At 46.1% G+C, this 288,358-nt stretch overlaps 2 protein-coding genes across 10 annotated transcripts; one reads left to right on the top strand and one right to left on the bottom strand.

Annotated features, from left to right (window-relative positions):
- The first annotated feature begins 52,081 nt into the window (after positions 1–52,081).
- EIF2S2 (eukaryotic translation initiation factor 2 subunit beta) lies at positions 52,082–64,849 on the top strand. Its single transcript, XM_068912340.1, has 9 exons — positions 52,082–52,566; positions 57,236–57,416; positions 58,395–58,498; positions 59,659–59,794; positions 60,096–60,196; positions 60,611–60,759; positions 61,703–61,759; positions 62,339–62,424; positions 63,187–64,849. The coding sequence occupies exons 1-9, from the start codon at positions 52,552–52,554 to the stop codon at positions 63,360–63,362; spliced, it is 1,005 nt and encodes a 334-aa protein (XP_068768441.1). The 5' UTR covers positions 52,082–52,551; the 3' UTR covers positions 63,363–64,849.
- Positions 64,850–78,601: 13,752 nt separating this feature from the next.
- RALY (RALY heterogeneous nuclear ribonucleoprotein) lies at positions 78,602–241,785 on the bottom strand. 9 transcript variants are annotated; one of them, XM_068912431.1, is made up of 11 exons: positions 241,587–241,785; positions 219,522–219,673; positions 180,250–180,340; positions 104,897–105,161; positions 98,166–98,238; positions 89,650–89,697; positions 89,303–89,463; positions 87,723–87,836; positions 86,627–86,772; positions 80,727–80,775; positions 78,602–80,483 (listed from the first exon to the last, which is right to left on the bottom strand). In XM_068912431.1, the coding sequence occupies exons 4-10, from the start codon at positions 105,150–105,152 to the stop codon at positions 80,731–80,733; spliced, it is 843 nt and encodes a 280-aa protein (XP_068768532.1). In that variant the 5' UTR covers positions 105,153–105,161; positions 180,250–180,340; positions 219,522–219,673; positions 241,587–241,785; the 3' UTR covers positions 78,602–80,483; positions 80,727–80,730. The 9 variants fall into 9 exon arrangements, with proteins under 9 accessions (XP_068768532.1, XP_068768531.1, XP_068768534.1 ...); XM_068912430.1 differs by lacking the exon at positions 219,522–219,673 and having other exon boundaries at positions 241,587–241,764; XM_068912433.1 differs by lacking the exons at positions 219,522–219,673; positions 241,587–241,785 and adding an exon at positions 241,085–241,520.
- Between the last annotated feature and the right edge of the window lie 46,573 nt (positions 241,786–288,358).

Below are 288,358 nucleotides of genomic sequence, written 5' to 3'. Positions count from 1 at the left end.
GTAAGTAGATCTGCTGCAGCTGATGGGAACAATTTTCAGAAGTTCTATCTGTATGCAATGATTCAGTTTTTAACATCCATTTGTTCTCCATAATGAAATATATATATATTTTTAAATGGAGTAATTCATTATCGCATTATCATGGCACAGACCGGGTTTTCTGGGCAGAATAAGTACTTGTATGGGGTGTGCAACTCATTTTTTAAATCACAGCCTTTTATCCTGTTGCCAGACTAGAAGGAAGTTATTTCTGTAAATACTGTTCTAGTTCTGAGACCATGAGATGAAAGCCTTGTCTTAAGAACCATATGGGCCAAACTGTATTTCCATCAAGTAAAAAAAAAATCCATTCCTACTTTGGAATTCAACAACATATTGTGTCAAGGAGATCCATGATTTATTTGCATATTCTGGGTATTTTTTACTAAATGTGTTGCCTGATAATCTAGTTGAATTCTGTAAAATACAGAACAGTCATTTCCTCTCCATATCATTTGCTGTTTTATAGGTCTTTCTCATGCACCTTTCTCAGTCATCTCTTCTGAGAACCACTTTCTGAGAAAGTCTTTCTTTTTTTTATTTGTAAGGCAAGTGGTTCCACAGTCTGGTCATTCTTTTTGCCTTTCTCTGAATTTCTTCACAACTGCATGTAAAATTCAAAATATGGGTATATGGTTTATGCAGTCATATATCTTGGGGTTTTTTTCCTGTCAATATCCTTTTTAATGTCCAAGCTATGTTTTTTGAATGCTAAGAATTGATTTACTGTAGTGACTACATGAGCTCTTTTCCGAGTAGTTACTGAGAACTTAGGCTTCATCTTTCATGTACCTTTGTTAACACTATTGAAATGTTATTGACCAACCTGTATTACAAGATCCTCCTGCTATTTTATGTTTGATTATTCTGAATACTCTTTGAACAAACTTTACTTACTTTCTTAAATAATCAGGAAAAGGAATAGATATTACATGGCCACTACCAATATCCCATAAATCTCTATGGACTTCTACTGGGAATTTTTCACTCTCTGAAAAGCAACCGTTCTTTCTGACCTTTTAAGCAAATGTTGATATAAAACTAGCCTGAAGTCTGGCAGTTAATTCTTGTCCCATGACAACTTAGTTTCTTTAAGTGCCTTCATAAAGGATGTTGTTGAAAAATACATGAAAAAAAAATTTGTGGTGTATCAACAGCTAATCTTTATCTCCGCTTGTTAATTCCTTAAAAATTTTAGATTTGTGGGGCAAGACTTCTACAAAACATGTGTTGGCTTTTACCTAAATGTTTTATCTGCTTGATCTATCATGACTCCGTTATTTATTACAGTAAAGTAATTTTCTTTTTACTCCATAATCATACCAGTCTCCTTTTTATTCTGCTCTGCAGGAATTTTGAGATAAATTACATACACATCTTGCTGTAATAGACTGGATCTTCAAAACTGACGTTCTAACCAGCTGCTACGCATAGCTCAGGACTAAATCCAGAGCTGCATCTTTTCTAGTAGTTCACTGACTATTTAAGCCAACAAGCAGCTGTTTATGATATCTAAATACGTTGCCTCTTCATCACGTGCTAGCATGACTCCCAGTGCACGTGAGAGCTAGGTGACGTCTCCTCTTCTTATGGTAACTGGGAAGAAAACTCCAGACCCTCCTGCCTAGGGTATCAGCCATTGTGACTTTTTAAATTTGAAAGTTTATTTTCAAAAAATGCTCAGAAGAGGGTTGGCCAGCTGTGAAAGTCTGTCATGCTATATTGACCCTTTTTTTCCTCCAATAACAAAAAATTATGGGTGATTTCTGTTGTGTGATCTAAGGATGCCTCTCATTACATTTGTCTTAAAGATATTCTGTTAACATTCAGACTATATCCAATATGGGCTGTTTTTCCGTGTTAGAATTTTTTCTGCCATTGTAGCCAAAGAATAGAGTCATAGCAAGTCACACACTGTTCAGGGTGAAGTGACCTGGACTGACATCTTCTAAACACTTGTACTAAATCTGCATCTAGGATGAGACTTTGATCCATCTCAAGCCTACAGGCTTCTGACACTGCTAACAGGAATGCCAGGAGCCAAAGAATTCAGGATTTGGCTAATTAAAATCATAACAGTAAGCAGCTGCTCAGTGTAAAGTCAAAGGTTCTCTTCTTTACAGTGACCAGCCTGTTATGTACTATAAGTGGCACTCATTTCCCCCAGGAAAAAAAACCAAAAAGGTTACAGATATACTAATAAAACCTGGTGTGTGTTGAGAGCGTGTTCCAAATGAGAGAAGTTCTAATGCTAAACTGCACCTACACTGTTCTTATTGTACTGCTTGATACATTTCTTTAGCTGGGATCAGTTATTTATTATTGCAATCAGCCTGCAATATTAGTGCAGACACAGCTTTATAGCTTAACCACTAGCTAAAATGCATTACTATTTCTAAATCTTAGCCCAGACCTTAGAATTCACTCAGAACAGAGAAGCGAATCATGAACAGGTCTAGTTAGCAAGGACTAGATAATCAGACCTCTTTCCTGGCTTGGATGCAGGCTAATACATTGTATCTCAAAGTGGTCGTGGTTCATCCCTGGCTTCATAACAGTGCCAGTCTGGACCAATTAAATTAAGGTACAAGATGCCAACCTGCATCTCAGCTAAGGTAGGGCCAGAATTCACTAATATGACTTTGCTGTCTAGTGCAGAGTAACTGTCAGCATCGACTGCTGCAGGGAGGATTGCTTCTAGGACAGAAAAACACTTATGAAACTCAAGGTGTTTTTGAACTTTTGCGCTAACTAATCTGAGGAGTAGATCACAGGGTGCGTGAAGTTTACAGAGGGCCTCTAAAGGCCATGCGCAAAGATTAAGGCGAGAGAGCACAAGACAACCATTTGGAGGTTCATCAGATACTGCAGGTGTCAGTGCGCTCAAGCTCTACTTCCAAAGCAAGCCGAGAGCGCCGCTGCGCACCAGTGCAAGATGTGTTATTAGCTGTGTGAGCTGGCAACGTACTCTTCGTTATGCACGGGGTTCTTGTCACGCCATCAGTCAGCAGCACACCTTCTCCGTTTTACTGAAGAACAAAGCCCAAAATCATTAGTCCTGGAAGTTCTACCAGTGGCCAAAAACCAGTTAGTATCAGGCCCCGACATGGTTCTGAAGCCTTGGCCTCTTCTTCCAAAAAGGGAGGCAGGCCAATCTTGCAATTACAGGAAACATCAGGAGCGACACCTCGTAACCAGCAGGGCTTTACTTACTGGAACCTGATGCAGATTGAAATGTTCACTATATTTATTTTTTAAATTGATCTTTCATTACTATTCTCTGTTTCAGAGTCTAGGTTCTTGTATTCATGGGAACTGATTTTTGATTTAAACCTAGTATCTTTATAACAAAACCTGTTTCCAAGAATGCTGATTCAAAATGATGAGGAGAAAAGTACACTATAGTAGGCATTCAGGATAAATACATAATTCTTATTTAACATCACAGGAGAAAACCAAATTAAAGTTTTTCAGTGTGTTTGTAGCACAGACCCTTTTCTAGAATTATCTAAAAACTAGATTTTCCATTTCTCTGTGCAATCCGTTTGTTATAGGACAGGTTGCAATAGAAATTCTGGCTAAATGAAGAAAACTAAGTATTCCTTTCTGCTGCCAAAGCACTTTAGCAGTCTTTAACCTGCTACCAGCACTCACTCTGGTACATCCCCTGTGAAAAAGTCAACAGCTTTCATAAAGAAAGTGCTGTAAAGCAATATTTTTTGTATGACATTTTGACATTGCAGTCTCTTTTTCCAAGTCTGCTAGTGAATTTTGTCTCCATAAAATAGTGTTTTCAAAGAATTTGAATAGTATGTGAAAACCGCTGCCAAAATCTTTTCCATCATTTCCTTCCCAGTGGCTTTAGGCTGGGAATTTGTAATGTCATAGAAAAATGAAAGCATGGTTATAGATTTGCACTGTGTTTAGTGATTCTTGGATCTCATGATTAAGTTCTTACTTCCTTTCCGACAGCTCTCTTTTGTCTTTCGCTTTCACCGTGGGCATATTTCTCAAACTTATTTTGCAGACCCCAAAATGTTCTCACTCCTGATTTCAAATAATGCTGCAGTGGGTTCTTGGATTAAAAAAATCCTAAAGTGGTGTCCAGTATTGATTGGAGTAGGGTTTGTTCGTTGGGGTATGCTAGCAAAACTTGGTCATTGCTCTAGGCCCACTTCGTGTTAATCTGTAACACCACCAAAATCCTAACTCCGAAGCCAAAAATTTGCCCTTGTTGATGGGACGGGGCTGGAGATGGGGACCAATGAGGAGCAGGGGGCAGGGATCCTGCGTATAAAACGAGTAGAAAGGATTTTGGTTGTGTGATGAGCCTAGATCCTGCAAAGATGCATATACTTGTTTAAATACTTTACAGCATATTACTGAGTAGTCACTTAGTCAGTTGTCCCACCTGGAGCGTGTGAAGTTCAGTTCCTGTGGATGTACAGGATTGGATTTCTTGACCTGTGCCCCCCCATGGAAAACACTGTGGACAGGTCCTCCGCCCACCGAGCTGGCAAGGACAGTCCTCTCGCTTTCAAGGAGCAGTCAAACGAGCTATGGATTTCAGGCTCTTAGAAAATGGGATTTAGAAGTTTGCAAACATGATACCACCCTGTATCAATCACGTGGAAGGTTAACATAGAAACCATGATTTGAACAAAGATGACTGTGGTACACATATAAGAGTTTAATTTTCAGGGTATTAAAAAATGATGGTTATTTAAGTTTCTTTCTGAACCGGATATGTTAAAAGTTTATATTTTTGGCAAGGCCATTTCTGTCAGTAATTAATTATATGTGAAGGATTAAAGAGTTTTTACAGTGTTAATAAAATCTGTTCCTGTAAGTTTATGAATCTAGATTTTTTTCAAGGTGGTTTGGTCTTTCGGTTGCATGAGCAGGAACAGCTTCAACTAACGGTAAGGGTTTTGTTATTTTAACGGTATGGAAAATCTCGACGCGCAAACATTGATAACATGGCAAGTAGGATTTTTAACCGTCACATTTATTTTTGCAAGACATACTCTAAACACACCCAAACTTTTCTTTCTTTCAGAAACCAATTTAAAGTTTCAGACTCGGCTACATTTCCATTCAGCATTAAACCCAAGCAAAAACTGCAAGCTGTTTTCAACTTAGATTGCTTTTATGCACGCAGAATGTGAAAGGATAAGACAACTTTAACTTTCACACCGAGGCGCGCACATACTCCAGCTGTAGCTAAGGACTGCAGTTCTTTAGCATGAAGAATGCTGAAATATGCTGTACGAAACCAGGTTCACGTATCATAGGAGTAAGACTATGGCATTTTGAAAGAGAATTTTAACATGATCACATAAAATTTGTCTTGCCTTTTGGAAACGAAAACAAGACCATGTAAGAAAAATACTATTATGTATGTAGGAGGCCAAGAAAGAAGAACTTGTGTTTATTTAAAGATTTTAAAACAACTCAATAGTTGTCACATGAAATAGAAAATCTGACGAAATTAAACTTGAATTATTGTTTAAAATATTTTAAATATTTAAAAATTAAAATAGTTTAAACAAATATTTTAAATTAGAATGTTAAAATTGTTATAGTAACTTAAAATTGCCATTCTAATACCTCAAAACTTTCAGTAAATATATAGCTAGCATGCATCTGTTACACTATTTGTAAAATCATGTACAAGTATATTATATATTAAGCTTTCTTTAAGTATACATTTCAGTTCAAACATTAATTTAATGCATAATCATTTTGCATTATTATTCTTCACTATTAAGAGGAAAAAGAAACATTATCATGGTCTTCATTAAAACGGTACTTGTTGCTTTTGGAGGGTTTTTTTTAAGCTTCTGGAATCAGATACTTTGATCACAAATTAACGCCAGTGCAGAGCTCCGTGTAATTAGAACGCAGTATATAGAATCATAATATGCAGGTTTTGCATCACTGTTTTGTGCATTTCTTGGGAACTATAGTTACTGAGACATGCTTAAAAGACATTTAACATACTTTTCTTGAAATATTAAAAAATCTGTAGTCATGGATAAGTAATTTTTTCTCTTTGTGTATGCTTGCAATATACTGAGGAAGCAAAGTCACCAAGGAGTTCTTCTTAAGAAAAATTTCTAAAGAGCTTTGCAAATACACATAATGTCATTACTGCAACTATCTTTCCAGAAGGAAGGAAACACTTATTAGCAGGGGGCTTTAAGGAAGTTTGGCTTATAAAATATACATAGTGTTTGGAAATTCTAAATTATCATTAAATGAGAAAAGTAAGAAAAAAGAAAGCCTGAGCAAAACATGGAAACACATTTTCCATTAGAACTTCAGAGAAGGGCTGCTTGTATTTTAGGGTTGTTTTGACACATCTAACAATGATCTGTTGTTTGATTTATATCTAGGCTTCACTAGCGTCTACTTATACCATTAAATAAATCAAATAGATGACCCACACATATTGCACATTGGAAATATTTCAGTACTGCAGTGATCGTTGAAATAAAACCTTATATGATAATTTCCTCAAATCATTTTCCCAGCATCTTTGCAAAGCAGTGAGTTAAACAGCGAGTATAAACATTTATTGAAAAGCGCTATTCTTGATCGCTACTCTGGTAGTTTACGCAATGTCATAAATACAGTCGTCTCAGAAAGAGCTCATTGTATTCTAAAGCAATAAAATATCCTGCACATTCGACTGAGAATTTTAAAAAGTGAATAATAAAGAAAAGCTTAATTGAGCATCCTTCAAAAGGCAAAAAAGGGAAATCTATTACAAAATAGAAGCATCTATTTTAAAATAAAAGTTATTCAGCGTCAGTCTGAGTTTTGTGTGCCTTTGCATATACATTATAGAAATTTATTTCTCTTTCAGTTAATGTTACTGATAATCATCACATGCAAATTTGATACATTAATCATCGTAAATAGATTAGGTTGTGTTAGTTGGAAAAAACTTCCCACAAGAAATAAACTCCTCGCAAAGAGAAAATGTAATATTGAGAACTGTCAGTACCTTCATATCCCAAGATCCCCCTAATAATTTTTTGATGAGTTTGTGAGATTCTTTAGATACAGAGTGATTCCCAGGTATTCAAAAAAAAAAAAAACTCTTAGACTTTTCAGCACCAATTCAAGATGTAAGGTGATTGCTAGCACCTTTCTTTACAGACTTCTCTAAACTATAAAGCCAACGTTTTTCCATCCTCATAGCAATCTATTTTTTAGACAGATACTATCTGCAACGCAAGTTAAAAGATCAGTTAGCCATTGAAATAGCCGGGTTTAACCCATACGTTGTCTTCTGAAGCACTGTGATACGCATGAGTCGGATATCTTCTAATCAAATAGTAACCAGTAGACTCCCCCCCCTGCCCAATCTTCAGTGCGTTTGCAGCTGAAAAGGAAATAATGAAGAACAGTGCAAGACAGTTTCCTGCATAACCAGGAGATGACATCTTCCTCTATAACTTGTAATATCACTAAAAGATTTTGAAAGATGCAGACATAGGAATTAGAAAGGAAAGGGGTAGGATCTTTCAGTGGTTTGTTACGCGCTTGAGGAATATGCTCAACAAGCTCTGTTCCTACCTGAGGAGAAAGCAGCTCTCGTGATTCTTCCTGAACAGCCCAGATTCTCTCTAACTTCACTGAAAGAGCCTTTGCCTTTAAGAAGCTATAGATTCTCAGCCAGGAGGAAATCTGGCACTATTTTCCAGAAAAAAAAAAAAAAAAAAAAAGAACGTGCATTTGTACATGAAAAGAAAAAAGGAAAAGATCAACCCTGAAACACTAAATAAAGGACAAAAAATATTGCCTCCACCACAAATCCATCAGCGTTTTCCGTTCCCCTGTCTAAGGATTGCTGCCCTCAAGATATAACTCATTTGAGAAGGAAGTATGCCAGCATATAATCATATAATCATCTTAAAGCTATTTTCTTCCCCAGATGTAGTCATTGATTTCAGTGTAGCTTAGGATCTCCTTCCTGGTTCTAATCTGCAGTAAAATTTGAAGGCCTTCTTGATTCATTTCCAGGCCCTTGAAAATCACGGTATGCTGTTACTCTTTAAAAAAGAAGTCCAGGTTTTCTGTAGGGAGGAGGAACACAGCATTTGTTATTGAACCTGAGTATAGCCTGGCTGACATGTTTTAGAGCTTTCTGGTTTTAGGGTTTTTTTGTTTTTCCCCTTCCTATTTCAGGGTCTAATCCTGCAATTATTAGCCATCCAACTAGTTTATTTCTTACAGGTTCAGGGTTTTTTTTTTTTTTTTTAGGATCTGCATTAGCTCCTCTCAAATGGAATTTGGATTCGTAAAAACATAGGAAGTCTGGAGTTTGTATCAAAGGGGCATAACTAATTCCTAGAGGCCTTTCCTCTGAGCGCTTGGAGACGAGGTTAAGGCTGGCTGGCTTTGCCATATGCCAGCCGTCTCCAGCTGGCCCACCTCAGTGATTGCACCCAGCTGGCACAAGTCACAACATACTCTAATACAGGCTAAGGAAAAGAATAAGGGAAATGTTATGATTTCAGGACCTTTTAAGTACTATGTCATTTTCAAATATAGTCTCGCAATTTTATGCAGAAAGAAAAATAAGCCCTTAGCAAATATTTCTGACTGGTATTTAAAAAGACCCTTTGCAACTGGGTCAGCTTAATTGCCTTTCCCTGCCGTTCAATTGCACAGCTCAGTACTAATATAAACTAATAATATGATTTCTTAGGCGTATTTGGATTTTTTTTCCTAGCTACACTGTGCAAAGGGAGGTACCGCTCCAATCTGTATTCCCTTTTGTCCTGCTGTGTCTTAAGGAAAAGTCTCTGCCACTTCTTACCTATTTCATACTAGACAATTATAATCCAAGGGAAGAAATCCAAGTAAATAATATCAGAGAAAAATTGCAGGCAACTTATTATTCCTGTGTGGAAGCAAAATAACATGGAAGAAGCTGGAGAGCAAGCCACAGTCTGCTCCTGCTTGTGGAGCCCAACCTCAGTTGTGTTAAGGTCAGTACTACCATCGCTGTTAGGGCATAACTCCACAGCCCTCCGAGCACCCCACAGCCCTTTATGGAGATCAGACTTTGCAGTTTTGCAGTAAAGGAAACAAATAACTCCCTGAAAATAGGAATTGTGTCTGTTTTTTTTTTTTTCTTGAGCAATTTTCATAGTCATTGGCAAGATAAAGACATCTTGTAACTCACAGACTAGAGTCTTGTCCTCTGGAGTATGCTTTTTATCACCTTATAAAACCTAAGATAAACAAGGATGAAATCTGTCTTCTGCTGGGAAAATTCAGACTACTGCTGCCAATATTCAGAATTACTTTTCGCTCAGATAAGGAAATTTTGTATAACAATGAAAAAAACCAAAATTTCCACTCAGCTAATCATGCATATGACTTCTGAGGAAAATCAGAAGGAAATACTAGGAGAATCAAAGATATGGTTGAGACTGTATCTGACTTGGTTTCCCACCGAAAAATTTGTTTTCTGTGATTTTTGCTGCACCACCAAAAAACAGCTGTGACTTGGCCAAACCTGCCTTGGGTTGTTTCACGAAGCTTCTGTAAAGCTTCAGCAAAGGTGGAACAAATTAGTAGCTTTGAACAAAATCTGACATTGGGATTTCAGGAAAAAAAATTCACAGGATGAAATTTTATCCACAATTAAAGTAGAAAGTAAAGTCATAAGTGAGTTGCATACTTATATCCATATCAACTTTGTGTCTGGAAAGAGTTAAATTTAAACACCATTTAAGACTTAATCCTGCTCTCTTCTGCCAGCAGAGAAGACCTGAAGTGTGGACAAGGCTAGAATGAGAGCAGGAATAGGAAGGCCAGGGCTGCCAGGGCTTCCCCAGCCAGGGAATTCCTCTTTCCCCAACAGGACACTGCAGGGGACAAGGACAGGATACACGACAGCAGCCCCAGCTTGCACTGATGGTTCCTAATTTGTAAAAGTAACTATTTCTCCCTGCTGGTGTGGTGAGCCATTCTGAAAAGTAATGGCAGTTTTGGTTGGGAAGGCTGAGAACTAACATTTGGGAGCAGCTGCTGAGAAGAAAAGCCGGGGATGTTTAGCACTATGGGAAAAAGATTCTGAGTGCTGACAAGACCAGAAAACGCAATCTGGTTAGTTCCAGCTAACAATGGAGTTTGTGCCTCCTCCTAGGTTGTTGCTCCAGACTTCAGGCATTTAACCCCCAGCATCAGAATGTCTGAGGGTTGTTTAGGCTTTTGTTTGTTTTCCCCCTTCTGAGAAGTGGGTTGCAGCTGTGGTCAGAAAAAGCACAATGCACTGGTTGTGGTTAAAAAAGGCACAATGCACTGGTGCTTCCAATGATACTGAGAAAACTGTCTGGGACTGAAAATGCTTATCTTGCTGATGCTCTCAGGCTGACGCTGCTGGTTAGATTTGGGTCAGGAGGAGATTCTTCCTTTAGGAAAGATTGGCAGGAATAGCTGTGGGTCTTTTCTTGCTTCTTCTGCTACGCAAGAGGTGATTCTGTCCTTATCGCCTGTAGTCAGTCTGCCACTATTATGTAGAGTTTTCCTTTTCTTGCCTTACTTGTATTCGTCTTCTCACCAAATGTCAGCCGAATCATTAAATCAACTGTTTAGTGGATTTAGTTATTTCTCCCTCACCTCTGCTCCCTTACTGAGACTTAGCATTGTTGTCTTAATCCAGCTGTAGAAACTGTTTATTCCCTTTGAAAAGCAATCTTCTTCACAAGCAGAAACTAATTACAAATTCTGGCATTGTCTGCAGACACCGATACAGACCTTAAGAGAGTGATTCTTTAAGAGATAGCCTTAACTTGTGCCCTTAAATTATGTTCACTCAGACTTGAAATACTCTTAACGATCTGTGCGTTTATTAACATCAGAACTTCAACGTGAGAAGCCTCTGGGGTAAGGATGTAGCCATTACTCCCACTTTTGTGGGGTCATTACAAACTGTAAGGGTGAGGTGGGGGCAACGCCTGGACTGCGGGGAGGAATGGATACACGAACACAAGGCTCACTAGGATCGATACTGAGCATTTATTACCTCTGCCTCTTTCCCAATTGGGGCAAAAATGGAGGGGCAGAGTCCCTGGCACCGCTGAGCGTCGGTTCATGGCGAGGAACGCTGCGGGGCGCTATGTGAGGTTTTTATGGACTACATACATGCCCAGTAAGCATATCGAGCCCAGGTGTAGTGCCACGCTGGCACGGGCTCAGCCACGTGACTATGGGTCAGCCTGCCCTATAGATGCTCCTTTTCCCACGGAACGGTCTGGCTAGCTTCCATCACCTATCTCCTCGACGTTCTTCTGCATTTTCCCACACGCAAAGCATTAAAGGAATAACTGCAGATTCATCTCATACGCAGGAAGATACAATTTTCTGTGCTGTTCTTCGTGCACTGCAGCAAACTCCCCTCCTTGGCTTCAGCGGATACAAGTAGGACAAGGCTGCTGGTTTCAACCAGTACGCAGTAAAACAACTGACAAATACCTAATTGTAGAGGACGTTCTGATATAATATCTCATGTGCCTTTCATTGTTCCTATAGCTCTGAAGGCAGTATAGACTGCAGCAGTCTTTACTTTCAAAAAATAGTCCCAACTGAAAAATGTTTTTCGTCTGATGTTCATGGGAACAGATTTGGGCCATACGATTGTAATGAAGACAGTTGATGACAAACTGTGATGCAGACCCTGCCCTTGAAATACAGGAATCTGAATTAGACAAAAAAATAGGAGATTCAGAATTCTCTATTGCATGGAAATATTCATCATCTTTCCTGTTATATCAGATGAATAAAACAGAAGGTGAAGACACATTTGAACTCTATCGGTGATGATACAGTGGAGAGCAGCATATGTTGTTATGGTCAAAGGAGATTTAGAACAGAGAGAATTTAAACAAGGGCCTCCTTTCAAAGTGCTTTCCTGCCAGGGATACATGCAACATTCACTTGGCAAAAAGCTACTCTGCCATCCGAACAAGGGACACATCCATTCCACGTGCTTCTTTCCCCTCTCTTCTAAATATCCATCCCTTGGTTCTCTGCATCTCTTCTTTTCCAATCAAATCTGCTAGTTCTTCATCCACTTCCTTGGCCTCTCAGTGCACCTACTGTGACATGGAGGGGCTCTTTAGTCAGAGGAAAATGCAGTTGGAAGTGATCATGGGGATTCCTCCAGCCCGTTTCACTTCCCTAGGCAGGGTCAACCACACATACATGGGTTGTTACAAAGGTTTGTCAAAGTGGCTCTTAAGGATCAAATCAGCTAAACTTTAGAGCTGCTGCATTAGGTGCTCTGTTATCTACTAGCTAACGGAATTTATATGTAGGCACTAAGGAGTCAAGCTGTCAAAATAGTGGACAGGAGCTGCATCTCTACAGGTATATTGAATGTGCCCAGCTTTGATGTCTGCTGCTCAAGCCCAGAATGACCTGCACCCATACTGGTAGACTGTGTCCTCCAAAGCAGGGTGGCTGTCCTCCAGTAGCAAGTTGGTTGCTGTAGACTCTGGTATGGAAGGCCTGCCGTGAGTGTTTGCTCCTCCTCACCCACCTGCCTGACTAACAGCTCATGCTTGCCGTGCTCTCCTTTCTTCTGTCCCATACATCTCACGCCATCATGCCCACAGCCATGTTAGAAGGGCCTTGCACCTCTTGCCCCCAGTGTGGCCATCTCTGTTGATCACTTGGTGATTCAACATACTGCCCAGAGCTGCTGCAACGTGCTTTGGTGTGCTCAAGCTCCTAAGGACCCTGTTGCTGTGACCTTCCATGTTCGTGTTTATATCAGACAGCCTTTAACATCATCATAGACCCACGTGGGCATAGCCTTGGGGCTATACTGGCACTGTGATTTGGGAGATTGGACTGGAGACACACAGGCAGGGTGGATCAGGTTGCCTCAGGGTTTCCAGTGCGATGTGGTAGGGACACTTATGCTGAGCTACATCAGAGTGATGGTTGTGGTCTCAATTCTACACCTGTGACATTTTCATCCTCTCAAGCTATGTCACCACAGGTAAGAAGGGGGCTCCACTGAGAGCTAATTCACCGAAGTGTTCACCCTGCTCCTACACACATCACAATCATGTCTCTCTCCTGGGAGCTCCCAGTGGTTCCCCACTACAAGCCCATCGTGTCTCATCCTCTTTTGGAAAGACTGCGTAGGACTGGCTAGCCTCCTGAGTGGGGTTTTTACTGCATGATGATCAGGTTGTGTCCACCATTGCCTGAGAGGAGTTCTGAGATCACAAGGGCAGGTGGATGTGAGCTCAAAGTGTGCTCGGAGACTGCAGAACTGTGGCAGAGGGAGAGGGCCAAGTGGCACCACTTCATCTCCACACCCCTAATTAGGGAACTTCCCCAGGGACATTTTGACTGCCAAACCATGACCAGAAGTTGTTTGGAAACATCTACTGGTATCTGCCAAAATCATGCCAGGACCATTCTAAGAGTTTAACAGCACAGAGAATCACACTTCAGTGCCTGGAGACATTCCTACAGGCTCTTTGATATGCTGGCTTGTCTTGTGATGACTATTAGGAAGCCTCTTTCAAAGAACAATTAGAAAAAATACTGTATATTATTATTTATAAAATATTTCAGAGTACAGACAACATGGTAATAGTAGGAGGAAATATGCAGGAAGTGAGCGTGTGAAGAAGTCAGCTTAATAGAAGATCCCTGCAATCCTTCTGATAGTGCTAAGGGAAAAAGCAGGGAAGGAGAGGTCTGTTGCTTCACAGGAGATGAACAATGACTGTTCTTAGGATTTATATCTCCCTAGAGGAAGATTCCTTCACCTCATTTCTCTTCGTTCTGGAGCTAGACACAGGATCATTGTGGTTGTGTGCTGTATTGAGGTTGTAAACCTTTTCTGTCGGAGATTTCTTCCCTTTTGGAGGGAATCTGAGGAATGACTGAAATCACAACTTCTCCTTCTCCCTATCTCAATTCATATTACATTATTCCTATGGAATGGAACAGGTTCAAACATTTTCCGTGTGAGAGCACAATGACAGAACACAAACACCTTTGAGAAAAATATATCATAGGCTCCAGACTTCTCCTGGTTAATATAATATCCTCTGTGAGGTCATAGCTGCTAACATCCACTGAATTGCTGCAGACTTGGAAAGTTATAAAATATATTAGCTGGCAATATGTCAGAAGTACTTGCCAGAAGTCTGTTTCAAGCATAATTTGCCTTCTGAGCACAAGTTACTTACAAATTTTCTCTATAAGTTTGCAATGCCAACAAGCTAATTTCCTATCAATTTAGATACATCTGGCAGTTCTAGTGTTTCAATTTAATTTTTATTTTTTTCATATTTTATTCCTCATCCATTCCTTAGTTGTTCTATTGTAGAAACTTTGATTTTTTGTTCCAATAGGTATTTGCCTCTACCAGAGGCCTAAAATTGATAGTATGCCATTTTTTTCAGACTTCATTTTCTTTTGGAATATTTCTGGAGCATTTGCACTTGCACTTAGAGTGTTGTCCAAGTTCACATCCTACTTTATGAGGTCACTGCAATGGATACGCTTTGCATTTTTAGCTGAGAACTGAGCCAGAACATTTGTCCATTTCTTTCTGTTGCGTATTACCTATTTTTAGCCAACAGAGGACTGTAATGCCTCATCTCAGGCGTCTTTTCAATGATACCCCATGTCTCTTTTCTCTGGGATGAATATTTCCTATGGCAGTGCTGTACATTCTGCGATCAACAGACCTTCTGCTTCGATTGCCTCCCTGACTCCAGTCAGGAATAACCAGGCTTTTAATGTCCTTTTTTTTTCCGCTAACATGCAATTTCTTCCAGTGGCTGATATAACTCCTCCTGTGTTTCTGGAAAGCTGCGTTCTTCAGAAATCACTCTTTTAAGGGAATTCCCTTTTCCTTTCTCAGATATTTCTTTCCAAGTTCTTGTGTTATACTTCCATTAATCTGCTACTTTAATCTATAAATAAAGATTCAGAATACTGCACAAAGCAATCTCTATTTTCTCTCATCGTCTGTGAGGTTGTATTTTGACATAAGGAACATCCAATTCTACCAATGCTGGGAAACACATTATAACTTCATTACAAAAATAACGCAGGAAGCCTGTCATTGATAAAGCATGTGGAAGGGGAATTGTTAGATGCCATCCTGGGAGGTTTCCTAGTAGCAGTGGAAGTAGCTGAGGCTCTTAAATGCATATAGAGAAAGAAGAATCAGCTTGCTTAAAACCATAAAGATGTACTTCTCTAGCCTTTCTTTCCTTCTTCATTTCCTAGCAAAACTGATCCCATTTTATTCAAAAACATACAAAACATTACCTGCTAAGATTTATTTAGAATTACTGATATATATTCCTTCACTGATATATGGCACCTGATATTTAGAAAAAAGCCACCCACTTTCTCCTCTAGTTTTGGTGGTGTACACTGAGGATTTTACTTTTCTCATGTGACTAATTGTGCTAAGGTCAATGTACGACTCTATCTTATGCGATGTCTATTCTCAACTAATCCGTAATTTTTCAAACAATTCACTTTTGGCTTAAGATGAACTACCTCTTCCTTGACTGTCAATGGCAAGAAATGGAGTTGTTCTACTCTTTTTTGCAGCTCCTGGGGTGCTATGAATAAAGAGCTGGGGAAGGAGGTAGCTGGAGGAGCTGCCTGTCTGGCTTATACTGATATCACTGCTGGCACCCCCACCTCCTTCTTGCTGCGGTTACCTGCTCCTGTGCTGGGCAGCTTATTAACACCACCACCACAAACTGATTTCCTAATGTTTCAGAGCTCTGAAAAGAGGAAAAGAGTGAAGCTGCTAATAAATTTTGGCTCTGAAATGTTAAAGAGTGAGGAAAGAAATGAGTTTAAAAGAGCACTTGGAACCAAAATAGGGATTGTGCATTGGCCAGGATCTGTTGTTTTCAGTAGTAGCTCAGCATACACTGGCACCCTATAAAGTAGGACTGTTGGAGAGCATAGTTGCTGGATACCATGCACAAGGTTTGACTTTCACCCTAGGTAGCATTTAACTCTTTCTTCATGTGCCCTTCACCCCTTCCTTGCTGTGTGCCACTAGGTATGGTCACAAGATTTTCTCTTGGAGTATTGGTTTCAAGACCTTTTTGCAATTCTCTCCCTCTCCTGCTTTTCTCAGCTTTTAAATAAAAATTCATCAACATTTTCTGTGTATAAATCTACTTTTTCCTTGCTTCCTCAAAAAAGTAAATAAAGAGCCCATAAATGTTAGTCCTAGCTAAGCTTGCAGAGTCTGTCTGGCAGCTGGAATACAACCAGCCTCATCAAGTGTCTCCCAGCGGGAGGTGGGCAATCCTTGACTGTCCTATCACAGCAACCGTATATTCCCTTTGTGTATGGTATGATGTAAATGGAAAGGAACAAGTCTGAGGGTCTAGCCCTAATTATGGGAATTTGATCCTGATATTGAGATCCCTTCTCACTATTTTAATAGCTCTACAGCTTGCAGTCTTTGCTAACCAACGTTAGCCCAGAGGGTACTTGAACATGTGCCTATACTGAAAAATGGGTTTGGAACAGTGAAAAGTGTCTGTTACCTGCACACCTTGAGCATAGATATGTAATGTTAGAGCCCTGAGGATACTAATGGGTCTTAATGGCCCTGATCAGCCTCACCTGGGACCCATCTCCACACCCCCTGCCCAATGAGCCAAGAAGTTCAGGTCTAAGCCCCTCACCTCTGCTGAGCTCAGTTGTAGGAGTGCCTGTCTCCCACCCTGCCTCCTAGAAGGACTTTGGCTGCAAGTTGTAGGCAGTTTGTCTTCTGGATGTACCCCTCAGATGTAAGTTGTAGCTTGTCCCTGGTTCTGCCTCCTGGATGGGCTGTAGATGTATGTTGTAGCCCTGTCTTCTTTTGTTCCTCATAGGCTCCCCAGATGGACCTGAGGCCTGGTTCATTGCTTGTCTTACCTGGGACTGTCAGTGGACCCTGTTAGTAGTGCTGGGCTCTGCTGGCCTTGTTAGACTGTGGGGCCATGCCTTGCTGGGGACGGCACTGTCTGTGCTGGTATCACCCTTGGCTTCCAGCTTGTCTCCTCTCCTGGAGCAGCCCCATTCTTACCGCTTCCTGATATGTGTTGTAGCAAAATCCTTATCTTGGAGATGTCCGGTTACCCATTCCTGGTATGGGAAGCTTCATGCTCCTGTGATGCTACAAGCCATCTTCTGGCTTGTGTCTGAATGGAGTATGAGCCCAATAATTGCAGTAAGATGTGAAACACAAAAGCAAGAATAAAAAAAGATGCTTTCCTAGAACCCGTTTACTTTAGGCTTGAGGGACAGAAGTGCTGTGACATGGAACTACATTGCAGGATAGCAGCCACAGCAGAAGACAGATCAGATGTCTTACATTTCAATAGTTTTAAAGTTCATTCTCTCTGAAGCATGCTCAGTTCATCTTTAGTTCACTTTTGCTACTGTAAATGGAGCAATGTATTCATGCTTAATGTTTCTCCAAATATGACAGTAGGGTTCAGAACCAGCAGTTAGTCAGACTGTTACTACGAAAGTAGCTGTAACAATTTAAAGTACTGTGGCCCTTGAGCTATTTGTCACTGAGCCTTTGCTGGATCAGTACTCATCCCCAGAGCTGAGCTTGCAGGCAGTTCATTTGACCTCTACCAAGTCTACTGAGCTAGCTCAAACCATCTCCAGTGGCGATTTCAATTTGGCTGCCTTCCTGAATTAGATGAGGAGCGCTTGCAGAGTCACCCTGCCATCTGAATGGGGAGGAGGAAGATGAGGCAGAAGGCTGTTCATGAGGATGACTAGACATCTTGCCTTGCTCTATACACATCTCTGTGCAGTAAGTAGTCACAGCATTTGCCAAAAGTTCATGAATTAAATCTTGCAAATAATATTTTTACCGAATGACAAAAGACTACTCAACTATGTAAATTGAAAGAGATGAAGGAAAGAAAGAGTAATGAAACTAAAGAAATGTGAAAGGTAATTTGGATACGGAACCAGAATGACATGAATATTGTGCCTGAGTTTTCAATATGGATGATAAAGGCAGGCTGCGATTAAAGTATGGAAATAGATGTTACTGAAAACAAGGAGAAAGCAAAACTGAATGGCAAGAGAGTGAATACTCTCGGTGCCAGAGTACAGAGTAGAGTAGAACCGCAGCCTGTGCAGCAAGCATTTGAAATAAAGAAGAAGGGAGTCATCCATGCTCAGTAAAGGCCAATTGGTCTCTCTTAGCAGAAGAAATCATGAAGGAAAACAATAGTGATAACTAAAGCTGAGCAGGATAAAACACAGTATGGATCTTCCAAAACTGAAATTCTTTCATAGAATGACACTTTAACAAGGTTAAATGATTTAAAAAGCTCAGCTGTATCCCATTAAATTTATATTGATAAAGTATGTTCTTTAGCTATGACATTTAGTTGTTTGCCACGTAAGGAATGCATGCTATCATTTCCTATTCACCTTTTAAAAATGGACACATTTCAGCATGTTCTGTATATTTTTCAGCTACAATATCACTTAAACTTCAATGTATTCTACAACTCAAGCCAAGTCTAAAGGAAATTCATGTATTACTTCTTCAGATTAGGATAGTTTTCAATGTGCTGCCTGTCTGCTAGTGATATAAGCAGCAAATGCCCAAGATCAAATTTTAGTGGTCATGAAAGTAATATTCGTAGTACAGAGATGAATTAGCTGTGGGAAAGTCACAACAGAGGCAGTCATTATTTCCTGATGCTGGCTGTGAATGTGACTTAGGGCAGCCTCAGCATCTCTCTGACAGTCACCCCTGTGGCAGTGCCCCACAAAGAGTGTGCGACATTTGGAAGTCACTGATATCTTCTACCCTATATGCCATGACCTAAAAATAGATTAGAGCTTATATCCTCGCAAAGCCTTGTGTTCCTAGGACAACATACAAGAGGGCAAAAAGCCTGTTTTTTTGTTAGGCTTATTATTGTTTTCTTTAGAGTTTAGCAAATTTTTTAAGCAATGAGAGTTTTCTGGGAGAAAGCCAATGAGACTCTGTCTCCATTTAACTCATTGCAAATGTTCTTTCATATAACCTTGATTGTGCATAAACCATGCCTTTGTGCGCATCTTGAATCCCAGAGAGATGTTACAGCAGTTTTGGGAGGATCATCCGAAAGAATCTAAGAGTCTCATTTACTATGAAAAAACATTCTGGAAGAGTCTCTTGTTCCCAAAATATTTCCATCTTCTGCCTTTCAGAGATCATGAGCGTGTCAAAATACCAGTGCTTCTTTCCTTTTGAAGGCTTATTTGGACATAGTAGCTCATCTTGAGCTCTTTTTTGTTCTGTTTATACTGTGGAATATATGGCAGGAATTCAGAAATTCAGCCAAGGGAGAAGATGTGAGTGGCCTACCTCTGCACTGGTGGCCGAGTTAGCTCACTGCAGGGTCTGGGAGGGGTGACAAGCTTCACTCCTCTAGTGTCTGTATTGATTCCTGTGCATCACTGCAGTTCCTTCAGTTTAGCTAGTCTGTGTGTAGCTCTTTCCCACTGTGGGGTTTTTTTTTTTTTTTGGATAACGCTAGAGTACCAACATATTTTCAGCTTCCACTAGCAAGTGGATTGTCCCTTTGGTGGAAAACATCCTATCCTTGTTTTTTAGCACAGGGCTTTCCCCAGTGCTACTACTCGAGATCAAAAACACTTGAATTCTCCTATATAGCCTTCTGGGATCAAGGGTATGTTGTGTAGTCAATTATTTTTGCAGTGAACAAGGGTGATGTTATGAACTTTACGGTTAAAGCAACAAGACCAGGAAAACTAATGGAAGGGAGGAAACAGAAAATCTATTTAAACCAGCCCTCTTGAGACAGTAGTAGGAAGAGCACCTGTATTTGGCAACAGCAAGGCTCCTAACCAGGTGTTCTGAATCTCTCCCCTCACTGTATAGGGAGCCTGGCTTCTGGATGGAAGCATCTAAGATGGAAACCTAAATACTGTTGCTGGAGCTTTGCTTGTTGACTGCTAGATAGGCTTAGGTACAATGAATTTTTGTTACCTTCTCTGTTTCCCTTTTCCATTAAAAGAATCCTCACATAGGGTGCAGCTATCCTTTTAATAGGGCAGAATGGCGTGAAGCAACTCAATGTGTGCACATGCTAAAGAGCAATCCTACAGATCATCTAGCTCCGTGAGGTCTTTTAGTGGTAATATTGTGCTTGCATTGCTTTGCTATTCTTCTAAAAAGAAAAAAAAAAAAAGCTGGTTTAAATAAAAGGTGCAAATGAAATTTTTGCAAAGCTGACTTTGAACTTGGGAGGCCCAAGAGCTCTAGCTGTAAGTGCAATTCACAGTTAGCTGCAGCTGTGCACCAGATGGAGACAAAAGGATAGCAGAAGTCAATCAACTGTCTTGAAGTTATTGGAGCCAGCTGTATTCTCCCACAACAGATTGGGTGTCCCCACTTAGATTTTGTCTCCACCACAGAGAAAGTGTGGGCTTACCCAGCCTGAGTGGGTGTTGTCTCCCCGCAGCTCCTGGGTTGGAACTGGAACTGTATCAGACCGCAGTTTTGATCTAATTCATGCTGTACCTTCATGTGCTTGATCGATCCCTACGTTTGTTCACAGTGTGTTGTGGAAGAGCTTGACTGGCCTTTCTCAGCTTTTGTGGGAATGCATTTTTAACAGCCATCTTGGTTAAATTAATTGCCAGCAACAAGGCCTATAGGTTATTACACATCCCTTTACAGAGAAAGGGGAGAGATGCAGGTCATGAGACAGAGCAAAAGAAATGTTGACAGTAGTACTTTTTGCTAATGAGACCAGGTTGAGTGCATATGTGGCAGAAGAGACAATCAATACAGACTTTAAGCAGAGCGCTGATTCTGCAGCAAGTCCTCAAGCCCTGAGTTCAGAGATTGCTGTATCGTAACTTCTGTCATAGAAGTGATCTGTGTGAGGATCTACCTTAGCTCTTTAATAATATCAGGGCTATCTCAGCTAAGGTCAGCCACCAAGTCCAGAACTGGTAAATTAGTTGCTGCTGCTGCAATGGTGGTGCAGTTATAGTGATGTTCAAGAGCATTGTGGTTGTATGTGTTCAGGTGATGCAGGCTTCAGTTATTTCGGGGACTTGCCAAAGGACTCCTGAAATGCGTGGGGGCTAGCAGTGGCACGTCTGGGTCCAGAACTGCCATCCTCTGCTGATGCACATGAAAGTGTATAAAGGGATGTGACACTAAAGCATGTCTGAGCCTGCATTTCTGAATGTTGATTGACCTAGCCAAGAGTTTTCCTTCCAGCTGGTAACAGGTAATAATGTTTTGTGGCTTTTATTCACTATTATTTTTCTACTCTTCCCCATCTCTCTGGTCAAGGAAGCCCTTCTTAGAAGTGGAAGCTATGGCAAAAAAAGGCTGCTGTTGCACTGGGCTGGTATAGAATCACAGTGGAATAAGCATTTGGCCATCACAAGGCAGAGGGGCACTGCGTCCATGCCTGCATTTGAACTGTTTCACAACCAAGTTCAGCACTGAGATTCATGATCCTTAGTAATGGAAGATGGAAGAACAAGGGAAATAAGCCCAGTAGACTTCCAGGAATTAAAAGAACTGATAGATACGATCTCATAAGAGGCAAGGGGAAGACGATGCAATGTGAATTCATCATTACTTAAAGAAATGATATTAAAGATGGAAATAAAAATTAATTCAGTGCTCAGGAAAGGTAAGCATAAGTCAGGTACGCTGACTCCTTACTACAGTCTCCTCATTTACATCAAACAAAGTGGAAACTAGGACAATTTATTAAGGGTATTATAGAAGAATAGCATGAATCACAGAATGGTTGAGGTTGGAAAGGTCCTTTGGAGATCATCTAGTCCAACCCCCTGGCTCAAGCAGGGTCACCTACAGCAGGTTGCCAGGGACACTGTCAGATCCCTTTTGAATATTTTCAAGGATGGAGATTCCACAACCTCGCTGGGCAGCCTGTTCCAGTGCTTTGTTACCCTCACAGTAAAAAAGTTTTTCCTCATGTTCAGATTGAACTTCTTGTGCTTATGTTTGTGCCTGTTGCTTCTCGTCCTGACACTGGGCATCACTAAAAATAGTCTGGCCGTATCCTCTTTATACCCTCCCTTCAGAAATTTATATACATTGATAAGATCCCCCCTCGGTTTTCTGTTCTCCAGGCTAAACCGTTCCAGTTCTCTCAGCCTTTTCTCATATGACAGGTGCTCCAGTACCTTAATTAATCTTCTTAGTGGCCCTTAGTGGACACAGTACTCCAGATGTGGTCTCCCTAGGGCTGAGTAGAGGGGAGGGATCCCATCCCTCAACCTGCTGGCAATGCAGCCCAGGATACCATTGGCCATCTTTGCCACAAGGGCACATTGCTGCCTCATGCTTAACTTGTTCACCAGGACTCCCAGGTCCTTCTCTGCAGAGCTACTTTCCAGCAGGTCAGCCCCCAGCCTGTACTGGTGCCTCGGCTTATTCTTCCCTAGGTGCAGGACCCTGCATTTGCCTTTGTTGAACTTCATGAGGTTCTTCCCCGCCCATCTCCCCAGCATGCTGAGGTCCCTCTGAATGGCAGCACAGCCCTCTGGTGTATCAATCACTTTTCCCAGTTTTGTGTCATCAGCAAACTGAGGGTAGCTCTGCCCCATCATCCAGTCCAGCAGAGGGCTACAAAGATGATGAGGGGACTGGAGCATCTCTCCTCTGAAGAAAGGCTGTGAGAGCTGGGCCTGTTCAGCCTGGAGAAGAGAAGACTGAGAGGCGATCTCATCAATGTGTCCAAGTATGTGAAGGGGGGGGGGGTGTCAAGAGGGTGGGGCCAGACTTTTCTCCGTGGTGCCCAGCAACAGGACAAGGGGCAATGGGCAGAAACTGAACCAGAGGAAGTTCCATCTGAACATGAGGAAAAACTTCTTGACCGTGAGGGTGACAGAGCACTGGAACAGGTTGCCCAGGGAGGTTGTGGAGTCTCCTTCCCTGGAGATATTCAAAACCCGTCTGGATGCAATCCTGGGCAATATGCTCTAGAGGACCCAGCTTGAGCAGGGAGGTTGGGCTAGATGATCTCCAGAGGTCCCTTCCAACCTCAACCATTCTGTGATTCTGTGAAAACGTCTAATTGTAATTAGGTAATTCACAGAATGACATGAACAATGGATTGACATCTTGGACTATCATGTGAAATGAATAGGTTAGAGGAAAGCTAACCCGGTTCAAGTTTTTCAGATCAGGTGGGCCTGATATATTTCACCTCAATGTGAATTTGAGGAGGTGGAGGAGACTGAGACTAACTAGCCGGTGTAGTGCTGGCCTATACAGAAGGGGGGGGGGAAGAGAAGGAGCTGGGAAATCATGGATCTACTGGTTCCCCAAAATGTCATTAAACAAGCTGCTGGCAAGTATTAAGAAAACACAAGGAGGTAAGAGTCAACATGGATTGTCAGGAATAAATTTTGTCAGACTAACGTAGTTTCCTTTGTCAAGATTGCAGCCGTGGAGAAGCAGTGTTGCCACATGTCTTGGCTTTAGTAAGTCTTTAGATATTTGACCCTTTCATGAGCATGAAGAAAAATGTTCTCAATGAAAGTACTAAGGTAGTTGCAAAACTGCTTGGAAAACATGGAATCTTTGCCAATGTTTCACTGTCAAAGAGGAGGGCCACATGGAGGATACTTAAGGTGAAGCAGGAACAATCAACAAATACAGGACAGAGAATTAACTGCCAAATAATAGTTCTGCAGGAAAAATATGGCAGCAGTAAAGGTTCACGTTACTGAGCATGAGCCCACAGCATCATGCTACAGTGAAAAGGTAGACATTACGCCAGAAAACGTGAGTAGCTATATCATCTATAACAAATGTGGAATAGATCTTCCCCTTCATGAGGTGCTCAGTCTTCTGTTTTTGAGGAGCTGGAGGTGTTTAAAATTAATCCTAGCAATTACTACTTGGGTTACTGTAAAAACGGAAGGGAGAAGAACAAGGGGAAATGTGCAAATATCAGATGCACCTGGTATTTTCCAATATGGCAAAATACTGAATACTTGAATTTTCAGAGAAGAAATAAATTACTGCTGAGCTGATCCTGGAAAAATTAAAAGCTTTGGCCCAGCAATTTCATCCTTTTAAACAAATATGTTTTAAATGATATCCTTCATTAGGTGAGGATGCCAGCTTAACTCTGAGTGATCCAGAGAGCCCTGCCAAGTCAGGACTCTCTGCTTTCTGGCTGGGCAGTTGTAAAAGCTGAATTAGATGCAGCTCCTGCAAATGATCACTGTGCTATGTGAACGTCAAAAGAAAGATAGGAGACAGAAAATGATACCATTTACAGTAACGTAAGTTCAGTAAAAGCACAGAAATATATTCGGAGTAGAAAGCTTCTGTTTGTGGTATTCTAAACAAGAGCTGGACATGTCCCAGATTAGAACCAGGATGCAGTTAAAGCAGGTGTAGTAGATGAGCTGACCTGAGGAATGCATCTAGCTTCAGGGTGTGTAGACGTGGAAACAGCAGGGGATGTGCTGGACACTCTGATAAGGAAGGCTGGAATGGGCTGGGGGAGACCGGACGTAGCAAATGAAAGGTAACCATCAGGAAAAGGAGCAACCTTTGCTCATGTAATTCTGCAATACCTTTCCTTGGGGAAGGACAGAAAGGAATGGTGGCTAGGTAAAGAGGAGTGCTAGAATGACATATCTTCTCAGGGATCTTTAGAAAATAACCCATAAATGAAGCAGCAACAGGACCAGAGGAGCTCACATATGGAAATGGCCTCGGAGGTTTGGGAAGGATGCAGGACAAAGCTCCAGCTGTGTCCTAGTGGATTGCTTGCTAGAGCTCTGTATGAAAAATAATAAAGTGAGCCCAGTGCCTCTATTGCATCCGTTGCAGAACAGGGACACCCATCACTTGCTGTCCTAGGGTTTGTGAACCAAAAGTGGGCCTGCAGGTAAGGTGAAGTCACAAGACGACAAGGGAATCAGAGCTCCAGGATGTTGCTGGTGCATTTGTTAACATAATCCAGGGCACCTCGCTACCAAACCATTAAAAGGGGGTATGACAACTGTTAAGCTTGACTGTTATACTGAGTGCACACACAGTGAGCCCTAAAGAAACTGGATCTACTGAAGTACATATTGGCTACTAAAGAGGGACTAGAACATTTTGTGTATAGCCTGATGCTAACAGTCTACCAGAAAAGAAAGAGTAAGGCCTTCTGAGTGTAGCCTTTTCCAAGAAAAGGTATTCAGGTTGGATTTAGCACACCAGCATCTGTGGATTTGGGGAAGGCTAGGAGAAGGACAAGCAGAAATTTGAACAGTACGTTGCTATGTAGGCTTAAAGGCTCCTGAAATCCTTAAGCCACCCAAAGATGACCTGGGGACACAAACTTTTCTCATCCTGGTACCCAAATAAAATAGTATGTGGGCATATTTGGGCTGAAATATTAATAATGCATCCTGAATCTCTGCCACAGAGAAAGGCAAAATACCCTTGGCCATGGAGGAAAGCCTGGCCCACCCTAAGAGGTTTATTGGAGCAAGGTGTGGTTGTGTGAAGGAACTGTACAAATGCCATATGCCTGTAGTGCTCTAGTCTGACATGTCCTGAAAGCAGATGACATAACTCAACAGCTAACATTTTTTATTTATTAATTCTGTTATTTTACTTCATTTATTAGGTAATAAATACATTTGTATTAATGTTATTTTAATAATAATTTTGCACATTGAACACTGCTATGTGAAAAATGGCACCTGTTGTAGCAAAAATGCCAGTGGTCATAACCGCCACAGTGGCAGGGGTCAAAGTGTAATAAATGTAGCAAGTGCATTATTTGCCATATAACTAGGAAAGAAGTGTTGGTATAAGTTTCCCTTTGCTTTTAAGGGACAGCAGCGCTGCTTTATGCAAGTTCCCTAAGGATTTCATAACGCTCCAGCTATATACCATGCTCATGTCATCTGGATGTGGGAAAAATTATCAGAAGCTGATCAAGCCCATGCTATTTCATACATAGATGATATAGCGCTCCATGGCCATACTCAAATAGAGGTTTAAAAAAAGTTAACTAAACAAATTCTAGCTGTAACTGTGGAAACAGCATTCAAAGTAAATCAGGAAAAAGCTGAACAAATACAGAACAAATTAAAATACCTGGAAGTAGATTTGGACAGGAAGGCCACCTCCAGAGGGGTTCTCTTAGAGCCAAGCTCACAGATCTCACAGACTGGCAATGGTCCACGAGGATTGTCTGGATCAGGTTGGTCTGTCCTGTGTTAACCTTCAAAACCCCTGCCTTCCATCCCCTCCCAGCTCCCAAACCTGGACTTCTTTGCAGAAATCCCCATTGGCATTTCAGCAATGGATATTACACAGCCTCCTAGATGAATTTTATACTGTTATACCAGTGGGGACAGCACATGTGCTAACGTGGTGAATATGGGTGCAAATGTTGGTCAGTGAGGTTACTCTAGGGTGCTATCTTGCAACTGTCTAGTCATCCTCACTGGGAGGACAGCAGCAGACAGAAAAAGAAACTAGTAAAGGCCTGCCTCGGTATGTTAGCTAACCTAATCCCCTTACAGGAGGGTGAAATTCAAGGCTATAGCCATGACCCCTTGCAGCATGAATACGAAAGGGGGGAGGAGAGGGGTATGGATGTTATAGGTTGTTATAGGATGTCACAGGTCCTTTTCCTAAGTTAATACGTTCATTTCTCCTTCCTCTGTTTCTCAGTTTCTCCCTTTTTACAACCCTTAATCCAACGCTGGCAAATAGTGAAGTCCTGCCTGTTTCCAGATGTAGTCCAAGCTGGTGTCGTTCGCTCCTTTCTCAGAAGGTACCCCTGGGTAACTGAACCTTGTTTTGTTTCTGTTGCCCGCAACGGTTATCAGAATTGCCTGGAGGAAAAGAAAAGGAATTGGGAAGATACAATGAAGTCCTCCATATTTAAAACTGTTCAATAAGGTCCTCAAAAGGGTGGGAAGTCCTATCAATCTCAGGAGTCACCTAAGAAAAAAATTAAGGTAATAATTTAAATCAGAAGAGTTAAACTACATCAGAGCCTGTACAAATGTTGATTCAGAAGTCAAATGGCTTGAATTCAGTCAGTCTAGCTTAATCAGTTCTCACAGGTTAAAGTACAAAGCTACATGCATGATTTTTTTTATTTTTATTTCTTCTCTCTTCTCAATTTCAGACACAACCACAGGCACATTTGCTAGATTTGAAACAATTTTTTTGTTCCTGTCCTGCATCTGAGGCATGAAAGTCTTCTTAGCTAAAATCTCAGCAGGAGCTGGCAAAAATCTTTACCCAGCTAAGTATCTCATTCCTAACATAGGGCAAGCTGATAAAGAGAGACTGTAGCAGTCGTAGCAGTTGGAACAGCAGCCAACAGAACCGCAGCGCTTCAACAGCTACAAACCTACAGAGCTCTCCAGCAGCAACACATGCTTCCTCTCCTGCCGGCTGCCTGGGGGGACCTGATGGTATCCTGACACTGTACTGGACGTTATTCTGAGCACTGCTTTTACTTGAAGCTTGCTCTTGTTCTAAAGCCACATTAAAGAATAGTGAGAAGGGTGGTTATTAGTATTACAGACATCTGTGGGGAGTGGACATCTGTTTAGGAGACTCGAATCTGCCCTGGTTTGTTCCTGAGCCTCTTATAGGTGAAGCAAATGGATAGCAGGACTAGCTCTGTTGAACTACAGCACCAAGAGGTTTTTATAAAAGCCTAATGAGCAAAGAGTGCACTGGTCCAGTTTTAGATGTGGCTTTTTCAGATTTATAATAGGACCACAAATCAGGCAGGAAGTAATGTAAATTGGAAACAGAAATGTCATTTTCACATCTCAGCCATATGAAGCAGCTGGGGTAGAGAAGGGACCGGATGGCAGGCTTTGAAAGTTAGGTGTGGAGATGGGAAACCCGCAGGAGATTAAGGGAGAAGAGAGACCTTTGCACCTGGTTTGCTTTTCCCTGCCTTTGATTCAAAGGTTACAGAAACCTCTCTCTCCCTTTTCCTCCCTCTGTCTCTCTGCACCTTCCTCACTTTCCTGCGAGTGAATTCATCAGATTCCCTAATCTGCCCAGTTTTACATTCATTAGAGAAGGATGTGTCTGGTTTTTTCTTGTTCTTTCTGATTCTTTTTTATTCCCTTTCTTTTTTCTGTTTGTTTCCACTATGTCTTACTAGTTTTTTTTTTCTTTCTTCTATTTTTTGTCCTGTATAGGTTCAGATTTTAAAAATATGTATGGACATAATACAGCAATATAGCTGTGCAGATATAATATATCAGTACGGCTTGTCGTAGACTCTTGAGCTTCCCCAGAGGTTCTTGTGGCTGGTAGACAATGATCTGCTTGACTGGGGTCATTTGTACTCAGTGACTTACCAAGAATTCCTGCTAAGTAGTAATTAGCTATTTTTCAGATATGATTGTTGTGATTGCTGGAAACTTTGCGGTAGGCCAGTTCTGCGCTACAGATAAAGATGCTGTACCTTAGTAAATAAGAATGAATTGTGTCTAAGATTCAGTGCTGGTCAGTAAAAACTGATACTTTCATCCTCTCCTGTGTTTTTTCCCCATACAGTCCATGAATAAAAATGCAGACATTCTTGGATGAGCCTTAAGCGAGCCCCGCCAACTTCATTAAAAAAAAAAAAAAAGGTATATTGCAACACAAAATGTTTTATAAACATGGAGGTAAGGTTGGTATGTCCTTTGTAAATTAAATGTGTAAGGCGCATAATAGCCTGACTTTGCTCCCTCCTAAAAGCTATCAAAATTGCATATTTTTCGTTTTTTGAACTGCAGGATTTAAAGGTTGTGGCATGGGCAAACTTGTCTACTTTTTAAGTATGAGTGAGCAGTTAACAGAAAACAATTTCCATGTTGCTGTTTGGGGTATGGCCCTCAGCTGGTGCCTAGTTCTGACTTCGGTGCAGCCCTGAACGGTTATAGTGCTATGGACTTGGCCTTTTGCCTTTTTAGTTGTGTTTAGAACTGTAGGAGAAAACTCTCAGCTGAGCTCAATTTTTGCAGCATGCCCCCTGTTCTCAGTTCTCTGACCACTGCAACAGGAATAGAAAATTCACTGTTTTTTCTGCAACACCTATAACTAATTTCCAGGAGTCACTTTTAAATGTTGCCTATTTTTCTTTGAATAGCTGGACTGGGACGGAGTGTACCTAAGGAAGCCTCTAACTGTAGTAGTCTCCTTGGAAAATTCCAGATTGTTAAATAATACTTCTGCAAATGTCTTGTTTTGTTAATTTGCCTGTACTAGTGATTTGAACCACCGAGGAGATACCACAGATACCGAGGTGATGCAGTTTCCTTATCCAGAGAAACTGAAAAACACATAAAGGTCAGAAGGCAAATAACATGTAAGTATATAAAATACGCTACTGGGCTAGTGCCTCATCTAGTTCAGACACCTGTCACCAGGTAGGAGAAATGGCATGCTAACCTAGTGAGAGGACTTAGCTCCTGAAGCAGAAGAGTTCAGTTCTCTTCCACATTTCTGTCCTCCCTCTGGTAAATACAAATGTTTTTGTTAGCCATATAAATCTCTAGTCCCTTTCTGGCTCTTGTTAAGCTCTTGATTTCAGTTTTATCTGGGAGTATGAATCTCAAATTTGTTCATCAAGGTAATACTTTTTTGTCCATTGCAAATCTGTTGCCTTTCCATTTCTAGGATTTTTCCTTTTTCTTCTATTGAATAGATACAGATGTCTTGGCTTTCACAATAATAGGCACAATCTCTATATGTCTGTCATGTTTCTACCTCTTCTTTTACTTAAATTCTCATTGGAATTCAATAACTAATCAGCATAGCTGTATCACTATAATTTATGTAGCAAACATGAAAAAGACATCTCAATACTAAACTTATGGAAAGCTTCACTGTTTTCATCTTTTTAATGATGTGTTGGGTTAAACATGTCTTTGAACACAAAGTATTTTTAGTCACAAATAGTTTTTTTTTGCAGATAAGTGTATACTTCCATGAAATCTTAATAAATAAAGCTTTGTTTTGGATTGTATTGAAAGAAATAGCATGGTTCAAATTTCAGATAATACAATCCAGTTAAAGAAGGATTGAAAATTGAGGCTGTTTAGCTTTGGTTCAACTTGAAAATCAAGTTTCTTATATGGGACCATTCTGTCAATAAATCAGAATACTTTCATCATTATAGAAACCTCATGCAAACTTCTTCATACCATTTAAAAAGTCTGTCCATTAGAAGAAAAGATGTAAATGTTTGAAGAACCATTCTCTTTTGAAATCTTTCATTAAAAAAGGAAATATTTCTTCAAATCCACCCCCTCAAATTATTTGAGCATACGTCTAAGCATAAAAGAAAAATTATCCAGAAACTCCATGGAGTTTTCTATGCTTTTACAAAGAAGGTACCCAAACTTTACAGCTACTAATGGCAGTATGAAACTATGGGACAGGCAGACAATTTTTTTGTAACAATATTTGTGATCAATTATACTATTCTGTTTGTATATGTAAATATTGGAAATAAATGTATACACCAGTGTTGGTTCATGCTTGTTTCTTTCCTCCTTCATAGGCTATTAGAAACTTCTTGAGTTTTCTGAGTGTAAAAATCTTAAGGCAATTGACTTGCTTTCAGCCTAAAGGATCAGGGCAGAGTGTTTTCTCATCTCTTTGTTTGGAAAAGCCATTAACGAGCATTTTAACTTAAGAGCATAAGACAGCACAGACCACTTAAGAGTGGGACAAAACTTTGAAACTTGGGTTTATCTTGTTATTACTAGCAAACGAGTGCTTGCAGATGTGATCTACTGTATCAAATAACTTCAAGACTGAAAGGCTACCTGCCTTACTGACTCGTGTTCTCTGAAATGCTGTCATTCCTGTTTCTGACTTCCTCTTCCTATATTCAGTTTACTTAAGCACGTTATTTTCTATCTCCAAGATCTTTCTTCTGAAGTCTTCCTTTTGAAGACTGCATTCTTTGGCAAAGAAAGACAAGGCAGTTCATCCAGCACAGACGCATCCTCTTGCTCCGTCTCTCTTGCCCTATGGATAGAGGGTATCACCCTCATTTCTGTGCTTTAAACCAGTGCCAGGCCCACCAGTGCAAGCTGGAAAGTGCTTGTTCCTCCTTAGTGTTGCAGAGAATCATAAATGCCATTTATGTCAGTTTGTCTAAATGATGTAAAGCTCACGGGGGAGGAAGAGTGTTCGAAGTACTAATCATGAGGCAAAAGCAAAACAACTGAAGCCAAAAGTTAAGACTGTGAAAACAGACTGAGAAAAGCATCACCTACTCTCTGCCCATTCAGGAGTCTTAACATCAGCAGAATCTAGGGGATCCTGATAAAACAGCACAAGGTGAAGAACTAAATCTGCTGCATCTTCATTTATTAATGGAGAGTTACAAATGTACCAATTCCTTACGCTACACACACTGTTACTTACTGTGCAGACTAGTTTTGTATTACTTTTGCCATTTTTGACCGTGGACCGGTGTGCTAAAATGTAGCATTTGCTGCTGTCAAATCAATTAGCACCTATCCTTTCCTATTCTCTCCTTCTGTTGCAATATTCTACTTCAGCTGGAAGCATATGGAAGGTCAGGCTGGGCGATTCCAGATAAGAAATGTGGCTATGCTGAGAGTGCATCCCTGATTAGGTTGACCTAGGGAAATTGAAAGATTACAGGAGAATTACAGTTGTTGAGGTTTATGAAGTAAAGCATCTGGAACAATTCAATACCTTTCCTCCCAGGAACATAGCCTTAATGGAGCATTGTGTAAAAAGCTGGCCTGCCTTCAATAGGAAATTCTACAGAAACAGGATGAGAGAGAGGAAAGCAGGCTCAAACAGAAACTTGCAACTAGAAAAACACCTTGTCAAATAAAGAGAAGAAGTTATACTTCTTCTAAATTGGGCCACTTTTGGGGATTGCTGAATATGTTCAGCAAAGACCAGCACTGTCGTTGTCAGGCTCCTTATCCTCACAACCTTACCAAGTGACCCAAACCACTGGCCTAGAAAGGAAGGGACTTCTGAAGTCTGTTGGTGCCTGTTGTTTACCTCCTATGCACTTTATACACGTTTTGCTGCATGTTCTTGGAGGTAGGCGCTTCAAATTTCCATGGAGTGGATGGTGGGGGCAAAGGAGATGGCACTGGGAGTGCCAGAACTCTGGACAAGCCACTATATTGAAACCAAGCCAAAGGCAAAAAAGCAGTGTTCCTGTGATAAAAGTGTGGAATGTGACACCCTTTGTACTAAAAGCTGCGTAGATTCTTATCCTGACATGGAAGGATGGAGACATTTGTAGTAAGTAAGTACAAGTTGGGACTCTCTCTGGTGTACTCATGGAGAGTGATACTGCAGTTTTTAACACAACCTTTAGGCTTTTCTTCTGACCAAGCAAACTATTTGTCTGAAATGCAGCAGCTACATGTTAACACAGGTTTACAGGTCCACCAAACAGCAAACTGAGGAGAGCACATTTTGTTTCTCTTACTTTGTTGCTCCCTCCTTAGTGTGCTGCTCTCAAAATTCTTCTTCAGGCTCCAAAGCTCTGACCCACTTGGCTGCACTGGGCACCTTGGACACGTGACTCAGGTTTTGGACTTCCAGCAAGCTGAGAAATATTTCTTCATGGCTGCTGTGAATCTAATCTAATCTAACCGTCCTAACTGGATGGTTTCCCAGAGGGAATCAACAGCAAAGCTTTTTCATGAATCCAAGTTTAGTGTCTTAATCATAGGCCTTAGAGGAACTCAGCTGGTTTTTAATGAATAAATGACTTTAACAGGGCTAGCACACTGCTAAGATGAGGTACTAGGCATGTGGTTTGGCAGCTACGGGTGTATGAATTTAGCTGGCAGAGCAAGAGTTGTAGATTTTACTGCTGGGACTTGTCCTGCCTTCAGTGCAATCTTCCCATGCCGGTCCACGACTCCCCTGTTCAGTTCAGCTGACTTAATTAAATGTGGCATATGAGTCTGGTTCAGGACCCAGGGAGCGCTGTCATTCTGCAAGTGCCTGAGGTACAGGCAATGATGGGAACGGTTGTGAGATCAGGAACAAATCTGACTGGGAATTTCAAAACGGCGTGATCTAGCAGAATTGCCTTCATGTTTTGATCTAAAGCCCACCTAAAGGCACTGGGAGTCTTTCTATTTGTTTGCGTGGGCTTTGAGTCAGTTTATGCAGAGTATGAGCTGTTGGTTTAGCATGTATAAATAGTTCCTTAATTTTTTTCCTAAATTTAAAACAATCTCATGATTAAGAAATAAAGGAGAGAGAGGTTAGAGGAGAATTTTGTTCCGACCCATTACACCTTATTAGTAGAGTCTACTATGCAGAATCATAGGAATTGGACAGTCAGGCAGATACTGCCATGCCAGACATGTGACAAAGAGTTTCAGTATGTGCAGCACCCCAATGTACCTCGGTCTGTTTTTCTGTTACTGCTTGGGGGAAAAAAAAATTATTCCAGTGCTTAAAGCTTAAAATTCTTGCTCACAAGAATCTGGTGAAGTATGAGGTAAATACGGAGCAGAGTTTCTAAAAATGCTTAGATCCTCCCACAACATCTTACCAATACAACATGAGTTTCATCTCAAAACAAACTTGAAGAAGAAGGTACCTCTGAATTTTTGGCAAGCTTAAACTAACTGCTTCTTGCTGTTCTTCTCTTTTTTTCTTTATTTGTGAAGATGCAGTTTGGTTTTGAATGGAATTTTTAAAAAAGAAAAAAGCTGACAAATAATATGTACCAGATAAACTAGCACTAAAACATGCAGTAAAAGGGGTCATGCTGTCGCTATAAGGGCTGAGCTGGGAAGCAACTATTGGTATGTATAAACTGAATTGGTTTGTGACTGAGAGAAGTCAGGCTCTGTTGCATGCTGTTCTTCTCTGTCCCTGTCTACAAACTGATGGTCAGAAGCTGGTTTCTTAAGCTTTAAATACCTTAAAGTGACAGACTGCATGTCAGACTGATTTGGAAATCAAAAGAAAAATGCTGCGTTTAACAAAGATAAAGGAGAGGTAACAAGTAAAGTAGCAGCATCCTCTATCATTGGCAGGGCCATCATGAATTTCCATAAGGCCAAAAAGATGTGGGAAAACATCTGCTTAAACTGCAGAGGTGGGAGATAGCGAAACCTACAGAATTTGATCTAGTTGCACCATTTAGGTTTGTTCCCAGAAGACAAACACCAAGGAGAAACTGTAAATCTTTCAGCTCAAAGGGGATCAGTTCCTAAGTAAATAGATTTATAGACAAAACTGTCAAGGGGAATGGTGTTTCCCAAACTATATTTCTTCCAAGAATACCTATCTGAAATGACAATGGACATGCAGGTGGTCTATTTAGACTCGAAACGTTACCCTGTGGAGTAGACAAAGGATGTATTGTACTTCAAAGGGTCCTGGATCAAAACCTGCAGGGAGTGAATGCATTTGCTAAATCTAATAATTGGGTGACATGCTAATAACTGAGAGAAAGTCATCAAAAAACCCCCCAAAAACCTAGAGATGTAGAGTTTGCAAAGACATAGCTCTTGCTTTAGCAAAGGTAAGCATCCTTTTTACTTTCTTTACTTCCTTCATGTGTGGTAGGAATGTAGAAGGCCTACATATGTCTGAAGAGATAACACGAGCTCTTGAGATAGACCCTATCTCAAAGACTCTCTCCAGTGCATGCAGCAGAATAGGGTAGATAATTCTGAGCTCGCTTCAGTGCAGAAGCACTCTGGCAGCATAGGCACAGCAATCCACTAGCCTGCTTGTAACCCCACGTTTCTGTGGCTGGATATCCTAATATAGAAACTTGTTCTCCTAAGCTTCCCTCAATCAGCTCCACATTACAGTGCTTACAGCTTGTATAGTGTTGGGACAGCCATAGTGTTTAGGTACGTTACCATGGCCAAGAGACCTTGTGGGGAATACATTCCAGGAAGGTTAATATTCCGCTGCCTAATAGCTTCCCCATTATGGAAAACTATGAAGAGATTTTGGCCAGAAAAGGAAAATAAGGTTCTAGGAAATCAAGAAAGAAATGAGTACGTACAGGACTAACACGTATGATCAAGCTCCTGGGACTAACCAGGTTACTTCCATGGCAGCTACTATACACGGAATGGTGAAGGAATGAGAAAGTCATTGTGACGTTTTGTTTCAGGACTTGTTTTCCCTGAAGAATTCATTTAAGCAGTTAACTGTGACAAGCAGACTATTCCAAACTGTGCATCGCTAAGCTGCGATGGCTGTGATGAGCATGCTCTTTGCTCATGATAAATGTTGCATCTCTTTGTCCCTCGTTAAAGAGTGCCCAGCTGAAGTGCATTACTCTGTAGTTACCATTGGCTAAACTCTTTATAAACATAGAGAGCTGCTGCAATTTAGTAGATCTGGTCTACTGAACAGTGACTTGTAGTGATAAAGCAGACTGAAAAGATAAAAACATTGAGGCAGAACTAGGTAAAACTCCATGAGTGGCCAAGGAATGAAGGGTTGGTTATTGAACTTAGTGGTTCATTAGTGTGATATTTGTTATAGTGCTTCAGAAGAGCTTGTTATTGAAGGTGCCTTATTTGAATTGTCCCCTTCATAAGACAACATATGAGGAAGAATATTGCACTGATATGATCCTATTATGGGCAAAAATACTACTCTGGAAATAGGCCAAGACTCTAGATAGTGTTAGTACTTTCAGAATACTAGAATAATACCAGCTAAGGGCAACATATCTCCAATTTGCATTAACAACTGTGCTCTTTTATAGAGATTGTTTTTTTTTTTTCCTTCTGTAAGGACCAAAACCTCATTAAAATTACATGATGTATGCACTAAAGATACAGGCGGACGTTATTGTGGGTGGTGAAAGAAGGCAACAAAAGGGAGTGAAAACGTTTCTTTGAAAAAAATCAAGTATTGATTTCATTACCAGATGATGAATACCACCTACTGGGAATTCTCAGATCTCAGGTAAGGTTATATTGAGGAGCTGGGATTTTTCACCCTGAGGCTTAAAAATTGAAATTGGTGGCAAGTGTGTGGGAGGGAGTTATGTTTCTAAGAAAACCTGCTATCAGTTTAAATTGTAGAAACCATTTATTTCCTGTCTGCAAGTTAAAGTTCTCCAGGGAAGTATGTGATCAGGATGTTAATTCCACTTTCATTTCAGATTCAAGTTTCTTGCAGCAAGATGGCTTACACTACCTCTGAAAAAGAGGATTTTTATTTCGTGATGCTGGAAGACTTCGTTCTAGAGTCGCCAGGAATAGTATTTCCATTGTTGCCTGTTCAGAAAGACTATAACTGTTGATCTGGGTTTTCTTAACTTTACTGTGTATTGCAAAAATATAGCAATCCTCTAAATTCTTTTCCTGTTAATGCCACTTCAACTAGAGCAGCCAGGTGGGAGGACAGCACTTGGACTGAACAGAGGCTGGATTAGTTGCGCTCAGAGCCCCAGTAACTACTGAGGGCTGTTAGCAGAATGACTGTCTGAGAAGCTGTGCTAATGTGAGCTCCAGCCAATACCCAGCGTTGCACCAATCATCTCAGCCTAAAAGCAACTGCCACACTCAAGGATTTATGCCTGTGGATCAGACCTGAACAAGACACACAGCTGAAATTTGCACTGAACACATCCCCAGTGAGAAAATGATCATAATGACTCTACTGTTTTGTTCCTACATCTCTCAGTACAGGAACTGCGTCTTCCTATGTTTTTGCAGAGACCACATTGCGATAGAGCCATGACAATGGAGGAATCAAGGGTCTCTAATGAGCTACGCTGTGGGACAGCGTGTTTGGATGCAGTCTTGGGCACTGCCGTGGCCTTCATTGGCACTTGAAGGAGTGTGAGGAGCACCAAAAGTGCCTGCAAACACCTCTATAGATGTAGCCAAAATCTTGGGAAAGCTGGACATTTCATGCCCTGGCTGTGTTTGTTCTTGGGGATCTCAATGCTGAGATCATGTTCCCCTGAGCACATGCCCAGGTGGTAAGTTAGAATATCTTTTGGACTTATTTCTTACGGCCTGTGATCTAAGATGGCTTCTTAATCTCCCACTCCTCTCCTGGCAGCTGAATTGTAGTTAATTCTTGATGGGACCTTGAGTTCTGCAAGGGCCAGATCCTGTAGTAGATGCAGCTGTGAATTCACTGTTCTCCAGTCCCATGCCTCACTTTCCTACCTGTAGGTCTCTGCTCTTGCTATACTCACCCTCACCTGTATTTGCTAAACCATAAGGCTAAGTGAAAAATTTAAAGTGGTGCATCTTCCTTGCTTACCTCTGCAGGAAGGGAAAACAAGTAACAGAAGCTGAAACTTTTAAAAGAGAAAGACATGCAGGGGGAAAGCAACAGTCAGAGACAAAAGAAATGTCATACTTTTCAAAAGTTACCAGCGATCTGATGAGCTAAATACGACTTCTTTATGTGGGCTGCATATATCTTTGTCAATGATGACTAATCCTTACCAGTTGCTGTGGTTGGGTTTATTCACTGCCGCAGTAATAGAAGTCATAAATTTGATCATGAAACAGAAGACTGTCTGTTTCTTCCAGAAAAAGGGAGTGATAACAATAGATAGTGGATTGAATTTTCTCTCCTCCTGGTAACATCCTTAATTTAGTCAATGTATTGATGAGATTTTTCAGAGATTCCCAGCCCCTCCTGTGAACTGAAACAGAACGGAGACCAGGAGCTGCTGTCCCTCACAGATACCACCTTCAAGATACTTCCCTGCTGTGTGCTGGCTCGGTAGCCTTGTCTATTATCTTCTGGTACCCTGTGCTCAGTACCAATGCCTTTGAGTTACTGCACAAATCTGTGTTAACCTCATCCACTTCAACTGTGGCAGCAGTCACGAGCAGGCGTAGAAAATCACCTAAGCTGTGTCCTGAAGAGGGACATGATTCACTCTGTGCTGGAGGCTCGCAGGAGTGTCTGTGAGCAGCAGTGGAAATGTCAGGATTCCTGGGCTCCAGCCTGTGCTTCCGGAGCAATGTGTAATCGAGGGCAGAACAATAGCTCCAAAATCACTGTCAGTGAGAACAAAACTGTGAAACATTTGTTCTGAAAGGCAAAAGGACTGCAGGGAAATTGTCCAAGAAATTTTAGAGTGCTGAGTTCCCAATTTTTGATAAGCTTTTCAGGTAAAGGGGGTATCTAGAGAGGAATTTTATTCCTTGATATTTTCCCAGCGATGTTGGCAGGGATATACTGCTCGTATGTCAGGGAGAAAAGGGCTAATGCAGTAATACAGATGCATTTGCAGGAATTCCTGAAAGCTAGGCAGCTGGAAAAGGTCTCGTCATGGACATTTTCAAAGCCAAAACCTGTCCCTTCACCAGGGGATGATTCAAATCATTCTCCTGAACTGATTAATTTCAGAGCATTTCAAATAACCACTGCAGCCTTTCTGCAAGGCTTCAGTCCAGCATTTGGTCCCCCAAGCTGCACTGTGACTTGGGAACTCGACAAAAATGAAACAAACTCTCAAGAGTTTTTATACAGTAAGAAGGATACAGAACACATTGCTTTCTCGCAGTGCAAACTTCATAGGCAATTAGAGCGTATTGTAGTAGTTAAGAAGCTTGATCATTTTGCAGATGTAGATGCGGATGGATAACTTCTTCTGAGCCCAAACTCTTCTGCCATCACCCACTGAAAGTTAAAAGAGAAATCTATTGTGTGGAATGGGAAATGCAGCAGAATTAGAATGCTAGTGTGTGCATCAAAGCAGCTGGGTGTGAATCAAAGCTTCATAAAGCTTCAGGCATGTTTCAGCTACTTTGTGTAGGTCTTCAGCTAGATGTGGTTCAGGATCAGGGTGATCAGAGAAAGATTTTGTCTTCTGAAACTTGGGCTCATGATTCCTGTTTTCTTTCCCACTTGGCTCAGCACAAAGAAAGGTAAGTATTCAATACAAAGTCGTATATTTACTTATTGAGGATTTCATAGCATTCTTAACTGTGAAAGAAATACTTGTGGGAAACCTCTTACTGCTCTTTGGGAGCCCAAGCTTTTTCAGGCAGCTGCACTATGAAGATCGTGGTGCTATTGACAGATGTGGGAAAAAGGGAGTCTTGTTCCCCTTTCCACTGTATGTGTTTCTTTTCTGGACCTGCAGTCTTCTGTTCAAACACAACCACAGGTGGGAACTAATTTGTATTTAGTTTTCTACTGGTAGCTCAAAGACAAAGACTGTTAAATGCGTGGTCAGAAACCTTGGGCTATCTGAAACCTTGTCCTGTCCCTCCATAGAGAACCCCATAGCCACTAGCAATGCTTTCTCCTCCTTTGGCCTAGTGCCCACAAGGATGTTACTAGATATTTCCTTTTTCTTTTTTTTTCTTTAAGGTTGTCTCATTCATGCCTTCCTTGATGGTTTTGTGACTGGTAATCTGTTTTCTGTTTGGCTTATTGGTGTAATACAGAATCTTCTATTAGATACTGTATTCAGCGTGTGTCCATCATTTACACAGGCTGCAAAGAGAAGCACCAACCAGAGCCAAACTCTTTTGTCGTGTCTCTTGTTGGAAGGGGAGATTAGCTTCTGCAGATAAATAGGGCCACATCTGGACTTACATACATGCTACACAGTAGGAATGAGGGAAAGGGAGCATTGGCACTTGCTCTGTTTGGATCCAAGTTTCCTTCAAACATCTGAAGCTGGGAACCAGTTGAGGCCTTTCCCTTCTGTAAAAATTAACAGTCATGGAGCTGACTGCACAGAACCTGTTGCTATGAGAGCTTTTAAAGATGAGACAGGGAGGTAGGCTGCCTTTAACATTGCTTGTTCTGGCAAGCTGCAGCAGATTGGTACCTACAATTAGTGCAACCATGATTACATGATTACAACTGTAGGAGTGGCCCACCATGCAGCCGGCTGGAGATCCATTACCTCCCAGATCAAGCCAAACGCAAATGCACTTAAGCAGCATGAATACTCCCCGAGAGAGTGTTCAGCTACTCATTCATAAATGTGTTTGGTGCTGAAATCTGGCAGTTCAGCCAGATTTGCACTTAGCAAAGCAAGCACACCTCTGCTTTTCTTTTTAGAGAGGGTTCAGGGAAATCTTTGTTTTCATGCAGAAGTATGGACTTGAGTATATATCCACAGATTTTTGAGCTCCTGCAGAGTTTTGTCTTTCTGGTGATAGATAGACAATTAAATTGCTGTCAGTTTCCCAAAGATTAACACATTGTTAAAGCACTAGGTTTAGCAACTCAGCTATGTCTGGATCAAATCAAGTGTTGTTTTTGTTATGCCAGATTTTAAGTGTGGCTATGCCTTGCACGCTCAGGCTGTAAACAATCTTCTTGGTGAATTTCTTCTCATGCAGTTTCTGAGAAACAGGAACAGCATTCTGGAACCAACACATTTTTTAATTTTAGAATATCTTGAAGATAGGTGGACCTGGAATTAGTGCTGGTAAGGCAATGTTATGCTACTAACAATCTAAAAATACTATTATTAGTAAAGAAAGCCATGCTTGATCTTCATTCGAGATGTATTTATCCTGATTTGTTGCATAGCTGAATCATCTGGCTGTGTTAAAAAAGATATTTTTCACATTTTCAGCACTTTTCCCTTCTTAGATCCATTTGAATTCTTGGATGACTCAGAAACTGATTACTTCCTTTTTTTTTTTAAAAAAAAAAAACAACTGCTCATTTATCAGAGTTAGTTCTCAAGGAAGACTGAACACTGTGGTGGTGCATTTGCTACATTGACTGTATAGCACCATCAGGTCCTGCAGTAGTGAGTACAACCTACGCACATGCTAAGAAACATTTCTCTTCCAAAGCACTCATAACTTCTACAGACAAAGGAAGTAATAAGAAAAAAACACAGAAATGAAGACCTGAATTGCCAAAGATGTTCAAGTGCCTGAAATTAATGGGAATTGGGTACTTAGTATCTTCTCTTAGCCTGGGGCAAAATGAAATGTATGGTTTTATGGCAAAACTCCTCAGATCCTTCAGACTTTGCTTAGCTACGGCCTGAGTTTCCACCAGTGAAGTTTCCCACGTCACCTGTATTTCTGTGGCAGGCACATACACAGCAGTGCAGGGCCTCAGAAGTCACTGAGCCGGAGGGAAAGAGAGAGATTCTACAGATTGGCAGTGAGACCATTCTCCTCAGAGACCTGAGTACCTCTGCTCGAACGGTTTCAGTATTTTACACAAAGTAGGGCAGCTTCAGAGGAAGACACTGAGTATCCTGCTGTCCCCTTTGCATCTAGGAAGCCTCGTTACTAGGATGCGTGCAAAGAAATGGGCAATCTGGGTTCACCTCTGGGCTCTGGAGGAAGAAATGAACTGGAGGTTCATTTTCAAACTTTGATTTTCTATATGCTAAGTGGTCTGGCTCTAGATTGGTGGGGGACAGAACTGCTTCTTCCTGGTCATATTTTGTTGGCTGATTTGTGAGGATCCTGGTCTGTTTGTGCACTGTCTTGGAAAACTGGACATCTAACTTGGAGTTCAGGGTCCCAGGGGGTCCAGTTCAAGGTTGTTTCCTTAGTTTTACAGAGAGAGACAAGTCTAAACTGGAATATGAAACCAGAAAAGCAATGTACTGCTTCCTCGTCTGTGGAGATGTCTGAAGACCTTTTAATAGCCTCATTTCCATCTACTCCTCAGAGCCTCATGCTTCCTTTGGGCTAGATGCTTCTGAAGGACTGGGATCAATACTAGGAAGCATTTAGGCTCTGAAACTACGATGGCAGTAGTGCTGCCACATCAGAAAGCAAAATTCCTTGCTTTCCATGAGCGATAATGGCCTCACAGCGTTACTTTGCTCCCAGGACCAGTTAAGTTCATAATGTGAAACAGAAGGACTATACCACTGTCTGTTTTGGATGATGTGATATTGGGTGCAGTCACAAAGTGAGTTGTAAAAGTCTGTTTTGATCATCCATGACACTGACTGTCAATGCACTGGCACCTGTAAAAACACATGACTAATGAAGCCATTCTCATGTTACTGTCCCTTGTAATTTACTGAATGGCTCTGACCTGCATTGTAGATTTGCTGTCTTCATTGCATTTTACTTTTTTCAGCCCCTCTCTGGACCTTCCAGATATAGTGAGCTTGAAAAAGCTATCGATTGAATAGTTTTCCTCACCTTGTGAAGAAAGAGATGTTTCAGCTTGCTTCTGTTATATTAGCAACTGAAAATAAGACCAAATATCTTATTCAAATATAATTTTGGACTTTTTGGTTCTCGACTATTTCAAAAAGCAAATAAGATCCTTACTGCAAGACTGACCGCAGTAAACTTCAGCTCAAGGCCACCAACTAAATTCTCAGGATGTCAGAGGTAAAAGCAACTTCATAACGTTTCTGTAAGCAATGCCTAGATGTGCCTGGAATAGTACCTTTTTAAACTCACAAGCCCAGGAAGAAAACTATGCAAAATTTTAGGCTTCCATTTTTCAACCATGACCATACAGAAAACCCAGTTAGGAGTATGGATGAGTTGCACAGCTTAACTTAACCCAGCTGATTGTTCTCATGTTTGAAAATCTTTCATAGCTTGTATAATAACATGCTAATTAAAAAAATACTGAATAGCACATTTACTAATCCCTCTGATGTTTCCACTAGTCTACTTTATGCTTCTGTTTGCATAGCATATGGTAGTGAGGATGTCTGACTGACACATTTGTTTCAGCAAAACTATTGAGGATGCAGTCATAATGGCAAGACTGTACATTTAACAGAGTATCTTTGCTCTGTTTGTGTGAGAGAGTGGATTTCCTGGAATGTATTTTTACAACCCAGTCCACTTCTGTCCTTTTCCTTTAGGAGACATTCATTCTGGCTGGCCTTAAGTCAATCACTTATAAATTCAAATAATGCACAAATAAGCTGCTGCTGAAGTGAAATATGCATTGAGAAGGAGATTTGTGCCTATGGAACGAAGTTTTGAAATAGGTCTAAATGAAATTGGAACTTTCCAGGCCTTTGTCTGAATACCAGAAGCTAGATGCAATTTGGTTCTGTCAATTCTTAAAAATATCTGTTGCTTCATGTGGTCACTTATCACAAATAGTTGTGTATCATCTTCCAGATTAGGAGTTATTATGAGAAAATAATCTCAACCATATATTGATGTGTAGCCATTTTCTTCCTATATTTGCCTGATGAAATATGTGACAGAAGATGGAATTTGCATCAAATCTGGAAAAGGTTGTTTACAGTCTAATATCTTTGCTAGATACATCTTTGAAATTTCTATCCACATGCAACTTTTTGGAATACAGACATACAACAGAGCATTTTCTAGTAATTAAGAGAGTTAGGATTTATTCCTTGCTTACATGGACGCAAGTAAGAACTTGCCTTCGTGTGCTGTTTTTCTTGACGCATCCTAGAGCGCACACTGTCTTTCCTGAGTGGGAGGCTACTCAAGAACAGCAACAATGGTTTAAATGCTTTTGATCCAAATTAAACCTGAAGTGCAGGGAAGTCTTTAATGAAAAAAGTGATATCTTCAAACATGATTGTCTTGCAGGTGGTTTCTATTAAGAGGAAAAAATGCTGATGGAGACAGGTATTACTGATGCAATTCTGCTTATGTACAAAAAAGGCAGGAAGTCCTGCTTCTATGCCTACAGGAGGAATCAAACACGAACCAGTTTCTTGCCTTACAGGACCAAGCTTCGTCTAGCTTGCTCTGCCTCAGCCGTGTTTGGAGCTTATCTAGGCTGTGTTCAGGTTCCTAGCTGCCTTTTATATTCCTCCTCTTCTGTTTCCCCTTTTCCGTCTGTATTGAAAACAGTACGCAGCAAAACCTCTCTCTGCATATCACCTCATTCCTGAGTGGGCTTGTCTGTGACTCTGTCACGTAAACCAATAGCAGGGGAAATATATGATTTAAGATTCCCTGGTCAATCAGGAGCTCCTAGACAGGATCTAGCCTATAGCTGTGAAATCAGGTATGTAGTAATCTTTCTATAAACGCTTCATGAGAAGGGCTACGATTCACAACTGAGGAAATTCCCACACATTGAATAAAATGTTTATTTTAAAGGACCCTCTGTGCAGCTGTCCAGGCAGAAAGCTTACAAAGCTGTTGTGACATAGAAGAGTTAGGATCTGTATATCCACTGTTTTCAGTGGATTTCAAGGACTTGTTTTGTTTGGCATTCGCTGAAAATTTCTGCAAATGCCCTTCTCAAAATAGCAAAGAGTTGCAGATAGCTGAAAGAACCAAGTCCTGCCTTCCCTGCCTTCCTCTAAATTAGCAAACGGTGCGTTTAAAATTTCCTTTGCAAGTAACGAACAATGAGTCTCAAGGTAAACCTCTGCATTAGGAGTTTTTACAGGTGAGATATGGCTGCATAAAACCACTCTGGAAAAAAGCATCTGAGCTCTGCTGTGAGCCAACATCCTCCCCTGCTACCCCCCCCGTCCCAAGAGAGGTGGGGGAGAAAGGGCACGGCGCTCCTGCCGGACGCTGCATCAACCTGCTGTGCGCAAGTGGCTGGAGTCCCCATGAGAGCAAGCACCCGGCCTGGCTCTAGGGGTACAGGCTAATCGTCTCACTTCTTTATGTATCCGCTTAATCTAATCTTATTGGGGTTAAAAAAAAATTAGATCAGAAAAATCAGATTCTGTTGGCTTGCACGTTTCCAGGCTTTGTGACTCTGCCCAGGGGAACAAAAATAAATACCGGCTTTTTGTTGGCTGGCCCCTTCGTGCCAGGACAGACCGCGAGGCCCAGCAGGGCCCTCGAGAGCTCCTTTCCCAGCGCCTGCCGGTGGTGGGGTGGCGGCGGGGACGGCGGGTGGCCGAAGCCGCGGCTGGCGGGCGGCTCAGGTGAGGCCGCCGCCGCGGCCGTTGGGGTCGGGTGAGGGGGCCGTTGGGGCCGGGCGGCACGGCCGCCGCGGCGGTTGGGGGTCGCGTGAGGCGGCCGTTGGGGCCGGGCGGCACGGCCGCCGCGGCCGTTGGGGGTCGCGTGAGGCGGCCGTTGGGGCCGGGCGGCACGGCCGCCGCGGCCGTTGGGGGTCGCGTGAGGCGGCCGTTGGGGCCGGGCGGCACGGCCGCCGCGGCCGTTGGGGGTCGCGTGAGGCGGCCGTTGGGGCCGGGCGGCACCGCCCCCGCGGCCGTTGGGGGTCGCGTGAGGCGGCCGTTGGGGCCGGGCGGCACGGCCGCCGCGGCCGTTGGGGTCGCGTGAGGCGGCCGTTGGGGCCGGGTTGGCGCGCGCCGCGGCCGTTGGGGGTCGCGTGAGGCGGCCGTTGGGGCCGGGTTGGCGCGCGCCGCGGCCGTTGGGGGTCGCGTGAGGCGGCCGTTGGGGCCGGGTTGGCGCGCGCCGCGCCGCGCCCCGCCGCGCCGCCTCACCGCCTCTGCGCGAGCGGCCTCTGGCGGCTGGCGCGGGCGCCACACGCAGCGCGGCGGCGGCGGCGGCCCGCGGAGCGGGAGCGGGCAAGGGGGCGATGTCTGTCTCCTGCCTTCCTAAATGACCGTGCCGTTATGTTTTAATTCCCTTTCCAGAAACTAACCGTCACCCAATGGAGGCAATCTGACCGGCAGGACAGAGATAAAGAGAAAGCAACTCTCAAATAAACTTAGTAAGGGATAATATCATCGGCAGCGCTGCGCTCGGGAGTGTTTCCAGGATGCAGCAGGACCCTGGAAACAGCTGTGCTCTCACCTGGCCCTGTGGAAAACAGTGATTATTCGGCTCCGTGCCACTGAAGAGCTCCAGATTTTAATAGGTATAACTGAGATCAGAATACTTCCTTCAGAACAAGCTTCATACCAGTGAAAGTTGTTTCTCTGACAGGCTGAGGCATGCACGTGTCTCTGGCCGACAGGGCCAGAGACCTAAGCGCTATCCGACGGTTGCAGCTCCTTGTAGCTGCAGAATCCCAAAGGACGCAAGATGCAAGGACAAAAGATGAAGAGGCGAGGGACGGTGGGAGCTGCACGCGCACATGAACGACAAATCCTGAACTCCAGTTACACTGGTAAGTAACAGGCTTTTCCTCTTCAAGTGCTTGCCCGTGTACAGGGCAGTTGGCTCCCAGCAGGCGCCTTCCCTCAGCACATGATGCTCTGCCGAGTACCGCGTTGTTCCTGTGAGCTTCAGTGGGGGCAGACTGCTTGATGAATAGGGCTTCAGGCAGCTTTGCAAGAGATGCGCTTTTGTGAGACAAGTGATGTAGCTTGAACGCTGGTAGCATGTGCTCCGATTACTTCAGGCCAATCAGTCTCGTCTGTCTCATGATGATACAACCTATTACTTAGTTAGCCTCTATGTGGAGATCATTGTATTGTTTGATCTCTCAGCTGATGATACAGTTGAGCAGACTGTCTGAAAAGCCTGGCCCAATGCAACTGGAAGGATGATGCCCGCTGGGCTTTTGGCGTTCAATGTGTGGTGGGATTTCCCAGCCCTAGGGCTCTGAGGGGGAACACAAACAAACAAACAGTTGTATTTCCTGACTCGCACATGATTTGGTGTTGGATATTAGAAAAGGTTCAGAGAATAACCCCATCCAGGAAGAAAATGGTACCAGTGGGAGTGGTTATCGCCATAATCTCTATTACTCTTCCCTGGAGAGACAGCCGTCATCCCTAGGAGCACCAGGATGGAGAAGTGGCAAACAAGCTGTCGGGAGCTTAATGAGCCACGTCACCGAGATCAGGAGTGCCAAGGTTAGACCCTGTTTTAGGAACAGTAACAGTACCTTTCCTGGGGGAAAACAATTTCCCCAAGCTCATGATGTTCAGGTCTATAGGGTGGGAGAAAACTGGGAAGGCGTCTTCTAGAGGATGATGGCCAGAAATAGCTGCTAGGTGTGCTTTAACATGTGATTGCTTCAGATGGAAAAGAAAGTAAATACATCCACTGGTCATGGGATTATGCCTTTCAGGAAAAGGCCATAACTTTATAGTGGTAGGTTTTGGAAAATAATCTCTGGTAATGAGAAGATGCATAATTATTTTTCTCAGCAAAAGCATTTGAACAGAAATGCTCTGTGTATAGAAAAACAAAGAAGATGGAATGAAAGGTTTTGAGGGGTAAAGCAAATCAAAGATGGACTAGCAGGAGGAAACTGTCCTTGTAGCTTGACTATACCTCGAGTTCAAGAAAGCAGACGTTCTTGTATGTAGAACTGCATTAAAGATAACTGACTCTGTAACTAATGTATTTCCCTTTTAGGACCCCAGAGTTTGGCTTGTATTTTGCTGAGTCTGTCAGTTACCATGAAGTTAAGCTTTGGACAATAACTTTCACCCGTTTTGTATGCCATCTGCATCTCTGTCTGCAACAGTCCAAAAATGACTATGTAATCTAAACCTACTGCTTAAAATTTCACAAAGAGGTTCAGACCTATAACTTTGCTTGCCTTCTCATGCAACTGTAGTCCAATGTAATATTCCTTTAATTGTTTTAGGTTGTTTGAGAATGATTTTACTCTTTACTCCAGTTGGCAACAATGCAGAGTCATTTTTGGAGTAGAAGATGGATTTTATTATGGCTAATTATGGCACATTCCACTGTCTCATAAACAATTTAATCATGCTCTGGAAATTATGTTCCAGTTCCAATTTTCCAAAACACTGGTGGACACTCTGCCTTAAAAGAGAGCAAATTATAAAACCAATTATATTTTCATTTCATAACTGAAAACAAGAAAAAGACAAGAAACAGCAGAGGGATGGGAAAGAAAAAAGTGCCAGTGAATCTAGCAGACTAGCAGCCTTAGGGCGCAGACTAGCAGCCTTAGTGCTGCCATGCTTTTGTAAGTATGATGAGAACAAAGAGGAATAAGGATGGAGTTGCAGGTTGGTTATAGAGTTACTGAGGATTTCAGATACTGGGTCGATAGAAGCATGATGAAAAGCAGAAAAAACTTGTGTTCAGCCTGAATGGTGCTAGACTGTGGGCTGGGAGAAGCCCAGACAATAGGCATTTTGGCCAAGTGCTGGATCCTTTTGGGAAGATCTTTCCTCACTGTGTAAACACATTTATTGAAATGAAAATTCGACTTTTAGAAAATGTCTGTTTTAAAATCAAACCCACAAGAAGGGTTTGGAATCCTCTCCTGAAGACTTTTTAGCTGCTCCCTTTCTCTGCCACCAGAACAATTTCACCGCTGGGACTTCAGCTGTGACTTAGAGCTCTCCCTATGTCCTCACCATCAGGCTGTGATTAAGTCTTAAAGGCTTCCTCTGTCTGATGGTTCCTCAGATGGGTCTGTTTGTCTCTGATGCCTCCTTAGAAAACCTTATTTTTCTATATGGCTCTTTTTCTTCTCCAAACCTACTCCACCCATTCTCTGGGCTTCTCCAAAGGTCACAGACCTGTTTTGTCCAGTTTTCCCTCAAGGATCCTTCCTCTCCCTGTTTCGTTGTGCTCTTATGCATCAGAATATCTGAAATCCTAAGAAACCCCTTGCACTTCTTTCTCTTCTGAGTGGAAATTGGGGTACAATTGCATCTTACAATTATCTTCAGTGAAAGGCAGTGGTTAAGCCTGCCTGCATCAGTGAGCTTAAGCCAAGCTGTTAACAAGGCTCATTCCACTGCAATCTTTAGACTAGGCATTTTAAAATGAAGTTATTTACTGAGAGCAGAATTCTATGCTATGCACAGACTCAGTAAAAAATTTCAGACTTACACAAAACTTAAACAAAATCCAGTTAAAACCTCAATGCTCATGTACGTTTAAAATTTTGCTTAGACTTACACCAATATCGTGTAGGAGTGAACTTCATCCTGTACAGAAAGAGAAGTTTGGCCATCACCTAACAGTATCCAGTATGAAATTCTTCCTTTTGCTCCTGGGGGAATCATACAGACGCTCACTGCTAAGTTCAAAACAGCCATGTACTATCCAGTAATCTGTTTCTGTGGATAAGAATAGCTACTCATAGCAGATATCTGACATCTTCAGTATTTGGCACTGTGTGAAAGTATGGCCTTATCAAAGGGAGCCCTAGGGCAGGTGCTCAGAATTTAGTAAGACAAATTGACATAGTCTTTTTCTGGAGGGTTGAGGAAGACTTAAGACATGCCCACAGCCTCTGGAAGAAGTGTATTTCAATGTTATGATTTTAATTGTACCAGCCCCTCAATTCAGTGGTGGCATGAGAAGTTTAATCATCCTAGACTCTGAATGCCCGTAGCTTTCAGACTGTAACTCCTGTAATTGTATAATGCTTTCCAGTTTCCAAGTTTAAGTATCTGAATTTTAGTTACTGAGGTTACAATACTTGACATGCTGCATCATACGCCTTGTTTTTAATCTTCCAGGATTGGTGCTCATCAACAAAATAAGAAAAAAAGAAAAAAAAAAGAAACTCTTTTTATCTGTGTGTTTATGCAACCTCTTTAACGCAGACTGCTTTCCTTACCAAAACTCACATAGGATTTTTCCCTCCCAGTATCAGATCAAAGACACTAGTTCCATCTATTGCTGGACAACTGTTGTCATGGACAATAACTAATTGCAATGTACCAGCCAGTGCTCCAACTTTCTGGAAGTTATTTATTTCACAAGGAAAGCAAAAAGGAAAGTAGAACAGGAAAATGCTGCAGCCTGGATAGTCTTTCAGCAGAGGAGGTGAAAGAATCAATATGAGTTGATCTCCCAGGCATTCCTTTGATGTTTCAGTGTCTGAAGCTGAGAGCTTCAAAGACAGTATCTCCACCTTTCTTTTGGGGCCATACTATCTGAGCACTGGCTTCTACCTGAAGATCGGGTTGTAATTCCAGCATAGCACTTCTAGTAGCTCTCACCGACTTTTCTTCTGACATTTTCCAAGTATTATGCATGTACATAACATCCTCTTATGTATTACTCATTAGGTTGCCGGCCTGCAGGAAATTTTCAGAGTTCCGATTGGTTACCAAGTGTTCTTAACAAAGCAATGCTGTTGCAGAAAATGATGAATCTTGTTCTACAGTAGGAACGGAAATATTATGTATGAGGCATTGGGGGTAATTATTCTGCTCTATTTGGCACCGCCAAGTTATCAGATGAAGTACTATGCCCAGACGTGGGCACTGCACTTAAGGTATATGGACGTAAGTAAGTAAGGTGCAGAAGACAGCAATGAAAATGAAAAGAGACAGAAAAAATTGACCTCTGCAAAAGGTGGGAGGGGCTGATTTGAGTCTTTTGAAAAGAGAAGGCTGTACGGACAAGACAGGAAAGGACACAGTGATACTCCAAAGGACAGTGGGTTGTCATAATCAGAACAAATGAAACCTTGTGTCCTCAGGGGCACTGCAACAGGAATTGGGTTAACTGGCAGCAGTGAAGATGACAGTTTTTTATAAGGACTGTTAGGCACTCAAATAGGCTGCATAGAGGATCTCTGTCCATGGTGGTTTTTAAGAGCAGCTTAGACATAATTTATGATGATATAAAAATATTATGCTGTCTCAGGACAGGAGGTTGGTCTAGATGACCTCTTAGAAGTGTTATGGGTGTAGGGCTGAAGGTAGGGAAGCGTAGTCACAGTCATTAGCAATCTGTGCACTCTGGCCTCATGCCAACGAAAAGTGTTTCAGTGTGAACAGCGCAACAGGGGTGCTGAAGCAAACAACTGCAGCAAAAGAATGAAAAAGTACTTAGTGGGATACCATCTTCAGTGGTGCAGCAACACTGAACGAAGCTGCTCAGCTTACCAGCTAAAATAACAGCTTAAAAATAATAACAGCTGCCTGCACTTCCTGAAAATCCGCGCTATCCCTGTGACATAAGAACAGCAAGTGACAAAGACACAAATGCTTTTGTTTAAGCATAAAAGAGAAGTAATCTTGTTAAGTTGGGATTTTGAGGTTTAACAGCAAAATAATATGGACACGCTAGGAAAAGCTAAAGCTGCCCCTATCCTGGTAGGTATGTCTCCAAGCGGATGATTTTTGCATGTAATGTGCTGGGGTCCTCAATTTCAACTGAGGCAAGCAAGAAAGGTAGATGAAAAGACCAAAGGTAAACAAAATGATGAATCTTTTCATGTAGTCCTTTAAAAAGAATTAAATGACGTAGTGGGCATAATCTCCTGCTGCTGTGAAAAAGAATAGTACAAACTTACCCCAGGTAGTAGGAGGTTATGCGACTCCAGGAATGTAAGTAGTTTGGGAGTATTACAATGTAACACACCCTGTAACATGTTTGGGCTGGTTACTTTCCCGCTTGTATGAAATTGATGAGCTTTTAAATTCAAACCGAGATGGTTAGAGGACAGGTTTTTAACATGTATTTTGTGATGAGTAATTCTGTCATTTGATAGTACCAAATTCTTGTATTAACTCTTATAAATCAAATGGAATGAGGAAGAGGTTTTCAGGAATTGGAGCATCTGATATATGAGGAGAGGCTGAGAAAGCTAGGATTGTTAAGCTTCTGGAAGAGACAACTCAGGGGTTAGCATATCAATATATATAAATAGCTTGATGGGGGTGGGGAGCAGAGAAGATGGAGCCAGACTCTTCTCAGTGGTGCCCAGTGACAGGACAAGGGGCAGTGGGCACAACTTGAAATACAGGAAATTCCACTTAAACATAGGAAACAACTTTTTTTACTGTGAAAAGGAGCAAACAGGTTGTCCAGGGTTGTTGCAGAGATCATCCTTAGGGATGTTCCAAACTCAGCGGGACACAGTCCTGAGCAAGCTGCTCTAGCTGACCCTGCACAAGCTGGCGCTTGGACTGGGTGATCTCCAGAGGTGCCTACTGCGGTTCTGAGAGAGGAAAGAAAGGTCTCCTTTTTTTAATGGTGGACAAACCTGTATTACACTTCTCTCCTGCTTTGGTCGGTGCAACTACCTAGCTCACTCTCTCTCCCCTCTGCCTCAGCCCTAGCATTTTCCAGTATTTATTGCCCCCATTCCCTTCATGCTTTTGACCACAGTAAACCCGGGAAAGAGAAGCTGCTTTTCCTGGGCCCGGTAAGCCCCGGGAAGAGCGCCCTTTCAGGGCAAGCGGCCCTCCGCCGCTCCCTCCCCGCAGCAGTAGCGGTGGCGGCGGCCGCCGCAGGCCCGGGGCTGGCTTCGAGCCGGCGTGCCGGGGCAGATGGCCGTGCCTGCTGGAGCCACCAGCACTAGCGCTGCGGTGCCGGGGCAGAGAGGTGCTCGTCAGCTGCCCGCCCGGGCCGCAGGCCACTCCCCGCCGGCAGGGAAAGACTTTCATCCGCCGCCGCCGCCGCCGCCGCCACCCAGCGGCGCAGGCGCAGCCACGGAAACTACAACTCCCGAGAGGCTCCGCGGCTGGATGCGCATGCGCGCGGCGGCGCCGGCGGCTGCGCACACTCGAGGGAGCGCGGCGCGGCGCGGCGCAGCGGGGGAGGGGGGCGCTGGGCGCTGATGCAAGAGCCGAGCGCGGCGGTCGCGGGCAGCGGCTGACTCGAGATTCCGCGCGCTCCGCCGTTTCGCCTTCCCGCCGCTCCGCTCCGCTCCGCCCCGCTCCGCGCCCGGCCGCAGTCATGTCGGGCGACGAGGTGAGACCCGACCGCCGCCGCCGCCGGGGCAGCCGAGCCTGAGGACCGCGCCGCGGTTGGGGCCGCCATGCGGGAGAGCAGGGCCTGAGGCCTGCGCCGGGCGCGGCCTGCGCCCTACGGCCGAGCCGGCGCCTCGGCGGGCGGGCGACGGCGCCCGACCTCGGCGGCCCGGGCCAGGGCGGCTCCCGCCGCTCCCGCAGGCCCGGAGCAGGGGGCCGCGGCCTCAGCTCGCGCGCGGGGCGGAGGCCGGGCCGGGCCGGGCGCTGGCGCCGCTCCGGGGGCGGCCCGGCCGCGGCGCAGGGTGTCGCCTCGCCTGGGGCCGGCCGCCGTCTTGCTCCGCGCATCGTTGGAAGGCCTGAAACTAGCCTGCAGCTCGCCGGGTGCTGCCGGCGGCTGCCTCCGGGCCCAGGGAAGGCCGCGGAGGAAGGCAGATTCTTCCCATGTTGTGTTTCATGCTCTGTAACGATATTTAGTGTTTAGTCTGTTTTCTTACCGCTGTCTCTTTTGAGCGTTTCAGTATCTCTTCTTTTTATCTCAAGAATTAAATAGCTACATCTTGACAAATGAGAACTTCGGATTTTCCAGATCCGATGATGTTAGCTTAGGGGCTGTTCTAGGGAAGTAGATACATCCATCTCTGTGAAATTTTTCAAGCGTTGTAGATGTCGTGTGTTGGTGCTTGTACTAACCTCATTTCAGCTGCTTTTATGAGGTGAAGGAAAGTATTGCATATATGAGGCGCCCTTGACAGATTGTGTAGCCTGTGGAAAGCTGCACTGGTTGAAATCCATGAGATGGCTGCTTTTGGTCTTGTATCTTCTTTTTGCTGTTGCTCAAAATACCTGTGTGATTCTTAGCTTTTCCTTCTGACCAAAGCCTGATCATTCTGGCCTTGGAGACAGCAAGTCAAAATTTTTCCTACATAAGAAATGAGATGACAAATAGTGTGATCACGAATTATTTCAAGTGTAGCTGAGACTTAGCTTTTCAGGTACTTTAACTCCTAGAAGGAGTGTAGTGCATTTGGATACCAGTTGGTCTGCAGTCCTAATAGCTGGAGTGAACTCTGCTCCCAGAAATTAGGGCCCAGGAATACTTACATCAAATGCTCATAATGCTCTCTCAAATGATCGTAAGACCATGAAGCAATTAATCTGCAGTTTACCTGTTTGGATTCAGCTTAAGTGTCGTCAGAACTATTTTTCCTGCATAGTGCGTTTGTTTTGCTTTTAAGATGAGATCACGGTTATGTAGTATCAAAGTTGTATCTCTGGCTTTCTCTGTCTAGCAGACTGACAGAAAACAAAAATGATAGCAGGTAGGACCTTTCAGGCGTTACTGTTAAATTTCCTGGAGATGTATGTGCATGAGACTGAGTGCACGTGCCTTCCAAGGAGTCAGATAGTCTCTTATTGATGTTAAATTGTTAAGTTATTTTTAAAACAATGATCATATACAGTTGAGAGTCACCTGCATTCACCTTCCTCAAGTGACAGATTTGCACTCAGAACCTTATAAAACTGCTACAGGCAGATGTTATACAATTTTTTTCAGTTCACATGCAAAGAGTTTATTCTGAGTATTTGCAGTTGCATTGACTTGAGTGTAGCTTAAAACTTTCATAGTTTTGTGTAGAGTGAAACTCCCTGGTAGGAATATCTATTGTCCAGTTGCTGCACAGCAGTGTGGTGACACAAGAGAGACAACACTGGTCCTTTTTGCAAGGGAGGTGAATTTGAAAACTGAAAGTGAGAAGCAGACGGTTAACATGTATTTGCCGTATGAGTTTAAAATCCTACTAGATACACAAAAGTTATTCCAGCCCTCCCAGAAGGCCTAGTTGTAGACTGATCTTAATAATCTTGCAGCGTACCTGTAGACAATAATGCAGGGTAGTATAAGGATACCTGAACTAACTTATCAGTTATGTGCTTAGTAGACATGACTGTGTTTATCCACGCTAATGAAATGGGATTAACTTGTGACCTTTGATTAGAATGCCCAGCCTATGCCACTGTCCCAACAGTTTAGAGTAGCATTGTCTTCTGTCTTGGGGGCTGCGTTTGGACTGTGAAGCATTGTGGCCCCCCTCCCCCTCCGTTGTCTTTCACTCATTTGATTCCCATAAGTGGGGACTTTGACTGTGTAGGCATTTTAAATAATAAGCAGCTGTATGGAGCTGGATGTGATAAAGAACTATGTAGTGTACAGAAGAGAGGCACATATGGGCATTTGGTTCTGAGAGCAGAAACAAGGCAGAAATGTATTCTCTCTTCTATGCAGAACCACAGGGTTCGATTATTTGTCCTATGGGCTGCAGTCCCTTCAGCAGAGGCCCAGCAATTTTTCTAGAGTTTTTCCATGCTTAAATGATGTCATAATGTTTCCATTAATCAAATGTTATACTGAATGGAGAAAAGGAATAATGTAATTTCTTAAATGTCTCCCTGAGAAAGACAAAACTCGGAACAGCTTGGTTATAAGATTAGTTAGTTGATGTTATGACTTGTTAAACTGTGTGACCTAAGACTCCTGCTTAGTTTTCCTTGAAGCTCTTGATGAACAAAATAATTTAGGCATAGACCTCCCTCTGGCGTTGCAGAACTTTCATATTCCATATCATAAGGGCAGTTAGCATTTGTAGAAGCTTGGCTTGACCTCACTGGATGGATATGGCATCTATTAAAGATTGGAATTGGTCATTGGAGTACAAGGCCAGTTGCAGTGGTTTTGTAGTTGGTAGTTTAAGCATTAAAACTACCTCCAGAAGTCCTCCCTATGTGTTAACTTTAATTTAGCGTATTACTGCTGAAGACATAGTCTGCCTGTTGTAAAGACAGGAAGTGCTTTATGGCTTTTTCCTTACAGAGGGAGAAGTGATTTGGGGGAGGCAGTGGTTCTTTTTTGGAAGTTATTACACCTGATCTGAATGTTATCCTATGTTTAAACTTGTGACAAGATGTAAGAGGTAACTCTTTGTAGTCTTGCAAAGCTTCCTTGTTGAAATGAGTCATAACTTTGAAACTGGTGTTTATAGGCTTGTTTCCAAAGCTGTGGACTGTTGCCTATGCAGCAGCTTTCCTTCTCTTTCATCAGACTGGAAGTTATAAGAGGAAGTTGGAAGACAGCGTGAGCAGTTGCACGCGTTCTTTGATTAATGTGTATTATGAGAGCATGATTCATGCGAGTGTCTAACTAAGCATTAGAGGAAAGCTAGCTGACAGAACTTTTTTGAAAACCATCGTAGCACAGTGTGTATAACTGAAGACACACTTCAGCAGTTTGAAAGCCTCAGGCTTCAGTCTCACATACTTACAACATACATGCAGACGTTTTTATGATGCTGTGCTTCAAACACCCATAGGTGCAATTTACTGCCTTTCAGTAGCTTAGTTTAGACTCTGTTAAATATGTGAGTTCCAGAATATCGCAAGAAAATCGCACACGGGAGAGAGTTAAGTCTGAGGATAAGATTGCTTCATGGGGAAAAAAAACCCCTGTAAGATTTAAGAAAACAGAAGTTGGAGAGCTGCTTGTTTGATGCTATGCTGATGGTTTCATGAGTGAGGGTATTCTCGATGCTGAATTTTAACTCTGTGGAAAAAGTTTTTTCTTAACTAGTAAGTGGAGAATGGAGGAAGAGTCTCATTAAGTGTCTGAAATTGATGTATTAAATGTATATTGTAGTGTGAAAATATACCAGATGGATCTAGAAAACTGACATCACAGGAAGGCTATTGATCAAACTTGCATCTTAAATAAAAATAGCAAAAAGGAATAGTATGTTGGAAAAGAGAACTCCTGTGTTAATTATGTCAAGTCTTCAGATGATGAAGGGGTTAAAAATGACTGTTAGGGCTAGTGCTTTCTTCAGTTAGACTAGGTGAATTAAACTTCTTTGGCTAAAGAAATCCGTAACAAATTTAGATGAGTCACGTGGTCTCTGCGCTTCGTTTTCCCACCCCTGGAAAAAACGGGGGGAGCCCCTTTGCTGCTTCATAGAGTGGAGAGCTGAAACTGGTCTGGCTCTATCACCAGCTGTTTCTAGGCTTCCCTAGTCCAGAGTGTTCTTGTCAAGAGTAGTTTGTAAATCTTGCCCCCTTTAATAAAACTGGAAATTAGTGGCTCTTACAAATGGGTGTACAAAGTGTAACTATCATGTAATTAGATTTTTCTGATATAAGTATTGTTAAATTTTTTTGTGATGCTGATAGAGTCAGTAATTGCATCGGATAGCCCTGTGTCATCATCATAATGATAAAAATGAGGAGGCCGCTGGTGGCTAGTCTGTCAGAGATTTGCAGCTCTAATATATTTTCACATGAGCTAGTACTTAGATGGCAGGAAATTTGAAGACTATTGTGAGAAAAGCAGCAGAAGCTCTAAACTATCAAGCAGTGTTCAACTTTTTTTTTTAAATCTTGTAATTTGTCACATTAGTTATGTCTTGGATCAAAATTTGTGATGTTCTTAAAGAAGCATATATAATCACTGTTTTGAGTTAACTAGCTTGTGTTACATTGTCACAGGTCTAGAAAAGTACATATTTGAGATTGAAGCCAAAGGACAATCCTGTTAACTGAAGGAATGCGAAGAGAAAGTTAAAGGCCTTATAAATATTAAATGGTAGGGGATTATTATGCTGCTAATGAACGTTTGACTGTTACAGATGATTTTCGACCCTACTATGAGCAAGAAGAAGAAGAAAAAGAAGAAGCCCTTCATGTTGGATGAAGAAGGAGGGGATACACAAGCAGAAGAGACTCAGCAATCAGAAACAAAAGAAGTTGAACCAGAGCCAGCAGAGGACAAAGATGTGGAAGCAGATGAAGAAGACAGCAGGAAGAAAGGTAAAGTAAATATCTGTAGGTAAACTGCCAAAGGTAGTCCTTCTGTATTCTGAGACCGGAAGTCTCATTTCAAGACTTTGGCATTGTAATGTATAATGCTGACATCCTAATTCATTTAGGGACTTGTGAATAATACTCTGTTGCACATATAAAGGGCATATTTTCCTTCTCCTGCTTGAAATCGTGTTCACATACATGCAGCACACTACCGTTAGCTTATGTAAATTCTGCTTTCCTAACTCAAATGGAATCTTTTGCATGAGGCAATGGAAAGAGGATCCTTAAAATAGTTAGCATGAGGTTTTAAATCTTCCAGATGCAGTTGTTGCAATAATAGTCAGAAATGTGGTTAAAAAGGTTTTTCGTTTTTGGACGATTTGTGAATGCCAGAATCACTAGAGCGTTCTTCAAAATCTTTCAAGAAATAAGCTTGCATTGTGTATATAAGCATGTATGATGCTTGTATTAATAATAAGTAATAAATGAGCATAAAAATAGTAATAATAAATAAGCATGCATATGAGCTTGCTTTTTAATTGAGGCCAATGCCGTGTTAAGATGACCTGATTAAGGGAGTGCTGTTAACTTTAAATTCGCTTTGCTGATGAAATTGGCTCCTGCCTTAAACCAGAGAAACTAAAATTTTCTCATTCAGTTTTCTCTTTATTTTTTCCAAGCATCTCTACCATAGAGATGAAAGTAGCTAGCTTCCCTTGTACAGCAGAAGGAAAGATTAAGCACTTAAAAATAAGAAGATATGATTAGAAGATGCAGAAAATGGTACTGAGGTATTTTAGGGTAGAGTGGAATGACCTCTTTAAAACCTGAAGAATTTCTGTAGGGGTTAGAGATCACTGCTTATGTCTCACTGTAATGTTGTCATTGCATACTTCAGATGCGAATTGGGAGCTTTTAACATCTGAACTGTTACTGCGGTTATAAATACCCCTACTTCATTTGTCAATGGTTTGTTTTCAGATGCAACAGATGACCTGGATGATTTAAACTTCTTCAATCAAAAGAAAAAGAAGAAAAAAGCAAAAAAGATATTTGATATAGATGAAGCAGAAGAAGGCGTAAAGGTCTGTTTACAAAGCTGGGCTGTCCTGTCTATTGCTGAAAACTTTCTTGCTTTTGTTTTCTGGGGACGGACTCTGCGTTAGTTGTTTGGAGTCTGTCATTGTGCCTTGTTTCAATTAATAGTTAAACTTACGATTCACTGCGTCTTTCATGTGTAGTAGGTTCTGCTTAATATGTTACTCCTGAAGGTTTTTTACCCGGAAATCTAACTACTATGTAAAATGAGCACGTAATTTTGTGGTTTGTAATAAGGGTCTACTAGCATCAGGTTAATTGTTTTTTGGAGTGAGAAAAGTAAATGGATGATATCACAAGCCATGCACAGAATTGTCCTCTAAAGGCTAGCTCTTCAAACGAAGGGTATATGTTTGCTAAGAAATTTGTTTTTACTGTTGTGTTTGCTTTAAATAAAAATGATTGGCTGCTGTTCTCAGTGTTCCAGAAGGCGTACAAGATGCTTTTACTCTTCTCAAATTTTATTCCAACTCTTGTTTCAGTATCACATTGTCAGAATGACTGACAAGCCCTGAAAGCAAGTGGACAGAGGAACGTTATATGTAAACCTGTTCGTTAGATTGTGCCTTTTTGGGAAGAAAATGTCCCTCTGATCTGCCACAGAGAGGCGAAATGCTTGCTCTGTGTTCTTTACATGTGCAGAAACATGCCTTCATCCAAGAAAGAACTATAGTAACAAATTGGACTGGCTAAGATGGAACAACTTTGCTGTACCTTAGTGTTTCTGGCATGTAAGATGTTTTGCTCTTTTATGCCTTAGTTTGGCTAATGCCTTTAGGTAAGTATAGTGTGACCTTGCGCTTGACCAGTCAAAAGTTAGACTAGAAGATTTTTGTCTACATGGATTACCTAATAGGAAATCGTGTAATCTAAAGGAAATAGTATAAAATAAGTTTTAATACAAGACTACCCTGTTACATGTTAGTCAGAGGCACCTCATTGCATCTAGAGAGCTTGGCATTTAAAAATCTAGCCCTTTTTCATGTGTAGTAGTGTAGCTGTCTCTTAATTTGGTTTCCAGTTAAATCTGGTACTAATAGTATTCCTCTAGTATAACATGCTACTCGTATTATTGCTATTGTTTTGCCATGGAGATTTGTGTTTCATGCAAAATTGTAAGCTATATTCCTATTATTTTTCTTTGCAGGACTTAAAAATTGAGGGAGATGTGCCAGAGGCAGTAGAACCCGAAGATGACCTTGATATCATGCTGGGCAATAGAAAGAAGAAGAAGAAGTTTGTAAAGTTTCCAGATGAAGATGAAATAATGGAGAAGGATGAAGGTAAAACTATAACCTCACTCGACTGGAATGTTGAAAAGGAAATATAGTCTGTGTTGTAGGTGAATAATTTCTGTGTGAGTGTCACCTTTTTTTGTTTCAAAATTCATTTTGTTATCAATTACCGTATTTATCAGGAAAATGTTCTGTATGAGCACTGTACAGTTCCCTGTGAGTGCTGATGTCCCCTGTAGGCAGGCAAACAGGGAAAACTTGTGTCCGTGCCTTAGTGGAATCTTCTGTAGTGTACCTTAAATAAATATTTCTTTTTTTCTTAATGAGTCCCAAACAACTTTCTTTACAGCTTTTGAGGATGAAGATAGCAAAAAAGATGACGGAATTTCTTTTAGCCTTCAGTCAGGACCTGCGTGGGCAGGCTCAGAAAGGGACTACACATATGATGAGGTAATGTTCAGAAGGCTTTCAAAATGTTTTCCATGTTGATGTGTGCCAGCAGCGATAGGCCTTATGCCTGTATGTCCTATTTCTGACTTAAGAGTAAAGGATTTGTAGACAGAAACTCAGGAATAGAAAAATAACAGGAAGTACATCTTTTATCACAGTTAATTTTCCTATAGGCAAATGTCAGTGACAGTTAAAACAACTCTGTAAACAGACCGAGGTACTTGTACGTTGAGTAGCAAACCCCTGGGAAGGCAGCTTTTACCTTTTGCAGAACGACTACTTTTTTTTTTTTTTAAGTTTATGTTCAAAAGCATGTAGGGAAAAGCTAATGGGCAAAGAAGGTCTAATGTTCATTGGAAATGATTGTACTTCATTTGAGAGATGTGATGCTGATATGAATGCCTGTTTTTGCAGTTGCTCAATAGAGTATTTAACATCATGCGGGAAAAGAATCCAGATATGGTAGCTGGAGAAAAAAGAAAATTTGTCATGAAGCCTCCGCAGGTTGTAAGAGTAGGGACCAAGAAAACATCTTTTGTCAACTTTACAGATATCTGCAAATTGTAAGTTTTACTCTTACAATTCCCCAGAAATAGGGAATGGATCCACCTTCTTCTGTGCTTTTGGGTGTTGTGTTGAATGCATCTTTTTGGCAAAAAACTATGGTGAACTGGAAGTAAACTAAAAGCTATTTCAATCTTACTACTCCTTTCCTCTGCATTTTTCTGTGTTAAGATAACTATGAAGCTGTACTACTTCAGCTTTCGAAAGTGGTAATTGAGATGGCTTCTTAGTTTGCGCGTGTATTGTGAAAATCATGGACTTGCTTCATGAACTGAAATTAAATCTATTGTGCGTTCACTGCTTCTAGTTAAGTCTGCGTAGTTGGGTCTCCAGTGGTATTTACTTGCAAGTCTTGGGGGGGAGGGGGAAATGCTCTTTTTAATCTTGAGCTTTCTGACTGCAAGTAATCCTATACTGCTATTCTCTTGGTAAGTGGTATAGATTTCAGTAACTTTTTTCTACTGTTTGCTGCAACACTTTCTCTAAAAATTATTTAATCTCTGTCTTCATTATTTCTAGTTCAAGCAATCCTGTTCTCTGTGGGCACTTCTGGGAATGCAACATCTGATTTGTTTCATAAATGTGTCAAGTAACTGTCCTGATAGACTCATTCTGAAGATCTGAGTAGTTTACTAAAGCAAATAGTTAATGGTAGCTAGTAACTCTTTTGCATAGGACGGGGTGTGTGTATCTAGTAAGAATGTGAAAATCTCAAATATAAAACTTAACTTTCAATAATTACTGTGATTGTTATTTTTTTTGTGAGCTGTTTCACCTTCTTGTGTCATGAGTAATATCTGTCTGTGCTCTCTGGTGCAGACCCTTTTGGGCTGCTTCCCTACAAACTTGGTAATTAAAGATGGTTTTAGCTTGCCATTCCTGTATAAATACCAGATTTCTTTGAAGGGGGAAAGGTTAAAGATATCTTTACTTTATTTTTAGATTACATCGTCAGCCAAAACATCTCCTGGCATTTTTGTTGGCAGAATTGGGTACAAGGTAAGGCATTTGGGTCGTGCATGCATACGTGTAGGAGACAGTGGCATCGTAGTTGACGTTGCCTAATCACAAAGAAGATTCCTGGTTTTAGGTCCCTATATATTTGCTTGAACAGCAGCTTCTTCCTTGCACACGGCTGCTGTGCTGCATGATTGAACAGAGAGCATTTCAGGGAAAAGGTACAGATGCAGACTGTAAAGTCTCTGGGAACAGTTTGGATAAAGCTTTAAATTCCCTATCTGGGACCTTTCTCAAATATGCTCTGCTCTGTCTTAATCACTTCTGTGAGAGAAATCGGTGCAAATTCCCCATTCCGTAAAGTTGTTCTGATTGTCAGCGTAACTATGAGGCTGATGTTCTGTGTGTTTGGTATTACTGCACTAAGGATTATGTTTGGGCAAAACTTTGTATAGGTTTTTCAAGTGTCTTAAGAATTGGCAGTTTTTTTGCACAGAGTAATTTTGGCCGCTTCTTACCTTGAAGAATACATCAATTAACTTGCTTCATGTTCCTGACTTTTGAAAATGAGTTGATGTCTCCTGCAAATCAAATACATGCTTCGTTTTTCTTTTAAATTAGTGGCTCGATAGATGGTAACAACCAACTTGTAATCAAAGGAAGATTCCAGCAAAAACAGATAGAAAACGTCTTGAGAAGATATATCAGTAAGTATAATTCCCTTTTCCACTCTGGATTTCTCCCAGACCCATTCCAGTAATGTGCGGGCTGAGCTTGGCCCACATGCCCCACTGCGGACATTTTGTGGAAGCTCTGTGCTAAATAGCTGTGACTTTTCTACTGCTTTATAACGGAGTTATAGAAGTACAGGCTGCTTTATCACTGTTGCAATAAGCAAACAAGACTTGCTATGCCCTGGTGCTTAGATATACCAAGGAAGCTAGTGAGTGTGTTTGAATGTTGCTTGTTTTCCTCTGACTTTCATTTCATTGCTTTGGGGAAGAACACTGAAAATAACAGTAACTGTGACTTTTCAAGTTTGTTGTGCTGGTTAATTAACAAATACAGTGTGTGTGCTGCTAGTGAAAGGATTCTGAATCTTCTGTAACTTATGTGTAACAAAAAACGATGCTTTGGACAGTGCTGTGTCTATACAAGTGTTGCTGACATCTGAGAATGCCATTTTTGCTGTTTCAGCAGAGAAAGACGTGGGAAGCCAGTGAGAAGTCTTAACGGGTTATTATTTTTAAAACATTGGTGTCAGTGCACAAAGTACCAGGCAAAACCTTTGCGAGCTAGGGGGAATTTTTAGGTTGCCTCAACCTCTGTTTTTTATGGTAAGCCACTTATAAATTATTAGATGCGTTCGAACAGACTTTCAAGACAGCTGTTACATTAAAGGCTGAAGTGTTGATTTGTTCATTGATAATGCATTGTCTTTTAACTACTACTTAATTCCTTTTCTGCAGAGGAGTATGTCACCTGTCATACGTGTCGGTCACCAGACACAATTCTACAGAAGGACACCAGATTATATTTCTTGCAGTGTGAGACCTGCCACTCTCGCTGCTCTGTCGCCAGCATCAAAACTGGTTTCCAGGCTGTCACAGGCAAGAGAGCACAGCTCCGTGCCAAAGCTAACTAGTTGGCTAATCAACACTGGATTTTGCAAAGTGTTCTGGGGAGATATGACTGGACAGGTTTACAATCAGAATGGATTTACCATTATATTAAAACAAGATTGTAAAAACTACAAGAAATTTGGCTTTTGATTGATTGGTCTGTGAAATCCTTGCAAGATGCAGATCCTCAAGCTGTTCACATACATTTGCTCATTGAATATGTTTTACCAACTATAAAGGAACGTGATGGGAAAGGAGGTGCTTTTTAATCCATTCAGACTTCTGTAAAACATGAGATAAATTAAAGATACTATAACAGTGAGTTTCTTTTGATTTGAATTTTTCCTTCAGTTTCCTCTGTAAACAGTTCATGGGAATGTTTGGTGTGTTGTTCTGCAGATCATGCAACTGAACTGTGTCCAAAGACCCAGAATAAAGTTTTAAGATAAAGGTTATTTTGCTTCTGCATAACAAGCTTATTTTAGGGAGGTTATCACTAAACAGAGAAATCGGTTACAAAACAAGGATATCATACCAACATGAGAACTGCTCATGCTGCTTTAGCCACGTTAGTATAAGAATGCATTTTGCACAGAAAGTGGCATCAGGACATATTGACACTGCTTAATTATGGAGAACATAACTCTGAGGTAGTTCAGACACCATACTGATGCTGAATTTTAACATAGAATTAATAAACCATACTGTAAACTTGCATAGTATCATAGTACTAAATTTTGCAGTTTCTTACAGAGAAGTTTTATATTTCTTAATTCCTGTACTTTTCACCACTTTTAAAAAGAATTAATTAAATCCAGCAAAAAATGAAAAGGATACAGGTGACATCATTATGTGGTGGTTCTAATGCACTGTCTTATATCAATTTGGAATTTACAGAAGATGCTGCCAAGTAGTTTGAGTTCCACATCAACACATTGATGCTTCTTGATACAAAACGTGCACTTTCTACTAGCGGTCAGTATCAGTAGTCTCTAGGGGACACGCATAGTGCTGTCCTAACTAGCTTTTAAAGTGCTTTAGAACTTTTGTTCCAGCTGCAGAGTACGAAGATGGACATGGGGAGTGTACTCTCTCTGGAGTACTATATTGGGAGAGAGAAGAAAGTTTTCATTTAATCAGTCTCCAAAATGGCCCAGGGTCAGCATGAGGTGTAGTACCTTGGGAGCCATGGCACCCATCCCTGCAGGTAACCAGAGTAGCCTATTCACAGGAGAAACTGGTGGTTGTTCGGAGCTTGCTTCATCTAATATCAGAAACTGATGGCTTTCTATTGAATTTTAATCTCTATTTGTATGTCTGTTAATACAGAACGTGGTTTTGCTGGGAAGTCACTTATTTGCTATTTGAAAACTTGACAGCACTGTAAGGTTAAAGTCAAGGTTTTATAGTTGGTTTCTCTAAAGCATTTTGAATTTCAAGTGAGCTATAACAAATGTTGGATGTATCTTTTAAGTGAATAAAGCCAGGATCAGTGCCTCTTGTAACATTATTCTTGCATCCTTGTCTTTTTCTCTAGCAAATAGAGCAAGGCACTCTCCTGTTGGAAATGAGAAGTGCTAGTTGAGTCTGGGAGCTAACAAAGAGCTGAATAATACACATGGATTGATCTCCTCTGTTGCATTTCTTACCAGGTGTGAGACAGTTTTCTTGCATCTTAACCAAGTGATCTAAGCTATTGCAGGTCTGCTCCTTTCCAGCAGTAAAGGTACAACACATGTTTCAGCCCAGCCCCCACAGAAGAGACACTTTTGAGAGATGCATGTCGCTGGAGGCCCCAAGAGCTGTAAAGGAGTCTTCTTGTCAATCAACTTAAGACACACCGATATTGTTGTAAGAATAATAATCTCTCTAACTCACCTCAGCCAGGTAAATGCTTTTATCCCCATTTCATAGATGGGAGATTGGAACACAAGAGTTAGATGACCTTACTGGAGTCACAAAAAAGCGGTCTAGTTCCCTAGTCCACTATAGAAAGAGTGGCATCACCTTCCTTAGAGGTAGTCATGGCTCTGTTCTGCAGAAATAACTGTGATGAAAGTGGGACTAAACTCTTCATGGAAGCTTCTGTCCAGAGCAAAGATTTAATCAAAGCAGTGATATATTCTTTTTTTAAACATGAATTGGTATAAAGAAGGGTAAGGGAGAAGCATTTATATAAAGTTTCCATTGAGAGTGGGTGATTTCTGGTTGGTACTGTGCATAGGTCACTTGTCTTCAAGTCACATATACTCTATCCTAAAACCTCCAGTTTGTTTATCAGTTCAGTTTCAGCCTGTTAGGAAACAAACTGCAAAGCCACACTGACTTCCAAAACAGTTGCTTGCTTTTATATTTTTAAACCCTTTTCTTCATGGTAAAGGTTAGTCCTGTGTTGTCGGAGTAGCAGGTCATGGCTCATGCTGAATATAATTTCTGTAGCTTCCTGCTTGACTGTGAAGTTTTGACAAACAGCTGCCATCTAGTATGTTTGCATCCCAACTACCCCAATGCAAATACTTCCCTGAAGAACCCGTTTCTGGCACCTGCCAGAGACAGGATGTTAAGCTAGATGTGGGCTATGCTGTAATCCAGGATGGCAGTTCTGGGTTCGCTTATGCCAATGGCCTCTGAGTTGTCCTGTTAACTGTTGGGTTTTTCCAGCCCATAGGCTCGCTCTTCTTTCCCTAGAATCATGAAAGACTCACTCAAAGGATGAGAAAATGTACTGTTCTGGGCCTGTGGAGGAAACCGGTCAGTAATGCTGAGGTTAGATACAGTGGCCAGCCGTCAGGACAAGTGCGACCTGGTTGGTAGAAGGTGTCCTTGTGCTTTCCTAGCAGTGCAAAGGGGATCTAAAGCTAAAGTCTGCAGACGTTTGAAATCCCACAGTGTTCACGGGGATTGGCCGAAGTTAGGTTGGTGTATGTAGCTTTATCTCACTTTCTGCATGTAGAGAGGCATTTTGGCAGTAGACCTAGATCATGGCTTGTTCCAATTCTAGGTGCCCATCTGTTGCCCTTGGGAAAGACTCTTCTCAAATGGCTCCACTTTGGGCTAGTGGCTAAAATGGTTTTGGGTAAAGCATCAGATTATATGGCAGAGAAGGGAACACAACTCCATGTGTCCTTTCCGTCAGTATTCCATCAAATGCAGTAAGTTGATAGAGAAGAAAGGCCTTTCTGACAGAAGGAAAAAGGCTTTGGAAAAAGGTATTGCTTTGAAATAGCAGGTGTCCTAAGAAGAAACAGGTTCTAGGTGTCTTACTGGTCTTCTGGTCTCTAACATGCACTATCCCATCTGTAAAAGCCTTTTGCCTGAAGTGATACCACTCAATTTTAGTCCCTCAGCTAAGAAATTCTTTTTTTTTTTTTTTAAGCTCTTTCTATAGTCAATAAAGACAGGGAAATGCCTCTAGAGGCAATTCAGCCAAGCTCTTCCACTTTATAGCCGAGGGAAACTGTGCTTTTAATCTGTGGTGAAGCCCATGCAATAATGCAGATGTGGTACATGCATACATATATTTATAGATGCTACATATGTGAATGTATATAAGTATGTATACACACCTATATGCATATTGTTACGTATCCTGTATATGAGAATATGGATGAACCTGGGCTGTTACACCTGTAATCTCTGTCTCAAGCCCCACGTAGCAAATATACTGCTTTATACAGAAGTAGATATTCAGGCTGGCCCTGGAAGAGTGTTGCTGCCTCATAGACTTGAGGAATCTGCTTTTCTTTGCAGGGTGAAAATGCTTTCTCATTTCCTTTCTACTTAGAATGTAGTACCAGGCTCATTTGTTGCTGTGAAAGCTTGCTATTCATCCTTTTTCCTTTCTGCATATTGCAAACAAGTGCGTGTTTCTAAAATCTGACAATAATAGGTTCACATCTGTGTTATTAATCATTTTTCTGTTGTTTATCCAGCAGATATGCGTGGATGCTTCCCTATTCAGCCTGCATCTTCCATAGCGAGAGCGTTAGGGTTGTGAGAGACTTTGGATTTTCTGGCATAGAAGCAGCATCCTTGAATGTTTTTAAACTTTCTCTTGCACTAGAATTAGCTCGCATCGACTTTTAAAAACTGAATCACAAAGACTTGTGGGCTCTTTTTCAGACTCCGTTGAAGGTCTATCAACACTGATGTAGGAGAGGAGAAAAAAGTTTTTTAACAGCAAAGAAAACTGATGCCTAGATTCTTGTAGCTGTGACACACAGTTTCTTCGTCAGGTTGGAAGCAGAAAAAAAATCTATATTTTTCAAAGTCCTTTCTCCTTTGAGGCCTTACTTAATTCTGTAGCAAAGCAAGTTGAAGTTTTAAAACCTTTTTTCTTCCTCTAGTCTCACCTGCTGCCTTGCATAATCGTCTCATAGTTTTCCTGCATTTCTTTGTTCTATGCGGAAACTTTTCACTTCACATAGCGTGGAGCAAGGCCATATGACTCTGATGGCAAAATGCACTTAAAACCTATTGCCCGGTAAAATGGGACAGTAAAATTAGGTGACGTGGCTGGTTCTTGGTGCTTCTAATGTTGTTTTACAGGCCTCTCCTGATAATTTTCACTTTCTTAAAAAAGAAAAAGAAGTTTTATTGCCCTCATTGCAGGGAGAAAAGCTAGAAGATGTGATCCAGTTTGAAATCAAGCCCCAAAAGGCATGTAAAAATATTTTTGTGTATTTTTTTTAGTTTTGTGGACTGAATTGTCTTTCTCAATTGCTCATAGTGCTCGGAGCCTGCTGCAGACCTTATGTATATTACATTTGTTTGTTCAGCACCAAAACAGCCTTTTCCAACATGAATGTGAAAAAATCAGTTCTGGGAAATCTGAGCTCATCTCAAGTGAAGCTTAAAGCATTTTCTTCACTGCATTGTCTCTACAGTTTTTGATACCCTTAAACAATGGACTGCTCTCCTCTGAAGTTCCAGCCAGCAGGGATGATTGATTCTTTTAATTTTTTTTTTCTTCTGAAGGAACAGTGCAAAGATCTCTTGGGTTCTCTTGAAGTGGTTATTTAGGTTTGAGGCTGTGGTTGCTGCTGGAGAGGTTTCCATATTAGAGAGAGGCTGCTTTAGGCTGGCTTTGGTAATGCATGTTGTTTCTAATTTTTTTGCACACAATGGTTTGTTTTTAATTACAGACCTACTCTGCTTTCACAAATTCAATTAAGCTGTGTGCTGAAGCGCATTGTTTTCCTCTGTACTTTTTTCTGAATGAGGGAGGCAGCCTTTAAATCCTGCCCATAACCGAGAACATTTCGCGCTTGAAGAATGAGATGAGGAGCCCCAGCCTGTGCCTCGTGGAAATCCTGCAGGCAGAGAAGTGTCTTTCTGAGCAGGCCAAAAGCAGGTGAGAGCGTGCCTTGGCACAACTAGAATTGAAGGGGAGCAAGGAAGGGGTTGAGCTGGAGTAGAGTGTGAAGATCAGGAGTGGTGGTCACTGCTGTCCAGTTGTACCTGCCATCCTCTCCCCAAATCATTCAGGATTACCAAACTGAAGGAAACGCTGGGCTTTAGACATGTGGAGTGTTTATGCTGTCGTGCCTCCGAGCTGCTCTCCTTTTGGGGCTAACCTCCCCTCTGCAGACCAGGTTCCTCCTGTGCTAGGGTCTCACAAACTCTGGCTGCAACCGCAGCAGTCCCACTGCTACCGTTCTACTGTGGATGGAGCTGCAGTCTTCCTGAGCGATCCCCCGGCCTCGGTCCTGCCCCCATGCCTGTGTCTGTGGGCTGGCTGCCTTCTTGCTGCCTTGCAGCTGGGAGCCAGCTGGCTTGGAGTGAGGGAGGGCTGGATTTGGAGGAGGTGAGTCCTTGTGTTGGATACAGGAAAACCCCTCTGATCAGATGATGGAATTATTCCTGCTGTGGGTGAATACAAGAGATGTCAATGTAAAGTGAAATCTTGAAAAGAGAACATTTGTGGCTGCTTCAGCGATACGACTGGTTCTTCTAGAGCTGAAAATACATCAGAAGTGGAGAGCGACTTTGCTGTGAAGGTGCAAGAGTTCTTGAAGATAGGAAGAAAATATATAGGTAATGAGAAAATAGGATTAAACTTAAAGCATACAAACTGCAACAGGCAAGGGTTAGGCAAAGTATACAAATGCCATAAAAAACGCCAATAAATGCAATAAGAAATATAGCAACTTGTGTGAGCTGAAACATGGTTTTGAGTTAGTATTCCTGCTATCTTGAAATAAGGTTGTTTGAAAGTACAGCTGTTAAAGAGGTAACTGTATATGTTGGGTTTACCTTGCTAATTTGGGTTATAATGCCCAGTGCCCACTTTGACTGCTCTTTGAATGTTTTACATAAGCGAATTCATAGCGAGTCTTGTATATCCACAGCATTGCGCTTTGAAATGTTGCTTAAAAGGAGCAAAGAAGATAAATGCAGGGAGGAGGGAAGCTACCGTGGGGAGCAGAGCTGATGGGGACAAGACAGGCAGGAACTAATACCAGCCCACAGTGACAGCCCAGCAAGGCTTTGGACACTGTCTCCCATCACATCCTCCTAGGTAAGCTCAGGAAGTGTGGGCTAGATGAGTGGACGGTGAGGAGGACTGAGAACTGACTAGATGGCAGAGTTCAGAGGGTTGTGGTTCAGTGGCGCAGTCTAGTTGGAGGCCTGTAGCTAGTGGTGTCCCCCAGGGGTCAGTCCTGGGTCCAGTCTTGTTCAATGTATTCATCAATGACCTGGAGGAAGGGACAGAGTGCACCCTCAGCAAGTTTGCTGAGGATACTAAACTGGGGGGAGAGGCTGACACACCAGAAGACTGTGCTGCCATTCAGAGGGACCTGGAGAGGCTGGAGAGCTGGGCGGAGAGGAGCCTCCTGAAATTCAGCAAAGGCAAGTGCAGGGTCCTGCCCCTAGGGAGGAATAACCCCATGCAGCAGTACAGGCTGGGGGTTGACCTGCTGGAAAGCAGTTCTACAGAGAAGGACCTGGGAGTGCTGGTGGACAACAAGTTAAACATGAGCCAGCAGTGTGCCCTTGTGGCCAAGAAGGCCAATGGTCTCCTGGGGTGCATCAGGCAGAGTGTTGCCAGCAGGTGGAGGGAGGTGATCCTGCCCTTCTCCTCAGCCCTGGTGAGGCCACATCTGGAGGACTGTGTCCACTTCTGGGCTCCCCAGTACAAGAGAGACATGGCACTCCTGGAGAGAGTCCAGCGGAGGGCTATCAAGATGATTAGAGGGCTGGAGCACCTCTCCTATGAAGAAAGACTGCAAGAGCTGGGCCTGTTCAGCCTGGAGAAGAGAAGACTGAGGGGGGATCTCATCAATGTGTCCAAGTATCTGAAGGGGGGGTGTCAAGAGGATGAGGCCAGCCTCTTCTCCGTGGTGCCCGGCAACAGGACAAGAGGCAATGGGCAGAAACTGAACCAGAGGAAGTTCCATCTGAACATGAGGAAAAACTTCTTGACCGTGAGGGTGACAGAGCACTGGAACAGGTTGCCCAGGGAGTGGAGTCTCCTTGCCTGGAGATATTCAAAACCCGTCTGGATGCAATCCTGGGAAATATGCTCTAGAGGACCCAGCTTGAGCAGGGAGGTTGGGCTAGATGATCTCCAGAGGTCCCTTCCAACCTCAACCATTCTGTGATTCTGTTCATTCACATCAGATGCCCTTCCAACTCCTCTGTATGGTCCTAGCTCTCGTCTTGTGAAGTACAGAAGGAATTAGACTTTATATACTTTTTCCACTGTATATTTTATATCTCTTCATAGAGATTGGGATATGAGTAAGGCTTTTCCACCTCTGTCCAAATTGGGTTCTCTTTGCATATCCTCTATGTATTTATGTTCCTGCAGTTTCTTAACTAACTCATGTTCAACATGCTTTTTGAGTTGGTCTCTAGTATGTGTTTAGCCATTTGCCTAGGCAGATGCTCCCCACATACAGCAAATGGTGGTGGTTAGCAAATATGCAAGTTGGATGCTTAAATAATATGAAAGGAATGCCAATTAGGAAAATTCCTGGCTGTTGTCTGAGAAGACTCAGGAATCTCTGATTTGTCTGGGCTTGGGTGGCTGGAAAGGCAGGGACCCTTTCTGCTAGTTTGCCGACACAGTATTTTTTTGGTAAGAAAAGAGTGCAGATCTGTCTTGGATTAGAAGATGATTCTACAAAAAAAAAAAAAAATCTGATGTGGGAAATGGTCTCTGCTGTGCTATTTTAGAAAGAGAGCAACACAGCCTATGTTCAATATATGTATAACTGAAAAGCTGGATATTGTCAGAAGAACAGCTGAAATGATGGCAACAAAATGGACATCTTTTGTACACTACGGTGAAGTGTTACAGTGGTATGAGAGACAGAAACAGGCTTAAAACCATCACAGATTAAATGTACTTCTCCCAGGTAAGTGCTATTTTTCTTTGCTTTAACTGGCTGCTACTGTGCTGTTTCCAGCCAGTTGCCATACTTGATTCAAGGGTATCAGTGTTGTTTTCATATGTTCTGCTGCTGGAGAAAAATGCTGTTTCTGCTAGGGGACTAGTTCAGTTCTATTAAGGCATGATTTGGAAGCTGTGAGGAGTAGTTCCAAAAGCCAGCATATGATTTTGTGTGTTTATATTAAATGAGTGCAGGGACAGACTGGGATCTAATATGATGGGACGCGCATATTGTCCCATACGTGAGTAGAAAAGTCCTGCTTGTACATGTCACCTGTGGCTACCGCACTGTGTACCCCTATTATCTCCATTGGCTTCCTTCTGCTGAATGCTGCCTCCAGTCTCAGCAGCTGCAGGGTGAGCTAACCAGCCCCGACAAGGATAGGTGGGAGATTGTTGTTCTGCCTGGTTGGAATCTCTCCTTGAGTGATTTATTAAGGTTTTTTGCAGATAGGAACAATTCCCAATGAACTATCAGTCTGATTGATTGGTTTAAAACCAGATTTTTCAAAAGCTTTTCACAGCAGAGCTTCAAGTGTCAGCATCCTCAGCTGTGATCTGTTTTTTTTCAAAAGAACTCAATGTCCAAAGCATTGAGCTTTTTTGAAAGCTGGACCTAGAGTAAATTAGAGAAGACAAATGCATCTTTTGCCCTTGTTTTTGTTATTAAAGTTCTTAAGCATTTGACTTCTAATGTTGTTTTTGTGGTGTTAGCATTGTTCATCTCATCTGTGTTTTGGGCCACTTCCATACCAATGTTTCTGTACTTGTGAAGGTAGCGTTGCTGCCCTCTGTTCCCTGTGGTCCTGACTGCAGTGACCACAGTTGAGCCCAACAAACTGGAAAACTTTCCTAGTGTTACAAGGAAGGGAGGAAGAGAAATGTTTATGATAGCCTTGCTGGGAGAACTACGCCATGTGTGCACGTACATGAATGTGGCAGTTTACAGTGAGTCTGGGGCCATGGTGCATCGCTTAATCACCTGCTCCTTCTTGGGAGAGGAGGAGAAGAGCAAGAGAAACAACAGACATTTGCGTGCCTTAGAGATCCAGCAGTTGCTTACACGCTCTCCATGCTGCCCTCTTGCATCTGGTGGGGAGGAGATGCCCCCCAGCCTCTTGAATCCCCTGTGTGCTCTTCGGGTACAGCCCCTGGGAGGTGCCTCGAATCGCCGCTTCCTTGGGATTCAAGAAAGGACAACAAGGAGGGACAAGAGTCAAAATCTATTGGTTTCAAGCCAGTTCACTTTCCCCCCAGTGCCAGGCAAATGCAGATGTGAAATGAATAACAGCTGTGTCTGCTAAGGTTTAAAGTCAGTTTTTTTTGGTAAAAGATTAGAAGCAAATGGTTACAAGTAAAACTGGTATGAATTATATTTTTGCTTCGATATAACCCCTGGATACTTTTCTAGATGCTGTACTGCTTATTCCTAGAGTCCTTCATGTGTCCAAGCTGTGAGGATTGGGAATGAAAGTCCCCAAGGATCCTTGCCTTCTGGCTAACTGTTCAGGTTGTGAATGTTAGTGTCCTAGATGGTTGGGCACCTGTGCTGTTACTTTTCTTAACATCTTTCTCTTTTTTTCCTGCCTGGCCATCTAGTCTGAAGTCACCTTCCCACACTGCAGCTAACACATCCTCTTTTGTCTCTCCTTTCATCTCCCTAGCGTCTCTTGAAGTTTAGGCTTTTGAATGCAAATGCACATGTCCTGGGTGGCTGTGTCAGCAGTAAGTGCTCTGAGTATATAACAATGATTTCTGATTCCTTATTCATACCCGATCAGCCGGGGTACGTGAATTGTTTCAGGCACTAAGATGGTTCTTTATAGTATGTTTAAGACTATTCTGATTTTGTCTTTACTCCTCCTGCTGACTGCTTGCTTCCTGCCCAGTCTGAGCATAAAGATCCCAATGCATTCATTGAAATATTATATAAAATGATGATATGCAAACAAGCTCCTAATTTCTTGTGTGTTAACAGCGGTCTAGAGTGTGTGTCCCTGTGATACAGTATTAACAGGCAGCTTTGATTACATTTTGAAGGCACTGCTTTTTGTCTCTGGGGACGCGGCACTGCCCCTGTCTGTGCCTGCTCAGGCAACTGCGCGGGTCCGAGCTCGGGGCTGGAGCTGCCTGGGAGAGAGGGACGACCTGGGCTCCAGGCTCTGCCTCGGTTTCCTTGTTGCAAGAGGCGACACTGAAAAGTAACAAATTTTGAACCAATACACAATACGTGAACAATAAAGCCATTAGAGAGACGGGATTTAAATAAAGAGGGTGGAAAGATATATAGCCTTGTAGTTTGGGCAATGAGCTAACACCAGCTTGGTTAAATGAGGGCTGAAGTTGGTGCTGGAGCCGAATCATCACTGAACTGGCCCCTGGGCTTTTCTAGCCGCAAGGGCCTGTAGAAACCCTGAACGCTGGTAGGTGTTTCTACATTTCCTTATTTTTGCCCTTTGGTATCTATTTCAAGTTGCTAACCAAGACTCTGCTTTGCTAGAGCAAAGCTTGTTTCAGATGCTAACTGAACCGAATGTGACCGTGAGCATGAGGCCACTGATCTGCTTCCGTTTTGCTGAAGATGAGGAGCCTGGAGGCAGCGTATGCAGCCCGCAGGTGAGGAACACCTCAACGTCCCATGTCCCAGGAACGGGAGAGAGGGGGCCGCTGGCAGATGGGCTTGCTCCTTCCTGGGAAGGAAGTGTCAGGAGATGCTGGCAGACGTCCCGTGCCTGCTCCAGGAGCCACTGTGGCTGGATGCCTGTAGGTGTCCTTTTGCAGGGCGCTCACTCTGTGCCGGGCCGGGTACCCAGCAGTGCTGTGGTGGAGGCAATACACAGCGGGCCTTGGGGTGCCTCTGCACCCACAAATTTGCCCCCTGCATGGCGACCAGCTCCTGCAAATTAATTAGTTCATGGGCATCGCAATGCTGTTGAGGCTTGCCCTTACCTCGGTATGATTTCCCGCGAGTTTCTCTAAGCCCTAATTTGGCTCAGGTAGGTGAAATTCCCTTTGGTGCAGGGGAACGAGCTGCACACGTACATCCCGCTTTGAGCTTCACCTTGGGGTGAATACCTGCCCTTCGGAGGCATGTATTTTCTCCCCCAAAACTCCTGCCCCACCGTGCTCTAAGCCACCATGGGGAGGGGGTCACATTGCAGCTGAGCTGTAGTTTGGGATGGTTTTTCTGAAGGTGCATGGATGTCCCAAACTGGGAGCTGCTGCAGCTCTTGACCCCAGCTCCAAACATTTGCACAAACGTTTTAAAAGGGGAATAAAATATGTACTTAACATCTGTTGCAGATAATGGAAGACAGGAAGACAATGCAGGAGGGATGCAACTACCCTCATCAGGGCAGCAAGTTGCTTTTATAAATTCCCCAAAGAACAGATCCTGTTAAAGCTGCCATAACCTAAGTATTTCCTAAGTGCTGCATGGCATTTAAATCCATGATGGCTATTAATAAGATTTATTGAAGTTAGGGGGAGCTTTTGTTGCATCTCCTGAGTCAAACTGCAGGGGAAGTTAGAGAATCCAGGTGCAAGAAATAGCGTTTAAAAAGCAGAGGCGTTAGGATGTGCAAGGTGTGAGGATGTGAGCTACTGTCTAGCTCCGCAGCACCCCTCCACACGGGGTGTGCAGGATCCTACGAGGTGACGGAGCAGGAGCGTAGATTCCTTGCCTGTCTGCAAGGCTGCACAGACCTTCAAGCCTCTTCAGCCAGGATTTTCTTAGCTGGCACCTCTATCATATCCGTAGGCGTCCCACTTGGTTAAAGCTGGGCCTGGGGGGAAGCGTGACGGTTCCACACTGCGCTGCACAAACCCGATGCTGCCATGGGGCTGATCGCGGCGCAGCTTCAGGCCAGGCGGCATGAGCACCGCGGGACCCTGCAGCATGGACGGCTTCGCGCCAGCCATGAACCCTGCCACGGCCTCCAGCACTGCGTGGCAGCCAAACGTCCCCACAGCCGTGCACAGTTGCTGTGCACGTTCACTGCAGGACACAAGACCGCGGGCATGTAGGCCCAGCAGGTTACCTTTCTGTGTCTGGAAGCTCATAAAAGGAAGATTTGTCATGTGTTTTTTCCTTTTCCTTACCGAAATAAAAGGGAAGGTGAATTCTGGGGGCTTGCTGGGACCCCCACGCCCCCGAGGGTTCCCAGAGGGTCTGCAATTGCAGCAGGTCCGAGCGCTGCATGTGAGAGCTGGTACTGAAGGCTCCGTGGGGGGTTTACAGCTGCCTCCATGCAGACGGGAAGCTGCTTCCTAGGGAGCCTGGAAAACTCCATCTGAAGCATTTTGGGAGCTCTTTAGTGAAAATCCTGCCTCCAGTTCTTCTGGGCTTGTTCAGCAAGCCCCTGGGGAAGCTAGCTGGCCTTGCGCTCTCTTCCACAGAAGTGCGGTCACCTTCAAGACCTTCTCTTGATAGCTAATGCCCGGTTTAATTAGGGCTGTCAGGAGGCTTTGGGCTTGTTGCGCCCTGGAGTGTGGGGGGATCCACTTGCCTGTGCACAGAGCGAGGACAGGAGCGGTTTCCTAAGTTTTGCTGCTCGCGCAAGTCATGGACTACAGGCAGGGCTGCCAGCTTGGCCAGCAGGGCTGGAATTACTCCGCTATGTTGCTCTAAGCTTTACTAAGGCCAACGTATAACAAAGCAGAGAACCAAAAATTCGTGCACGTCAGCTATTCCCTCCCAGAGCAGCTCATTTAAGCCTAACATGTCTCAGCAACCTCACAGGTTTCACATTTCCTTCGCGGAGGTGTAGGCAAGGCAGTGGGGAATCGGGACCTTTGGTTTTGTTTCCAGTAAGGACAATGTTGTTGTCACCGCTGAACACAGCTTGCGACTGCAACAGGCAGGGCAGCAAGTGTGAGAAACTGAGTCAGGTCCAGGGAACTTTGTAATGAGATCTCGTGGTGGTGGGGAAAGGCTTAACCAAAAGCATTTTTTTCCAGTCCATGAGATGGAAACCGGACATATGTTCAGTTTGAGTTGCTCGATTTATGGCGGTGGTTTTTCTTCAGCATGTCCAGACATTGAATTAACTGTTATCCAGGGGAAATACTGGGGAGAATGGACCAGCCCAACCTTCACCTTGGCATTTAGCAGCCAGGCAGGGATGACTGAGAGGGAGAGACTCTGAATCATGGAAAAGATGTTCACAAGGCGATTGCCGCTGCGTTCAGGGTGAGACCCTTTTACATTTACTCAGGAGCTAATGAGATCTGATGGATCTTTTTGCCTCATGGATATTTAAGATGCCTCGGGGGCGATAGTATGGTGCCGTGTGTTTTGGGCTGTGGTTACAATGCTGCATTGCTCTTGGAGCATGCTGCACCCTACACCATGTCTGATGCGGGTGCTCATGTGTGGTGAGCTCCAAAGCAGTAGGGAGGATGGGATGGGAGACCGAGGGGAGGAAAAGCAGGCTGGCATCAGGTGCACGCTTATAAAACACTGTTGGCTTTTTCTGCACCGTATGTGTGTGTATGACTTGTACATATTGGGACGTATTCAGACCTCTACCGCCCCAGCTACTTTTGCTCACGGGCTCTCATCAGCTGTCTGCAGACCTCTGCCTGCCATGCCTCGTGCCCATGCCGGCCCCGGCCCTGGCTCTGCTCCTGACGGGAAGGCTTTCCGGATGGTCACATGCAGAACTCAATTAGCGTGAAAACCAAAATAACCCAGACTTGTTTCATTGTGCCTACAGTCTACAGCTAACAGCAAAGATAATTACCACACAGGGGACTGCACAGGAGCTCCCCAAACCCCTTGCCTCTCCTCTTCCCCCTTACCAAAATCAAACTAGCTTTGTGCCAGTAGACCTCAACCATGTCCTTATAGTCTTAAAACTGCTCAGCTGCAGCGCTCTGAAGCAACCCAGCCCCAGCACAGCGTCAGGCTGAGCATTTGGCGTTGTGAACTCATCCACTTGGGGTGGGATGGGGCAGAGGAGCAGCTCCCTGCTCCTCCGCAGCAGGCCTCCGAGCCCAGGCCTCTGACAGAGCCCAGCTCCACGGCAGAGCACACCTGAGTTGGGGATGATTTAGATCTCCTCGGTAGTTGAGAGCCAAATGCTTTGACTTTTCCCCTCCCTACCCCTCTCTTTCCCTCTTTCTCCCAATTGCTAAGTGCAGCAATTAGTCTAAACATGCTACTTCCCTCAGCCTGAAGTGAGCCACTGAGTAATAGCAGGACCCCTAGTCCCGATGTTCAGGCATCCCCAGGCTCAATGTGAACTGGAACAGCTGCAATAGCCAGTGTTTCACCCTTCAGTGCTGGATGATGGATCGAGCCAGGTTTATGGAACCAGGAGCTTCAAAAAAAGATGCAGAAGTGAGGTAGGGGCTGGATTTGCCCGAGTGTGGCCACTGTGGGTCCTCCAGACACAGCAGAGGTGCCGAATATGCTTGGATTTGGCTGCTTACTCTGTGAGCAGTGAACAGTACACAGCTCACTATGCGGTAGTGTGTTTTGCTCTGCTGAAGAAGGTATTGGGGACACGGCCTGGAGGCATTTATTTCCCCCATTGGCTTGTGCAAGCTGGAACAGCATCCATATTTTTTCAGTCTATTATGATCTGGACTAGTGGAAACAGTCCATGAGATTAAAGACCTGGATATGTCCCCTGCTCTCCTGCACCACATGAGTCTGCAGGTCTATAGAAGGAAAGTTTCAAAGCCCATGTGGATTCAGAAGTTTTGTTCAGCCTAATGGAATAGACCCCATATAGGGAAAGTAAATTCTGCTGGCAGAGCTGAAACTGGGACAGGGAACAGAGATTGTCTCAAATACAGGAAACAGTGTGCGTGGGGGTGTTTGTGTATGTTTCTGAGAGAGAAGACAGCAAAAGCAAATTAGATTTCTTTCTTTTATTATACAGGATTGTATGTACAAGGTCACCTTTCTCCCAAACATCAGCATCACAGTCAGTTCATAGCAAAAACTGCAGCTCATCTCTCAAAGCCTAGAAAACAGCTCTACAACGGCTCAGTACAACACAATGGATAAATTGTACAGGAACCGGAAAAAGGTAGGGGAAAGCACGGTTATCCCTTTAATCCCTCATGAATTATTTTAAATTAAGAAATGCAAATACAACATTGTGCTTCAAGAGCCATGCTTGCTCCTGGTTGGCCCTGTGGGCAGGGAAGCATTTCCCCCCATGACCTGTTTTACTCTCCGCCCTTCAAAGAGAGGTGCTGTAGAAGAGGTCTGAGGCTTTGAGCACTGTAGTAGAAAGCAGAAGTCCCCTTTCACAGCCCTCTACAGACTCAGGGAGGGGAGCCATCTGCTCTGTTTGTGGGAGAGTTTGATGGAGGAGAAGGTGTGGACAGCATTCTGGATTCAAAGCACCGATGTGTGTGTGTGTGTGTTCTGGAGGGGAGGTGGGGGCCGGAAGGGAGATGGGCAGGACACATCTGATGTGAATAAAGTGCTGCATGAGTCTCAGTCCCATCATCCTCTGAACTCAGAAAAATTGGGTAAACCCATGAAAGACGAAAGAACAAGAAGGGAAAGGCAGAGATGGATGTTGGGGTACAAAAGGGTCCCCAAGACAAGCCACATGCTGGCTGCTGCAACCCTCTGATTTCAGGGCTTAGAATAGGTCAAAAGCAGTTTGAATTTGGGGATGAAGGGCAGGTGCTTGAATGCCCACATGCATCGTGCTCAGAGCATTCGTGGTTACCAGTCTTGTTATGCTCAGGCAAGTCATCACATTGCTCAGATCCACAAACCGATGCTGGAGCACAACCTTCGCAGTTAGGAGTAGGAGCTGCCTCACCCCTCTCCTGGAGCCCCAGGTGAGCGTGAAGAACCAGTGAGGCTGGAGCGAGAGGAGATGTGAACAACTGGGGGAAGGGCCTGATTTATCTGGCACTGTGCTGGAGAGGGAGTGGGGGATCGCCTCCCTTTCAGGAGCTGCTGGTCCAAGAAAGGGGTCTCCTCCACCCGGTTCACACATGCCTGCACCCTCTCCCTCTGCAAAGGCTTGCTTAGCCTTTACGTAGTGGTTTCCCAATAGAGCGCGAGGAGAGCAAACAACTGCAGATGACACGTGCTTTGTTTCTCCTGCTTGGGTTCACTTGCTTTCCTGCAGGCAGCGTCCTTTTCCCGTCCCCTCTCTTCCAGCAGTTGCAAAGAGCGTAGCAATAAACCAGCACAGACTCCTTTCCACCTGGAAGTGACCATGTACCCGCGATAGCTCATGGGACGAGAGACATGAATCGAGGTGACTGTTCTGGGAAGGGAGCGCACCCCACACCCTCTTACTTGGCATAATCTTTTGTGTAAGACCACAAATTGTCCAGACTTTTCCTCCAGTTAGCAAACGCTCTGGCCCTCCCCTAGCATGGGAAAAAACTCTTTATTGGGTTATAATTAGTTGACTCTCCTTTCCTACAAAATGCTCTATAGCATCTCTGATTCAATTGGCAACGCAACTGCTCTCCCATCTCCAGTCAGTGAAGGTTATGGACTGTGCAGGGTTTGGGTGCTGCCTGTGCTGGCAACAGAGCTCTGAATCCATTGGATGGGGTAGTGGGGAGCCGCTGGGATGATTACTTGTCTTTGTCTTTGCTTTACAGATGGGTGGAAAATGTTGGGCCATATTTCTCCTTTTGAATGCCAAGTAGAGATGTCACAGCCCTTCAGTTTAGCTTATCTTGCTCAACGTGCCAGGACAGGGTTCAGCCTCGTGCTTTCCATACACTGTAGCTCACTGCTGTTCTCAATGGGCTGCAAGGAGAGAGGAGAGAGAAAAAAAGGTGCATCATTTTCCCTGCACTTCAGAGAAGCAGTGATTTAGGAAATGGAGAGAGGGGCTAATCGGGGGCCCAGATGAGCAGCCAGGCTCAAATGCTAGGAAAGCACAGAGGATCAGTGTAAAAGAGCATCTTCTGAAGCAGCAAAAAAAATATGTATGAGGTGAAAGCTTTTGCTCATAATCCAGCCTCCAAGAAAGCAGTACGTGAGCTGTACCTGGTTACTGTAGTCTGGCATCCTCCACATCTGTGTAATGGCTGTTCTCCTAAAGGGAAAAAGGAACCAGAAACAGGAAATCACCATTTCTTCCTCCTGCCCTGCTTGAGTTGCTGTGACATGTCACATACAGTGATCAGCTTGTACCACGGCTTGCGGGAGAGCTCTCACAGTGGGAACAGTGTTGGGCTGCTTGGCAGCATGGGAGCAACTACAAAACACACCTGATGTGGATACTGTGTGCAGTGGCTGTGGTTTCTGGCAGAAATAAGTCCCAGAACAAAAGCAGAAGTTTGCTCTAGGTCCTTATTCTAGCAGCGCTCTGCCTAGAAGAGATTCTGGGAAGTGTCATTCCCTGCTGTATTTTGAGGTCCGGCTCCTGCTAAACTTCAAAGGGACCATGATGAAAGTGAGCCCACTGCACCCTAGCAGTGTAAAGTCACGTGTGTGATCTGGGCTAATGCAGAGTCAGCACCTCCAGTGGCTGAACAGCATGTTCCCAGGGAAGGTCTCGAACCTGTGGCAACCAGTGGTTGCTGAGCTCGCGTCTTTGAATGCTTACACTGCATGCCTCATTTTTACAAGGCCAAGTCAGACGAGAAGCTCCTACTCAGTAGATAGCCACAGCATGAATTTAAAGTGGATGTTACTAATGCATATGCACAGCTGCTGCCTTGTTTTAGCACTCTGAGATGTTTATTCAGGGCCTGGGAAGAGCCCACACCAGAGAACAGGCATGCCAGTGCTTATTAGACTTGCCCAGTGATGAAGTTGGCCTATGCTGGCAAATTGTGCAAATTGTGCAATGGCACTCCTATTGAACAGAGAAGCTGGTCCCATTTTGCAGCAAAGATCATCATCTAAAATGGTAACACTCATAATATTCACCATGCCAAAGGCCACAATGGCAGTGCTGTGTGTTGAATCACTCCCCATATAAGACTGCTTTTGAAAATAAGGCGTGTGAAAGTCCTCCTCAGGGAGCCATTCTGCAGTACAGTATCATTAAAAGAATTAGATACTCAGCAGTGATACTTGTTATTTCCTGCAGAGGCCAAATTTTGTGATGAATGTTTTACAGGTGGAAAAGGAGCCAGGGACCTCTGCAGGTGATACTAGCTAATCTAGAAGGAAAGGCAAGGGAGCCCAGTCCAAACCTTGCTAGCAACAGGCTGCTTCATAAGGCATGGGGGCCCCATTCTGGTTTCAGTTCTGAATCTGCTCTTCTTCTTTGCCTGCTTAAACCAGGTGGAGGATTTTAACCCCGACTCACTGGAGCACCTCTGGTCTACCTGACATAACTGTGGGCCAGATTCCTTGTGGGAGAAGATTCAGGGAATTAGGCACAAGGAATTCAGCTGTCCCTCTTCCTGCTGCTTCCACTGCATCTCAGCCAACCTCCATCAGTCATCCGTTCGGACAGGTATCTATTCAGGCTGGGGAGGGAGCTGTGGGGGAGGCAGGCGGATCTGTACAATCAAGGAGATCAAAAGGGTCTGTGTGGAGATCCTGCAGAGCCAAAAGCTTCAGTATGGCAATGCGAGGAAGGGGGGATAGCTAGAGACTACGCTTAAAGGAGCTGTGAACGGAGACTACCAAGATGGGGAAGTCTGGAGGCTTCGGACTTCTGGCAACTGAACAAAGGCTCCTGCTCTGCCTGCAGAGCTGCAGTTACAAAACAGGTATAGTGCCCTGGGAACAGGCTCTTCAGGAAAGCCAGAAGGGAAGGTGAGGAGGTGGCGTTGTGCTCTATGCAAACGAATAGCTCAAATGCACACAGCTTTGCCTTGGAACAGGCGATGAGTTGAGAGCTTGACGGTAAGGACCAGAGGACAGACTAACAGGGGTAACAGCATAGCGGGCATCTGCTACAGACCGCCTCATAAGTGTATGAAACCTTCTTTGGGCAACTGGAGGAAGCTTCATGACCACAGACCCTGCTGCTCATAGGGGATTCCAACCATCCTCGTATCTGCTCGAAGGGCAATAGGGCTGGGTGCAAGCAATCCAGAAGGTTTCTGGAGAGCATCATGGACGATTTCTTGACAAAGCTGGCTGACAAGCTGATTAGGGGAAATGCTCTTCTGGACCTGTTTCCGATAAACAAGGCAGAACTGGCTGAAGATGTGAAGGCTGAGAGAAGTATTGGCTGCAGTGACTGTGAGACTGTGAAGTTGAATATTCTGAGAGAAGTGAGCAAGACAAATAGCAGAATCAAAACCCTGGACTTCAAGAGAGCAGATTTCAGTTTGTTCAGGGATCTGTTTGGCAGGATCCCAAGGGAGACTGCCCTGGTTAGCAAAGGAGCCCTGGGCAGCTGGGCGATCTTCAAGGATACCTGCCTCAAACACAGGGATGGCCCATTCTGATGTGGAGAAAGTCGAGCAGACATGGCAGGAGGCCAGCATGGATGAACAGCATGGATGAGCAGCAAGCTCCCAGACAAGCTTTTTCCTACACAAAAAGGCAGTACCCAGAAGGTGGAAGCAGGTCTGGGCTAACCAAGAGGTACGTAGAGCCACCACGCCAGTGTGCAGTGATGGAGTTAGGAAAGCCAAAGCTCAGCTGGAGTTGGAACTAGTGAGGGATGTGAAGGGCAACAAGAAGGGCTTCTGTAGGTACACTGGCAGCAAAAGGAAGGATAAGGGAAATGTAGGCCCACTGCTCAGTGGGGCAGGAACCTAGTGACAAAGGACATGGAAAAGGCCAAAATATTCAATGTTTTTTTTTTTTGCCTTGCTTTTCACCAGTCAGATCTGCCTTCTGGCCTCCCGGACCCCTGAGCCTGTGACAGAATCTGTGTGAAGTATTATCTACCTGATGTTCTGCTGCAGTAGGAATGACCTCATGCAGCAGGACACACTGGGGATGAGGGGCTAGAAAGCTACTTTTCAAAAAAAGACCTGGAGATGCTAGTGAAAAAGAAGCTGAGCAGGAGTCAGTGGTATGCCCTTGCAGGAAAGGCAGCTGACCACCTCCTGGGCTCTATCAGCTAGCAGGTTGAGGGAAGTGATCCTTCCTCTCTATTTGGAATTTGAGAGAGCCCATCTGGAGTGCTTGGTCCAGTGTGAGGCTCCCCAGGACCAGAAAGACATTGAAATAGTGGAGCAAGTCCAGTGGAGGCCACCAAAGCGGTTGAGGGGCTGAAGCATGGGACATACAAAGAAAGAAGCTGAGAGTTGGATTAGTGCAGTCTGAAGAAGAGAAGGTAAAAAGGGATCTTACCACTGTCCACAGCTACCTGACGGGAGGGTTTAGAGGCAAGAGGTTTTTTTAGAGGTCTCATCCAGGGACAAGATGAGATGCAACAGGCACAAGTTGGAACAAGGGAAATTCTGATTTAAGGAAAACGTTTTTATCATGCACATAGTCTTAACACTGAACCAGGGATGCAGAAAGGATGTGGGACTTACACCCTTGGAGATATTCAAAACAAGGCCTTGAGGCACCTGATCTGACTGGCCCTGCTTGGAGCAGGTGGTTGGTTTAGAGATCTCCAGAAAGCCCTTCCAACCTAAAGTATTTTACAGTTCTGTGATCTTTGGACTCTGCAGCTGCTGCAGAGCTCCTGTCCTGCCCATCCTCTCTGAGAAGGGCATAGACTCATTCTGGGAGGGGGGCCCTTCCAGCATTTGTGAGCTGGAGCATATATTTTGGACTTGCCTCCCCTGCTCCTACCCAACGTTGGGTACCCTCACCACGATCAAACAGATTTGCACACAGAACCAGGGCAGCCAACTTCAGCCTGGAAGTGGAGCTGAAAGGAAGTATATGCACAGCTCCCGTTGGCCTTCAGTGGAAACTTGTGTGTCTGATTCCTTTGGATGCGGAAAGGTTCCTCTCCACCCAGGTGGGACTAATACCACTGCAAAAGATCTCTATATACTTTACCTCTGTGTTATTGATGTAGCCTGCACCACTCTGCTTTGCCATAGTATTGTCACATGCATTTTGATACAGTGAAGCTCCCGTATGAACAGGGATGCTCAGGCCAACTGCTCCCCCAGGAGACATCCTACAATTCTCTTGTAAAGGATGTCGTTGGGGCCTGGATCCCAGTCCCACTAAGCCACACTACCACGGGGAAGAGAACCACTGCAGGGAAGCGTCCCTGTGCTGGGTACTGCCTAAGTGTAGGAAGATCTGATTCCTGCCTTGCATGAACCAAGGCTTTCCCACTGCCCCTCAGAGCAAGTGCAGAGAATGGTGCACAAAAAGTGGTGCACCATTCTCTGCACTTGTCACTTTTTGGTGACAAAAGTGGACACAGTGTCCACGGACAGCAGGAGGTGCAGGCTATGCTGATGTGTGTAGGTCAAAGAGACATGGGATGAAGGAGATACTTCCCAAGAACTGGAAACACTTACGAGTTGTTCAGTGCTGCAGGGTCAGGATCTAAGTATAAAGGATGGCTTTCATGATTTGCCTTGCAGCGTTTTAAGAAAATACCCTTGCGGATGAACTGCATACGTTAAACCCTATGCTGAGCACAGCTGAGCCTGTCTGAGGCTGGCTGCAAAAGGTTTTTGATCTCATTGCCACTTTAAGACTACAGAATTACAGAAAATAGAGACTGTAGGGACCTGAAATAGTCATCTTGTTCATTTCCTACTCCTAAAGAGGACCAGCTCATCCTAAATCACTCCCAGCAGATGTCTGTCCATTCTGCTTTCATATCCCACCAGTGCTGGAGGAGTCGACGTTTTCTGTTGACAGTCTGCATAGAGCTTTATCATCATTAGCATCAGCAAGTTTTCCCCCTAACTTCTACCATCTGTTTCCCTTGATGTAATTTAAACCTGGGCTTCCTTGTCCTTATCAACACTGAGATGAAGGCCAGCTTTTGCCTTTCTTCTTTATAGTGGTCTGTTACGATGTCTTCTCTTAATCATCTCTCTTTAGATTCAGCAGGGGTCACGGGTTTCAACTACTAGGCCCCAGAAGCTGAAACAGCTGAAAAACTCTGTTCAAATCCCTCATCTGTCCCGACCAAGATGCCCTGGGCCCCCAAGGGAGAGCAGCACCAACTAGCCTGACTTGCCAGGGCTGAGGCCTGGCAAAGCACGGAGCAGCACAGGGCTAGCTCTCCACCCCAGCACCTTATTGCCCTTTGCAGCTGCCCACTTTGCCTGGGTCTGGAGCTGATTCTGTTCTCCAAGGAACCTTAATTTTGGAGAAATGACAACGCTACCAATAGTAATATAGGACCTGTATCACCACAGTAAGCAAACACAGCCTTCTCATCCTGTAAACTACATAAGCTGAAGCTTAATTTTAGGCTCAGAAGTTGCCTGCTGGGCTCCCTGGGCCTGCTTGCAGTCCCTGCCTAGGAAAACAGCCTTACTAAGACTAAAGCCAACGGATATGAAATCAGGTTGATCAGGCTGAGGCAATTGCTGTCCTCAGAAAAGATAAACAGCTTCATGCACAGCAGTAGCTGCCTACTCAAACTGTAACTAGATTTATGCAATTTGGTGTCCATCCAGAAAAAAGGTCATTGTAAATACAAGAAAAGGTCATTGTAAATACAAGCTGTTAGGGAAGTGCAGTCAATATAATATGGCATGTCTTTGCTATATGTTTTAATCTATCTGAGAATCACTCTGGAGCAAAGCAACTTGTTTTAAACATTGATTAATTGTTGTGAAATCAGGGATAAATGTGGTCTGAACTTCAAGAGCCAACCATGTTTCTTCAGCATCTCCATGTACGTTCACTAAGTCAAAGCTTTTGCAAGCAGAAGAGTTTAGAAGAACAAGCTGTGAACAATCATAGGATTAAATACAATTATTTAAGAAGGAAAAACTGTATTTTCCTGGGGATTTAATAAGTTCCAGTAAAATTGTCGTTCGCTATTAAATTCCCTTGGCTGGAGGGATGTATTATCCAAACCCTCTTACCAGTTCATCTTCACACTCATCCCGTGTGAGACCCTCTTCCTCACCCTCATCCCCATTCAGCGGCTCCTCTGTGTTGATCTCTGCCTCTGATGCTGTGTCTTCCTGGGAGATCTCACTTTTGCTTCCATCGGCCTTCTTCCGTACCTCTGCGAGACCAAGAGCCAAGACACCAGGATCAGAGGGTGGTGGGGGGAGTGCCTGAGCTCTGATGAGACTAATCCAGTGGGCCTCTGCATTCAGGAGTTGTTATAATGGATCTAGTTGTTTTTCTTAAAATGTTGATTTTGAGGGAGCTGACTGAAGGAAATACTGGAGAGGGCCAATCAGAACCCTTCATTCTGCCAACCCTCTGGAGTGAGTATGGGAGGCAGCTGTGACCCAAACCAGAGAAACAAAAGAAATGCAAACTATATTACCAAATTAAAAAAATATATCATGATTTTAAACCTATTTCCATAATTTGGGGAGGGGAATACAGTATGCAATTTCGGCAGCCTATGTACCTGGCAACACAGATGTTTTCAGAATCTAGATTTTTCACTTTTTTTGCAGTGATGTTTCTAGTTAATCTAATATTTGTAGTCCATTTTCCCCTTCTGCTTAAATCCCAACATTGACAGAAAATGAATTGTGTGTTCACTGAAATGTGATCCACTGCTGATGTAGAAAACCCAGAAAAGTTTTCGGCTTTGAATTTCCATTTCAGGAAAAGAATGAAATTCCCTCACAAAGAGGCAGCCTCCTTCTCCCTCCTCCCCAAAAAATGACTGAGGGCTTGTATCTGAGAATCTGCTGTTGAGCAGAATTACAGATTTTAAACTCATCAGGGCAAGGACTTGTATCTTCATGTTTCTTAGTGAGGTACTTTATCTTTTTTGGTGCTACAGAAACATCTCATACTGTGTCTGCGGTGGTTCCCCAGTAGAAGGTGGTGTGGATACTTCAAAGTCCGAGCCCTGAGGATGTTGCAAGCCACAAAGCCTTTGAGACCGGCCTGCCTGCCTAAACGACATGCTCTGAAGTGCACTTCTGTGCACCTGACCTCTTTGCCCTTTCCCAGGGCTGGCCCTGAAGCTTTCATATGCAGCCAACCGACCTGTGGACAATTTCTGTTCTTCAGCAATCTGCTCCAATCTACCCAGAAGAGCATCAATGTTGGATTTGATCTGTGTTAGTTCGGTTTTGATTGTTTGCAGCTCACTGCATTTCACTGGAAACGAAAGAAGGAAAGAAAGGCACTCACTCTACTCGGTCATTTTATGTATTAGGGATGATTCTGTAAGCAAGACATAGCATTCGTCACCTCCACCGTAACACTCAGCCCTTGCAGCCATGGCTGTGCTGCAGAAACCTCCCAAGCTGGGGATGCGTGGGATTTTGACCTGGCTACACTGAAGAGAGCTGCAGTGCCACGTCAAATACCATGGCAGGAAAGAAATCTGGGAGCAGCTGAAACTGCGTTCGTGTCGCACAGCCACACATCGTACACCCACCCAAACTCCACGCGCGGCCGCTGGGGCCGGCAAGGCAGCTCCAGCTGGCTGTCGGAGGCTGAGCGCAAGGCTTGGGGGAGCCCTGGCAGGAGAAACCTTCAGAGGCTTCTGGGAATGGGTCTGTCGCTTCTTTGAGGCCCAGCAGGATGGCCTTCTCCAGCACCCAGCTTCTGCGCCTGCAAGTGCAAAAGCTTCCGCGGGGAGGATACGGCTACCAAAAGGAAGGCGCTGGGGCAGCGGATGGGGCTCATTTCATTTTGTGCACCAGAGATCCCATGAGCAGCCTGTCTTAACCCTCTACCTGACCAAATTCCCCTCGCCAAGCAGGCAAAATTAGGCAAGAAACCCCACGTGTGGGTCAGACAAGGGGCAGGGGCACAACCCTCGGGTGGGCTACGGGCCACTGGCAGACGAGCTCTTTCGTATTCCTGCCTGCTTCTGGACCGAGGCCACGGCCGTCACTCCTCTTTCGAGCGGCAGCCCTCTCCTGCTCCGGCACAAACTGCTTTGAGGCCCAGGGCCTGGGGCTCCTCACCCCAGGGGTTGTTCAGGACTCGCGAGTGCCCGCTGGGGAGGCCGGGTCAGACTCACAGACGCCGCGTCGGCACGTGCGCAACGGGCGCCGGCTTGGGAAGGGACGGGCGCCCTCCTACCCGAGCAGCGCTTCCGGACAGAGCGAGACCCAATAAATCGTAATAACAGCGGCGCAGTGCTTCGGGGACAAAAACCCAGCTCCCAGTGGTTTTGTGGCGGAGGCAACCTTTCAGTCTTTGTGGCGGAACACGTTCTTTGTCGCGGGGGTTAAAAACGAAGCGGCACGCACGCACCCCTGCCCCGTTCATCCGGAGCGGGAGCTGAACGTTGCTGTGGTGGAAGGAGCCGCGATAAATGGCGCCCGGCGGCTCCGGGAGAGGGAACGGGGGCGGGGGTGCTCTTACAGCCCCAAGCCTTGGCTGAAACGTGAGGCGCGGCGGACTGCGCAGGCGCAAATCCCTGGCCCAAACGGGAGCTCGGAGGGCCGCGTTTCAGAGAGACCCTGGAGCAGCCTTCAGCGGGTGCTGCTGCTGAGGGGGAAAGGGAGGCACAGCGAGGCGCGCCGCGCCGGCGGTCCCCGCGCCGCCCATCGCACAGCGCCCCGGCGGGGCCCCGCGCCGGCCCGCCAGGCCGCGCGCACGTAACTCACGCTTTAGCTTGGCCGAGCTGCCGGCAATGGCGGCCGATCTGGCGAAGAGCTTGACGGGGAGCGTCGCCTTCACGCGCCGCACGAGGGGGATGGCGACCCTGGGCCGCTTCACGGGCACCACCCGGGGCACCGGCGAGACTCGGCCCCGGTACTCGAAGAGCCTGTGCGGGGACGGAGACGGGCTGGAGCGGCCGCGGGGACACCCCGCCGGCGGGGGCAGAGCGTGCCGGGGCCCCGCCGAACCCCGCCAGCCGGCCCCGCGTCCCTGTCCCGCCGCAGGAGCCACCCCTGAGGGCGGCAACCTGCCCCACAGTAAAGCCCTGGAGGCCGAAGCCGCCCCTGCTTACCTGTCGTAGAAGTCGTCTCTGTAATAGTCGTAGTCAAAGTCGTAACCGCTGCAGAGACAGAGGCAGGACAGCGTCGGTTAGTTAGCACGGACGGTTTGGTATCGTCGTGCCGCCGCCCCGCTGCCGCCCCGTGATCGGCCGAGGGACAGAGCTGCGCGGACGGCGGCGCTTTGCTCAAGAAACGCCGTTCTTCTAGGGCGGGCGTTTGCTAAAGCGGTGCGCTCTGCCCGGGGCGGTCCGCGCTCGTTGGCGGCCACGGCCAGTGCCGTGCACACACACACACACACACACACACACACAGACGCACGCACGCGTGTGTGCCTTCCTGGCCCCGACCCGGCCCTGGGGCCGCGTCCCCGAGCAGCCAGCACTGGGGGTGTCGCTTCTCAGGGTGGGCTTGGAAAAAAAAAAAAAAACAACAGTGGGAAAGTCGAACGGACGCTTTCATGTCGGACGTTTGGGAGCGTCTGTTTTGCGGCGGATGTCCGGACGGAGGGGGACGGAGCCGGGGCTGCTCCCCCTCCTGCCCCCGGAGCCCGTCCTGCAGTGCAGAGCGTTTCTTCGGCTGGCTCATAGCGCTCGCTGCTCTGCAGCCAGGGGAGCAAAAGCCCGCAGCCTACCTTTTCCCAAATGCCCGTAATATTCGCTATGCCTCCACCTCGGGTCACAGGTTAGACCAGCTCGGGATCTGAAGGCTTGATTTTTTTTTTTTCTTGTCATGTGTAATTGTTGGGGCAGAAGTTAGGAGGAGGAGGATGTTCATTAATTTAATAGCTTTGGTACTGAAGGTGCTGCACACCTCTCTCCTCCCACTGAGACCCTGTCCACGTTCTGTGTTTTAGGCTTGAATTGCATTTCCACCCCAAGCTGAGGTATTGCACTTCTCGCCTCTAACGTTCCCTGGAGACACAATACCATCCTTTTGCCCTTGCTGCAGCTGGTTTCTTGCAAGGCAAGAGCAAACACACGATTACAGCAGGCGTTCAAAGGTACGACTGCCCTGGTGCGGGCCGACATCCCGGCACGCTGTCGTCAGCGGTATGGCGTCAAAGGTTGCTGAAGGCATCAGCTGCCCCCAGTTAACCACAGGTCCCGCTTCTCTTGTGTGCTCATGGGGGAGTTAATGTTGGCCAAGTAAGAGCTTATGCTGCCATCCACTCCTCTTTACTCTGGACAGAGAGATGGCTGTAAAATGGTTATTCCATCCCCTGAAAGGAAAGTGTCTGGCCTGCTTTGTGAAACATTTTTAAGTGGTTAATTAAAAAAAAAAACAAAACCCAAAACACAAACAGGGAGAAGGAGGCAGCAACAGGGAACGGGAAGGACGCTGAGCCCAAAGGATGTGCGGCATGCATGAGAGAGAGGCAAGAATGAGTGCTCAAGTATGTAGCCTAAATCAGAAAAAAAGAGAGACTTGAACTGGGATCCTGCAGCTTAGCCAAGAAGTGACAAAAAGGAAGGGTGTCCGGCCAGGGCAGCAGATGGGAAGTGTGGTTTTGACCAGAAATTCAAGTCTTCACCCAAGATTCCTATCTGGTCTATGCTGGTACTGGGCTTCCCACCATATATTTTAGGTCCAGCAACTTGCTGCTTTCTGACATGGGGTTTCCCCTTCTCAGCTGTGGTGCCCTCTCATTCTTATCTGACTTTAGACAACATGTCTGCTGGCCTCAGAGATGAGAAATGAATATTCCAGCAGCCTTCTACCCCAAACATAGCATGATCTATTTCCTTATGTGCCTTTCTGTTCTGAAAGGGAAAGCTAATTCCTACCACGTCAGCTCTTGCTGGAATATAACTACCACGTTCATATGGCTTAAGAGATGGGCAGTATGAAAAGTGGAAATTTTTCAAGAAGATTTTTCAAGACCGATAACTTAATTTTCATTCTGACCTAGTAGGAAATTTGGAAATATAGAAAATGTCCAAGAAAAATAACTCCTCTCAGCCTGCCAATCTATTTTGATCACCTAGATGTTTGACTCCAATTCTATCAGAATCCAATAAACACAGAATACAACAAAAATAAGAAGTCACCTGAAAAGCAAACTGAAATAGGCTGCTTCTGCATTGTCAGACTCACCCTCTTCCCTTTTTGCTTCCTTAGATGCAACCTAAATGAAATTGCTACAATTTTGTGATATTTGTCAGTTCTGACAGGCTCTGGCGAAATGCTTCGCTCTAGCTCTAGCAATGCAGGAATGAAGGTTTTCTGTGTCCACAGGCGGGGGAAGGCAGCGGTAACCTCTCCGTATGGCTTAAGGACACTGCGTAGGAAGAAGCAGCATCTTTATTCACCGCAGAAGTTCATTCTTTGGGCTGCTGCTGGTCCCTGGTCCCTGCTCTTGCTGGGGAACCTTGCTATGGCTTGGAGAGCGGGAGGGAGCTTCAGGCCATTTACTCAGAAGCGAAACAAAGCTTGGGGGCATTTGCCAAAATTTGAGACCCACTCATTGCTTTCTTCTTACCCTAGCCACCCTGCTGGAGCCAACCTGGCACAGGTTAGTGGATGTGCGTGTATTAGCTAAAAGCTAAGATACGTTTGTGAAGTGCTAGGCTTTTTAAAGACTTGCTGAAACACCAGTGTGGTATTTTAAGTGGCCAATAAAACCAATAAATGTTGTTACGCTATTTGCAGTAGGGGCCACAGCAAAGCCGGAAAGCTTTGCATTCTCCTGATGCAAATTACTGTCGGCACAATTTTGCCACTTGTTATTTACAGACACAGCAGAGAGTTAGGTTACAACGTGCCTGATCTGCAGGACAGTGGGGTACGAGAACATCTGCAAATTTTTGTGGGTGAAAAGCAAGGGGTTGGGAGGATACTCCAGGCCTAACCCCAAAGCCTCAGGGGAGTAGAGACACTTAACTTTCATCCATTTCAAATGGAAGTAAGTGCTTAATTATCCTGTGGACCTGACTTTCCAAAAAAGTCAGAGCAAAAGGCCCATCTTCCAATATGAACAGAGAAAAATACTAGTAAAAAGTGAGTGCCTTAGCTTCAGTGATTCATCTGGAAATTGTGCGTCTGGTAATTTTACTGCATGTAGGATAAACCTCACTGAAACTTATGGATCATTTTTCAATGACCTGGCAGGGCTTCCTTTGTGTGGAGGAATAATTTTTGCAGTTTTTTGCATCAGTTTGGTGACAGTGTGACCTTTAAAAATAAAATAGGGACAATTAGAGAGTGAGCCAGCATGAGTCTGTAAGGCTCTGTCAAGTAGCATGATGCGTCCAACCCCTGATGTTTCTTCTGTGCCATTTTTCTTTAGTAATTAAATAACATTTATTAATGACTCACAAAAGTTCAAAACCAACACATTTGGAATTGGAGGGCAAATTGTTTCAATGTGGTGCGCTTACATTACATCTGCAGAAAGTATGGTGCCATTTCGGAGCATGTCCCTGAATAGCAGATGTAAATCTGAGTGGCTATGCTTTTAATTACCTGGCTGATGGCCCTGTAACTGATAATCCCAAGTGACAAGTTGTTCTCAGATTGCATCCTTCTATTAATGGTTGCACAACCTTAATTATTGCAACAGTCGAAATAATATCAGCTGGAAAGCTACTTGGAGTGTCTGGCACTGGTTAAATGGTGAGCTTTTAAAATCCTGCACATCTGGGGTGAGATTCTTCCATCCTGCAAATAGCCAAAGTAGCTGGAAGCTGGGAGAAAAATGTGGGAAGTGAAATCGGCATTTCCAAGATGCCAGGGCTACACAGAGGCTGCTGCAGGCTGGGACTGCACGCCCAAATCCTTCCGGCAGGTGTTGGGCCCACCACCCTGGGTACTAGTGCCCCCCTCCTGCTCTGCCCTGTGGCTGTTTCTCAGCCCCGTCGGTGTGGATTTGGCACCGGGCTCGCAGGGGTTTCGCTGCTCCTAGTGCTGCCGCGCAGCCGTGGGATGAGCAGAGCAGTTGTTTGGAGGAGGCGCGACATGAGTTCTCGGTGCTGAATGCAATGGCTGTAACAAGGGATGTGAATGCCAGCAGAGCCAGAAGAAGACCATCCTTCTGTGTCTGCAGGATGTGAAAATAAGCCAGGGGTAGTTTGCATCCGTCACCATTTTGGAGATGGTTCCTTGGGTCACTGAGCTGCCGGGCACTCATTTGCTGTTGCAGATTTAGCTTAGGTTGTCCCAAAGCTCAATGAAGGCACTGTCCTTGCAGCCGCAGAGCAACACCACCACCACCACTGCTGGGAAGGGCAGAGATTTTTGCCTCCAAAGGTCATACTCAGCAGTAGCTGACTCCACAGCACTGCGGCATCTCCTGGGCCACAGCTGACTTCTCTTCACAGCCCACAGCAACAAACAGCCCCGGAAAGTCTGCCCAGGCATTCCCCACGCAGGTTAAAAAAAAAAAAAAAAAAAAGCTTTTGCCAGAAGGTTTTGCCAGATACGGCATACAAATACCTGGGAGACATGGCCAAAATACAGGTTCATTTTCCAAGCAGCCTCTCTAACTTGTTCGTGGCATTTCCAGGCAGGTCTGCGTCCAGCAGCGGTGGCCTGGGCTCCCCCCGGCCCCGCTCGCAGCCGATCCGGAGCAGTGCAGGGACTTCTCCCGTGCAAAGAGACGCTCAGAAAAATGCCACAGGCAGAAGGAGGGAGGCCCTGAAGACCTGGACAGATCAGGGCAAGCAGCAAGGATTTACACTGACTGAAGGTCTGGCTCTTGTGGAGACACCTGAGAAAAGTTATGATGGCACAAGTCTGTGCATGCTTTACCTACCGGAGGTAGAGGGGAGGCCAAATCCCAAGGGATTTCTATTAAGCTTCAAACACCCAAATACATACTTGGGCTGGTGGATCAAAGGAAACTGCCAGGATTTTCGATTCCTCTAGGTCCAAAATGAGATATCCCTTGCCTTCAACGCACTAGTCTGCGACTCTCCCATGCAGAGACAAAATAAAACCAAGCCACTGAAGAAATAATCTAATGTGTTTAACATAGCATTTCTATAAAATACAGGGCTGCAATTCTGAAGTCTAACATTTAGAAAAATTTATTATGGTTAGAAGAAGCTATAACAACAGCTCACTGCAAACCTGGTCTCCCTGCCTTCCAGCGAGCTATTGTAAGTTTTGCTAGTCCAGATGGCAAAGTTTAAATCTGTCACCAATCCACGATGAAATATTGCTGAAGCTCAGAGCAGTATAATTCTCTGGCCTGTATTTTAACATAACCATATTTGTGGGAGGGAGAAAATGTTTTTCTCTCTCTCTCCTCAACTGCATGGCAGTCTGGAAGTCTGAAATATCAGTCATTACAACAGAAACGGATTAGTGGTCAAGGCATGGACAATGAGTAAATGCTGACAAAGAAAGACTCTATCGCCCTGTTGTATGGAACAAATTGATTTGTATGATGGCTACCTGCACCACGTAAGTAGGATGCATACATTTAAATAAAAAGACTTCTGTCCTCTCTGTTTCCACATATGAGCGTGGATAATGCACAGAGAGTTCATCTCCCCTTGACTCGCATCCCAGGCAAATCCCGAGGGCCAAATTCTGGTTATGGGCCAAGCTGGATTAAATCTTGACTAAGTCTCTTTGAGCAATTTGTAACTAGTGGGAAGCAGAAGTGAGATTTGCCTCCCAAGGCCGTGTCTGTGCAGCTCAGGACAAGATGATCTTGGGCTATTGGCAGAGCTCTCTGGAGTCGTCCCTGTTTATTTATAGGTGACACACAGAGGTGCGCAGCAGATGCACATAGGTGCTTGTCTTGGGAAGATGTTTACACATACTGGCTCATAAATCTAGTACCCGTGAAGAGATAAGAGTCAAGCAATAAACTGTTATTTCCTTGGTAACAAGGTAAGAAATGCTTCTCCATCACTCAGAGCCATAATCTTTCCCTGAATGCTGAGGTTTATGTCTTGGAAATCAATGTGCTGTAACTCCGCAGCACCACCTGCCCTCCCAGCCGTCCCTCCCTGCCAGTCCGACTCGCCGGGATCACATTTCTTATCTATGAAGGGCAAAACGATTTGGAAGAGACAGGTGGCTCAACCAGTGCCCTCCCCACTCCGCTGTGCAAAGTTTGAAAGCCTGCAGGCAACAGTCTGGCAACCTCGGAGACCAGGTGTGCCGCGGACGGCCTCGGGGGACGGAGCCACGTGCAAAGCGCAGCACCTGAGCCCGATGCTTTTGCTTTGCTAATTTTCCTTTTTGCTAATTTTTCTTTTAAACTTAAGACGCTAAGAGAGATACTTTAAAGAAGAGGTGGCTGGGACTGTGAGAGTTCCTTTGTCTCGGGTTTTTTTTTTTTTTTTGGCAGGTGATGAAAGACCTTGGCTTGCACTCAGGTGCCCCGGGTTTTCTATCCAAGGGAAAACTGCAGGAGCTGTGGCAATGCTGGTTGCACTCCCAGTGTTTAGTGGGGCGAGATAGGGCAACTCTGAGCCAACGTAAGCCTAACGGGACACCTGTAATCTGCTAAGCATGGCCCCAGCCACCCTCGGGCCTCCCACGAAGAGAGGGGCTGAGCTCCCGGCGCTGCTGGACCCTCGTCACCTGTGTGGTGCTGACGACAGCGGGGCACTCATGTCCTCTCTGCTGCTGGCCGGGGCTACGTTGCAGTGACAGCAGGGCCAGGCTGGGGAAGGCCAAGAGGTCCTATGAGTCAAGGTGGCCAAAAGAGCTGGGAGGGACACGCTGCCCTGGGTGGGAGGACAAATTTCCCTGGTGAGAGCTGCAAAGAAGGAGCTCAGCCAAGAGACCTGGGGAAGGTTCTGCCAGATCACCTGGGAGTGGTGGAAGGGACGTTTCAGGAGGTTTGGTTGGGTTGCCCAAGTCGGGACTGCGCTATCACCACCGAGGTTGGCTGCTCATTAGCCCTGGTTGTGCCGTTGTGGGACTGTGTGGCTGAATCTGGACAGAGACCCCCCACAATGACAGCACATGGCTGGGGTGTGCAGAGGACGAGCACAGCTGCCACACAGAAAGGGCGCTCAGAAAGCCCCGAGCGCAAGCCATGAGCCCAGAAGAAATCCCTTATCCATGTAATTAAAAACACTTGTACTTTTTCCATGTAATTAAAAACAATAAACCTGCTTCTAGCTGACCTTGGCAGCCACCCTGTAAACCCTCGGCTCTTGCCATCAGCACCCGCAAGGCAGCAGGGTGCCCTCCCAGGGGCTACCGGAGGGAGCCAGAAAAGGGAGGCAGTTAGCTCGGGGCAGACTCTGGGCCCATGCTTGAACACTACTGCTGGGCTTCATTCTCATAAGCAGGCAGCTATGCTTTATTTCTAGGTCTTCCAACTTTCTTTTCATTACTGTTCTTTCCCTTTCTTTTCTTCCCCCTCTCTCCACATCCTTTCTTTCCTCCCTCTTGACTCTTTTCACACTTTTTTTCATTTCTCTTCATTCACTTTTCCCTTTTTTGTAGAAAAATCTGCAGTTCTCTCCTGATTCCCTCTTACTACAACACCCACCTATAACAATGATATTGATTTTATTCCTCTTCCCAGCATCACACATTCTAAATCCTGACCCCTCTCCAAACCAGGAGACTGGCACAAAGATCGTAAGAATTATTAATTAAACACATTTTGGAATCTTGGTATTTGCTTTTGGGTTCTTGAACCAGGAGGATACTCTCACGATACCTTTTCAAGTTATCCGTTCTACAACTTTCGGAGCCAGAACTTAATGAGAGCAGAGTTCCTCTCATATTCAGATGACTTCAGACTCTGGGCTTAAATGAAAATCTTCAGTTCTTGTGAGACTAATGATAAAGCCTCTAGAGTTGGCAATAGTCGCAGTGAAGGCTCACTCTGACATCAGTAACTCCTTACCTCTCCCACAGACTAACTCCATGTCCCACTTGTCCCTTCCATTCCCTTGGTCTCTGTCTTCCTTGCTGCTCTGCAGCATGGGCTCCCTCAGAGCTTCTCCTTACCACCTCCTTGGTCTACCTTCACTGGTTGCCCCAAGGTCTTCCTTCCTTCTTCCTTTCTTATCTCCCTTTCCCTGCCATTCTTTTCTTGCCCTGTTCTCCAGCGTCTTTGCCTAAATCATCCCTGTTCCCTATTCTCCTCCAACGTGCGGTATGTGCCATTATGCCCTGCTCCTACTCCCTGGCTGCTCCCTGGCAGGAGCAGAGACAAGGAGCTGGTGCTGGAGGGGAGGGCTTCTCGTTTTCAGATCCATTTCAACATCTCTGATGCAGTTCAAAGCAGGTACTGCTTGCATTCCTTCAACAGGCCCCCGGTCCAGCTCCGTCCACGGCCCAGGCTGCACCCAGGTGGAGCCTCACACCACCCCAAGCCCTGGCCAAACCCTAGCTCTGCCAGCTCACGCCCCTCACTGGCTCTTCTCCCTTGAGTTCAGTATGTTAAAAAGGCCAGGCTCATAAAAGTCCATGGAAAGCGATCTCAGTGTGCAGCAGCAGCCGAGGGGTTTCTGGGGTAAGTGCCAGGAGCTGGGGGCAGCACCTTGTGGAGTGGGAAATTATCTGCCCTGAGACATCACTGCAGGGAGGTGACACGGTGAAGACCTACCTGTACAACGCGGAGGCTGCTCTCTTCAGCCCTTTAGGTCTGTTAGGTTTAGGTTCCCCAGCCATGTTGATATCTGCAATGAATAAAAATGCAGCTATCGTTATAGCTCCGGGCTCACGAGGCGCTGTACTCGAATGTGCCCAGCCATGGGGCAAAGGACGCTGTGCCCAGCCCTCCTGCCTGCAGAGACAAACTCCCCTCCAGACCTAACTGGCACAGACCCATCACTCCAAGCCAACATTGCTGCATCCCCACCACCTTTTAGCAAGTTAGAAGCCTCGCTGGACTTTCACTAGAGGGCGAATGTGTTCTTACCCTTGGCACGTCTCTTCTTTCCCTTTATATAGCTACTAACCATTTATTTTCAAACATGAATACTCTGCACGTGGCCTAATTCATGCACACCAGCTTGGCTGCTTCTCTCAAAAGAATTCAGCACGATTATGATAAGGCATAGATAATACATAAAACCGCTGGATGCTGCTAACTGGTAGTTACAATTTATCCCTTGTTCCTTCTAGAATAAAATGAATTTTAAGTATAAGCCACCTGGGCATCACTGTGGATTGGGCTGCGTTAAAAGCTGCACAGGGTGCAGACACACGCCTGCAGTCACCCCAATTGATCTTGGAGGCAGATCTTGTACTAGGGCAGGTGAGAATGAGCTATTCTAATCTGCAGAGGAAATTGTCTCCGCAGCCTTGGTGCCAAATATGCTTTTGACGTGAGAATAAAGTGATATGGCCAATTTAATGATGTCTGTAGAGAGCTTGGCAACCGAACGCTGAGCATGGCCCCAGAACCGCACAGAAGCAGAAGGGGCACGAGGCCTCACTCTCTCCTAGTTTCTTGGCCTGGGAGTGAGCAAATCCCTCCTGGCTTCTCAGATCACTCCCAAACTTCTTGTGCTGTTCAGGTCTTTTCCATGTAAATAAACGTCCTATCACTGGACACAGCAGATCTGAGCCAGACTGGATAGGATTTTCTCACGCAGCCTGGAAAGCACTTTTTGTATGGGGCTAGGCATGGGTTGCCCTGTAGTGCTGGTGCAGGTCCTTTTGCTAAGCTAGCTGTGCAACAAGTTTCAGCCTCTGAAGTGCAGGTGGATTTGAAGTTCTCCATTTTGGGCTCAGAGTTGGTAGATCCGTGACTGCCAGCTGGAGTATTTAAGCTCTCACCTCTTCAGGACCTGCAGGATCTGCCATGAAGCTCAACAGGTTTAAGTCCTAATCTTATTAGTTACTACTTTTTTCAAGCTACATGAAGGGAGCAAGGGCCTTTATGGAGAAACATGGGGACAGGCTGGTCTGCTCACCATTGAAATAAAGAGCTTACAAATTGAGCTGAAATGAATCGGGTGCTGACTTCATTATTAACTAAAAAAAATCTTTGGGAGCTTAAGGAAGCTGCAGCACTGCTAGGACAACTGGAGCTGGTGCACAGGCTGCACATGTGAGACGCGGCTCTGGAGGCGCGCGCCAAGAGCCGTGCACGAGCGCTGGTGATAGCCTGGGAGGTGCATACACTGGGCTCCTGGAGCACAGACAGGCCCCCAAATGTCTTCCTGTGGCGTTCCTCTGACTCCTCTTCAGGGCCTAGAGGTGCCTCACTCCAGCAAGAGATGTCATTCTGCTGAATTTGGAGCTTACCCTATTTACAAGCTTGTGCAGCGAGCGTGATAGCAGGCCGTCACTCAGACACTAGCGTGACCTTAGCCTAAGGCTCTGGGGGTTTCTTCTGTCTGGGACAGGAAAGAGTAGTAGCAGGATAGCTGTGCAGAGCATGTGTTACCATTTTGACCATGGATATGGAAATGTACTGTATTTATTTGCTTAATGGCCATGCTTCCCTCCTGCTGCCAGGCACAAGTCCTAGGCACAGGCACGCGTGTATGTATTGTGACGCCCTGGCAACGTGTTCCTCATGAGCAAAGGATGAATCGCTGGGGGTGGCCATGCCATGTGCTGCTACTGCCAGCTGTGGGGGCGCATTCAGATCAAACCGTCTGAATTCTTTGCTGCCGTTCACCTTCTGTCCTCCCATACTCACCGTCTGAAGGGAAGAAGTGTCTGGCCTGAGGGGACACCCTTGGACATGGACATGCAAGGCTATGGGACAGGGCAGGTCTGTGCACAACTGCTGCCAGTGTGCCTATTAAGCATGTGGTTGCCTTTGAGTCTGTTGGAGCAATGCAATGCTGTTGGCAATGACCATTTGCTGTAAAAGAAGAAGGGAGCAAACTCTTCCTTGGTGCACTCCAGAACACAACCCTTTTGGCCATCAGGGGCATCTCACAAGCTGCCAGTCACTTTTCTTGCAAAACGGAGAGCTAATGGCAGCACCATGCTGATTAACACCCTTCAAGGGAGATGCAATGCAAGCCCAAAGGGGGATAATGACACTAATTAGCTCAATTTGCTGGTATGCACCGCTAGAAATAGCACAGCAGAACCTTCATCGATGCGTGTAGTCAGACCAGAAATTTGTGCTTTCAACCTATAGCACTGATGAGCACTTAGATTCCCTCAGGATTCCCTTGATACTGAATAAGGAGAGACAAGAGCTCAGCACGCACATCAACCTGAATAGATTTTGCATCTCATTCCCAGTCTGGCTCCCTCCTCTGCATCACTGAATTCCATCAACTCCTTTTCATCTGTCCCCTCTGTAGCTGTCACTGAATCTATCTGCCCACCCTGTGGCAGTATCTATCCCTCATGTCCAGGCATCTTTGCCCACATGAAATCAGAAGGATGTCTATTGTCTAGCAGAGGTGGCAGGGCCAGGTTACTGGTTTGATCTAGCTACCAGCGAAGAGCACTGGAAGCCTCCTGCAACCTCTGGTGTATCTGGGAGCCTCTGCAGAAAGCACAGAAGTAGCCAGGACCTGCTACACCTTGCAAAGCAGACTGTGTCCCAGCACAACATGTGCTACAGCTATGGTTTCAAACACCTCCTTTTCACAAAGCACTCAGTATCTTGCTGATCAGTTAAAATGCAAGCACAAGTGTTTGCCTATCTGGTGATAAAGGAAGAAGAATCAAAAAGAAAAGATGGAAGAAACGATATTAGACCACCTAACCTGAGAGCTGACCTTAGCTGGGTGATGGCAGCTAGAAACATGAGCTGTTGCTTTGCTCATTCATTCTGTTACGTATTGCAAAATGCTGCTTGCAGACAGAAGGCTGAACCCTCCTGCCACCGCTAGGCTGGGGTAGGTCTCTATCATGGCAGCCCCGCCAGCTGTATTACTGGAGTGGGCAAGTACCACTGAGAGCTGGAATTATTTCCAGATAAGGAAACCAGGAAAAGGGTTATTTCCAGATAAGGAAACCCCAGACAGGGGTTTCTGCAAGGCCCCGCTTTTCTGAAATAAGACCTATTGAAAGGAGTTCCAAGAGCCTTGAAGGATGCTGGGGAAGGCAAGTGCTCCTCAGATGACACGGCAGCTCAGGCAAGAGTGACAGGCATAGCACTGACATGGCATGCAAAGCTTTCAAGCTTTTCTTAAACTTTGGTGTAAATTCTCATTCCCTGAACAACCGAAGCGGGAAAGAGCCTGCCTTCCCAGGAAGGGCTTTTTTGTTTAAACTGTGCTGTGCAGGGGTACTACAACTGAGTCATTACAGTGAGTGCTTGATGGGGAGGAGTGGTTTTGGATTCAGACAGGGATGCTCTCTTGCTCAGTGACCTCCTGCTGGCACTGGGGAACAGGCTGCCTTGCACTGCCCCTCACTAGGTTGGGGGTACTTTGCCCCTACACTGGGCACTGCCTAGAGCCATGTCGCCCCACAGAGCCTGCACGAGCTCAGCATGCCTCAGCAGGCGAGCTGTGTGTTAGTCCCATGCGGGCGGTGAGTGCCAGTGAGCTCCTGCTAGCCCTGCTGTGCTGGACGCAGCCGTTCACGTGAAGGAGTGATGGTTTGCTGCTATTCCAAAGGAACACATGGCTGCATCCTGCCCTGCTTAAGTTACCGGATGGAGCTGGAAACGGATGTTTGCTCTGGCCAGCACCTTCAGGGAGCCTAGGGGATGAAATACTTGCAACCTGCAGATGAGACTCAAATTCAGAACCTGTTTTGGAGCTTGACATTTTTGATTGTACCCACAGGTTCTAACTTAAAGACGAAAACATTCCTGCCAGGGCAGAAAGCAGGCTACTTTCCCACTGCCTGCCTGGGGAGGGAAATTTCAGCATCAGCTTAAGAGTTCCCCACTTCCCTGAACTCTGCCTTTGAATAGAAGCAGGAATATCCTCTTTGGCAACGTGTCTACCACGTCCCCTGCTTGTCTGAGCCCATCCTTCCTCTCCCCATTAGCACAGCCTGCGTGGCTGTGACCTCCTCTTTTCGGGGGGCTTTCCACCAGCAGTTCCCTGACTGCTTGTTTTGTGCAAAGATGTTTTTCTCCTCCTCCCTGCTGGATTCTCCTGCAAGGGGAGCATGCCAGCGTTTCTGGCCCTTATGTCACCGACAGCACAGAAAAGCCTGCTGAGCTCTTCTGTGGCAGGACTGGTTCATGAAAAGAAGGCAGATTAAAGGCAGCTGCATTTGCACCTCCTCCAGTATGTGAGCAGGACTCACAGCCACAAATTGTCCCTTTGTCTTGTCAGTTAACCAGACATTTGGGCCCAGCACTGAGGACGGTATCAGAGGTTCCTATCAGGGTACCCTTTCCTAGTCATCTCTCTTCAGCAACTGGAAGCAACGCTGGCACAATTCACTTCAGCCTTTGCCTTCAACTTTCCTCTGTGCTGAAGGCAAGAGAAGTGTAGAAGAGTTTCTGGTGTTTGAATAAACCATAGATGGAAACAATATACAGTCTTAAGGATCGGATCTACCGTTCAACTTCTTCTTTCAGACTGTTGTGCCAGAAGCAGAGTGGGAACGGGCTGCAAATCTCTTCCCTGGGTGTCCAACGACCACTGCCTGCAGCAGGCTCAGAAATAACAATTTTTCATTAAAAATGCTGTCTTCAATTCCAATTCTCAGCTTAGAGCTGCTGACAAGAGCTTCTCAGCATGTGACACTTCGGGGCAATCTGCAAAATAAGGATGCAGCTGGGAGCAGCTGGGGTGTTTTTGTTTGTTATTTTTTATCACCCAGCAGTGGTAGACCAGAGACTTTCACTTATCGGGGGGTGGGAGGGGAGGAATTCATCTCATTTAACACCAGTTAAGTAAAGTTTGTCAGAGGTACTCAGAGTTAGACTCTCTCGACAGGTAAAGGGTAAGGCGGGCATCTTCATCCCAAGCTGAGCACTCACTCCCCGAGATGCCCAGCTCTGCTGACTGTAGAGGATGTCTAGGTGATCAGTCATGACTGGACACTTGATTTTCGAATGGTGAAAGAAAGGTGAGATGAAGTTTATCTTCTAGTGCTAGGGGAAGCCCTACAGGTGATGAGCTGCTGTCATTTTAGTCCGGGCAACCTTGAAATGAAGGGCACAACACCAGTGTCTGTCAGTATCATCAATGCAGGATTTTTATCTTAAGCCCCCATAGCCTCTACAAAGTCCAGACAGTGCCGTCGCCCAGAGTGAAGGGCACTGGCATGGGAAAAAGGATATCAAGGCTCTCTTCTCAGGCCATCCTCATGATCTCCTCTATGACTAGAAGCAGAAAGGATAAGCACAGAAGACTTGAAGTTGCCCTGCTCTTTGCTGTTTAGACTATAAGATTCATAGCAGTGAACACCTCTTGCTACACATGTACAGAGTCTAAATGTGCCTAAAATGCACTGGGGCTTTTAGTATTGCAATAATATCAATAATGTTAACATATCTTCATGCTCCAGTGACTTTTAAATGCCATAATCCAGCCATTGCAGTTAACATGTATGAATACTAATGACACACGGTTAATTTGGGCACATCTGTTTTTCTCCATGCAAGCTCCCTGTTAGATCGTTTATGCCGGCATGTTAAGCAGAGGCTAAGATCACGCCAGGCGCAATATAATCAGTAACTAAACAAATGAGAGTGTTCAGGGACCCCAGACCTCAGAAACTCATGGCCCTGTCCAGAAACAGAACGAGGAAAAGTTTTCTCCCAGCCTTTTCCATCCCTACCAGCGCAAGGCTTTAAGGACGAGAAAATGGGATCATTCAGGACTCTGTGTTTTAGCTTCTACAATCACAGTCCATAATGTGAGTTTCTGGGGCCTAATGTCAGGGCGTTAATAGGCCATACCGATCCTGACCAGCCTTACTTGGGACCCCTACCATAGTCCCTGCCCACAGGCCCAAGAGCCCCATTTAAGGTCTGGCCTGGGCACCCAGCCCCTTCCTCAGAAATGCTTCTTCAGGAGTTCTAGTCTTCGGCTCTATTGTACCTGTCCCCGGTACCCATGCCCAGCCACGGACCCTACCGATCCAGATCCAGACCCTGACCCGCAGACTGACTTCCTGGCTTGACCTCAGACCTGCCTTGTCACTATGGATTGGCCCAGTGATCATCAGACTGTGTCTGACCCGGACCTGAGGACCGAATTCCTGCCTTGACCTCAGACCTGCCTCATCACTGTGGACTTGCCTGATGATCTGGGCTCTTGATTGAAACCTGGTTACCATCTATGGGTCTGCCCCGCTTGCCTCATTTGGGCGCTATGGGATAGGGCCCTGGCTGGTGAGGATCCTACCGTCCTAGCCATGTTATCCCGCTCAGCTCCTGATTCCCATTTCCTCAGCCCTTGCTGCGTCCTGACTCCCAAAATACCTAGGGAGAAGACTTACCCAGGGTCTGGCCGGCAAGCACGCGCCCATTCTCACCCAGGACAGCAGCACGTGCGTGCCTCTCATTGGAGTACTGTACGAAGGCATAGCCCTTGTGAACGGAGCAGCCCACCACTCGGCCGTACTTGGAGAAAATGGTCTCCACATCTGACTTCTTGACCACAGCTGTGTTGAGATTGCCAATGAAGACTCTGGAGTTGATGGACTTGGGGTCATTCTTGTTTGTGATGTTACTTGTCTGCACCTTCAATGACATCTTGAACACCTGAATGAAAAAATTGAGAGAGTCAGGAAACTGCACAAGGGAATTACCAGAGTCTTACAGGAGTGGGTAAAGAGATGGTAACTCCCAATAAGCCGGAAGCAAAAAAAACCAACAACTCCTCAGCTTAGCTGGAGGGTCTCACCTCTGTGTGTTGGGGAGGGGATTCTCACCTAGTCAGGGCAAAACTTGCCAGAAACGCTGTATTTATCAGGTTCTCTGGTGCTCTGGGTGTAAACCAGTAGCTCTTGGGAAGCAAAATGCTATTTAAATAAATTTTACTTCTAAATAAAAAATTAAAGGACAACTTTTAACAGTCCATAATTAATTGCAATTCAAGGACCATATTTTTTTTGTTTTTGTAAGCAATCTCCATTCTGCACCTTAGTTCATGCTCATCTCTCCGGGCTTTTCTCTCCTAAGCACCTCTCAGCACAGGTCAGCTCTCACTAGACAAAGGCACAGACTTGTCCCTGTGGATCGGCACTTGCAGCTGGAAGAGGACTTGATTTTTTTCTGGCTGCAAATGAGATTTAGATAGCAAAGTACTCTGTGTGCAGAAGGAGGATGCCTGATGGTTGTACTGTTCCCTGCTTGCTCTTGCATTTCTGCCCCAGCCTGGGTGAGCTGGTTCCTAGCTGAATGTTGTACAAACAGGAGGTGTCACTGTTAGCTTGGGAATCTCCAGGCCGTCAACCAGAGATGCGGTACTGAGCCACTACGTTCCATTTTCCATAGCCATGAGGTGTGATCCTTGCTTCGCCTCTGAAGACAAGGGATGGGAAAGGACCAGAGTGGTGACTGTGTGAAATTAAATCTAGTCTTGCTGTCTATCAGACAGCAATCACGTCTGCAGAAAAAAATACAGCTGTCCAAAGATACCAGTTGGATTTCTCTCCCTCTTTCCAGAGGCACAGGGGATGTTTTGGGATTACTTTATTATGCACTGCATGACATCCACCTGGGAAAAGTCAGCTCAGAGTTGCAGAAGGTATTTTCAGCAGCTCCGCCTGAGGTAGGAATGGCGGCAGTGGTGCTGCCCGGGCCGCTTCGGTGCGGCTCCCACGGAGCCCTGCTTGCCTTCGCTCGTCCCCGAGCCCCAGTGGGCCCTGCTTGCCCGCAGCTCAGGCTGCCCAAGCTACAGCTGCCCATGGCACGCAGTACTCTGGCCTTGCCCAAGCCCCAGATCTCACAGTTCCTCTTTCCTCCAGTCATCACTAGACAGATGTAAGCCAAGGAAAAACAGCACCGTTTTCTGCTGTGCTCTTTGAGGTTGCACCTGAGACTTTTAAAGAGCCAAAGTCCTTTTCTTGCACAGGGCTTCCCCCACAGGACGTGAAAACTCTCTGGTTGTGCCTCTCTTCCCCTAAAATTGTTTGGGGGGGGGGGTAAGTTCATTAATATCTATCTCACCCCTTCGCAGGGTGAGCCCTCTTTGTCTCCTTAGGTGATGGATGTCCTTCTGAAGGATACCGCTTAGTTACCGGCCCTTCGGGGCGCCCAGGCTGGCTGGTTCTTTGCACAGTCCAATTTTTGCCTGAGGGTGCTTCTCTGTATACCGACAAGCATCAATGTTTTAGAGCTCGCTGCTGCTAGCTCTGTATCTCCAGGATTTGAACCATCAGTCCAGCACAGAGGTAAAGAGACAGCAGACAAGTCTCAGCAAGCCCTGCATGCAGATGGCGTTTGCAACCCGAGCCGGGGAGATACAGAGAGTTTTAAAACCGATTGCAATCAATGAGCTCCAAACAGACAAGCTGCGACTGCCAGACCCCAGCCTTTTTAATTTTCAGAGCACAAAGAATTGGACACTCGGTTCCTCTAATCTTCTAAAGCCAGACGATACAGAGCATTGGAAATATCTGGCACGGATGATCTTCTACAAGGAGCAGAGGGAGGATGCAATGACACAATAAAACTTATCCATCTCTAGCGTTTATGATTCTATTAACCTACCGTTGAGACTGGACACAATTTTCCTGCTAAATTCAATTGAAAAAAGTTAGACATTGTCTGAGTCTGGTTTGCTATATTTTTCTTTTCACTCCTACAGATTAAAATAGTCAGATATTTTTATTTTATTGTTTTTAAAATAGTTGCTGGCAGAGAGTTTTTAAAAACATTGGGAAAAATTACTGAAGGCTAAGATTTTTGAAGGACTCTAAGCGAATTGAATCCTCAAATCCTTGGCAAATAGGTGCCTAACTTCTTCAGGTGCTTGAGATACCAATTTATATAATAATATCCACATAATATTATATTTTTAATATATTTCTTGCAGTGTTTTGGTCAATAGGGACCTGTCCTCTAAGCACAGTTCTGCTAATGAACATAAGGCAGTCTGGAAGAGATTCACATACGAAACGATCGCCACTCCTTTTGCAGAGGTGGAGGAACCGAGAAAAAGTCGAGGCTAAAGATTTCCAGTTGTTTAGTCATTTTGAATATGCAACTTGAGCTTTCTCAGAAAGCCTGAGGATCTGCAAAAGGCCCTGTGAGAGGTTGGTTAAGGATGGCTAACCCCCAGGAAATCTCCCTCCTAAGCCCCCGGGACTCAGGGACAAGCTGGGGGTGTGGGGGACTTCTGGAGGGCCTGCAGACTGTATCTACGGTACTTGTATTGAGGTAGCCCTGGACTTGACCCATTTGGCATCCGAGCCTGGCCTTGTCCCATGGGCTCAGTGATTTCTCAGGGCAGTGATGCTATCGTGTGACTTTACACCTGGAGAAGCCAGTTTTCGATCACACGGACTGCCCCGTAGTTTTTGTTTTGGGGCAGATGTGCCGCAGCACATGGTCTTTAGGCACCTCTAGCTCTCAGGAGGCAATTTCCCATAGACATCCTTGGCCCCACTTAGCCGCTTCCCCTTTAGGAGAGGCATGCCCAGTTTTTTCATCTTTGTTTATCTGCTGGAGTTTAATCAAGTTCCCAATCTCTTTTGCTACCGATGCTTGACCCCTTGCTCATCCCCACCTCAAATCCCCTGAGGAACTCCTCTTGTATCTGGCTACTGGGTAGACTATAAGTCCATAACCACCACCTTGGGACCACTACCCGACCATCCAGCCAGTGTTTCACTGCTTTAGGAAGCCACCCATCCAGACTGTGATTTCCTGGCTTGGATGCCAGGATACTCTTGGAGACCATGTCATAAGCTTTCTTGAAGTCAAGTTAGATGCCTCCCCTGCTCTCTCATCCACAGATCTCACCACTTCATCATAAGAAGCAATCAGGTTGGTCAAATTGGGCTGTACCATTTCCAAAACTGGTCTGGCTGCGCACAGCCAAGAGGAATGCGCTCCTCTTGCAGCCTTGGCACTGGAGCTGGTGTGGGCAGAGCTGGCTCGAGTTGCCTCCGGACCTGCAGGGCGCCCATGGCATTAGTGCACTTGGAAAGCACCAGCTGGTCTTGTGTGTTAGGCTGTGCACATAATCCCTGAGCATGCAGCTGGGTATGTGTCGGGGTTAGAGTTGCAATCCAGAGTGGGAAGACGAAAGGACCAAACAAGTTTGAATGGCAAGGATAACTCTGCCTCCTACTAGAGGGCTCGGTCTGGCATCGAGGGCACCTACCGGTATGTTTCAATGGCAGAAATCCTAGGTGTCTTTAGGACATGCTGTTAACATCCGGCTCTCTCTATCTCCAGCCTGATTTCCCCACGATAGTATCTCCTTAGGTGCCCTCATATGGGCTAGGCTGGCAAAGACAGGCATTTTGATTTTCAAGCTGTAGCACCAAATAAGACAAAACATAACCCTGCCTCTCAGCCCGTCCCTCCTTTCACCTTCCCATCCCTGAAGAATTTTACTGCTGCCATCTCAAGTGCTGGCTTAGGGAAACCTCAGCCTGCAATTAGCCCAAATGCTTCCCAAATTCTGATGAGCTCAGAACAGCAATATTTGAATCTCTGACCAGCTGCTTACATCTGTAAACACCAACAGCATCAGCAAGCTGAGCTCCTTAAGCCTGTGTAGGAGGGATGAGGGTTAAGCTGCCCCTGCGCACGGAGCATGTAGTGAGAATACAGGTCTGGCCAGAAGATTCTGGTAGGAAGGGAGCGTGGGGTGTACATTAGTGTGTTTTCCCTCAAAATTAAGTGGACCAGTTCCTCTCAGTGAGTACAAGATGACCCAGCTCTGCTGATGTCAATGGATCTGGCCCACGCTGCATGCTTATTTTAAAAATAAAAGAAATGTATGAAGGCAAAGCACTTCTCACGTGGGTAACTCAGATAGATAGCAGATGAATCTTCACTTCGAGAGCTGAGAACGCACCAGACACTTAAACCACCCTTGTCCACTCTATTTCTCAGCTCTTTCTCAGAGCAGCAGTGAAATGGCACTCACTTCGCACTTTTCACCTTGGGCTCTCAATGCTTTTTATGAAGGTGAGCCATGAAATCCCTGTTTTACACCTGGGGAACCAGTGGCAGGGTCGGAAATCCTGGCAGAGCTGCCCTGGGAGAGCCCCGCTCCCTCTTCTGCACAGGTGCCCCCGAAAGGGAGGCGACCCCTGTGCTCCCGCTGCTCCAGACCACAACTTTGCGAGTAAATTTCCCCAGGGCCGTCGTCACCCTGCCCAGCGCTAACCGTCCCCCCAGCGCCGCTGCAGCCCGCATAGGTGGATCTCAGCGCCTGGGGTGAGCCCCCCACCACAGAACCAGTCGTGCCGGTGGCGGACAAGCGAAGGGGCAGCGGGCACCAGATGGCAACCTCAAGGTCAGGCCAGATGATGGCCACACCATTGGGAAAGGCTTGGGATGAGGCCAACAGGGCCCCACTGTCTCTGCAGATGAGATGCTCCCGGAGTGCCATCTGCCCACTGATTTCTGGCGCTGCCCAGGTAGACGAGGAGCCGCAGCCTCAGCCCAGTGACCCACCCAGGAGCGGGGCTTCGGCAGGAGTGTTGGCCACTGGCCCTCCTGGCTCCTAGCACTGTGTACGGTGAGATTTGGGGCACCGTCAGGGACTTCCTCCATTTGACAACACTGGCCCGCACGGGTCTCGTTTAGCAGCTTATAAAACACTTGGCACTGGGTATTCAAAAAGCCCGTGCAAAGCACTCTTCAGCTATCCCCATACAACCCTGCCATTCCCTAGAGAAAACAGTCTCTTTGCCTTTTCTGTCCAATTCATCAGTGTTCCTTCTTGCAGCACACAGTATTCACTTCACATCACTCATTGGACCCTTTACTGTAACAACTGAAAAAAAGGACATTTTAATCATCACATATTAATATTTCATATTTCACCTAATTGCATTCCAGCAGAGCACTTCACACAGTACGCAGATTAAATCCAGCACGGTATCAACCATGTCAGCTTATTGTCCCTTCCTTGTGAAAAAATACAACTCTCCAGGACATTTTTACAAAGTACAGCATCTTCTCAAGCCACTCTCACTTTGATATGCCAAGTAAAAGCCAGTGGCAGTCCTGTCTTGAGTTGGAGAAGGAAACCTTGGTGAAATATCTGATTAGAAAAATATATGCAGCGGAGATGCATACCACTGGTTATATATTAGTAGTCTAATGACTACAACTGTCTTCATCGGATGCATTTTCACAGCTATTATTTTACCTTTCAACACTTGACCTAGGTCTGCAACGAGCTAGGCTTGGGTTGGAAAAGGGAAAAAGAAAGACAAAATGCAACTAGTAATAGGACTTCTCACTTAGATATAGACAGACGAATATATAAAGAGGTCTTTCATCTGTCGACCTCAAAGAGCATAAAAGAGAGATTAGTATGATTATCCTTGCTTTCTGGAAGGGAAATGGAGGTCCAGATGGAGAAGCCCACCTGCAGCCAGAGCCACGGCCCGGAGTGCTGCTGAGCTGAAAGCCCCCTTTTCACTCATCTGGCATGGAGTCCCTGCCAGTGGTGAACGTGCCTGAAATCAGCCACCCCAAAATAACCCTCAAAACAACATGATGAGATTTTCAGGCGTTAATGCACTTTTCTCTTCCTTCCTCTCTTTACTTTCATTTCATTTCCTTCCTTTCCCTTCCCATTTCTTCTTTTTCTTTTTTCTTTCTTTTCTTCTTTTTTCTTTCTTTCCCCCTCTCTCTTTTCTCCCTCTCTCATTCTCCTTCCTTCCTTTCTCTTTTTTTCTCTCTCTTTCCCTCCTTCCATTCTTCCTGCTTGCTTCCTTCCCTCCTTCCTCCTTACCTCGTGTGCATCTTCAGGGCATGGGTGAATCACGGGAAAGCCTTTTCAGGGAGACATTCAGACAGACATAAAGGAGGATTTGCATTGCGACCTTGGGCCATGGGCTGAAGCGGGTGGTGCTGGGGCAAATCCTTCATCAGGTTCTCAACAAAAGTATGGAGAAGCATCAGTCCTGGTGGTATCGCCTAGCGCATCCTGTGCTCCACACCCACACTCCTGGCTGCCCTCCCTGCAGCATCCCCTCCAGTAATCGTCCTAATGCTATCACTAGCTTACTGTCATCCCAATGTTAATGAAATTAATTCTGTCCCAGCAGGATGTGGTGGGTGACATCTCTCAGCTCCTGCAGCCATGCAAGCTTGCTAACACTTTCTCACATCCTACACTTCAAGATCCCAGGAAGAAAAACCATTAACATCTGCACATGTGCAGGTGCTCATTGGCCTCCTAAGCTGCAAATTCTATACTCACGTTAACAAAGTTCCTGCATAGGAGATGGTTAATAACAGAGTCAATTTACTCTTCTCGAGTGATGATACTGAATTAAAAGGAAGTTCATTTTGGAAACACCTGCACATTATTTTGTCACCACAGCGAAGACTTTTTTTTTTTTAATTCCCAGCAGAACAGCTGAATTTTGTTTAATGCTTGTGTAAGTGCCTGTTTGCTAACATGTCATGGCATGTTGGATTTAGCACTGGCACAAGCACGTTGCATTTAGCACTGGCACAAGCACTGTGGCACATTTTCATATATCTTGCATTAAACCCAGGCATCATCCATCATAAGGTTAGACAATATGAGCTCAGATGTAGCCCTTGGGCTTGGCTAGTATAAATAAGGGGCAACTCAGAAGAGTCAGTGGGCTTAGTCTGGAACCACACTGATATAAGATCCCAGCTGAGAGCCACTTTGCGTCATTGCCAAGGCTAGTTAAAGAAAGAGCAATTTTTTGATTGGTAGCGAGTGACGACCCCCTTTGTTCATGGAAAGCTTAATAATTTCCATGTCCATTTCCTCATTCCTATTTTGAGAGGTGCTGAGAAGAGCTGGCAGTCTCAATGGCTCTTGTGATTTCACTGGGAATTCCTTTTTGCTGAAAGCTTCAGCTCCTGGAATCATGTGAGGGGGTGAAACGCTCAGCTCTCACCCAGCCCACCGTACGGACCAGTGCGCATTGCTGGATGTGAAATGTGCACTTACAGCAGATCTGTGGTGCCGGGTAAAATGGGGCACTGTGCAGTTTTGGTGACAAACCCATCCTGTAAACTACTGCCTGGCACCATTTTGTACTGGCTGTGCAGATGCGGGCAGAAATGCACAGAGGACTGCAAGGTGAAGTGCATGGATGAACCCCATCTCAGCGGTGTTCAAGCCCTGTTATGCCTGACCTGGCTCGCTGGAGAGATGCTCTCTGCCAGACAAGGCTGTCCTTCCTCCTGATGGCTGCCCATATTTCCTGTATTTCCATTCGCGTCTTAAAGACAGAGCCCCTTAATGCAAATGGGTCCTCTTTCTCCTCTAGGGAAGAGCACGTATCCTGTGTCCTTGCTGCTCAGAAAAGCATGGGGTAGGTCTCTGTGTTTGTGGGGACCCTGCGAGCTCTGGAAAGGATGCCTGGTGAGCCACACCACTGTGATCAATTAATGTGGGATGGGACTTCTGCCTGGTGCTGCACTGTACTGGGACTCTCTGACCGCCCTCCCTTCCCCTCCTCGCAGCCCAGCCCTAACACAATCCCAGGCTGCAGCTCTCTGTAGACTTAACACCCAATTAAGCATGTCACAAGGAAACTTGCTCGCCATGGCTAGGCTGAGAAAAAAAATAATGTGAAGTTAATTGAGCTTTGTATCCCTAAAATGCAAGGAGATCCAGTGTTTCTCCGGTTTGGGGATGCTGCCAAAGTGATTAGAGCAGTCACTTGAGCAGTCACTCGCGGCATGGTGGCTGCGCCAGCCTGTGTGCATCGCCAGCTCAAGGGTGCACCAACGTCCCCTGCCGACGGCGCTTCCCCACTGGTGCTCTTCCTCTCTTCCAGATGAGAGCAGCATCGCTGGAAACCATGTCATGGTCACTGCTGTCGCTAATGTTCAGGAATCCCTTAAAACTATTGATATTCAATTCAGTAAGAGCCTAAGGCCAGAGCTGGTTTACTTGATAAGCTATTTTTCCTTCCTGCTCTAAGTGCCTTGCTTCACAGATTAGCTGTTTAATTGAGAGCCAGGTGTCTGAAAACCCCAGAGGCATTAGTCTTAGTGATGAACTGTCAAAGAAGGAAAAGAAAAAACACCAACCCCCCCACCACGGTCTCTTTGCAGAAAGCTCTCTTTATTTCAGTGTGAAGGCAGCATGTGGCCTGGCTGTTATTTTCCTCTTATCATGGTTGTTCACAAACGGCAAACATGGTTTTTCATCCCGTACCTGGCTCCGTTCTATAACAAGTTTTCCCAACTCGGTGACTTGGAGAATTTACACTTGGATTAAAAAATGACTGTGTGTGGCAGAGCTTTCCTGGGTGGTGGTGATGGGGCCTTCGCAGAGCTCTAGACTGACCATCTAACCCTCTCCTGCCCCAGCAACTTTTGTCTGCCAGCGCTACAGTTTTCATCACCATTTTCCCAGGAGATTGGTGAGTCCTTCCCACCTCTGGTGCCATGCTTTCACAGCCATCCCAATCGCCGTGCCACGGACACCCCTTTCCACCAGGAAGCTCCACTCTTAAGAGGAGGCATTTCAAGAAAAGGGTCAGCTCCAGACGGACCCTGAGAAGCTGTGCAAGGACCAGCACCGGTTCAGGTGGACATGAGGTTGCCAGTGCGCCCATGAACACGGCCCATAATATGGTGACGCGCTCACCCATTTCCTGATGTCCCCTTAGGCTCCTTCCCACATCGCCTAGAAAACGGTATTTTGCAAGTGTTGCTGTTCAGACATGCATGGCCATCTCTTCCCAGACCAGCAGTGGTGACGGAGATTACAGCATGTAATGCTGTTTGTCTACCCCTCTGCTCACTCTCTGAAGAAAGACTAAGCTAGGTAGCTTGGTTTGCATCTCCTTTACTCGTCTCATGTATTCCTGCAAAGGATAAAACCCAGTTCTGCACCACTTCACCACCTCCCTCCTTTTGTCCCAAACATCTGGGCATGCTTCTTGCCATTTGCTTGCACTAAGCCACTGCAATAGGATCTTGTGGGAGGAACTGGGCCTTTAACCTGTCCTAGCACAAACAAACTGATGTGGCCGTTGCACAGTGAGGGCCTCACTTTGGGCAACACTCCCCAGTCTGCGTGCAGACTCTTGGCTCTGAGTGATTTCTGAATAAAAATATTCTTTTATGGAGGTGTGTGTGGGGGAAGTAGTTCTAAAGAGAAACATGGTCAGCTACAAGACACAGGGACTTTGCTGATTGCACGGCCGCAGCACCATCGATAACACAGAAACGCACATGCATTTAGAACTAAATCCCTGCTACCTCAGGTGCCAATCATTCTTCCCAAGAGAGCTGTGAGTAATTTGCTAGTAAGTCCCCAAACACCAGAGCCAAGTTCCAAAGCATTAGTTTAATAACCAACACAAACCCTGCAATCTTTTTAATAACTTCTGAGTCCCCAACAATTCCTCTGTAGAAACCTGGAGGGTCTCAGCTTTTTTTCCAGACAGCGGAAAGACCCTTTTCACTGTTGTGTGGTTCAACAAATAGAATACACCTGAAGCAGAATAGTCCTGGAGTTTTCTGGGGGAAACGGCGTCGATTCTCCCAAACGTCCCATGGAGGGATTGTTAGGGGACCAGGAAGTTATTAAAAAAAGACGGGGGTAAACAAAGATGTCACAGTTATTAAACCAGTTCTGAGAGAGCAGGCTTGCCTTCTGGGGAAGCTCCACTATACTGAGCAAGCTGGAAGGAAGAGAAAAGTGGAGTTCAGCTCAGCAGACTGGGTTCCTGACTACTTTGTTGTGAAGCTGTGGGTCCCCTTTGCAAACCTTTTTCACCCTGTAAAATGCAACTAAGCATGGCTAGGTAAGGCAGGATGCTTTCTGCTGCAGACTGGCCTGTTCTCGGCAGTCGGACAGGTCCTTGGGTCTCTCCAGTGATGCTTTGGGCTGCCTCATTTTCCATGCCATCAAACAAAAGCTCCTTATACAGGGCATGCACATTTTTCTCATCACTTCCCAGGGCTCCTTCTTGCACACAGGTCAGCCCAGAATGCTTTGCTGAGTCCATGGCAATGGCTGATGGGGCTCCCAGTCCCCTGCAGCAGTGCATCCGGGGTGGATTTTCAGTCAGGTAACTGTGGAGCTGCTGGAAGGCACCATGGGCATTTGCAAGACAAATGGGACACGCTCTGCTGTCCTGGGGCCTGGTGGCCTTTTTGAAACTTTACGGCTGCTGCTGGGGAAACACTATCTGCTTGGAGACTTTGCTTTCTCCTCCCAGGTGCGCAGGCTCTGCAGACTCAGTCAGAGGGGGCATGGATGGATTCAAGCCAGTTTCCATCCCGCACATTATATTTGCCTTAAAACGAAGTGGTGTTAAGACCCAGTGTTACATGATACAATAGCATTGTGCTATAACACGACTATCAAAGGGTACTGGCCTGTAATGACATGCTTGATGATGCATCTTCATCACCCAGGGTCGCAGGAGAACATCCAGACACAGCGTAAGATCCAGCAATCAGCAGGAAATTACTGCCTTTCCTAGCACAGTGGAAACTATTGGGGAGCTCAGGGTCACAGCTGTATTTCTAACCTGCCATTATTGCCTGCTCTCCACCAAGCACTCCGGTCTGAATTTACCACTTGGGTTAAGGGGAAGTTAGTTGCTTCCTGTTCTGTCTGCTTCATCCCTATTTAGATGGAGGTTGTGCCCATCCTGGGCACTTGTAAAATAGAGAGAAAGAAGTAAAGCTATTGGGCAGCAAGGAGAGAAAACGTAAGCCAGGACTGGTTCATTAAAGCACATTTGCTGAAGGATGTGAGAAAATAATCCGCACTGACACCATTAGCTTGAGGAAGATCCCGCGCTTTGCATTACGCAGGGCTCTGGCAGAAGAGTTTGACCCTGTCCTGCTGAGCTATTTTACTTTATGGCGAGTCTGACGCACTGTAAATTTTTACGTTCGTCCATCCTCTCACACAGCCCTCTAGGCTTGTCATAGCTGCAGCACACTGCGATAGTTACACACTTGCTCGTATCACGTCTTGCTGAAATGCCGGGGCCGGTAAGTATGGGAGTGTCTGCAGGGTCCCAGGACAGGGTCCCTGGCCCCTGACTGGCTGGTCGCAGTCCCTGAAGGACCTTGGGGACTGCCAGCTGAGAGTAAGGTCAGGGGGCACCGAACGGAGAGCCTGCGCTCAAGCAGCAGTTTTGGGCAGAAAGAAGTGCTCAGCAGCCTTAACGGAGTGAGCTCCTCTGTAACCTTCCTTCAGCTGTCCATCTTAGTATGCAAATAGCATCACAGACTCCTTTTTAAATTTTTAATTAAAACAACAAGTCATTTTGAATTGGAGAACTCCTGCCAACCCTTTGAAAACCTGGCCCTGATTTAAATTACAATGTAGCTGATAAATACTTCATAAAAGAACAATAAATAATCAATAGCTGTTTTAATAAGTATTTAATCAGCTGTTAAAGGTATAGTGGTTACAAAGTCTATCAGGTCAGGGCATAGTTTATAGCCGCGGCTCATAACCATCTGTCCTACATATTATTCATGTCTACAGAATAAGCACAAGTTTATTAGTTATAGTGTTAAATCCTTCTCACTACATGTGATAAAAAGATGACCCTATGGCTCAAAATTCGGAGATCTGATCCAAGTGAAACTTCAGCCTTAGCATCAGCACTGCTCCTCAGCCCGCCCGAGGGCCGAGTGCTGTACAGCAAATTTGTGTGTGGCTAGGCTGAAGCTGTAAGGGCTACTTGTGGAGCAGGGCACTGCTTCCTGGCAGTAAGAGTTTTGGGAGCTAAGCGCAGAGACGCACTCCTCATCGTGCCCTCACAGTGCCCTGCCTTCGCACCAAAGGCTTCTAATTTATGTCAGCCATAGAGGCAGTGTTTTACAGTGCTGTTGTAATTGTCCCATCTGCTTGATAAAGTTGAGCTCTCTCTTTGGGCCAAGGACTCCAAGATGTATAAAAGCTGCTCCAGGCTTCTACCAGAAGTGACATGACAGCAAGGAGCACCCAAAGTCTCCATGACACTCAGCCCTTTCTTTCCATCCCCACGGTTCCCCTCTGGTGTGCCGCTGCAGATGAACTCCTGTTAAAAAAAGAATGCCTGCGATGCACAGGCTCTTTCCAAAAGCAGAACTGAGGCTGGATTACAGCAGCTATCAGCCTCGCAGGGTTAAATTGGGGCTTCAACTTCCATGCTAACAACATTGCATTTAAAACATAAGAAGAATCCTGGCAGCATATGGGCCCATTATCAACCTTGTGTTAGAGCAAGGACGAGGGCATCTTCTGAAGCCTAAGTGGATCCATTTCCAGGTTCAGATCTGAGAGGGAGCTCCAAAGCAGCTCTTTCACTTTCTAATTGAACTTGGATACTGGAAATGGACTATCCATTCACGCTTAACTTTCCTGAGCCCCGCTTTTTCCATTAAAGTATTTTTTAAATTAAGGCATTTTCTCCTTAAAAAAAAAAAGTTAGGATCATCCTTTGATTTTAGAATATACCACAAGTAGACTTTTCAGGAGTCTCTGCTTCTAATCGTCTTGGAAATCTCTTGCGAATGGACTAACACTCTTTTAGACAGCAGCAAAATAAATTTTAAAGGTCAATTAAATCAGATAAGCCCTGTCTGGCAGCACTTTCAGACGCAGAATTCCACAGATAACATTTAGGTTATGTTAGAGAACAGAAACAAAATTCTTTGGAGGAAAGAATCTTTAAAAGAAAAAAAAAAGAAAGAAAATGAAAAGGAAACAGCAATTAAACAGAATGTCATCCGTAATCCCATTGGTGCAAAACCTGATGATTACCTGCTGGGCTATGGACAACGCTACATGTATTAATCTAATTAAAGGCCTTTGTTAGAGGTGTCTGAAGCTAGCTCATTAGTGTGTTACCGAGATGCTCATTAATGGCAGGCCATGACTAATTTCTTGAGAATTATTCTTTAATTCTTTATCATTCACATCCTAATAGGAAAACACGATGCTTTCCCTCCCCCGACTCTCCCCTTCTCACAGAGTGGAGACAGGGCCCATCAGCTGCCTATTGACTTGACTTTAACGAACAACCCCCCCCCCCCCGCACCCCTCCACAAGCTCAAATGTTGTTTTAACAGCAAACGATTTATTTATGTGGAAAGTGGAATCTTTAGTAAGTGAACTTTCTGGGAACTTTCTCAGCTTTTTAATGAGCTGGCGTCTTAGCTGTCAGTTCTTCTATCTCCCCGAATGCAGGAGTGAGGAAATGGTGTGGACGATGAAAGAGCCTCCTGACTTGGCTGTGCAATAGCCCTGGCCGCGTCCGTCAGCCTCAGGCTTGCTTCCCAAAGATGAGTCTTTCTGCTCCAGACCGGTGACCACAGCTTGGGTGCCAGAGGGAGCAGTAGCTCAGGATGAGGGACACATGCCTGCTACACAGGCACCTGTGGCAGAGGCCTCAAACCCTCTGGCCATGCCTAATCGGTGGCCTCAGGAGCATGTCCAAGCTCCACCGTTGGTTGCCCTAGGTAGACCACGGACTCTATATGGACTCTATATGGCTCTATACGGACCCAGGAGTGCAGCAGCACCATGTTGCTCTTGGTTACGTGGGAAGGCAATGTGGGCGTACGGGTGAGATGGCAATCGTGGTTAGGATGGGCCAAGCTGGCCCCATCTCATGGTCTGCGCAATGGGGCAGCCACCAGCATTGCAGGCAGAAAGGTTTGGCTGAAGACAGCCAGAGCACCGCTGCCTGCAACGGGCTCTGCCATGGTGGGCAAGCGGCCATCGTGCCTGGTCCATCTTTTGCCCTAAGGACCCCGCCTCGGTCCCGGCCATGTCTCTCAGCCTTGGTGCGTCCTTCTCAGGGGGTTACATCTTAACCCTTTGCTCTCATGGTGGTGTCAGCGCTTGCCTTTGGCGGCTTCAGCCTGTGTGTTGATACAGCCTGTAGTCCGAGAAAACGATTGGGCCTTTCCCTCCACCCGCTTTGAAAAAAAGCAGCTTGAGAGCAATTTTTAAGCGTTGGCGTCAGCGCTCAGCAGCACCAAGCCCTCTCTCGGGCTGCAGTCGTGGTGCTTCCCCAAGGGACCGTGCCTCGATGACCCGGCGCAGGCATAAGCCGCCACAGCAGCACGGCTGAGCCGGCCTGAGGAAGCCTCTGGGTCAGGCAAAACCAGCGGCACATCCGAACCCTGCCCGGGACCCCGGCCCATGGAGGCAGGAGAGCCGAGCAGCCCCCTCCTCAGCACCCCCGGCCCTGCCTCAGCCCACCTCGAGCCACGCCGCATCTCAGCTTCTCCCTCGGATCCCGCGAGGGCCCCGCAGTCCCGCGCTCCTCGCAAGGCGGCGGCGGGAGCCTCCGGGGGGGCCAGGCCTCGCGGGCCTCCCCTCCGGCAGCGGGGCGGACAGCACGCTGCCGCAGGCCCCTCTTCCGCCGGTCCAGCTCTGACCGTCGAACGAACCGCTAACGGAGTTCAAACGCCAGCTCCAAGCAGGGAAAACACTGGCAAACCCCTTCCTGGGAAGAGGAAATCAAGGCTCCAGGTGGCACCCCGCTTCTGGGGCTCCGGGCTGCCTTACAACCACCGCCAGAATTTAATTAGCTGGCAGGGCCACACGGCTCCAAACGGGGGGCTGCCGCAGATAGCGCCTCGCTGCTGTACTTGTCCTTATCCATCTCTGGTGTTGTTTTCCCAGAAGTGCTGCATCTTAATCTTACGGCTTCTTTAATATGCAAATGCTGCCTGCTGTTCCCAGCTAAATTGGTCCAGCTCGTCCCCGGGGTTCACGCCGCGCTGGCAGTGGCAGTGCCGGATGGCTGTCCCTGCACCCCAGCCTCCTCGTGCCACCTCACTCCCCTGGCTCTTCTCTTCTGAAGCCCCATTGCTGGGTGCGGGCTGGAGCGGAGACACCTCGCCTGTGGCCACGGCAGCAGCTGACACCCGGCTGCCGGCTTTGGCACTGCTGGTTTCCCTCCCCACAGTGCCACATCCAGCCACGGGCTCAGCCCTACCTCCCCGAGGGCCGAAAAGCCTCAGCTCCACCTAGCCACACACCCTGAGGTTAAAGGCCGCTCAGAGCGCCCAAAGGCTTGTCTGATACATGAGATATTACCTCCCCTCACAGACCTTGCCAGCAGTTTGAAAAGCCTAGCACCCTGGGGTCTCGCGGGCTTTGCTGCTGGCTTCCGGACACTCATTCCTCCAGGTCTTCCCTCTGCAGCCAGGGAGGCTACAGCTGCTTGACTCAATGAATGAACAGAAGACAAGGATTTCACGTGACCACGTGCTTCCTGCCACCGAGGATGTTAGCAGAGCATCAAATGCCACGAGACTTGGCAAAACCACAAGCTGAGGAGGGTACTATGAATGCAGTCGCCGTCCACAGATCAAAGGAGAAGCTCTACTCCTCTCTGGGAACCAGGCCAGACTGTTCCTCCAAAATGCTTGCCGTGTGTTACTGCAAAGAGGGACAGCTGATCCATCACCCCACAGACTATCGGAATTAAGGTCAGCTGGTACCTCTGGAGCCAGGCACTCGTCCATCAGAGATGGTCCTTATAGTGCGGGGCAGAGCACAGGATGGGGGGGTGTTAGGCCGTGTGGATTTTTGTGCATTATTTTTCTCCATAAAAATAATAAATCCTGCTTCCCGCCTACTGGCCTTTGCCCCTCTGGTTCTACGCAGGTGCACAGATTAAAAGAAGGCCTGCTTTTCAGGAGGGCAGACGTGCTCCTGCATGCCTTGCTACAATCTCTGCATCCATCTGCCCAGAGCCTCAAGGTGTCTGAGGGCCTGGCAATCTCCCCCCAGACCTCAGCAGACTTTAGGCCAAGCTTGAGATGAACGTACGTTGTCTATTGCTCTAATTCTCCATCAAGAACATCCTGCTGTTGGTAGATTCTCTCCTTTGTACCACGATTGTGCGACGAGTCAGGACTCCACGGACTCTCTTGGCTCCCTGCATAGGCTGTTTCATCTATTCATACTCTGCCACCCCTTCTCCATGGAAAGCATTACCTTTCCCTTTGCAGTATTAAGCTTCCGTAGAGGAGGTTAAAGACACAGGCCCCTTTCTTAATAATACAGAAAGACTAGTAACCCATCACTGTTTGTTGATTATGGCCATTCTTTTCTGTAAATGAAGTTTAAAAGTCATTAAAAGATTTGTCAGCTGTGACTTATGAGCCCTTCTTGCCGTAGGGAAGCGAAGCAATGACAAATTCCCTCCACCACTGTATCACCTGTTATGTGTTAGGAGTCACAGTGTTCCAATTACTGGGGACCCACAGAATCTGTAAAGGAAAAGTAACTCAAATATCCTACGCAGCTGCTGTGACCATTAGTCAGAGCTGGCGGGTTTCATGGGTGCACAGCATCAGGCTGACGGCGAGTCAGTAATAAATAACACTTTGCCGGCGTGCAGGGCATCACTGGCTACCGCGCGCTGGTTTATCAACATTCATTATGCCTCGTGTCCTCCTCTGAGGAGGTGGAGTAATTCCTCGTGTATCGAGCAGGAGACGGCACTGAAGAACTGAAGGATCTGAGGGCCGGGGCCACTGGGATATGACCAGCATCACGTGGCAGGTCAGGCCTAGGGGAAGAGCTCTGCAGTCCAGTCAAACACTTAAAAAAACCAAAAAACCAGCTTGCTCATTTTTCTTGCTTGCATGGGACAGAACAGTAACAAAGAATACAAGTGGTGCCAAGCGCGATGCAGTGCTGCCTGCCACTTCCGACACAACATAAACTCTAGAGCAGCCGTAAACTACCGAAGAGGTGGCAGGACTCGGTGCACTGCCCTAGAGGCCTGCCAGCCCCAGAGAGCCAGGCTCACCTTGCTGCATCTTGCTCTCGGAAGCATCTCAATCACCATTTCTTTGTGGGCTGGGGAGAAGCTGCTCAGCTTCTCGTGTTCATCTTGCCGCGTTTCACTTAAACAAGAAAGTCTTCACCGGGACCGGAACAGGGATCGGCTCCCAGACCGCACAGACATGGTTATGAACCTCTTCCGTGGTCCCATGGACAACCAGCTACAGCAGGAAAAATGCTGCCCACAGGCATCCTCTACTACAGCATATAGGCACAGGCTTGCCAGTGGGGCTAAGGGGATGCAAGCCCCCAGCCTGTGGGGTGTGTGTCCCTGTGCAAGGTGCTACAGCCCAGGGAAGCAGTCCCTTCCCATGTTAGACTGGGGCTGTAAGCAGCCCCCACTGTCCCTTACAAGGGACCTGAACCAGGGATGCTGTGCAGGGAAGGTGCACCCAAGCCAACAGCTCTGTGACTGCCTGGCGTGTTTTAATACTTGTTACCGTGGGCTGTGCTTGCACCTAACCATAACAATACTGGCATGTAGCTTTCTAGCAGTGGGAACAGTTATGGCAGTATGAGGGGACCTTGAGTACGAGCCTGGTCAAAGCCCACCTGGGTGTCCAGAGGACACAAGGAGGAACAATCTGAACATGCTGGGCGTGCGCACTCTGGCGCAAAATGCTGAGCCCTGCCTACGAGGGGAAAGGATGGAGCAGCTCCTGATTGCTGGGAGAGCAGCCACCGCTGATATAGAAGGTGCAGGGGATTTATCGGTGGAGGGAGAACACAGGGCCACCTTTCTTGACTCACTTAGCAGAGCCTGACATGGCCCATTTTCCCTATTCTATGATGGGGTAATTGCTCCCCATACGCCATCCTGATGGAAACAGCCAGTTCAAGACAAATCTTCCTGCTGGGGCAGAGGCCAGAGCTGGTGCCCAGCACCCCATGGCTCTGTGGGACCCCTGCTCCAAGGGCCTGCAGCTCCTCACCAACAAGGGCTGTTCACCTTGTCTTTCCCACAAGATGCAGTCGTGCAGGGGAGAACAGCTTTCTTGTACCACCTTGGCATCTTTCTGCCCCCAGCCCAATTACAGGGAATTCAGGACCACACTACTGGTCCCTGAGTCAAGGTCCAGGAAGTCCAAGAAGACACGCACCAGATGTTACCAAACTGTCTGGGTGATGTAGGGGGAACATCGTAAAGATTCTTGTTAACTCAACAGCTTAGTGAGTCAATTAAATCACATTAAGTGCCAATTTGGCCCTCATCACACTTAACCTCCTCCGGGAGAGGGGTAATGGCCCACGGAAGTTTACTGCCTATTTGGCTTCAATTTGTTGGGCACGGTGGAGGGAGTACTCACAATGGCAAAACTTGTTTTCCCAGGCAACGAAAATCTCTCTCTGGCCCTGAGAAGAAGGGAAGCATTGCTTGGATATCCATACAGCGCTGGCAGGCAAGTGCTGCTGCCTGGCTCCTGGGTCAAGGCCAAGCTGCCACACATGGCTCCCTCCACATGAGTAACCAAGTGCTCGTGGCTCAGGGCAGGGGTAGCTGGAGGCGACACTGTGCTGGTGACCAGGCAGCTGGGTTCCCGTTGTTGGTATGGAGTATATCCCTAATGTTAGTGCGCCCAAGTCAGAATGAGGCCACCTCATTCCTTATGGCACTTACCAGGACACTGCACTAGAGGTGTGGGGCAGGTGGGAAGGAAGTGCTGAGTTCCTCCACTTCAACATCACTCAGTCCATCCAGCATCACTGACATCTACAGGACGAGATGCTCCCCGAGCTTTGCTCCATCAGAGTCCATTGGATGTGTCCTGGAGGAGTGCCACCAGAGCAGGGATGCAGCACTGCAGCTGTGAATTGCAGTCGTGTGGCTGCCATGAAGAGTCAGGCTACTGTGTCAGGAGCCCTGTGGCCAGCGTCCAGAGTGGCCAAAACCTAACTGCTTCCTATGGAGCCAGCAGAGAGGTCTAACATGCTTGGTTTGTGTAATGATCCACCTTTGTGTCCCCTGAAGTGACTGGCTGACATCCTCATCCAAGAAGTTTGCTTATCTTTCTTTCACCCTCCACAACTATACACAGTAGCAGGAAGATGTTCATCCTGCCTTCTCTAAAACCTGCGTCTGTCAGGGAGCTGGACAGCACTGACCAACAGACCTTTGGAGACTCACTTGAGTCAGCATGACTTTCAGCTGCTCTTTGCTTTCCTTGCTGCACAGGGCATGCTTGACTATCCCCAAGAACTCTGAGCAGAAACAGATCTGTCTGGACGTGGCTGCTCCACAATTACTCATTTTAACAGTAGCAGTCATTGGAAAAGCAAGAGAAGAATGATTTCATTTTCATAACCTTGAGTTCCCCCCTGCCCTGCTTGGATGAGTTTGCCTGCATTATTTTCATCTCCCAGGAACACAGCCACCACATTGCTACTACTACAGAGCGCACCATGCATCTTCCACGCATGCTAAAGATTTGGTTTTAGTGCTCTGACACCCAGGGCTTGTTCTAGTCTGATGGCGCATGAAAACCCCCTAGGGAAAATGCTGGTGATCCTAAAAGATAACCCCTGAGTGACTGACCCACACTTTGGTGTGGTTCATTAACACTCCCGTTAGCGTTCAGCTGGAAACGCTAAAGGAGCTGGGTGCAAATTGCGTTGCTCTGCTCCACTCGGCGTCTTGCAGTAACAATGGAGTTTGTGCCATCACTCTGCCGGCAGGCTACAGAGCGCAGCCCAGAGCCAAGCACCAGCTCTTTGATGAACTTAAGCTTACAAAGCTAAATGGAGAATTCAAGCTGGTTTATTAAACCTTCATGGTATAACGTGGCAGAGTTCAATCACTCCCTTCATCTTCCACTTTGCTGGCTGGGCACAGAAACGCGCACACTAAGGTACCCGCAACCACGACACAGTTAAACCCTCATGACACACCAAACGGTCTTCTGAGAGTCTGATTCTGAAAAAGGCAAGAAGAAGGCTTTATATTTTTATGCATTTATATTTTATAGAAGAGTCTGAAACATGTCAACACCTCTCTACAGCATGCAGTTATTCCTTGAGAACTTACTACTGCAGAATATCACCAATGACTTAACTAGACACGGAGAAATCAAGGACATATTATTCTTCAAGTGTTTTCCAGAACCCCCTCCATCCCCAAGACTTTAATTTCGATAGGTCAAAGCAAAAGCTGCTTTATTTCCAAATGGAATGTGTAATGGCAAAGGAGCAGTACTTGCTATACACATTCAACATCTGTACTGTGACCCCACTGATAGCCAGCGTTTTCTCCTTGTATCAGGTGATTTTGTGAGAACTTCTGCTTCTTGTAAAAGAACCCCTGCCCCTCTTCCTTTGCAGTGGAGAACAGCAAATGCACCCTAGACACTTTGGCAGGAAAAAAGAGAAAAGAATTTGAGTGTTTACTTTAAAAAAATATAATCTTATAAAGCCACACTAAGGAAGAGGGTGAGGGAGGAAAAACTGGCTCCTGAGTACGTGGCATTGGCAAGAACTCTCTTGATCAGCTGGCGCGAGGAAGGTGATTTCTATGAGCTCGCACAAAATTTCTTTTTCTGGAGCAGGCAGGGTGGACTCAGGAAACTCTTCACAAGCGTCACATACTGAAAGAGCCTGCCCTCGGGGGTCTCCAATGGGCTTTCAGTGCAAGGACACTTGAGGACAGCTGCAACCGTGCCAGGTTTTAAGGCACCAGGAGAACAACACCAGTGAAACCACAGCAGGCCCCATCCTACTCTCGCTGACCCCCACCAGGAGCCTTTGCAATGAATGCAATGTGAGCAGAGCTGGACTAGAGATGTGACGGATAGTAAGACGGCTTGCTTTCTGATATCTGCACTTTACTGGGCTTCAAGTCAGCCTTTATCACATTAGATTATCCAAAACATTTTTTTTTCCACGGGAAGAATTCATAAGCAGCAGTGTTTTATCTTTCAGGCTTTGCAGGGGTTTTATTTCAAAGCACAACCTGGTCAACTGACCTGTGCTCCTCAGCACAGGGAAGTAGATATCAAGCAGTTTCTTCCCCGAAGGTATTTAATTTCTTAATTTGTCCATATGGCTCAGATATTCGTTGTCTCTGCAACTGGCTGCCAGTCTCCGAAGCCAACTGAAGTTGGGAAGAAGTGGACATGCAGGGTATGCAGGGCCCTGCGTTGAAGGTGCTGAGCACCCTTACTGTGAGGAAGGAGGAAAAAATGAACCATTTGAAGCATCCATGAGAACACCTTACATGGGAAGCAGGGAGGAATCGCTTTCTTTCACTAACTCCTTTAACTTCCCTGGGCCATACTGCACATTTGCATAAAAGCAGATGCTTTTCTGGTCCAATATCATGTCATGAAGATCTGTTCATGGTTGCAAATCACCTTGATGAAAAGTAATCTGTAAATGCAGATGATGACAGTGATAGCCACTATATATAATGGCTGCAAGATCATTAATGCCAATCAACAGACATCTATGGAAAACTGATCTCATCAAAGTAAAGCAAGATCATTTTACAAGATCACAAGTCTGGTGTGCAGAGGTAATAGCAGCACTGATGTGATGCAGTTATGCTTTTTTAAGATGTTTGACTTGGGGCACATGTTTTGATTAAGAAATCTGAAGAGTAAAAAATCAACTTGGATTAAAACCCAGCTGAACAGAGGGGTCTCAAAATGGAACTACGAGGAGGAACCATCGCCCCACTGAGGTCACTCCTGAGGTCCCACCACACTCAGGTTTGTCCTCAAGCTGCTTTCTGTCTTTATCGATGGCGTCGGGGAAGATACTAAATTATTACTAGCTTACTGTTAAGCTATTACTAGTCGCTTATCAGCCAGTGACACAAAGTTGGGGGAAGCAGGGAATAATGAAGAGAATAGGTCACAGCTATAGGAGATCTGGACTTTGGTAGTAAGGCCAAATGCAAAGTCTGATAGCCAGAACAAACCATGTGGGCTAGACTCACAGGCGAGGCACCCCGTCCCAGGAAGCAGAAACTGTGGAAAGGCTTTGTGCTTATTGTGGAAAATTAACTGGAACTAAAATGGCTTATGAAGTCCTGGCTTGTTCAGACCAGGCAATGGTGAGAGGAGGCATGAAGAACGCTGCCTTTGGCTCTAGTAGGTCTTTTTCTGGCCAAAATCTAGGTTGACAACTTAAAGAAAACATAGACAGATTGGAGACAGCTCAGAGTGCAGTCATAAGAACTATTCAAGGACTGGAAAACATGTTTTTTTACCGAGAGAACCCAGGAACAAAACTTTGTAGCTTGACAAAGCGGAAGTTACACGGTCATTTCATCAGGGCCTGTAAGTGCCACTAAGCAGAAATTGATAAGGGAATTTATCTTTCTGCTGGACAAAATGTGACAGCATCCAACAGCTGGAAGGTGAAGCTAGACAGATTCAGATTATAAATAGGGTACAAATGCTTAGCACTGAGGATAACTAGCCTGGGAGACTGCTTGTTTTTATAGATCCTCTAATGTTTTTAAAGTAAGATGGATTATTTTCTTAAAGGAATTGCTACTGTATAAGTGTTAGTTAAATATGGAATTCAGGGCAGTCAGAGGGCCTGATTTATGTAGGTGGTCACATTAAAGGATAATTTGATTTAATAAATTTATTCAGTACCTTATTATACACATGACTGCTCATTATCTTGCATTTGTTTTCCTGCAGGACTTCACTGCCAGAGGGATTCTCCTGTCTTTGCCACCACCAGGACATGCTGACAGAAGCCGGAGACAATTAGGTTGCCCTGCTGATAGGATCTAACTTGAAAGAGCAGACCAGAAATGTGCTAGAAGCATGTATTGCCCAGTCCACGGCTTAGTTGCATGGCCACCGCTGAAGTCCACTCAGCCCCTTGGGTTTGGCAATGGTTTTGGCAAGAACTGCAGAATTGGCAGTCGGGTTCTCAACAGCACTGCTGAGAATTTGCCAGGTGGATTGGCTTGGGAGATTCCCCTCATCAAACCTGTCCTGACTGGCTATGCTGCTGGCAGGTTGCAGGTGACATGCCCAGGAAACAAGCATGACAAGAAATGCAAGAGTGCTGATGAGGGGATGAGGAATGGATGCCACGATGGGGGCATGGCCATCCATCACTGTAAGCTGCTGGGCAGGTTACAAATTGCAGCCTGCCTGTCATATTTTCTCCAGCTGGGAGCCATCCTTCATGCCCTGTTGGCTGCATAAGCTGGCCAATTGTGAGGTCCCATTGTGCCTGCAGGACCTGGCAGAGCTTCCTCAGGCAGCCAGGCTGGGAGCTCTTATACCCAGAATTACACAGCAAGGGCAGCTCTGTGTCCCAGAGCGGCTGAGACTGGCTCTGCAGCCCAGGGAGCCCTGAGCACAGTGTTTCCATAACATACTTTCTGGGTATAGCCTGACCTTTTTCCACCTTTTTCTAAGTACTACCTTTTTGTGTAGGAAGAAGCTCAGCTGGGACTACACTGCTCATCCATGCTGGCCTCCTGCTGTGCCTGCTCGACTATTTCCACATCAGAATCGTCTGTTCCTATGCTTTGAGCTCTTGACCATCTCATGGTTGCTGCAGCCAAGGCGTCCCTCAACCATCTTCCACCTTCGGCCAGTTCTTGTTCATGAATAACAGGTCCAACAGTGCATCTCTCCTTTTCTGCCAGGCGACTCTCAGCAGTCTCCCAATAACCTCCCTGACCTGGGCTCTCCAGGCAAGAAATAGACCTCTGGAGACATCAAGTCACATCAGCATTGGGTCCTCTGCCACATCAGCACACAGATTGGGTCCTCTGTCTCCAGGAGAGTGTCTCCAGTGACTATCACTGCTGCCAGTGCTTGGTTCAGGCTCAGCTGGCTCCCCTGGGGGTCTTCTCCTCCTCACCTGCTACTAGGGCACTAAACCAATTCTGAAAAACCAGACTTGCAGGTGGAGCAGGTGCCACTGCTCTTGCTCATGCAGAGTATGAGCACTCCCACTTATTGCAGCCCCCTCCAGTCCCAAAGAGGACCCGTGTCTGACATTTCAGTGCAGGGCTGTATGCACTCCCCGTGCTGCCTCCCAGAAGCATGGCTGCATTTTAATACAGCTCGGTGTTTCCACACACTGCACCTGATCTTCTCCTGCTCTGTGCCCTGAGCAGAGCCACAAGAAACTGCAGCTGAATTGATCTCAATAAGGTACTGTAGAGCATAGAAAGAAATGGCATCATGCAAGGTTTCAGGCAGCAAAAAGCCATGCCCGTAACATTAAGCTGGATCCTGCTAGCACTACATTTTTGCTAGTGACCTCAATGGAGCAGTGGCATTTCAGTTGCATCAGGAAACAGTGTCTGTGTGGGCATGCGAAAAGGTAATAGCTTGTAAGCCAGGATGGGCGCACTCGAGAGCACCCATCTCCATTCACCTAGCTGGCCACCTGAAGTTTAAACTCACTAATTTTTGCTCACAACACAAAGCACATCAGAGTAGCTCGAATCAGTTGTGATGATCTTTAAACCAGCCCTATTGACTTCACAAAGAAACGGACTCAGTGTTCATGAAGATGGGTACAATGTGCTAGACATCAGGCAGTAACGAACACCTAGCAGCAATGATGTCTTACATCTCCACATCTGTTTTTCAAGCACGCCTTCATCTATACAAGCAATAACGTGATAAGATGAGGCAACTTGATCATCTCTCAGACCTAACACTAAAGCAGTCTGCATCACTGAAAATCGAGGTATTCCCACGAAAACATAGGCTCCCTTCAAACACCCCTCTTTCCAAACGTGACTCTTCTCAGTCAATGAAAACAGAAACCACTCAAAATGTGCTAACTGGGCTTGGAAACATTGTGCTACCCAGATAAAAATTTACTGCTGCCTAAGGTTAAAAATGGGACCTTATTGCTCTGCTAAAACCCCTAAAACACAGCACAGGAGTATCTCTCCTGTCCTCTAGCAATCAGCTTTAGTGATGCCAACAGCATCACCCGTTGTGAACTGAAAGTGGGATTTGTCTGGTAAGGGTGACCATCTTAAACAATGGATGAAAATGTGGATTTAATTTCAAAGACAATTGAAAATAGGATCTGAACATCCTTTAAATGAGGATGTTTGGCTTTAAAGTGATATTTAACACCCAAAGGTGCATTCTTGTAGATTGCAGGGGTCTAGGTAAAGTGTTAAAACTTACTCAATAAAACACTGCTGAAATTCCACTATCCACTCTACTTAGTGCACCAATTCAAGCTTCAGAGGGGGGACTGCGCTATAGCTGAACGAGGAGCAGACGGGCAAATACAGGTATTAAATTGGTACGGATGTGAAAAATTATAGCCGCTCCCAAATTTGGCCAGTTGGAGGCTGTGCATAGCTCATGCCTTGAGCTCTTCATACGTGATTTGGGATCTATCACTGGCAGCACGGCAGCACCGCACTTGACTCATGTGCTCAGTGCTGTGCAACGACAAGGTGGGCAATCCGTCTCCAGCGTGCTGACAGAGATGGGTGAAACTCCCAGAACGTGGGAGAGGAAGGGGACTCACAGAGCGGGGTAAGCAACCTGTACAACTTTAGTAAGTGATCCCTCTCTTCGTAACTGGTTTCCGTTACGTTCCTGAAATCATTATAGGAAGCATGCGGCATTACTGTTCCTTCATCAAGCATTTAATGATCGGCTAATGTGTCACTGCAAAGCTACAAGGAGCACGGAGCAACAGGGCATTACAGAGGAATTTGGAGAACTTTCCACACCTTTACACAGCTCCCTGCTGCCTGGACATCTCCTGACTGGGAAGATTAAAGGGATGAGAAGCTTACAGATGATGAGGCAGTGAGGTGAAAGGCTTTAGAAAACACCAAAGTCTTAATTTACATGAGGTATTTAAAAAGTGAATGGACGGAGGATTTTTTCCCAAAGGAAAGTGGGAGAATTTACTCTGAAGCAAGGTTATTTGACCAGTAAAATGGTTTGCTCATCCCCTGTGAAAGCACTAATGTATATTTGATACGGTACAGAGACATAGACACCTCTCACTTGCTCCTCTACAAATTAGGTGAAAAAGAGTGAATGGGGTTTGTAGGATGTAAAGAGAATATGGTTTTAAGAACACATGTGAATGAAACACTGATAGAGTAAAGCTGGGAAACAGTTTCCAGATGAGCAGTTCATTGACTACAAATTATATTTTCAGGTAGGCTGAAAACTACTCCCAGAGTATGCAAAAAGTCCCATTGGAAAACAAGCACTTGCAGAAGCAATAGACATGCAGAAATCTCGTTTTCTGCAGACTTACAGGCATTACCTTACTTCACCATCCACAGCACCACACCAAGCTCTTCCCTTTCCCTCCCTTTGCACCAGTGCCCCTAGGTGGGGTTGCACTATTTCCCACTCTGAGGTACGGGTACGCTAACTGCCTGCTTGGGCCAATTAAAATAAAATTTAACTGGGCCTGTAAAAACGATGGGAGCAAAGAGCCACTGAAGGCTCTCCAAAGTGGGTTTTACAAGTCAAAAATATGTTTTTCCATTTCCATTCTCCCCAGTCACAGATTTGGCAAAAGTGTGGAATGGCCAGGAACAGGTAATACTGGGCAGACTGCAGAGACTGGAAAATCCCTGATTTGCCTAGAGGTTTCTGGGAAATGTCCTCCTAAGGCCTGATTCTGCAGGTTTCTCCATGGCCCTGAATAGAGCTCTTGAAGGACAAGACATTTCCAGCATAGGTGTCGTTCCCTGCTGGCTCTTTCAAGCACAAATTTCTTTTCTTTCTTTTTCCTCTCTGACTTGTTCTCCGCAGAGACTTTTGTCAGGACAAGGCAGCCATGCAGTGTGTCCCTCCAGTGAAAACTTTCGTCCTCGTGAGTTTGTAGACACTGTCTCCAAAACTCTGCAGAGATGGTGCACAGCTATAGCACTCTCAGAAGAATCCCAGAAACTTGAGACCCCAGTGCAAAAAGGGACTCACAGCTTGAACCTTGTATGTTTTACTGCTGAGCTAGTCTGACCGGGCACCCATCTCTGAAAGGGCCTGCTCTGCTTCGGTAGCACTTATGCCCAGTCCTAAGGGTGTTTATGCCAGCCCTGCACCTCTCGAGGCTGTGCAGGCACCTGAGCATTGGAAATGGGGAGCTGGTTGGTGTTTTTGATGTGTCCACTATCACATGTGAGCGCAGCACCAAGGAGCACACAGTTTGCTATGCTTTTGACAAGAAAAGCAAAAATTGTAAGAGGGGTATGGGTGCTTAATTTACTACACATTACTCACTCCTGCCCTTTCAAGTTAACAAGGCAGAGCGGAAACGTGATGCTGACATACATTAGAGAGTACAATTCCCCCTTGTGAGATGCAAAGTAGCTGGAAACCTGACTTAGCAGGATGATTGGCAGCCCCCTAAAGCAGGCAATTCCCTGAGTGATAGGAAGTCGGTAAAACTGAGCCTGGGCCAGGCAGGCCTGGTGCGTCCCTGCTGCAGGGCACACTAGACTGGGCAGATGGTCTGAGGGCAGAGCTCTGGGGCAATGCCATCAAGACCATCTACGAGCCCTGGAGCTCCTCTGGATTACACCACAGGCTGGATCGGCAGGAGAGGTGATGTTCTATAGCCAGACAAAAATCCTTTCTGATTTGTGTCCATAAGCTGTAAGTAATTTCCCTCCCACAGAGCAGAAGAGTATTGGAGTCATGTTACTTCTGCTTCTAGTATAACATGTCCAGGGTCAAGATATTTCAGTGCAGGGTAAGCAAAGGGAAGGGATAACGATGCAAGTTAGAAAGCAAGAAGGATTTGGCTCTCCATAATTAACTTTGGAATATTTCTGAATGGCTGACAAACTGAGATTCACAGCAATGTTTGTTTAATTGATACAGGTTATAGTTTTTAATGCAGATGCAGTCAGATCTCGGTCAGAAAACCTCTACATCTTCAACTTGTCTGATCTGATCCCTGTCCAACTTCCCACGCATATGGCTAATATGGCATTTATTAAAGCAACTGTGTGAAACAGAAGTTTCTTTTTGGAGCAAATTGCATGTACCTCATGTGAAAGCTCACTGAGGAACACCCCAGGCAGAGGGGCAGCACCTCCCTTCCACAGCTCAAGTGAGACAAATATGGGTGTCACTGCTTCCAGTGACTGGCTAGGGAGGGCTGGGTGTGGGTAGTGACCGTGGGGAGAGGGATCTCCTTCTCCCTTGGGTGTGGGCCAGCCCTGTTGGCATGGCCCAAGCCCTGCAGTGGCCCTCCTGCCTCTCCAACTCTAGATGTGCCCTGGGTGTTGGCACGGCTCGTACTCGCTCCCAGCAGTGCTCAGCCCTGCTCTGTGTTGGGAGCCAGCCCAGCCCGGAACAGAGAAATTGCACTGATTCGGAGAGGAGACTTGCCCCAGTAAGACCAGCATGGCCAGGACAAGCTCCAAGCCTGCTGTTCACGCTTGAGGACTTGCTTCACAGAAGCAGTCCTTCAGAGGGGACAGTGAGAAGGGTCGAGCTAGCCAAGCTACGCAGCAGGCTGGAAGCCGGCCATGGACTCAAACCTGGGACAAAACTACAGGAACGTGTGAGACAGGACAGAAGTACATGCATGGGCACCGACCCTCCTAGCTCAGGCACTGGTGGCAGCCCACACGCAGCAGAACAGAGTCCACCGAGGACTAACCACCAAGTGTCTGCAGCGCTTGGCGGGCAGGTCTGGCAGCTGCCAGCGCTCTGCACTGCCCAGCGATGCTTTGGTAACTAGCTAGTGGCTGAAGTGAGCTAACTGGCATGTCTGTGCCATGCAGCACTGTCCTCCTAGCTCACGCTATAGCTACGGAGATGCGTTGGCCCCCACAGCAGCTTTCTTTACTCCTGCCGGTTCAGGCAATGCTAGTTTATTCTTGTTATTACCTTTTCTACTAATTTGCAAAAACTATGTAAAAGGCTCAGATGCTCAGGCTCAGGGCACGCTCTCTGATGGCTGTAATAGCAACAGGAGTGTGACTTGACAGAGCACCTTTAAAAATTTCCAAGCTTTGTGTGAGATTTACCGAGCACCGGGTTTGGGAAAGTATTTATTGTGGAGCAGGGGCAACAGTGAACCTAGAGAGTGTACGATGTAAGAAGGAAGGCAGCATGATTCATCAGCGAGGAAGAGCAAGACAACTTATCTGTTTTTTGCAATTCCACTTACAGCCAAGAAAAACGAGCCATCGTAACAGAAATTACGTGTGACAGGGAAGGACAAACCATTCTAATCAAAACAACAGCAGCTCAGATAACTTCTGGAAGAACCCAGCCACAGGCACCCGAATCCATTTGGAGGGCAATATTGGGCCGGGAAGATGCTCCTTGCAGGGGAGCAGGGCCTGCACAGTGGCACAGCATGCCCTCACCTCCTCCAGGTTAGACCAGGCAGGGGAGCACCCCAGAATCCTGAGTCTGCAATGTTAAGATTTTCTGGCTCCCTGATACAAAGCCAGGTCAACTTTAATCAAAGAAATCAGGTCAAACTCAATAAGTGAATAAATGAGAACTTTTCAACTCTAGAGAGAGGTAAGGCAGAACAAGTGGGGAGGAAATATGAAAGCAATGAAAACAAAACTCACATCACTCTTAATCTGCAGAAGGATCCCTAGGAATTCAAATCCAGCAGCAGATGCTGCCAGCAACACTGGGGAGAAAGGTTACAAATATCGGAAGAGAAGCGCTCATCCTAACAGTGGTGCTTGGGTAACGAGACAGGTGCTCAAGAGTCCGGCGCTGAACTGTACATCCCACATGTGAGCTGCAGAGCTGTTTGTGCCACTTGTGTATTTTGCCTAGTGCAGCCTTTAAACAAATTGGTAACCCTTGCTCTTTGCTACTAAAGAACAATCTCAGAGATACGAAAGGTCAGGCTCAGAAGGCAGTTATGCTCGAAAGACCTCCTGAAGTCACCCGAACGCCACTGAGGTCACCAAGATTAGGGTGTGGTTCTGGGGATCACGGGCACAGAAACACAACTGGTGCCCACCTTAGTTGGAACGACTGCAAAGTTACTGAAGAGCCAGCGCTTCATCAGGTGTAAATAAGCATAGCCTGTTTGAAGTCCGCTGGCACTGTGGTGCCTGGAGAGAGCCTGGCCCATACAGAGCAAAGTGGTTGATTTATTTACAGAATTGCCAGAAAAAATACAATAAAGGCATTCTCCTTATCTTTCACACATCTCTTCAGATGTTAAAGATGCTTTTTAGTCTTCATACTGGGAGAGATTGGCCATCTGTTTTAGAGTCACTTGAGTTCTTTTAATCAAAGAAATCAGCGTTTGCTGTCTGTAATTAAGTCCTGGTGTTCCTCCTCCTGCATAGTAGAAAGAAGCTCGGCTATATTCCCATTTTGGCCATCTGCCTCAGTGCACAATTAGGACTCTCTTTATATAGTGCTCACACACTGGCTGAGCACATGGTGCCATCCGTTGTGCAAGCAGCGCAGATGAGGAAGCTCACGGGACCTGCGGTCACTGCAGGAAAAATGGCACGATGTGCCCCGGGGTGCCTCTCCGGGAGCGCTCCTTGGTGGGACAGGAGACCCAGCCCCTTTGGGCAGATTCCCCTCTGCAACTCGCTTTTCCCTCCAGCAGCAAGACCCCTCTTCTTCTGGAAGAGGCTCACAAGTGGCTGCTTCTCCTGCCATCCTCTCTCTCTCGGTATCTTCATCCTGAGGGGATAGCTGGATCTCACAGGCAGGGACCGTAGGACAGTGCAGGGAAATAGCAGCAGATCTCCAGGTTGAGGGAAGAAAGGGGGAATGTGAGTATTTTTTTAGCACTACCACTCTGCCATTCTGGTACCTGGAGCCCTTGCTCTGGCTTTAAGAGGACTGGAGTGGGAGCAACAGACACTACTGCCACTAATCAGCTAACACCCAGGAGGGGGGATCTCTTCAGAAAGCTAGCTTTTGTAACATATGAGATAGTGTGGCTGGACTGTTAGCATGTTCTTGGTAGTCCTGTTTTTCAGAGACTCAACTCCTATCTGAAGCATGCTGAAACAAGGGAGGTATCTCCACAGACCCGGGTGAGCCTTCAGGCCCTCAGGAGGACAAGTGACAAGTCCAGCACCTTGCAGCGAATCAGTGCAGAAGAAGAGACCGTGTGTCTCCCTGTTCGGGGTCACCAAATCCTTGTATCCGGTGTTGTACCCAAGTCCAAGCAGAGCTTCTTTCCTTCCAACCACCATGGGCCCTGCAAGCCCAACAGGTTGTCCTGCCTGCTGCTGTTACTGGGAGATGCTGGACTGCTCACTTAATCCTTTCTTTCTCTCTGTCTCTCCCCTCTCTCTCTCTCTCTCTCTCTCTTTTTCTTTATAATAGTTGGGTTTTGCTGTTTTCTGTTGTTTTAATCCTTCTTCAAGGTTCACCCTTTGCCCGAAGCATAAAGGAATAACTTGTGACAAGCTTTTGGCATCACTTTCAGCAGGCAGGAAATCTCGCCATGAGCACATGCTCCCTGTTCAAAGGCCTAAGGAGATAGATGTCTGGACAGAGAGCTCAAAAGGAATGTAAGGAGCCAGACGCATGCAGGCAAAGGATGAAGGGGGAAAAGGAATAGGTGCAAAAACACATCCCTGAGCCGATGCCAAAAACCAACCGGATCTAACAGCAATGTCAGCAATTAAGGGCAACCATCTTTTCTCTGATCTGCACCATGGATCTTCTCCTGCCTTCACCAACTGTGCCTGGGATTTGCAAAATGCCTCCTAAGATCTCTGCCAAATGCACCATGAAAGTAAGAAATCCTTTGGAGCAATAAATAGCGCTGCCCCCAAATGAGCTGCTCCTTATGCAACCTGCCTACTTGGCAGCTCAGCTAGCCCCCTGCAAGGAAAACCCAAATATCCTCACAGTGCTTCATGAGAAACAGGGCCAGGGGGATTTTAAATGTCTGAGGAAGCACCTCCTGTCAGACCTTTACAGGGGCTGCAAGTCCTGGTAAAGGGAATAACAAGCCTTGATTTCCCCAAAGCCCCCTGCAACAGGTTTGCTAGACCTTTCCCTTCCCTAGCCAGATACACTGCGTTTCTTGTTTCCTGTGATGTATGACATCTGGGAACGCTCATATATCCAGTGGGCAGGCTCATTTATACGGTGTTTGAAAAATAGATGGTGTATGAAGTGCAATTTGGTGTTGTAGCAGAGTTCTGTCCCCTTTGGGGTGTCACGGCATTTGATTAAAACCTTTTTATGGGAAATCAATATTTTACTCATTATATCTTTCATTCTCAGACCTAAAAACCACTGAGATGGACTTGTAAGATGCTGCACTACATGCATGCACATACAGATCTATTCATTAGGAGAGTAATCCTCTAGCATTTATTTTTATTTCTTAAGGACACACATGGGTAAATAAACAGCAAGAGGGTGCTTTTCTAACAGGTTAGCGAGAAGTTGCAGTGGGGATGCACCAAGACCATTTACTGCAAGATTAAAGGCTCCCACTTAGAAATACTAGCCCAGATCGGTAGCAAGATTTGCGCCAAAAAGAGAACAGGACATCTGAGAGAGCGTTATACAAAACTATTCCAAGGCTAAAACAGTATAAAGCTTTGAATTATACCCAAGGGCAGTGGCTGACGCAGGAGACTAGAGAGATGCTTAGCGTAATGCAATGAGTAAAACACTGACTTGCAATTCAAAAGACCTAGAGTTTATTTCTGCTTCTCCCTCTGGCCTGCTGGGGACCTTGGTGAGTCACTTTGCAGCTCTGTGCTTCAGTTTTTCCATCTGTAAAATGGGGTGGAGACGCTGCTGTCCTGCGGGGTAATACTTGCAGATATATTCATGTTAGGTACTGGAGAAGGACTGGGATGTCACTGGGATTTTGCCACAAGAGACTATTATCAAGACCGTAGTTAGCCCCAGGCTTTTCTCAAGTGGGGTTACAGAGACTGTGGGGGGACTGATGGCAGCACGGCACAAAATGCCTGCACTGCACTCGGGGACTGTGCTTGTTTGAATTACTGCTCCTGCTAACACCCAGCAGCTGAAAAAACGAGAAAGGAGCAATAGTAATACCAAAATAATACCTAATAATCCCTTCCCAGAGTAACACTGGTCTTCCTCCTGTATAGGGTTGCTCTGTTTCCTACAACCTGATCCGTTAGTGCTGAAATCATGGCGACAGCCCAGATGATTGTACCATTAAAAATACGGAAGCCCAACCACTATGACGTGCACAAGCACCTGCCACCTGTCCTGAGCTGACAAAGACGAAAGGTGTTTAGGTTTCACCTGCGTTCGTGTTTCTGAGAAAAGGCAACACCGGTGGACTAAAAGAGGTGGTGACCCCAGGTCCCTCTGTGTGCCCAGATGTCATCCATGTTCTCTGCACATTTGTGTCATTTTCTAGAGCAGGGGTTATGGGCTCAATCTTAGGGCAAAAATCCTATGAGTTTTCAATCAGCTGGGCCAGAAATTAATCTATGTGCTATTCCCCCTCCGATGTGTAAACCCACAACTTACTTACACTACACCTTATAGAGGTTTACATTGAGGATGTCGCGTTGCACAACGCTCCCCGGGCTGCTGGTCCCACTGTTGGAGCCAACATGGAGAGGGGTGCGGGGTGCTGTGGGTGCTGGGACGTGTTTGCTCGCACTGCAGTTCTGAAGCTGCGGCTTAGGCACTGCCAAGAAGGTGGTGATACAATCTGCCATCAAAAGAGCCCCTCTCTAAACAGAGGACCACAGCAGATATGGAACTGGTTCTGATACAATTAATCTTTCTGCTAAACAGAGGGCGACACAGAAGGAGGCAGATGGCTGTGCCCAGCAGTGGTTTTGTTTTTTTTTTTTAATTAAAAGTACTACATTCCAGTTTATGGTTGGTGATTGCTTATGGTGCCTTTGCTCATGGGAAGTAGAATAAGGGGTCACAACTGCAACACGGCAAACGATGCCCAAGGACACAGGAGACAACAGTCCCTGTCTTACAGGGCTGAGCGGTGCCCAGCCCAGCTGAGACCTGGGCTCCTCGGACCAGTGACACACTTAAGCGCCTCCACCGTGGACTGGCTCTGCCCTGCCAAGACTGGTAGAAACTTCATTACCCTCTGCTTAAAGCAGTTCAGCTACTCAATCCACCAGCAGAAACAGTGAAGTGTGACAAAAGGACAAACTTCTCAAAGAGCTGAAGTGAACAAAGCATCTAGAGAGGGCAGGACAAAGGGAAAGAGTGCGCAACGTTGTTTGGAGGGTATGTTCCCATTTTTTTCTTTCCAAATGTGAAATTCCATTAACATTTGAAAGCACCGAATATTTTCTATTTGCTCCCTGGAGGTTATGAGGCAGGAAGGAAAAGTCTGCGAACATTTCAGAACTATCCTATTGTTTATTCTTGGAAATTTTTCAATGTCCAAAACATGTCAGAGAGCTTTGTGCACAAGCAACACATAGATAATTACGTTTCTTTGCAACAAGATGAATGTATATGAGAAATGACTCCGTTCAAAGAAAACCTAAGTGGGCCAGGGATTCGACAGGATGAGTGGGATCAGAAGAAGGGATTTTTTTACATACAATAGTGTTCCTATTTATTTCGGGGACAATCTCCCTCTCAGGGAAAATAGGCTGGCGGTGCACAGATTGGTATCAGCAGATAGTCAACACCAGCCTAAATCTGATCTGCTCTTCATCTGTGCTGTGCTATCTTCCACAGCTCCTGCGCTGAATCAGTCTCACTGTTGCAAAGGAGAAAAATGAATGAATTTGTCTGGGTAAAGGCATCCAGACAAGAAATCAGAACAAACTCGGGCATCACCTTTTCAAAGGAGAGTAAATGACCCCTCAAAAGACATTCCTCAGGTAAATCCTATCTCAGAATCTACATCCAGAAAGAAATATCTTTTTCCCATTGGGACGGCAAGACAAAAACTCTCCCCTTCAGCACGTTTCCAGGTGCGGATCTTTGGTGCAATTATCAGGTTTAAACCTCAGCACAGAATTGGCTGCGTGGACCTAAACTGCAAGTTCGGCTCTTCTGCTTTCAAGGAGAGATGAACCCTGCAGCTGAACCTGGCGGGGCTACTGGGGCATTAGGTGGAAAGAAAAATGCTTCCTATGAGGGCCAGACAAATTAACTTAAAAAAAAAAAAAAGGCATTAAAAGCAGAGTTTGGATGTTTCAGAGCACCCTACGGGTTGTTCCCTGCCTTTGTGCAGAAGACCGGAACATCTAACGACCCTACTCTGGGCCGGTTTCTGCACAGACCTGCCCCGGCTGCCTCGTAGGGTGCCGCGCTGCAGCGGGACCCGCGACAGCAGCTCCGATGGTGGGACCCGCGGAGGCTGTCTGCTCCTGGACGGCACTGTGCCAGAGAAGCGAAGCCTCCGTTGCCTCCGCCGGGTCCCTCGTGCCTCCCTCTCCTCCCTACACGCCCTCAGCGGAGACCCAGTGCTGCCCCTTGTGTAGTGGGACGGGAAGACGGAGCCCAAGGAGACAAGCTCAGCAGCTGCCCAGGTTTCCGCGGCTGGGAGCACGGTAGTGCCAAGAAGGCAGGAAAACAGCTCTCCTCGCCAGCAGCCTGTGTCCGCCGGGCAGGAGGCTGAAGAGCCGCATCCCGCAAGGGCTGGCGGATAGCGCTGGGAGCGCGCGGAGGAGAAATCATCGCCGCGAGCCGAGGGAGGCGAGACGCCATGTCCGCCAGGCACGCAGCCAGATCGAGAGCCCTCTCAACATAGGGGTAATTCCACCTCGACGCTCCTCAGGTCCACTCCATACGGGTGCTTGACAGGTGACGAAAGAGCCAACAGGCGCTGGGGGCTGTTTTCTTCCTGCGCTGCCTCTGCATACGTACCAAGAGGCGACGGGACCCGAAGGACTGGACCCCATCCTCCATGTCCAGTGCCCTGCGAGCACGTGGCAATTAAACCCACAAGCCGCCGCTGACACCAGCTTCGAGATACTAAATACCTTAGAGCAGCTGCAAGCGCAACCAGGAGCGGCACGGCTGGGACGCTGCTGCCTCCCCATCCGCAGGGCTCTGAAGGCTCTGCAGGCCTTTTCGGGGTCGGGCACTTCATGGTCTGTAGGGCAAAAGCTGGCTTGTCCTCACTTTCAGGAAGGCTCAGGAGCAGGTTAATCCATCTGGGTCATGGCCCCCCACCACAGGCCAGAATAAACCCACAGTACTTCCCGATTCTGCATACGACAACCCAGATCTGATTAGCAGGTCGTCTCTCCCCCGTCTCCCCCCCGCCCCAGCTGTAATTTTAGGATTTGCCAGCGAGGGATTTTCATCATTTTGAGATGCTTAGAAAAGCGAGTGGAGCCCTGCTGCTTTCCAGTGCAGACAGGATATAAAAGAAGGGGTGGCAGAAGGAAACCTTATGAGATTTATATATTTTCACTTAAAAAGTGCCACTTTCTATTTACTGACCTGGTTTCCTGATTCACTTCTGCACCCGCATTCGCAGGCACCCTGCTTGTGGATTAATGGCAAGTAGGCAGTGCGCTTTTTTTTTTTTTTTCTTCCCAAAGTGCTAAGCATAAAAACTCTCCGGTGCACTCCAGTGAAACATTTCTATCAGGGCCCCGCGGTTTTCTTGGGCCAGCTGCTTCACGGTCACTTTTCGGCGTATGCATTTAGGAAGAGCATCTCCGGAGCCGGCCTGCCAGCGCCGCGCGCCGAGCAGATTCGAAATCACCTTTCGTGACAGGGCCGATCTCGTAGGCAAAAGTGAGAGACCAAGAGCAGCCACGCGTAGGAAATCCAGCATATGGCTTGGAGCTAACATGCTTCTGACTCCAACCCCTTCTAAAGGTGCCATCTCTGCTCACTGCCGCCTGTCTGCGGCTATAGCAATCCAACGGGACATTCCCACGCTTTGGCAGAAACGGTGACGCAGGCGGTTGGGGCAGCCTTTGGGGTTTTTTTGGGCTCTGTTTCCTAGCGGGCGCCCAGTCTGCTGCTCAGTGAGTCACAGCGCAGCCGACGCAAGCAGCACGTGCTGTGGGGCGCGGGGCAGCGCGGTATGATCTGCAGCCTGCTGTTCGGCGTACGCTCGGCGGGCACAAGGAGGTGCGAGCGTTGATCCACACGTGTGCTTGGAGGGTGACCAGACTTTGTGAAATGCACTGGGCTGCATGACGGGGCCATGCCTATCCATGAACTGTATGCCTTAATGCAGGGGCTTTTACTGGACCACCTCTCTTCCTCACAGAATCACAGAATGGTTGAGGTTGGAAGGGACCTCTGGAGATCATCTAGTCCAACCTCCCTGCTCAAGCAGGGACCTCTAGAGCATATTTCCCTCCTGGGGAAATCCAGACGAGTTTTGAATATCTCCAGGGAAGGAGACTCCACTACCTCTCTGGGCAACCTGTTCCAGTGCTCTGTCACCCTCACAGTCAAGCAGTTTTTTCTCAGGTTTAGGTGGAACTTCCTGTGGTTCAGTTTCTGCCCATTGCCTCTTGTCCTGTGGCTGGGCACCACGGAGAAGAGGCTGGCCTCATCCTCTTGACACTCCCCCTTCAGATACTTATACACGTTGATCAGATCACCTTGTCTCTCCCTAGGGTACAGCACAGTTGTTCTCTGGACCCCGGCTACAAAGGATGGACTGAAGGAAAACCTCATGTCTGAGATGAAATTCAGGACAAAAGGGTGAGAGTGGGAGAGTGTGTGTATTCTGAACCTGTTCAGATGGCTGGTTCACGCTACTGCATTATAGATGAAAGTTCCTACAAGTTTCATCAAAATCAGTGGCCAGATAGAGAAGACCTCTAAGAAGGACTCAGAGGCCTTCTTGGGTAAGCCTCTAACATGAGCACAACCCTTGTTAGACATCAGAGAACTTGCAAGGAGGAGTGAAAGGCTCTGAATGACCATCTGTAGAAAACCTTTCAGATAGAGTTTGTGCTTTACTATACATGAGAGAACTAATGCGTCAGCTAGACCTTTCCTCCGGTACAGATTCTCTGGTGTCCAGCAACGTGCAAGGTGTGAAACTCTTCTTACCACTGAGGCATTCATGTCTGTTACTCAGATCCACTGATATCTACAAAGAATTGAGCTTGTGTGGAAAGCTTAGTACAAGTCACTCAAGAAGTTGATCCACTATGAGACCTAAATCTGGTCTGCACCAGTTTTGGCAGCACCAGCTGCTCCTCAAACTTCTGATTCTGTCCTGCATTCATGGAAGTCAATTAACCATTCCATTAACGGCAGTGGAGCAGGATTAGTCCCTAATGAAACATCAGTAAGACTTGATTTGGTATCAGTCATCCTCTGGAAAGCACTGCCAGGTGACAACGTCTACTTAAAATCACAGCGCAGAATGTTCACCTCAGAATAAATCAGCCTTAAAAATTGCTACACAATTATTACTAGTCAGAGTAGAGTATTTATAAACCTTTCAATTTTCAAGATGATTCAAACCAAACATGCACCTATTTTAGCCACCTTCTCCAAAACGCCTTGTAATCTCAAGGTTAGTATAGTGACAGAATGTGGGGTGAAACACTACATACCGCAGCATACAGAAGTTTTGACTAGAGGTAATAAAGGTTCTTGAAACTCCAGGGTATTGTAAAATTTAGCAAACATGTCACAGTTGTACATTGAACAAGTGTAACATCACTTGTTCAGGAAGACAACCCACCACCTAAATTGTAATTACAAAGGAGCAATTACAAAGGAGGTCTTATGAGTGTTTTGAGGATTGGTTTAAGTAGGAAGTATATTTTTTTTCCTAAAATCATATCTCCCTGAGGACCGTCCAGAGTGAAACCATCTTCTCTCACATTGAAGTGTCTTGAGCTAAACGTCGGGAAAAATAAATGGGGAAAAAAGCCTTGCTTGAGGACTGGGCCCCGGATGCCTGTAGCTCAACCAGCTGTTCCCAAGCCATTTTTTTAGTGAATTTTTGATTTTCACTGAGGGTGAAAAAGCATTGATCAAAACCTGCTGAATCACAAAAGAAAATAGATCCAGAAACGCAGGCACGAAACTGATGCCAAAGTACAGCCAGAGGAACACAGGCTTGACGCTTCTTACACAGCAGCTATTATCCAGCTGTCTGCAGCCCGTAGCTCTTGTGGGGTTCCAGCAGGGAATGAGCACATGGACCTGCCGCTACTCCAGGTTCACAAAGTACTCGGGGAAAAAAATCTGTTCCTTGCCTGCTGGAAGTAGAGGCCGCAATCCAAACTTCGACAAGATTTTGTATAAAGGGGAAAACTAGTATACATAGAACAAATCTGGTGACCAGCTCCAACCTTTCATCCTGTCCTGGAACAATGCCTCCAAAACCCAGCACACGTGCACATCTATACTCAGTTTTTGGGCTCAGGATTGGCAGGTCCAACAAGTCCATGACACCAGTGCTGGTTGTGACTGTGCCTAGAGCCACTCTAGCCCCTTAGCCAGGCAGGACACACAGTGTTTTCATAACTACAAGTCAGTAAAATTTGAGCAGTTCTTTATGAGAAAGTGCTTACTACTTTTAGGTTAGCTACACAGGGAAATGCTCTCTTGCACAGAGATTTTCTCCTAAATGAGGGCCATATTTGAGGGTTTGCTGGCTGGGGCCAGATTCTGCAGTGCTGTGAATGTCCAGTAATTGTGCACCATGTGCACCACTCCTGGAGGAGAGAGGAGGGCAACTGCTGGGACGAACCCACAGCCTGCTACCCAGTCATTCTTATTGGGCATAAGCAAGAATCTACGTTTGGGCCTAAAGGAAGGTCGTCTGGGCTTGTAATTTGAGCTAGTTTTTAACTAGATTATCTCCCCCCTCACTCTAACTTCGATTTAAAAAATCTTCTCCTCTAAAAATTTCTTGATCTGGGCTTTACCTCTATACTGCTGTTGTTGGTTTTTTTTTTAGTATTTTCTTTAAAGAAGGTTTTAAAGATACAAAATTTCACAAAAATCTGTGATTAAAAAAAGAAACCAAAGTAGTTGCTCCTAATTGAAGAAACTTCTGAAATTCCTGAGAGGTGCTTTAGTCACTGCCACAAACAGAGACATTAGTTAACAAACGCCTTCCATTTCTACAATCAGTACCATGCACTCTGGAGTATATACATTCCCAGCAATGTTAAATTAAGTTCGTTAGAGAGATCATTAAATTTCTTTTGATTAAGTGTCAGGAATAAACTGTAGATGAATGATGGAGTTTTTTAATGAGTTCAAAGTCTATGAAATAATTTTCTTCCCCGGGTCAATTATAATTTCAAAGCAAAGTTCCTATGAGACCAATTTATTGGGAGTGCAAAGAGCCTTTTGTTCTCCAGCTCCCAGCTGCTCCATATACTGCCTGACCCTGTCGCTGTTTGCTTAGCAGGGATTTCGCTTACTCAGATAAGATGCTGAATGCCCCAGCAGAAAGCCCTGGGGAGCAGCTTTCTCTTTCTGGCTTATAATACATATTTTGGTGCCACTATTTACAAAAAAAGATAAATGTCCTGCTCAGTGTATTTGTAATTTGTGAAAACATCCAGGGATTCTTGAAGACACGTAATGTAGACAGAGCCATTCAACGAAGTCTGGGTAAAAAGAGATCTTTCTCAGACAACGAAGGTATGGGATCACTGCTAGAATACCTAAAGAGAGATGTCTCACTGACACAAGCCACAAATCTGCCTTTTACAGTGTGGTATGATATCACATAGTATGAAGAAAGCAGCGGAGTCAAAGCACAGAGAAGAACATTAGCATGTTCTAGGCCCAAGACTATCTGCACAAGCCACGCATTCACAGTGAGGGTGACCAGAGAAGGCAGCCGCAATGATAGCGTCCAGGTGTACATCCGTTTCATTGGCTTTCAATGGCAACTTGAAGTTGCCATTGGATGCTTATTGGCAATAACCCTTCCAGCTCACTCTTCTTGAGATCCACAAAATAAAAAGGGTGTGGTTTTTTTTCATTTTTTGGACAGGAAAACAGAGTTATTCCATACTATTCTCTTTCAAGAAGGATTCCAGATCGCACCCTTCCTGTCCTCAACAGCAGAAGAGTTTATTTACTTTTTATTTATCATCAGCTCTCCATTTCGCCTTCTCTTTACCCACACTGCAGTTTGAGAGAGGCCTCGACCTCCCCTCTTTGTTGCTGTACCTGAGCCCAACTTTGACTGTCATCAACGGAGTGGCAGAAGAAGCCTAACAACTGATGGTGCCACCCAAAGCACAGACATTTTTGAATAGGTTTCCACAAAGGCTTCCCTAAAATCAAGAAAATTTCAATTTATGGCACTTTCTGTATCTCCTAAAGAGTGAAAATCTCATGAAACCCAGAAACTGAGTATATTAACTAACTCAGTTTTACAAATACAGATCAACACACATTTACAATTTTATTGCAACTGTGCCGTTCACTTGACATAGGTCACTGAACATCCACCACATGGTGATAATGAAATTCAAGCCCTTCTGACCTGGGCTGGATGCAAGCTAAGCCTTCCATTAGCGCACTGTGCCTAGATACAGCGGATGGAGTCAAGCTGTGATCTTCGATATCATATTCTGCAGTATAATAGCATGAGCTCAGAAGAGAGCTGGTTGAGCATAGCAAAACATTTCCTCTGAATATGAGCATGAATATTTCAATGAATCCTCTTTCTCCATGCTCGCTCCCCTTTTGCTATCTCCAGAGAGAGGTGCTTGAGCAAACATGTCTGCAGAAAGTAAATTACAAAAGTCATATGCTCCGGTGATCTCACAAGCCACAATGAAAGAGCATCTTCACGGCAAGTGATAATTCTGGTGACTAATCAGAAAGCAGAGTCGATATGTGTGACTTACCTACTCAACAAAGCAATGCCCATTCCAGATATTCAGAAGCATTTGGTGGATTAAGGACGTCAAGCAGGTGTTTACCAGGAAAGAAAACATACCCTGGTCACAGACACTACGCGCGTAGAACAGAGGCCATATGGTTTAAATAGACACACGTGAAATACTCCAAAATATGAAGGGTGAGTTTGCAAGGTGCTTACTACTCTGATGCTGAGCCAGGAAAAGAGATAATTATTTGCTTAAATCTATGCACATGCAACAGGACAACCCTTCAGCTTAAGTGTTTTGCTGGACTGGGTCCCTGCTATAATGTATGAGGCCAGCCACTCTGTGCAGAATACAGAGGGATTCTGATGAAATTCTTCTGCCGTGGCAGGAGGCAGGGACAAAAGCCCCCTTTAGTCAATGCCCTCCTCGGTTTACAGTTTCTCTTCCAAAAAACTGCAAGCTATGGTTTTAAATGCAGAAGGAGGAGATCTGCACTGCCCATGGTGTCCCCCCACCTCTGCCCGCCACGCAGTGTTGACATGAAATCTAAAGGGAAACCAGCCTTGTCTCATCTTTTCAGTGGAAAAGAAAAATCTGAAGAATTCAGATTTGGTACTTCATCGAAGGGGAGATGGGATTGTGTGACTAAGACTTTCCTGCTGACTTCAGGGGCCTCAAAGGACGGCTGCACCCCTGCGGAAAGCCGGTCCTGAGCTGCTGGCTACCAGAGAGCGGTGCTTGATTTCAAGACAAAGATGATCCCAAACCAAAGAGTATCCCAAAGGCAGGGGGGAGGAGGGCTCTCTGCTGTGTTGGCAACTACCAGTATTTTAGCTTCCACAAGCCAGCAACTTCCTACTGCATGTCTCAACCCCATACTCCACTAACTTTTTTCTAACGAATAGTCAGTTTAAAGGGACACCGTCAATTTGCAAAGTTACAGTCCTGCCTATTTTGAACGCGCTTTCGCTGCAAGTAATCGTCGCTAAATCCAAGCTTATGCATATAAATATTAACGTGCTTCACTGCATTTGCTCCTTTGACTTCCCTCGTATCCCAGTTCTTCATTCACCCCCAGCCACTCTCTGCATCATTTCACCTCCACGAACATGCCCCTTCCTAACTGCCAAACCAGTTTAAAAGTCCTGGTGGTACTGGAGAAATAGAGTTTATGTGTCATCGTCCCTCAAGTCAGGACCAGTGGGCTGACAGTAGAGCTGGCTCTCGGGAGACCCTGTCAGAGGAGAAACTGGGGATTTGCATTCAGTTCCTCATTCAGCCACAGGTTTCATGTGCAACCCTAGACAACTACTTAACCTTTCCCAGGCCTCAGTTCCCATCTATAAATGGAGCTAATCCAGCTATGTCTCACATGTCCACTGCTAATTCATTAACCATTTATGACTGCATGCCATTGCCACCCTTTGGCAAAGAGGGTCAAGTGGTAACGTTAAGAGATAAAGATCATCACATGAACAGCAAACCCCACAAAGGGCTGCTTGGTTCATTTTGGTTTTTACATCGGTCACAGTTCTGTGGACGCTTGCATTTTGCAACACGTTCACACCACTGGCCCTTTAAACAAACTTTCGGCTTGGGTAGAGAAAAGCAGAAAATAAAAAAGCTTCATTTGCCTGGAGAAGCAGTCCATTTTTCACTTCAGGACCCATTTGTAGTCCTCCTGGCCACACACACACGCGCACAGGGTCGTTTAGCGATGCAGCTGTGCAGACTCAGCAATACTCTGCCTACAAACAGGTCAGAAAAATTTATCAGGAGCAAAGAGAGAGGGAGGCATGAGAGGCAAAGAGCAGACCACGCTAACTCAAAACATCTTTCCACAAGTGAGCAAGGCCACTAGTTGGGATTCAGAGGCAAGATTAACCTTTAGCATTATCCCATTTAAAGTCTCAGAGGAAAATTAAATTCATCTATGGTCTATCTTGATTGCCACCTTTGTCACAAAATAGGCATGCAAGGAAAGTCCATTCTGGGGCAATCAATTGAACTGAGATGGTGCGGGTTGTGGCGGAGAAGAGTGGGAAGGAAAAAGGATGCCTCTCAAGCCACTGTTGGTGGAGCAGCTGGAACTTATCAGTCGCCGGAGACAATTTAAAGGAGAGGATTTTGAGATAGATATGGAGAGCCTTGAATGACAAAGGCCCAGAAGGTCATCCCTTCCAAAACCAAGCTGGAGACAGGCCTTCCAGGTTTGCACAACCAAACCCAGCAAGTCACAGGGAGATTACAGCTTGATTAGAGTAGCACTGGGAAGCAGAAAGCTGGAGAGTTAGTGGCTATTCCTGCCCCTGACATCACACTTCCTTAAGAAGCTGGCCACTACCAAGGAAAATTAGGGGGTGTCCCCAATGGGGGGAGGGAATGGGTGTGTGAGCACAAATGAGAGACCCACCTGCAAATGTCTTGCTGTGATTTCACTGCCTTGGAGGTCTTCCATCACCCAACCCAGCTCTCTCCTGGGAGGTCTGTACCCTGAACTTCTAATCCAAAACCTACTTTTCTACAGTCCAAACTGTGCAACTAGGAAAGCTCATGGTGAGAGGACTGGTCTGCCTTCTCCTCACAGCCTGGCAATGCAGACTCAGCTTGGGGAGCAGACATCTCAGGCCTGCTGTCCTTCGCTCCCCTCCATCTGCTCTCCTAGCTGGGCTGGTTTCGCTCTGTGGCTGATGAGAAAGCAATGCAGGCTGGAGGAGCAGCACACGCCAGAGAGCCAGGCTGTTTGGTTTTAGCTGCCTCCCGTCCTTGCTATATGTCCCATAACTGCTTGGATGAAGAAGCACTGCTGTGTGACCCACGGTGGCAGCTCCATCCTGCCATCATACTTAACTCCCACCTAGACACCTGCATTTCCATGAGGAGACTGGCACCTAGATATTCCTCTGAATCTGGCTCTAAATAGCTCCATGTCAGGCATGTGTAAATACTGAAACCTAAACTGCAGATATGAAAAGCATGCTGGCATCTGACAGTGGGCTTTCTGTTTGTTATGAGACACCATAACAGACTCTGCAGTACTAAAAAAAAAAAAAAAAAGCCAAAGAGGCTGCGAGAGCTTTCAGAACAATATTCTTCCTGGTCATTAATTGCTGCCTGCTAAATGAAGAGGCAGTTTTTATTAACCAACAACTGCAGTAGAAAACCCAAGTGACAAGGGAACCCAGGAGCTAAAATAAATCTTAGATACTCTCTCTAGCCAACGGAGTAGAAACACAAGGGTTTTCCAGCAATCTGTGATGCCTGCTTAATAGCAGGGTGAAGAATGTTAAGAAAAGAAATTGGCTGGGCAAGCTTTAACTACACTGAACAGATCACCTTAGGTTAGCAAAGCCGTAGTCAATACCCAAGCCTTCAGATTTACACTTTCAATCAAGTGCCTAATTAACGGAGCCTAGGAAAGCACAGTTCTGAAATTTAATGAGACACTCCACACAGAGCTAAGCATTTCAGATATCTAAGCTTTCAAAAATCATGAGAGGGTGATAAAATAGTGAAGATTATGCAAATATAACCCCTCTTTGGGTCCACTGTAAGGCTTGCTGAAAAGAAATGAGGATGCAACATCCCTGGAACTGCTTTGATATTGTGGTAGGAGTATTTATTAAGGGGCCTGCTCCTCAGCTGCTGCAGAGCCCCACAGCTTCTTTGATTTCAAGAGGATACCCAGATTTCCATCTGCCACAATGCCTACAGTACCAAAGTGGTGATTGCTGCAGTTCCCTTTCCCTGGGCATGTTCACAGGGAGGAAAATGCTCTTTTCAGGCGAATCAGGTTGGAGGAGTCAGTAAGCGACCAAGAGCCATTGTAGCACCTGCAAGAAAATCTCAGAAAAGTTTGGGTCACTTCCCTGGCCCTCCTTTTCTTCTCTGTATTTCCTGATGGCAGGATCAGAAAGAAAAGCACTGAAGTCGGGCTGAAGGTGCCCTCGTTCCACCTCGGGACCGTCACGCTGCCCAGAGAGCCGGCCACAGCCGTCCCAGCCTGGCAGTGCTGGCTCTGCATGTTTTTGGGTAAACGTCTCAGCACTGGGCTTGTCGGTCTGAATCCACCCTCCTCTACCATGCAGGCACATCCCTGGAGAAACCAAGGGAAAGCAGCGGTGTTATGAAAGCACCGCAGACCAAGGCTGGGAGAAATGAACTTCAGAATTACACAGACTTCTTTGTGAACTTGTATTTAGCAATTCTGGCATAAGCAGAGCTTCAACAGTGACCAAAGTCATGGCAGCTTTGGGCACGGCTACGTGAGCAAGTTGCACCAGTTGAACTTGTGGCTTTAAATTCTTGTAGCTCAACAAAAGGTCTTACAACAGCTGGTGAGTAACTCATGTCGATTTAGTTTAAAAAGAACTCAAATTAACCCAAAATAAGACTGCCAAAACTGAACCGGGTGTTGACCCACAGTCATCTCCGGGGGCTTATTTACAAAAGTGTTAATAACTGGGTTGATATTACTTCAAGCTGATACTCATTCTACCACTCACTTTTACCATGGAAGGCACACAGCTTCATAATAAAGTGCCACTGTGTCACAACCAGTTGACCTGCTTAAAGCCCAGAGAAGCAGCTGATGATGCTTCACGTCCTGCTCAGGCCACCCAACTTTGGGCCTGCAACAGCTGATCCCCAGTGCTCGCACGGGGAGGGCGATGGAGGTGGCCTGTCCCACCGGGGCATGGGACGCTGCTGGCAGCGTAACGTTCTTAGAAATCAGCTGTCTGAATGCAGCCCTGGCCACTTTTATATCTGCAGGACATTTCAGGCACAACTAGCCAGATCTAAACAAGGTCAAAGTGTCTTTGGGACTCTAGTGATTACTGAAGCAGAAACATGCAAAAAAAAAAGTATTTAAAGGCTTGACCCAGCTGCTTGATGAAAGCACTGGAGAGATGCCTGTTGGGAGGGGGGCCTTACCTGGCAAACAGTGTCCTTTTTTCAAGCTCTGGAGCACTTTTGGCTTTTGTGTTTGCAGCTGTTACTCAAAATAGTTCAGTGAATCTTTGTTGTTAGCACATAGCAAATGGTGAACGGCACAGTGTAAATCACCTTTACATTGTTCATTACTGGCAGGGTACCTAGTGTAAATGGTCGGGTGAAAATGGCTGTGGAAGCAAATGAATGGTTTCAGCAATAATGTTGGTAGTTCTGTTCATTTCTCTTCGAAAAAGGTTCTCAAAGCACCAGCTCTGCACTTAGCTCAATCTGTGGAGCGCTAGGGAACTGACTGTTGCCCCTCCAGCACCCAGGAGCCATACACCATGGCCCACGGGGACTATTGCTACCTTCGTATATCCTGCCAGCTGGAATTTTGCTATGAGTGGAAGCAGAGTTAGGCCAGTGCCGAGCTGTTAATCCAGGCTCTGAATGCCTACCGCAACGAATACCCCTTGGTATGTGCTGGGACTCCTGATCCGACGGGGTCGAGAAGGGCGATGGCATGACAAATAACTACGCTGTTGGGTCAGTGCAGGTAGGCAGGACCAGATCCCAATCTCAGCGGAAGAGAGACCAATGCCGATTTCACTGGCTCTTGCTGTGGCTTTGCAGCCAAATAACAGCGATTCCCCTTGTTCAGTGGCAGACTAGAGTAGCAGGGCTTTGAATGAATACCTAGCAAAACCGCGGCCAGTTCTCTTCCAATATCCTCCATACCTGCTGTGCGAGATGGTGTCAGGTCAGGTTGCCAGAGAGCGGATGGGTTGGGCGTTTGCAGCCGGTGATGGCGAAGGCCAGGGAGCAAAGCTGCAGCTCAGGGGCGGAGGGGAGCTTCTGGTGGGGTGGGGTGGGAAACATGGACCCTGCTCAGCCCTGCACTTTCCTCCCAAGATCCCAGAAATCAGTGGGCTTCCCGTGTGGTAAGTGGTGCATGGGGTCTCAGAGGGGAGGCCGCGGGACGGCACTGGAGGGCTGTGTCCACAAGCCGCGGAGGAGCCAGAGAACGAGGCACAGGGAACATCTCCGTTCGGGCAAAATTCAGGAATGTTGCACTTTAGATTTCAAAACAAAAATGCCAAATTTAATGCCCATGTTTCAGCAATTAAAAAAAAAAAAAAGAGAGGGGGGAGAAAGTGCAGGATACAGCCACAAAAACGATGCAAGGGTTGAAGGAAATGCTCGAGAAAGAGAAAATTAAAGATCTCAGTTTGTTTAGCTGATCTAAAAGAAGATTGGAAGGTGATTTGATTACAGCGTACAGGAATTTTCCTGTGCAGACAATATGGGATATGAAAGGGCTCCTTAATCAAGAGGGCAAAGAGAGAATAAGAATAGATGGCTGGAACCTGAAGCCAGACAAATTCAAATGAGATAAAAGGCATAAATTTTAACAGGGCGATGATTAACCACTGGCACAAGTTACAAGGTGGGTAGGGGAGACTTTGACTGTTGACATCTTAACTGGATTCATTCCCGAAAGAGATACTTTAATTAAGCACAAGTTCCCAGGCTCCATCCAGGCCACAACTGTGTGCATATATAGAGCACAACAGGACTCGGAGGCAGCGAGAGACTTACGGTGATGTGCTGACATTGATTCCCTAGAGATCCCTCCAGGTCGTTTCTTAATGAAATCCATATCCAGGGACACCTTCCTGTCACTCACAGATAACTTGAATTTGACATTCCTTCAAGCTGCTACTCTGCTCTGGGATTTTTAATGGGGAGAGAGAGTTTGGAGAGATTTGGGAACCCCAGCCCAAAGACACAGCCCATCTAAACTGACACCAGACTTTCCCACACGCTTCGGAGGACAGCAAAAGAAGCTGTAGGCGCTTGACAGTCTGTGTGAACCCACAGCACTATGTGAAACGTCTCGCTTGCTTCCTTAAATCACAGCCTCGCCTTTTTTACACTGCTCTAAACACGAATGCCTACCCCTTCGCTCCATTATTTCCAGCGTTTCACGCGCACAGGATATATTCCGGCAATTTTCTCATGGTTCTAGTTTTTAAATAGAGTGAACAATTACACTCGATTGCATTCGTAAACCAGTGTTAATGAGGTTCGTCGTCCCATTTTACCGACAGCAGCTGCTGTGCATCACATTATTGATCTGTGCGTTACAGAGATGTCTCGCACCCTTTCGCTGAAATCCAAGTTTCCTCCTTTGAGCTGCAGCAGCTATGGCACGCGATGTGCCCTTGCCCTTCGCTGCTGCTCCTCCTCTCACCTCTACCAAAGAAGCTGCCAGGGCTTTTCCAGCCAGGATTCAGAGCAGGCTGGGTGCCTATCCAAGGTTAGCCCATGATGCACATCCCCTACTCTCTGCACTTAAAATGTTGCCATCCAGCATCCCCATCATACACCAAGCTGGGGCATGAGCATGCAGCCCTCTGCCCCAGTGACCTACTGGGAAAGCCAAGTAATGCTACAGATAGGGGGCTCTGCATACTGTAGGAGCCCTGACTGGATTCGGTGGGTTACTCTTCTTCCTGAAACCACCAGGGTTCCTGCGATTATCTATCTCCCCTTCAGATGGTTTCCAGGAGCGACGCAGAGCCTGTGTGGTCCTGAGAGGCTGGAGAGCCAAGAAAGAGCCTTTTTCTGAGTGTCTCCTCTTGGCTAACTCTCGGAGGGCCACTGGCACCCCATTCTGCATCAGGGCAAGCAACATGAGCACCTCTGCAACATCTGGATTAAAATAATGCTAATTGCTGGGATTATTCATCACAGGCAAGCCACGCTCTCGGGGGAGTCAGTGCAGCATCACACCCAAAGGACCAGCTGCCTCCTCCCAGAGGCGCCAGGCCCTGGGGCAGTCCTGCAGCCGTGGCCCGTCCTGGCAACGCGTCGCCTCCCGCATTACGGACACCAACCCCTCGGCCTGTTGCTGCGGGTCCCTGCTCGCATCCCAGCACCCGAGGGTGCGCATCGCCCACCGAGGAAGCGGAGCCTCCGTGGGGCAGCCCATGCCGAGGGCAGACGGCAAGCCCCACGCTTGCGGGCTGCTCGGCGTCGCACTCGAGGTGAGCGCCATCCTCACCCGGCGCAGATCAAGGCTGCTCTGCTCATCCCAGGGCTCAGCTACGCCAGCAGAGGATGTGTCCATATCTCCAGGACTGTATTAACAGAGTCGCTGGTACGCGCTGCTCTAATAACATTTACTCGTTGCTCCCTGACAGAGCAAATATTTGTGTGTTACACCCCTGACTGTCTCACTAACGCTGAACTGCACCACCGGCAGAGCGATCGATACGCAGCTGAAACTCCCAAAGGCTGAGCTTGCCCTGCAACAGAAGAGTCCCAGCGCAGGCTGACGAGTCCGCTGCCACGGGTGGGCGTTACAGCCCTTCTCAGCGCTGGCCTGTAGGCAACACTGCTGCAGTCTCTCTTCTTCTGTAATACGAACCCTTAACCACCTTCAGAAACCTCCTATATGCAGATTACGGCATTTTTGTCTGGTCAGTCGTTTTTCTCACCTGCCCCGGGCAGAGCGGCGGGTCTATCACGCAGCCCCTTGGGGACCTGGGGCCCGTCGGCTGCATAAAGTCACAGCCTGCAGCAATGCCTTTGCCGAAGGCTTTTTTGGGGACTGCTGCTCACAGCAGGTAGCGGGGCAGGGGGACGTGGCCAAGGGCATGTCCAGGGAGAGCTCGCTGGGGGAGTCCAGCTGCTGGCTCTCGCCTGCTTCCTGCTGCCGCGGAGCTGCTCTCAGAGGGAAGGACGATCGCGGGATTCCCTGCAAATCCAGCACTGAACGGAGAAGACACAACTAATTGCTCATAGCTCCCTTCCGGAAGAGCCTAGCTGAAAGTGAGAGGCTTAAAAACCTTTCGGTAGGTGCGATCCATGAAACCTCTTGAGGAAGGCTCCTTTTCGCTGTTAGACAGAAGGTCTTGGAGTGGTCTCCATTGAACCCCTACGAAATGCTGGAGGTCGCTGCTGGGGACCTGCTCCCTCTCTCCATGGCGATGCGCCAGCCGGAGCGGTCCTGCCCCCGCGGAGGGGAGCCGCCGCCACGGCAGGGCACGACAGCCGGGCTCTGCTGCAGAGGGGTCTCCAGCCTGGCTGCGGGCAGGGAGATGAGCGATTGCTCCCCATCTGGAGGGTGACGAACAGAAACCGGCGGGAGGAGAAGAGCTACGAGGCTACGATCCTGCACTGGCCAGCGCAAGAGGATGGCAGACTTCAGGGGCACGGGGAGAATCCTGTTATGGAAACAAGGCAAATATGTCCAAAGCAGACAGCATCGTAAGGAAGGCATTTAATAAGCTGTGATCTGCGAAGGCATCGTGCCCTTCTCTGCGTCTGATCTGCAGAAAGGCCGAGGTCCGATGGTGGAGTTCAAGGACCTGAGTTTATTCCCCGTGTGCCAATTTGTCACTCTTATCTTCGGCAGCCCACGCTGTTCTGGCTGGGCTTGAAAGCAAATTTTGCCCTTGAAAATAAGCGGGCGCTGTGAAAAGAGATTCCTCCAAATGAGATGCACGAGCGTTCGCCGGAATGAAAGCGGCAGTCTCTGGAGACAGAGAAACCCTGCCCTGGGTCGGGACAAACGGCCAGGGCACGGAGCGTGGCCTTGCAAAGAAGTCCACTCAAATCTATTAGAAAATTATCATGACAGTTCCTGAGAGCAGTTGCTCAGGAAGTGGAAAGCCGCTTCCCATGAAATATTTGAAATGAACTCACAAAGCCTGTAGAAAAACATATCCATTCAAATGTCCTTTTTTTTTTTCCAGATTAAAAGCCCAAGTCACAATACACTGTTTTTCGAAGACATCACAGCTTTCGTTTTTCTTATTAAAAACATGATAGCTTGGAAATAAAGTATTTTCCATGCCAATTTGCACTGAAAAAGTAATTTTTAATTTTAAGAAGTTGAATTAAAAACCCACCGCATTTATTTTTAAGGATCATTCTACAGAACAAAAAACCCAATATTACTGCTACGGAAAGCTGTGAAAGAGCAGAGAAATCTGTGAAAGTGTATATTGCCCATTAAACGCTTACAGCCATTGCTGGTGTATTATATAGGGCACGACTGATGTACATACTCTGTAGGATTTTCCTGTAAAGAGTGAAAAATGCTGATTATCTATACTATTAGTAAGCAAACTGCAAAGTGATAGACTGCTTACTGTGCTTCTTTCACAATAAATAAATACTGCTACTACTTTGCCCTTTATAGCATTGATTAAATCTGGTTAAAACAAATAGAAAAAAAAAAAAACACACAGGAGGAACTACAGTCGCCAGTCAACTAAAGCTCAGCCTCGGGCAGGAGGTATTACTATTAATTATAGCATTTCACAAACAGTTGCATTGGGATGGTAAAGATTTAATACTCTCCAGCCGAGGCTTGATACTGCATACACTGAAGCCACTTGGCAAAGCCCTCCCTTTGCCTTTACGGGTGCAGGATGAGAGGTTAAACGATTATGCAGATCTCCGAGTTTGGTGCAGTTACACACAGGCTATGCCCTGCCTTGATAACCTATCTCCCAGGCCTGACGGATCTGGAAACTGGGAGTCCGAAGAGGCAAGCCACTCTGCAAGCGGGAGAGCAAAGTCCTGGCATATGCTGTTTTAGCAGCTCCTTCTTCCACAACAATTTCCACATCTTTGGGGAGCGCCAGGCAGTCTGTCCTCTTGCTGGCCATTGGACAGCTCCGCTTCGGAGGGTTGTGGTTTGGCCCTTTCCTCTAATTGTCCAATAACTCCATTTGTTTTGAACTTGCAAGTTGCTGAAGTCCCTAAAACTGCAGAAGACTCTGGTCTGTGAGGCAGGGGACATCTCTCTGCTGACACCAGGACACCTGCAGGGGTTGTGGCTGCAGGGACCTGCCTTGCTTGCGCTGCCAGACCTACAGCAGTTCACATCAGCTCAACATGTGGTCCAATTACTACAGGGTCATGCTGATTTTCCTCAGGACAGGATACGGGCTGCTGACTGCCGGGGAGTGACATCAGTTTCCGCAGGCTCCAGCCCAGGGTCCCTATTCATGCAGCTTGACCCTTCCACCTCTCACTTTGCCTGACCGGAGTCTAGCAGCCTCTTTTTTCTGGCCAGCGTGTCTCAGGCGGCCAACTTCTGGCAGTACAAAGAGCTAAACGTCCTCTCAGCTTACACTATTTCCCTGGAGAAAGCAACATTTTGTGAAATGTCCAACCCCAGTGCTTTCGATTCAAAATACTGAGCCCTAAAATGTGATACCTCCCCCCAGGGAAAATGGCACTTCTGCCCCAGCTTTCAGGAGGGCAGGGGAAAAGCACGTCTCCCTGAAGACAGCAGTTGGGGTTGGGCTGGGACAGTGGTCATTGCTACATGCCCAAGTCTGCTTTGAAGCCTCACATGGGATTGGAGAAATTGAAGCTAGCACCTCCAGATCTAAAAGACAAAGCCAACCTTCCCCTGCCTAAGCCACTCTTGGTAAGCCTCAAACCTCTCCAAGAGCAGGATCTAGGCTTTAAACACTTTTTCGGGGTGGACCGCACTCACCAGGAACAGCCCTGGCTACCTGCCCGCAGTGAGCAGTCCATCTTTTAGTCTCCGTGTAAACAAAATGACAGTCATGAAAGAGAGCAAGGGAGCAGGAAAGGGCAGCACGTCTCTGCAGGAGAGCACAGCTGCCTCAGTTGAGCTGCCTTCGCTTAGGGTCAAGCCAAAGCACTCAGTCCTGAGCCGTCTAAGGAAGAGGTTCTTTAAAATAGGTCACCATTTGAACTGAATGCAAAGTGGCAGCGGCCTCCAGCAGAAAGGCAGCTCCTACATTACAAGAGTATGGCAAAAAATAAGATCATCCACTAGAAGTGGCAGCAAACATGGCATTTCGGAGTTCAGCTTCAGACCTTCTCCAGCACCACAGTGCCCCAGTCCCGTGACTGGGTCAATACAGATCCCACAGGATCCAGGTCACCCCTGAAACCTCTCTCTGCAGAGTAACTGCTGAAAGGAGAGGGGATCAGCCCAAGGTGCTCTTGCTGCAGGCAGGCTGGGCAGCTCTGGGGGCTCAGCTGTAAAGCATACAGACTTCCTGCGTGCTTTATCATAGGGAAAGTAGGAATGATAGGTCTTTGATTTTGCTTTTGGAAAGACTAGAGGAGAAACCCCAAAAGAAGCACAAAAGTAATAGCAAGTCCTTTCAATTCAGAACTACCATAAAGACACTTTTTGGGAGCACTCAGCAGTTTGGATGAACCATCCTTCTGAACAACTACTGCTCATTGCAGGCATCATGACAGACCTGCAGGAGCTCTGGGAAATAAAAGCTGGAGCGGAACATAAGGCCGCAGTGACCGTGTCGCATGTGTTTGCATCATTAACATGTTCCTAGCAGCACAGCCAGCTCGCCCTGCACTGGCAGCTTTGCAATCATTTGTCAGGTATGGACAAGCTCAAAGGGTCTTAGAGCCATGACACCCAAGAAATCACAACATTGTCTTCCCCCAATCATGAGATTAAGAAAGCGTGTTTTATTTTTCTGTTATCTTCACATTTTTAGACAAGCTTCTAACCGTCTCCTGTTTGTGCATGAGTGTGATCCCTCTCTCTGTCGCCAGCTCTCCAGAAAGTGCACATGCTGACTTGACCGCTCATTGATTCTGGCGGTTTGGTGCCTCCTCTCCCCCAAAAAGGCAGGGCACGCGGGGATGAGAGGGGGCAGCCCACCCTGCTCTGCAGACACCCGATCTCATCCTGCACCTGACTGACTGCAGGTATCATTTCAGGAGAGAACAACCCCACTGCAGTGAGACACAGCATAGGCAGGAGATGCAGGCAGGGTCCCACCCTACCCGTGTGGCATGTGGAAGACACTCTTAGTAAGGAAAAACATGGAGGCAACATGCTGTAAAGGGAAAAGAGGCCAAGAGACCCAGGTTTTTTATTCACATATCCCTTTTCCTCTCCCTTGTCTAGCTCTCCCTGCTCTCTTCCCAACAAGTTCTCGGACCACTGCCCTGCTCTTACATCTATCCACTCAGCATCTCCCTCATCAGCTGAACATGCTTAAGTAGGATAATTCCTATTTCTCCCCTCTGAAAAGAAATCCTGCCCTAAATATTGTGATTCACCAAATTAGTAAGAGTAGAGCCCCTTAATCTCCAGAGGCTTCTGCTACCCTCAGTGTAAGCCTCACTTCTAATTAATGGTGTTAATGAATGTTTCTCCACTAACAAGCTTCAGTGGTGTTTTTGCAAGGGCTTTGTCAGTAAGAAACCAGTGTCAGGTTACCCTCCTTTCCCTCTGCTGTGCAACAGCTTGCTGAACCTACTTTGGTTATGGTAGACCCTGGCTTTGCGTTTAGAGGCATGGCTGTTCATTTTTGCTTTGGGATATTTGGACCGAGGCAATTCTGCTCTGGAAATCTCATCTTCCTTCTGATGCCCTCAGTGGGTGCTGTAGTGTTGTTCTCTGTCGCTGGCTTTACTTTCCTCCATCAGTACAGGAAATGAGCTCCTTTAGGCACAGACATTTTAGATTTCCCTTCTAATGGGAAATCTAAGCGAGATCGTAGGAATCACGGTTAGGAGGTGCCTGTTTCTTCTCTGCAGACCAGAAAGTCATCCTGGATGAGTAGGTCATCCTTTGATACCTGGTTTTTAGGACAGATGACTCCTTCTCTTAGCGTAAAAATGGACAACTAAATTTTTCTTTGCAGCCAGAAACCTACAGCTTCTTCTGATACAAGTGGCTCACCCTACACTTATATAAGATAATACAAAGTATGCTCAGGCCACTTCAGCTTTTTCTTCTTGAGGTTTGAAACCTCAAAATGCTCCATCTTTCTCTCTTTGTCCATCTCATCACTAACCTGTCTGAGTCAGCACATTTCTCATTCTGCAAAGAGTAATCCCTTGGACTGAAATACTTGTTAGTTTCAAGTTTTATAGAATATAGATCTGTTTCCCTCCTAGCGTTGAACTTTGCTGACTCAAAGAAAAGGGATCTTTAACAATCCCCTAGATAGCTGTACTTTTCTTACCTAAGCGCACACAAATTGCAACCTACAACCAATTAAACAGCCAGTTTCTCATTTTTCACGACAAACATAATTTGTAATTTCAAAATGTCAATAAAGAGTCTTTCATTTTTATATTCCATAACATTTGCAACTCAGCTTGGTAATTTTGGAGTCAACACTAAAAAAAAAAAAAAGCAATTAGGGTGCTAATTGAGAATCACTAAGTTACTTCATATAACATGTTGCATATTTATCTACTTGTATGCTTTGCTCTAACTGCTAACACCATACTAAATGCTGCAACTGCATTTTTCAGAGAGGCACATCTCTCTCTCTCCAGTTCTTCATCCCATGCTCCGGGCTTTAAATGCTGTGAGACAAGTGATGGATCTGGTTCAGGGAGAAGGCACAATGAATCGCAGTGGGATGAGCAGCACTTGAACTAGGCTAGTTTTGCTGACAGGAGCAAGCAACAAATAAATCCAGTCTGTTTCCTACATAGAATTTTAGTGAGTAAAGCAGAAAAGAACCTTCCAAAAATGTTATCATCTAGGAAAATGTATGTTTAGCTTGAGGAGCTTTGTATTTTGGGGTGCCAAAGTCACATTTTTCTCTCAAGCCTGGCTTCCACTGAGGTAGGGTTTGGTTTGATGCATCTGACTCAGTCGAAGAGGGGAGCTGGGCCCCCTTGGCCAGAGCATGTGCTGGGAACCACAGTCCAGCTGGAGAGCCCCAGCTCCCAGGAGGTGCAAGAGCAGCCACTCAAAATCCAAATACTTCCATTTTATAAACTACACATTCTGTTTTCTGTCTACCGTTCTGGGTTATTTTTAGAGCTGAAAAATAAAAGCGGCCCAATAGAAAGCAGATACTAGACCGTAGTCTCATCAACAGGCCGAATTTCACTTCTGAGCAATTTGGGCCAACATCTTTGCATCCCTTCTGCTGCCTCTCCTGGGAGACAGTCTGGAGACAGGACCCCCTGAGTCAGACAGCAGAAGTGAGCCAGCACCAGTGCCAGAGCAACATCAAAAGTTCCAAAACACTGGGGAGCCTCAGGACCCCAGAGGAATTTTACTTGAGGTTGTTGAGGAGATGTTTTTCCATACCCGCTAGGCCAAACTCAACCCCTGTGTGAGCTGAAAGGCCGCTCTTTTGGCCAAAAGGACTTCAACCCTGGAAGGCTTGGAGGATGGCTCAGGAGGTTGTCCCAGGGCCTGCAGTGATGCAGTCACCTCTCCTCTGCTGTGCCTCTCACTAGGGTCTCCTGGGGAGCAGGAACACACACCTGGTTACAAGATGGTCATTGTGCCTGGCCGTAGCTGGCTACAGTCACATATCCCCATGGCCCTGTCTGGCACAAAGCAAGGGAGAAGAGGAATATGGAGGAGAAACATGGAAGAGGGTGGAAGAAAAAAAAGGTAAGCTTCTTCATCAGAAGGGGCTACTACTGAATGTCCCTGATTCTGCAGAAATGCTGAAAGGGAAACAGAGTTTCTAACAGCCACCTTGGCTGTGTCCTCATCTCCGAGGCCTCCGCTTCACACCTCTGCGGCTGTCTTGCAACCTGACATTTTCAGAGATGGGATGTTATTCTTTTTTTTCACACTAATATCTAAATTCATGGGAGGCATTACTGATGTGACAGATTCTTTGCAAATTCAAACACGAAGCCAAAAAAGCAGCATGCGTACACATGCCCAGAAATAAAGGCGATGCACTCTGCTTTCCAAAGCTCTCTGTTGGAGGGATACTTCTGATATGAGAGTGCTAATACGGTATAGCATTATATGGATTGGCAGCACACCACCTGCAGTATTAAGACTTCCGTCAGCCTTCTTGTCACACAGACAAAGAGCAGCGTCTCTGTAAAAAACCTTGCAATTTTATAAGTTTGATACTAATACCAAGGCTTAAGAAGAAAGTACAAGTCAGCGGAATACAGACGGACGTTCTTCCAGTTTGGCAATGCTATTGCCTGAGAATGAGCTTCACTGCACTAATAAGGCAAGACTGGCATTGTGCTAGTAGACACAGATGCTGCAGAAGATGAAAGCAAAGAAGCTCAAAGCATGCCCTAAGGACTGATGGACTATCGTAGGCACTCCAGAAATACTCCTGTAAGTGAGAGGAGCCTAGACAGATCCTAGGGATCAAGGAATGAAGAAAGGATGCATACATGAGATGGTCTCACTAACCAGATCAGATGCAGGTTTGCAACACCTCGGGAAGCACCCTATTTCCATAGCACAGAGACGGTCTCGTGTCACGGTCATGGACCTCATGCACTGCTCCAGCCTAACTGCCATCCCTGGTGCTGCTGTGGCACTGGTCTCAGCTGAGGCTTACAGGGTGTAAAGACCTTGCGACTAGCCATCAGAGCACTCTCTGCTCCCTTACAGCTCAGTCAGTGCTTCTGCAGCGCATGTGGGCATGTAACTCCCTCTCCTCACTTCTGAAGTCCACAGTCCAGAGGTAGGAGCAACATCTCTGGTCCCTTTCTCTCAGGACTTTAAGTGCCACCACTGGCATAACAGGAAGGAAAGACAACTCCCTCCTTCAACCATTCAGGAAGAAAGAGACTGGTCCGTTTACACCTTTCAGCAGGCAGGCCCCAACACCACCATGAACTTAAGCCATACACCCTGGGATCCACTATCCAAAGCCCATAGCCTTGCTGCCAGAAGTGTGAACTTCTACTGCTGGCAGGCCAGTGGCACGAGTGAGTACAGAGAGCTGCATGGACTGGTGAGACTCAAGTGGAGGTTCCTTGTAACTGAAGCGAACATTGCACATCTCTGTCCCTCTCTTTGAGACAGAGCCCATCTGGCAGTTTGAGTCCGTAAATTAAGCTTCTAAGTCAAATAAGCTCTTAACTCAGTCAGTCAAGGCCTATGCTTTTGGACTCAAAGGTCTTGCCTTCACAAAAGATTTCACATACAGACACCACTATACTGGTCACTACCTCTGAAGTCCTTACAGTCGAGGTGCTGTATCTGGTCTGCTCAGATACAAAGCAGAGCTGTTTCGAGGAGAGGCTTTGCAAGTTTGCAGGTGCAGCAGATACCGGGCACGTCCCTGCCGACAGTTCCTATGGGGTGTCACATTTTTTCTCTCTGAACGTCATCATTAGGAGTTTAAAATACAAGACTGACAGAGCAGATAAAGGGTGAACGGGACAGCAGGGAGCTGATGGCAGAGACCATCCTGTGGCTTTGTTTTCTCTTGCAATTGAATTAGGATCTGGTAAGAGATGGTGAAGGATTTTCTTGCCACATGTTGCTCTGTGATGGAGTTTCTGGTGTATGGATTAGAGTTTTCCAAGGAAATAGCTCTGTGAATGAATGCTTTTAAGGAAGAAACGCTACTGTTCTAATGAAAAACTCAGGGGACCGTTTTGGTACGGTCATTTCTTTTGGAAGACCAGCCCTATAAAGTCACATCCAAAACCCACTGTTGAGCAGGGAAAGACTCTTACCGAGCACCAGGGACTCTGTGTCTGGCTCAAAGGGGGACAGGCTAGAACAACTCAGCTGGACTTACTCTGTGACGTTCATTGTCCAAACCTGTTCACACATCTTCCTGATCACTTGCTTTGAGGCAAGGAGGAGTGAAGCTTTCTTTCAATTATTTTTCCAAAGGAATAAAAACTATGCTACATGGTTTTGCTTCTGAGGTCCACTAAGAGTAGACAGATGGCCCCAATATTTGGGCTTGTGCCACAGATTATTCCAGCACCTTTTGAACACCCAGACGTACCTCTGACCTCAAGCTTTTAAATTAATTTAGGCAAACGCTCATTAGAATAAAAAGCCACATGTCAGATAACCAGGCCAACAGAAGATTAGCCTCCTTCTCTAATTAAAACATTTACCATGGACTTAACCATAGTCACAAGCATCTCCTAGTCAAAATCTGTGACTGCAGTGCAAAATCTGCGATGCTCTTGAAAAGTCAAGCAGGTAATTGCAAAGTAGCTAGGAACAGAGTCTGAGCTTGATTTGAAAGATCACAGTGGAAAAGCTGTAGGTCAAATATTAAGGCAGGTTCTCTTTTTACACAAGATTAGGCACTTTTCATAATCCATAGGTTGACAAATCCTTTTAAAGGCAATGGGAACTGCTGTGCTAGGGTTTGCAAGCCTTGTATCCTGTCCTAATTGCACCTGGGAAGCCACATGGGCCAGGCAGTGATCACTGAATTCACTTTCCCATCCTAAGTGTGCCCAAGAGCCGTATTTGCAGAAAGAGGATGCTTACAAAAGCTCCTTCATCGCAGAGTCCTAAAGCCAAAAACGAGGAAAGAACCCAAATTTAAAATTAGGCAGAACTTTCTAATGGCTTATGTTACTGTTGCTACATTACGTGTAACCCATCATTCCCTCCTTTATCATTGCAAAAAGGAGAACACGTAGGGGGCATTACGAAGGCTGTCTTCTTCAGCTCACAACCCCAAGTCCCCTACAACACACTCTTTCCTCAAGACAAAGGGGCTTTTGCCCCCAGCACTCGATGCACCACTTTTGCCAGTCCACGGAGTCTCGAACCTCCAGAAACATGAAACTCATCATTTTCAAGGAATTTTCAAGGGGCAAGGAAAAGGAAAAACTCACTGAAAAGCTTGGCTGTCCCTCATTATAAATTCTCTACACTGCTAAACACTTTTCCCCTCAAAATACAAGGTAATACGATGTGCTTTTGCAATATTGTTGGCTTTATGTGCCATAAAGCAGCACCTGCATATGCTCTGAATTTCAGTACAGCTTTGACCTACAGCACCCCTTAACTGTCCGTTTTATTTACAACATGATAGGGAAAGTTCAAATACAGCTTTCTACCCCTGCAAATGCAGATATTGTTGTTTATTTATAGTTCCTTATTTTCAGAGAACATATAGAGACAAGAAGAAATGTCATTTATTTGGGAAGGCAGATGTATTGAACCGATCACTATGCAGACAGGCCTGGAGAACCTTGGAACCACAACTCCTAATAGAAGATAAATTATCCAAACCCTTACATGTCCTTTTCCTGTAAGTCTCAAAAGTAAACTTGGCCAAAAAAAAAAAAAAAAAGCAAAAGCCCTTCTTCTAGCTCTAACAGGAAGGTACAGATCTCTGTTTTTCAGTGTTTAAGCTTGTTCAACCTGCAAACACAAAAGGACTTGTCTCCTTTTTTGTATGGAGGAGGCAGGGTGAGGGTGAGAGCCCCTCCTACATTAAAAAAGGGGCATTCATGCATCTGTAGAAATAAACCTATGGAGGTAGCAGAAAACTGGTGTCCTTTTCCCATATAGCAATAAAAATTGCCATAAGATGGACAGGGAGAGAATATTAATTTGGAAAGAAGGTCAAAGTGTCATAAACGGCTATGAATTTGCCCCTGAAGGCACTGGGAAAATGACTTGTCTCCGCAGTTTGTAGGATGATCCCGATCTACGATGTCTAACTTGAGTGAAGAAGAGAGAATGGAAAATTGGAAGAACCAAAAAATTCTGTAACAGGAAAGGGGAACATAAAACAGTCCAACAAGGAAGAGTGATGTTTAAGTTCAGACCGCATCAGAATGAGAAAGGTCTACCTTACGGTAAGCCTCACTTTTCAGGGCCCATTAAAATAAACCTCTGCTGAATTCCACCTGGAATACAATACAACACAAACCTCAGCTAGCTCCACCTGGGGCACAGATAGACTATTTTAATGGTTTAGTTCCCATATTTTATTCCCTAGCTAAATACAACAATGGCATTAACTTATTGCAGAATTACAAGTATTTACAACCAATCTACCAGCTAAATCAACAAACAAAGTTCAATTAGTCTCTACGGAGAGAGAGCTTTGGGGGGACCTACAGGATCCTCCTCAGACATGGTCCCACTCTCGCCAAGGTGGGGCAGGTCTGTTGGTTGTGGATATGCTGTGCCCTGGCGCTCAGCTGTCTCCTCTGCTGGAGCTGCTGCCTACCTGAGATCTTTTAAGAAGTCTTAAGTCTTAAAAAAATGTGAGCAGGTAAAAAACCCATGCGCCACTGCTGCTGCTGTGCAATGAGTCTAACCCTGTAGCCTTTTGGTAGGCACTTTATTACTTTGACAACAGCTCTTACCAGTTTGAAGGCCTAGGAGATGGGAGCTGATAGATCTAAACATATTCCTGGCCATAAATGGCATCAACGCATCCTTATGCTGTGGTGGCCAGATATTACCATATCAGTTACAGGATGTCCTGTGAAAACGGACGTCATGGATATGAGCATGTATCTAATCAGAATATTTTCAAGAGTGGATAGCTCAGGGAACTGCGGGCAGATAACTACAATTTTGAGCCTCCATAAGCTGATATGCTATGCCTATTCTACAAGGGAGCTGATTTTTCTTGTGCCAATAGCATGACTCTGGCTTCATTTTGCCTGTATTTCTGGCACGTTACCAGCCTCAGATCAGCTTCTGCGAAGATGCCATTCATCTGAGGCCAGTAGGAAACATTCCTCATTGCTTTCTTACGTTTTTCAATCTCTAACCAAAATTTTCATATAATTTTAATGTATTTTTTCTGACACTTTAGGAGTCATTATCCTGGTATATTTAAATCACATCTGAGCTGAGCTAGTATGGAAAAAAAGTTAAACTGACTCTAGGTGGCCCCAGCCTTCTTGTGCCATTATCTGAATATTTTTTCCTAGGTCTCACTCTGAACAGTATCTCCAGCAATCACAGTTCACATTTCATCCAAGGTTAGACAGGGCTGTGTGGGTGGGGTGTTCCTACATTGCTTGTTTTGCTTTTAAGTCAGGCTGACATGCAGGTAATACAGCTCTAGATCTTTCCTTGTTGTGTGTTTCCTAAAATGTATGGTTCCTACCACTAACCCCCCGCCCGTGCCTGTGCTCAGACTGCAAATCACACAGTTACAGATAACAAAACAACCTGTGCCTCTGCAGTAATGTGTTTTCCAAATCCATCGTGGTAATGGCAGGAACTGGTCTGTAAGTAAATAGACCATTTATTTATGGATCATAAATAAGAGCATTCAATTTTTCATGACCATAGACCAAAGCTAAAGGTTCCCTCTCTATCTGAGCTGATGGACACTCAGGTCTTGTGCATTAGGCTGTGACTGGCAGGGGGGCAGCTGCAAAGACAAAAGAAGGGGCATTTACATCCTCTCCCCTTCCTCAGTGTCCTGCTCACTTTAATGCCGGCTGCAAAATAGCTCCAAGCCAGAAATAGGGTTGGGCTGTGGGCAGCCAAGGTTTCTTCAGGGCAGGAAAAGCTGGACGCACTTATCTCTGGGGAAATAGCCGAAGTAAAGAGCTGGTCAGAGCAAAAACTTCTCCCCTGGCCAGCACTGACACTGGGAGGGTCTGTCCAAATGAGTCCATCTCGCTACCCTGGGAGCAGTTACCCGACTGTGGGCAACTCAGCAGAGACCCCGTGGAGCTCCTGTGTAGGGTTACAGCCACCAACCTTCCTCAATACGCAAGAAGCTCATGGGAAAAGGCCCATTTCCTCTTTATAGCGCTTGGATGGGAACGACTGTCGTTAATTTTGAGATGGAGAGTACAAGCAATGTGGGGACCCAACTGACAGCAAGCTCAGCTGGCCACTTGGGCCAGTAATTGCAAGGAAGCAAGGTCACTAATGTGGGGGCATAAATTCAGCAGAGCAATTTTAAGGGGGAGGGAAGAGAAGGAGATGATGCTGGCAAGCACAGGGTGAAATCAAACTGGAGAAATCAATAAAGGGAAAGGACAGAGGGGGGTGACGGGAAACGGGAAGAGATAAATTAAAGGCTTGACCAAGGGTTATGATGGCTAGTGAGCAATAAATTAAATAAAAGAGGGCAACAGGGACGAGCAAGGTAGTGTGAAAAATTAATTAAAAGGAAGGGAGGCATAACCAAGGCATAAACCATGGGTGCTGGCGGAAAGATTAGAGAACCCAGGGAATGAAGAGGCTTTGAAAAGTGCGATAGGAGCCAAGGTAGAGGCTGGAAAGCTTGTGACTGCATGTGAGGGTCAGATAAACAAGGTAGATGTGTTTGCAAGAATATGAGAAGCATGAGACCACTGCAGAAGCAACTAAGCCCCTCACCGAAAGACGAGGCATTGCTGGGGAGCGAGGCAATGGCACTGCTGTACAAAGTTACAGATCTTGGCTTTTGCAGCCAAGTTCATCATGGGATTAACTCCCCTCACCTGCCTGCAAATGGTCTCCTTCCACCTACCTCGCTACCCCGATGCAGACCACACGGGCACTGCCTGCAGGAGGGGCGCAGCAAGAGGTAGTATTTCCCCAAAGGAAGGAAATGCTTGAAATAAGGCACCCTTCTCTCCTGCTTGCTGCTTTTCCTGCTGCTTCCACCTCCTCTAGCCCCAGAGCCCATCCTCTATCGTGCTTCCCTCTGGCCTCTCCATGCAGGCACCCAGGTGCCAGGGTAGCCTCTCTGCCTGTGCCTGCGGAGCTGAGCTTTCCAGCCTTGGTCATGATGGTGCAGATGCATCCCTTCTCATGGCATCAAACCTGCGTGCCCCCGGAGCCACTGGGACAGCCACCACAATGCTGGGACCCGGAGGGGATTTCGCCCTGAAGGAGCTGCAGGCCGTTACCTGGCCTCAGATGCATCACCAGGAAGGCAGCTATTAGTCACGGGTTGGGGGTATGGTGGTGATTCTCACAGGACTTTTTACTGTTTGCCAGAAAGGATAAGCAGCAGCAGCTCATTAGCTTTGCAGAGAGCAGGATTAGAGTATCCCAAAGCCAGGATTTTTGCCCTGACAGATTTTCTGTTTGTAATTCCAGATCTGTCTCAGCTCTATAGGGACCAAGGACTCAGGCAGGCTGGATGGGACCTGCTGCTCAGAAGGAAAAGGCAGCCCTGCTCCTTCCTCCAAAATTTCAGTCTCTTTGGCCCCAGATGCTAGTGCATTTACAGGGCTGCCAAGACCATAGGAGCCTTCTTAGGTTATCACGTTACCGTGAACTACGGAACTGGTGAACTGCTACTGCTTATCACTGCAGAGCTCCCTAAACCAGTATTTTATTCGAGGGCTGTTAAATGATGTGTAGTGCATGTGCTGCTTTGCTACTGTAGGATTTCTCATGAGGAGCAGGGTTGCAATTTTTAGAAGAAGGGCCCTAGAGGGTTTTGGGGCATGCGTGTGTGGGGAATATTTACATGAATATCTTGAGGCCCTTCAAATCATACATACAAAGAAAGAATTGGACAAATTTGGACCTCATCTGCTTTTAAATCAGCATCCTTTGAAATGAAGAGCCTGTCTCAGTACTCCAAGAAACGTAGGCTGAGAAGATGGTAAGCAAAAAATACGTACGCCAGAGGAGAGAAGAAGAAATAGTAAAGACATTCCAAGCTATGACAGGAAAATTAAAAAAAAAAAAAATTAGGCACAAGTTTTTCAAACACCAAAAGGGGCACATGCCAGATCAACGCACTGGCAGTGGCAGTCAAAGTCCAGCAAGGAGCAGGTTCAGAGCAGCACCAGGGGTCTGATCTGCACAATGCAGAACACAGCACAAGGACTTCCATGAGCCTCGGTGGACTCCATCAGGAACTTCAACAAAAGGATAACTACCATCAAAGAGAGCTGAATGGGCTCCCTAACCTCTCTGTGCCCTAACAAACGTCTCTTTGACTTCTGTTTAAACCAGATTATAAATAGCTATCTAAGTGGTAGTTTATTTTAATCTACATGTAAAAGGAAGCAGGTAATGTCTCAGGGACGTTATAACCTAAATAGGTGAGGGTGTATTTCCACCTCTTTTTAGTGTATCAGAACAGAGCCACAGAGGAATTAGGGCTCAAGCTAACAAAATATCAATTCAAGTGTAAGCACATGCCAGTGTTGGGCTAAGGTGGGCATGATCACATAGGGAGCCGGCTATGCACCCAGATCTGAGCACAGCACTCTCAAGACCCCACTCTGTCTCCTCTGAGAGGCTGCCTTTCCTCATTTGGTGTCCATTTGAAAACTCACAAATTCAGCCTGCGAACACAGCCCCGCCAGAGTCATTCCCCATCTCTTGTATCGCTCCCCCTAGATCTGCTACTGAGGTTCAGTGAGATTTTAGGTGCACAACAGGGACAAAAGCCATCACGCTCTGTTATGCTGGGACATGGGTAGATGACTGAAAGCCATTGCCTTACTGTGGGGTGATGGGTTTACCACTCCCCAGGTCATCTTTTACAGCCCATCAGCCGGCAACTGACTCCAGCGCGGTGCACAAGAACACAGTGGAGTTCACAGCTGGTGCTGGCTAGGTGTCACACACCATTCATCACTGCAGTTCGCCTGCTAAGTGGTAGCTTGTAAAGCTGCAATGAGATGGGCTTTTTCCCCTGCGTACACGGACACTGCTAGGAATGTTGCCCAGTCCCCTTACAGTAAGCCATATGCCCCTGCAGTCACGAGGCAGGCAGATCTCTTGAGAAAGACAACGTTCCCTTTTAAAGTTACTTCTCTGACTATAACCACTTTTGAAATTTTGCGATGTAATACAGTAATTCCTTTAATTACCAACCCTTTTAACTACCAAGAGTCACTGTTCAACAGTATGGCGTTAATGACACCTCCAGTTCAGACTTCACCGCATGGGTGTTAATCCTACTTCAGAAAGCCATGAGATTGCCTTCCTGACCTGCTGCTTACATGCAGCACCTTCCAAGAAGAAATCTTTTATTCAGGATGATTCTTGTGAGATCTTTGGCATTTCCCGTTTCCTGCTCCACTGGAAGAAATTTGAGAATAATGCATATACCCACCCTGAGGCCACACGTACTGAGGTGGGCAACATGGAGCCCACTGCCACTGCCTCCGCAGCTCGGAGCTGGAGCCCTATCCGGCACTCCCTGCCCCTGCAGTTGTTCTGCCCACACTGGGAGCTTGTCCCTGCTGAGTCCACCCGCTAGGGGAAAGCTGGAAACCCGGATCGCTCCCTCAAGGTTACAAAAGATGTCATGAGGTTCCCCTTACTGACTCTCTGACCCTCATTTTTTGTGCAAATTCTACCCTCAGGATGAAAACAAAAACCTCAGGATTTTAAGACAAAAAGACATCCTACCCCATACTGTTCATCATAAACCCAGAGGTGTGTGGCATCTCACATCCTCCGACTCTTACAATACACAGGGGACAATACACTTGTCCAGGCAGCACAAGTCCTTGTGTCCCATCACAGTGTTTGAAAGGTCAGTGCTGATAGAGGAATCACACATAATAGTAAAATGCTAGAGAAGCGGGACTGTAAAATAAGCAACTTTTTGGCCAATTCCCTGAAACCCCCAATTCAAACCTAGCTGGAAGCAAATCTCAGACCTGGATTTCTGTTGATGAAGCAATGTGACCATCTGTTTGCTTATCCTTTCTGCATTTTTTGCTAACTCTTATTTCTCTCCTTAAAAAAATCCACGCTCACATGTCATATTTGATGCAACTGGCAAGGTCAGATCCACCATATCCCATCAAGCACATGCCAATGCAGCCTTGCAAAGGGAAGCCAAGAAAAAATGTGCAAAAGTGAAGATTCATTTTCAGGTTTTCATTTTAAGGCATCCCCTTGCCTTCTGTTTCCTGATGCACTTTCCAGCCCTGGGACTCAGAGGAGTAGCAAAGCTGGTCCTCTGGTTGGAAGAGGACACAGTAAGGGAGCTCTAAGATTTATTTCCTGTTCCCCGTGTCTGAGCACCCCATTGACTAATGTTTTCATAGTCATAAGACCAGTTAAAGATGGTAGCAACACTTTTCCTTTTTGAAGGCTGAGAACTGAGAAACTCAGGGCCAGATCCTCAAAGCTGCCTGGACATCTTTGATGGCTGAAGCCCTGTTGACTTGACAGGGAATCTGGGAAAAATATGGTGGAGAACTTGAACCTTGTGGCACATATTTGAGCCTGGCTTCATCTAGCATTAAATCTTGTCCCCTGGCCTTTCCCTCCAGCAACATGCAATTTGAGTGGGCAGCAACTGGTTCTTGACCAGGAAAGCAGAAAATGCCTTGTAGGTGAGGGGGAAACAAGCCAACAGTGGCAAAGACCTGGTGGTTCAGAAAAAGGTGACAAGAACCTGTCCCTAGTCCTTCTGGCCATCAGCTTGTTTCTCTAAGAAGTTAAGCTGTCAACAGATACAACCCACTCCACTCCAAGTGTGTGAGCACTCATTGGGGGGTTCTTCACAAATTCAGGCCAGCTTAGTTCCCACTCAATGAACTTACATATATATACAACTGGTAGGCCCTGGGAATGCCTCTGTGATAGGTTGCTAACAAACACCTGCGGGAACTTTTAAGTCTCCTCTGGAAGAATTTAGGAATATTTTTTAGGTTTCATTCTGCAAACATCTGCACCTGAACCCTGAGCATGGGTGTTGTCTTTGCCCCAATGAGTAAAGTGACTTGTGTGATCATCTGTCAGCTGGTGCTTACGCACGGAGTCAGTTAGAAAAAGGTTTTATGTTTTCAGTTCATGCACTACTGTAATCTAAATTAACCTTCAAGTTTGAGAAGCTCTGAGAAACACAGATAATTTCAAAAGGCAAATCCAGGAATTAAAAAACAAACCCCCAAATCGGATAATTTAAATTGACATGTTATTTTGATAAGATCAAGATCTGCAGAAAACTTAATTCTCAGATACAGTATTCATTATGAATCACTTGCTCGGCTCTCAAAAGATTGAAATATTCTGGTTGATCATAGGAAAGAAGTTCAGAATTTCATTGTTGACTCAGGAAGGTATTTTAACCCATGGCTTACTGTGCGCACAAGTGTTTTGACTGAATTTATACATTTAAAGTTAGACATACGCTTAAGTGTTTTGGTTTATCATGGTTTTAAAGCTCAAAGCATGTACAGCACAATCCCCTGGATCATGTATGCTACATGAAGACATCTTCCATTTTCTCTTCAACCTTACTTTCCTTAGATAACATCAAATGGCCTGCTCTTCTCATATACACCTGGAAACAACACACCTCTCCTGCTGTCTTGGTAGAGCAGATGAGAATCTCAAGCTATTGTGTTTATTTAAAAGCTAAAGATGAAAATTATTTATCTATGCTAAACAGATTCAGAGTGAAAACTCTTCCGTAGATCCTTTTGTACATGGCAGGTGAGCTGCTGGATTCCTTGTGATGTTTTTAACCCCAGCTGGGCAGGTAACCACCTAGACAGAGCATTAAGGCCATTTATGAAGGGTTCATCGGCATCTTCTTCCACTCATCTTCCACTAATGCACCCTGAGCAGAGCCATGCAAGCTTGACTCTGACAGAAGTGAGGAAGCAACTTCTCCATTAAGGCTAGTGACCTGTGTCCATAGCTCTGCTGGCATGGGTGAGCACTTGTCCACCTCTGCAAGGCTCCAGCATGAAGAATGGCAGCTTAACATGTCAGGATTTGGCTCTCACTGGAAAATTCGATCCTTTAACGGAACTGCTCAGGTTCCCACTCAAAGCCAGCTGAGCTCTGCTCTGCATAGGCAGAATACCCGCGGGGGCAAAGGGAGGGACCAGCTTCGCCCTGGAGGATTTCCGAACTGACGGAGACCAGGGTCTGAGCTTTGCAGACTGCGCTCCTTGTGCTTGCGATGTGCTAAATGACTTCTAATCGTCTTCCATCAAAACAATCTCCAACGTGCTCTGCTTCCATGACAAACAAACAAATTAAAGACAGGTTTGGTGCCAAGAACACGCCTCTTCTAGCTCACAACTTGTCTGTTTCAGCATAGAGAGCAGTCAGGGACCAGGGTCCCTGAGCTACGAGAGTGCCGCTCCACAGCCCGCTTTCACCAGATGAGCGCAAATCTATTCAAGGTGAAAACATGTTCCAAATGAACTAGCTGCCTGGGAACATCCTCCAGCCAATTGCTTAGAAATATTGCACATTTCATTAGATTATTTCTAGCACAGATACGTGGGCAATCACTCCAGAGAGTCTACTTAGAAAAGATTTTACCTGGGCCTTTGCATTTATTTATTGTAGATAAATATTAGGGGGCTTTGGCTTTCCAGGGAATTTATTCCTGTTCTCCACAGCCCCAACTGCCTTCCTGCACCCCCTCAACCCATGGCTCGCAGCCACTCAGCCTGCCCCAGCCCACGCGCTGCCTTCTCACCACTCGCAGGGCAGAAAAAGACAGAAACAGGCAGAGAAGTCAATCTCAGCTCATCTCTGAGAGTCCTGCAGGAGTAACTGTCTGAACCAAGACTGAATTTTGAGGCTTTGAAGAGTAAACCCAAGCCACTCTGCGGAGCATGAATGGGTCTCTCAATATCTGCTTGGTAGTTTGGGGAGTCTTGAGTGCTGAAATGAAATATGTATGTTTATATCCTGCAGAAGCTAGAAAAGAAGGAAGAAAAAGGGAAGAAGGCCAAAGCCACTTAATTTGAGACCCGCTTTGGAAAACTCTTTGAATAGCAATGAATTTCTTGTACTGGCTGGGCCCGAGTAGCACTGCTCGTGCCTTTTCTCAGAGGTGGAAGCGTGCGGATTGATTGCATTTCAGCCCCCTGTGGCTAGCTTGCCGTCAGCCTCATCCACCGTGCTGAGACCTGGGAGCGCCAGCAGGTGCTCTGCACACGTGTTCCTCCCTCATTCCTATGAACAACCCCAAAAATTCGGAGGCAAGAAATTTTTCTGGGGAATTTCAAACTTGGGAGTTGTAAATGAGGCAACACAAGGAGTGCGACCTGCAACAATGCGCCCAGAGGGGGATTTCCCAAAGTGTTCCTTACCTCCAGCTTCCTGGGCATCAGGGACAGTAACAGGCCCCTTCTGAAAACTCCTATTTCTTATGAACTTGGTGAGTGGAATATGTGGTATGGGAATGAGCCAGAACGAATCACACAAATCACCTCCTGCCCTCCTTTTCTCGTCATTCAGACTATCCACGTTTAAATTCCCCATCCTCTCTCATCGGAATCATACATACTTAGAATGGCGTCTCCTGAAAGCCAGCAGGAAATCTGGACTTGGGTAATATAAATAATGAGAGAGGATAGAAAACATAAGCTTAAACAGAATTTCTTTTCAGCGCTGAAATGTTAATCGTGTTCTTTATTTCATAGGGTACCTCACCGCACCAAGCCTACAGCCTAGAAAAAGAAAAACTCTGTAGATTAGCCAGGATCCCCAGGGCATCGGGAGGAAAAGTTGAGATTTTCCCTGCTTGGGTGGTCTCAAGGCTGCGATTGCTGTAGCACACCGGGAGTGAGCACACTTGAATCTAGTTACCCTCATGGTCCCCTCTCATTTTCCAGGGCAGACTGAGGTTGCTGGGTCCACGAGGAGATAACACGTGTGTGACAGACCCTGAGTTCAGCTCCCCGGCAGCTTTTTAACCAGTTCACCCTTCCTCTACTTCTCCTGTTTGCCTAGATGAAGTCTTCTTTTTCTGTATTTTACACAGATCTATTTTGACTAAGCAGTTTGCAGCTTAACCATTGGCCAAAATGGGCCACAGATGACAGCATTCATGTCCCAGCACGCCATCTGCAGAGGATGTCATAGCACAAATTCTGCACCCCCGTTTCAAACACTGGCAATCAGTTTTGCTGCTAGGTCCATGCAAGAGATAGCAATGACAGGTCTGAAGCCTTTTTCCCCTTTCACTGCTAAACAAAACCCATATGCTTTATTTTATCTACTAGGAATTTCCTAAGGGTGGTTTTAATTATTTGGATTTCTTCTCCCTTCCTTTGAGGTTTTCAACAACACACAAACCGCTAGGGGCAACTGAGGTTTACTACAAACACCCATATTTCACAGAGGAGACTCTTTGACCACGGTCAGAAACTTGTGGAACTCAGTACACCAAGCACCCTTCACCCTGGGCTGAACTACTCAACAATTCATCTTCACCTGCACAGCTCCTCCATCTAAATCCCTACGCTGGGAAGGGACGTTGCTGATGAGGTAACTACATTCAATAATTTCCTTAAATTATAGAAAGAACGTGTGCATGCACATATCAATATCCACACTGCAGAAATCACATAATCTGATTATAACTGTCTACAGAGAAATAAAAATAAAATGAAAGCAAACAACCCGCAAAGGCTGAAGCCAGTCTCTGCCTAGAGACAGCCAGACGGACAGCGTACGATGTACTTGCCCATTCTTGTTGAAGAGTTAGAGTTGCAAAATGCGTGTTATAAATAACAGACCCAGGAGCCCACTGAAGGCTAAATTCGCTCTCAAGGCTTTGCGCAGTACTTCTCTTCCTAAAGTGCTGAAGTTGTTTATGACACCTGTAGAGCCCTGGAAAGAATTACAGCTTCAAAGTCACTCCAGATACATCTGTTATCCTACTGCACATTTGTTTCCTTGACAAAAATATCATAGGCACAGAGCATAATTCAGTCCTACAGTTAAGCTTTTTTAGATTTGATCATGCAACTCTATCAACAAAATGTTTACATCTTGCTGCCTCCACCGTACCAGATACTGCCATCAACTAGAACAGCTCCAGGCCACCACTGGGGAGTGCACGGAGTACCCTCTCCTGTGGCTGGTCTCAGCAGTGACACCTGCAACTTCCTTTTGACCTGGACCATCTTTTCTAAAATAAGAAACCTGTTACATCGCTTCCTTCCTTGGCCCACGGAGATGCTAAGAAGGTCACTACCAGATCGCAGCTTACTGTGCTACGGAGTGCTGTCCTAATCCTGGAAGGACAGGAATGGCCACAGCTGATAAATGACTTGAACAAGTGATTAGAGTCTGGATTTATTTGTGATTAGACCCAGTGATGGCACTCAGCGACACTGGCTGCTTCTGAGAAGAGAGAGACAAAATTTCATTCATCCAGTTTTTACTGAGCTACCCAAACCCTTGCAGTGCGCTTTATGTCCTCCCACTATGGGACACTTCCAACCCTGTATGGGTCAACCTAATAACAGGTATTTCTGTTACCTTTCCTGCATTGCTGGAATAACAGGCATTTTCATCAGCCTTCCTAGGTCTCCAAAGTTACCTTCAATGCCCTTCTTGAATTGCCTGAATAATAGATATTTTCACAGCTTTTTCAGTATCCTGCAAGAAATTGGTACTTTCACAGCCCCCTCTGGAATCAGCTCTTGTTCTGTGAGCTCCCAATAATTGGAGGGGAAGAGTGAAAAATGAAAAAGAGAAAAAATCAACCAGCAGAGTTCAAGAGTTCAAAAGTCCCATGAAAGGAAAGAAGGAGCTGCCACAGTTCAAGCCCTACAGTTCGTGCACACAGAGTACGAGATATTTTCCTCCTATTAGGGGACAGCACAGCTGTACCTACTTACAATAAATACCCTACATGAAGAGAAGGCTCCATAGTTTAAAGCAGTGGTTAACACACCAGTGGCCAAAATAATGCCTTAGAAAAACACTGGCAGCGATCTTTCAGAAAATATCTTGACTATTCCAGAAATAAAATATTTCTTCCATGCTGCTGAATCTTGTAATTTCATTGGGTGAGTTAAATCCTGGTCTATGGAATTAGGGCACCGTATTCCTCTTATTCATGAGGAAGAAGGGTTTTAGCCAGCTCATTTGTTTAACTATATCAGAATTTTTTAGTCCTACTTCATGTAATGATATTTTCATTGCTACTAAGGGAAGGTACACTGAACTAGAGGTGGAATGTGTTTTTAGATAAATCACTAACACACCCAATTTCCCATTCTCCTTCAATTTCCTAATCTGGGTTTGAAAAAGTTCAGATGAATCTTCACCCCTCTGTAATGTTGGAGTTTCATGGATAAGATTTCCAAATAAGATAAAAAGTGTAAATATCTTGTATTTTTATATACCGAATGTGGCATCTGCTGAGGTGCACTAACCAACAAAACAGCTCCTACCCACACTATACACGATTTCATCTGGTCACATCTATTTTTTCTCTCTTCTACTTAAGTTCCCAAGGGAGAAGCTCAACCACAATGCTAATTAAGACAAACATGTTACACCATGACTATAAACCCAGCAGAACTGGCAACCGGGGCCTGCTTTTATTCATCTGTCTGGGAACTGGAGGTGAAAGACCACTGCTGAAAACATTACACTGCTCCATGTTCTTAACATTGTGTGTAATCCAGTAACTTCTGTCGAGTCCTGCAATCGTCATTCGCTCTCCATCGATGCCAACTCTAAGATTTACTCAACTGAAGTCCCAGCTCAGGACTTCATCCTCTTCGTTGCTCAGGAAGCACGGCAAGTTTCTAACAGCAACAATCATCCCTGGACCAGCATTTCCTAATACACAGGGCACAGTGTCACTTGAACTGACCCCCAAAACCCTCTTCCACCCTCCAAAGACAGCTCTTCTTCTTCAAAGAGGTGCTTTTGGCTCAGCCTCTCTGGCCAAGCTGGGTATGGGGGAAGCTAAAGCGCATGGTCTGACTGCGCTTGGACAAGTGCCTTTTCCAGATTGCAAGGGGAACATGAGCTGAACTGTCTGCGTGCCAGCTCCAGCGCCTTCCTCCAAAGCCTCCCACGTGCCCAGGACAGATGCGCTCTTCTACGGCTCCCTGGAAAAGCCTCTGATTGTGACTCAGTGTGCCGCAGCAGAAAGCAGCACAGGACGTGCTGTGGAGGCCCTGACAACACAGGGAGCGCTGTCCCCAGACCAGCGCCCTGCTCTCACTCCCCTGGGCTCGGTCTCAGCCCCGTGCGCACACTAGGCCATCGTTTCCCAGCCACCTCTGCAGCACACACAGCACAAACCATTGCTCCCACAGCTTGTGCCCTGGAAGCACCCTTTCTGTTGGGTATTGCTGACTTGGTTATCTGGGGCGCGCACCATGAAAGTCAAAACCAGCGTTTGCTCCCTAAATTACCCAGAAATCACGAGCATATTCACGTGCACTTAACATTGCAAACGTACAGGGTAGAATAAGTATAAACAACGAATCAGAAAATAAAATGTGCTGAATCCCACCACATCCAGAAAGACTACAGATCTGCCCATCAAGGTGTGATTAAGGTACACCAACTCCTACAGCCCGCAGCCCATAAAGGAATGGTAGATTCTCAGTCTATCCATCAACCTTTGGCTCTGCCAACACCCTCACCAGGCCAACGTAAGATCACTTCAGCAGGCTCAGTGGGAAAGCCTACAGCCTGAATCCAGAAAGAAACTCACTCATACCCTTCTGCATCTCAAGGCGTCCTTCCTGCCCCAAATCTCACTATCTAGTCTTTCCACGCGCAGCAGAGCCACAACAGCAGGGAAATACAGTGACCTCTCAGTACCATTTATAATTTCTAAATGTGAAACGAGATAAAATCAGTTACTTACCGGCAATGGTGTGGGCACTTGGGGTTAGTGAGTCCTTCCGGTCACCAGTCAGGGAGCAGATGTAGTACACCTCTACAACGTCAGCTTCACCCTACAAGAATCAGGACACAGAGTTTTCTGCCAGTTGTGATAAGCAGATAATCCAGTACTTTCTAATCCTCAGCAGAGAAGTGTATGCTGTATTGGAAATAAGAGCCTCCGGCTGGTTGTCTGCAAGGATCAGACCCAGGACTTTCAGATCTAAGACGGAGCTGCTTAGCAAGTAGCTCAACCAGAAGACAAAGTCAGCTCTGTCACCAGGACTGAATACTTGGAATAGTTGGTGGGGTGTTGGTTCAGATTGGCTCACGCTAAGCAAGTCCCATGAAAAATACTACATCATGTTAATGCTTGCAGAGAAGACAAGGCTACTGATACATAGAGGTGGGCAGGAATTTTTGGTTACAACGGCTGGGATTTGTTGAGGGAAAACTGAAATATTCCGCAGTAAAAGAGAAGCTTTGCTATGGTTTTCAGTTTTTGTGGGGAAAAGTTGAAAATGGAAATTTTGCTTTGGGTCAGGCTGACTTGAATTGAAACATTTTGTTGACTGATTTGTTTTCCTTTAAGTGAGTTCACTGTTCCTCTGGGTCCCCTTTGAACTGCCAGGATTCCTCCTGGGACTTTAAATTAAGGTGCTTCCCCTCCCCTCCTATGGGCTGAGATTCCTGGTTGGACTGCATGCAATGCACTGATTTATCATCACCTTGAGAGGCCTGCCAGGTAGAAACTAAACCAGGGAGTTCCAGTTCAGAAATAGCAACTAAAGGATTTTCTGAGGCAATCTGTATGTTGGGCAACATGCAGGTGCTTACTGAACAAGCTTCTGTGCAGCAGCAGCTGCACAACCAGCCTCGCAAGCTGTCCTCCTTGCAAGGAAGTCTTTGACTGAGGACAGAGCAGAGCCTATCTGCACATCTCATAAGAACTGGGCTAACCGCTTCCTTAAAAATGAGATCCCATCAAATCCTCTCTTCTCCACAACCAAATTCAAACCAAATTCATACCAAATCTTCCCACGGGCTCAAAAACTCTGGGACAAGTTGCTGGTGCTCAAGCAGACAGGATGAAGCTGAGACCTCCTGGGTGCTCTGTGGTCTCCAGCCCCAGGGTCTGGCATAAGGACCGTCTCTAAGAGCGCAGAGCCTAAACAGCCCAGACTTCACAGGAACTGGAACCTGTCTCCACACTCCCAACTCAGTGCCTACACCATTAACAAGATTCAGAGATTTAAACCCATTTGCCATTCCCTCAAATCAGCTCTCTTTGGCTAGTGAAGATGTACAAAATAGGCAATAAATCAATGCAAGATTCCTGCTATTCTTTTTCCACTTTCCTCAATTGGTAATTATTCCCACCTTTTGCCTTCCAAGCAATGCTTCCTGAGTAACCACGGCTTTTTTTATTGAAAGAGGAACACAATTTCACTCATCTTTGTGAAACACTCAGCTATCCAGGCTGCCTGATCCAAAGGAGAGGTCATGAGGAACAATCAGGGCTCTGTCGGTCAAAATAAATGTTAAGGTGAAGGGTTAGTTCATCTGCCCAGCCTGGCAGGAGAGACCTTCCATAATTAGAGGCTCGATTCAGCCTTCTGCACTGCATTGCAGAAGGTCAGACTGGAATGAAGCTTCAATTAAAACAGAGGAAGGACCAAAGAGACAGAGAAATGAACCACTGGGTTTAACCAATAGAGAGGACAAACATATCTAACGAGCTGATCAGAGTTCACACACTGGCTGTCCCAGCAGAAGTCTCAGCATGTTCTGGCAGTGTTCTGAAGGAATAATCCTTCCTGCACAGGGGCTCAAAGCTCTGCACAATAAAACCACCACAGTGCCAACAGCTAAAATAGGTGACTCTCTGCCATGTGGCCACATTTGCTGTCACCTAAGAACCCAAGAAGAAGTTCACAGGAGATGAACTTCCTAATGCTGTTTCCCGAGTTCCCTTCCATTTCAATGGACCCACCATTCTGGGTTAATGGTCCTCTCCAGAGATCTGGTAGATCTCAGAAGTTCAACCGAATATGTAAAGCACTGGAATGGTCAACATGAGCGCAGAAATGCCGTGAGAACAGGCTTTCAGGCAGGAGAGAAACGGAAGAAGAAGGGAGTAAGAGAAACTTGAGGCCAAACAGAGTCTGAACAGAGCCCTGAACTTGTCACCTCTTAGTTACACTGGGGACATGGAAAAGCAAATGTCTCGTGGCCTGGGTATGAAGTCTGCTGTGATCACACCTGCCAGAGCCCTGAAGGTCCTTTCTTTGCTGTTGCTTGGACAGAACGGGCAGATGGAGAATTACAGGAGGTCCCGCTGAGGAAGGAGGGGCAGAGGCTTTGCTTGAGTTCTGGATGAAGTTCTGAATGCCTTCCCCCGCCCCCTGCCCTTGCACTACAGCAGTCAGTCTCACCTTCGCCCCTTGACTGAGGCAAAAGTGCTTAGCTTGCTCCTAAAGCCTTCCCTTGTCGATAAAAATAACTCAAAAGTGTGGGAGAGGGGGGAGGTGCACAGAGTATAGAAGAGTATCAAAAGCTCTGAGTTCTGTTCTTGGCTCCGCCAAGCACTGGTGCCTCTTTGAGACCAAGGGCCAAATTACTGCATCTCTTTGTGCCCCTTAGGATGTGAAGTTAGATGCGGATGAGGTCTATAAAGTGGACTCATAACCTCACATGGAAGGTATACAAGAGGTGGTGGCACAGACAGAACACACCACTAGCAAGACCAGTGGGGTTAAGAAAAGAAAGTCCACCTCTGCTGCCCCATAATTCCCCATTTCCCAAAGGAGCAGCTGCATTAAAGGCCAAATCGTCCTGCTCCTCTGCTGAGTTCTTTGCTGCATCAGCCAGCGAGGCAGTGGGAGCAGCAGGTTCCAGCCGTTGCAAGGCTGGAGTTAATCAGGGTACTTTACCATCCAGTGATTTTTCTAGAATCACTTCAACCAACTCTGAGAGATTCAAAAATTAAGGAGGAGGGAGGTAAATACCCTGTCAAACTACAGATAAAATACAACAAAATCTCTCAGACAAAGCAAATGCACTAAAACACGTTGTTTTATTTTCACTCTGGGCCCCCAAAGCATTTCCCTTCTCTCTCTGAATGATAACGGGTATGAAAAACAAATATAAATTCTCCAACAAAAAGTAAAATGCGCTGAAGGGTAATAAATCACTGGGACTGGATGGCATTGCAAGGAAGCTGGAGGAAGGAATAAAGGATGAAATAGCCTAGATACTGACTAAGATATATCATAGGCCCTTAACAATCCAGCAACTTGTCCTCAGGGCAGGGGACTCACCACTAAGGGCTGAATTTTGATAAAGAAGCCAAGAGAACTCGCGTAGCAAGCTGGTGAGGTTGGTACCTCATGCTCTCAGCACTGAAGGGCTCAGAGACCAGGGAGCCCCCACCATGGCACCACACTCACCCTTCTACCTTGTGCCGCGAAGATGAGACTCTGCACACAGCGAGTCCAAGATCACACACAGAGAAGTGTTGTGGAAACACACTTATCTGCTAACACCAGAGTTTTCCAGAATGCCCTTCCACCCCAGTAGGCTTTAGATATTGTGGCTATATTCTGGGGCTGCCAATGCACCCTTGGTCTAAGCATACTTCTCTAATGCATGCATACTTCTCTAATGGGCACTTTGCTGTGCTGGGCGATCTATTCTTTTAAAGGTTTGTCCCTTGCTTAGGTGTCCAAAGTCAGCAAGCATTTCCAGTCAGCCAGAAATCACACCCAGAACTGACACCAGCTAGAGCCCTTCGAAAAAATGCCATCTTTTTATTTCCCCAAAACAACAAATCAGTACCTGTTGCTCTTCACCAAAGTTAGAAGGTCTGCAAAAAGGAGGTCTGTGACCGTTTTGGGAGGTTTGACACATTTTGGCAGCATTTGCGCACAAGATGAGGGAAAGCCAGACCTGCCCCATGTCATATGCAGAACACGAGATGTGCTCTTCTCGCTCACACGAAGGGGCCTGCACTTGATGTGCCTGCAGCATCATGTGCTGCCCCACATTCTCCCCATGACCGGCGTGCCACATGCAAGCCATTGCATTGGCACTGCAGTAGTGAGATGCATCAAGGACTCCAAAAAAAGTAAAGAGGGAAAAGTCCAGGGCTGCAGTAGGGAAATATGCATTTCCAAAGAGCAGCCATCATGGACTGGATACTCTCTCACCTGAGCTGACTTTCCAATTTGGATTTCTGACAACGTGAAACAGTCGCTGGGGCATCACAGAGAAGCACAGCATTCTGGAAATACCACACCAGCTCTGATTTTTTTCTGACAAATAAGATCACCTCTAATTTTGCAGGAATCTCCTACTTCATTAAAAAGATCTTGCTCTCCGGTGGTTTCCTCCCCTGCTGGGTCAGAAAAAGCAATTTAACTGGGGAAGATGCTTCATCTTTATACTGCCTATCATGATTATTTGTCATTTAAAAACAAGTGTGGAGCAGGTGTGAAATAGCACCAGATCAGGATGCACATGACAAAGGTTGATGCCAACAGTATGTCTCAGCAAGAATCTGAAAGTGCAACTTGAAAATTCATCTTCTATTTGGTCTCTTACTTGTTTTGTGCCCTCAAACTTCTCAGAAAATTTTCCTTTTGAGCTGGGATAGAAGAAATGGCATTCTGGGGAAGCCAAATGCTTTGAAAAGAAGAGAAGGTAATTTCAGCATCATATGCTGAGGCAGCAACACTCCTTGCATGAGTATTTTGCTTTTCTCGCAGTGCGGATACTGTTGAGGACGCAGGAGTGGGAGTACATCAGCACAGCCACTTGCCTTCACAACACAAAGATGGTAGTGCTAAAACTCCTGCTCCTGCGTCTTCCTCTCTCTGTATCACTTCACCTCCTCTTGCCCTCCCAGATAAAACGTCTGCCTCCATTTGATGCATCCCCTCGTGCTCACAGGCGAGATGGGAGTGAGCAACTATGGAAGTGACCTCAAGGCAATGAGAGTTTGCACTGGGAAACCAGTTGGGTGGTAAAGGGTTTATGCTTTCCCTCAGGGCACCCAGCTCCTTTCTCCATAATTCAGAGCCCAGAGAAAGGAACAAAGGGATGAAATACTTCTGTCAGGTTAATATTGAGGATCTAAGTCAAACTGAATGCATCCTCTGCAGAGAGCAGGACCAGGAAAGAGCAAGGAGAGTTCTGCAGATGGGTTAAGCCACTTATTCGGAGCTGTTTGCCAACATACGGTAGTTTTAAGGGAATGGGGACCCGGGATTCATCTTTCATGCTGTAAGAGGATCTCCATGGGATTTAGGGCAGGTGAGTTGGCTCAAAGCTTTATAAACTGGCTTCTAACATTGAAGCTTTCAGTCTGGGGAAACCCAATGTCAGACCTGACACACGCCCCACTCCGCACTGGGATTTCCTTGGGCGTGGGCTGTCCATGACTGCCAGGGGCTCAGGTCTCCTCTGCCCAATGGCAGTGATGGCACTCAGTCGCCTTCCAGAGCACTTTGAGGTCCGTGGCTGAAAAAGTCCTACCCACATGCTAAGAGAGATGGACAAAAAATGTGAATAAGCTAAACAATTTGACTTCAAAATAAACTCATATTGGGTCAGCTCAGAGCTGAAGTGCGCAGAGTGGGCATTTCCAGGCTGTCGGTCTGTTTGCTTGGTCAGTCTCATGTGACTCTATATTTCTCCGGAAAAAGAGATGACTGAAACTTGAGTCAGAGAGGAGAACTCTAGTCTTTGTGCTTTTCTAAATGCTATCAGTAACACCCTGGATTGAAATACTGCCTGCAACATTTCTACACCTCAGGCCACGGGAGATAAAACAGGGAGGAACTCCATGTTAACTGACGCACTTTAATCAGCAGTTGCGCGTTTTGCCCTGCCCCTATATTCTGACGCAAATTCATATTCTCAGAACATACTTTGTTATTTTACAGCAACGTTCCAGTTTGCCTTTAGTCTTCCAGGGACCCTTTAATGTCAGATTTTCTCCTCAGTGAATCAACATTCAGATACTCCAATTGTTCACCCAACCTTGGGCTAGGTTTGTTTAGTGGCTGAGCGTATCAGACACTTTCACTTATTGCATTCGTGGAGCTGCACTTCACAGCTGAACTTTGCACAGCAACTTCTATGCAGAAATGCAGCAGCAAGACACTGCCGGTGGTGTGTGCCGGGAGCCAGCTCCCCTCCGTGCTTGTCCCAGGCTCCTCAGCGCGGTCTGGCGCCCTGGGCCACGCAGCTCCAGTTCGCAAGACCTGCCTTGCCTGAGGCAGGCAGACCAGCGTAGTTTCCGTAATGCAGATACTAAACCGTATCCCAACCCGGGATGGGATCAGGGACCCATCAGTTTCCCTGTTCCACTCTAGGGGGCAAAGGTACAATTTCCCACTACTTCTAATGTTAAATCACAGTGTCTCTATCTTTGGCCTATAAATTCTCTTTTGCTGTCAAAAGGTCAGCAGGGTAGTCTCAAAGCTATTTTTCACAACCTTGCTAATGCAGATAGATTCACCTCTCTGCTTCCTCCCACCACTAAAACGCTGACAACAAAACTAATTAGTGATCAGTAGGTCTGCAGGTTGGGTAAGGCATTGCAAAGAGCACTGGCCTTTAAGGTACCAGCCAGAAATTCAAGAGAAGCCGGATCAGTTCCTGGCTCCTTCCCAGACTCCCTTCATGACCTTGGGCTCCAGTTCTGTGCCTCACTTTCATCTCTACTAACTGAGGCTAATAAAGCTTCCCACAGTTGGTTGTGTGGATAAATTAATTTATGTTTAAGAAATATCTATTATGATGGACACAAGGGCCCAATTAGGAAAAAAAAACCCTAGATATGTGCTTCCTTGCGTCACCACTGGCTTTAGAGGAACAAGCCAAGGATGACTGCAACCCATTATGTCCAGGGCTGAGCTTTTTATTAATTTGTAAATTTTCTGAGTAGTTTCCCACAGTCCAAGCTAAGTGAATTATACGGATTGTTTGTGTTAGAGTTTAATAGAAGGCTCTGAACTGACTTAAAGAGGCACTGATCTCCGTCTTGGCTAGCAGGTGGCAGCAGAGCTAGTTTCAGTTGAGGAGGATGGATCACACCTGATGAATTCAGATTTCTGCTGCCGTCCTTTCAAAAACAAAGAGCAGCAACATGCTGCAGAGATAACTCCATCATGAAATGCTTCAGGACCCAAGCATGCTAGATGCTGTACAGCAGGGACAGCCCTTGCCCCAAACATCCTACCAGCAAACGAAAGTCTAATACTAAAACACCTTTTCTTTTTTTTCTTTCAAAGAAACCTAAATCCAGTTACGAAATTTGTGTAAGGCGACATGCTAAACCCCAGCTTTAAAACACCTCCTCTGCCTGTCTCATGCTGCAGAGGGGTCCACATCTGGGTCAGATACTCATGCCAAGACTTCCTAATGGTCATGCCATGCTTTATGCCTCTCATCGTGGCACCACAGGGGGGAGACAGGGCAGGGAGGAACAGGCATGCCTGCAGTTCCCAAGAGCCCTGCTAGCATAGGAAGGACTAGCCCAGCATCAGGATGCAGGGGTTAAAGACAAGGAAAGGACCTCCCTTCAGCTCTGACTAGATGTCACATGGTGCCACCAAGACTAGCGACTAAGGTCTTCTGCCAGTGACCCTTTATTTCTCACCTCCAGATTCCACAAAAGGCTCATGCCTCTACAGGAGTGCCCTGGACAGTCAGGTAAGTGCTTACCCCCTCCCTAGTACAAACTTCTCCAGAGGGCCATTATCCTGTGCTCAGCTCCACGATCTTCTCCCAACAGCTGCTGACGTTTTTTGGCAATAAATATTTCTACAGTACGGCATGAAGAGCCCTTGAGGGGCTGCCTGGGCCAGCCAAGGGGATAGCTCTCCGTTTCTTTGCTTTAGGAGTGTGCTCTACCTGCGATGGGAAGCTACAGGGAGGTCTCGCTTGCCTGCTCCCTGTATGGGATGGGAGACCTTTCACTGCCGGCTGCAGACTCAGCCAAAGGCAGGAGAGGCCACCAGAGCCCCAGCAAAGATCTGCCACTCACAGAGTGGCTTGCCAGGGACAGCATGTCTGTCTTGGGAGCCACTGCTGCTCTCCCACGATCCTGCTTCTCTTCCAAGAGATTCGAGTGGATCTGGCTCTGGCTTGGCAGTCCTGGCTTCCACGAAGTGCCCAGCCACCGCCCCACTGCGACAGCTCAGGTTGTGCAAAGAGAGGGAGCAGATGCCAAACACTTCACTCCTCACCTTGGAGTGGAATGGGCCTGGTGCACCAGGCTGTGCCCAGGCTTACAGTGGTGCTGGGGCCCAGGGGTGCCAGGGAGGTAAAGGCAGCACTGGCAGAGACAGTCTCGCCCCGGGAGGGGAGGTGATGGGGACAGCAGGGCAGGAGGAGAGGAGAGGAGGAGGAGAGCAATCTCATTAGCATGGAAAGAGGAGGAGGCCTGCTGCCCCCAGTTGCTCCACTAACCTTCTTCACAAGCTCTAGTTCCTCCTACCCACAAAGCTTCATTACTGCACTTTTTGTCTTTCCTTGAAACCCAGGAGCAGCCAGTCCCTCAGGACTGTAGCCATAGGTTTGCTGGTGCGAGTGCAGGGAAGGAAAGTGCTACAGATGAGGCAGCGTGCTGCTCTGTGCAACTGCTGCACCTCGTCCATCTTACAGAAAACACAGCCAGGGGCATCATCACCCGGCAAACAACATCCACGCTCCCTGCGTGGTCCGAGCAAGCCGAGTGCCACTCAGCGTGCTCTCCAACACACTGCACACGGCGAGACTCTCCCAGACGGACGGGTTGGAAGGACACAACTTCTCTGAGCAAGAGGTGGCCCTCGGAGGCTGCTGGTCACCACCCTCCTCCCTTGGGACTTCACCAGGGTCTGCATCAAATTGTGTAATTCAAAGCCTTCAAGCTGCAGTGCAGCATCTCCTGGCGGGATGGATAATGGTGTGAAGCACACACGGTTCCCACGCATGCAAAGGGCCCCAGGTGCATTTTGCGCTGCGCCTCCGGCAAGGAGGTACTCTGGGCATAGGACACTCGCTCCCAGAACGCTCTGGACAGCCCTGGGCTTCATGCTCCGGAGCTAGCGATCTATCCTGGCAGAGGAGGCAGGGCAGGATGGGGTTAAGTCCTTTTCAGGAAGTTTGTGTTGTCATCTGACTGATGAAATCCACTGCCGGTGAATGGATGTCTACGGACCGGACCGTAATTGTTTTTTAAATTAAATTAGGGACTGCAGGCTCTCCCCTGGTCTGCGCTACAAACAAAAACATCCCACGGAGCTCGCACCACGTGCCTTGAAACACTTGCCCGACAGCAGCACTGCCTGCAGTGGGTGGCAAGCCGAGCCCAGCAGATATCCTTATCAGCTTAGTGCAACTCCGCACCAGGCTCCGCGCTTTCCTCCGCGGGAACCGGGCGCAGCAGCCTGCGGAAGCAGGGAGACGACCCCGTTCTGCAACCAGAACGAGAAACATTTCATCCCCCCTCTGCCAGCCATGAGTCTCCTGGTCTATGAAATCCAAACATGGACTAACCTGCCGGTGCAAGAGCTGTCTGCTGAAGCACAGCATGCCGGGACCGCACGGAGGCGAAAGGGAAAACACCCTAAGCCGCCTGTCAAAACTTAAACGGTGGAGATAATAGGTTTATACACATTCGCACACCCAATTAGCAGCTCTGTTTAGTGTTTGATTTTACCCAACTCTGGTCCGGCAGGCCTGCTGTTGCTCTGCTTGATTCTTTCTCTCTCGCTCATTTATATATATATTATCCAGTCCCTAAATCATTTTTAATAGCTTCTTTACTCACGCGCCCTCCCTTCTAATTCCAGCACCATCAGTACGAGGCAGGTTGCAGACACGAAAAAGCTGCCATTTCTCCTTTGAGTAATTTGCAGTGGAATTCTTGCCGGTTCGATGCAGTCATTTTGTTCTCTGCGCTGATGCGACGTTAATTATGGTTAAATATTCTTATCTGTTACACACAGTTCTGTTTAGATAAAGGTCAACGTGTGAACCCACGACAGTGCTCGTGGCTGCCATGCTCTGAAGCCAATTTGTCACTCCCTCCCTTCAGTACCCCCGTCTTAGTTTCAGTCCACTTTTCTATTAATTCAGGCACAGCAGACAGACGTTACAAAATACAAAATGCCTCAGCTGCTCAGATTGGCACTCGGATAGGAAATTATTAGGTTGGGCAGCACCAGTTGCACAAGAAGGTCAGATAATATTGCCCGGGCAAATCTAGCAGTAGTTTCTTGTTAAGAAACTTTATGGTTGCCCCTTAAATATATACATGTTTTCTCCTATAATTGAAAGTCAGCTATGTGTGTCACGGTGATGGCTAAGTTCTGTCACTTGGGTAGCACGCAGAGCCGTCTCCCAGGATGATTTGCAGCGGAGTAACAGCACAAGCAGAGCCACTTTCTCTTGGCAGAGCACGGGAAGGGCAAACTCAAGCCACTGCCACCAAATTTGCCAGATCGGACGTGTACGACAGCATTGGCTGTCTCTGCCCAGGCACTGCTCAGGGAGAAGCCGGCCGGAGATGGAGGCCTCCTGCTCGCGCTGCATAATACACACCTGCATCCGCCCCATCTCACCGATGCTCTGACGCAATCAAACTCTGCCATGCTTGGGTTGGGTTTCCCGCGGTGGCGGCCACGATGGCAGCCCAGGGACACGGAGGATTGAGCCCCAGGTGTGGGCTGGAGCCCACCGGACGTCACCTCATACCTGCCGCCTGCCTTCACTCCCCAGCCACGGCTGCCTTGCAACACCTCAACGGGCCGACACAGCGTCTCTACAGCCAGATATCCCCTTCGAGATGTGCTGTGAGCTCACCAGAGGCAGGGAACCCGCCTGCCCGAGCTGTGACATTGCGTGGCTCTCCCAGGGGACAAGGTAGCGATACAATCGCACAGGGACGCACGTCGGTACAACGCAAGCACAGACCGCAGGACGCGTAGTCAGCAACAGCGGCTAGCAGGGAGCAGGCACAATTGCGGGCTCAGCTTACGCAGGAGCTGCAGGGGGCGAGGAACGGCGCTGGCAGGCTGCGGGCCCTGCAAAACCCACCTTACTGCTCTGCCGAAGTGGAGGCCTGAAAGCAGGTCCTGCTTCTCCTGAAGCAAAGGGCTTCTGCAGGTGCTTAACTCCAAGCACACAAATAGTCCTATTTACATCAAGGGAACTGTTCAGAAACTTAAAACTGAAGTCCAAGCCTCAGTGAGAGTCCGTATCAGGACGTTTGTGCAAAAAGAGGGAGTGAGAAGGATGGTCTGGAGCTCTGCAGCCCCAAAAGGCTGGTGACAAGGATCAGGGAGCACGAGCATGGGAGTGCTCGGCTGAGGAGCGCTTGCAAGACTGCATAAATGCAAGGATTTAACTTGCCAAAAATGTACCTACCCCTTCCTGAGTCCTACCCACAACAGTGAAGTGTCATGACCAAAACTACAGCGCGATATAATACATGCTCATTTCAGCACTTTCAAAATGAAAAACATTTGACCTTATACTCAGAACGACATTTAATTTTGCATCGGGCTAAACTGTTTTATACCCCAAAATGAAAGAGGATGAACTCCCAGACCCACTCCCTCCCTCAGGAAAATACAAGGAAATACTGCATTTTACCGAACGTATTCAATTTTTCTCTCTTCTTTGTATATGAGTGAAGTAAAAGATGGAAGAGTAAAACATTTTGCCCCTCAGTTCTCCACAGAGAGGTTTGCTTAGAATTGAAGGAGAAAAGAGGGCCTGAGTGGACAAAAAGTAGTTCAAAGGCATGGACTTGAAGACTAAGAGGATGCAGAAAAAAGCCTGGATGCTTTAAACCAAGTCATGTTGCGATTCAGTCGAGTCCCCCATTCCCAATACAACAAAGCAAATAGGGGTTTCTCCACAATTCCTGAACATATGGAGAGTGAATGAAGAAAGAAATCCAAGAAATTACTCTGGCACAAAAACATGAGATATCTAGGGCTGCAGATTTGCAAGGCAGGCAGCAGGCAGACATTGCCTTTGATGGAGCCACTGCACATTCAAAGCGATACCACAGAAATCAGTGACAAGGAGCAAAATGTGAGATCAGAAGCAGGGCTGGTTCATGACAGCGCTGTCACGGGGTATGAAAGTAAGGGCTTTGCTCCACCCTGAACCTGTCAGATTTTGGTACAATAATTAATTCAACAGAATCGGCCTATACCTTGACCCTTGGCATCTGCAAGGTCCTGCCTTTCAACCACTGAGCTGGTTGCACACTAGAGCTCCTCCACCATTACTTAGTGGGATCTCGCAGAGAGGACAAAATCTTCCCCCATCCTTCCTCAAATACTTTTATTCAACGCAACGTTATTCAGTAAAGTAAAATAAACTCTCACGCAAATGGAGATTCATGCCTAGGGTCCTCGGTTTAGTTACAATGGGGCAAAAATTGTATTGACACCCTCCCTTTCTTTTAACGGGGACATGGTGAAGGGTGAGAGTTGGTTTTACATGTTTAGAAAGGTATGAGAAAACTCAGGTCCTTTCCAAGTTCAGGGACAGGGTGTCCTGCAGCTAAAAATATAGAGACAAGCCAAAAAGTCAAGGCTAGCAAGAGGCATTGGTAGGGTGACTGAAGACAAAAACAGAGCCTGTTTATTTATTGAGCCAGTGACCATCCAGCAAGAGAGACATTAAACCTTCTCACACATGCTGCTTGCGTGACTGACAGGCTCCTGCCAGCTGTAGGAGTCCAATTTCTCTTGTCCAGACACAGGGGTTCCCTCTCCCCTTTCCTCATTGCAGGCTCATAGCCTTTCTTTTAATTATTTTTAGCTGTTACACGAAGCAGGATAACGCGCAGGAACACAGTGAAATAGCAAGGCATGGAAATCACTGCTTCTGGTTGGGGGTTGCATTGATTCAACACCAGGAACTTCATTAGGAGGCACAGCCCTCACTGGGTGCATTAACCCTGGGAGCTGCTAGTGAGCCCGGCTGGTGGAAAAGCCTCTCCCCGTTGTCTCTGCTATTACTGAGCTCAGGGTCCAAGCCTCTGTGGGGTCCGTTCACAGATCTGCTGGGAGTTTGTGGCATCCAAGTGGAAAATCTATCGCAGAGGCACAATCACTGCCCTGCGTGCTGTAAGACATGCCGAATGCCTCCTGCTTGCAAGACTGGCACTCTGCACCTGCTGCACTCATTCTTCGGTTATTCATCAGCCCAAGAGGCCAGATGTCTTGAGGAAAGATAATCCACGGCCCAAAAGCAACACAGCAGCAGAATCCAAGCTACAGCCAGCAGGGTTGGTAGGTCTCAGTGCTAAGGGAAGGGGATAGTACTTGAGCCAGCTCTGAAATGGCCATGTCCCAAGTGGCTTAACCTGTCTCTGAAGGACCACAGTGGGGCAGAAGCAAGCGTCAACCACACGTGAAAGGGAAAGCCCCCCCAAGGCAGCAGGCAGGCAGGGACCAGCCAGGCCACTCGGACATTAGCCTTGCACCTTGCCATGTGCAGGTGCCCTCCCCTGCCCCTAGGAGTTTGTCTTCACCACGGCCCTTCCTTACTGCAAAAGAGCAGGAAGACTCAAAGATGCCTGAAGTAATATTTTGCTGCATTTGGCGCAGAGTGGAAATCAGTTCGTCTTGGAGGGCCTACGAGGGTCAGCAGCTTTCAGTGACGGGTCTCTGGCCAACCCTTCGGCCCTCTGGTCACACCACGTGCCCAGTGCTGAGCTCAACCTCCTGTTCCTCTGAGGCTCTGCTCTCCCCAGGCCTCTGCTGCTTCCCCTGGGGCTGATCCCCGTGTGGGCCACTTGACTCCCACCAGCTCCCCGGGGCTGCTCTTCCCTGCTGCTCTGAGCCTTTGTGCTGTCCACACTTCAAAAACCTTTTCCAGACCTCTCTGGCTTAGTTCGGTCTCCCCTGGCTGACTCCAGTAGCTGCTACCCGCACACCTGCGTACACTAGTACACCAGCGTATGCCAGTGCAAACCAGGCACAGTTGGGCTGGCCTCACTGAAGCCAAACTGGGATGAAAGCTGCGGGCTGCAGAGCTACGCGTGCCTTTCCCAAAGGTCCCCCAGCTTGAGAGAAGGTATTGCAAAAGGCTGCAATGAGTTATAACTTTCCCAGCCTGATTTTGTTCCCGTCTTGCTCTTAGAGGGAGCCTGTGCAAGCACAAGGAAAGCCTGAGCCCAGCAGCTCAGATGAGACCCAGGGGAGTGGCATTTGGCTGAGTACTTTCCTCCAGTAACATCTGCAAAGTTTTATTTAACAAGGTTAAATAGTGCCGTGCCACAGGCCAGTTGCCTGTAGGTGTCAGGAAGCAGCAGCTGGGGGATGGCAGGGAATATGAGGCATCCCGGTTCGCTGTCTGCCCATTTATAAAAGCAAACACTGAAATAAGTGAACTCAGGAAGCTCCTGGAAGTCTGGTCACTTGAAGGCATGAAAATGAGCAGCAAACGGTTCTGCTGAATTAGCTGTATGGAGCAATACATCAGCAGCCAGGGGACAGACAGGATATGATCTATTATCCATGACAGACATCTATGATTTAACAGCATCAGGCATAACTAATTCAAAGGACAAATGACCTTCTGCTGGTGACTGAACCCTTGGACCCGTTTGTGTAATGAGACACATGTGCTTCCCACAAGCTTTGAGGTCAGCAGGAGAGAAACCAGTGAAGCATCTCTACCACTTGAGAAGACGTCCAGGCTTTCTCCTGGCCACCTCTGCTCCAGACCCATGCTGGCTGAGCAGGGAGGTGTCCTCTGCAAGATGCCGTTAGTGTTTTGGCACGCAACGAGGCAGGCTGTGCCGGGATGAGGTACAGCCTGGATATTAGGTGACGGGTGAGCGTGGGGCTCGGAAACGCATCTCTGGCATGACAGATCACAGCTCACCTCTGCTCCCGTGTGCCAGTGCTAGGGCTGGGCTTTGAGCAAGAGGAGAGGCAGGACGAGACCGTGACGCAAGTACCCGCGAGCACGGATGCCAGGCGTCGCGGCAGGGAGAGCGTTTCCTCCTCCTCCGAGACACCGCAAGGCAGTTTGGTCTTGGGCTGGACACGAGCCCACGGTGCAGACAGAGCGGGCTGCGCTGACTTGCACTAGGGGAGAAGGGCACAGCCTAGCCCGGGCTCTCTCCGTTTCTATCAAACCCACCCTGTACACCTTAGTATCAAATCCAGCCTCCCACGCAAACCCCGTCGGGTTCCTCTGCTCCTGCGTCCAGTGCCCTGCAAGCGTCCCTTCTCCCACCTCTGGTCACAGCCACGTGGACAAAAGAGCCCACAGCTTGGAGCTGAGCCCCGGTCTTTGCTAAGTCGCTCCCCTTCTCTCTTGCACCCGCGTGATGAACTTCAAGGCAAGAATTGCTTGTTACATACAGTGCGTGCGCTTCTCCGAGCTCCTGGCATATTATTTATCCTGTGTTACATTAAAGCTTAAGGACTCAGAGTGGGCTGCATCACCACAGCACGCTCTGGTGCGCAGAGAACGATCCCAGCCAAAATATCACCATTTGTTCCACAGCGTTTTAATAAACCCAGGGGATAAATCTCCCGTGCCACCTCAGATAGCAGCTGCTACCAGCACACATCTCTTTCCCACCTGCTCAGAAGGGGAAGTCAAATCAAACGTTATCAGTTGAAATCAGGGGAAGGTAGGTAGGATATAATTATCCGTATCACAATTTAATTCAGGCACCAGAGCTGACACTTGCCAAAATGCCATGAGTACTTCTGTGACAAACATTTGACACCTTATCCAAAAGACACTACTTATAGCCCTGCAAGGCTTCTTAAGGAATTGGAGAAATGCAGGGGTGAAAAAGTCATCTAGCTCAGGGCTGTCCGACCTCTGGCCTATGGAGCTTTGCAAGATAACCAGAGCAAATATTTCACAGGTCCATGAAGCATCTACAGGTAGATCAGAAACAAGCCCAGATGAGCCCACGTTTCCAAGTATGTGAGTATGTTTGCTTATAACTTGTAGCTTTCTTAAGTTAAAATGGTTGTGGCAGCCAGAGCTCAGCTCCTTTCAGTTGGAGTAAACAAGTAAAGAGCTGACAACAAGATGTAGCCATCACAAATACCGAGGGAGCACCAAGAGGAGGCTGTGAGGCAGGCTGTATGCCAGGCTAAGCTTCCCATAGACGGCAGCTCAATTTAATTTGCCTTCCTTCATTAACCTTAATGGATTTACACCCGAGATCGGCACTGAAAAAATCAATTATATATCTAGTTAACCTCATTGCCCTGATATTACTCCCTCTGTCCCATATTTGGCTCCCCATCTGACATATGAATTCTGGCCGGCTAAGGACTGTAGGCCTGTCAGAAATTTGGGCTTAGTCTCCATGCTGTAGAATAAACTTTCAGATGCACGAGCAAAGTTACGGGAAGGATAAAGCCTAAGTTCCTTTTGCAAGAGTGATTTCAGCAATGAACTACTGCAAAAATATTAACAGAAAACTCTGCTCAGGCCTACAAGCACATCCATTCCCTCTGCAACTTATACTCTATTGCATGGATTAAGGATCGTGTCTTCCTGTAAGAAACTGTCTCCTTCTGATATGAAGGCTGCTAGAGCTCTTACAAAAGTGGGTACTGTATCAGGGCTGATAGGAAGAATCAATAGACCATTGCATCAGTTACCAGGGGCCTGACAAGCTATCTGGCACATGGACAGCATGACTGGCATTAGTTTACTGCCTGTTGCCTGATGCTGTGGTTATTCACTTTTATCTTACTGCCCACGTCAGACACACCTCTACAGAAAAGCTGATCTGAGAAGTTTTATAAAACACACTTTAATCAGACAGATGCTCTCTGTTCCAGGTTTTGATGCAGCTTGCTGAAAACCGCAACTTGGAAGAAAAGACCACTGAGTTGAGGGAAACAACTTTTTGTGCTACTTCTGTCTGTGAGAGTCAACCAAAACATCAAGTAGAATTGAAATGAAAATGAAGCAAAGACACATCTGCTGCTCTCCCATTCCTGGACTTCAGAAAGAAAAACACTCCGCTAGACCCCAGCCCAGCAGCAGCCTGATGCTCGGGCAGGCTGTTTACAGCATCGTATCTCATAGTTCCTCAAAGCTGACTGACCTTTGACCATTTGGGAGGACCTCTTCTCACCCACCACCTTACACAGATACCTCTTGAAAACTTACGTGTAGATAAGCCAGTGAATCAAACGTGGGTGCACAAGACTAGGCATGCACTGCCGCATGCATCAGCTCAGGCACGCAGACCTCCTGGGGACGGGCGCATGAGCTGGTGCTTGCACAGTTCCAGCCAGAGAGGTGTATATTAATTTGGTACTAAATTAGATGCTTTGTTGTACACAAGCAATTTCTTTTTTTTAATGAAATGGGTGTATCATTATGATTAGGCATAGTCGTTACATTCAGCCTTTAATTAGATTTCTGTAATTAGAAATTTGTTGAATTATTTCACACAGCAGAAAAAAAAATATTGCTTGGCTGGGGTTATATGATGTTTTGACAGGCTTCTCTGTAGCTCCCAGAACTGACTGGTAATCTAAAACAAAGGGCATCTTGGATCTTGAGGCCTTTATATGGCGTGCCTAATTCTTAACTTTTGGCAGATTTTGTGTGGCTAAGAGGGCAGAAATCAGGAGGATCAGGTGGAAAATATCACAATCGGTTCCTATTGGTATTTTCTCACTTCGCCAACCAGGGAATTTGATCTAGCAACTTCAAATGCCATACAGGAGGTCCCAGCCCCAGCCACCAGTGGCCTTGGCCCCAAGCAGGGGCACTATGATGGGACAGTGCCAGCAGCAGTTTGCAGTCACCGCCTGAGCACATCTTCCTTGGCTGAAGAGAAATGATCACAAGTTACTGACTGGGCTGAGATACCTCCTCAGCATAAAGAAACAAGCACAGCTAGTATCTCCCTCCCCAGAGAACTGTTCCAGGTAGATGCCCTGAGGAATTGTCTCTCTGGGATTTAGCCCAGGTTTTAAATTAGGCTGGTTCAACCTCACATCTGGTTTGGATGCATGAACAGGGGCACTGATATACCACTTTGCTGTTTCTCTCAAAATGCAGCGAAAATCATTTGGGCCAAGCTTAATGGATTAGGAGGCTCTCAAAAAAGAACCAAGCAGTAGATGAGCGTGTAGACTATGGTGATTCTGACCCAGCTGCCCTGCAGAGCAGCAGCGCCGCAACACCCAGGAAAGGACAAGTAGCAGCTCCGTATTCCAGAACCAAAAAAACAATTCCATCCAGAGAGTGGCTGCCTGGTTTTGGCTTGCTCAGCCTAACAAATACAGGTGGAGAGGTGATATGGCTGCTCTCCATGGCGGTAAGCATCAGAGCAGAAGGAAAACTATTCGAGTTAAAGGACAGATTGACACAGGGAGAAATATTCATAGCCAGCTTATGGTCAGACTCATGCTTACAAAGTTAACTACCAGAGCAGGAGGGTTGAATTGGTTCCCCCTTCCTCCTCCCAAGTAACAGGACAAAATTGCTTGCAGGAAAAAGCCCGAAAGCTTCTGTTGGGGGTTGTCCATGGGCAGTTGTGAGAGAGAGGAACCCAACTCCCTGAGCCGGGTGCTCCCTTGCAGTCCTTCAAGCCAGCACCCAACACACGCTGGGGCAAGGGGCAGACCCAGGCATGCTCTTCATCATTAGTTGCTTTAGAGCTTAAACCTTATGTCTAACTCCTCCTGACACTATGAACACTTATCAGGAGGAAAAATGTTTGAGGTTTAAGTGCCAGCACATTTGTCTTGACCAAGAGATGCAGCAGAACAGTCACCTCGGGCACTGAGCTACCATAGGAGCAGAAATGCTTTCACTTATTTCTTTAGGTTTGACCTTAAGAGAGAAATATACAAGTGTCCTGGAAAGGATCAGGCTTAAAACAAGTAGCCACTGGCATACCTCCTGATACACAAGTAAGTTAGCCCTGCCAGGCAGAGGTTTCAAAAAGATGGAAAAAATAGATTTGTTTTGTTTCTTACTGTCTTCTGCCATTAGTAAACAGAAAAAGCTTCAAAAATATTTCTTACTCCAAGGTCATTTCCAGGAAGTACCTTCATCCTTCCATCAAATCCTATCAGCAAGATGGAGGAGAGAGGACTTTTTATTTTTTTTCCTCTCCCAACAAATGTGGTATTTACTTAAGGTCCAGATAAAGAGTGAAACAGCTATATTTTTATATATATAAATACATCTTGGAGCCTGTGTCTATGTGTGCATGCAAGAGAAACAGAGCTCCCTCATGACCTCCTGTCAAAAACATCTTATTACACTTCATCTCAGAACTGCCCTTTCTGAAACAAGCACTTTACAGCAATAGCCTCCCTCTTTCTCATGGATCCCCAGGTACCACAGGCTTTGTAGGAGATGAGTTTATTAATTCCAAGATAAACCTTGGGGAAAAAAAAACCCTTTAACATAAAACAATGATAACATTAAAAAATTATCTGATTCTTCTTTTGACATATTTGAATATAGAGCTTTTCCCTAAATTCACTCTTACTTGAAGGAGTATTTCTAAATTTGAAATGGATTTCATCTAGCCTTGTACCAACAGAAATGCTGCATAACTCACTTGTCATATTATTTGCCCCCACATCTTCTGATATAAAGATGTAGACAGAGTTTCACTTACAGGAGAAAAGCTCATGTTGGTACTACAAGTCTGAACTGCAACCAAGAAAGCCTCAATCTACCGCCACCAGAGAAATGGCATCTCATTGTCATCAGCCACTGCACTTGGCCAAAACACAGTGGGAAGCCCAAGCTGGTGTCACCTGCTGTTGGGTTTGTGCCCTGTCAATCTCTTCCATAAGCAGACGTGGAGACCCTCTGGCAAACATATCTTTTGCAGTCTCACCCATCCACACTAAAAATGCCTTGCTGGTCCTCAAAAGGAGCTTACCTGGCTCACAACTGGTGTAGTATACGTGCTAAGGGACCACGGGATGGAGTACCAGGGAAAGCAATCAGCTGGAGGATGTGGGAAACCATAAATTAAACAGTTCTTTCCCCACTTCAGTGTGTATCTTCTAACAGCACTGTAATGAGTAACACCAACTTCATACTTCCCCACAGATACGTTTATAAAGGACCTGACCTAGTATTTGCTAAGGAGTCTTAAAGTGACCATTAAGACTTCGACCCGCTTCGAGTCTCAGGACAGCCTAACACCCTTACCCGGGGCCCTGAGCCTTTGAAGCAAATGACACCTCCAAGCTTGAGGCACAGTCACATCCCAAGTGCTCTCTCCCTCCTACTGAATCCACCACAGGTTTGACACCCGCCTAAGCCCAACTGCTCCCTTCCTGGTGGAGGAGGGAGTACCCCAACTTCAAGTACATGGATGGGAGAATACTTTGGACTTCATCTGACTGGAAAGCTGCTACCTGGTGAGAAAAGCTGGAGGACACATAGCCATGCCAGGGAGTGAAACGACTGGGGCTAGCAACACTGTCCACGGTCTAGCACTTGCAAAAGGCTGCAGCCACACTGCTGTATATAATAGCAGCAAAAAACACCTTCAAATCCCCTTCGTGGGCCCATCGTTGTATCAGGAGCTCTCTCTGTGTTTTTTTTCCCCCAGAGGAAACCACAGCAGAGACAATGCTGCCAGTCTAGGAGGATGAACGGCCAATGCTCTCCTGCTTCAAAACTGTTTGCGTTACCCATAAAGAATAGTAGCAATTGGGATATACCAGTTAAACCTCTGGTGACAGACCTGTCCATGCAAACCTGTCGCTGCTATCATGTGCTTGGTACCAGTGCTCCAGTTCACAAGGTGCCACACCATGAATTTATTTTTCAATGCAAACGCATGATCCTCCTAGACATCTTCATAAGCTCTGTGACACAGATGCTTTTAGCCCTCCAGCCAGGAGCAGACAGGGACAACAAAGTCCAAAGTTGTTTTAATTGACACAAGGTAAGAAAAAAGCCATGAGGATCTGGACCTTCCCGCTAACATCACAACTGCAAAAGGTGCCCTGAGCTCTTTCTTCCACGGCAGCTGTTGGCACATCTCTGTACCCAAGCACCTGTAACGGGTTGAGCGCTCTCTGCATACTGGCGAAAACATCAAAAGCATGAAGAGTTCAGTCTAAAAAAGCAACAGGAAAACGCTCTCCTGTGAGACTCCAGTCTAAGGTTTTGCCGTGAGACTATTTTTACAACTGGCGAAACAAGGTAGAGACGAGAGAGGAATGACCAACGACCACAGAGTCGGCAAGAGGATGACCAGCCTTACTATTAGGTTTATACCTGGCTGCCTTACAATCCTGCATAACCTCAGATAACTTCTCCCACTTAAGTAGGGACAGTGCAGCACAGCAATGGTGGCAGGGCTTTGCTCAGCGATGGGATGGTCAGCCAGAGGGGATGTCCCACACCATCTCTCATCTCAGCTAGGCCACAGATGCCCTCCATGGACATCGCTGAACCAAATCGCCCTGAGCTTTAGAGAAGACAAAACCTAAACTCTGGCTCGGCTCCAACTGTGCTGAGGTATGACAGGACTTGAAAGAAGCTGGAAGAGATGGAGAAATGCAACTCTAACCTGTGGAGAGGATAAAGCCCCTGAAACTAGCATTCCCCCTACAGTTTTCCCATTAAATTGACTCTTGAACAGCAGCGCAGGTGAGGTGGGGAAAGGGGGAGCCAATTACATAAATAGCTCAAAAATGACAGATGGATAAGAGCATTTGTTTAAGGAGCACTTTAAAGAAAGTCCATAACAAAGATTTGAAAGCGCCTTAATATATGTTTGCAGTCATATCTGGGACTAATTTAAACAAAATGTTTTTTTGAACAACCAGGTGAGAGTCAAATTAGGAAGCAAAGTCTTGTTTTCTTCCTCTCCTAAAGCTTTCCCTTAGGGACACAGTCCTTGCTGCTCAAGCTTCTGCAGTCCCTATTTCTGGGAATCCAACTTTTCCTTCCCACCTGCAAGCTTTCAAGCCAGGAGTGCTCATTTGCTCATTGCAATCACAAAACACAGCAACTCTCAGAAACCCTCTAACTTAGCAGGCCAATTGCAAATAAGCAGCACAGCTTGAATTTCAAACATTTTCTGGAACTGAACAACTCAGAGCTCTTCATCAAAACCACTTCAGAAATAAGCTTGGGAGAAACCTCACCTCTGAAGATGTGGCCGGTGCAGCAACATCCCTAGAAGTTAAAGGTCCTGAGCACAGAGTTTGTCCCTGCATTACATACAGCATACCCCGTTTCCCTCACAAAAACGGAAACAAATAACATAAAGCATGGGGAGGTGCAAAAACGTAGTGTTTTGTGCTGAGCTTTAAGGCAGTATCAAAGATTTTGGGAAGCAAGTCAATAAGATGAGTGCTTGTTTCCAAGCTCATCTGCCTTCTTTCAAACAATACCACCAACACCTGCCTCTTGAGCAGTGCATTTCACAAAGCAAGAATGACAGCTTCTCCCTCTTTTTCTTTATCCCTGCTCAGAGGTGGGGACTGGAGACACGTAGCATCATCCAACAGGCAATAACAAACTTGGGTTTCTGTCCGGTGCCCTAGCAGACACTAGAAAACACTGCAGTCTGACAGCTCCTCCCAGGTATCAGCTCCTCAGCGGGGGACTCCATCTCCCTCTTTGGGCAGGACAGGACAGGACAGCTGACCTTCAGAGCTACATGGACAACTCGCAGCAGCTCAAGTGAAGGATATGAGGGGGTTGAGCGGGACCTGATGTCCTGAGACGCTTCTGTCGTCTGACGGGGGGAGAACCTGCATCATTCGCCCTGCATCCTGGATGATATGACACCTCGTACAGACAAAGAATACCTGTAAGGAAGGTATCCTTATTATAAAGAAAGTATAGGCATGAAAGTTTTTTGGATAGCCAACCGCTGTTTAGGCCAGAAGTTCATTTTCACTTTACTTAAAACACAGAAACATTGTAGTACAAAACAACTCACCAAAACAGTCTTCACAAAATATGAGTGAGGTGACTGGTTTTGAAATGAGGAAGGTGAAAATTGGTTTGCAAAAAGTCATTGCTGAGTAAACAGTCCGTCCGAAAAGAAATCTGACCGACACACCTGAGAGACCTTAAACTATTGTTTGTTACATCTAGAAACGAATACTGAATATTCAGCTACTCGAACTCTAAAAATTCAGGCAGTCTGCATCTCTCTGGTGTTTATCCTATCTTCTACTTTTGCTCTAGCATAAACTATAGTTTTCATTTGATCAGAAGAACTGAAATAAAGGCTCATTCCCATAAAAGACTGGCTTTCTACAATTGCATTACCCAGTCTCTGAATCTTGGACAGACTGTCCACAATAGTTAGGTTTCTGGAACCAATGTCACTGCACAGAAGCAGCTGCACTTGGCTATTTCAGTTACTGTGCCCCAATTTGAATGGACTTGTGGGTCTTATATTGCATCTCATTGTGGTCTCCCTACCTGTGCAGAACAGTTTAGTCCTCCAGAGATGAAGCCACGGATTTCTCGCCAGCTCCCTCTCTATTCCTGCCTGGGAACAGAATTTCTAGTTTGCAAAAACTGCTCACATTTCAATATCTTATGCTTTCTGCCCGATTTGAATTTAAGGCATAGGAAAAAATAAATGAAAAGTGTTTTCCAAATTTCCTGCAAACTGAATATGTTGAGAACTCATGATTTGGGAAAACTCTATTTGAGGACTCCACACTTTTACCCGAGGACATCTGAAATTGCTTAGATTTGCCATGCTGTCATAATGGTAGAAACAGAAAAACAAAGAAAACTTCAGCACGAGCTGCAATTTGAAACAAAGAAGCTGAAGTTACCAAATAGACTTTGAGTAGAACTTTTTTTTTTCTGTTCAACATTTTTCTATCAGGAAACTGGCATTGAAACACTGAAATCATCTATATTTTTCCAAACATTTCAAATTTGATGAAAAAAGAGCATTCATCAAAAAGATCTTCTAATTCAGGATCTCTTTTTGACTGATTGGGTACAGTGATCTTACAGTGATGACAGTGTTGATTTACTCGATGGTAAGGAATGAGCGGTGATTGGAAGGGAGCACTCAGGGAGAAATGCATGCTCCTAACACCACTTCCCACAAGGCATACAACGGCAACTCCACAGGGACACCAGAATCACAGAATGGTTGAGGTTGGAAGGAACCTGTAGAGATCGTCTAGTCCAACCTCCCTGCTCAAGCTGGGTCCTCTAGAGCATATTGCCCAGGATCACATCCAGACGGGTTTTGAATCTCTCCAGGCAAGGAGACTCCACCACCTCTCTGGGCAACCTGTTCCAGTGCTCTGTCACCCTCACAGTGAAGAAGTTTTTCCTCAGGTTCAGATGGAACTTCCTCTGGTTCAGTTTCTGCCCATTGCCTCTTGTCCTGTTGCTGGGCACCACGGAGAAGAGGCTGGCCTCATCCTCTTGACACTCCCCCTTCACATACTTGTACACGTTGATGAGATCCCCTCTCAATCTTCTCTTCTCCAGGCTCAACAGGCCCAGCTCTTGCAGTCTTTCTTCATAGGAGAGGTGCTCCAGCCCTCTAATCATCTTGGTAGCCCTCCGCTGGACTCTCTCCAGGAGTGCCATGTCTCTCTTGTCCTGGGGAGCCCAGAAGTGGACACAGTACTCCAGGTGAGGCCTCACCAGGGCTGAGGAGAGGGGCAGGATCACCTCCCTCCACCTGCTGGCAACACTCTGCCTGATGCACCCCAGGAGACCATTGGCCTTCTTGGCCACAAGGGCACACTGCTGGCTCACGTTTAACTTGCTGTCCACCAGCACTCCCAGGTCCTTCTCTGCAGAGCTACTTTCCAGCAGGTCAACCCCCAGCCTGTACTGGTGCCTGGGGTTATTCCTCCCTAGGGGCAGGGCCCTGCACTTGCCTTTGTTGAACTTCAGGAGGTTCCTCTCCGCCCAGCTCTCCAGGTCTCTCTGAATGGCAGCACAGTCTTGTGGTGTGTCAGCCACTCCCCCCAGTTTAGTATCCTCAGCAAACTTGCTGAGGGTGCACTCTGTCCCTTCCTCCAGGTCCCTCTCAATGGCAGCACAGTCTTCTGGTGTGTCAGCCACTCCCCCCAGTTTAGTATCATCAGCAAACCTGCTGAGAGTCCACTCCGTCCCTTCCTCCAGGTCATCGAGGAATACGCTGAACAAGACTAGACCCAGTATGGCCCCCTGGGGGACGCTGCTAGATATAGGCCTCCAACCAGATTCTGTGCCACTGACCACAACCCTCAGAGCTCGGCCATCCAGCCAGTTCTCAATCCACTTCACCATCCACTCATCCAGCCCACTCTTCCTGAGCCTGCCTATGAGGATGTGATGGGAGACAGTATCAAAAGCCTTGCTGAAGTCCAGGTAGACAACATCCACTGCTCTGCTCTCATCTATCCAGCCAGTTGCGCCATCACAGAAGTCTATCAGGTTGGTCTAGCATGATCTCCCTTTAATGACTCCATGCTGACTACTCGCGATCACCTTCTTGTCCTCCACATGCTTAGAGTTGGCCTCCAGGATGAGCTGTTCCACCACCTTTCCAGGGACTGAGGTGAGGCTGACTGGCCTGTAGTTCCCTGGGTCCTCCTTCTTGCCCTTTTTGAAGACTGGGTGATGTTTGCGTTCTTAAGAATGCATCTGTCAGAATACATCAGTCTCTATCCCTGTCAAAAATCCTTGCCTAGTAAGGTAATCTTTTACTTACTACTTCAGTGCACTTAAAAACTCATTGTTTCTTTCTAAAAGCACTGGAAACAGACTGTCATTGGTGATTCCTGTGGCCTTTGGGGGAACATTCACTACTCTAAGGCGACACAAAACAGCTTTGTCTTTCTCAGACTTGCCTCTGTCTTTTTCCAATTACAGGACCTAAGTAGTGTGAAAGCCTCATCTGTGCACTTAGTCAAAAGTGGCCTGCTCCCTCCCCGCTCCATTCAGGCGCACAAGCAGAGCGTGCTAGCAATAGCTTCCAAATAATGGAGCTGCTGAACATCATCCAAGCAGCATGAGCAAATTAAGTGTTGTTTTCCAAAGTTACACAGAGAGAAATGTTGCAATTGCAGATGATGAAGAGTCTCAGAACTCTCAGATGAGCTGTGCCAGCCTGCACAGCCTGTTTTACGGTGTTATTACTCCTGCATGTCTATGCCATCCCTCTGTGCAGAGCTACCAGAAGGGGTGGGAATAGGGAGCAGAAAACTGCTGTCCAAGCTGCCTTGCAGCTGTGGTAATATACATGTGTCCGAGCAGGAGCCTAACAAGGAAGAGTCCTTCAGGGGTGCCCTCAGCCAGAGAAGCCAAGGGCATCTCCACACCATCTGGTTCCCCCAGAGCATGGGAAGAGCACTTGATTCACGGACAGGAGAAGGGTGAAAAGGCAAGGGGAGAAGAGCCCAGCAGAAGGCGTTAGGGACAGACCCTTCGAGGAGGACTACCAGGCTGGAGCTGGTTAGCCACCCTCTGGGATAGAGGTGGGGAAGCCTGACTAGTGGGAACCACTTAGGTCAAGTATGAGTCAACCCTTTGCTAGTTTAGTGCAAAAAACCATCCAAACTAGGAAGACTGACCTACACCACCATTCCCAGATCTCTCCCAAGTCCAGACATGTCTCCTTTTGTCTTGACCCATCTCTCTAATGTCTCTGTGAATGCTCTATCACCACCTCAGGATCAACATGGCTAGATTATTATTATTATTATTATTTTTTTTACTCTCTTTTCTCCAGCACTGTACACAGCATCTCCACAATGCAGTCCCTGACTTGGCTCACTCACTTGAGCACTACTTCTCTCCCGAGTTTCAGTCTTCCATTTTCTCTCTACCCAACATCTCTCAGACTGGCCTCACCTATCCATCTGCATGGCTGAACCTCTCACTCGGGGACTCATTATGCCTCCCACTGAGAACTGACCACAGCCCCACAGACCCCATCCCCACAAAAGTACCACTGCTTGCCCTGGCAACACTCATCTGTGCTGTCTTGTTTCAGCCTTGGGCTTCCTATCTGCATCTGCCTGCCAAGGAGGACAGAAACGTGCTGCCAAGTCACATTGGCTCCAGAAAGGGGTCAAATAAGCTAGCTGCCATGGCAGTTTGGAGGTCTGCACACTCTTAGGCAGATGTAACCAAGTGCAAGGCTATGCCCCCGGGATGGCAATGAAGCATACAGCAGGGGGGAGCTAAAAACTTCCACCTGTTTCAGATTGTAAATCAGGATTAATAGAGAGATATCTCCTCTCCATACACACATTTTAAAGCCTCCTAGTCTGTAGGTTGGGGGTGCACACAAGCTTGAATGTGGAAGACTTCTCTGTTAGAAAAATCTAATTTCTAAATATAATTAAATTGTGTTTAGAAAAAATTCAGAAGAAGGAGAAATAAACTAAAAAGAACCGACTCTTGGACAGTAGCACTACTTTGGACTGTGAGGCAAGGCCTGACTTACTGATCTGCTGTTGATACAGATGGTGTCATACACTGCTGGTGGATCTATTAGAGAAAAAAACCCTTTTAAATCTCTTTCAAATGAGATATTAAGTCCATACTGGTGGAGGCTAGTTTTCATGTCTGCTCAGCACCCTGTACTTCCCTGGTCCCGAATCTAAATTCAAGCCTTAAGGATCACCACAGCCTGCATAATTACATACATACAAAAAAATCATGCTGGTTGCTTGGAGAGAACTGCTTTAGTTCAGCCTGGGGAGGGCAAAGGGGGGAAATCTTACTTCTGTCTTTAACTGCGTAGTGGGAGGGCGTAGAGAAGACGGAGCTAGGCTCTTCTCGGAGGTGCACAGGGACCGAGCAGGAGGCAATGAGCGCAGGCTGAAACAGCAGAAATTGCAGTGAGGCATAAGGAAAAGCGTTTTCACCATGAGGGTGGTCAATTGTTGGAGCAGGGGCCCAGGGAGGTGGTGGGATGTCTACTGTAGGACGTTTTCAGACCTTGACTAGACAAAGGCTGGCCCCTGCTTTCAGAAGGGGTTGGACCAGGGACTTCCAGAAGTCCTTTCCTACCTAAATTATTTTGATTCCAGGTTAGGAGAACTGTATTAGGATGGCAGGCCTTTCCACTCAGCCGTGAGCTGCCTGGGCAAAGACCTTTCCTAGTCTATACAACATTAGGCAAATAAGCAGTAATTTTTTTTTTTTTTAAACTGCTTGTGGATAAATGTGAATGGCTTTTCCAGAAAGGCTATAAAAGGCCCCCTACCACCAGAATATCCTTCTGATGAAGGCAAACGGGGAATAATAGACCCATTAAGGAAATATCAGCCCCTCTTTCAGCACTCTGTGCGTTCCCTGTAATACAATCCCTATTATAGGGATTACTCCTCTCCTCCCCTGCATGGTGCATCACCTAAGCAGCAGCTCAAAACTGTCTTGAATCCAAATTATGAATTTAGAATCCAAAATATGAATTGCTTTAAAGCTGATCAACTAATGGCAGATTTTGCAGGGGATTAAAATTCAAGGTGCAAATTATCCATCTTACAGTCATAGTCAAAGTGAACTCTTGCTAGTTGCTCTGAACGTAGCTCTGCACCTGGATCGTCCCACAAGTGAAACACTCTCCCCTGCGAGAAAACAGCGTATGAGAAGAGGGGACAGTTCAGCTGAGGTCAGGAAAGTAATGAGGCAACTAAAACTGTCCCCTGCTTGCTCAGCGTTTGCAGCTGGCTTCTCCTGGGTCAGGCCGGCTCACTTTACTGACATGCACAAACCTTCCAGCCTTGCCAAGATAGATGGAGGCAGCTGTATGACACAGGGGACAACCTGAAGCACACACCCCAGTGTCTTGGGGAGGATCCTGTCTGGGCAGCACTCCAGTGAGCACCTCTCCTCTACCAAACTTTCACCACAACTTGGAAAGATCTAGTTCAGGTCCTGAGCGCTCTCCTTTGCCAAAGCAGCTCTTGTTCCCAGCCTAGCTCACTTTGCCAACACTCCCGTTCCCTAAAAATCTCCTGCTTTTCTGACTCTCCCAGGAGGGGTGAGCAACGGGCATCTCCATGTCTGCCTACAGAACAGGGGCAAGCTATCAGTGAGTGTGCCAGTTCACTGTGGCACTTCACACAAGGCTACGCAACCCCAGCTCAGATAACAGCTTGGATCCAGGAAACATTATCTTGGAGAGTGGGAAGGGAGAGGCATCCCCGCTGTCATCTTTGCAATGACACTCTTGCTATGTCCTTAAACGAAGGTGGAGGTGCTAAGGATTAATGGGAACATGTCACCACCCGCTGATTTCTGCTTATGTGCCCAGCAGATGTGAAAGACCTGCTCCATAAGGGTCCTGACGTTTGCTTCCTGTTCCCCTCTTACTCCGAAGGAGAGGGAATCTATCACTGCTTTGTCTTTAAAAAACGGAAAGGACGCTAAGTACATCTCTGCATAGCCAGACAGAAGAGTCGTGGCAAGATAGGAAAGCGCGACATCGTGCTCATTTGCTTACTGAAGGGAGTGCGTAGTGCACCCATGGTTAGCTATGGCATAACGGTTAGTATCAGCTGAAATCTGCTCTGGGCTTACCTGTGTCAGCTAGGCAATGGTAACAAAACTGCCTCCCAGTAACTCCATTTCCCCCAGAGTCCTGGCCCAAGAGAGAAAATGTGCTATCTGCTACCAGGGATTGTATCCATCTTCATACAGAACTGATAAGTGCCTTCAGCTCCTCAAGACTTCAGGGGAATTTGTAGCATCTTCCAAAGAGAGCTCAGCACACATCGGACCAGCCCATAAGTGCCCAGCTCGTTGGGCTTTGCACCGTGGTGCTGGGTGAGATGTGACAGCCCAGAACTTTGCATGCCACTTACACTTTAAAGAGGACAATCAGCCAGTGCCCTGATGTGTGTTACAGCCTAATCAAGCAAGTAGAAACAAGGCATTTTATAGTAAAACTACTGCTCTGCAGAGTGGGAGGGTGAGCAGAGCTGGGCCAAGGGTCCAACGAATGCAACTATTTTGTCTTAAGACTTGGAGGTCTTGGTCCTGGCTACAACTTGTTTGGGGGGAGGGGGTCTTTCTCCCTCTCTCTTTTTTTTTTATTGTTATTAAACAAAACCCACATATAGCTCATCTACCCTAAAGGCCCTGCAGTGCAACGTATGTGCTCTGATGAGGAAAATTAGGGGTTTGGAGGAGTGAGGAAAATAATGCATTTGACTGAGCTTCCCCAGCCTAAAACCCTGGTGCTGGCAGTAGTTTCTCACCTTGCAGGGCTGGTCACAGAGCAATGGAGGAGGCTCCAGAAGGTCAGGGTAGGGCATCAAGAGAATTATATTCCACTCTGAGACAAAGAAACCTTCACTCCTTGCACGCATCACACTTTCAGGAGCAGCTTTTCTGCTACCCCTCAGAGTAGGCACATGGGTTTCCGGAAAGGTGATGGATGCAATATTTCCAAAGTGCATGTCCAGGAAGAAAAATTAAATGATTCTTGCTCCAGATAGTGGGAAAACTACGTCCTGCTAGTATCTTCTCCAACAATGAATATTAGAAACACAGGGAGGATTCACCGCTCTAAAGCGCAGGCAAGAATAAAAACTCATCCTCTGACAAGGATGCCTGTCCCTTGCTTATTTCTTAAGACAGTAAGAAGCCTTGGAAATCAAGCCACCTTCACAAAAAAATTCTAGACCTCCAAATTGCTGCAGTCTCTAAAACAGTTTTCTCCTTGCTGCTCTCCACAATTTGGTTGTAAGAGAAGCCTTTTCCCCAAATTGGGCTGCATGGCATGCACCAAGAGCCCAGAAATATCCCAAGAGGAGATACTGCAAACCTGGGAGGTGGGCACGGCCATTCACAATGGTGAAGACTGTCTCTGTGAACCCTTCGTGGGTTCCTCAAGACCCTCCATGGGAAAAGCAGCTGTCCTATTCACTTATATTCTAAATGCATCACTGAACAGGCTCCCAGATACATGCTGTGTGAGGCCCGTAAGAGCAGCTGTAGGACATTTGATCCTTTGATAAAAATCTTAGTTATGATCTTGGAACAAAAGACAACAACTAGAGGAGGAGGAACATTTGTATGAGGCAGGGTGCCCTGTGAGATGGAAAGGGCATTTGTGTGAAAGAATAGTGAGGTTTATCTTCCAAGGAGGAGAAAAAAAAAATACAACATTCAAACAACCATAATACAAGGACTTTCATTCATTCCCAGTCACTCCTGTTTACTTGCCAGATAAATAAAAATACCAAGAGCACTTTGCCCACTGAGAGCGTTTCTTGAATGAGGGTCTCTGAGGCAACAAAAGAAGAAAAACAGCTAAGAAAAGTAAGCCAGTATAGGATTCAAGGATCTGCTGAAAGAGACTGAGACTCTCAGCTGAGCAAAGGGGCAGGGAAAGGGAGTTGAAAGCTTGGAGAAAGATTTAGAGTAAATGGCCCTACAAGTGCTCAAAGATGGAAGACTGTTGCGGCTGGGCAAGAGGAAAAGCCGTTCTGACTAGTGTTGCATCCCTCTATCTCACCCAGAGTCTGAAAGGAAGTTCAGGACTCTAACCACACAGAGATCCACAAACGTGTCTTCCACTCAGCAGGGGAGTTGAGTGCGACTCTGAGTGGGACCCGTAACTCTGCTCCTTCAGCAGCACCTTCCCCCAGGGAGCTGAACCAGCCTCGCTTATGCTGCTGCTCTTGCCTTACAGCTGAAGGCACCCAGCTGCCGCATCTTTGCTGCTATCTTAATTCCCAGTTATATTTGGAGGAAGAAAAAAAAAAAAAAAACCAGCTTAGAAAACTGGTCAGCTCCAAAAAGCCTTTTCTTCCTTTAGCACAGCAGGTAGTACAGAGCAGCTGAAGACCTATCTTCCTCTAGTGCAGAAATGTGTATTCTCATACTACTTATTCTCAGAAGAGCAGCCAACACCTTAAAAAAAAATACATAAATAAAAGCAAAGAGAGTCCATCTGATCCAGAAGCTGACGATGCTGAGGGTCTGGTGCCCAGGGGCCAGTGACACACGCTTACATTTCCCATTCAGCACAGGTAAACCCTCCACACACCTCCCTCCCCTTTGGGAATACAACTAACAGCTACAAAAAGGAGAAGGCAGAGCAAGAGCAGGCTCTGCATCCCAGCACACAGCCAGTAGCTCTCGCTGTCCGTAGTCTCGTTCCACACTGTTGCATCTTCCCGTTGTCTCCCATAGTTCACGGGGTCTTCAAGGGCAGGGTGTTTTTGCTGTTGTGCTGTTCAAACACATCAGCAATGCAGGCTGGCCACCAACAGAATTTGGAAGTGTTTTTCAAAGCCAGGATTCGCTGCCAAGAAATACTCAAACTTCCCACAGACTGCACCTGCATGATGGCAAAGGTGTGTTCGGACATGCTAACCATACCAGGTCCCCCGAACGTCCCCGCTGGTGACCCTCTTGGTTTGCACCACATTTCCCAGCTCACTTGCACAGAACATGACACGACCCAGTGCCCTTTCAACCCAGATTCAGGGCAGTAAACCCCAGCCACGCGCTGGGGATTAAGCCGCCAAACGTTAGCGATAAAGCAAGAAGAATCCAGGTCTCCTTCACCTTCACATGAAGGTTTATCCACAGGGCTATTCTGCTACGTGCAGCCCAGGCTTCAGCAGCACTGTAACACCACTAATTCCCAGGCATCCATCTCCCAACATTTCTAAGTAGATGGGCAAAATGGCAGAAGAGGACAGGATACATGTTTTACACTGAATTTGCCCAGGGTGTGGGAAATGACCACCACCCTGCTCTGAAGCAGTCTAAGATCTCTCTACTGCAAGCAAAGCAGATGTTAAACCAACTACTGGCAAAAAGCAGTAGCAGGGGGCAGAGAATTACAGCAGCAGTTTAACTCTTCTCTCCCCAGTTGGGAGTAATACTTCTTTTCTGTTTGCTCTGGACAGGTGGAGCCAGAGAAATCAGTCCTCCAGCTCCTCGGCCCACGACACAGGAGTCGGTGAGCGTACTCAGTTCCTCATAGTTCCTCATTCCCCCCTCACCCACAGCAGCTTCCCCATCACAAGACCTCCCTGGAGGTCACAGCCGTGTTGTCAAATACACTAGGATTCCTGCATAACCCCTTGCAAACAGATGCCGGAGCAGAGGCAGGGGAAGCAGAGCGAGGTGCTGGCCTCGCACTAACATATTCTGCCCGGCACAAGGGCTCATTAGCTGAGGCTGTGCCCTGCAAATCACTGTACCAGCTTGTGCCTGGCCTGGAGCGTGGGTGTTTCTAAGGAGAAACGCAGCTGATCCCGCCTAATACTGCTACCGATGCCTACACGAGCTTTAATGGATATTCGTTACCCTGCTCGCAGGCTGTGAAGGCAGAGGGCTGTATTCCAGGGAAGGGAGCAGGGAGGTGCTGGTAGCACAGGAGACACCTTGCTCCTGAAAAGCCTCTTGCAAAGTAACATCCCCAAACCACTCGCGTCCCATAGCTGCCCCCCTCAGCACACACCAGCCATGGCAATTTGATGGGAACCCTCTGCAGCCTGGTTCAAATATGCATTTCCCCGACTTCACAGAGCATTGTCCCTGGTTTGACTTCAGAGACAGGTACTCCTCTAACTCCTGGATTTAGCCTAATTTCTTCAAAATTGATTTCCCATTCCCTCTAGCTTAAAGGAAGAGGAAAACAGATTGAAGGAGTATTTCTGATTCATGCAGCTGACCAGATCCAGACAGTTTAGAAAGTGTAAAGGTCTTATTTTGTTTCAAAGATATGAGGCAGGAATATCCAACTTGGGATTTCTACTCCTATGTATGGTGAGGATACAGCTCAGTTTTCTCCAATGTCCCCATGCTTTCAAGAGCAAGGCAGGACCACAGGCCTGTTTCAGCCATGGACTACAGTTACTGGCATGTCTCCTCCCAGTCAGGACCGGACATCGCTAGTTAACAAAGGCAGGCTCTCGCTCTGTTTGCCCTTCTGCCCATCCTCCCAGAATCCAATTTAAAGCAAACTTTATTGGTACTAAACCTTGATCATTTGAAATTTACTGCAGAATACATTACGGGAGAGACAGAGCCACCTATCTTTATGATAAATATCTATATACAAGGTTTAGCACCTATCTTTATTGCTGGCATTACACATGGCTTAACTTTCTGCCTTCCCTCCTTTTGCAGTTAAGCTTGGCTTTTCAAAAGTACCTAGGGAACATAGGCAACCAAATACCCTTGGAAGTCTGTTAGATGTGACTACTTGGGCTCCTTTGAAAGTTGTGCCATTAAACATGGTATATGAAATACGGTCCGGCCTTCATACTATGCCTTGCGCTTCAAGGGAGCCGAAAACACTTTGCAAGCATGACGCGTGCTGTCTTCACCTGCTGAGGCAAGTCCAGACTGGGCAGTGGCTGCTGTTCAACAACCCCCGTAGCAATTCAGAACCAACCTTCCCCCATAGCCACCAAAATAGCGTCTGCACGACAGCATCTCGGTCCCCTACTTGGCATCCTACCCTGTCTGCCAGGCTTCTCCCTTCCTCTTGCAAAAAAATTGTCATCTTTCAGTGAAAGAAAGGTTCCCGTGAGAAATTATGCTCAGCCAAGTTTCTCCGCCCAGCTGCTTACTGGGCCAAAGTCTATTCTCCGACTCACAACCACCATTATCCTTCAGCTCTGCAGGGGCCTCTCAGAGAAGTTCAAGGCTGGCTTCCTTCCCAGGGCGCACTGACAGGGGGATTAACAATTATGGACATTTAGCCATGTTCTACTGTGAATAAAAACAAAACACGAAAGAAATTCCGAAGCCTAAGGTGTTTCTAGTGCATGCTGGTATAAGTATCACTTAGCTGTTAAAGAAGGGGAACTGGAATAGGGAAGTATTTAATATTACTAGAGCTGCATTCATCGCTTCTGTTTTAAATATCAGATTACTGGCAGGATTCAAGCAATACGACATAAAACATTAAGGTTCTTTGGCATCAGTATCCACGCTGGCATAAGGATCTGCAAAATTTTCATCTGTCCTCCTCTCTCTCTCATATTTAAAAAACAACCTATTCTCTTTATAAACTGTGATGCCAGTTTCAAAATTAGCCAGCATCAAAACATATTAGAAATGCTTCTGTGCTGGCTTGCCGCATAGATTGAAGAGTGATAATGTAGAAGAGATTATTAATTGATTAAGACCACATTGCATGGACAAGCACTAGAAGCCCAGCCATGGAGTCCTCGGCTCAAAGGAGCAGGACAGACTTGACGTCCCCCATGTGTTCTCGGAGACCTGGAGATGCCTATAGCAACTCTATTAGCTTCTTAGTATCTGGAAATGCTTTTTCTTACTTACTTTTCACCTTACCCATTTGCAACAGGGAAGATGTTGCTAAACTGGCCCTGGACCCTAGAGATCCTCCATATTAAGCTTCCTTTTCACCCAGACTCTGGACACGATGCCTCCTTAAAAACTGCAAAGATAGAGCAGTCGCTTCTTTGGAATTTTTGTGCTAGTCTAGTTTATATCTTCCAGTGATCTTTTGTCTCTGTCTCATCACTGATGCAGAAACACTATAGAGATGCCAGACATATCTGTATCATTGTCACTCCAGTCTATTAGCTCAGCAGTCTCAAATATGCATTTTTCCACCATACCAGAAAGCAAGTTGCGCAGATGAGCAATAACAAGACATTTCCCTTAAACCAGGGGTCAGAAAGTCACAGTACAACGACAGCTGATACCCAGCTGATCACAAATCCAAGCACCCCTCCTCTATTTAATATCTCTGACTATTGATGGTGGGCTGGAGTGTGACACAGCAATATTGCATCCCTGAGAGCAAGATAGCAAAATAAAAGTGCCCACTATAAAGCAAGAAGATAGCACTGATTCACCAAGAAACAAAAGCTTTTGTTGGGCAGAAAAGCCAGGCAGAGAGAGGTAGAGGCAAACTGTACAGAGAAGGCAACAGAAGATGGAACAAATGCCAGTGCTCACCTGTTCCACATATGCATTCAAGTTCCTGGCATTGCAGAGGCAGGGCATGTACAGTATCCCACGGGGCTGCTTACAATGAGTACCCTTCTAAAGAAAACGCTTTAATACAAGGTCATAGCTAATTGCGATGAGGGGTTTTGTCCAAGTGAGCCAGACTAGTCCAGGAGGACAGATCTCCATGGAGAAAAGTGACTGAGACCTTCACCTCCCCTTTCTGGAGCACAGGTAGCAGCTGAGATTCCTGCTTCCAGATCCATGCGCTCTGCCATGGGCTCTCCCTCTGCCAACTCAGTGCTTGTGACAAGCAGAGACCTGACTATGCTTGTAAGGTTCTGGGAGCTGTTGCCCTTAATCCCACCCCAAACTCTGTAAGCTCGGCTGTCTTAAAATCAGCCAGAAGAGACAGGATTCATATATTAAACCTGCGATCTTTCAATTCTCCTTGTTAAAGTCTATTTTAAAAAGCAGCTTGGCACTTCAGATCACTTAAATTTAATCACACAAGGGGTCAAAGCAAGGCAAGTATGGCAGTAAAACTAAGAATGTCACATCTATTCTCCCAAGTTACCGGGTATGGTACATTCCCATGGTGATCTCTCACAGAACACACTGCTCTAATTTTACTACACGGTAAAGGAATTAAATTCAAACCTCGTCTCCCGCATTGTATCTCGCTATGACCCCAGCACAGAGACGGATACACGCACGGCGCAGGGAACACAAGCAAAGCTTGGGAATAAAATAGTAAAGGGCACACCCCTACCAAATTAATCTTCGGTCAATATAGCAATGTGCATGCCAGCAGTCATAGGAGGAAAGCGTTGGGAGGCACACGGCTCACAGGGCTTAAGGAGGCATCAGAAAGGCAGTCTGTGTGCACATGGCTAGTTTCAGCTGCATTATTCTTATATTAATGCTGTTAATATTGTGTTTGTAAAACTAATCGGGCTCTGAGTCCTTTCACATTATTGCTTAGCTCACAGAGAATCATACTCTGGCAACTGTGGAACAGACCCATCTACGGTGCCTCAACTTTCTCATCTGTGACACTAGAATGAGAAAACTGGACTTCTATGTAAAACCCCTCGAGAACCACCTATGAAAATAGCAGCTATCAAATGGTATGTGGAACAATTAAGTTATTGGGTTACTTTGTCCTCCAAACTCAGTGGTGATGTAGGTACCTCCCATCTGATATGAACTCAAACACTCCTTGTGCCAATACCGTGGTGCCTTGAGGTGGACATTACTTATAGTTTAGATATGAAAAACACAAGCAGATAGAAATAAATGACTTTCTCCAAGATCTGTGGGAGAAGGAGGAAGAGAATTCAGCTCTTGGGCCCCAATACAATGCTCCAAGTTCAACAAGCCTCTCTCCTTTTTATTTCATGGCATTCACCTGTGTGTTGTTTCAGACTTTCTGTTGACTACTAACACATGGATAGATAAGGAAGATGAGATTCTTGAGCCTCAAAGCAAGAGACTGCACCCAGAGACCTGAATTTCCAAGAAAAGTCTGAGGACTTCCACTTTTGGGCACTGATCCTAGCAAATGTAATACTTCCCCACCCCTGCAAGAGGTGGGAGTACTTCTCCATGTGACAGTTTCATTTTGTCCCAACTTTTCAGGCTGCAAAATTTGGAATAGCTCAAGGCAGTATTTGGGACAGTATTGAACTTCTCTCCTCTCCAAACAGGAGGGGTTCCAGTCTCTCTTGGTTAACATCTAATGAGAGTGTCAAGCTCTTGGACATCTTCTAAGCAAACAGTCTCCCTAAATTAAATATAAAATCAGCCACCAAATATTTTGCCTTTCACAAAAGAACATTTTGATGAAATTACTTCAGTCCCAGTAAACTATAAGGCCATTGCTCATTTTGGTCCTAAATTCCTTGCCAGACAAATGTGTGGCTTCTTTCCTCAATCAAATGCTGGACCGTGCATCACACCAGAGAATAGCAAAGTACAGCCCTCCTGCAGATTTCTCAGAGCATGATGAATTAATTGGGATATTGAATCAGTGAGGTTACATCTAATTAGCTTGACTTGACCCAGATGCTTTAAGCAACATTTTTCTAATATATTGGAGCTCATTATCCAACAAGTTTACCATGGCATCATGTAAAAAAAAAAAAAAATCTGTCTCAGAGTAGCTTTTCCAGGAGTGCCTCCTTGACCCTTTGGGAGGCATTTTCATCCTTTATGTGCACAGATGTGAACACCTGAGGGGGAGAAAGAACTGTCTTGTGTTTATAGCACAGGCCTCAGATTCAGTAGATACTCTGGCAACTAAAAACCTCAGGATCTCCACTGCTTGTTGATCAAAAATGTATGGGATACTGATTACTTCTTTTTATCCTGCCAATTTCAAATGCAACTTGTTCAGGCCATAACCCAAGTTTAAAAGTGCCCATTGCACACTGGGACCCCAACACTAGCAGGGGCAGCTGCAGAGCTACCATTACCCAGATACCACACTTCAGTTCAGCAGTGTACTTTGATTTGCACACACCTCCTTTTCCGGACACATTTCAACTGCAGAAAGAAGTAACGCCTGCTCTGTTCACTTTTAGGAAGAAGAAACAGAGAAAGCTATTGTAAAGGAGCATAAGGAAACATCAGTAAAGATAAAATAGTTTTCCAATATCAAGGGATAACTGGTCAGATGGGGTAGTAGCACCTAGAGCTGGAACAGTAGACCTGAACATACTCTTTCAGAGTTCAACAACTCTGAGTCACCAGTAAGAAAAACATTCAGTCGCTTAAATTTCAGCTGCATCATGTTAAACCCTTCTCTTTAAAAGAAGTGGCTCTTAAAAGATTAAGCATATCCCAGAAGGACGATTAATGGGCAAGGAACAAATTGAAAGAACAGTGAAGATATTTCTCACAAAAGAGCAGCAAGTACAGAGCACTGAACAATGATGCCAATTCTGTCAAATAAGAAGTCACAACTACAGCTGAACTGACTCAGATCAGAAAAAGACCAATTCAGATCACCGAGGCTCCTAGCAATGTTTTTGACAAAAATGAACCCCCTCCCCCAACTCAACAAAACAGTTTCCATTTTCCCGAGAAAATTAGGAATTCTGTTCTAGGGGGAAACATGAAAGCAAAGAAAAGGGTTTTGGAACTAGTATTTCCAAACATCACAATAATCCCCATCCGGACGTGCTGTTTTACTGACAATCTCAGCAACTCATTCCAGAACACTACTTCAAAACAAAACACTGACAAGGAAAACATCAAATTCTCTGCATTTGTTTTTCTTCTGTGACTGCTTTCAGTATTTCAGATGCTCTTGTCAAAATGTCAAATATTGAAGTATTAGAATACCTTGCAGATGAACTCCTGTTTCCAAAGGAGCTCTGGAGATGATGGCAGTGTGCAGCTCGGATGGATCAGCAGCACCAGCTTGGGGTGCTGCACTGCTGGGCAACTACACCCAACGGGTGATGGAGAAGGGAGGGAGATTCCTTCAAACGCATCTAGAAAAAGATGAGAAAAATAGCTCCACCTCCATGTGTTAGAGGAGACACAGCCGAGACCCCCAAACTCCTTGGTGCAGCTCCAGCCACCGTTTGGTTTCTCGATCGCTAGGATACACAGCACTTCTCTGATTCACTAGCACACAAGCTGCTGATTCAAACTGTTCACCCCAAGAGAAGAGTACCCACCCACCCAGCCCCCTTGTGCTGCAGGACATCAAGGGGCATTGGGCAGCGTTGGGAGGGACAACGGGTGATCTCCAAGCCCAACTCGGGCAGGGCTAGTTACATTCAGCCATGACGCATCTTGTGTCTTGGATGTCCATGGAGAACATTCTCCGAGATGGCCACTGAGGACCATACCTGGGATTAGCAACCCCCTCCGTGGAGATGTGCCCATTGAGTGTTATCCACCCTGCTGTCTGCTGTCACAGGCTCAGAAATCTTATCCTTGCAGAGCAGTGAGGGCCAGGGGGGCCGCAGAGAGGGAGGCCCGCTGCAGCCAGCGCCGGGCCACCAAGCACCCAGGGTGCCCCAAGGTGCCGAGTGCCAAGCCCAGAGCCAGGACCAGTCCCAGCCCACTCCCAGGCACAGCTAAATACTAACTGGGAACGGTGTCGCTCTACAGGGGCATGGGGACACCGCCACGGCCTCCCTGCGGGGCCGTTTTCTCTCTCCAAGCCCACCCAGCCCCCAAGAGTAGCAACATGGCCTCCCTGCAGTGCTTGGGTGCTGCAGGCCCCTATTCACGCTTCCTCTCACCACCAGCCAACTGAAAGCCCCTCGCTCTACCACGGGACCCCATCGGGGCAGCCTCCCTCCTCGCACCTACCACACAGGACCTGATGGAGATCTCCCCTCTCCATGTTGCAACACATACATGAAAAAAAAAAAGGGCAGGAAAATGCCTACAGACCAAGCTGGAGCTGGATGGTGAGAGTCAAGATGGCCTCACATGAGCAGCGCCATAGATCTAAACAAATGCACTCACTGAATAAGTGCTCACTGCTGTGAAGAAGCATTGCATAACCCAGCCATGAACCCATCCTGCCTCCCTTTGATAGAAAAAGAAATCCAGGGTTTCATTTTCTTTTTTTTTCTTTTTTTTTTTTTTAAATCTTTCCCTGACATTCTCTTCTTATAACTGCCAAGCCTAATGAATGCAATTAAAGCTAAAAGTCTCTCTTAATTTCTTTCCCTTCTTTTGAACAGGTGCCATTATATTTTTTTAAAAAGCCCTGAAAGGCAGCAGTGACTGAAGTCAAAACTTCAACAAATATGATTTGATATGGGGGAACAAAAACCCATCCTGCTCCACCAGGATTCCCAAATGCACAGCCTTAGAGATCAGGAAAACAGAGGGTCTTTGTGCAAATGGCTACAAAATAAAAATTAAACGTTGTGTGGGGCCAAGAAGAAAGCAAATTAACAAGGGGATATTTCTTTCTGCAGGTACCAGTTTCAGCTGGCTGTGCTACTTCCCACAAGCCACTAATGCAGTCTAATTGGGAGGGGAAGCATGTAGCTGAGCAGTTGCTTAGCAAACTTTATCTTTTTTTTTTCACGAGGTCCCAATTTTCCTTGCTGCATTGAGTTCACTGCATCCTGCTTCATTCTTCTCTGCTGTATTTTCCTTCCTCCCTTCCTCACCTCCACTCATATTTTATTACGACTTACAGGTCTGCCTACCAAAAAGGCCTTCAAAAGCACATTGTGACTGGGCAGTAAAAAGTCAATTGCCCTGCCCCAGGTAAAGCAGCAAGGCAGTATATTGTGGCATCCCAGCACAGCTGCTCCGCCACACACAGGGATCTATCTATGGGGTTTTATTTCTCTGCCCATTACCTGGGACACTGCCAGAGGATGGCAGCAGTAAGTGCTGAGTGCTTCTCAAATATAGTGCTACTAGGCGGCCTCCTAGGCCAGTTACGCTTCATCAACTGCAAATGAAGGCTGCACCCATCAGTCTAAGCCATCCCTTTTTCTCTTTCCTCCATAATCCTTCTATGCTCCCAAGCGCATGCTGGTGATTGCAGAGCAGTCAGCTTTGCATACGTGGAGAGACACATCCTACGCATGCCTTTGTTTTATGGCAAGAGCAGATGATCTAAAGATGGTGGAGGGAAGAATCAAGCAAAAGCTTAAGCCATAAAATACTTGAATATTCATCTGACTAGACTATATCTGCATCAATGCATACACCAAGCATAGGCGCAGATACATGACGGTAGGAGGGTGCTGTGGGTGGCAAGGCAGTCAGGGAGCTCATATATTCATGGAGATGGCACTCCAGCACACAGTCAATATAACACACAACATTTAACTGCTGGTATGATTTCTCTTGTTCCATTACATGCATCCCATGGGAACTGCCCAGGACAATCTGCCAGCTCCAGAGCAGACTCAGTCAAGGACTCTCTCCTTCTGTGGATGAAAAAAAACAGGCACCTTCACTTCAGCAATCCCATAAGGAGCTGCCAGGAAGCAGCAGACCAGGAGTCTCTCTGCAGAGCCCATGAAGAGCAGGACTAAAACGGCCTTGGCCACACAGCCTCCAGTGAGGATACAAGGAGCATGGTGGAGCCACCATGATTCACTGCTCCGGGGAAGGACAGCACAGCATGCCCATCCCACCCAGGCCTCTGACTGGTCTGAAGATACCCAGCAGAAGAAAGCTCCTGCTAGACCCAGTTTACTGTATTCTACTGATCTGAGTAAGCTCAAGGCAGTTGGCAGGCTGGAAAACTCTGCTAAGTTTGGCTCATGCAGTAAAATGTCCTCATGAATTTGCTTCTAAGTTTTTAGAATGGGCTGCAGAGCAGAGAGCCAAAGATTCTTCTGATAGGCTTGCCTAAGCAAGGAGGAAAAAAAGGCACCCAAACCCAGTACTATTTCCCCTACGCATCCTCTGTTACATCCTCTATACCCACCTAACCTGCCCATGGCTGCTGTCAGTCATCAAATATGCCCGCTTGCTAGTCTCACCTTCAATAGAACGAACGCACAGTAGGAATGAGGAATCCGGCCTGCGCAGGATCACAAGGGGATATGAGAAGTGGATGAAAGAGGGTATTGTCTTCTGAGGGTAGACAAGAACCATCCTGAGCACTGCTTACACAGCACCTTGCACCATGCAGTGCTCCCTAAAGAGGTTTCTGAATTGACAGCTTGAAGCGGGGTGAATGCTCATCTGAGCTGAGCTCAGGTCCTTCCCCAGGAGCTGCCTGACTGCATTGGTTTTTATTAAGCCCCACTCTGGAGCTATTTTGATTTTCCCAGGGAAAGCTTCACAGCAACACTGGGCATACTGCAGACCGAGGAGGACCAACAAGCACCTGCAGAGCCAATGGGACAGCAGGGTGACTCAAAGGCAGTCCCTCCTCCATTCACATCCTCAGACAGCTCCCTGATGAGAAATTCCACACAACTGCCGTCCTACTCCACACGGGTCATCTCCACCAGCATCCCTCTCCCTTCGAGCTGCTGGCCCTTTCCAACAGGCCACCCCTATCTGCTGAGCTGGAAGACCTGATTTGTAGAAAGGATGGCTTTGTTGAGAGCTGTATCCAGAGAGCCTTCATGCTAACGCAGTTCTCTGCAAAATTCATGCTACCACCACACGCATTGCTTGTGATGAAGCGTCCGATCCACAGCTCAGTACCCTGCCCATGTCCTGTTCCAACACAACCTGGCAGAAAGCTGATATTGATCATTTTCTAATTAAGTACTAAAATATCTCATGCTCCAGCCATAAGGTCAAAGGAAGACTATTCTTTGGAGTAAATCCTCACTGGCTAGGTGCCAGTTTTCATGTGTGCCTGTGGACAGTACCAGGGATTTATATACTTCATCTCCTGTCATTTTCCACCCTGGAGGAAGCTAGCTTCTAAATTGAATTATCATAAAGAAATCAATTCCAGATCAAACCTCTGTGAAATTATAATTGCTTTAATGATCTGCAGGCTGGAATAAAGACAGGGCTCAGGGAAAGCGTCATATACTTTTCCTCTTCAATTCATAAAGCTCCTATAGGGATCAGCCTTTGTTCGCGAGGAGCATTAGCGTTTTCTAATTATGTATTAATTTAATCTACTATTAATTTTCAATTATTGTTATTATACAGAAACTTCCTTCTTCCCCAATGTGACTGCAATATAAGAAGCTGAATTCTAAACAGCTCTGCAGTGAGCTGACAAGCAACAGCTTAGCCTTTAAAAACAAAGAAAAAAAATGCCCTTCAATAGCTAATTTTGATGAAGACATTCCAACCCAACAAAAAAAAATATATATATTAAAAAAGAGAAACACAAGCCTTTCTGACTCATCTGAAAATGCTATCAGCAGCCTGCTTAGCCTAAAGGCTTAAATCACTTAGGTACAGCATGTCTGTAGAGACTTTCATTAGAATTGACATTTTGACAACTATGAAAAAAAAAAGTACGACAACCTGAACTCACAGCATCACAGGCAGTTTAAAAATAATTATCAACCACAGAACAGAGACACACAGGGAAATGAAGTTTCACTAACCTCTTTCCTCCCTAAAGATCCTGGTGAATATTGTATTAAAAAATAATCAAGTCATCTGCCTTGATTAATTGTAGCTGCACAAATAGCTCAGGATTTTCTGCGCTATACATTAGGAAGAACAGAAGTGATACAGCTGTGACCAAAGCTGACTTTCTGGATGGAACACAGGACCTTCTGTGAAGATGAGTGGATTTAATTCCCAAATTTCACATGCCAGAGATTCTGCTCATCAGAAGCTACTGCCTCTAAGGAGAGACCCTCTTCACTAAGTAAAGAGTCCCAAGTTGCCAAGAGGAAGAAGAGGCACCTGGAAAACACAGCATGTTTCCAACCCCATTGGTTCTTCCTGCCTTTTTCATTGATGATGACGGGAGAGGCTCAAGAGATCCGCATTGTCTTGGCAGACCACACAAATATTCCATATACAGCTATAGTCACATTCAAAACTAGTAAACTAGTGAGGGACCTTCCAAAGGTTTCAATAGCTTTGGATCAAATAGATCTAGACATTTCCAATGCACTCAAAACAATGAAATAAGCAATTCACAAACTACTGGGAAAAAAAAGGCCTAGGGAGTGCCGTTACATCCACCTCTACACCATCACATGTGATGAGCCCATCTGAGCACAGACCAAGAGGCAGTGTAATAACAAAGCTCTTGCAGTGGCACACGCATGCAAATCCAGCTAAAGCTGTGCTGGATTAGCCCCGCAGAAGATCCTATCTGCAGCCCTGGCTGCAGGGCTTGGATGCCCACCTTGCCCAATCCTCTCTTTGAGCTCGCTTACACTGTTACTCAGCTGGCATCAACCTCTCACAGTTCAGTTAAGTGACAAAACTGATTCCCCAAAGACACAGGGTATGCAGATCATCCCAAAATTGCAGAACACTACCTGCCAGAAACACCAGGTTTAACTTGCATACAGTAAAGAGCAGGGGGGGGGGGGGGGGGGGGGGGAATACCTCTGAGCAAGCCTCCAAAGAGGGGAAAAAAGTTTTTTTGTTTTTTGGCATGGATAATAAGTAGCTAAGGCTACTTCATGAGGTCAGAAGGATTTTGTGGCCATGTGGTCCAAGTCTGTTAGCTGCTGCTTTTCTTCCCCCACTGGAGCCCTATTTACTGTAGGGCTCCACTCTTCTATTACTCTATTGTAAATCAAAACAGCTCTAGTGTAATCAGAAGAATTACTCCCAATTCATGCCAGAATAACAGAGCGTTAAATTTGGCTCATCATCTGTAACAGTGTTTTGGGATGAAAGAGCTACACAGTGAATAAAGTATTCCTGATTAAAGGAAATACTGCTTTTTGTATAACATACCTGGCTTCATATGTCAATACTGCCTCTGCAGGTAGCCAGAGGTCAGCTAGATTTTGGCCAGCTGGTGAGTACCCTCTGCAGCAGGCAATCAGAGCCCTTTGAGGAAGAAGCCCTGGTCCACGGAAGCTGCTGAACACCCAACACGAACCTGGGGCAAATGAGAAAGATGGACGTGGCCCAGCAGTGCAGCTGATCACAGGCGGTCTCCGATACAGGCAGGCAGCTGGGGTCAGCTGAGACTTCCCTTTGAATGGTAACAGGTTTGCCCACGCCAGTTACGTACTCCAGCGCATAAATAATACAGACAACAAATTTGGCCTAGAGACCACTCTTCACGGCAGCTCTGACTATACTGCTTCAGAAGATCAAGAATTTAGCAAACTCTGAAGACAGATGGGCAGTTAAGAGAGATAACAAAGGCAACAGCTCTGGCTATCTTCTACAAAAATGTCTTCCTCTACCATTTCTGTGCTGGCTCCCATGAGAAAGGATCCCAACCCAGTCAATGCACGGAGTGGTTCAGGAGGACAGCCCAGGTGCTTACATCCAAGCAACCACCTCTGTACAAAAACCTCAAAGTCATTCAAGCCCCTTGGCTATAGTGTGAACTAGGATGTGCATTAGACAATAGGTTCATTGACACGTTTTCCGAAAGGGGGATAGTCGCAGCTATAAAGCCATCATGCAGAGTCACCCATGTTTTTTCCTGGCTCATCTGCCCTGCTAGCAGCAGTGGAACAAGGTCAGCTGTGCTGCCAGAGAACGTACAATGAGCAGTGGTTCAGGATGGATCATTGTGCTCTCCACCTATCCACCCTGCTCCACGCAACTTCTGTTCAAACGCTGTCCTGAAGTGAGAACTGTTTTCCTAACACCAAGCTACAGCTTCATTTTCTGGTATGCTGCCCCTGCACTGCCAGGCAAAGCCCCATGCAAAGACAGTGGAGAAAGCTTTACATCAGGTCTACAGCACTCGATTCACTCTCTTTGTAAATGGGCTTGCTTCTGTCAATTTAAGTCATTTATTAAATCTACTCAAGCAATGGCAGGAATCAGAACAGAGCAGACACCTTGCACACCCAGTGCCAGCGGGGCTTGTTCACCAACTCAGTTGGGAAATTCAACTGTTAGACTCCAATTCTATCTATCTGCAGAACAACATATTAGAGTACCAGCGTAAATCATCAGTTCTCTCCTGGACAGCATGTAGCTAAATTGAATGGGAAGCAGGGATATAAAGAGTGCCCATAGAGTACGAAGTATCTGTGCTTCAGTACGACGTTTCCCATGTTGTACCTACGAAGAACAAGGCTGAATATACTTCTTCCTCTGACACCCCAGCATAACTCCTCAAACCACGGTTATGAACCTTTTGAAGTTGCATCTGCCATAACCATTTTCTTACACTGTTTTTCCCAAGATCATAGCTGTTACTGCTTTATAGCTGGTATAACAGCAAATGATCATGCACACATCATCAAAATAAAAATTAAGAGGCACCCAGAATGGAGGACCTGTAGGAAACCTCAAGGATTTGAAGCAAGTCCCCCAGAGTTAGCTTTTGAGCCCCAAAACAGAACGCCGGTCCCCTCATCCTTTTTGTTTTAAGCCTAAAACCTCTTGCCCCAATGGTCCAGCTCCGCATTTTGAAAAAAAAACACCATGCATCTCCACAGCAGGAACCTGGAAGTGAGGTGCTAAGTCTCTCCAAATACACATATGCAACACAGGGTAACCAAATCTCACAACTTTCTCTGAGATGAGGCAATGTCTATTTACTCTCTACGCCAGTAGAGGCCACACACAGAAAGGCTCTGCTGGTAGGGGTACAAAACACTCAGTCCCAAAGAAAGCCTTAAGGTCAGGGGCTATGATTTCTCCCAGACTCCTGTACAACCAAAGGAGGGCCTTGCACCAGCTCAACTATCTTGGACAAGGAGTGGCTGATAGAGAAATAACGGTAAAGGTTAATAGATTTCTCTCAAAAAGAAGGGCTGGAGGCATGCAGCATAGAGGGTGGGACTGGCATTACCCCAGAGAGCACAGGGGCAGAGCTTTGGCAGACGTCTCGCAGCCCTAGAACTTCGATGGCCCTTGCTGCTCAGATGCCATGCTCAGTTGTTGGGGAAATTATTCTGATAGCAGTCCTGTGCCTAAACTATTTCTTTTCAATTATAAGGAGTCAGAGAGAATGAATAGGCTGCTTGAGAAGCAGCCTGGCCCTGAAGTCCAACTCACTCAGCAATTACAAGCGTGTTTGATACAGAGCTACCTGCAAAGGGCGTTGCCATCGTTTTGTCACATGAGTGCTGCTTCAGCAGTACCACTTCCCTAATGTTGCAGGGCTGGTTGCCTAGAGCAGCAGTGCCCAATATTCAGGCTGGAAGAGATTCTCTAATTAGAGTCCCTCTGAGCTGGTATCCACCAAGAGCAGCTGTGGCTTGTGTGTGCTGCAACAGTACTGAAAACAGTAGAAAGCTGGGTTTCAACCCACCGAGTTGGAACCAGAGTTTCAAAAGTGCCAAAGACATCCATGAGCACTATGACAGCAAGGGCTAGATTTGTTGAAAACGTCAGTACAAGAAGAATCAGGTTCTTTCGGACACCTGAGCTTTAGTACTTTTGGCAGTTAAGGCCGTCAAGCCAAAGGCCTTTGTTAGAGGAATCTAACCCCCAACATTTGTAAAGAACAGACTTGCTTTCCAAACCAGATAAAACAATGACTCACTGTTATCCATGATTAGATGTCCTGGTAAGTGAATAAGACTATGCAAAAATCCATTTTCCCCTCCAAACTTTGAGGCTATTAGCAGCAACTGAATTCAGTCTTGGCTCATCATCTCCAGCCTAACTCTGAATTCACATAAAAGTATTAAAGGCTTTGCTGAGCTGCCAGAAGGCTCAGCCAGGCTCACTCCCCTTAAGTGTTAACTTCACCCAAACCATTCCCAAAGGGCACTTATTGCCATAAAAATGTTCAAGCTAACTTGTTTTGACAAAAACACTCATTGCAGTTTTCTTATGTAAACCCAGAGCAGGGAACAGCATTCTTCCTCCCTCCCTTTTTTTTTTATTCTCAGAAAGGAAGGATTTTTACACTTCGTGTTTAGCATCAAGTCAGGAGAAAATTGCAAAAACACTTCAGCTTCTCTGTTTGCTTTGTAACCAGAATAGCTGAAAGATGCCTGACAGCTCTAGGGACTCAAGTTCTGTGTTTATGCATAAACCAGAGAGACAACAGCATGGCAAGATTTGTACACTGCTCTGATCTCTCTGCCTTCATTTTAAGCTGCCACCATCACTGCCGCATCTCAGTTCACCTTTTGCCCAAAACAAATTGAACAGATTTCCCAGTGGGTCTCCTGACTCACCAGCACATTTTCCTTTTAAAGGTCAAAAAATATGTAGTGACAATAGGGCTTTCATTAGTTTCCTCTTAGTTTCACTCGGTCAGCAGGGACTTAACAGATAAAGACTGGTTGCTCTTGAGAGTTTCCCTAATACACCTTTCATCTTATTTAGGGAGAAGGGAAAGAACAGTCCTAGCAAACATCCAGTCTCTTAGTTTTCTACTGGGTACAGCAAAAGAGCAATTAGCAAGGTGGTCTCTCCAGCAGAAACATCTGTCCTGAGACTTTCCCATATGCTCAATTCACGTTTACACACTGACAGCCAGGGTTCTGGCTAGAAGTCTTGCAGGAGAAGAGGACATACAGAAGTTTTTTACTCCAGCTTCTGTTAGGGTGTTCCCATCATTTCTTTTTTCCAAGGAACTTTGAGCAAATCTACAAAGTCCAGAGTTCACTTCCCCACCAGGGACCTGTTACAAATCCTAGCCAGTTTCCAAGACCAGCGCTCCTAAATCCATAAACTGTGTCTAGTCAAGTCAGCTTAGTGTTGACTATGTCCAATTTACTGCTGAAGTCACTAGGATCTGCTCATTGCCGAGAGCTCCTGAAACACAGGCTACTCGTCCAGCTGCTTCAGAGGACTGAACTTCACTTCTAATTTTGAGGATCTCAGGAGACTGGTAGTGCTTGTAGATGCTAACGGTCCGCTGAAGGAAGAGATGATGGGTGCAGCCCTTCTTTCATTTCTGGATAGTCTTGTAGAGCAGATAAGCTTTAATCCCTGACATGTCTTCCACATTGCATTGTATTGTACAAAGACATTCATCTATCCCTCTTCATCTACTCTGACCCTTTTCTGCCACCCTTTCGGTTATGCTCACTCACAAGGTCATCTCAGCTGAGGAAAACAAATTCAGGTAGCAGAGTCAGTTCTGATATCTTCAGTCAGTTCCCTCTCCACCTTCAAAATAAACCCTGAGTTCTCTATTTATCTCCTACTTTTCTGGATGTTTAGGGTTCCATTGGGTCACACTTTCAAGTTTTTCCTTCCATGAAGACACTTCCTTCTGTGAGAATCAAAATTCTTGTATCACATCACATGACTTCAGGACTTAAGATGAAGCAAAAAATTGTAGAACTGTTGAAGTCAGCTAGATTGGTTTATGTCCACTACTGGATAGACTGGAGTCAAGCTACACAGATCAGAAGATGAAGGTCAACTGGAACATTAGTAGTAACCTTATCTTTCATCCCCACTAATTTTACCTTGCAATAATATCTGCTGCAAGACTAACATATCTAGATCTGATGCATTTCCGTCAAAGCATATGAGAGACTTTTAACCATTTTAAAGGGTGCCAGATCAGGTTCCTAACACACTTCTCAGTAAGAGAGAGTGTCCATTTTCAACTCATTTTATCCTTCACAAAACAGCCTGAAAGAGAAGTCAAGAAATACCAGAACACAATTGGCAGGCAGAGGGAGGGGCGGAAGAGTGAGGAAAGGAGGAGAAGAGGACAAATGATTTGCATTAAAAAAAAAAAAACAGCAGTAGAAATAGGCTTCAAAGATTAGAGAACAGGCTTTTTATTCCAAGCAAAGCAAGAGGCATCTGCTAGATGCATGGCATAGAAGCATTTAATATTTTGAACTGCAAGGCTAATCTGATATGACACTCCATCAACCCCAGACACACAGCTTAGATAAATCTTTCACCAATAAAGCTCATTGCCACAAACCTGAAGCACATGGTAAAGCTAACACACTTCACCTGCGTGCACTTCCCCCCTTCAGGGCTCTCTCCTTAAGAACACTCCTTATGGAGTGAGCATGCTAATTTTGTGATTTTCTTCCCCTGGTTGCAAAAAGGAAATACTGTCAAGTTTAGTCTTCATAAAGAAATGAAGACGCATCTGACCTACATAGAGTGCACAGATGTGAGTAGCCTTACACAGCACCACATAGATTTCTGTGCAAAAAATTAACCACCACCTGGCTTTGCTTGCAAATGCGCATGAACAAAAGCCAGCTGTATACAGGAGTGCTTCCCCAGGTTTTAGACTGAAACATAGCATTCACCATGTCCCTCTTTTTTAAATCCACTTTTCCAATTGCTGTTTTTCCTGATATATTTAAAAATATTTAACGTGTAACTTGAGTTACCAAGACTGAAAGCATCAGTAAGCCAATCAGCCATGTGGAACACTATATATACATTCGGCTACATGCTGAGATTTTCCCAGGACAGCTAAAAAGCCTGGCACATCTTTCCTTTTCCCGCTGTAGTCAGGCAAGAACCCAGATATTTTGGTTCTAATGCCCCTCCGCCCTTACCACTTTTGCAAAAGAAAGTGCACATTTCAGTTGTCTAAGGTCTTCTAAGCCTGTCCAGCCCTGAGGCTGTATTCAAGCCATTTGGCCATTTAATTTGGGAGGAGTGAAGTCATCCAGCTGACGCAGACGCAGGCACAGCACACCACACAACCAGCTTGGCCACGGCTGCATACAGCTTTCAACTGCTCCAAGACTAGAGATTTTGGGAAGAAATCTGAAGGATGAACGTCTGTCAAACAGAAGCTTTTACGATTTTGCTTGACTAGATAACGTCAAAAGCACAAGAACAGAGCAGTATCTGCTGAATGTATCTGCTGAAGACCCAAGCCACCCCCAGCACCTGTGCAAACAGCCTTTCCCCTGCCCCAGCTGCAGACTGCTGCAGCATCCAGAAGTCCCATCTAAAGTCTCATTTCATTAGGTGCTGGTTTTACCCGGCTATTCTGTAAGAGAACCCCACAGAGCTTAATCTAAAGAGACAAAGAGGAGAAGAAATAAGCAGATGCAGCGATATGAAACAAAATTACTGAGGCCCTCCAGCCAGATTGCCATGCTCCTAGCATGGGAGTCCTGCAGCGCGCCAGCTTTCGAGCAGCGGGCTACCTCCCTGCGCCTTGCAGGAGCGGCCGCTCTGCTCACGCGTCAAGCAAAGCATCACACGCCACGCGTTTCCGAGACTCCCATCCGCTCCGCGAGGAGACGAACGGTGACAAAGTGAAGCCACCGGGGAGGAGAATCAAATGGACAGTCACGCAACGTGGAAGGCTGGCGTTAGGTTCCCAAAAGACTCTGCGACTACTGCTTTGGTTGTAGATCAGGTTTTTGCAGGCAGGGTTGAGGCAGGAATGATATGACAGAGCTCTATAACTCATGACGAAGATGGTGAACTGGGAGCAAGGAGAACTGGCTTTATTCCCAGTTCTGCTGCCACCCAAGGTCAGGCCAAGTCACATGCCCTCCTACCTTTTATCTATTTAGAGCACAAACTCTCTGGAGCCACAGCTACTTCACTAGGTATGTGCACAGATCTTTGATACTACTGTACTCAAGGGGAAGATACCAAAGGTCAGCTAGTAAAACCTCCAGATTTCCTGTATGTGTTTAAAAATCATTTTCTCCAGGAAGGGGAAAAGAATGAGGATAGTGGTGAGTCTGGAGGGTGGAAAGCTTTATCAATTACTTCCTACTTGAAAAACCTCAAACAGAAATAAAGTTCCAGGAATAAATAAAAACAAGCAAGCTAATCAATTTGCACCTATTTTATCAGGTGGTCTTTAGTCTGCTTGCTGGAGACGCCCCTCATCCACAGCACTGATGCTCTGGAATTGAAATAAAAAGATAGCAAACTTTAGGAGAACCACCACCCAAACTCTTGCCTTGTTGTGTATATTTAGCAGGAAACGTAAAAGTCAGCCACCAGAAGCAAGAAGCCCTTGGTCACTGCGATCGGGGACAAGCATCTCTTCAGCATCAGTCCATTTCCTACAGAAAAGGACAGCAGTCCAGCACAGCCAAGGCCCTGAATTTCCAAAAGCACTTTCTTTTCCAAAACACTTATTTGGTAGACCTGAATGTTGCTTGCTTTCTATCATCACACAGAAGCCTTCCCATCCGCATCACTGTCCCATCACTGCAGGCTACAGAGACACCTGCTAACGCTCCCCTTCTGTTGCATCCAAGGACAGAGTAAAAGAGCCTCTACGTTTTAATTATGCATTGCTGGGCTGTACGCCCAACTGCAATTCACCCCAAGACTTAGTGACTTTTCAACCTGAACAGCATGTTGGGGCACAGAGTTCATTCCCTTTTTGAGACTTCTGGAGAAGAAACTGTGCGTGAACACACAGTATTTTCTCCCCACGTGTGCAAAAGATGGGCAACCCAGGTACATAAACAGGAGACTTGAGTCATGTAGGTGACTTTTAGCTAACTCAGAAGATAGGAGTCTATGGCTTGCTAAGTCATACTCTCCCCAACAAACTACAAAATATCTGTTTATGCTACATAGGGCTATTCATTTTGAGGCTGTGAGCACTGTGTTTTTCCTCTTGCAAACCAGTATCTGAACAGACGCACATCATGCGCTAATAGCGCACGAAATGGGATGGCAATACAACATCCGCAAATTGAACTGCGGAAGGAAACGATAACGGAAGCAACGAACGCAAAGGACAGCCTGTCTCACAAGTACCCAAGCAGTCTTACACCAGCCTTCTTTCACCACGCAGGTGCTGAATCCACCCATGCCCTCAGCATCCTTCAGCGGGGCCACCCCCGCTGCGGGCTAAGAGGTCCAGGAGCTCCTCTCACACGCGCAGGATCCAGCATTTTGAAACACATGCTATGGAAACAAATACGAGCAGGCATCTAAATAACAATGTCTGTAATGCACTCCCTTCCAGCTGAACTCAGGCAAGAGGTCAGGTATGACTGATAGCACTTATGTGCTAAGAAAGAAGTATGTGCGTGCGTAAGCTAGCCATCAGAAGTATGCTACATAATGATTTAAGTTGTGCTTTCAGTTTAACCGTAGCTTCCACGCTTTTCTACCCCGAGCTGGCCACCACCATTGCCTCCTACCTATTTTATATAGGAATAATGTCTTGCCCCGGTGGGGTATTCTCTCCCAGCCCTTGCCCACCACGCAAGTCTCAGCACTCAAAAGGGAAAGGAAAGCAGAGGTATTAGAAGCTCCATCACTTAATTATGAAATTAAGCTATACCGCCAGCAGCTACCAGCACCGGGCATCAGTTCACTGCGGCATCCCACAGGCTACGCAGCATTTTACAGCAGAGCCCTCTGCCCGCTTGTTAGACATGTGTAGCAAGGAAAAGAAAAGTCCCACTGTTGCAATAAGAAGAGAGCAAGTGGTTTGTAAATGGGACCCAGCTCACTGAAGGCAGCACTCCTGGCTTTGGCTAAGAAACTAAGTAGCATGTCAGCCTTTCCCCCAAACCCCTGCTGCTTTTCAGACTGACAGGTTCAAAGAGGCCTGGCTGCACCGGAAGGCTAATCCAGGCGGGTCTGGAGCAAACCTAGGAGCAAAGACAGACCCATTTAAACTTAACCTGGAAGAGCTCCATCCTCTTCGAGTATGCATACAGCCCGTTCATTTTGGGAAAGGAGGTAATTTAAGATACATTTTGCAACGTTTGCTGACAGAACAAAGACGAAGGACTGTAAGAGATGATCAATGTTTAGCACATCTTCAAAGTGATTTGGCGAGCTGCTGAAAATAAACAAGCAATCCTGGCCCAGGAGCCAGGGTAAAAGCCGACAGAGAAATTGCTTTTTTCCTAAGCAAACAGAATGCTGCTAACAGCTCAGTTCGGAGAGGCAGAGCCCTCTCCCCTCCTAATATAAGCAGGGCAAGAGACCAAATTTAATTTCTTCCTCACAACAACTTTAATTAAAATCACCTAAGCCCTTCCTGTCTCTCTCCTGCTACGAGGTGTGGTGCTGCTCACAGGCGGTATTAGCAGACTCGGGCTTATTAACGTGCCCTCCCCCAAAACGCTGTTTATACCACACACAGTAAAACGGCTGGGGAGCCCATCCGCAGGAAAGCACTCCATCCCTAATTGAGAGGGGAAAAAAAACAAAGCCCACTTTTGATGTCTGTCAGCAGCAGCAATCATTCCCCATGTGCCACTGAAGCTGCTCAAGAGCATTAGATTCACCGGGCACCCTTGCAGTGGAATTTACCATCTGATGTTTCTCTTCACTGTCTCCTGCGCCCTGTGGGTGCAGAGCATTGGGAGGTAAATAAAGGATACAGGCTCTATGCGATTAGCTGTACTGAAAGCTTTTTCAGTAGTTTTGTAGACATAGAAATTTCAGGACCAGTTCCATGCTCTAGGTCCCCTTTCTTGCTCCTATGCCTGCACAGGAACGCACTGCCTACAGCAGTATGGAGAGGTCTGAGGGGTATGAGGAGCAAAGGGGAAATAGTGACCTAGACCCACACCTTGCAAGCCCATCACAGACGCAGCAGTATGTGTATGAGGCAAAGTTTTAACAGTGTGTTGAAATGAGTAAGGGCAATTAGGAGTGGCACGTGAGACTAAGTTTCAGCAGCAAGAGCCAACAACGAAGCTTTTGAAGTTGAATGAAGAGGATTTTTGCAGTGATCGTAGCACTTAAACTTGAGAGAGGTGCAGCAATATTTTCTCCTGCAATGTGTACACTGCTGCAGAATCAACAGTTACAAGCAAATACCCCTATACAAGCAGGTACAGCTCCAGGGATAGAAACCAGCAGCTGTTGAACCCAAAACCACTGCAACACTGTCCTTCCAGCAACGCACATTCACAGCACAGTCAGCTCTGCAGCACTGCGTTCAAAAGGACTCAGTGTTTCAACGTGCAATTTGTGTTTCAAATCCACTAACTAAAAAAAAAAGTCATGCTGGAGACCAAAGGGAACATTGTCCCTTGGTGAAACTATCCATAAGATGAGTTCCTGTCATCTGCAGTCTCTGACATGGGGGCCATATCTCAAACTGGAAGAGTCACCTTGAAGTTCTGGCAAGTCTAGGATGCAATTGAGATGAGCAAGTGGAGACCAGGTGAACGAGGGGGAACAGATGGTAACACGGACTGGCAGCTAGTGCTGTTGGTGTTGACTGTCATATGATATCCATGGAATCAATTGCTATAACGTAGCCCCATACAGTCGAGGGCCAAACCTCTTTGTTGGAGCACAAGATTATCCTTACTTTGCAAAGTCATTAAGCTTCATCTGCAAGTTAAGTTCTACTAGACCCCTCTCATCTCCAGGCCAAAGTATCTGCTCCTGCTGGAGGAAACAACTGACAGAACTGACATTTCCTCTGTCTTCATAATGGAAGCATTTTTCTGACAAACATTCCCAAGACAACTTTGCAGAAGGTTTTGCTAAATACAGGCTAAAACTCATGCTTTCTATCTGTCTGATAAAGACCTCAAGAGCCCTGGTGAGGATCATCAGCAACTACTTCCCCCGTCCACCTTGGGTCTTTTGACAGTATAGTCTGGAATCCAAGAATTAAAATGCATGATAGTGTTGATCTATTCCTAGTTTCCAAAACAGGTGGCCCTTGCCAACATTTTCATATAAGCTAATGTATCTTCTCTGGCAAAAATTGCCACCCTTATTTCCATATTTAAATACTTTCACTAGAAGGTGGACGTGCACATGGAAGGATGCTCTCCATTTAAGGACGGCAGGACACAGCAAAAGAGGCACTTAGATCTTGACACCATAGGAGATGGAGCCAAACTGGCTCAGTTATTGCCCTTGCTAGCGCATTTAACCTGCGCACTCCCTTTTTCTGCTTGTAGTAGCAATCAGAAAACGACTTCATATTCCTTTCCACTGTGGCTACATTTGTTACGATATAAGCCGCTTGCAAAAGCATCAGATAAAAAGCCGTGCCACTTTTTAGCTTCTGTTCTTCAGTACCATCCCACAGCTCATTCAAACGACGTTGCAGACTTCACCAGGGAATTGCCAAATTCTTGGAAACGTAGTCCAGACGCGCCCATGCCATTTACCTCGCTCCTGTTTCCTAGAAAACAACGCCAGCTTGCTTTTATTTCAAACCCAGCCTTACTGGAACAAAGGAGGACAGCTGGGCAACACCGCTGGTAAAGTCCTGAGACGGATGCATCAGGCACAGGAAATACTCTGCTGCCGGTACCGCAACGCTTTCGGAAGAGCAGTCTGGCATCGAGGCTCTCAGCTCTCGGCCACGGCTCCCTACACCTGCAGGAAACTCTGCCTGCACGGGTGAGCCGGCGCCTTGCTTCAGGGGCTTCTCCGTGGCAGATCTGTTCCAAGCCAGGACTCAGTTTCAACATACACCAAAGGTTTGTTTACAAAAAAAGGGTGTTACGTGCTCAGAGTGAGGGATGCAGGACCCACCCTCGTCAGTGAAAACAGCAGAAGCAGCTCATTAGGTTTTCCACTGGAGAGGGTACATCCACTCCCAAGTCTTTTCATGTTGGAAGGTGCAAGTGACCTCAATAAGGAGAACAAACAGGGTTGTTTGTGTTAAACAACGTTATACAAGAGCCAGAAAGATGACTCATGCGGCCCTTTTAGCCTTTCCCTAGATATCCAGAAGAAAGCCCAACCCCGCAACAGAAAAGCGGTTGTCTCTGAGCACAAGGTTGATTTCCCAGCTGCTTCCTTCCCAAGTGATACAGTTTTGGAAGCTGTTAACGCCACTGCTGCTTTAACACTGTTAGCAAGGTGAATCATACCGGATAATTTTCTTACAACAAAACAAACTGTTCTTGTCTTTTTTTTTTTTTTTCGGGGGGGGGGGGGAATAAAAAGGCATTCCCAATGTCTTATTTCACCTTTCTTAAACAAAGGACCTCATTAAGAGCTTACAAAACTAGAGCTCGCAGGTGATCTACTTTTCCATATGCATGCTTGAGCATGGTCTGCTATATACGCCACATCCCCCACTGGCTCAGGCTCTGGGTTTCACAGAAGTAGCTTCCATTTGCTCATAGCCTGGCAACAACGGGATAGCATTTGATTGTTTTAAGCTGCAAGAAACACTAGAAGTCATCAAAAAAAAAAAGAAGGCTTAGGATTTGCTACAAGCATGCAGACTTATTGTTTCCATATGAATTAAGGATTTCCCAGAACAGGCACAGGAAAGCAGTCTTTGCCAGTTCTTACAAGCTTCTGCCTTGAAAACACCAGTATCTGCACTGCAAAACTAGACAGTTACATGCAGGTGTTAATTCTCCAAAACAGCATTTTGGAGTCAGTCTCTGCACTGGTGTCACCTCAATCCTGCCTTTTGTAAAGTACATATAATTAAGTTTACATCAGAGTTACAGCTAGCAGAAATCTGACCTTCTAATTATGCACTTTCAAATGAGAAGCACTAGATACTACTACTCTAGGGCTACTAGGGCTGGTGGTGGAAGAAGAGAGACACAGCTCGCACTACTCCAAGGAACGCAGCAGCGGTCTTGTGCACAACAGCAAAATCAACTTAATCGCAAATGACAATTTCTGAAAGCCTTTACTTTGGATATATCCTTGGCATTTTTCTAGGCCAGCTTGAAAACAAAAGCTTTGTCTTCTTAAAATGCAATTGCCTGAGGCATTCCTAAAAAAGTGACATAACTCAGGTCTGAAAAAATGCCTGCTGGGTTTCAGATTCTCCTAAGAGCCTCTCTTTGCTCTTCAGCTTGATTCAGATTACCCAGATCTGCACGACTGCTACAGAGTTAACTTCCGCTATCAATACAGGTATAAAAATAATCCTAAATGTACACTTTTTAAGTGACATGATTAAAGCTTTACAGTTATACAAAGGAGATCTTGTTATTGATCCGAACAATTCCTCCCTCCCTTTTCTCCAGAGGGTCTGTGAATTCATAAACAATCTCCGGTGACAGTTTATTCTCAAGTTTTCTCTGTTCAGCTCATTATTTCATGTTTTCTTCTAGCAATGTATTTCTTACTAGACATTTCCAACCCTTCCATCATAAATCTAGAACTGGGAAAAGAATGAGCAACTTGTACTTAAAAAAAAAAAAAACACCCTCAAACCTTGAGCCCAAAATTTGATTCTTTGCTTCTTCTCCCCCTCCAGAGACACACCTCACTTTTATAGATCTGAAATAAATTCCTTTGCGTTTCTTCAACTACAAGAACATAACCGTGTGCCACACCAGAGAGCAGCTTAATGGGAAGAGGGGAAGGAAGGAAAAGCTACTATCCTCCAAGAAAAATACAGCTATTTCTAATACATATAACTAGCATATTGGATAATTCTATAGTACCTGTAGTATAGCAAAAATTTTTATCTTCAGAGGCCATTTTCTCTGAGTAGATGCAAATTTTACTTCCAAAAACTCCAGACGCAGCCATCGACAAAGAACACAAATCAAAAGAAGTTCTGTCGCTTTTATTCAATAATTTGGCACGAGGGTAGCTGAAAGCTCTCCTAGTGCTGGGAATGAGTTAGATTCTTATTTGTCAGGAGGAGCGAGGCCCATCACTTATTCCGGATAAACCGCTCCCTGTCAAGAGCTCTAATCCTCTCTTTACAATCCCCAAATAAAACATTCCTCCAGAAACCTTACTGCCTATTACCCGCTTTTTCTAAAGAAAGTGGCTCTTAAGAGACCCACCTTCTTCGCTTCGGCATTCCCCTGAAATCCATCCACAACATTATCTTGACAGAACTAAAATACAGGCAATCCTTCACTGGCACTGCATGGTGAACTACATGAGTAGCTGTCTTAACACATGCACCTCATGAAGAAAGGCACCACATGCAGCTCAGCACTGCTTGCTGAAGATGGGAGTAAAATAATAATAAAATTAAAAAAAAAAAAAACACACCAAACTTCCAGGAACGTGAGCAATAAACCCTGTGACAAGTTGTCACTGAGAGCAGGTAGGCTATAAAAGATGCTACAGAGCCGTATTGCTGTGGTTCGGCCTGAGATTTTACTCACGACACAGGCTCCTTACCTGCCTGCCCACCCTGATCATCTATGAAAAGGAGAACAACGCGGTCCTTCGATTTACACAAGGCAAACGCGGGCTCCGCGTCGCCCACAAGCTCAGCTGGCTTCGGTTCGAAGATACGAAACTTCTTCCCTCTCTCCTCCCCTTTCCCTCAGGGGAAAATAGAGGAAGGAGCCCAAATCGGAATAAATCACACAGTACAGGACTGGACAAAACGTAAGTGAGAGTACCACCTCCTCCCTCTCCGGACTGGGAGGAGGACACCAACACTCAAAGCACTTGGAGAAGAGCGGAGGCCTCCTCTTTGCAGCACAGCATAATCAGGAGGTCCTGCAACACCACCTAAACCCTCCAGGCCAGGACTGTCCCACTGAGAGATGACAGCCAGCGGCAGTCAAGGCCAAAGAAAACAGGCTCAGCTTGGAGGCTGAGCAAATACCAGTCCAAGTGTTTGCGCTGTCCTTGCTAGCTCAGGAGAAGCTGCCGTGAATGACAGACACATGCTACCCACACCAGCTGGATCCTCACCAGCCGGGGAACCACAGGCATCAGCTATTTATTAGCTTATGGTATCTATCTGCAGGGGGAAGACAGCAATAACTCCCTTAATATGAGATGAGAGTTTGGGGTCTCCCCTCCCCCCCCGAAGGGAGCTAAATTCAGTCCTGAAGCTATTGACTTCAGTCTCAATTGAAACCTAAGCAGAAGAGCTACCAGCAACAGAGCGGCTCCTGCAACGTGGGAGAGCCCCGGGAGCCTGCAGCCCGGTACAACCTTCTGACCTGTATGATTGAGCCAGCTAACGTTTTCCCGATAACAAAAATCGGGGAATCGGAGGCACAGACAGGAAAATAAAGATGCACATTCATACTGTTCACCAGACGGGTGAATTATGTCCTAGATCTTTTTGGTTCTCTAACCATAAAAGAGAGTAGCCATAGGACTACCCTTCTAGGCACTGAACTCCAGCTGAGGCTTACCGGCTGTTTTATGGATAACTAAAGCCATTCAGACAGCAATCTGGAGTTAAAAAAAAAAAAAATTCATACCACATCTCAAATACTTATAGAAATCACTAGCCCAAACATATTAGTGACAGATAACACCCCTAAATGTTAGAAAACGGCCTTTTAAAAGACCAGGGGGCTCAACAGGAACACGCAGAAGAGTGCGTTTTGAAGCACCTTTGCTACAAAGCAAGCGCGGCTGTTCAAGCACAGTTCAGGCAGACCCGAGATCCACTTCAGTCTATTTATCCAGCCTGTTTTATCAGCACAAAGCCTTTCCAATAGCTTCCAACCCGCCTAACAGCGACTACGTCCTAGCAGCACCGAGGGCTCCCACTTCACAAGACACTTGGGGGCACGGTGACCGCTCCGCAGACTTACTCCTTCCAGCAGAGCCCCCTGGGCAGCCACGGCCAAGGCGGGCCGGGGCCGGGGCCGGGGCCGGGGCGGCCGCGCCGCGCCGGGCGGACGAAGCGCGACGCCGGGGGGCAAAGCGCCGGTTGCCCGCCCGAGCGACGCTCCAGAGGGGCCAGGAGTTGTTTTTCCACCAGGAAAGTTTCTCTGCCCCTTCCCGTCTCCTCACGGCGCAGGGCAAGCGGAAAACACCCGAGCGCAGGAAAACTCACATGAAAAACAAAGGGAAAAAAACAGCAATTAAAAAAAAAAAAAAAAAAAAAAGCCCGTGACCGGTGTGGAAAGCAGGTCGAGGAAAAACCACACGGAGCCCGGGCGCAGCAGCGCGGCCGCCCCGAGCGGAGCGCGGACGGGGCGCCGCGGGCTGCGGCGAGGCGGGCGGCAGCGGCGGCGCCCCCGCGTCGGGGCGGCCCGGCCGAGGGGCCGCCGGCGGGACCGCGGGGAAGGACGGCGCGGCAGCAGTACTCACCGAGCCGGGGAGCGCCGGAGGGGCGAGCGCCGGGCGCGGGAGGGAGGGAGGGAGGCGGGAGGCAGGGAGGGAGGAGGAGGAGGCGCGGAGCAGCGGGGCCGCCCGCCAGCCCGGCCCGCCCTCGCCTCTCGGGAGCCGCGGGCGCAGTGGCGCGCGCCGCGCCGCCGCCCCGACGCCTTCCCGCCGACCGTACCACGGCGGCGCGGTGCGCTGGGGGGGGGAGGGGGGGGCAGCACCGCCCGCCCCGCCCCGCCCCGCCCGCGCCCCCCGCGCCGCCACAGCCGCGGGCTGCGCTGCGCCGCCCAGGGGCCGCCCGGCCGCAGCCGCCGCCGGCTCCTGCCGCCGGCTCCTGCCGCCGCTGCTCCGCGGCCTGCGCGATTGGGGGGGGGGACGGCGCGGAGTTGCCGAAGGAGGTGTGGGGCCGGGCGGGCGGGGGTGCCCGGGAGTGTCTCGGGTGGGGGGGTCTGATCCCTGCCGGGCCGGGTCCCGGGTGGGGGGGTCTGATCCCTGCCGGGCCGTGTCCCGGGTGGGGGGGGTCTGATCTCTGCCGGGCCGTGTCCCGGGTGGGGGGTCTGATCCCCGCCGGGCTGTGTCCCGGGTGGGGGGGTCTGATCCCTGCCGGGCCGTGTCCCGGGTGGGGGGTCTGATCCCTGCCGGGCTGTGTCCCGGGTGGGGGGGTCTGATCCCTGCCGGGCTGTGTCTCGGGTGGGGGGGTCTGATCCCTGCCGGGCTGTGTCCCGGGTGGGGGGTCTGATCCCTGCCGGGCTGTGTCTCGGGTGGGGGGGTCTGATCCCTGCCGGGCCGTGTCCCGGGTGGGGGGGTCTGATCCCTGCCCGGGCCGTGTCCCGGGTGGGGGGGTCTGATCCCTGCCGGGCTGTGTCTCGGGTGGGGGGTGTGAGCCCTGCCCGGGAGTGTCTCGGGTGGGGGGGTCTGATCCCTGCCCGGGCTGTGTCCCGGGTCGGGGTGTGATCCCTGCCGGGCTGTGTCTCGGGTCGGGGGTGTGATCCCTGCCCGGGAGTGTCTCACGTGGGGGGGTCTGATCCCTGCTGGGCCGTATCCCACGTTGGTGGGGGGCTCTGAGCCCTGCCCGGGCTGTGTCTCAGGTGGGGGGTGTGATCCCTGCCAGGCCGTGTCCCGGGTGGGGGGTCTGAGCCCTGCCAGGCCGTGTCCCAGGTGGGGGGTCTGAGCCCTGCCAGGCTGAGCCCCATGTGCTGTGTCCCCCCTTTCGGGGAGCAATCTATGGTGCTGATCCCAGTGGACTGGGAAGGAGGAGAAGGGAGAGATGTTACAACCGGTAGCATCCGATGTTCGAGGTTTAAGGACTCAGCAGGATCCAGGCACGCTTTGAGAGGCAGAAAACTCGTGTCATGTCCCCTCGGTGGGCTGGAGCCCGTGGCCTGGCCAGGGGGCTGGGGCGATGCTCTCTGGCCTGCTTCTCCAGGCACCACCGTGGAGATCTTCTCCCTTCCAGCACCCATGCACGCACGAGCTGCAAACATGCAAGGGCAGATAAACCTCACTGACTCGCCAAAAGTGCCCCTTGCTCTTCATTTGAACCAGATTCATTTGATTGTAGCCAAAACTGATATCCCCAGATCACATCTGTCTGTCTGCGCCGAACAGGAGAGTCCCCCCCCGCTGAGCTAGGAGCCAAAGCAGGTAATCCGCCACGCGGATCAGCGTGCCACGATCCAGAGCTGAAACGCCGGCTCTGCAGCTCTTCCTAAAGTGCTGCCATAAATGACCTGCTCTCAGCTTGGCCTCTTTATTCCGCCTTTGATTACTTCTGACGCTCACAACGAGGATGAAAAACTATTCCTCTTAGGATTCAGAAGTCTTCTCAGCACAACTAATGTCAAGCATTTGATTACCGAATGTCAGTGTGGGAGGTCCACACTAGATGCCTTGATGGCATCTAGTATACGTTGAGAGAAGTATAACAACCGTATAGCCAGCCCCGCAGGCAGTCTCAATTCACAAGCCGTACCCACGTTCCAGAGACTCGTGCACGATGAGTTATACGAGAAGCTCGTGCAGGTCGCTGGGATATTTAGCACAAATAATTTCATGCAACAGCTGCGTGCAGCGTGTTATTTAAGTGCAAGAGCACACCTGCAGTAATTATGCCTCCTATTTGTGCTTCCTGCAACCCTTTGGGACTTTCCAGTTCAAACATTTCTGCGGTACCTCCACAGGAAACGTGAGTTAAGTAGTAAGGTTGTTCAACAGTAGACCTCTTAAAGAGAACTCCCTTGCCAACATCAAGACCTGTCTGGCTGCGGGCTGGAGACAAAATCTCCAGGCACCTACCAGCCCAAACATGATGAATTAGCTATACTTTCAGCTTCATTTTTCTTGGGCAACTCCCATATCTCTTCAAGCTTCTGCTTTTCATCTGCAGAGTGGGCTTGCCAAAGAAAGGTTAAAAACCCCACATCAGCGTCCCAGTGGAATACATTAACTTTTCAAGTGAAACCAAAATACCCTGGTCTGTCACGGGATGCTGTGCATCCTCTGTCCTCAGTAAACAGTCTCCCTGGGTTGCAGTGCCAGTGATAAATCACCCACTCTGGGTGAGGGGAGAAAGTGAATCCCAGCAGTCCTATATTCAGAGTATCATAGTGCATATCTTGAGAAAGCTCGTCTGGCTGATGTCCTTCCAGGAGGAGGACCATGGGGCACCAAATGACAGTTTCCATGGAGCTGTGCATGTCAGAATAATATAGCAATAATTTTCCAAGGTTGGGGCGTTCAGCTTTTTGACCAAAATTCTAAACCCATGAGAAAAACCCCCGTAACATCTGTAAAATTCTGCAAAAAATAGATGATTTTCACATTTCTCCGGAATTAAGTTTTCATCAAAAACAGCTTTAGCTGATTTTCTTTAAAGTCCTATTTATTACTGCTTAACAATCACTTTAAAGTCTATGGGTGGGAAGCAATACAAAAGGATCTTTCATTATTCATTAAGGACAAATGATGCAGGGGTTTTGGAAGGGAATAGAAAGTACACATACTTTTCTGCACCTAAAACAATTATTCCTTATTAATAACCCTGCAGAAAGGTGCCCTGCTGAGACATGCAGTTTGAATGCTTCTGAAGTTATGTCTCTTGATCACAAAAAGTGTTATCCTTCCCCTGTGGCATACCCAAGCAGGGATCCTGGGAAATGTTTTTTTTTCCCATTTTTATTTTTTAAAAAGAGGTAGGTGCTTGTTTTTGGGGATGTCTCCCCTGTGAGATAGAGAAGTCACATTGTAGTCGTCATGGAAATTGGGACCTGTCATAAGAATAGAAAGCTACATGGCTACAGCCACAGAGCCGGTTTGGGTAGAGGGTTGAGGAGCCACAGAAACCCAGCGAGTTCAGGTGGGAAGGGACCCCGGAGGTCTCATCCAGCCTCCCGCTGCAAGCAAGGTCAACACCAAGTTCAGACCAGGCTGGTCAGGGCTTGCTGCAGGCAGGTCTTGAAAATCTCCCTGCACAAGTGTCTCCCGCAGTGTCTCTGAGCCCTGTGCCAACCACCTTGCTCTGCTTTAGCACCACGTCTCTTGTCTCAGGGGAGCCACAACTGTCTGCGCTGCTGCAGATGTGGCTGGTGCACACTGAGGAGATGGGAACGGGCACTGCCCTCCACCCCAGCCTCGCTCCTGTTTGTACTGCCGGGTCTGCTGCCGCCGGCCTTGAGCCCAACCGTCCAACCAGCCGTCAACTGTCCATCCATCCTGCTGCTTTTTCAGTGCTCCAGAAGGCCATCCATCTGGACTTTGATGTCCTGGTCTGGATGCCAGGGTGCGGGAGGAGACCATGGCAAAATCCTCTGAAGAACTGGTGTGGAGTACTTCTGCTGTTGTCACAGTGATGCAGGAGGCCTCCAGGGCACAGCACACCTCCTCAGGGTCTTCCTTGGGTAGGACCTGTCCCTGCAGCCCCAAGAAGTGTCCTTGGGAGCGCAGCTGGTGAAATTCAGCTGGGCCCCAGAGGACGTCAGCATGGGGCTGCGCACGGGTGTCTGCAGTGTCCTGACTACTGCCACCATAGGCCAAAAAAGGAGGTGTCCGGGGGCAGGCGAGCAGCGTGGGTGAGCTGGGGGAGCTGATGTGGGGTCTGATCGCAGGCAGCCAGAGCTGCCTCTCCGCACCTCCGGCTTCTCACGCCCGAGCACGGCCTCCTCAGCGGTCCCCTGGGCCCCTCTTCCTCCTGCCACCCCCTGCCTTGGGCCACCTGCGTGGAAAACCGGGGCAAGACCTGGGCAACGGAGACGGGGCCACCGGAAAGGTGGGTTCTGCCCCAGCGGCCGTGGCGTGAAGGGCGAGAGCGCGGCGCGGGTGCTCCGTGGCGCCACGGCACGTCCGCTGGAGGCAAGAGCCCAGCAGCCCCTGGAAGGGGTCGCTGCCTGTTGAAACAGCCTGAAGAAAGCGAGGCCTCCTGTGGCACCCTGCTCGACTCCTAATTTTGTAGTGGCACCTTATTAAGGAGGTGACAGTTGCCTATTATCAGCACGGGGTTGTTTTTGCCGGACATTGAACGTGCGGCTACAAACCCTGCAAACATTTAACCCTCTCACCTCTCTCTGCCCGCAGCTCTGATTTCAATTTTCTGCGTTTGATTTTTTTGTGCTGGGAGATAGAGGAATGCTGGTGGTTTTCTTTCTTTCCTTTTCTTCTCACTTTTTAATGAATATTTCATTTTGTGCCATGGGTACAGAAAGAATAACAATGAAGCAACAGTGTCAACACAGAAGGCATTCTCTCCAAAGTCGCACCGTGGCGAATCCGCAGCAACAATAATAGATTTTTATGAATCCCACTAAAGAGAATCGTTAGTGTGTGCGTGCGTGTGGGGTTCATCTCAAACGCACCGAGGTTATTTGTGCTTTCCAAACCGCCAAGCCCGACCCTAAGCACCTATTTAAAGAACAAGCAAAAATGATCATTCTGCAAAAGGGGATTTTTAGTAAAAAGGGAACAAAAATATATAGGTGCTTTATGATGTTTAAAGAAAAAAAGGTTGCCCAAAAAAGCAGCTCTTTCCTGCTTGCTGTAGCAAACGGCAGGATGCTTGCAGGGGAGGGGACCAGAGCCGGAGAGCGCAGCGCTGAGCGTGCCTTGGACCTTGTCTGCGCTTGCAGTCTTGCCGGACCCAGGCACCACAGCATCTGCCTTAGCGGTGGGGATGTTTCCAAGTACAAACAAGGTTCTCTTTTCATGTTATTTTTTTTTTTTTTACTATTTTTCCAGGAGCTGTTAACACCAATTTATGAGCCCAGTGGGATGACAGAGAAAGGTGAACAGCACTGACCTCAGAATTTATCTTTGCCAGCTTTCTTTTTCCTCCCCATCTCCAAGTCACTCTAAAAGCACTGAAAGGACAATGGAGGGGGGTATCTGAGGCTCATCCAACTTTACGTTAAAAGAGAAAACTCAGTGAACACAGTCTCCAAAAGCAGATGCCTCTTACATGACCCTGCTCCATACATACTACTGCCCTCCCGGGGCAGGGGGTACATGTTGCATGTGGGGCTCCTGCACACGGCTGCTGCGATGAGCGTGGGAACACCCGCTCAGTGCGAAAGTAATATTTGCATTATTTTTTTTGTGCCTGTTTGTATAATGTGTATGTACAGGTGCTTTTCCTCCCGGGATCTGGACACTACACACCACCGAAGATGATCTGAAAACAAAACCTGTGCTTGTTTTCATATGTTTTCTTACTGTTGTCGAAGTGAGGAAAGCAAAGATATGTTCTTAAACACTCCCTCCACCTCACCCAAGATACACAGCAACTCATGAGCTGAGAACGTGAGCGAGCAGAAGAAGGATGCTCTCTAAAACGACAGAAAGAAAAACAAGAAAAATGGCAGGGAGAGGGGGAGGGAGGCAAATTCAGAAGAACGCTACCTCGAAGGATCATTCAGAACGAACCACTTTGCCCGTGTTTTTCAGGCTGGACTCTCAAGCTGACGTTTTCCTCCTGCAAACATACCACGCTGTCTGTCAAAATGCTTTTTGGCCCAGAAATGCTGCCCAGCTCTGATAGTGCTACCGCTGATGAGCTATCAGGCGAGGACGACTGCCTTGCACGGCTGTCGGGAGGGAAGCGAGCAGAAACGCTCATCGCTGGGAAGCGCACCTGGCCGAGGAGCGCGCCTCCTCCCCCTGACAGTGCCTGGGCGCCAACGCCGATAAATCTGCCGCCGACACGAGCATCGGGAATGCTTTGGAGACAGACAGCTCCTCTGTTTCGTTCCCGCGCCTGACAAATGACAGCGCATGGAATCACAAGAACAATAAAGACTGAATCTTATCTTAATAGTCTTTCATTATTAACTGTTTCCGGATTTATTCATCACTCAAGGAAGGAGAGAGTGAGCTAGAAACCGTGTTAGTGGGAACCCAGGAGCGGTTTCTGGCTGTACTGGAGCTGTCTGATCTCCATCGGCAAGCGTCTGACCCTGCAATTTGTTTCTTTTTCGGTGCGTACGCTGCCTACGGAGAAATACTGGCCGCGCGCTGCTCTCGCTGCCCGCCGGCACCGGGCTTTCTGGGCCCTCTCCTGCGCTGGCTCCACCTGGAGCAGCACCAGACGGCGAAGACCAGGGCCCTCCCTCCACGGGCCCTGAGGACAGGGGAGAAGCGGAGGCATTGGTGCTGCCGAGGCAATAGCTGGAAAAAAAATGGCATTGAGGGGGCAAGATAGCCCAGTTTTCCATCAGTGTGTTTCCCTCTGCCTTTTCTATGCCCTAGGAAAGGGATGTGAGCGTGCTCGGAAGATGCTTGATTTTCTAGCGCAGCAGGAACTGCCCTCCTGGAGCATGCCAGACACTTGCATCGCAGCCCTTGTCCAAACCGCCCGGTGTCCCAAAGGAGTTCCTGGAATATCCTGGGAAAGCCAACACGATGTGCTGTTCCCTGTGGTTGCTAGGTATGTACGCTGGTGAATGCGCCCAGCATCGTGGGAGCTGCCTGGGGAGGTGGGGCAAGGACCGAACTTTTGCCTGAAATGAGAAATGTTGGGGCAGTGGATGGAAAAGAGGGGGAACGTGGCAGCGGAGGAAGAGTGCTGAAAGCCTGTGGCCAGCAGTCCTGCTTAGCTGCCAGAGACCGTGCAGGTGTCCTATCAACCGGTACAGCAGCAAGAAGAGAGAAGTTCATAGCAGCTGTGGGAAACGTGTATCAACCCCCCTGCAAAACCCAACACTCCCACCCAGCATCTCACAAACGTGTAGTTGTGCTTGCTGTAAGTGTGGGATCATTTTTCTGGATGGATCTTAATTTGTGTTTCCCTTAGTACTTTTCCTTAAAAAACAACTTCTGCTGAAGTTCCCACCCTGGAGTTCTCCTTCTTAGCTGGACTGTGTCCACTTTGCAGGGACCTGCTGTCATTAGGCCCCACTGAAATGCTTTAATTAAAATGGACATTAAGAGCTCACTTATTCAAGCCAAAGAACATTAGGAGGAATTTAAATGAGGAGGTTTTTAAATCTGTGACATTTGTTCTAATGAGAAAACGCTTTGTAATCCTGAGTCTCTCCTAAATCAAAGCAGATTGGAAAGACTGTAAGTGAAAACAATCTTTTTTTTTATTAAAAAAACCCATGCCCTGTAATTAGCAGACCTAACTGACAGATAACATTCATCCCCTTTTCCCTACAGCTTCCACGGCAGCTTGGAAGCTGGCAGTAAAAAGCAGTGTGTGGGTGTACCCCACACGTATGCCTTTTGTGTCAGGACAGGCAAGAGAACTCACGGAAATCACCATCCCATCAGTCCCGACGTCTGAGGAGGAAACCAGGATGGACAGAGGATGCGGAGCGCTGCCCGTCACCTCATGAAGGTGCATTGCTGCTGCTGCGCGCTGCGTGTTGAGGAAGAGCGGGGAAGCAATCTGTTTGCAACAGAGGGAAAAAAGACACTTCCAGTAATTTACTAGAGTAGAAATATTTTCACCGGAAAACACTGAGATAATGAAATGTAAAATAACAGCGGAAAGAGAAGCGTGAAGCCTCAAACGGTGGTGACCTGGGGATCAAGCAAACAATTTCAGTGATGTTTTAGACAGATGCTGGGGAGGTGAAATACAATCCCTCTCTTCACAGTCTTTCTTCTCAAGAATTTCTAATCATGGTCATTCCCCTGTTCCCTTATGCTCTTCCAATTGTTTCTGTAATCTCCTGTATTTACTGATCTTCTGGGGACAGGACCAATCTATTTCATATGCCTTTCAGTGCTTAGCACAACAGCGATTGTCTTTTGATGAAGCCAGAGTAGCAAGAATAAACAATAGGAGTAAATTATTTTTGCTAATCTAATATATTTTAAGGGAAGGGAGAGAGCAAGTAAGCAAGCCAGCAAACTAGTTACCTGCCAAAACTGGTGGCTCCTTATTTTTCTGTGCATTTCACAAATGAAGATCCTGAGCAATGGAAGCTGACAGGACCTGCCTCTCCTGTGGTTGTCTTTTATTTGTGTATATTAACGTTGTCATAAAACAGTAAGACATAAAACTTGCCCAGTGTTTTCCACTGTACTGGGCACCCCGGTTATCCATGATCCTTAAGGACTTTCTCCTTTTCCCTTGGAAAGAAATGCTAAAAGATATCATTAAAACATTAGCAGTCAATCAGCTTTCCCAGGCCCTGCTGTGCTGGGATAGTGAGCGCTTGCTGTGACAGTTTATCCTGTCCTTTTTTCTATAAATAGAGCAGTGGTGAGCAGCCTCTGGTGGGCCACGAGCAGCATCCTGCTTTGCTGCTCCTTTGGGTCCTCATGTTTTAATGTCCTGTGGCCAGAGGCAATGCAGGACTGTTTCACAAGCAGAGCATCTCCTCTAAGCTATAGACTAGGGATTCCTGGATGAGGGCAAAGGTTTTGGGGATACTCAGCAAAGTAGGCAGACAGACTGAATCCAGCATCCGACCTCCTTCAGACTTTGTGGAAGTCGGCTCTGGACCTAAAATTCATTCACAATCTTATTTCTCTAAGGGCATCAATAGAATCTGGGTCTGAAGACCCAGATCCTGAAGACTGGGTCATGTATGAAGTTTGTGGCATGTATCCATTTTACTTCAATGCCCAACATTACCTTTATTAGAGAAGAAAGAAGTTGCATATGATATTATTACTTTTAATAATCCAGACGTGGCTAGTTGTTGTTACAGAATGGATGTTAGTGCCAGTGGTTCCAGATGGACTGCGTCTGCACTATTTCTTGTTCACTTGCTGTAAATACACGAGCATAAATGACAGTAACTTTCCCAGAAACATCTACTTTTAAGTGCGTACCAGTAACTTTGTTAAAGTGACTTTGAATTCATCCTACTGAGTATTCACTTTGGAAACATGAAACTCTACCTATGAGTCCAATTAGAACAGCTTAGGTTTTAAAGCTTGGATACTAGTAGCCAACTTCTTGCAAGAATAATCCTTCGTTGGCATAAATGGATATAAACCCACTGAGCTCAAGGGTCTGACACCCATTTATGCTAGTTGACGACCTAACTTAGATCTTACTCAGTAAATCATCTCAGACATTGTGGAGAAGCTCAGAACTGTTCTGAAAGAAGTCCAGAGAAAAAGAGGGAAAATATGCCCCTTATTTTAGTGGGAATTAATTCACTGGAAATACACGGTTCCTTAGCTTCTGGATGCCCAGTCGGAGAGAGTGTGAAAAGAGGGTTCAGAAGGTGATAGCTCATCAATAGCTGAAAATAAGAGCCCTTTGTAAATGTAAAACACCTTCTGCTGTTTGCCAGTTTTGAAATTACATTGTTTAATCCTATCTTTCCCCTCTCAGAAGACAGCCCATCCATACCTCCAGGCAGCTCTGCTGCTGTTCTTCCAACCCATATCAGAGGAAATATTAAGACATAGCAGATGTAGGAGTATCTACTTATTTGTATCTATCTTAATTACTCAGTATCACTCCTTCTCCGTCTGTTCACAGAAGCAGAGCGGCAGCAGTGTCAGAGTGCGTATGTGGATGTAGAGCCTGCTAGCTTAGGTCCTCTGCAGAAAGAGGGGAGTCCAAGTGCTGGACTCTACTCTAATGCACAGTTAATCTGTAGTACTTCAATACTCAGTGAAGCAAGACCGGGCTCTAGGTTTCACTTTTCCAGGTAAGTGCCTTTACCTCCAGGTTACAGTCACATTCACTGTAGCTCTGTGACCCAAAGAATATTTAAGTACTCCATACAAAGTGGAACAACTCTGGCAGGAGGGATTGAAAAAGTTCCTCAGCACCTTCACAGACCTTGGTGGTGGGACATGCATGTTTAGGATTCAGTCACAGCCTTTGCTTCTGGGGTGAACTGAGCCATCAGGTAGGAGGGCTGCAGCAGCCCAAAGGGTTCTGTTCAGGTCTCCATTGCAAAAGTGTGCCTGAAGTTGCTTCCTGGACTGGGTCAAGCAGACAATGCTGCATTTCTGAGCCCTGATGGGGCCTAGGCAAGGCTGTCAAGACAGTTAGTTTTAGGCCTATCCTCAAGCAGACAACAGGTATTTCACCATCAAATACATAGGAGGATGGATTACATGATGACTCAAATGATGGTTAAAAGAAAGCGTAAGGATCTAAACCTGGAAGTTTCTGTCCAGCACTTCTTGGCCCAGTCTGCTCTACTGCTGCACCTGTATGCGAGGAAGGGGTTGGTTTGTGCCAGAGGAGTGCTGAGGGATGCAGATCTGGCCTTTCCTCCTGAAGTGTCCCCCTCCAGGGGTGGTTTGCAGTCATGTGGCGTGAAACAAGGTGGGACTTGAGTTTGGCCCCACGTCTGTGCTTGTGATGTGATGAGGTGTGCTAGCAGATGCAAGCATTAGAGCTGAATAGGGGGAGAGAAGCAAGAAGGAGCATTTGACTTTGGCCCCGCCCTTGACTCCATGGAGAACCTGCCCTCCCAGCGTGAACTGACTTACTGAGTCTGAAAGCCAGCACTCCGAAGTCTTGAGGGTAGAAGGTGCCATAGGTTGTCTAATCTGATCTCTAGCACAGGGCACAGGTTTTTGCTCAGGCATTGCAATGCTGAGAACTTGTATAGAGTTCATCCTACCTCCTTGAAAATCATTGACTAAGAAACTTGCCATGAGGAGAAGATATTGAGAGACAGTCCACCATGTTGGTCATCTCTTCTGATGGATCATCCCTTTTGATGGTTAATTTCACTTTTAAAATATGTTATTGTTAGGCTTACCGCTGCTGCCACCCATCATTTTCTCCCTCTGACATAACCTGAACAGATGGACCTTATAGTCCCCCACGTAAAGGGACTTTCCCAATATTTAAGTCATTTCAGTGGCACTTCTTTGTACGTACTCTCATTTTTAACAGCCTTTAAAAATCTCAAATGCTGAAGCTTGGTGCTGTACTTAGCACTGGTTTTCTGAGAGCTGTACACAAATACAAATAACGTTACTGTTTCCACTTGGTTCCCTGTTGAAAAATCCAGTGATCACAGTCAGAGTAGATAATAAGAATTGATTTTGAACAAACTGATTTCTTATCAGTTTAAGGTCCAATTCAACACCCGTGCTATTGTCTGACGCTTTCTCTGGAAGCAAACCATATAGAAACTATTGGGACAGCTTAAGGGCTATGGCTCCATTCAAAACAAATAACGATGGCAGAACTAGGTCTACTGAAAAGAAGACTTAAATGAAATTCACCTTCCAGCATTCACTGCAAGTGAAGCTGATCTGCATTTCTTATACCAGGCAGAGGCTACAGCTCAGATGCTAATTTTATCTTGCTGGCTTTGTAGTGTCCTTGATCTTCAAGAGAATTCAAAATAATGTGTAGCAAGTATATAAACTTGTTTTAAAGAAGTAACTGCAAAGTGCATATTACTGCTCAAGGGGAAAGAGCTTCTCTGCTAAACACAGAGCATGAAATCAGATCACATCGGCAGACCCAACAAATGGACTGGTTACACATTATCCTCACAACCAGGCTGCTAGGAGAAACCAGGGCAGCTTGGTCTCCTTTTGCCCTACAAACCTACCCGTGAAGGTAGTGTGTAACAAGGCCAAGTCTTTTGCCTGCTAGTGGACTGTGACAACATGGTCCCTTTACTGAGCAGACAAGGAGTGATTGCTTGTCACAGACATCAGGACTGCTTTGTGCTAGATACTGGACACAGCTATTGTACGAGATCCTCTCGGCCCTAAGTGTGGATACTCAGTGCCAAATACAGACAGGCAGTAGCCTCCATCATGGTCCTGGCAAACTCAGGAAAAAATGAGTGGGGAAGGAGCTGGCTGCACTGCTGCTGTGTGCTTGTCTGGTTGGGGGTATCTGCACTAGGGAAGGGTCAAGCCCAAGAGCGTATGTGCCCAACCACCAGTTTGGTCTTTTCTCTTCCTGTGCCATCACTGCTGACCTGGCCACATTTCATGAGCACAGCAGCAGTAACTGTGAGGTAAGTGGCATGATTAACATCACCCCAAATGTTACCCCGTGCATTGCGCTGCCACTCAGCTGGGCCCAGTATCTGGGCTCTGTCAGAGCCTCCGAGGGGTAAACCCAGCTGCCTGCTGCCACAGCTCCAGAGAGCTCTTCTGGAGGTAGGTCAGGAAAGAGTCGACCGTTCTGTCTTACGACCCTCCATATTTTCCTCTATACTTTATTTCTGAAGTTATTTGATCATCTTTTAGCCAATGTTGAGGTCTCGCAGCCTTATCAGATATCTGCATCCAATGAGCTCGGTCTACCTGAGGAATGAGGATGAAGAGACGACACCATTTAATCTGACAGCACCACAAACTAACCCCCACACCTGCAGATCTGGAGCACAGCTGGAGATGTCTGCCATGCAAGTAGAACCAGGATATTTAACAGTTTAGTCATTGCTCCTTGCCTATATTTTTTTGTAGGTGGAGATAAGTAAAATGAAAAGAAGGAACTGAAGAGGCTACTGAATTGAAAATGAGAAAGGAGCTGAGATTTTTTGCTTGGATTTTATAGTGGTTGGAATAAAAGAATCAAGAACCAGACATCCTCATTCCTGAGTTACCGGTGTCTTCCTACACTGGTACATGCCAGACCGTTTCCTATCAGCCTCTGCACACTGAAGATGACTGATGATACATATTCAACTTCTCTCTCTCTTAAGCATATTTATACCCTACCAATTTTTTTATTCTCTCAGTGCTTTCACTAGTATTTCCCTTATTTTCAGAGCAGTCACTTGTTACCTTTCCTAATGAATCACTCTGTTCACTTGTAAACAAGGCCCTTATTAGCTCCACAAGCATATATTTGTTTCTGTTTATACCTTTTTCATATCAATATTTGAGAGCACACTGCATGACACAGAATTCTTTCTCTGTTCCCTTTCCCCTCCCTCCTTCCTTCCCCTTTTCCATCTCTCCTTTCTCTTCCCTGTCTAACCACAACCCCCTTCCCCCAAATCTATCCACACCGAGTGCTACTTACACATAAAATAAACCCTAGATCTTATTTTTCCTTTGTTGGTTTGAATAAAATAATTGGGATCTTCCTTTCTGAATGATATTCATGAAAAAGGAGATTTCCATATCCCTATATAGGTACTAGTCCTTTACAAACATTATAAAATGATGGGAATTGAACATCCAGGTCCTCCAGAAAGACCTCAGAAGGTCTACTGTTCACCTTGCTCTGAGGAAAGCCCATCACAGACTTATCTATTGGAATCTTCTGCACCGTGTGTTTTAAATCCAGGTTCTATTAGTATTGTGATTTAGTGCTCTGGGGTTTTAACATATGGAAACAGGGTGCTGCTTTCCTTCTTGCCCAGGCTGCATCCGGGGCCAAAACTTCAGTTTCCTTTGCCACGAGGGGTAGGAATAGCTTTGTAAACTTATGGTATTTTTTACAAGCACCTGCTTTATCACAGTGCTTAATGAGAGCCTGGACAGAAATGCAGTGAAAGCAAAGGAAGGAAAGACTACTATTTAAGCTAATTAACAGCAAATTAAATTAAACTGACACACACATATATTTTAGGCTTCTCCATCTAAGGGGAGACATTGATGCAGAGATTTCATTATTCACACTTCCCATCATCTGTTTTTTCCCAAAGTCTACCTACGCAATTACCTGGAGAAGGAAGGGGAGAAAGATACTAAAGCTAGTAAGATAATTCTCATTTACATAACAATTTTTCTGCATTGTGTTTAATAGTCTGCGAGTGACTGTAGAAAAATATATAGTCCATTCTTTAAAAAGCTCCAATGCACTAATTGAAATTAAATTACATGGAACTCGGTCTCTGTCTTCTGTTCATTGGGAGATAATATGCAAGCCGCAGTTTTATGTGTTATTATTAATATTGATAGATGAACCACTTTACTCACCCCAGTACCACTTCCCAGATGTGCTTCCCTCTCCTTCAGCTATGGGTGAGTCTGAAACGATGTTTTTCCCAATTAAAATACCTCATTTGGTGCAGCCAGGATTGTGATCCTTTAGCATTCAAGACAGTCATCACTGCAGGTAGCAGTGCCTATTCGCGGCATTAACACCGGATAATGCAACTGCATTCTTTTTTCACATTACTTTGCATATGTTATAGCTCAATTAATCTGTCAGGGTGACATTTCCATCACAAACAAAATCTTTTAAGAGAATTTAATGCTAGATTGACAGGCCTGGAAAGTGAAGTCTCATGTTCTGTTCCTTGGAAGGGGTCAAAAGTCAAGACACACGTGCCCTATTTCGCGGCCTGCCACAGGAGCTGTTGGGGCAGGATGGGCCCTGCTGATGTTTGCGGGAGAGTCAGGCTACGTGGCGGGTTGCTCCTTGTCTCTCTCTGAGGCTGCTAACAAGGGAGCCAATTAGTGCCAGCTGTGATGTGAGCACTTTTCCACCAGGAGCTGGATTGAAACCTCCAATTCATTTCACACAGGCAGAGGCAAACAAAATGTTCAAGCATGGGAAAATCCACAGATTCTGAGATTTTAGGGTATCCCCATGGATTTTATTCTTTCCTTCAGATTGAGGCTTACATTTTAAAAAGGAAAAGTTTCTTGCCCTTCTGATCGTGAAACTCACTTTCTGCATCTAAACTGATGAATGATACCAAGCCACCCTGAGCCAATTGTGCTGAAATGGACTTTCTTGTCTTGGTGAAGCTGGGACCTTGGAATGACAAGCTGCTGAGGCTGGACACCAACCCTTCCCGCCGAACACACCAGGGAGAGTCTACCAGTGCTCCCAGTGTCTCATGACATTTCCCAGCCCAAAGCAGAATAACCAAGGAGCTCTGCAGCATTAGCTTTCAGCTCTTGATGTTCTGGACCGAGGAGGAAGGGGATGCAGAGCCCCTCATCACTATCTCCATCCTAAGCAGCCTAGTCACAGTGCAGGACAGGACTTTTGCTCAAGGAGGTCCCTTGAGACTGTGCAGAGCTGTCCTAGAGGATGGTTTGTATGGGCAGCTGTTTCAGCCAGGCCTGGGGAGCACTGCTGGTGGTACATCAGTGCTGAGTGGCTCAGTGCAGGATGCAGCATGCCAGTCGTGTGGGTAATGGTACAGGGACTGATACTACCCTGGCACTTCACAAATCCATGAGGTGCTACCTGCAATTCCTTTCAGCCAACAGCGCTTGACCCAGCACAGAATACTAAGTCCTCTCTGAATACCTAGAACCATCTAGAAGGGTGAATTTCCCGTGTAAAGAAATGGATCCATCAAATATCACTCGCAGACTAACGTGGGGCTGTCATTTTCCATTGAAGTAATCATGCTGGAGACTCAGGCTCTCGCCTGTGCTTCAGATGAGTCACCGGGAGAACATTCCTAAAAACTTGTCAAAGAGACGTTACATTAAAGGGATCATCAGAAAGAGCAAAATGCTTTTCTCAGGACATGTATTAAATCCTGAAGCTAATTAATTCATGCATTTACAGAAGAAATGCTTGACAATACACACAGGTCAGCTGAGTTCACGATGTGAAAGAAAATATCAGAAATAGAAACCAACACATATCCTTTGGTTCGTAGCACTTCTCCTTAGCAGCAAGTCCCAGAAAGAATCTTCACTTTTTTCCTCAAATAAAATCCCCTGGACCAAACCCTGCCTTTTTGCTCAGACCACTGAACTTGTGAGAGGGAAAACTGTATTTCAGGACTCCAGGTTCTGGACTGTTACTTTTAGTAGGAATTCCATTGGAAAAGACCTTGCCCCCAGTGCAGTTCTTGGCAGGGATGCAGAATATTTGAGCGCAGAGTGGGGAAATGCAGAACTGCTTCCTCAAACACAGAGCAAATGTGTTGAGATACCTGGCTGGCACAAGCATAAGGCAGGTCCACCAGCAGCCGGTGTGCGGTGGAGATGTAGCATTGAGGGCTGCTACACCAAGTTCCAGCTCTAGAGCTTGGGTGTTGGCACCAGCATCCCATGGTTTCTGTGGCAATAGCACAGGACTCTGCGCAGGGCTGAGTCTCTTGTTGCCAGGAAGAACTCCAGCCCAGTTGTGGGGACGGATGGGCTGGAGAGACCTTCTGGTCACCAAAGGGGACAGCTTCCAAACAGAAAATAGATCTTGAGGAACTGGCTCCATTGCTACCCTAGCCTCCAAGAAAAAACAGACCCACGGCAAAAGAAGTTGGAGGGAGGCTATGGTGTGAGAATAAACTAAGGGCCACTGCTTGTTTTAATCTAGCTTGTTACAGTAGGTGCTACAGCTACTCTAATAGCATGACCATGGGAGCTGTGCCCATTAACTAACACTCACTGTAAATACTGATGATCTTCACAATCTTCCACTAAACCGGCATCTCTAGAAAAGGATGGAAAGCTCTGTTGAGCTCGGTGATTTGTAATAGACTAGGCTGAGCATAACAACATCGCAGCAGCATATTGGCACTCTGCTTAGAGGAGAAAGAGGAAAGAGTGGATGCAACAGGTAGATGACTTAAGAAAAGGCAGCAGTCACAAGCAGTCTTGGAGCCTGGACTCTGAGATGAATAGCGCTGCCCTTTGCCTTCTGGAGTAAGCAGGTTTGTGCCCTGTCTACTTCTATTCTTGAGTGAGAGTAGGAGATAAATATTATTAATTGCTATTTCTTTCTTTTTCTGGTGCTTCTGTAGGTTAAATAATTTGCTCATCCCTTCTGTCAGCAAATCAGTCCATTTATAGAGTTCCTGGCTTGGCTGTGCAGGGTTTAAAAGCTGACCGGATTTCAGGACAATGAGAAAGATTACATAGACTCCATAAGCCAGTGACGGGGTATTCCTTTTCCTACATCTGTAGATAAGTTCTCTGGCATGATTTCATCTCCTAACACTCATGCTAGAACCGTGGGGAACATAGCCCCTTGCTCAGCCCTGATGAGATCCAGGGGGAAATGAACTGTTGGGTCAGCAGTCAGCCTCTGAAAGTGCACCCACCAGTCCGGGCTAGAGGCCACCCCCAAGCCACATGCACACCCATGGCTGGCTGGGAGCCCAGGCTGGCTGGCCAAATGGGCCACACACTGTCTGATCCCACCACGTCCCCTTGGTGTGAGCAAGGGTTTCATAATGCGGGACAGATCAGGTGGCCAGTGGGAGCACGAACAATCCCATATAGTGCTACACATGCAGCTATGTCCATGCTTAGAAGTCCTGACTCTCAGGACAGCCCTCCAACAGGGACACAGCTACTACATTGCCGCCTGCAGCTGGCTCGCATCCTGCGGGCATGCAGAGCTACTCCGAACTGGCTTGTGTCTCGCTGGGAGGCATGGACAGTAAGTCTCCACAGAGTGTGGAGTGAAGGGAGGGGAAAAAAGGAAGGAGACCTACATTAATAAACATTTCAAACTCAGCACTGGCAGCATTGTGAGTTTTCAAGCTACTGAATCATCTTTTTTAGCTAATGAGGTCCCAGAAATACATGACCAAATATAGCATTTTCTTGAAAAAGCACTAGCTTCTAACTCTTGGCAGCAGAGTAAACATGGAAAACATGAATAGGAGAAGATATCAATCAGCTGCTGAACGGATTTAAGAATTAGTTAATCTATTCTTCTCGTTTCTGAGTTCAGTAATGCTCAGTTTACATAAAAGATTCTCTGCAGAAGCAAGGAGGTGCTGGCCACCACCTATCATCAAGTGTGCACTGTTACACACACAACCTGTGACTAACCTGTTGTGCAAGGCAAAGCAGCTCTGATGTGTCCTGGAGTCATAGGTGCTTGCAGGAGTAGCTACCATGAGGGCTCTGGCTGTGCAAGATGTACCTTAGGATGACACTGTTAACACACAAAGCTCATTTCACCTTTCCTGTCCAGTATAAGACAGCATGTACTGCTGACAGCTGGTATAGCACAAGTCAGCAAGAAGCCAGGACTACCAAAATGGTCCAAAGGCTGCTGAGAACTGTTACATGGCCTTCTGCATAATGATCTCAACAGATGGGGAAGGTAGGGGAAGGAGTGCTCTCAAGTTACTCCACATTCCTTAATTATTTTATAACAACATTTTTAATGCATCTTACAAGCTTGGAAGGACTCCTTTCATGTCTAATTGCAAGGCTTTCTGAGAAAGCAATCACTGCTCAGAGGCATTTTCCAAGGATTTTTCTGTCTTTTGCTTTTGTAGTATCAGTCAAGCAAACCACTACTCAGCAGTCTGTCTGTAGTCTGGCTCACTTTTTAACCTCCCCTTTAAAACCCTTCGATATTATTATCCTTTCCCTATTTGTTAGTGCCTTATGAGTACAGATGCTTTTTTGGAGCCTGCATTAGCGTGCTCCCCAAACAAAGAGAAGACATGAAAGGAGCAAAGAGAGCAGTTAAGTTCAAAGTCTCTTGGACGGCCTTGGAAGTTATTTGTTACCAAATGAGAAGCAGTCTTTCATCTGCTTTCACCTGGCTCCACTACACTGCAGTGGGGAGTACAGGAGGAGGGGAGGCATCGTTCACAGGTGAGGAATCTCTGCAAATGATTGCAGCTCATGTCAGATGGGGGAAGACTCCCTCAGGGTGTGCGTTTGAACACTTTATCCCTGGGCTGCAGCAGTACAAAGACTCATGCTGAGCAGAGGCATTTTCACCATGTCATGCACTCCTCCTGGCTTACAGGAACAGCAAAGTCAAGTATAATATCCCCGCTGTGCGCGGGCACACACACGGCGCCGACAGCAGCTGTGTGCCTGGCTTCCTGGGATGGCTGGCGTTCCTAGTGGCGGTGGGAGCCCTGGCCACTGTGGCCACTCACAGCAGAAGAGTTGAGCCGCGGGGCCTGGAAGAGCAGAATTTACCTTGTCTCCATGCAAGCCTCCAACACTCACCGAGGGCTGGAGTGATAGGCAGAGCTGGGTGAGGAGATGCAGCAAGACAAGCCTCACACAGGCACGTGACATGAGCCGCTACCCCGCAGTGAGTGAGGACATGGTGTTCTCCATCCCCCCTACCAGAGTGGTTTCACAGGCCTCCTGGGAGTAAACATGCAGCAACTGTGACCTTTTGAAGTTCATCTTCCACTGAGTAACAGTTCTCTCTAATCACACAACCATTAATTGTTTCGTAATAAACACATTCCTGCAGTAGTCAGTGGGAGTTGGACACAATGGCTCCACTGCTTATAAAGATTGCTCTGCTCCAGCTGTTCTTGTCCCAGAGACACCTTCTGCATAGGGCCTAGCAGGAGGCCAGCCATCACCAAGGCCCACTTTAAACAGAAGGCTAAAAAGACTTCTCAAAGTATTTCGAGAGCTCGTGTTCTGTCTGAGTCACAAATACAGGTCAAGTATTACGAGCAGCTCTTTGGATGTGTTCACTCGTCTCATCTCTGCAAAAGAACCTGGAGCCCGTGTTCAGTTATGGTATGGTTAGTAGTGTCACTTTTTACTAAATGCAAATTATCTCCTAGCATGGGCACAATTATAAGCCCATATTGGGTTCATAACTAGAAGGAGGTGAGCAGAGAGCAGCTGCATCCTGGTGTATGTTGAAACCATACTGCAGCATGGCACTTCAGCCCCCATATGGGAGCTTGGAGAAGCAAGAGGCACTCGGCCTTTGAACCCAAGTCTGCCTGTTTCAGTCTCCTGATCTGGAGAAGTAGTGATGGTGGGATTTTTTTTCTGATGAGCTAGGGATGAAGCATCATGAATCATGCCTGCTACTTTCTGATCACTCTTTCTGTACATTGTGCTGTAATGGATTAGGTTGGAATGTAAGAATCATAGGCATCACTTCTCTAGCTGCATCTTTCCAGAGATGACAGAATGAAACAAGCAGCAAAGACACAGGAATCAGAAGAATGGCAAACTCACACCAAAAATAGTCCTTGCACAAGAACCGGGGCAGTTCGATCTCTGTTATCAGACAGCGTCATCCTACCATGCTGCTACAGGGCATAACATCAGTCAGTAGACTCTTGGGATTTCCCTTTCATCCAGCAAATGGATATCAGATCAGCTGCACAAGGTGTCATGCACATTCCTGTCACAAAAAGCATGGCTGGCACCTGTGATATCACTGCTGAGCCTGCACAGACAGTACATTGCTAGCAGTTAGGCTCTTACACATACAGGCTCAGAAAGCCAAAACATCTGAGACACTTAGGAGAATAAACACGAGCTCACAGAGTATTGCTGGTTTAGATCAGATGAGGATCTAGTAATGCTCTTACCATTCTCTATCATCATCTGATTAGGTTTCCTGATTACAAAATCGCACAGCAAGAACAGCTGGTCCAGGAGGAACATCCCCAGAGACAGTCCTTGCGATCAGATTGCCGTTTGTCCAGGTTGTTCATTACCTGCGCTTTAAGAGAGCTGCTGGCCTGCCTGGCTGCTATTTTAAACCCCAAAAGGAAGACTCTTTTTCTGCTCAAGATTTTTTGTTGCTTGTTTACCTGTTCATTTTAATTTGTGAAGGAGACAGATCCTTTTGATTTGTGCTGTGAGTAGAAACTAGAATGAGGTTCCCCCAGGTCTGGGGCTCATGGGGAGCTGCGTTAGTGCAGGCCTCCCGGCTCCTTTGGCAGCTGTGGCAGTGAAGAGCGCTCTAACGTACGACGAATGTCAGCTCCGTAGCTCCTGCATGAGACTAGCCCTAAACCAGCCCTCTGACTCCAAAGCTGGAGGGACATGTTGTTGCCATGCTTTGAGCTATAGTCGCTTTTCTTTTAGCCAGGGCCAGATACTGAAACTTCTTGCTTGTTCAGGAACAGCTTTCTGATTTGTGAAGATACCTCGCCTGGCAGGTCTTTGTTGGCTTCATCAGTCACCCTGATGCTCACACATGGTAGATCTGATTCAGAAACTGAAATAGCACTAGGCAGCAGAACTAGGTACAAGCAAAAGAAGAGCACAGTGATATTAAGATAAATTAAAGCACTCAGTCATGAGGCCTGTAAAATTTGAATCAGAAGTTCAGAATACATATGGAGCATCAGAAATTTTGACTACTGAAGTACCATAAAATCTAACAGCCCTCGTGCTGCCACTGCCTAATTTTATAGTCCAGGTCTCACTTTGTTGCAACTCTTTAGTCAAAGCATGCTACAAAGATTTTTTCCTCCAAGTCCATCGAGGGCTTCACATGGAGCAGCTTCGAGGCCACCCAACTCAGGTAGAGAAGGTCTCACCAAATCTGGCACGGCTGGTTCTGAGGAGTACTTAGTTGAGCAAGATCTACGGGAAGCTCTCCATTTATATTAGTGTCATCCTTCACCTTGACGAGAACTAAAAATAAAGTGCTGCAATGATCAACTAGATTGACTAAGACAGATGCAGCTTTTAACATGTGTACTGTAATTAACTTACACAAGGGTAGAAAGCTCCATCTCAGTCTCTTCCCACAGTGGAGGAAGTTTGGATTTCTAATAATAGGAGCTGGCAACACATGTTGAATTATAAAGTAATCAAAGTTGGTTTTGGCACGAACAATCCAGATTTGTTGTGCTTCCATTTAATCTCTAGGTCTGACAGGCTCTCATTTCCCAATAAACCCACTACTTTGCTCTTAGATCCTTCTGAACTTCTCTCCTCTGGCATGAGGTAGGAGACAAATTCTTCACAACGGGAGGGGAGGATCGCTTTCTCTGACTGTCCTCTCCACAGTGCATGTGCTGACTTACTATCACATGCCATATGGTTTGCACGCAATAGTTAGTAACCATACATACACATTGTGGCTAATCTGGACGCACGTCATGTGTATACACCCACACAAAAGCTGGTGCAGCTATAAGCTCCGCTCTTAGGGAAAGGCAAGGTGGCCTTTCCCTGAACTGTTGCATATGGGATTACACGGCACTGTCTGAGCAGCAGATGAAAGATGCTTCACCATCTTCTTCCACTTTTCCAGCTCACATGCATGCAATACTGTGTGGTAATTCTTCCTTTTGCTGCTGCTTATAAAGACATGCCTTGTTATTGTAGGACATAGTCTTAGTAGTGAATGATATGAGCTAGTTTTTCTAGTTATTTTCCCTCACAAATTCTCTCTTAGCCCTGATTTTCAGGTCATGACTCTAATCAGTCTTAACCACCTTCCTCGCACTCCAGCAGTCTAGGTATCATCTTTGGTATCACCAGCTCCTTCCCGCTTGCCTGACCTTCTCCCTTCCTCTGCAGCTCCCCAGCTGTCCTCTCTTTCCTCACTCCCCCAACCCTTGCTCTACTGAGTTTTGTCTTTAGGCAGCAACTGTGCAGGACCGCAATTCAGGCAGTACTCATACCTGAGTATTTGACTGTGCTCTTACATTTCAGAACAACGCATCCCAGTCTGACTCTTTCTTCTGCACATAAAAAGGCATCCCCACAACAAAATTTGTGCACTGCTTGTACGTGTGTGCGTGTAGATACCTGCTATAAATCCTCATTCTTGAGGGGACATCTATAAGGCAGCAAAACGCTTCTGTATGTGCCATTCATGCGGACAGACCTGAGCTGCGAAGGCTGCACGTCTTAAAGCCTACACTCGACAACATCGTGTGTTAAGACTTCAACACACACACAGAGGGTGTTATGCACAGAGATCTGAGAGCCTTCACAAGCTGCTGAACTTCCACAGTCTTCTAGCTTTGGGTATGTGCAACTTTGCAAACCTGCTGGGGGCAGGCAACAACTGAAAACCTCACTTCAGAATTCTTCAAGAAGTTGACTGGAAGTGAGCAACAGAGAGTTCATTCAGATTCAGTGAAAGAATGATAACCCGGTTTTGCCTGTTTTTATCTCATTGAGATGCCAGAGAGGTAATTTTTGGCCATGTCTATACTGCATAGCACTGGCCTGGTTTCCCCGCTGCCAAGCTGCCTCTGACGTCTGTGGAGGTGGAGAGAGCTCTAGGTCCACCAGGCAAGCAGTGCCCTGGCTGGACAGAGAAAAAAATGGCAATTCCTGACTGCCTGCTCCAATGCAGACTCAACAAATTCAGCCTTGAATTTACTTTATTACAAGACCTGGGCTATCCCCAGCCACTGACCTGTTATTTATTCATTATGTTTGGCTATTATGCAGTGGAGTGGTCACTCACAGCACACACACGCTGCTGCGAGTAGACAGTCTAAGAGGATTAGGTGGAGTAAATCAGTGTAGCTTTCCTTCTGATGTTTCAGATAAGGAAGAGGTATAAAGCAGAAAAACATTCTTATAGTGGGACAAAAGGACATTCACAAAGGAGACGTAAAGGCTGTCTGTAACTATGTTAAATAAACAAGCCCTGCAGAGTTTACTGTCCCTTATGACTTTCATCTCTATCTGTTGAGCTTCCTAATGAGGACACGTGACTTTGCTTCACTCTCACGTCACTTCAGCTCAGCTGATGCAAATCAGGTTTGCTCCTGTCTGCTTCGTATGTAAACGACAGCAACAGGGAGGTCATGTCCCTGACGCCTCCATTAAAGGGAGCACCACCAGCCCTGCGAGATCTGGTTACCTGCTTCACTGCACTCGGACACGTCTAAGGAAGATAGGTTTAGCAGCAGGGGCTGAGCACTCCTAATATGAAAGCCACAAGCAGGTGCAAGTTTTTTAGCTCGTCCTACCCACAGCAAGAAGTGAGTGGGCAGAAATGCAATAGCTCCCTTCTCGGCTGCAGCCTGCCTGTTGGGGGGATGCTGGGGTGATAGCTCGGAGGTGATCCGCTCTGTCTCAGAAGTGCACTGCATAGTGTTCATTGCACAGCTGCCTTTTCTCTTTTTTCCTCCTAGGACCTTTCCTAGGAGGAAGGAAGGAGAGCATCCTGGGGAGCCCATCAAAGCCAAAAGATCCTCTGTTTTGTGATCTAGTCTGCTGCCATGTTTCACCATGGTTTCTATTTATAGATTTGCTCTTCACCACAGACAATCGCTCTGGACTCTGCTATAATGCAGTGTAGCTTTCACTGAGACAGGAAGCAGCTACTTCACAGGAGATGGGGTGGCCAAAGAGTTAGAGAACCAAGAGGTCCAAGGTAGACCAACAGGCAAACAGTGTCTTAACAGCACAGTCATAACCAGAAAAGGTGCCGTTTCAGGCGAGACTTGAAACCAGTTCACACCAAGTTGCTTTGATTCAAACTAAGCACACCTCCAATTAAAATAAAACACCGGTACTTCCCTTGTAGAAGACAAGGAAATCTTGGCAAGGGTCAAGTTTCATGGCATAAGAACACCGTATTGCAGAAAGCACAATGTGCTGGACGTTTCTGGCATCCCTCAGGACACTGCCATCTGTGCTATTGCCAGGCAGCAAGGTACCGGCATTTGCTGTATGGCACTTATATGCACGATTTTCAAAGGCTTATATTTCAGTAAAATCAAAACAAGTTTTCCTTTAAACATGCAAAGGCTTCTCTGGGAGAGATAATGCAATGGAAAAATAACTCTCCCTGCTGTATTCCAACCCAGAAGAGAGGAGCAACATCTCAGTTTCCTCAGGATTGTGTCTTTGGACAAAGGGTAAATCTAAAACCAGCTCCCAAATGAACCCAAATGAAGATTAGATCCATAAATACAAAAGCTGAAACAGAAACAGGTGGCAGAGGCTCTGGCCGCTCTGACTTCCAAAGGTTTTACAAATAGTCTCAGGTAGAAAACACTGCTCTGAACACTTCAATGCCTTGAATTTTAGAAAAGAATGCACACTTGCAAGTATTAAACACACATGGTAAATGGCTGTGCAAACGGACAATTTAACATTCATCCGTCTACTCCAGTCCTTTATTATGAGCCAGATCCTATTATAATCCTCACTGCTAGTGACAGAAAGTTAGCAAAGGTGACAGGAAAGCAGGTTTCTGTTCAGCGTTAGATCCCCCTTTCTCCTCAGTGATCAAGAGAACCATGGAAAACCTGCTCTACCTAGACTAGAGTGTTTATGGGATAGACAGGATGAACAACAGTCCTGGCTCCAGACCTGTGTGGGAATCTCACTGCCAGAGCAAGAGCACAGTGCTGCACAAGCAACAGCAGGTCACGGGACTCATAGGCCAAGGGAACAAGGCCACAGCAGATCGGGAGAGGGGGCCCAACGAGCAGCAAGGCAAGGGACTGGAGACTGGATGCTATCTGTGGGGGCCGAAACTATAAGAGCTGAGATTCTGCTGGGGATAAAAAGCCAGGACAAGGATAGGCTGGACTCCAGCGAGTCCCCTGTTCCCAGAAACTGAGACCTCAGCATGTGCTTTGATGGGAGAGTTAGGTACAGCTCCCCAGGTTTAAGTAGGACAAGGTTCTTCTCAGCCCTGCAACAGGGAAATCCCAAACTCTGTTGCTTGCGTGGGGTCTCCAACATAGAGGGGACAAGAGCAGAGGACGGCCCTACTAATGTTCTTTGCCACCCTCTCATCCAGGCACGACTGCAAATCTAGAAGCCTCGTTCCTAGCAGAATTATCCTTTATGGACAAATTACAGCGTACGGCAGCTGTAAATGCAACAAAATTTGCCTAGCTGAGTTTCCCATGATTCTAAGTTCTCAAAATGCAATAAAGGCCACTTCCAGATAGTTTCACGTATAAAAAAAAGTCTACCAAACCTGCAAGTTTCACACAAAATGCAAAGCCGTAAACCATCAAAAGTTCTGTTAGAAGGCTGGTGAACTTTAGCAATGCCTTTGATGAAAATGGTCCGAGCTTCAAGGGTGTAATGAAACCCCAAATCATTCAAGTTTCACATGGTTGCAAATATTTCTCACAGTTCTGATCAAAGGTGTATTCCGCAGGGAAGAAGCTTTGATTCTGCCGTAGAGGGGATGTGCTGAAATTTTCAAAGCCAGGCCCTGGGATTTAGATGAGCAGTCCTTGTTGGAAGTGATACAGCTAAACTTAGCAATGCTTAGGGGGAAGTAACACGAGATGACATATTTGGATTGCTCCTGTTACCCCTAACCCCCTTCCCCAGGCAACTTTCAACTCCACACACTGACATAGGAGGCAGTGTGCCACCACTGCCTGTTTGGGTTCAACAGCTGCCCGCCACACATATCCATTTCAAATGCTATTCCCTGACTTTGCTCTGCCAGCTGCTGACATTACCGCTCCGCAATACAGCACTTCAGAGGAAAAGCTCAAGTGTATTTTGAGGAAGAGGCATTAATGCTGCAGGACTAGTTGTTGACCCACATTCCAGTAGACAGATGCAAAAGCAACCGTAGTGCAGCTGGGGGAGGTTCCTCCAGCAGCCTCTGCAGGGTCCCTCCGTCGCCCGGTGTTTCCCTTGCCAATACCACCCTGGAAGAAATAGAGAAGTGGATGCATTTTTCACTGCACTCAGTGACTAGACCCAAATCCCCTCACAGCCAGAGGCATATGTAAATGTCTGGTTTTAATACCGTTGCCTTGCTGCGAAGTCTTCATTTGTGACAAAGATTTCCATAGCAACAGACTGATCTTGCTAGCAGGACTGTGGTCCCCTTGGAAGAGCAGGTGGAAGGAGCGAATACAGTAAGTACAACACTGCACAAAACGCTACAGAGAAGCAGATATTCTGTGCATGTAAATACCCTTAGCAGGATACATGTCAAACCTCCCAATAAAAGGAGATTCACCAGGAAAACTGTGCAGAGGATGACGTTAGTGCATCAGATTGGGACTGAGGAGACAGATTCTGCACAAATCACGTCTCCTCACCTTGATCTGCCCACGTACAGCACAAGAATCCTGAAACTGCCTTCCTTTGCTATGACACCTTGTCTGTATAAAGGGTTTTCCTCTTACAGGTACCTCGTGGGTTGAGAAGTGCTTTTGGGTGCTCCAGCCCTCCAGTTAGAAGCGTGCTAAGGTGTAAGCTCTTCATGGCATTGCCAGAGATTTGCTCAGTCCCCAAATCACCTTGCTATCCTACTGCCTTCCTCCAAAGGCAGCAGCTAATAACACGGACCTACAAGACAATTCCATAATTAGCCACAGATTAATCAATGCTTAGATTTTGCCTTTAAATCCTTAGTTATCTGGCACTGCAGAAATGCAATGCTTTGTTGTGCTGATAGATGCAACTGTGTTAGATCCATTCCTGGGCATGCAGACAGTGTTTTTCCTAAGAACAACCCATTTTACAGGCATCCTGGCATAACACGATTCATTCCCATATTCAGTTTCCCATCAGGACAAGTTATGCGCACACGCACTATGCAGCCAACAACTGCTTCATTGGGGCAATAATCATGTTTAGTCAAAACAGCCTGGGGCAGCCAAGGAGTTTTTAGGAACCTGCAAGTTTCTTTATGATATGTTTCGCTTCCTGATAATTTTAATATTTTCACTGAGCTGTTACAGTAAGTGGCTTGGTAGAACCTTGTGATTCTGACGGTTAAATCACATCACTGCAATTTAACTGCAAAGGTAGCACCTTTGACTGGCATATTTCATATTAATGTGTCTAGAGGCATTCACGCAGGAAGGCTCGCATAGGCAAAGCAGATGCTTTCAGAAGGCAGACCATTTTCTCCAGTCCATGCAGCTCCCTGTTTAGTTATTTTTATGGTTCAAATAAGAGACTGTTGTTGTAATGGGTTCAAAGACTAGAAGATTCAGGGGAAGAGAGAAAATAGGATCATAGAAAATTTCAGTATCTCAAGCTTTTGTTGTAAGCTGACTTAATACTTGATCCAAGAACACCTGCAAGTTACCTTTCCTGAAATTCAAGTCTAATAATGGTCCCAGTGTTTCTGAGATACTGACAAATGCATGGAAGAGCTTCTCCTTGAGGGTTTGCTCTAAAGAGCTGAATGTTTTTATTTCTAATGGCAACATTTGTGAGAATTATCCCTCTTTCCATTTCTCTACTAAAGCTGGTAAAGGATCCTCAAGACTGACATGTACAAGCTCTATGATTTGAGGAAGGATGCCTAGGCTAGCTTGTTTATTTGCTTAAAGAGTCCTGGATACATTTAGTCCTGTTCTTGCTACCACCAGCGTCTACTTACCAGAAGCATCACCAGAAGCATACCTAGAGGAAGCTCCAGCAAGAACATGGCTGCACTGTACATGAGAATGTGCCATGAACAGCAGCTGGGCACAGCAAATGCGTCTGAAAACACAGGATACTCAGTTCAAATGCTTATTTTCCTAACCTATGGGCAAGCCCACTAGGAAAGACAAATTTTGTATGTTCCCACTGAGGGAAGAGTCCACAGCGTGAAAGTTCACTAACGTCAGTGGTGTTTGGTCAGACTGCTCTCCTCTGGCATTGCCAAGTGCTCGTAGAACGGACTTAAGCTTCACCTTATATAGGCCACCACAGGTCCAGACTGAGCAGTGAGGATTGTCCAAATGCACTGGAGCATGAGCAAGAGGATCTCTGAGAGCTTGCCCAAAGCATTCAGGATTATTCCACCAAGTACTGTATTTCCAGTTCCTTAAGAGGGATGCTACAACATGCAACAGAGTAATTCTGAAGATTAAGACAGAATACTTGTGCGAGACTTGGGAAAGCTGGCTTTGTTCTGGCTCTGCCAAAAGCTTACACGACCTTTTCCCTTCTGTATCCAGCTCCTCTTGAGACTGAAGAGAATTGTACATGTTTTATTAGAGGAAACTAACTACAAAACAAAAGTTATGCTATCTATCGTCAAGACTGTTTTTAAAAGCGGATGAAGAGCTTGGCTTACAAGTCCCTCAGACGCATAGAAGCTCCTACAGAAGATTGGGCTGTCTAAGCCTCCAAAGACACTCCCGATTCGTGAACCACACTTGGGGTCTGAAAACATCTTTAGTTTCACAGTGTAATCCCCAGGTGTGTTTAGTCCCACATCCACATACCCCAGAACTATCACTCTGTGACCCATCCCAGAGGCCCCCAAACCAAGGCTATGCCCCTCTCTTAGTAGAGGGCTGAGCCAGCAGACACGAACATTTACCAACAGCACTAAGCACAGCAGGGGATACAGAGAAGCAGCTTTAATTATAGATGGAGAAGTGTGGTGTTATCCACCTTTCATACAAGACTTTTCCAAGGCCACAGCCAAATCCTCCTAGGCTGCAGCAGAGCACAGTGCTGAGCTTGACATCTGCCCCATCATCCGCTGTTTTCCTGTCATAGGCCACCTCTCTTAAAGCAGAAAGTTATGTTAAGCGGCACCAGGAAACAACTAAAAAAAATCCCTGAGACATTTTACTTGCACCCCCTTGTAGAGTTGAGACACAAAGGAGAACCTGCTAATTTACTAGCTCAACAGCAAAGTCTACAGCAGTTCAAAACACCACAGGCTTTCCTTCTCAGATAGTCCTCCTGAACACAAAGCCACCTCCTTCCTCACTCCAGCAAATCCACAGGCATTTTAGGATCCAACCTTCTACTCCCCATGAGGGTAAACAATCAGCTTCCTGCCTGATTTGCTGAATTGGGTATTTTCTCCCCCTTCATGCAAACGAGCACTTAATTATTTACCAGCCTGTCTGTAATGCTCTAGTTTACATGCAGGAATTTACATGATTTATTAAACAAAATGGCACTTAAAAAGAAATCCTGCCGTAGATATGTCATCCTTAAAGGAGACTGAACATTTTTTTCTTCAGAAGGTAAGTAAATTAAGGAATTGCTGAAGATGCCTTCTTCTGTTTACAGCCATTTACCCACATAAATAAATCATCTCCCACCCTTCCATTCACAGGTTTTGTGATGAAGTCTCATTAGCTGACTAACCTTTGTGAGTATGTTGGAGTTGCAGCAGGAACTTCTTCATGAGGAAGGTTATGCATTAATCTGGTATTCTAAATGACTGCCTTAAAAAACTGGGAAGGTCAACTGGTAACTGTGCAACTCTCCAGCCTAGAGAGCACATCAGTGAGAAATTAAAAGGGTACTGCTAGGTGATTTTTTTTTTCCGAAACTTTTTTTGCAGACAGGAAAAACCCAGATTTAGTCTGACAAAATGTTTCATATTGATTGTGGTGGATTGTTTGCATAAAAGCCCTTACCATTGAAGAAAAAGAGATTTCATTCTTCTATTTCAATTTTTCTTGAAACGATATCCCATTTAGAAGTAAACTGCTGCTGTGTGTTTCTTGACAATTATTCATTGCAAAAGGAATGGTGATGCTGTGAGGTCTTACTCTCATTTCTTAGTGGGAAGTACTCGATGCTTCTCAGAGCCAGACCTCTGAATTCAGAGTCCCCAAGCGCAATTAGCTGAGCAGCATCTCTCTTCAGCCCAGTGCATTTAAGGCTGGGTCAAAATGGCTTGAAATCAAATTTCAAATAATAAACTTATCAATCATTTTTTGTTCACTGGATTACACCTGTATCAATCATGATCTTCACAACCACCACAAAAGCGTTGTTCTTACACTTTCCACACTGCTTTAAGTAACAGTGTCCTTGTACTTGTCACTAGAGACCTGCAATTTCCGAACTCATCTTTTGTCAGGTGCCTTTTGATTGCCTTTGAGCTTATTTTTTGACAGGCAGGTGTGATCCATAACTGCTAAAACAGTAGGTTCATTTGTTATTGCAGAAAATAATGTAGTCTAATAGAAGACACCCTATGAAATATATAAATAACAGGCATTTGGCTAGATATATTCCAATAGAAATAAGGTTCACATTTAGTCAGGGACAGCAGTTAAACCAATGAGTCATGCTACTGAGCGATGGATTTGGAGTCTTTGAGCTGAGGTCCAATGTCCTCTTCTTTTGTGGAGTTGAACTAGGGAAATTCTTGACAGGAACTGAATCAGCAGAGCAGCTCATTCCAGAATAAATGTCTGTGGAAAATACACTGAATAAGAACTGTAATTATTGCAAAATATTGCTATGCATCTTTTTAGAGATGTAATCAATGGAGTGGATTATTTCCTTTCTTCCTGCCTGTCGATGGCAGAGCTATGCTCCCAGCCCACTCAGCACCTGGCTCCCCCTATGACTTTGGGCAGGCTGGAATTAGTCTAACTATTGGAGTAACTCTAGAGTTTTCTGTGTGTGAATGGAGTAAAACTCCAGCCTCAAGGGATGCAAAAAAAAGCCAAGTTTTCCTCTAGTCTCATGACACAGGAGAAAGGTTTGCATATAATCACAAATAGAGACCTCCATCTATTGTGAGATGTAAGCACTCCCCAGATTTATGAGATAAAGCTATGACTCAACCTACTCTGTAACTGTTTGCTGAACCTAGTTCATGGTGGGCCCAAGAGCCCCAGAGCACTAGAGGACAAAAGGACCAAGTGCTACAGATAAGACATAGGAAAGACAAACCTTACTGAGCAAATAAGGGGAAACGATTCCCCTTTGGATTGCAGCGCTGATGTGTCAAACCAGCTGTCTGCCACCTGCTTCTTTTCCCTATTTAAGGACCTGCTTCTTTTCCCTATTTAAGGAATATTCTCTGAATGAAAGAAAAGGATGATCAAGTCATCCTTAGACGAGGTAGAAAGAATATATGGGCATTGTGGGTGCGGCGAGTAAAGTAGCTAATATAGCACTGCTGTCATAACCCCCTGTATGCTGCAGCCAGTTATCCATTCCATATTAACCTCTTCCCTGACTGGTAGTCAAAGGACCTCAGACAGGTTTTATGCAGACTTTTCTTGTTAGACCATGCCTACAGCTTCCTGGAAGGAAAATGCTCTGAGCGGCAAAGACAACAGGAAAGTGCTGCCACATCATCACACAAGGAGCCTTGGTAGACCAGCAGAGTCCCTATGACACACAGTGCCAGATAGGTGGCTTTATGAGCAGCTTGTCCAGAGCATGCATTGTTCCACCACAGCAAGTGCAGCTTCTGTGATGCACTCATAAAATAAGGCTGTTCTCCTGCTTTTTATGTCTGTCTGGAGCAGCCCTCACTTCAATGACAGCAGTGAGCTGGCAGAAAGATAGAGAAAATGCAGAAGTTGCTTTGGACTCCAGCTTCTGACGCTCTCTTTGGAGCTGAATTCTCTTTGCCCCCACAATTTTGGTTTGATCTTACACAGGGTCTGCTGATTCTCCCTCTCATCTGCTTGTAACACAGATTAGGTAAAGCATTCCAAATCAGAAGCAACCACCAAAACCACCTCAAAACCATCAAATAAACAAACTCTGGCCTTTGCACGGTGAAATCAATTCCTGTTCGTATTCTCTGCAATGCAATTTGAAGCAACTCTACTTAGCTCTACCTTAAATGTCATTGTATGTCACACTTTGCAGAAACTGATAGTTCCATTTTCAGCTTATTGATCTCCAATTAAGTCAATGATTTTGAGCAAGTTCTCCTTTCCAACCCACACAGCAGACTTCAGATACACAGTCTGAGGTAGCTGTGTATAGAGAGGGCTGAAAACACAATTGGAGTTATAAGAGTTTGTGTAATGCTACGCACACCGGTAGCACATCCTATCTCCAGGCCAAAAGAGGCATTGTTCACTAATGAAGTCATTTCTGTAAGAGCATCCAGAGGATCTGTCTATCAGGAGCTTAGAAGTGAATGAGGGAATGCTGACTGGTGACAAGTGTGTATGCAGGGCTGGCAGAAGGTGGCCAGTGGTCTCTTGCTAGCATTTTGAACACTGGCCATTGCGTAAGCACAACTTTGAAAAACAGCTTCCTCAAAACAGTTCTGGTCCTGGCATTGAGCGGGTGCTACATTAGCGCTAATCCATAAAGAGAGCATCTCAAGTGTTAATACCACTTTCTGCAAAGCCAGGATCTCCTGTGTGGAATGTGCATTGAGTAGCTAAGCCCATAAGATCTGGGGAAAATATAGTCAAGAGTGCTTCTGTGTTAAAGGCCACATCTGGTCCGACCAGAGCAGGGAGGTGCTGGCAAAAATCGGGGGCAGCCAGTCTGCGCTAACAGTAGGTCAGGTGAGGAAATTCTCAGAACTTTGGAATGGCAACTGGGAACTGAAAGCACATAAATCAGGTCCCTTACAGCACACATGGGGCAAGAAGATGAAGAAGTGGCTTCTTTGGGCTTAGGGAGAGCCCCAGGGGAGTGTGCTTTCTGTGACTAGGTGTGCTGGGAGACAGACAGCTCAGAGCGGTGAATCTGTCTTTTTCCTAGCTGCAGAACAGACATGTGCAGCTCACAGAGTCAGGACAGGTGCAGCGTTGCACCAAGGAAAACAAGCCAAGGAGTAGTGGGCTTCCCATGTGAATCAGAATAAGCTGAAATCTAAAAGGGCTTGTTAGATTAGATGCAGCCTGTGAAAATGCACTGTTATGTGGCCTGAATTAATATTATTATCAATGTACGGCATGACATTTGACCTACCAAGTCCTTTCAGATCCATGCTGATTTTGCATGGTACCAGCTTTGGTATCTCTGCTTCCCTGGCAGAGTTCCTCTCCATAACCATGTCCTTATCCTTGCATCATACCACCTGACCCTCCCCACGCTCTAACATCCCTCGAACGGCAGTAAAGAATTGGCTGGGAGGCACAGCTTTTGTTTGGGCACAAATGTATGGAAAGTATCTCCGATACAGACGTTATGTTCTTACATACTTGCTAAACGCAAGTATGCAGAGTTGCAGCTCAGAAAACCTTTGGCATATTTTGAAATACATCACTACAGTCAGCGTATTTCCTAGTGAATGAAGAAGTACCACTTGCTCTGTAGAGATTAGACATAAGAACTTTAATCTTTCCAGTCTTCCTCCAGAGCACGTGACATGTCCGGCTCTGTCCCACTCAGTGGCTGCTTTGTCCTCTATCTCTTGGCTATGCGTGGGGAAGTCTCTTCTGAAGGCAGGTTTGAGCTCTCTGCCTGGGCGCTTGCTTGTGCAGCTAAAGACAAGCCTGAGCAGCCCTGAGAAGCTCCCAAGCTGAGTTCAAGATTGGAAGCCTGGGGGTATTCAGAGCGACAAACTCAAATACTATGGAGTAGGAGCCAAAAGTTATTTCCTCCTTTTCTGACCTATTGTTAGTACAGTTGTAGGGGAAATGGCAACTCTGCTGTTCTGATCTTTGCTTGTTATAAACTCTCCAGCACCCCTGCAAGGAATTTGATTTTAGCTTGATGGGTTTTGGAATTTAATTTTCAATGGTTCAGAATTTGTGACCCTCCAGCCCACCTGAGCTCAGGGAAGACAAGAGCTTTTGCTTCTTCTCCTCACCAAAGAGAACTATACTAGGCTGAATTTCACTTTAAGTTCTAGACCTGAGTGTCTGAGATACAAAGGAAATGAAATATTCATAAATATTCTTGTCAGCAAAACCTGCCTATTCCTAGAGCTGGCCTTCACAGCTTTTCCACTCACTTTCCAATCATTTGTGGAAGATAGAATTTTTTGTTCACCACAAGGGTCAGCCACAGCAAAAGCATCCTGAACACACACAGGTTTGGCAGGGAAAACTCACCTTCCTTTTGGGCTGTTGAACCACACAGACGTTCAAGTGGAGGAGAATCAATCCTGTGCTGCAGTCTGATGTCACACCCAACAAGTCATACCCTGAAAGCGCTGTACTGTCCTCCCTGCCTGGTCGTGCGTGCTTGTAATTCCCCCTGTGCTTCATCTAGCAACACCGAAACCGGGCAAGGTGTCAGTTTAGCTGGCGGATCTGGCAAAAACCCACCCCAGCAAAACCACGGCAATGGTTTTTCACTGGACCAGCTTGCTGCTCTGCTTAGCCCTCCGCCTGCAAGGCTGCTAGATCTGCGGCAAGGAGGGAGAGGAGGCACGGTGGGGAGGAAGGACTGGCCCTGGGACGCCAGCCTGCAGTACCACCGCGTGCCGAGCCGTGCCTGACTGGGAGGGCAGGCTGGTAATGTCTTTAATTTTCTTGTTCAGACGGGCTGCGAGCAAGGGAGGGGAATTACTCTTGTTCGCGCACCGTCTGCAGTCAGTAACAGCGATCAGTTAGGTTTCGCAGAGCACCCCGAGGGCGCCCGCGGGCCTTAGCGGCCCTGGGCGGCCTCCCCAGGGCCTTCCCCCTGCCCGGGGCTCTGTGTCGCCGCCGGCCCCGGCACCGGGCCAGGCCTGGGCTGTGAGTGCCCCCGTGCCAGCCCTCTCCCCGGCTGTCCCCCATGGACCTCAGACCTGCGCTGCCTCCAGGCCTGTCCTGACCTGCTGACTGGCCTCTGTACCCCTGGCCCTGTCCCCGCTGTCCCGGCCTGCTGAGCAGCCCCCCCGGCAGGCCCAGGCCCTGCCCCGTGCCCCCACCATGCCTGGGGCCGACCCTGGAGCTGTCCTCACCCCAGCTTTGCGTGGGGGTGCCCGCAGCTCTGGATCTTCCCCACGACAGGGAGCGAGGTGGGGAGCCGGAGACCCCGAAAGGCAGGAGCAGGCGCCCGGGCCGGCGGCGGGGTGCGTGGGGCTGAGCCCCGGGGCCGGAGGAGGCTGCGGGGATCTCGCTGCGGCCCGCAGCCCCCGCCGGGCGAAGGTGGAGAACAGGCCGCGCAGCGAGCACCCTCCACCCCCCGCACCAGGACGGCCGGTGGGACCAGGTTCGTGTACAGATCTTTTATTTATATTTCCTCTCCTTCCGAGTTTTGTCTGCTTCGTGGTTCTCAGTCATTTTTGAATAAATCGTGGCTCCGGTGCTGAGAAACCCTTTGGTACCTTGGCTGTAAGGCACAGGCCGGGTGCATCCATGTCATCGCCCTGGCGCGGGGCCTGTTTTATTTGCTCAAGGCAAACGCTCCAGTATGGCTGGAGAGGGAGAGGCTTCTCTGCCCTCTCGGCAGGCAGGTCGCTAGGTCAGCACAGCTTTATTTGACGGCGTACGCCTCTGACGGGGGAGCTCCCAGGTGCCCGGGCGGCGATACGCCGGGCGCTTTGGGGTGGCAGCTCCGGCCGCCAGTGAAATTGCGTTTATAACAGATGCTTTAAACATTTCCTGGACAGATTTAATTCTTATTTTTAATCATCTGACAAGGATTAGTCATTTTTTCCCAAACTTAAATAGTTATCAGGCATCATTTCTAGAACAGTACACATTATTCCTAATTTCTCCCCCTCCTTCCAATACAGGCAATGCAAGAAGCAGTGCCTAGAATAAAGGTCACTGCACACTGATAAAACAGCTTGCATTTGCATGATGAATAAACAGAAGAAACTGAAGCCCTAGTGCATTGACAAAACTGCAACTACATTGGCGTCAAGACTTGGTGGGATACGCTGCAGGATGGACCATTAGCATTTGGCTAAAGCAATGCTAATCCAGGCCTGAAAAATATGCAGCCCAATTACTGTAGCTATGCCATGGAAATAATGGGGAACTTGGGAGTGGGACTGATGAGCAGCTTCATAACAAGCTAATGAGCAGTCTGTCTGCTTCCCATCAAAGGCCTAGTAGAAGCTGGTACAAGACCCCTGGGGTGGTACAGGAGGAGAATGTGCAGATCAGGAAAAGTCCAAATATAGCATTAAAATATAGCTTGAACTGAATGGAAGCTTGTGCTTAGTGCAGGGATAAAACAATTTAAATATGACAGGCACATGAGAACCAGTATCTGATGCACATGGAACTGGACCCATTATTCATATGTTTGCATCTACTGTCTATAAACGACTGAAGACTACTGTCTCCATCCCTCTATACCGGAGGCCCACGTGCACTTTAAAGCTTTCTGCTGCTCCCAGTTGTAGGTTAGCTGAAAGAACTGAAGGACTTGCTGTGGCTCTCAACATCCAAATCCTCCTGATAAAATTTGTGCAAAATTGGTACTACTGGACGGTAAGATATTTTTTCTCCTCAGGTTTTAAAGTTTTTTTTCAAATTCATGAGATATGCACATTGGTGATTTGGCAGTCAAGACCTCAAAAGTTAGGCACTGTCTGCACATCCTAAATTCATCTCTGTTTATGCATTATGATACCCGTGTAATGAATGTTCACATGCATGTAAGTGCTAACCTGCACGTGCTTTTGCCGCCTCCTTGTCCTCCTGGCAGCATAGCCCCTGCAGGTGTTTGGTTATTATCTATTTTCATTGTGGCTGGGCAACAGAAGGTTACATGGCTGATTAACTGTGATTCAAGATAGCTTTTCTTGTCAGGAAACTATTTCAGCATGTGCTGAAGTGTGCTTGGGAATCATGTCCCAAGGTAGGTCAGAATTTGGACCCCAGAAGATGTAAGTAATTTAAGATTCTCCAGGATGAGAAAAACAGTTGAAATAAATAGTTATTCAAGAGATGACTGAAAAGCATCTCTCGTTACTGGTCAAGTAACGTAAGCACAGATGAAGTCTCTGCCCAGAAGTGCTGACAATCTTTCTTAATCAGCTTTTCATTTCTTCCCTCTAATTTCTTTCACTGTTTACATAGAGTACAGGCACAAGAGTAGCAATGTAATGATCTTGCTGCATAGGAGCCTTCCGTCCTGAGTGATTTCTCAGAAGCTTCTGATGGTGTGTTAGGAACCTGAGAAGAGCAACTCATTTCAAAGTGGCTAGGTGATGGTCTCAGAGGGACATAGAGCAGGGCAGATGTTTTGCAGTATATCATCAGTTGCTGCTAAAGTGCTAACTTGAATCCCTTGCCAGCCATAGGCTGCAAGCAGCTATCAGATCCTTACCGCTGTACTTTTGGTATGGGAAGCTGCTGTGTCTTAGAAGTAAAACTATCTGTGATTGACATGTTTTGTTTCAGCTGCCAGGGTAATAAGTCATTTCTGTGCAAAAATTGAGATGTAATTATTCCTAATGTTGTCATGTTGGCTTGCTTCTTGTACTGCTAGCCAAAAACGTAGCTTCAGTAAATATCGGAAACGAAAGCCAATTAATAATAAAAAGGATGACTTCTAGAACTGTGTGCTTGAATGAAGAAGGCAAAGAGATGTGTGTGAACACTTATTCCGATCAAAACAACAAATTTTCTAGCATGTTATTTCTGATCCTTTCTGTTCATTCCTCATCAGCATTCACAGCAGTACATCTTTGTGAGAACTTCTGTGAGAAAAGGAGCATATGAATATTCATGGGAACGACAAGAAGTGACATGCAACTGTATGTGCAAAATCTGTATGAGAAGCACTTGGGTGCCCGTTACATGATCTTGGTAGATATTTGCACAGTCTAGCAGTATCTCAGACAACAGATCTGGGTGCAAATGTAGTACCAGCCGACAGATCAAACCCTACAGGCAATAAGTAGCTAATATTCAAAGAAAATAAACTCTGGGGAAATCCTTGGCTTAAATCTCTTATGCGTAGAGCATTTAAATAATTATGAGACAAAGAATAAACATGCATATATATTACTAGGCTGTTAGGGTAGGTAGTAGAGAAAACACCTATAAGCTTCAACAGGGTCATGTTTTCACCTCAAACTCTTCACGCACAATTTGCAATCTGCAAAACAGAGCTGAATTTATTAGTTAATCCTATGACTGAACATCTGTACAGAATTTTATACTCTCACCTGGACTGGTTCTTTTGCTGCTTTCAAGCAGAAAATGAACCAGTGGTAAAGTAGGGCAAAACCATGACTCTCTCTCTCTCTAATCTATTTTTCAGATTCCAGAATTATTTTCCTGTTTTGCCTCAATATATATGGAAGATGGCCTGACACTGAATGTTACGATTTCTGTTTCATCTCCCTACTGACTCCCAGATAGCCAATAGCATGGTCATCCTGATACTAATTGAGGTGCAGTTAGCACTTATACAGAGAGTCTGTATGCTGTTAACCCCTTTACCCTAAGGTTTGGTATTACACATGATTGCTCCTGAGCTTCTAGCTAAATCTGAATTAGAGATGAATTTGTAATATCTCTGCCCATCAGGTCAGGCCAATCTCTGTTTTTGGACTGGTGCATGTTCCCATTCATGCAGTGTGGTCTTCAAAATCGTCTCCTAAATAAATTCTATCAGACACTGTCTGACCTCTTGTTTTGTATCGAATGACAAAGCGTTTGAAACTGTTTCATTTCATTTTGAAAGGATGCTAATAGCTTATCCGCTTTACTGTTTCTGTTCCGTGATTGAACAGTCCATCCTTCTTGTATTTTGAAGCTCCAAATTTGTGTTCTGTGGATGTGCTGTAACAGCTGTTTAAATGAGGTCGCTTGTAAAGTTGTTCTCAACAAAAAGCCTACAAAAGGGTCAAAGTTAATTTAATGGAGTGTAAGTACATAGGAACATTTGGAAGTATTTGCTCGACTGATACCTGTGGTTCATAGGTCCTTTTCCCTATGGTGCCTTGGGAAATTGAAGCAGGAACAGGAACGTACAAATTAAAGGTGGATAGAGTGCTGCCACCTTTTGGTAAAAAGTTAGGGAGAGCTATTGCCAGTACCGAGTTGGAGAGAAATGTCCACTCAACACTTAAGTAGCAGTTAAGAGTGATTGCCTAGGATGTAATTTGCTTTACAAGAATGTTATTCACGTAGCTCCTCTTCTTTCTTCCTCCTTTGTGCAGTCCTTCTGCCCATTTGGTCTTTAGTTGCTTCTTATTTTCATTAACAGTTTTCATAAAATTCTTTTGTCATGTTTATATCTGATGAAAGCAACATGAAATTGCTGAAAGCATCCCATAGTCTTGAGAAAGGATACTGCGGTGCCTCTCTTTGGAGGTGCAATGACTTAAATCAAAGACATCCAGCAGTTGAGCAGGTTGTAGAAGACTGTTCGATGTGGAAAAATGACTTGTGTCTAAATGCTGCTTATCTCCTGGCACTCTGGAGCTAGGATGTGGACTCTTGCTAAGATTCAATTGTAATAGACAGGTAGACTTGGACCACCGCTGCTTCCTCCGTGCACCATTCAGAGTTATAAGGCATATAAAAAGGGAATAGCTATGTGGTGTTAGCATGTAATTTTACTTCCTATCACTACAAGTTTGAATGCTTTTGATGTAAATGTTATGCAATTTAACCCATAGAAGAAGACAGACATTATATAGATAGACAGAGGAATTTTTTTCAGTGAGACTGTTTCCATTATTGAAAGAACATGAGACCAAAACAAAAATCTCTTCTGGAAATAACATTTTTGGAGGAGATAAGAGATACTGTGTAGAAACACTCTGATGTCACTTCCCAGTGACATGAAGTTGAGCTGGGAAGTTGGGCTGGTGTGCAAACCTCCATAGGGATATGTAAGCCCTCATTACTAGATCATATAGGGGAGCAGGCAGTACCCTAATCAGGGAACGGCTGATGCCCACACAAAACACCTGTACCGCATCAGACGCTGATTTGTGTTGGGAGCTAATTCTTCATTGAAGAATGCACTGCTAGTTATTACCAAGGTGCATTGTGTTACTTATCTTCCTTAATATGGAGGTGCTGTGAACAGCCTGCTGCAGACAACTAGTGGGTGTCTAAGGTTTTTAATAATCATTTTCAGGGTTGATAATGACAGTAATATTTTATTAAGCAAGAAAGCTACACATTTCTTTATTCCGTGGGCTCCAGCTTACAACTGGTAGTTAAATTGTATTTTACAGTACATTTTATTTTACAGTACATTCAAGACCTACTTCTGCAACTCTGAGTAGTACTTACTCACAGGAGAAGATTATTTGACTTTAAAGAGGACAATCAAACAAACAAAGATGCAGAATCATGCCTTAGATCCATATTGTACATGCAGCATGTAAGTTATTGGATGCTGTAATTACTACTTCTGTATGTGTTATGAAGTCAGCATGATTGTTTCTATCCCAGAGTAAAAGAACTGATAGTGAATAACTGAGAGGAAGGTACAAAGGAAACTTAGATGACATGCAAAATACAAGATGTCAAGATCTGACATTCTTCATCACTTATAAGAAGACATCTAACAACTCATAAGTGAACGTAAATGTCATATCACTCCTAAAACATTATGCATTCTCTATCAACGAGGATGATGAATGATTACAAATGTCCCAGTGCACAAAACACCAGCAAAACAAAAGTGAAGCATGAAATTAGATTAAAGAAGTAAAGCAGAAAATAATGATAATGCTACTATACCTTGCTTTGTATAACACTTATCATCTGGAAGAGTTTCAAAGCTCTACAGACAGGATGGCTGCTTGCTAGCTCCAGGGGATGTAGGCTGGTTTACACATGTCAAATCTGACCGTACATATATAAATACTCACACATCAATTGCATATGGCTATTCGCACAAAGGACAATTTCTTCAAATTCTCTGTGGACTTGCAACAAGGCAAACAGAGTATTTTGGAAAAACGGAACCACTTTTTGAAGGTTTCTTTGCAGGTGCAAGGATTGGAAAATTAGTTTTGGCAGCAATAGCATTTGTAATCACATGACTCCAGCAGCTGAATCTTGAAAAGTTTCCATTAGTGTGACCAATCGGATGTTCAGTTTTCTGAATGTCTTTTGACTTTCCCTGCCTGTTCTTAGCCAGATGTTCATCAGTTGTGCAAGCCTGCATGAAGCAGCTCTGATCCCAGAGGCAGTCCTACTCTTCCCCTGCACCCTGAATTACTTTTTTTCTAGCCCTTTACATTACACTAGCATGAGTCTTTACACACTGAACTGGATCAGGAATTGGATTGTTTTATTTAGGATCAGCTCCCAGATCCAGTTCACTTCACCCGCATGTATGTGTGGTACCACAAAGGCAGGGGCAAGGACAAACAGATAGAGGCGGCAGAGGATACAGCTGGCTCTTTTGGTAGCAGTGCTGATCTCCGGGCTGGAGAGATGGGCAGAGAGGAACCTCGTGAAGTTCAATAAAGGGAAACGTAAAGTCCTGTACTTAGGGAGGAATAAACCCATGTGCCAATAGAGGCTGAGGGCTGACATGCTAGAAAGCAGCTCTGCAAGGAAAGATCTGGGAGTCCTGGTGGACAAGCTGACCATGAGCCAGCAACGTGCCCTTGTGGCCAGGAAGGCCAATGATATCTTAGGTTGCATTAGGAAGAGTGTTGCCAGCAGTTCAAGGGATGTGATCCCTCCCCTCTACTCAGCCCTGGTGAGGACACACCTGGAGTGCTGGGTCCAGTTCTGGACAGTGTAAGAAAGCTGTGGAACTACTGAAGCAAGTCCAGCAAAGGGCTACTAAGATGATGAAGGCACTGAAGCATCTCTCATATTGAGGAAAGGCTGAGGGAGCTGGGACTGTTCAACCTGGAGAGGAGGGGGAGGATCTTATCGATGTGTATAAATATCTGAAGGGAGAATGTCAAGAGGATGGGGCTAGACTCTTTTCAGTGGTGCCCAGCGATAGGACGAGAGGCAGCGGGCACATATTGAGACACAGGAAGTTCTGTCTGAACACGAGGAAAAACTTTTTTACAGTGAGTGTGACTGAGCACTGGAACAGGCTGCCCAGCGAGGCTGTGAAGTCTCCTTCCTTTGAGATATTCAAAAGCCATCTGGACAGGGTCCTGGGCAATGTGCTCTAGGTGACCCTGCTTTGAGCAGGGGGGTTGGATCAGACGATCTTTAAAGGTCCCTTCCAACCTCAACTGTTCTGTGATTCTGTGATTCTGTGATTTATGTCAGTTTAATTTTGGCTTAAACTTTTAAGCCTAAGTATGACAATAACATGTCTGGCATGTTCAGTGGTCTGTGCTCATGAACCTTCTTTGGTCTTCCCATCAGTACGTATCAAACAGTTTTATTACATTGATTGAGTTAATGAAGACATCAGCGCACAGCCTGGTGGAGGAAGCAAAACTAGGAGTCTCTCAAGAGAAAGAGGAGGTGGTCTTTGCTGTAGATGTTACCATAACGCTGTTGAAGCAAAGATGACCTGGTTCAAGCACAAGGAGTTCAGGTTGCCTCATGGCTGCAGCCTGAGCTTTATGCTCCTGAAATGAGGGTATTTATGAAAATACCCTTTTATGTTGATTCCTCAGACAACGGAAATGGAATTTAGGACCCTTCTTTTTCAGCAAAGGTGTTTAGCCATTAATTATTTAAGGAGGAAGGGCTGGATTCCTGACTTCTCATAAAAGGAAAGCAGTCACAGATACTTTTGTCCAGAGCCAGATCCTGCTAGTAAGTGGAAGATGTGACTGAATCTGCTACTGGAGCTAGCCTACAGGAAGGGGGTAAGAGCCGTAAGACAGAATATGTGCTATGTATTGTTGCCAGAAAGACCCATTTGGGAAGGAACAAGCACGTGCACATGGTTCCTGAACTGCATCAGGCTCTGTTCTTTACTGTACTATTGAAAGGCAACTTTTGTCTTAGTTCTTCTTCTTTCTGTCTTTGTATATTCTGCGGCCAATCTTCTTTTAACATTTTTGTCACTGCTGTGCCTCCAATGTACCAGGCATATTTTGTGCTTGAAATGTCCACAACACCGTTTTCATCCTTTCTTTATCTGTGCATGTCTAGTCTCCTTTTGGGATTTTGGTATAAGGCACAGTTGGTGTTCTAGTTGTGATTTCTTATGCTTTGGGTTTTTGACTCAAATGATAAATTTTTTCTTGGTAACTTTGAAACATGTTTATCTGCAAAATGTCTTACTATTCATCTAAAATCTATGAAAAAGGCTTTGTTAAAAATTGGTCTTCAGAAACTTAGATTACAGAAAATATTGGCTCTGTTCTTTTTCCTATAATCTTGATCAGCTCTGCTTCTTTTTACTAGTAACAAAGCCAAGTGATAGTTACGAGAAAAATACGTGCTTTTTAAATCATAAAGGCAAATTCTCCAAGACTATACAAAGGCATCAGGAGCCCATCTCCTACTGAAGTGTTGTAGGACTCAGGTACCTAACTGCAAGTTGCCTGTAAAAATCTTCTGTCTTACCATACATTTTTTAAGGAATGTTTATTTCAGGGCAGGAGTAACCGGGCTAAGATAGCCTCTGGGACAGAGGTAGGGGATGATTAAACAGATGTTTCAGCAAAAAACACCCACAATCTCTAATGCTTTACTCCGACCATATGCTTCTGAAGCCTTGCTCCTAAGGGTCTCATATTTAGAATAAGCATTCCTGTGCAGATATCCTCATAAAAAATGAACAAAGCAGTTATCTCACATCAGCACTTACTGTGATGGCCTTTACTGTGTTTTCACATGCGCTTGTATAATGCTGTTACCATGCAAACAATGAGTCTGAGATAGGAAAGGACGAAACATTCCACAGATGAGCAGATGCCAGATTGGGTTGCAGTTCAACTGCATCATGGTATGTATGCTGCTGCCTGGGGTAACAGTGCAAGCAAGGCTTGGCTTGTGCTTCCTTGCTGATGCTGTGATGTAGTGGGAAGTAACAGGAAAACTCCACAGGGCACAGATAAACCTGGCTCTTGGACCAGCTTCTCAAACAGAGTTTGCTTCCACTCCACCGGCTACTTTATAAATGAACAGTATACCCCATCCTTTAGCAGTCCTTCTTGGCAATGTTCTTCCTGCTCTTCTCCCGTTTCTATCTGTCGTTATTAGAAGACATTTCCTTCTGTCTTGCTCTTGCCTTGTTACCTTTTCCTTCTTAGCTCTTTTCTTCTTTCCAATTCATGAAAGCCCACTCTCCTAAATGCCTTCTCCTTCAAGAATGGAGGCTGTTCTCTTCCTTTCATTTTGATAATAGCAGTTGGCTATGGCCTCTTACCCATCAAAGAGACACAAGGAGTGTTCAGTACGGCCTAGCTAAGCCAAATTATTTAGCTCCCTGTCCCAGAGCAGGAAGAGGGGAGGTACAACTGGTAGTGGAAGAGGGAAGATACTGGAAAATTCCTGGTGGCCAGCCAGAATCCAGAGGAGAAGGAAGTGAAAGGAAAGGGTTGGAGATAAGAGCAGAAGGCAAAAGCCAAGGGCTTTGATTTGGAAGTGAGCTGTGATGATGGGAGTCTATATGTTGTGGCCTAACCTGAGCTTTCTTAAAGAAACAATGACTAATTATGGTGCAATTTTGTATGGGTAAAAAAACTTGGTGGAAGCATCAACTTTTGGATTCTGAGCTCTAGTAAAAGTCCTTACCATCCAGGGAATCTATAGTAGCACAGGGAAAAAAGAGTTACTTGCAAGTCCTTCTGTAAATCCCTCCCCAGAACATGGGTTCCTTCAGCAAGGGCCTCCTGGCAGAGGAGCAATATCTGGCGGCTCTAGTCCTTGCTCAGAACACCCATATGGACATATCCTTTGACATATTATGAAATTAATCTATAGTCTTTCAAAATGATCTCAAAGTTATGTCACTATGTTCTGTTAAATCGTGTAGGATTTTAACATAATTTGCGTAGAACATTATTAGCTTTTTATCTGTTACTTTCTTATCCGTTACGCCGCCATGAGATGAGAAGCAAAGTGATTAAAAGCTGCCAGTATATCTGAATGACTTGGATCCTTTCTTGAGTTCACTCATTTTCTCACTGCTCTTGTAGTTTATTTTCAAACGCTTACTCAATGGATTGATCGTGGGCAACGAGGACATTTTGAGTCATCTTAGTTTTGTGCAGTGGCCTGGTGAGTCACATGGCTTCATGCTGTTCCCTAGGTTAGAGAATGCATTTTTGACAAAAACATTTGCCAGCTGTGATTTTCAGCTTCTGACCCCAAAGTGGCCAGAAGCAGGATAATGCTGAGTGCCTTTGAAAAATCTCTCCTACACATCTTGCATGCCTGAATGTGTGTACACACAGCATCAAATTCATGGCAAGGAACATTTTATTTTGACTCAAGAGCTGTTGTATCTGAGGAGGTGTGTAGATACCGGTTCATCGTGGTTACGTTCACAGCATGGATTATAATTTTTATAAACCAACATAATTTTTCCAGAAGTCCTGCAACAGCATCTTGACCTTGTTCTTTCTCCTTGCCTCTCAGAGGGAGCATTTTCAGAATTCCTTGCTTATACAAGCTGATAATATGTTATAACTAATGAACAAACCTTTTGCGACAACTCCTAAGCAGATAGCAGTGTTTATAAGCAGAAATTACAGTATGTACTAAATCATTCAAAAGGAAATAGATAACACACCAAGTAAAGTAAATGAACTTTATTGTTGTCTCATTATAAAGGCTTAATCACTCCCAGCAAAGTATTGCATACGCAGATATAAATATTAGATACTTTTAAAAAAAGCCTTCTGGGAAAATGGACAAACCTGCAAATTAAATAAACTGTAAATTCTGTGGTAGTTGTTCAACAGAAGCTACCGGAGCAGTCACTGTATGCTAATATTTATTGAAGATGATCCCTTTCTGTTACAGATTACCAACTTAGTGAATGACCTCAATTTCCCATTGTGGTGCTGGGCTTTTCCAAAGAAACAGAAAATTGTATTGATTATGAGAAAATGTTCAGAAAGCATTTTCTGCAGGTGAGGAAGAACTGGGTACACTAAAACAAAAAGGGTGCTGAATTTGGCTGAAAATTGTAGCTCTAGGAAGAAAGAGGGAACAGTTTAGAGCCATCCCAACTTCAAACCCTTATATTCAGTAGCATATCTCTTGAGAGCTGTAGTTCAGATCTCCTGTGTCCTCCTTTCCTCCTAAAGATCAGTGGTCTCAACCAGCTGGTGTCCACCAGTGGCTGACCTAGGCCAGGAACTCCCGACATGCTGCAATATTAGCATGTGGTAACAGCATGTCAAGTAG

The sequence above is a fragment of the Struthio camelus genome, chromosome 18 (genome assembly GCF_040807025.1).
Source record: "Struthio camelus isolate bStrCam1 chromosome 18, bStrCam1.hap1, whole genome shotgun sequence".
In the NCBI taxonomy this organism is placed as follows: domain Eukaryota; kingdom Metazoa; phylum Chordata; class Aves; order Struthioniformes; family Struthionidae; genus Struthio; species Struthio camelus.
Note: the sequence above shows the minus strand (reverse complement) of the source record. Positions and strands in the feature narration are given on the sequence as shown.

Coding starts and splice junctions, on each gene's coding strand:
- RALY (XM_068912424.1), bottom strand. CDS start 105,152: ATGTCATTGAAGGTGCAGACAAGTAACATCACAAACAAGAATGACCCC. Junction 89,464..89,649: donor AGAGACGACTTCTACGACAG/GTAAGCAGGGGC, acceptor GTCCCCGCACAG/GCTCTTCGAGTACCGGGGCC. Junction 86,773..87,722: donor AGAACAGAAATTGTCCACAG/GTCGGTTGGCTG, acceptor TTGGTCTCGCAG/AGGTACGGAAGAAGGCCGAT.
- EIF2S2 (XM_068912340.1), top strand. Junction 60,197..60,610: donor GGGACTACACATATGATGAG/GTAATGTTCAGA, acceptor CTGTTTTTGCAG/TTGCTCAATAGAGTATTTAA. Junction 60,760..61,702: donor TTTACAGATATCTGCAAATT/GTAAGTTTTACT, acceptor CTTTATTTTTAG/ATTACATCGTCAGCCAAAAC.